Raw genomic sequence first — 247251 nt, 5'->3', positions numbered from 1 at the left:
GGCAGTCGAGAAAACCTCGGAAAGCAAAGGGGAAGATGTGGTAGATCATTGAAACAGATTAAGAATTTGGAAAGAAAGAAAGAAAGTGAAGAAAAAATGCCCGCCAGGTGGGATCCGAACCCACGACCTCCAGAATACCGGTCTGGTGCGATAACCACTACGCTACCGGCGGGGCGATTTTCCCATTCACTTTCTGGGGTATTTATGTTAGGTAGATTTGTTTCCTGTGCTTGGGGGTGGTAGCCAGCGCCATTCGGACTAATCGGGGTGAAGGGGACCTTCTTTTTAACCCCCGGGTCGTGACTCGAGTGTCTACGACATGTCCAGAGTGGTCGACCAGCTTTGAACCCTCTTAAGCTCCCTTTGGCAACAAGACTGCCAGAACAGAGGCCCTCGCTATGCATGTAGCGAATCAGAATAGGAAAATGAGGGGCTCGTTGAAAATAACACAGAAATAAGGGTTGGCAGTCGAGAAAACCTCGGAAAGCAAAGGGGAAGATGTGGTAGATCATTGAAACAGATTAAGAATTTGGAAAGAAAGAAAGAAAGTGAAGAAAAAATGCCCGCCAGGTGGGATCCGAACCCACGACCTCCAGAATACCGGTCTGGTGCGATAACCACTACGCTACCGGCGGGGCGATTTTCCCATTCACTTTCTGGGGTATTTATGTTAGGTAGATTTGTTTCCTGTGCTTGGGGGTGGTAGCCAGCGCCATTCGGACTAATCGGGGTGAAGGGGACCTTCTTTTTAACCCCCGGGTCGTGACTCGAGTGTCTACGACATGTCCAGAGTGGTCGACCAGCTTTGAACCCTCTTAAGCTCCCTTTGGCAACAAGACTGCCAGAACAGAGGCCCTCGCTATGCATGTAGCGAATCAGAATAGGAAAATGAGGGGCTCGTTGAAAATAACACAGAAATAAGGGTTGGCAGTCGAGAAAACCTCGGAAAGCAAAGGGGAAGATGTGGTAGATCATTGAAACAGATTAAGAATTTGGAAAGAAAGAAAGAAAGTGAAGAAAAAATGCCCGCCAGGTGGGATCCGAACCCACGACCTCCAGAATACCGGTCTGGTGCGATAACCACTACGCTACCGGCGGGGCGATTTTCCCATTCACTTTCTGGGGTATTTATGTTAGGTAGATTTGTTTCCTGTGCTTGGGGGTGGTAGCCAGCGCCATTCGGACTAATCGGGGTGAAGGGGACCTTCTTTTTAACCCCCGGGTCGTGACTCGAGTGTCTACGACATGTCCAGAGTGGTCGACCAGCTTTGAACCCTCTTAAGCTCCCTTTGGCAACAAGACTGCCAGAACAGAGGCCCTCGCTATGCATGTAGCGAATCAGAATAGGAAAATGAGGGGCTCGTTGAAAATAACACAGAAATAAGGGTTGGCAGTCGAGAAAACCTCGGAAAGCAAAGGGGGAGATGTGGTAGATCATTGAAACAGATTAAGAATTTGGAAAGAAAGAAAGAAAGTGAAGAAAAAATGCCCGCCAGGTCCGAATGCCCGATTAGTCCGAATGGCGCTGGCTACCACCCCCAAGCACAGGAAACAAATCTACCTAACATAAATACCCCAGAAAGTGAATGGGAAAATCGCCCCGCCGGTAGCGTAGTGGTTATCGCACCAGACCGGTATTCTGGAGGTCGTGGGTTCGGATCCCACCTGGCGGGCATTTTTTCTTCGCTTTCTTTCTTTCTTTCCAAATTCTTAATCTGTTTCAATGATCTACCACATCTTCCCCTTTGCTTTCCAAGGTTTTCTCGACTGCCAACCCTTATTTCTGTGTTATTTTCAACGAGCCCCTCATTTTCCTATTCTGATTCGCTACATGCATAGCGAGGGCCTCTGTTCTGGCAGTCTTGTTGCCAAAGGGAGCTTAAGAGGGTTCAAAGCTGGTCGACCACTCTGGACATGTCGTAGACACTCGAGTCACGACCCGGGGGTTAAAAAGAAGGTCCCCTTCACCCCGATTAGTCCGAATGGCGCTGGCTACCACCCCCAAGCACAGGAAACAAATCTACCTAACATAAATACCCCAGAAAGTGAATGGGAAAATCGCCCCGCCGGTAGCGTAGTGGTTATCGCACCAGACCTTTATTCTGGAGGTCGTGGGTTCGGATCCCACCTGGCGGGCATTTTTTCTTCACTTTCTTTCTTTCTTTCCAAATTCTTAATCTGTTTCAATGATCTACCACATCTTCCCCTTTGCTTTCCGAGGTTTTCTCGACTGCCAACCCTTATTTCTGTGTTATTTTCAACGAGCCCCTCATTTTCCTATTCTGATTCGCTACATGCATAGCGAGGGCCTCTGTTCTGGCAGTCTTGTTGCCAAAGGGAGCTTAAGAGGGTTCAAAGCTGGTCGACCACTCTGGACATGTCGTAGACACTCGAGTCACGACCCGGGGGTTAAAAAGAAGGTCCCCTTCACCCCGATTAGTCCGAATGGCGCTGGCTACCACCCCCAAGCACAGGAAACAAATCTACCTAACATAAATACCCCAGAAAGTGAATGGGAAAATCGCCCCGCCGGTAGCGTAGTGGTTATCGCACCAGACCGGTATTCTGGAGGTCGTGGGTTCGGATCCCACCTGGCGGGCATTTTTTCTTCACTTTCTTTCTTTCTTTCCAAATTCTTAATCTGTTTCAATGATCTACCACATCTTCCCCTTTGCTTTCCGAGGTTTTCTCGACTGCCAACCCTTATTTCTGTGTTATTTTCAACGAGCCCCTCATTTTCCTATTCTGATTGGCTACATGCATAGCGAGGGCCTCTGTTCTGGCAGTCTTGTTGCCAAAGGGAGCTTAAGAGGGTTCAAAGCTGGTCGACCACTCTGGACATGTCGTAGACACTCGAGTCACGACCCGGGGGTTAAAAAGAAGGTCCCCTTCACCCCGATTAGTCCGAATGGCGCTGGCTACCACCCCCAAGCACAGGAAACAAATCTACCTAACATAAATACCCCAGAAAGTGAATGGGAAAATCGCCCCGCCGGTAGCGTAGTGGTTATCGCACCAGACCGGTATTCTGGAGGTCGTGGGTTCGGATCCCACCTGGCGGGCATTTTTTCTTCACTTTCTTTCTTTCTTTCCAAATTCTTAATCTGTTTCAATGATCTACCACATCTTCCCCTTTGCTTTCCGAGGTTTTCTCGACTGCCAACCCTTATTTCTGTGTTATTTTCAACGAGCCCCTCATTTTCCTATTCTGATTCGCTACATGCATAGCGAGGGCCTCTGTTCTGGCAGTCTTGTTGCCAAAGGGAGCTTAAGAGGGTTCAAAGCTGGTCGACCACTCTGGACATGTCGTAGACACTCGAGTCACGACCCGGGGGTTAAAAAGAAGGTCCCCTTCACCCCGATTAGTCCGAACGGCGCTGGCTACCACCCCCAAGCACAGGAAACAAATCTACCTAACATAAATACCCCAGAAAGTGAATGGGAAAATCGCCCCGCCGGTAGCGTAGTGGTTATCGCACCAGACCGGTATTCTGGAGGTCGTGGGTTCGGATCCCACCTGGCGGGCATTTTTTCTTCACTTTCTTTCTTTCTTTCCAAATTCTTAATCTGTTTCAATGATCTACCACATCTTCCCCTTTGCTTTCCGAGGTTTTCTCGACTGCCAACCCTTATTTCTGTGTTATTTTCAACGAGCCCCTCATTTTCCTATTCTGATTCGCTACATGCATAGCGAGGGCCTCTGTTCTGGCAGTCTTGTTGCCAAAGGGAGCTTAAGAGGGTTCAAAGCTGGTCGACCACTCTGGACATGTCGTAGACACTCGAGTCACGACCCGGGGGTTAAAAAGAAGGTCCCCTTCACCCCGATTAGTCCGAATGGCGCTGGCTACCACCCCCAAGCACAGGAAACAAATCTACCTAACATAAATACCCCAGAAAGTGAATGGGAAAATCGCCCCGCCGGTAGCGTAGTGGTTATCGCACCAGACCGGTATTCTGGAGGTCGTGGGTTCGGATCCCACCTGGCGGGCATTTTTTCTTCACTTTCTTTCTTTCTTTCCAAATTCTTAATCTGTTTCAATGATCTACCACATCTTCCCCTTTGCTTTCCGAGGTTTTCTCGACTGCCAACCCTTATTTCTGTGTTATTTTCAACGAGCCCCTCATTTTCCTATTCTGATTCGCTACATGCATAGCGAGGGCCTCTGTTCTGGCAGTCTTGTTGCCAAAGGGAGCTTAAGAGGGTTCAAAGCTGGTCGACCACTCTGGACATGTCGTAGACACTCGAGTCACGACCCGGGGGTTAAAAAGAAGGTCCCCTTCACCCCGATTAGTCCGAATGGCGCTGGCTACCACCCCCAAGCACAGGAAACAAATCTACCTAACATAAATACCCCAGAAAGTGAATGGGAAAATCGCCCCGCCGGTAGCGTAGTGGTTATCGCACCAGACCGGTATTCTGGAGGTCGTGGGTTCGGATCCCACCTGGCGGGCATTTTTTCTTCACTTTCTTTCTTTCTTTCCAAATTCTTAATCTGTTTCAATGATCTACCACATCTTCCCCTTTGCTTTCCGAGGTTTTCTCGACTGCCAACCCTTATTTCTGTGTTATTTTCAACGAGCCCCTCATTTTCCTATTCTGATTCGCTACATGCATAGCGAGGGCCTCTGTTCTGGCAGTCTTGTTGCCAAAGGGAGCTTAAGAGGGTTCAAAGCTGGTCGACCACTCTGGACATGTCGTAGACACTCGAGTCACGACCCGGGGGTTAAAAAGAAGGTCCCCTTCACCCCGATTAGTCCGAATGGCGCTGGCTACCACCCCCAAGCACAGGAAACAAATCTACCTAACATAAATACCCCAGAAAGTGAATGGGAAAATCGCCCCGCCGGTAGCGTAGTGGTTATCGCACCAGACCGGTATTCTGGAGGTCGTGGGTTCGGATCCCACCTGGCGGGCATTTTTTCTTCACTTTCTTTCTTTCTTTCCAAATTCTTAATCTGTTTCAATGATCTACCACATCTTCCCCTTTGCTTTCCGAGGTTTTCTCGACTGCCAACCCTTATTTCTGTGTTATTTTCAACGAGCCCCTCATTTTCCTATTCTGATTGGCTACATGCATAGCGAGGGCCTCTGTTCTGGCAGTCTTGTTGCCAAAGGGAGCTTAAGAGGGTTCAAAGCTGGTCGACCACTCTGGACATGTCGTAGACACTCGAGTCACGACCCGGGGGTTAAAAAGAAGGTCCCCTTCACCCCGATTAGTCCGAATGGCGCTGGCTACCACCCCCAAGCACAGGAAACAAATCTACCTAACATAAATACCCCAGAAAGTGAATGGGAAAATCGCCCCGCCGGTAGCGTAGTGGTTATCGCACCAGACCGGTATTCTGGAGGTCGTGGGTTCGGATCCCACCTGGCGGGCATTTTTTCTTCACTTTCTTTCTTTCTTTCCAAATTCTTAATCTGTTTCAATGATCTACCACATCTTCCCCTTTGCTTTCCGAGGTTTTCTCGACTGCCAACCCTTATTTCTGTGTTATTTTCAACGAGCCCCTCATTTTCCTATTCTGATTCGCTACATGCATAGCGAGGGCCTCTGTTCTGGCAGTCTTGTTGCCAAAGGGAGCTTAAGAGGGTTCAAAGCTGGTCGACCACTCTGGACATGTCGTAGACACTCGAGTCACGACCCGGGGGTTAAAAAGAAGGTCCCCTTCACCCCGATTAGTCCGAACGGCGCTGGCTACCACCCCCAAGCACAGGAAACAAATCTACCTAACATAAATACCCCAGAAAGTGAATGGGAAAATCGCCCCGCCGGTAGCGTAGTGGTTATCGCACCAGACCGGTATTCTGGAGGTCGTGGGTTCGGATCCCACCTGGCGGGCATTTTTTCTTCACTTTCTTTCTTTCTTTCCAAATTCTTAATCTGTTTCAATGATCTACCACATCTTCCCCTTTGCTTTCCGAGGTTTTCTCGACTGCCAACCCTTATTTCTGTGTTATTTTCAACGAGCCCCTCATTTTCCTATTCTGATTCGCTACATGCATAGCGAGGGCCTCTGTTCTGGCAGTCTTGTTGCCAAAGGGAGCTTAAGAGGGTTCAAAGCTGGTCGACCACTCTGGACATGTCGTAGACACTCGAGTCACGACCCGGGGGTTAAAAAGAAGGTCCCCTTCACCCCGATTAGTCCGAATGGCGCTGGCTACCACCCCCAAGCACAGGAAACAAATCTACCTAACATAAATACCCCAGAAAGTGAATGGGAAAATCGCCCCGCCGGTAGCGTAGTGGTTATCGCACCAGACCGGTATTCTGGAGGTCGTGGGTTCGGATCCCACCTGGCGGGCATTTTTTCTTCACTTTCTTTCTTTCTTTCCAAATTCTTAATCTGTTTCAATGATCTACCACATCTTCCCCTTTGCTTTCCGAGGTTTTCTCGACTGCCAACCCTTATTTCTGTGTTATTTTCAACGAGCCCCTCATTTTCCTATTCTGATTCGCTACATGCATAGCGAGGGCCTCTGTTCTGGCAGTCTTGTTGCCAAAGGGAGCTTAAGAGGGTTCAAAGCTGGTCGACCACTCTGGACATGTCGTAGACACTCGAGTCACGACCCGGGGGTTAAAAAGAAGGTCCCCTTCACCCCGATTAGTCCGAATGGCGCTGGCTACCACCCCCAAGCACAGGAAACAAATCTACCTAACATAAATACCCCAGAAAGTGAATGGGAAAATCGCCCCGCCGGTAGCGTAGTGGTTATCGCACCAGACCGGTATTCTGGAGGTCGTGGGTTCGGATCCCACCTGGCGGGCATTTTTTCTTCACTTTCTTTCTTTCTTTCCAAATTCTTAATCTGTTTCAATGATCTACCACATCTTCCCCTTTGCTTTCCGAGGTTTTCTCGACTGCCAACCCTTATTTCTGTGTTATTTTCAACGAGCCCCTCATTTTCCTATTCTGATTCGCTACATGCATAGCGAGGGCCTCTGTTCTGGCAGTCTTGTTGCCAAAGGGAGCTTAAGAGGGTTCAAAGCTGGTCGACCACTCTGGACATGTCGTAGACACTCGAGTCACGACCCAGGGGTTAAAAAGAAGGTCCCCTTCACCCCGATTAGTCCGAATGGCGCTGGCTACCACCCCCAAGCACAGGAAACAAATCTACCTAACATAAATACCCCAGAAAGTGAATGGGAAAATCGCCCCGCCGGTAGCGTAGTGGTTATCGCACCAGACCGGTATTCTGGAGGTCGTGGGTTCGGATCCCACCTGGCGGGCATTTTTTCTTCACTTTCTTTCTTTCTTTCCAAATTCTTAATCTGTTTCAATGATCTACCACATCTTCCCCTTTGCTTTCCGAGGTTTTCTCGACTGCCAACCCTTATTTCTGTGTTATATATATATATATATATATATATATATATATATATATATATATATATATATATATATATATATATATATATATATATATATATATGGCTCCACAGCATACCTATTCACATTTGCCTCAGCAAAGCAGCTGGTAAGTTCAAATCTGATCTTTGTGCACTCTTTCACATAGCCCCAGTAACAGATCGATAAGGGTACTGCAGGGCCTCGACCTTGAAAGAGTACTCGTAAAACTGTACAGTCGCAAAGTCACTTTGGGTCGATGATTACAAGCGACTGGTAGTTTTATGACATGCACTAACTGATAGTCTCGCGTAATCTTTGTGGGATACCATGACGATGGCGCCCACTGTAATGGCGGTAGGAAGAGTAGTGTTGGCAAGGGCGTTGGAGGTTGCCTTGCAGGGCAGGGGCATGAGCTCAAGTTTGCATTTTGTCCCAGGTTCTGATGGGGTTCTCACAACAAATTTATATTGTCTGTAGGCACAGTTCTGGTTTTAGTGCCGTGGTAGCTTGGTATTGTTAGAGATCTACCAGAGTAGCTGTATTGACACTGGTAAGATCAATCCCTCTGTGCGGCTGAAAGATAACCTTAATGTCATTGCGTGGCAAAGGCCTTTCAGGCGGCGTCTGCTTGCGTTTGTGTCGTTGCTGACGAAGCTTCCGTGGAGGTGGAAGTTCTCTATCAAAGAACTGTAGTACGCTTCTCAACCTGTTAAAACGAAGCCCCTATACGCTGCTGCCACTTCAAACAAGAAGCCTGCTTTGGCTGGAGACGACCCGTCCACCGCCTTTATGTCTGCCCTCATCCATCCTTCGCAAACCGTACAACCTTCAATATACCAGCCACCAGGAAAACCGCCCCAGCGCCTTGTTTATTCCATGTGGCGCGGCCCACCGCACTTGGGTTCCCGGATGACCCCAAGGCTTTAAACCACGGCCCAAACCATTTCTCCAGCCATGACGCGGCAGCAACTCGCAACCGTACCAATAGTAGACTGTCTACAGCGAAGTATTACAAGGGGTTCCCTTTTCACCCGAACGCGGGCCACTTATGAACGTTTCCTCAAAAAGAAACAGATCGGGTGCGAGCTGCCATGAATGCGTGGTTGAAGTATGGTTCCAACTGCGCAGTGGGGACCGTTTACCATCAGGCTCCAGGGACCGTTGTGCTGCACGTAGACTAGGAGAGTGGAATAACGGAAGCTCTGCTAAGTAGTGGAGGCGCCATTAGTGGTGTTCCAGAACTGGATTTTACTAAAGAAGCGGCTTACCTCAACTCATTTTATGCGAAGCCAAATACCGTACAGAGAGGACACTGGAAACGATGATAGAAAGAAATATAAATGTATTACATATGTTCGTGCGAACACCTCAAACCAACGAGAGTTTCCTTGGAAACAATAATGTTCCCGTTTTAAGGGTATTTATTTTCCCGCTGTGCGACTGATATACTGACATTTCTTGTGCCAACTGCAGTAGTAATTACAACAAATTCCACGTGCTTGTGTATGTCGGTGCTGAAAAGAACATAGAACCTCAGTAAATATTTCTTGTTGGAGTTTACTCTGCGTAATTGAAAGTTTAATTATTGCTCACGCAATATTTTGTTGAGAGCAATTTACCCCTGAAACTGAGTGGTTTTGGGAAGAAAAAACATTATGAACAGACATCAACTAATTTCCGGTTTCAATTGAAAGCACAAGTCATTTTCTTTTTGTGATTAAAATGTTTTGGTTATTCTGATCGATAATTTTTTAAAGCGTTTTGGCATTTTATTGTGAAATTTTGGGGGCCAAGCACCCAGAAAATAAAGTAGAATATTAAAAATACTGTAGAAGATTATATTTATTTGCTTCCTTCCTTATAGACCATTTGAAGAAGAACGCTTTTTTGGAACTTTATGTGCTTTTTATTTGTAGAAAGCTTTATAACAAAAAAAAAAACTCGTTTCTAGCGGCCACAATTTTGGGGTAGAAACCTGAACTCTCCCGTTCTATGACCGTACTAAAGTGTATGTATTTACCAATTGTTCAACGGGTCTCTTACATTTCTTGTCTACAAATCGGCGATTAGGAAAGACATTACAGAAAAGTGTTTTTATTTAAAGATTCAGCAGTATATGGTTTTTGAGCGGTAATAGTTATCCTTTTGCCAGTTTAACCCTAAATTATGGCGGGGCAGGGAAATTTGAAACGGTAAGTGAGAATTCCAACATTCAGTGTATGTGTTTGGCACTTAAGTACGGGTTTTAAATACGCATTGAAATACGCATTGAAATAAGGATATTTCTTTAGTACACTTCACAAGAGAGCTCATTTGTTATTTTTTGCAGTTTCAGCCTTCTCGCGATGCATTTTTCTTACCTTTGTGTAACTTATAGAAAATCCCTTGAGTTAAAATTAATAACACATACCGATAAAAATAGTTTTCTGGTGACCAGGAACTGCAAAAAATCTGATCTAGGAAAACACTTGAGCGCCGAAATCAATTTATTGCGACAGCACTATGTGTTGTTGTTACGCAATAAAGCGGTTCGTAATAAGCACAGACAAATGCCTTCATTATTTTTTCATTGATCAAAACCTTAAATTCTGAAATATGCACTCTGAAAACGTCAAACGAAGTAGTGTTTTAAAAAATACGGTAGAGGATAGGCGTACATGATTGGGGTATAGAAAAAAGGACGTATGTGTCCAAATACCTCTCCTGTAACTTCGCTGCTTCTTGAGCAATCAGCTTAAACATTTACTAATGTGACAAATTTGACATACAGATATAATGAACATTTGTTAAAATGAAACTCTGGAGCATTTCTAGGTGTTTTCCGCCTTAAGGCGCATTTTCTCAAATGGGTTTAAACGGCGAGGTTGTGAAACATTCTGTATTTGGGTAAATGCATAAGGCTTCCCTCTGAACCGGAATACTAATGCTCCTAATAAACCAAGTTTTTTTCAGTACCAGCTCGCAATTTTAAATGGCGTCCACACCCTGTAAATTATCCAGCAAATCATCCATCCTAACTATTTGGAGTGCGTAAAAAGGAGGAAGCTCTCGAAAAAGCGTCCGTCAAGCATAAGTTTTGTTCTTAAAACTGCCTTACAACTAAAAATTGTCAAAAGGCAAAGGTTGCCATTACGATACTATAGTATATACAGGGGAAGTAGCCTCGCTTATCCGAAGCGCCGTGTAGAGCTTGAAGACTGGCAGACTCAGCACTCGCAAGTCAGACAATTTGTGACTTTAAAATAAATCTTTAAATATCGAGTTCACTTTCAATGATGTCTAGCATTCTGGATTCGTTTCTGCGATATTCACGCGCGCATATTTGAAACGTGAATGTAAAGAAAACCTGCATGCAATGAAAAGTTTTGTATGTTTTTAAATTTGTTATATCCGTATTTACTGTATTCGGACGTTTACACTTGCTCTCGCCTATTGGCTTCCTACGTAATTCGCTCTAAAGCCTTCCATTAAAATTGTAAACTTTATTGTTTCCTTGTTCATTGCTGATTACATGTCCTCGACGAAACTGTCCATGGCATTATCGTAGTAGCTAGCTTTTGGCATGAAGGCTTGGGTTCTCTTTACCCTACATCGCTTACATCTCACGCATTGCCCGAGGGGTCGTCTCGGGATACGCGTCTGGCGTTGCGCTGGCTGAAGAGGGACTGAAATGAAAGAATGGCCGGGCCTCCTTTTATGATCATTGCACGAAACCAAACAGCTTTTGCTGTGGTCAGTAATGCAGTTATATAAATGGTTAACCCAGCAAACCCTAGACTCAACCAGACAAAACCAAGCTTTTGCTTTGCATATCCAAGGTTAGCAGACCTAACACGCGGCCATTTTTAAAGCAAACCTTTCACCTCTACCAGTCAACTGTGGCGCGCGGGACAACAACCAGCCAACGCAGCTGGGGAAGGCGGAGGAAGCTTTTCACGCACTTTGCACAGTTCAGATGGCACTGCGAATGGTTAGACGCGAAATAACGGCAAGTGAAGCCGAGATGCTACTTAAGATTCAAACGAATACCTTCATTCATAAATCTCGCTCGGCGAAGATTGTTTAACAACGGCAACCCGACTACAAAGTAGACTGTGAGCTATGTGGGGAGACTGTTACCCTTTTCCATGCCACGTGTGCATGACCACACCTCTGGGCTGGGGCCGAACACCAAAAGAACCCGCCACTGACTTCCCGTGAACAATGGGAGGCCGCCCTCATCAGCCCCGAATTACAGATAGAAACCGACCTAATCAACCTGCCGAATACGGGAGAAGAAGCCACTCCAACCCTGAAAAAAGGGTTCCACAAATGAGTTTGCCATCCTTTTCTCCCATTCCCTTTTTCCTTCATTATTACTCAATAAAGTTTGTTCAGTCAGAGAGCGTTCCCTGCTCGCTGGTCACACCGGCGGTATGCCACAGAGACGGCTTTGCGTCTGCTTTAGCGACGGTTGTGTTGGGCCTGTTTTGGCGGAGAGTGGCATCCAATGCGCGCTTCCTTCGCACTTCTTGCTTAACTTGTTCGACAGCATCTCCTGCATAACCCGGACATGAAGGAATAAGGTGGTCGTACGGCAGAGATACGTTAACGATTGGTTAGCTTGGCTGGAAAACCAAATCAAGAGACGACATACACACATCTGGGCGCTAGAAAACCGCTACCTTTCGCGCACCGCTTCCCACGAACAGGACCCCTTTTATTAAATCTGTAAATACTAACTCTGTTGTCTTTTAGGATGTATTATAAAAGGCGAAAGGAGGAACTGGTTCTGATAAATAGCGATTATAAAAATAGCCCCTGCTTTCTCGCAATTCTCAAACTTATATTTTAACTAATTTAGATGGGTTTAAATGGAAATCACTAAGCTCACATGCCAAATTGTTTTCATGTCTGCACATGCGTCGCACGGTGGTGCCTAGCTCCGAGCTCGCACATCACTATGACTAATTTCCGCTGTCTCGCCCTTCGAAAGACGCCCGTCTCCGTCTTCTTTCTGCCGACTTACGGCAAGGCTACACCGTCGGTGTCCGCCGCTTGAGTCTGGCCGTGTCCTAGACAGGTGCTTTCTAGACGCCACCCCCGCGAATGCCAGGTAACGGCAGGCAGAATCTCGGGTTTCACTCTTTGTAGAGCCACGCCTGCGATTTCAAGTGACGTCGTAAGGGCAGTTGTTGTAGGTGTCGTTTGAAGATTTTATTTCCAACATCCTTCACCGCGTGGTATGAAGGCAACTTTTTTGTTTGTGTGAATGTGATTGTATTGGGTTCTGGGCGTCTGTGCGAACGCCAATGCGCTTGTGCCTTCTGAGTTGGCTTTTAAATACACGCAAGTGGTTTAACGCGCGCTAGAAGTTTCGGGATTAGAATTCTTTCGCAGAGGGCCAGTGGCCTACTAAGAAAAATAAAAATAAAAAGTTGCCCGGCGGCCAGCTCAGTCTCCACCGCTTGAAGAAAATACCTGCGTGGTTAGAGAACAACGTTATTGTATGTGCCCGGGCAACTTTTTATTTTTCTCTTCCTTAGTAGGCCACTGGCCCCTCCGCAAAGGAATTATAATCCCGAAGTTTCTAGAGCGCGTTAATCCCCTGACATGTATTCAAAAGCCAACTCAGAACGCACAAGCGCATTTGCGTTCGCACAGACTCCCGGGACCCAGCTCAGTCTCCGCCGCGGGAAGAAAATAAGCTGCGTGTTTTGTTACAATATATGCCCCGGGCAACTTTTGATTTTCTGTGGCGTAGAGGCTGTGGTGTAGAGGTAGAGAGTATAGGTATAGTATCCGCCTCGAAGTAAGTCCAAGTCATCCCAAATTGGGATAAAATACTTATAGAAGCAGAGTAATTCTATAAATATCTGTACAGTAGCCCGGAGATCAAGGATAATGCCGTAGGAGAAAGTAGTTCAGAGGAAATACACATCCCGCCAGTAACGACCGAAGAAGTAAGGAAGGCTGCGAAAGAAATGAAAGGGGGCAAAGCACCCAGTGAGAATCAGGTAACAGCTGACCTCTTGAAGGATGGCGGAGAAATTGTACTTGAGAAACTAGCAAACCTGTATACGCAATGCCTAATGACCGCAATGGTACCGGAATCTTGGAAGAACGCGAACATCATCCTAATCCATAAGGAAGGTAACATGAAGGACTTGAAAAATTACACGCCGATCAGCTTACTGTCAGTCGTCTACAAGGTATTCACCAAGGTAATCGCTAACCGAATCTCTGCAACCTTAGATTTCAGTGAACCTAAAGAACAAGCAGGGTTCCGTAAAGGTTATTCAACAATGGACCATATTCACACGATCAATCAAGTGATAGAAAAGTGCGCTGAGTATACTGAACCTCTATATATAGCCTTCATAGATTATGAGAAAGCATTTGACTCGGTCGAAACCCTAGCAGTCATTCAGGCATTACGGAACCAGGGGGTAGATGAGCATTATGTACGAATACTAGAGAATATCTACAATGGGTCCACAGCTATCATCAGCCTCCATAAGGAGAGCAGTAAAATACCTATAAGGAAGGGCGTCAGACAAGGAGACACAATCTCTCCAATGTTTATTCACAATATGTTTACAAGAAGTATTCAGAACGTTGGATTGGGAACAGGTGGGAGTAAGGGTTAATGAAAAATGCCTCAGTAACCTCAGACTTGCTGATGACGTTCCCTTGCTAAGACTCTCGGGGGACGAATTGCAAAGCATGCTTTCTGCACTAGACGAACGGACTAGAAACATGGGCCTGAAAATTATTATGCAGAAAAATAAAGTTTTGATCAATATCCTTGGGACAGCACAACAGTTTGGGATAGGGGGCGAGGTAGTGGAAGTTGGAAAATAATATATCTAGTAAGGCCAAGTGGTGACCCACGATCCCAACCATGAGGCAGAGATAATTAGGAAGATCAGAATGGGGCGGAGTGCATACGGCAAACATTCTCAGATAATGAATAGCAGCCTACCATTGTCCCTGAAGAAGAAAGTGTATGACAGCTGCATCTTACCGGTACTCACCTACGGGGCAGAAATTTGGAGGCTAACTAAGAGGGTTGAACTAAAACTGAGAACGACTCAGAGGGCAATGGAGCAGAAAATGATAGGTGTAACATTAAGGGACAAGAAGAGAGCGAAGTGGGTCAGGGAACAAGAGCGGGTTAAGGACATACTAGTAAAAATTAATATGAAATGGACTTGGGCAGGGCATGTAATGCACAGGCAATATAACCGTTGGCCATTAAGGGTAACAGAGTGGATCCCCAGAGAAGGCAAGCGTAGCAGGTGGTGGAAGAAAGTTGGATGGGCGAATGTGATCAAGAAATTTGCAGGGATAAATTGGTCACAGTGTGCACAGGACCTGGGTAATTGGAGAATAATGGGAGAGGCCTTGCTTCGCAGTTCGCGTAGATAGGCTGGTGATGATGATGATGATGTTTGGATTGGAAAACTTTTAACCAGCATTAAAGTGGGTTGCTTACTTAGTCGGCAGCCGCGAGATAGCGCAGCGGCGTGGGTGCGAGCGATGAGCTGTTCGTGGTGCTGGCACCGTGAGCTGGCCAGCGTGTGCTCCCACTGCTCTGGGGATGGTGGAGGGAGGGGGTTTGGTTCGTTGAGGCATTCCCAGACCAGGTGGTAGGTAGTCTATGAGTCGGTGAGGAGGATGGTATTGAAGCCGTAGTTGGTGATAATGGTATCAGATTTCAGTGTATCAGGGAGGGACCGGGGGATAGATGGAGTGTTCGGAAGGGTCCTCTTTCGTCGACGAAGACGCCTGGAAAGATGGTACATTTATTTTTGACCTCATGTCTAGAGCATGGTGAGGTTTTGTTTATATTATCTTTTGTCTTATCTATTTTCTTTTCTACATAATTTCATATTCTCAATTTTTTGTATGTTGTTGCATTAAGTGTAAAATAACGGTGAACCTTCCATCTTAGGTGCAAGACAGGCCATTTCTCCTAGTTCAGGTCTTCTCTTGGTTGTTGCTCATGACTGTAAAATTGGTTTTTTTTAAAGATTAGACTGCTGTTTTACGCCTGTCGTGCATGGTGCTAGTAGCAGTGCATCGCTTTACTAATTATCCGAGCACGAAGCGGCAATCTGACAAAACGCTCAAAAAAACATCGAAGGGGAATTTCGCGAGACACCTTTTCTGCTCAGAAAAAGAACATTTTTTCTTGAAATATATAAGCTTTCAGATGATTGCTTGTGAGTTGTTTATTAGTGCACGTTACACCTGATTAACCAGAATAGACATTTGTTCACCAAAATTTCGTGTTTATCCAAAATTCGTTCTACAAAAAATGAGTAAAATTCCTGTTTGTTCTGTGCAAATATATGTAACCGGCAAGCAGAGCGCAGGCGTGTGACTACAATTTGAAGTTCTGGAGACGCCCGTCAATTCTACCATGAAAATGATTAGTTCAATTTGCCTTTTTGTGGCTCAATCGTGAAGCATACTGATGCATTCCGCACAGCTCCAGCCAACATTGGCTCGAGTGCTGAAATTTTTCCCGCAGTACGATAAATGCTGAAAGATATTTCGCCGCTCCTGTCCTGTATTGGAACACGCGTGCTCAACTCCTGTTCTATGTGGTGTCACAAAGCACAAATGTTCTTGGCATGAACACTGTCCACACGCTGAAACTTCGGATAAATAGTACGTCATTGAGCTGCTTCAACACTTCTTGCACACCTGGAGAGATTTTGTCTGACCTGCTAAAATTCCTTTTTCATTCTTTTGACGAAAATTAGGGTCTAGCAAAAATGTTTTATGCATAACTTCAGGATTCACGAGGATGTTGCTCCGGTGAGCGCTAAACTACAACGATTGCCTTTTGCGGTAAAGTAATCTGTGGAAGCTGACCAGGATCAGCGGGAAAGGCAGATATGACAGATATAATTGGTAATTCTGTGTGGTTCTCCGTAATAGTTGTAACGAAGAAAGAAGAATGAAAACTTAGGTTATGCGTAGACCTGTTGGAACCTAACAATGCAATCATTCTAAACAAATTTGTTCTGCATCACACAGAAGACTTGCACACAAACCGCAAGGCATAGAGTTATTTTCAAGACTGATTCTGCTCTGTGCGTTTTATGAAGCGGTACTTAGGCCTGACCGCAGGGAAGCGACTGCTTTTATAACAGAGCAGGGGCTATTTAGTTTCAAGTGTGTTTATTTTGTCTCCCACTGGGCACCAGTGGCTTTCCAAGGATTAGTTACTACAATCTTGAAATACTACAGGAATACGTTATGCTCTATTGCTGACACTGTTGTGTTCGGATGCTTAAAACCAGAGAATGATGACTGTCTGCGACAGGTTAGAAACGCCTTGTCTATGCTGTGCTTAAAGGGAATGACATGTGCGTTTTGGGAGTAAAGAAGCTAGACATTTTGGGTAACCGAGTGAGCGAAGAAGGGGTTCGTCCACTTCTAAGCAACGTAGAGGCCATCCAGAAAGTTCCAGCCTCCACAAATGCGACAATATTGCGCTCTTTATATTGCATGGTTGGATATTACGCAAAAGTTCTACCGCACAATGCTGAAGTTATTGAGGCCCTACAAGATTAGTTCAAAAGGGAGCAGGTATCGCTTGGACGCCACAAGAATAAGCGTGTTTTGACCAAGTGAACTTACTCTTTGCAAGTAACTGCTTACAGCTTTTTAACACTTCTTTGACAACAGTAGTAGTCACAAGAGATGCTTCTGGCATTGGCATGAGCAATACAACGGTGATGGGTTTTACACAATTTCTTATGCATCAATGCACTGAACGCTGGCTGGTCCAACTACTGTATAGCCGAATTGAAAGCAACAGCCTGTATAGGGACATGTAAGCTCTGGAAGTTGCACATGTGAGGCAGGATCTTCACGTTCCGACTTGTTAGGTGCCAATAGAGTGGCTAGTCAGATTTTGAGGAGAGCAAGGTAGCATGGTTGACTGCTGGCATACAAAACGAAACCAAAAAATCCGGTGCAGAACTTTAATGGTTGGGGTACTTTCAGCAAACTTTCGCAAATATCGAAATGTAAGCTATTTCTGTTAGGGAAAGAGAACTTAGTAGTTATGGATACTTACTGTAATGACATATGAAGCGGATGCTTGGACCCTTACTAAAAACGTTAAAGCAAGATTAGGTCGTATCAGCGTGAATATAATGAAAAATGACAGGGGTAAGGTTAGAAGAGATTGAAGGGGGAGTTTGAAGAGGTCCAGCCTTCATTTATTGAGGAGGACCGAGAGGTTTGCAGAAGGCGAACAGCGGCGGAGACCCGTGAGCCATGGCACCGGTGGTGGTCCTGCGTGGCAGAGTCCGAGTTTGGTGCTGTCGGCTCGGTGTCTCGATCCCAACTGTCGGCCGCGTGACTCGTGCCTCGTGGCTCTGAGGTCACGCGATGCACTGCTCCGGCGGTGCGAGTTCGGCTGCCACGGCTGAGCTGCTATAACTTCTCCCACTCCAGTTGGCTCGCGGTATCGAGACGCGAGAGAACAAACAAAAAATGAGCAAAAGACTGAGAACAAAAAATATCCTATGTACAATGTACACTATACACGAGTTCATTCAAGTCATAGGCGTCTAGGTAGTGGAATGGCATGCTGTAAACTATTTACAAGTTGTGTCCAGTCCTGGTTAGGCCGTTGTAGCTGTCCGGTGGTTTGCTGGTAGTTCAGGTGGTCTTCCTAGGGTGCTGAGCAGCGGGCGAGTTACGGGGTGCAAGACAAGTGGAGAAGGTAGAGGGAGCAGGGACTTCAGGCACGTCGTGATGTTGCACAGAGCATGTGATATTACCATGAAGATGGAACTTGGCTTTTTAGGGGCCGAGCGCTGGCTACACCAATGGCAGAAGGCTCCTGTTTTAAACCTACGACGGGGTGTACATCGGCAAACCTTCACGCGAGCTCTCAATTCAGGGCATTCGAGGTAAAGGGGCTTCGTATGGCCGCTGCGTCTTACGTAATGCCACTTGGTCATGCGTTTGCGTTGAACATGATGATAGAAGCCTCGTACCTGGGGACGTTTGCGGCGGTGACAGATTTCCCGCTTGTGGGAAGTCCAGGCCATCGTTCTTGGAGACGGGATAGTCATGTGGAAAGGCTTCCATGGGTATGTGTGTTGAATGACAGCTAAAAACATCTTGCTTCAACTGAAGTTATTGATTCTTGAGGTGGTGGAGTCTTATTTCTGGGCGTGGGTCTTGCCCTCAGGAACGTCTGCATCTTACTGCTGCCCACCAGCTACCTCTGTCTGCTGAGATAGAATTGGCGACGGGCTGCTTGCTGGTTGCGGTGATCTGCAAGCACTCGGATTCGATATGGCGGAACTTAAAAGGCCTGTCTCGTGGGTGAATACCATCATACGTTCTGGTGCATCAGCGCCGACACTGTGGTCAGCGTTATGGGCGTGGGTCCCAGTGGCCGTTGTGATGAAGGAATTAGCAGGTGATGCGGAGCACAGAACTGATGGCAATGACTCCGTCTTCGACGATGACGCAATTTTATGAGTGCGGGGCTCGCTGGGCATGTTAGGTCCCAGTAACGGGGAGGGTGCTGTCCCTGGCTCGGTTGGGTCAACGCGAGGTGAGGGTTCAGACGGCCTAAACTTTCTCGCGGTTTCATTCGAGGATGGGGCCGAGACGCATTTGGGCGTGCATGTTTGACTCACTCGGGTGACGAGATCAAGAAATAATGGAGAATCCGCAGGTACGTCGTTATGGGTAGTAAGGACTGCTGGGGTGCTAGACGAGGATGAGATCGCCGGGCAAGGTGCTGAGGTATGTTGATGAAGGCGTGTTGGCAATAGGATCGCTTGCTTCAGCAGGGAGTACTCGACTGACGGAGCAGCCAGCAGCTTGCAGCGAATGAAGGACAGGCGATCGGTTGGCAGGGCTCGACTAACCAGTTTGCACTTAAGAACGTAACTGCTAATGCCGTTGGCGGAGAATAATGCTCCGGCCTGAGCCAGCCATACCTCGACATCTTTGGCGTAAAACGGCTGTAGTTGCAGGTAAGGATTGTGCTTAAAAACACCAGTCTTATCATCCGCAGCACGAAAAAAAATTACACCATCTTTCCGTGGGGAACCCTGGTGAGGATGCGAAGCATCGTGGCGGTTCCGTGTGGTTTCATTGTGTTGCCGTTATGTTGAGTGATCTGGTTTTTACTAGCGCCAGAGGGAGTTCCGCGTCCGGGTCCACACGGGTGGCAAAGGCACGCAATTGCTGTTGAGTTACGGTGAGTACGCGGTGGCTCTCGAGGCGCCAAAACTCGTCCATCATGTTCTTGTCGATGTTGTCTCTGTGGTAGAATCGGTAGTCTCCGTCAGCTTGGGTGAGGTAAAGGTTGATGACATTGGTGCACCGGCTAAGAGCAATGTGCACGCCCTCCTCTTCGCAGCTTTGTCTTCTCGTTCTTCTTCTTCTTCGGCGGTTCTCCTACGGGAAGATGACGACGGTGGTTGAACGCGAACCTATCTCGTGATGGATTCTTTGGTTGGCCAATCCCGAGGGGCACCCTACCACAATCAGCTTCAGAGGGGCTGCGGACGGGGCTGGTTGAGCTTCAAGGTGCGTAGCGCTTCCCGCCACAGCTTTCCCACGGGAAATTCAGCATCCCCCTCTAAAGTTTTCAGTTCGTCGTTTTCGTTGACGTTCAGCTTCGCGTGCCTTCGTTGTATCAGTAGCTTCTTGACGTAGTTTGAATGAGTCAAGGACATAGGGCACGTTCGTAGCACTTTCTCCTGTCCCGGATTTGTAGCGTAGTGGGAAGAGCACCGCGTACCTCCCGTTGCGGCCAGAGAGTCGTGGGATCAAAACCGGGCGCCGCGAACTATTTCTTTTTTAAATGCGGAGCATTTCTTAGGCTCGCCTGGTCCTCCGTGGTTGATGGCGGCGCCGTCCACACGCTCACTGCGCACGTGCAACTCTCCTCGTCACTCCCACAGCTCCGCGATACTACACAACAAAACTGCGCTACAAATCCGGGACAGGAGCAAGTGCTACGAACGCGCCTGATGTCCTTGACTCATTCAAACTGCGTCAAGAAGCTAGTGATACAACGAAGGCACTCGAAGCTCAACGTCAACGGAAACGACGAACTGAAAACTTTAGAATGGGATGCTGAATTTTCCGTGGGAAAGCTGCGGCGGGAAGCGCCACGCGCCTTGCAGCTCAACCAGCCCCGTCTGCCGCGACTCTGATGCTGATTGTGGCAGGATGCCCCTAGGGATTGGCCAACCAAGGAATCCGTCACAAGATAGGTTCACGTTCAACCACCATCGTCATCTTAACGTAGGGGAACCGCCGAAGAAGAACAAGAAGACAAAGCTGCGAAGAGGAGGGCGTGTACATTGCTCTCAGCCGGAGCACCAAAGTCAACAACCTTTACCTCACCAAAGCTGACGGAGACTACCGATTCTACCACAGAGACAACATCGACAAGAATGATGGACGAGTTTCGGCGCCTCGAGAACCACCGCGTACTTACCCTAACACAACAGCACTTGCGTGCCTTTGCCACCGGTGTGGACCCGGACGCGGAATTCCCTCTGGCGCTAGTAAAAACCAGATCACTCAACATAACGGCAACACAATGGAACCACATGGAACCGCCACGATGCATCGCATCCTCATCAGGATTTCTCACGGGAAGATGGTGTAATTTTTTTATAGTGTAGTATCGCGGAGCTGTGGGTGTAAGGAGGAGAGTTGCACATGCAGAGTGAGCGTGTGGACGGCGCCGCCATCAACGACGGAGGACCAGGCGATCCTAAGAAATGCTCCGCATTTAAAAGCTCACCGAAACTGTTGAGCTTCGTTTCGGTATCGAGGGGCTCCGTGAGCGTGGATGGTAGTCAGGTGCGTACCGGCGTCAAGTGAGGCCGCAGGGTGTTCTTGCGATGCGCAGGACGGAACTGAACATGGCGTCTGCGCAGTGGCAGTTGATGGTCCTGGGGCTGTTGCGGCAGGAGAAGTGTGCTGACGATGAAAAGGACTAGATCAGCCGAAATGAACCAGGACTGCCTTTTTGAAGACGTCATACACATTGGGGCTCTACAGCGGAAGCCGAAGTTGTGCCACGATGCGCTCTGGGACAGCCTTGATGGCGATGTTGTAGCGCTGTGGCTGGTCGTTAATGTCTCGGATGAAAAAATGGCGCTGAAGCAGCGCGAACTTCGCATGAGGGTCTTTCTCGTAAAACTCCTGTAGTCTCGGTAGCGTGAGGTTGGGTGGCTTGACGGATGAGCTTGAGAATCCAAACCGGCGCGATTAACCATGGCTGACGTGTCCTAAAGCGCGATCCCAACGCTGACGTAGCGTGGGTGATGCCGCTGAGACAGTTGTCGTGAACGCCTTCAACTGCGGTGCGGGGTCGTTTTCCGGGTCACCAATTATGAAGGGAGAGTGAGAAGAGGTCCCGCCTTCATTTATTTAGGAGGACCGAGAGGTTGGCAGAAGGCGAACAGCGGCGGAGACCCGTGAGCCATGGCACCGGTGGTGGTCCTGCGTGGCAGAATCCGAGTTCGGTGCTGTCGGCTCGGTGTCTCGATCCCAACTGTCGGCCGCGTGAGTCGTGCCTCGTGGCTCTAAGGTCACGCGATGCACAGCTGCGGCGGCGCGAGCTCGGCTGCCGCGGCTGACCTGCTACAAGATGAAACGAGCTTTTTCAATCAACAACAGACTAGAGCAGAAGATATCGTAGTTTGAATAAAGAAAAAAAGGACAGTGTACTTCGGCTGCCTAAGTAGTTATATGAAATGAAAAGAGGTGCCTACCGGGCTGAAATTGTGTAATGCAGAGAGGCTGGTCTAGAAGAAGGGGAAAGCAAATTGCTAGATGCGAGAATACAATAAGAATTTTCTTAACCAAAGAAATAACTCTAGTGGCACGCACGGGGGCGGAAATAAGCTCTATGAGAGATGCCTTTGTCTTGCAGTGGATGTAGTGGAATTTGATGACGACGATGATGACCGACTATTTACAATTGTCGAACAGGGAGTAACAGTGGTAGCAGCAAGGCTTTAAATTGGCGGCACAGCACAATGTGTCTTCCTAAAATTCGCCTGCATCAGCCTGAATCCTGGTTCATTGTGCTGTTTTCAGAGCTCCCTGTAGCTAACTGCCATCGCCCTGGGTTATAATTCCGTGTCCTTCCCGGCGCAAACCGTTATGTATGGCTCCTGTTTACTTTCGGAACCTTTTCAATCGCAGGAGAATATAACGGCTGGTAAGAAAACCACCGTGTGGATGACGAGAAGGTGAGTGGAGCGGGTGAGTCGCTATTCGCAGCCCTCGTCCAAACCGGCAACAGTTGTAATGAAATGCCATTTTGCGATTGCCGCTGAACAAGCATGCAGTCTGCTTGGAACGGGACGGACCCCACTGTGTCATTTGCACAATCTTTGTTGATTGGCCGAGTCCGTGGTAAGGTATGTGCCATACCTAACCATGCAAGAACAACAACAACAATGGTTGCGGGAAGGCGAAGGCTGCCTTAGTGACCGCTGCGCTGGCCTATTGCGTGTTTTGACGGAGGCCTAGTAATTGACGGCACCATGATGTGAGGGCTGGCCGTGAAGGCAGCAGCGTTTGCTGGGGATGGAAGTCAAAACACTATTTAGTAAAAAGGAAGCTTTTATTCATACACAGACCCGCGCGACGATACACGCCGGAGGCAGGAACAAAAAAACGACAGACAAGCGCGCGCGTTCTACATTTTCTTTGGTCCTCGAGCTCTGTTGGCTTAATGGCACTGAATGTGGGGCTAGTGATTTTTTCATTATTACGCCACACGCGGCCGCTCACAGTAAATGTCATAAAGGCGCTGCGCTAGTTGAAATAGCATTGGCCAGGCATTGCAAAATCGTTGTAGAAAGTTTCTTCAAGGACGTATAATCAGCCATGAACAAGAGAAAAACACAGTCTGCGATTGTAATGGGAGACTTTAGAGCGAAGTAGATAAGACGCAAATCCGAGAAAGCCAATGTAAACATAAAAATACAAATAAATCTCGATATAACAAAATTGACAAGCGTTCGCAAACGTCCATGCAGGTTTTCTTTGCATCCAGGTTTCGAGTATGCTCGCCTGAATAAAGCAGACACGAAACCGCAATGCTTGACATCAGTGAAATTCGACTCGCCCTTTAAAGATTTTTTTCACAGGCACAAATGTTTCTGACATGCGACTGCTGATTCTACGTGTATTTGGACACTACACGGCCCTTCAGAGAAGCAAGGCCTTTTTGGTTCGAAATGCGTTCGCAGAATCGAACGTATGCTGAAAGAGCCCTTTTTCGAGAACTTGCTTCTTTTTCCTGCACTCAAATAGTTGAGAGAAGGCTAGCTGGGATAGTTTACGGGCTTGAGACGACATCTAAAGCTCCGACCTTGTCTTGAAAAGAAGAGCTTTTCAATTTCTCACAGGAGAAGTCCCCACCGACGGACCGAACACTGACATGGCAGTGTAGACACGCGACTACACGGGGACAGGGAGGCCCAGAAACTCCAAAGGTAAATATTGAACCAACATCGCAGTCACGCGTAAAAACAGTAGGGTAGTTTCTGGTCCGTGGGAAAGAAAGAGGAAGTGTAGTTGTTATTGCCATGTGCTGTCACTAAAGCTGGTCATACCTTAGCCATGGAATAGTGGTAGTTGCTCTGTTCATTATCACCATAAGGACGGTAGGTGTTTTTCGCAGTTTTAGACGTTTTTGTTGCTGTTACCTTCTAGAAGTGTTGATAATATTTTTGAAAAAGTACATTTCAGCCTATTTTTTATAAAGGTGCAACTAACATTGGTTGATGAGTTTGGCGGGTTTGTTACATAAAGGTCACCACTGCAATGACTTTATTATAAAAAGGTCACGCTCAAATTAACTTTATTGTTGTTGACAATGTGGACTTAAAGAACTTCGTTAAATCTTGCAATTCGTCACATAGAGGTTTGCTGCATCCGGCTTTAACTGTAGGCAGTCGCCTCTGCCGGAAAGTTACAGTGGTGGGATTTGCTGAGTGAAAAAAATTGGGAATATTCAACACATTCTTCGGCAAACGATGGAATTGTAATGGGCATGGAAAGGCCCTAACAGTAAAAAAAAAACAGAAGTGACTTCACCCGTATTTGTAATACAGAAATTGCGCAGGACGTGGAGGTGCAAAGTACAGTAGGAATGGCGTTCATTGCAGAGTAAGGATAAAGTAAGCATACATCTCAAGAGGTAAAGATCAAGACTTGCGAAAAGAGAGAAACCCGACCTGGGGTAAGGCATAACCATAAAACCGTATTTTATTTAGCGCTTCCCAACTAATTTGCACTTTTACCAGGGATGACTAGGCCAGCCTAGACTTGCTAAACGAAAACGTAAAAATGGCAATCTTAGAATTGGCACTAACACTGGAACAAGTAACCAGTAGGAAATAAATTTTAATTTTAAGTGGGAAACGAAGCAACCAATTGCTTCGACTGCGTATTTTGGGATCTTTTAGCAAAAGGAAGAGATATTTTAAAGAATGGCTTGGTGCACTAATTTTTTAATTTCTAGAGAACGTAAAATTGCCCAAAGCCGCGTATATTGCGGTGTGCGGGGAGTATATTATCTAGAGCAGTCGCGACAGAGATCATGGCAAGAATAAATATTGGTGTTAAAAGAACAGGTTCTTGAGAACCTATTTCGGCATGTCCAGAGGGTTGTATTTGACGGGGCCCGATTGGGTAATGCTTTGGAGATCACTGACAGTTTCATGTTTAGATGTATATTCGAGCTCCTAACCTAAAACTTTTACCGCCTTAAAAGCTAAGAATTTCACTCACTAAGTGAAACACTTTACCGCCAACCCAAGTAAACGGTGAGGCTCTGTGTGCAAGATCTACTGGTCTGAAATAATGTTGATCGTGCAGCTCTGCTAGCAGGTGAGGTGTTCGCACGCCAAGTGCGCAGGGGCCGAAAGGCGGCCAAAAAGAGTTCAGTCAGTGGCCTGACAAGGTAGGGCCGGAAGGCCAAATTTTCCAGAAACACGACGGTGCTAGTAAAGCCTATTTCTGTGATAGTGAAGCGGGATGGAAAAACAAGAAGTTCAGATACACTGAAGAGCGTCACCAAAGGAAAGCTTTTGAAGTGCGCAAACAAGCTGCGCGTTACAACTGCGGCGAGACAGGGCATTTTGCTGCGAGTTGCAAAAAGGGCTAACTCGTGTTTCACGCAATCGACCACAGTGAGCTCAGCAGGCAGTGTCTGCAGCCACACGTACGTGAGCTCGTGCTCAATGGTTAAACGTCTTTTGTGACTCAACGGCGAAAAGAGGACTTGTTTCACCCTTCGTGCGTAAAACATGATCATCTGGCGGGACAGAGTTTCGCATGAACCAAGACGCTTAAGCATAGAATATGCGCGTGACGATTGCTAAAGTCAGCATCTGAGGTCTGCTTTGTGACCATGTAACGCTGATGGCGGCATCCACCAAATTTCATCAGTAGGGTTATCTATTGTCAAACAAGTACGATTAGCTGCTACGCGACCATGGCTGCAATTTCAAACCCATCCTAATCAAACGATTTCAGGTGATCTGACGCGAGAATTAGTGCATTCCTTTAGTCGAAATGCGGCTGAATAACATCCTAATAGTTTTTAAGAAGGTGCCCTTTGTGGGAAGTCATAGGTGGAAGCCTATGAGGTTGCGCAAAATAGTGTGTGTCAAGGTTTGCGGAGAGCAGATTAGAGATCAAGTTTTTCAGAAGTTTGCGGAGGCATTAGGTGCACATGATTGGTCCGAGGTGTACCTGTGCGAGAGGTTCAGCAGGCTTGGAAATTAAAGTGACACCAAAGGGTTTCCCACTCCGAGGCAGCGTACAAGTGTTCCTGTGTCTATTGAAGAGCTGGGTGATGTAGCAAAGATGCGTCATTGTGATGGCGAAAAATTGTGTTCGAGAATATTTCCACGATGGCAGCCGTTTGCCAGAGCAGGGCGCGTTGGGCTGTTTCTACACGCTCTTGCAAGTTTCAGCATCTAGCTCCGCATGAACATTTGCCGGTGTAGAAGACGGGTAGTCAGAGGAACATTGCTCCGAAATATATGTCGTTAGGCATTGAAGAAGGGCGACCTTTTAAGAAAGGTTTATTCTATGAAGAAGCTGGGTTATGCACGTTTGTTGGTGGGTTAGAGATTTAGTGGCCTGGACAAAACGTGCGACGCAAGGAGAGCTAGTCCTTGATATCGTCGCACAGATGGATGCTGATAGTTGTGGACAGATACGTTGCATGTTTGCTGATTACCAGCAAAATACATTTGTCTTGCAGAGGAGGCAAAAGCGGTTTTTCCGACAAATGTGCCGTTGATAAAGACTACCACAAGCGTCTCAAAAGTGAAGGTATCAGGTTTCTGCATATTTATGAGAGATGTAGGGGTTGATTGAGTGCTGTTGTTTTGCGCATAAAATATTTGAGACCCACTTTTCTAGGTCGTCTTTTCTGCCGCCTTACGGAGGTGCTACTTTTTGTATGTGTAATTGGAACGCGTCAGTCTGTGGTTATAGTGGGCGCGTGATATAGTTGTTGTGAGGTTTTTATTTTGTTAATGTAATGGTCACTTAGCAGTGTGTGTGAAGTAGGATTTCAAGCGTGCCGACTGAGGACGTCTAACAGTGATATGTACAGTGCCCTGTCGTGTTCACCGCTGGGGCTATTTGGGGTGACCCGGTTGGTATCTTTCTGTGGCGTTATACGGAGGGCTTGATAGTATGCCAGAAAAGGGGCGTTTCTTGGTGGTGTGGTGATAGTGCCACGCAAAGTAAGGGGAGTTAGGGTTACCTAAATTTAGGAGTGAATGGCCGCTGGCGACTGTGAGAACAGAGTAGCGGTTATGCTTTGGTGGTACTTGGGAGTTATTGAAAGCTTCATTAACTGAATGTCAGAACAGAGTGGATGGATGGATGTATGGATGGATGGATATATAGATGGATGTATGAATGAATGGATGGATGGATGGATGGATGGATGGATGGATGGATGGATGGATGGATGGATGGATGGATGGATGGATGGATGGATGGATGGATGGATGGATGGATGGATGGATGGATGGATGGATGGATGGATGGATGGATGGATGGATGGATGGATGGATGGATGGATGGATGGATGGATGGATGGATGGATGGATGGATGGATGGGTTGATGGATGGATGGATGGATGGATGGATGGATGGATGGATGGATGGATGGATGGATGGATGGATGGATGGATGGATGGATATACCGCGTTACGAGTTAGTGACTTAGTCGGACTGTACAATGTAATAAAAGACACTTGCCTTTTTTGATCAATTTGGTCAATTACACTCAGCTAAACCCCGCTTAGATGAGTTTAATTACCAGAAAAGCTGCTTACGCTTATGCCAGGTGAGACATCCCACATGATAGCCCCCATCCAGAGGAGGAGTCCGAGGACCACGAGAAAGTCAAGTCGAGCATCCTGCATAAGTACAGGTTGTCGGCAGAGACGCTCCACCACACGCTTCATGAATCCAAAAGCTAAGCAGGGTCACACTAGGTGTTCGCTTAGAACTGTAAGATAACATGGAAGGGGGGCTCGAAAAGGTGAAGGCTTTCGGTGAGCCCGGCAGGCTATTTGAGTGCTTTGGTCACAGTGCTTTGGGAGGGCTATTTGAGTGCTTTGGAGTCGGGTTATACAGGAAAAGAAGGTCAAAATTTTTGCAGTGAGCAAGCGTTTTGATAGCGGCCGTGAATGATGTGTTCTCTGTGGACGACTAAGCGCCAAGATGTCTGGAGGACAGTGCCAGAATATTATAAAATCGCGAAGCTTGGTCACAACATCTGCAGATTTGCAGGAATGCCTACTCAGGAAGAAAGTATAATCCGATCTTGCCTGAAAGGCTAAACTAGACATGTGCAACCCCACTAGGAAGGATTTAAGGACGAAAACCATACCTTCTGACCAGAGAGAGATCTCGGCAATGTAGCGCAATAGTTGGCCTTCACCTCCGAAGACTACCCAATGCAAAGCTCCGCCCTCAGTCCCCAGCAGCTGTATAATACCTGACCATGGCGGCAATCAGTTTAGCAATACAGCAGAGAGTTGTAAAAGTTGCTGGGTAGGGACAGGCCGACTTTAGAACTTGAACCTTGCAACTTTTAAGGTATGCCCCTAGTCTGGCAAGGGAAGATTAGGTGCACTATTAGGGGGTCTTTGTAGAGGCACATACTTTGTAGAGGAACATACAACGTAGTAGATCCACATAATGGCCTTCCAAATATATCAACAAAAACACCACTGGGTAGGTTTATTATTCCGCTGGGAAATAGAGAGTCCATGAACGAAATCTTTACCAGCATCGAAGAAGTCCCATAGGAGAAATACTTTTGAATAAGCGATTTAGGTCAAAGACGCTACAAGGGTTCCCGCCAGTCTTCTGTGCGGCAGCTGCGTATTATCACAACTGATCTTTTGTCGACTGTAGCTTGTTGTCTGTGCCTTTACTCCCGTGACTAACCATGTTTTACAATGTGTTTTAAGGTGTGTGGCTTAAGGTCAATATAAGGGGCATTTGTTATGTGGATTCTTTCTGAGGGCAGCTGCAATGGTCATTTTAATAACAACCTTATTACCAGCTATTCCACAGAGGCGAGAAACAAAGGTTTTAGGTAAATCAAGATTTGAGACATGTGGGGTCACCATAACCTAAAACAGGGATTGATCATAAAGGTTTTACCTAGCGTACAGTGGGTGTTGAATGCTAAACTTTCCTGTGCACAATCCACTTAGATAATATGATTTGAAAAAAATAAGATGCACTACGCTGCTTTCCCGAAAAAAAAGTTAAAGTTTGTCCTTATAAAGAAAGTAAAGTTGGGTACTTGTGTAGCACAAGAGGCAGTGAAAGTAGTTTAGGAGGCATCTCTGTGGAGTTCTTCGCAATGGCACCGTTTCTTTTTCAAAAGGAACTGCTGCGAAGTCGCAATTCTTTGTGGGAATTTTTTTTATTTGCTTGAAATACGTGTGGACAACCCAGGGGTTAGATGCCACAATGAAATGAAACGAGTTGTCCGTTGCTCGTGCGTCTGTGAAAAGGGAAGATTGAGTTCAGAGGCTTCTGCCTCTGTCAGGTAGAAAGGTAGAAAATTAGAAGGCATTTTTAAAAATAGTAGTTAGTTTGGTGTGTCGTCGATGTTAAACCTAACTAGGTTGTTAGTGAAAGACACTTTAGGTGTATACAACCATACAACATGCATTCGCAGACGTTCTGGGCACTGTTTTTTAACGCTCGTCTACAGACGCTGGACAAGGCTTGTCGAAAGGCGAAATACGATAGGCAAAGCCCGACATGCAGGTGCTGGTCAAAAATTTTCAGGCCCATTTTTACTGCTTATCCGTAAATGTAATTATCATAGTCCAAACAAGATCCTACAAATTCAGTATAAAGATGGAGAAGAAGTTGCTTGTTTGTTGCATAAGATGAATGTTTGAGGATTAAAAAAAACAATTATTTTAGCCATTTGTTACGAGGTTTTATGTGTCACATGAATGTCAGCCTGGTTTTAGCGATAAGCCTGCAAACGTGTGTTCCATTTTAACAGGAATCCACACGGCATTTCAAGTATTATTATGGTCCCTGTGGATGCGGCCCTTCAGAGAAAACAAAACGAATGTACGCGTTTTGTGGATTGATTTTAAAAGCGTTCTTGACTGCACAGACAGCACGTTGTTTACATGAAGCTGGACTTGGCGTTCCCTGATTAATTAGTTACACGACTTAACAATATTGGTACATCATCTACGTAAAAAAAATAGCAAATCAGAGGTGACAATTACGCCCCAAAAATTATCCTAAAACTAAACATAGTTTCCCATGCACACAGTAAGCTATCATCAATACGCAGATGCCCAGGTCATCGTTTGTCCCACTCTGCAAAGAGACTTTGGAAGGATCCCGGCGCACTTTGCACCACACGCAACCAAAAACACCAGGCGCCGCACTGGGCGGAGCATTTAGTGCTGTTTTTGTACCTGCCGTTGGCCTAGCGATATCCTAAAAATTCAGTTAAATATGCAGGAGTTGCTCGTTGGCCCCATACGCCTCGAGCTTCGCGATCGCTGCGCCGCCTGCCGCCGCTTCTCCGCGGCGTTTACGGGATTTGCGCTGCATGGCTGATAGGGTCTCGTGTGGCGTTTTGGTTCTGTTTCGCTTCTTTTCGCATTTCCACGCCCTAAAACTTGTTATGGTGACGTCTATAAGCAAAGAGTGCGCCTAAATCTCTAAAAAGCCGCTGCGTCTTCGTGGAGTGCTCGAACGCAGACAAGAGCAACGTGGGGACGCCGTTCTGCGCGATTCGTCGCCGCTCTTCCGGACGTCGGCGGGCAACAGCATATCACCACTGTCACCTCCGCATACGTCACGCTCAAGTGAATTCTACTGCCGCCTCGTGTAGACCTGATAATGGCAAAGTGAGAGGTTGCTTTTGTTTTTCGGCGCGGACAACAAAGGCGGCTTCGTTTTAAATATATACATCGCAGAAAAATATGTTTCAGGGATGTCATTACCCAATCCCGGAAAATAACTTATGCCTTTTATAGAATATAAACCATGCAAAAATGCTAAGTATAGTACAATGCTGTACGTGCTTTCTTAAACATGTGCGCACCCACGCCCTATTGTGAGAACCAAGAAAAGGTAATGAATCCACCGAAAAAATGCTGTGCAAGTCCGGAAGAAACCGAATTGCTCTAAAGGGGATGAAAAAACCCAGTGCAGCTTCTGATATCAAATCAACTAGATGCGAAATGCGCTGCTATTTCGCGAGACATGGGCGGGGGGAAGAGAGGGGGACGCTGTGTAGAAATGCGGACCGAAATCAAGCAATTAACGTTTTAGTAATCACACCCACACAAATCTCGCATTCACTTTCCTTTTGTTTTTTGACTTCAACGAACGGCTGATGGCGCATTGTTGAAAGTATACAGGGTAGGCAGTTCACAAGCGGTGAAAGGTGGCGTTTGAAGAGTGTGGTATCTGATAAGGCCCCCGGATTTCAGTTTGTGCTTTATTCTACAGGCTCCCTTTTGCATATGACGACGTTTTGAAGAATTGTTGAGTCGTGGACGCGGATTACATTGTAAGCCCGTCTCCGCGCTTCTCGGGGAGGATATATGTAGCAGATAAATGTTTACGGCCGCTCACCTCACGACAAGACGACCCTTTGTAGTGTACTGATCCCCGAGTATAATTGTGCATTATCAATTGTACTTTTGTTGAATGTTCCGAAATTAAGACAAACTGGCTTGTAAATGGTGGTGATCAATATATGAGATATGATATGGGCAAACGTAACTGAAGTGCTGTCAGGTATTAGTGCTCCGCTAGATTATGTACCGCACAAAGCCGATTTACATCATAGTGTATAGCCGTAGCATGAACAGCTGAGGAAACGCTGGTTACGGAGACACTGTTAGTAAATTTCAGGACAGTGCTGCAATCAGCTCCGTGCATACACAGGTTCCGTGACGCTGGCCTGTGACACACCGGTGGCTTATACAGGCCGAATGTACGGCCATGGCCTCCGCGATCATCTACCGGCAGCACGCCGAGCAACGGCGCGCCGACGGCAGCCAATCGCGGAGGCCGTTGTACGACACTAAGATCACATGAAAAACATTTACACACTCGTAAACACACCACATTTGCCAACAGAGTGAATGCTCCACAAAAACATGGATTTCCAACACCCACAAACGGTAAATCTGGGTCGTGAAGGTGCCGCAAAAGCAACAGGGACAGTGAAGAGTGGGACAGAGAGTCCCGCGGCTGCTTTCGAAACGGACCGATAGGGAGATTTCAGTGGCACCCCTGCAGGCAGCGCTCGAGGCGTATAGTATCGGTGACAGAGTGGTTAAATATGTTCGCTCTTGTTAGGCATCTTTGTCAGGCTGGTAATGTGTGTGATAACTGCAGTTTGTAATCGAGTGATATGCACAAGAATCTGTTTCTTGCTCACAGCGACCGACACGACACTGAAAGTATTATCAGCTTGGGATATATCTAAGACTGTTGATAAATCAAGACATGTACTCTTTTTTTGATTGAGCGTCAAACTGTTGTTCACTGCGGAGCCACCAAGTTTGTTAACACCAAGCTGGACGTGATTTCCACAGATTTACATTGGCATAGCGTAAGAAAATTCGTAAACATACAAAAAATAAGAAACTAGGGTGGCAATTTTATTCTGTTTTTTCTCTAATTTAGGTCACTGTTGTACAGTCTGAGTAGAATCGTTCTGCTCCATTTGCAATCGTCTTCTTGTGTTGAGTATTGTTATCAAGTGCGAACATTTTGTGTTGCTGGTGGCAGGCTTCCTCTTAGTTGTTTTTAAACTTCCTTCTATTTTCAGCGTTTCGTCGATGACTGCCGTTTAAATGCATGATTGTCGTTCATTTCACTCTTTCAAATCACATTAGACCACAATGCTTATTCAGTTTCATCCTCCGCACTTAATACCTTCATCTTCTTACGTTTCGCAATTAGTTCCTACGTTTACTTAGACAGTTTTGTTGTTTCATTCTTATAGCCTGCTTCTCCCACAGCTGCTTCAGATTCTTCGATTGCTATTGTTGTATTCCTATTTAGCGTGTCTGCACTACCTTCGTTCTCCTCGTTTAGATGCGACTATTTCTTTTGGAGGGTTATAATGAACTGCTCCGTCCTGGCTCAGACTGACTTCAGGCAGGGTTTCTTCCTTTTCACGGGCGTTGTTTTTTTTTTCACCTTTGAGATTCAGTCTTCCCTGCATGCAACCATTCTCTGATCACTGCTTAGAACCTTACTTTCAATATCTAAGACCTGTGCATCAGCTGGGCGGTCACCTAAAGAAAGTGACATGTATTTTTTGTTGTGCCATCCGGACTTTTTTTGTTCATAACCATTCTTTTGATTGCAGAAGGATGTGTGCATTCACTGCAGAATATTTCTCTCTGAAAGTTTCACGAGTGACATCCCCGACTGTTGCGATTGTCTAGTTTAAGGTTTCGGTCTTAGTTTTCGCATCTTTGATACTAATCGATTGCTGCATTAAAGTCGATTGATTGTGGGGGTGTAACGTGCCGACGCAACGCAGGCGATGAGGCGCGCCGTAGTGGAGTGCTCCGGATTAATTTTGACCACCTGGGGATCTTTAACGTGCGCCGAAATCTCGCACACACGGGCGTTTTTGCTTTTCGCCTCCATCAGAAAAGCGGCCGCCGCGGCCGGGAATTGCATTAAAGTCACCCGTCAGAATCGTGAGGTGTGCTCTCCCCTTTTTCTAAGGTGATTTTATCATCGTAGCTGGTTTTTGGTGCACAGGCCTGTACTATCTTTAACCTGTAAAGCTTATTTTCATTGATCACAACGGCTGCGACTCTTTTGGTAATGCTGAAGATTTCTGCCACGTTGCCTGCTTAGTTTGAATAAATTTGGATTCCCACTCAGTGTTCTTTCTTTCACAAAATAGGCCCGCTAGTAAGACCCACGAAGGCTTCTCTGGCCCTTCTAACTTCTCTTACACTTATAATATCACCCTAAATGTCCTAGAGTTTCTCTGGTAGTACAGCTAAGCTTCCGTCCCTAGACAGTGTTCGTATTTCGGAGCCAGACCCAACCACCACCCTCTCCTTTAGCGCTGGGCTGGCAAACGCTGTGGTCGGGTGCTCTACAGCTTCTGGGACCTCGGGGACAAAATTTTCTTTGCCAAGTCATTGGAAGTTGTGGCCAACTTCTACAAAATGGTAGCCACCCCCCGCTGTGGCTCATTAGTTAAGGCGTTGCGCTGCTAGCACGAGGTCGCTGATTCGATTACCACTCGCGCCGGACGCTTTTATGATGGAGGCTGGAGGTGAAAAGCAAAAATGACGTGTGAACGAAAAATGCCGTGTGTACGAATGCCCCATGGCATTCGCTTGTTGTCCATTCAAAGCAGTGGGGGCGTGCCGTATGATATGTTTGGGCTGCTGAGTCTCCATAGTAATTGGAAGACACAAACGGCTGACAGACATGCTCATGTGGACGCTCAGCCTGTGAGAGTGTATTTCAAAAACAGTATGGTGTACATCAGAGACATTTACAGGCTTCAAAAAGAGCAGCCTGAGTGGCTACCTCTGCTGTACAGCTTGGTTGCACTGAAAGAATTTAAATCGCTGCACTGCCCAAGTAGGGCCAGTGCTTATGTGTGCGTAATATTTTGTGTACGAGTGCTAAATGTCCTATGTGTGTGCCAAGCAAGCAATAAAGAAAAAAAAGTACGAGATTTCAGTGCACCTCAAAGATCCCAGGTGGTCAAAATTATTCCAGAGCCCTCCACTACAGCACGCCTCATCGCCTGCGTTGCGCCGGCGCGTAACACCCTACAATCAATCAATTTATTCAATCAATCAATCAATTATATATCAATCAATCAATCAATAAACAAATCAACCAATCAATCAATCATGCAATCAATCAATCAGACAGTCGATCAATCAATCGACAATGTGGCCATATCGTTTTCTAGTGAGGAGTGCTCGTTTTGTAACAATCAGCCTACCCGTCATGGTTAAACCAATCTTGTTTAGTGTCTCAGGTATCCGGGATGATGATTACTTCTAAAGAAAGGAGCAGTCGGTACCTGTGTTCGATGGGCTCCTATAGCGAGACAAAGGCAAAGCTATATTTGGAGGAACTAGACTCTGTACTGCTGGGGTGGGCTTCTGGGGAAGAACGCCTGTCCTCCGTCTGCCTTGCCTGGAAGCACTCGTTCCATTGTACGTTCTGGCCGCTGGATTTGGCAGTCGAAGCCAACGGCTTTTGCGCGTCATGACTACTATTACGTTCGCGACGCTGTAAGCAATGTGCACACTTGATTCCCCAAAATAAATCACAGCCATAGGTACAATTTTACCTGAGAGAACATCAGTCTACGAATTGTGGTGGCGTCTATCGGGCGATGAACGCGTGGTGCTTTTGGTCTCTCTTCCAAACTCGCCCACTTTACAAAAGATCAGAAAGCCTGCACACAAAATTTTCCGACACTGCCAGTCATAGAGAACTTTAGCGGCAAGTTCTGAAATTTATTTGAGGTGCAACCAACGGGTCTCCTACAAAGAGCGTGCGGCCGCCAGCTGTGCTGCTTATGCAGCCTTGCAGTACTGGTGCAAAACAAGCGATTTTTTTATTTTGAGGAATAATTTAGTGTCTCTTTTATTATGAAATAGATATGGTTTAGAACAGAAAACAATGTATATTTTAGCTGTCCAGCGAGTTATGCGTTCTTTACCTACCCTTACTGCTTTCCACGGAGGGCATGCAAAATTGTGATTACTCAAGCTTCAATATGCCGTATGCAGCATACTAGCCTGCACTTTCAATGATGTGGTTTGTTTTTATGTCGGCCGAGTGCTCGAGTTATGCTGTTTTTTCGCAATATTTGTGATTATTCTAAAATTTCCTGCTAATTAAACTTGTGCGGTGTGGGAAAATGGCCCACTACTCCGTTTTTCGTATAGAATTTCAGGAATGTGCATTTTGCACAAAGCTTCAACGATTCTGAGCAGGTTGACTATGTGCTTGGAGAACTGCGTGGTTGGTATTTTGGAACAAACCGGTAATACGCTGGCCCCTCATTGCCCCATAGACACATATGCCAGTGGTTGGGGCAAGCCCGTATTGTTATTTCTAGAAAGGTCTGTGCGCAGCCCAAGTAGCCCTCTAGATGCCATCAGCCACCTTATCAATGTCTCCGGGTAGAACGTACCTTCCGAGTGGTTAAGCGTCCGTTAAAGTTTTGAAGGCCTTGCCAACAGAGCATTTACTTTGTGGATCTATTGGGGAACCTAGAGCGGTTAGCCGTTTGGTGCACACTTTGATATAAGGATTACGGGGCAAAGTTACGAAAGGTTAAAATGTTTCATGTTATGAGGGGGTTAGCATATGAAGTTTCTGAATGCACAAAACACAATGCACGAAAATGCAACAATCCCCAAGAAACCTCGCACTCTACCTGAGGCACCAAGGAGCTAGGGTCAATGGAAGACCCAACACTGTTTCCAATACACGGGACACTACAACTTCTACCCATCTGGTTTCTAGAATGTTCGAAATGCTCCCTCTAAACAATTGTTTCTGCAAAGGAAAATCAGTACGCACTCTGTTTAGATGGCGCAGGATAAACTGAATGTGGTGAAAAGCTCTTAAATAATTAAAGACGGTAGTCTTTCCTGGACTACCTAAACCCAGAAATTTTAGTCTGTGTGTATGTCTGTCTGTCTGTTTGTCTGTGTTTGACTTGATTCAGCCACCCGGTCAAAGCGAAACGAGAGTTCAGCAGTAGTCTTCTATACTCACAGCCAAATCTAAACGTGTAAGTCCGGTGTCCGTGTTCATACATGTCAACACTGTCGAACAAGTACAAAGCATTACGCTAATATAATGCAGAAAATGCGTACATATGTGACATTTGCAGTGTTCCTTTATTTGCAAAAATTATGAATGCTTGGTTTTTATTGTAGCGAACGAAATACTACTTTAATAACTTAAAGTCGTCGATTGTTGTTACCAGCGCTACCTCCTGGCGGCATTCAGGACATGAAACTGCAATAGCAACGAACAGTTCTACTTGATGGGATCGACGTTCCGCATGGAGAGCTCGTGGAGTTGGGCAAGGTGGTTTTATAAATGTTGTAGTCGGGTGCCTCAATTCACGCGCTCTTACGCCATACGGCAGCGCTGGCATCGAGACGCCCGATTTGGAGCAGTGGAACGCTGCAAATTTAAGTGGACTTAGGCAAACCACTGGCATGTCATCTTGGGGGAGATGAAACGGGAGAGGAACAGCTTGAGAGGTGAGCGGGAAAGAGAAGGGACTCTTTCGATCATCATGGGCGCCAGTGGACTATTCTCTTTCGGCGACATGTGCAACGAAAGCAGCCGATATGCGACCAATTAAATATAACGAAACAGTCATGAATGTTTGAGTTCTTATGCCTTCATGTGCGGCCAATCGAGATCTGAACCAGGAAAATGAGGACTTATGCATTCAGAAAATTCGGACATCTATATTTATGTTTCTTCTAACACACAGAATAAAATTGTCCTGCATATTTCCTCCCAGTAAAATCTTGAATTTCTGCCCTGCAACTCCGTTAAACTTGGCACAAGAGTAAGCAAGCTGCCCACTTTAACATGCTTCCACAGAACTTTGCCTGTGTAAGGAAATATTACTTAACAGTGGAAACGTTTCTTTTCAGCTCCTGTTGGCGCCGTCCTATAGGGCAACATATTGTCTTCATTTTGGTGTCTCATATTCTATAAATCTTTTTGTTTTTTTCTGCCCTCTAGGGTCAGTAATCTGTAAAAGCTAGTTTGCTTGTATCGATGTATTAGAATGTCGAGAGTGACCGGGCTAGTGCGTGTGTGTGAGTGCGCATGCGTGTGCATCTGTGTGTGGGTGCGCGTGCGTCTGCGTGTCTGCGTGTGGGTTTTTGTGCGTCTCTGCGTATGCGTGCGTGTGCGTGCTTGAGTGTGTGCGAGAGTGAGTGGGTACACTTCATGTCAACAACAAGGACGGCTGAAGAGCAGGCACTGTGTCAAGAAATTTCGCCTGCCTGCGAAAGAGGCCGCACAATGCTACGTAATTAGTAGAAGATGTACTGCCAGTAAGTGGTCGGAGATTGGATAGCAGCACTAGGCGGCACCAAGGCCGCTACGCAGACCAATATTTCTTTATTCCTCGAGATAGAAACTGCGGTCTAATATACCGCAGGTTTAAATTTCACGAATAAAAAACGTGACTGTGCCAATAAATTTCATTAAGAAATAACTAGGTACAAACTTGCAGGCAAACGATTACTGCTTTCACACTCACACACGCAAGTAACTTTATCTGTCACTGCGAACCACTTATTTTGCATCAGATATTGCTTACTGCTTGGTCTCCCGCGGAAAACAACTTGCATCAGAATATTCTTTCTTGTTTGTCAAATAAACATTTACAAAAGGCGGACATCATGATTTTTTATACCTACCTCACCGTGAAACGAAGATCAAAAGGCTGCACTAAAACGTAAAACAAAACAACACTCCTTCATTTTTCGTCCGAAACTGTTCGAACCAGTTTGAACCGGTTCTAACCGGAACAGAATGGTGCTCGTGAACAAAACCCGCGGCCATACCTAAACCCCTTTAACCTGAACCTGAACCGAACCTGAAAACATTCTCCTTGAATATCCGGGGTAGTATAAGTTTGGTTTTGCTTGGTACGCGTTAGAACTATAGAACTTTTCTCGGCTTGGAGGAAGCTGTGTCTATGTTTTCTCATGGCTACCCTACCGGCTTAACTGACTGCATCTTTATAAGCTGTACGTGATTTATCTTAGTATATATTCAACATGTTCCGCACTCTTGTATCTCTAAGATCGTCGTAACGCTTACAATCCATCCTTTGAGGTACTATGAACTCAATGCTTCTTTTGTTAAAACGCGGGATAGGTTTCCATTAGGTTCTAGTGGGTGTATCAGTGTGTCCCACAGAACAAGAACGAATGATGTTTCGTTGTGCTTATTGTTAGTCTTTGGCCAAATACGTGCGCTTCTTTTAACAGCTCTGTTACTTTTTGGATTCCAAGTCCCAGTAGCCGTTCAGTAGAGTTGCTTGTTTGCAGACACATGGCTCGTTCATTCGCCTCTTTATAATGTTATATTCTTTCTGGAGCCGTGTGTCTCAAACTAGAGGGTAATATAAAGCGTCAGTAGTTGTATTCATGGCCAAAATCCGCACGTGAGAAAGCGTGTCAACTTAATGAATCCCCGTGATTTTTACACTTATTGTAACATAGGGGTCACCTTTTCTTCGTGACATTGATCCTGCCCATTCGGAGGGTATAAAGTGGGTAAGTTGGAATACAAGCGAAGGGCCAAGTGCTCATCGTAAAACAACTCCCAGCCCCTCTAAGAAAGCAGCCCGAGGTCTTCTTATACAGACCAAATTGCACCAATTCACCTCCTTGGATATGGTGAGCGTAACCTTCACCGAACATTTAGGCATATTAAGACTTACAATTTCTCCACCGGACAAAAGCCTCACTAAAACACAAGAGTACATCCTCCGGAGAATTAAGACCCACACCACCCACACTAGCTATAATATACTTCGGGTATCCGAGATTATATCTACCTTTTGACCGCACTGGCAGGAGGGGGCAGACGCATACCACATAGTACAGGCATGCCAGTACATAATCAGTTACACCCAGTCACAAACCCAGTCACACATACGTCAACGGAGCAGTTCGAACAACATGTCACTTAAACAATAGCTTAAATTGTAAAAGTTTCCAAAAAGTCTTTGCACGGAAAAGCCCGACCGGAGCCGAGCCTGCCAGAGTTTGCTCGAGTTTGCTCTCATGTTTGCTCGTGATGCTGATAATTATCGGCGAACAGCCAGCGCTAAATGTATCGTCCTCTCTCTGTCAAAATGATTGCGACTGCGGTACTAAGGTGCAATATCTGCACCACATGCCAAACTTGTAGCTGTTCGATATCTGGTCTATGTTGCTAAGCGCATCGGCACTGAAGATTGTTGCGCCAGTAAAAGAATTCGTACGCCTCTGGACAATGCCCACGCAGTTCGTCCAGCCACTAGTGCAATAAATTTAGTGGCAACTTGTAATCCTGGTGTTGTTACCAGTTGTTGGCATGAATGCGCTGAGTTGCTTCTCAGCCTTGAACGTTCGGTTACGAGTCGTTCCTAACCACGCCAGTCACTTTTATTCCTAGCGCCTCACGACGGCGGTGCTTTATTTATGGCCTGATGTTGCTCATAAAGTGGGTGGCTAGAACTGCGAGGTAATCGCAAGAGGCAGGCAGCTCCACGAGAGAGGCAGACACGGTCACTGCAATCGTTTTCACCGTCGTTCTCCTGGTACAGCAGCAGCGACCTCTGTGCGATGGTGGGTGTGTCACAGTGGGCGAACACCGCGTACCGCCATCTGCCAGTTTGCGTTCAACAAACGTGTCTTCGTTTAGCTTTGCGCTGCTTCATTTTACAGTGCGTTTCACAGAGAATCCTGCTGGTAGGTGTCGGACAGAAATTGAGACCTTTTTCTTAGTAATGTCTCGGTTAGGTAGGGCAATAACGGCAAGATTTGGGCTTGTAAGACACCGCAGCTGAGGGTTTGATGACGGTGTTCAAATGTCGCTTAAATTCTTCGCAGGTCCAAAATGGATGACGACCTCAGCCCCGTGCATGAGAAAATTGCTGCGTGAATTAGCAACGAGTCAAGAATCCTGAAAGGATGGTTTTCTGTTCGTAAGCTTAACCCTGGTAAGGTGTCAGTAAATGCTGCCCGCTTTTGTCACCGGCAATGCACGCACCGTCGAGCTGCCTTTTGTAGACGTATGTAGCCGATCCGAAGCGTGTGAAAGCCGACCTGTGTTTTCAGGTTTCTGAAGCATGTCTACGCGCTTAGGCTTGAAGCAGCTGACTGAATGTGGTGTCCGGTGGTTATTAATTTTGTAATGATGCGAATTCTCTGTGAAGCAAGTTGAGCAGCGTCCGTGAATCAGTCTTTGGCCTGCCTCCGGTTTTCTCTTCGGTCGTTTATGATTCAGACGAGTTTGTTTTCGTGATGCGTGTCAGCACAATGAGCAGTTCCACCACTTCTCTACCAGTACTCGATGGTTCCTCGCAATGATTCCCAGTGATGATTAAGAATGGTCTCTCTTTATATACTTCAGAGATATCGGACAGCTGAGATTCGGCCATTGGGGCACCTTGCCGCATTACTTCGTCGGCTAGAGCTGGTAGATTTTCCAGAGCTTCCTGTAAGGCCTCGCTTTTTATGACTTGGGAGGCGATTTGATACCCAAACTCAAATAGTGGCAGCTCAATGTTATTTTTGTCGTCGTTTACATTGCTACATGTTTCCTCGTCTTCTTTGTGCGCAGAATCAAACAGTGGTAGCTTTAGGTTATCTTTGCCGTCGTAGCCTTTGCTGCATGTTTCCTCGTCTTTGTCAGACGATTTGCCCTTCTCTTCGGCAGTTGTATCCGCTTATTTATCCAGCTTGTCCTTTCACATTTGAACTCTTCATTCTTCGTTCTTGCTGGCTTCAGCTGCCACGCCCTTGCTACGGCCTCACCTTGTATTGTTCGGGAATCATTTACCTGGCCATTGCTTACAAACCAACATTTACGTAGATTCGAGATATGTGTACAGACTACAATAGCAGAAGTATTTTTCGGAGCACGAGGGGAACGAAAATTAGTCCCAATAATATAGCAGTCCGTAATAAATTGGCTTTGATTCACACTTGAAGGGGGTTGGAAAGCAAAGCTGTAAACGATAGCACAAAAATTGGCCATGCGACTTCGCTTGAATTCACAAACGTGGCCCTACAGAGAGTGAAACGAGAAATTCTGCCTGCAGTTACCTGTGATTCGCCAAAAAAGCGCCCTCCACCTCCTCAGCCGCTGAATCAAAAACAAAATCGAATTCGTATTCACCAATTGAGAAAACTGAGTCCCATAAGTGGCAAGCAGTGCGCCAACGTTAACGTTTGTCTAGCACCCAGAGGTCTGTATGTATTCTGTACATTTTGTTTTCCCGCCCTGCAAACCAATCCTTAACGTATCTTTGCCGTACAACCACTTAATTCCGGTGGGTACGGGTTTCCCAGGAGGCGCTGTCGAACAAGAATCACGCCGTGCGAAGCAAGCTCGAATAGCCGCGAAGCTGCGGCAAAACAGGCCTAACAGAACCGTTGCTAAAGCAGATGACAAAGCCCTACCGCCGACGCACCGGAAAGCGAGCAGGCTCTTGCGTGCGGGGAACGCAGGGTTAGTTCCCCGCGCCATATAGAGGGTGCTCCGTGAGTAAAACCCTCCGCCGCTTGTCCCTCTCACCCCGCAGCTACCTCCGCCGCGTTGGAAGTAATTGTCGCGCACGCTGCGACAATACCGTAGGTTGTTAAAGGCAAAAAGCTTTGCTTTAAAATCTAAGTGTCATTACTCCTGTGGGGCAGCTGGCGGTCCCTCCGGAAAGTGCGGAATATCTCAGCAAAAAATGTCCGGATTTTGAGATTCCGAAAAAACGATGTGCTACTGCAGTTGCGCGAAATAATTTTGTCGACTATCTTTTAGTCTCTCCGTAGGGACGAGAAGCGGTTCCTTATGACACACGTTGCGTTAAACTGAATGCAGTCATACAGAGTCTCATTGGCGAATTTCTACCTCAATCGATTATATTACTTCACACAATCACGTGTCGCGATTCTCGACGTCGGGAAGTACAGAAAGCGGTACAATGCATCCCCGCTATCTTTTCTAAGTGTGAGCTGTGAGGTTGAAGTAACTGGTAGATGCACGGGCTTTTCCCCTGCGTGGAGCAGGAAGAACTCCAAACAGTTTTTTTTCCTCTCGTTGAAGCTCTCGGGAAGAATCAGGTGGCTGTCAATAGTCGTATGGTAAAAGGTGGAAAACTTTTTGCTGCGACATACCTCACCGTTTAACGTTGAAACAGGCCACTTCGGCAGAACTTCTGCCGAGGTCGACGTGCCTGAGCTGCGGTGATACAGGTTGTCTGGATTGGATGAAGTGCCATTGCTATTACCCACCATGCCCAACGCAATCAAAGACTTCAAGGTGGAGTGCAGCCGGTTGGTGGCAGGACAGATATTTCTGTCGTAGGCGAAAGCGTCGAATAGCCCGCGTTGAAAAACATCACGTTTTTGTAGGTCTGAGATTATCCAGTCTATCTTATTCTCTTTGGCCTCCGACGTCTTTTATTGTGAGCAAATCCATGGCGTCTTGCAAGTCAAGCTTAGGTAGAAAAGGTTTTTGAAGGCATTCGATCGCTACACTCAGCTGTCTAGGAATGGCGCCGTGAAGAATGCGTTGCTGTAGAAAGTTTATTCATCGTAAACTTCCGCTAGTTAGCCGCTAGTCGGGGAGGGCAAAACTATACAAACAACCGGCCTAGGGCACGCCGGAGCAGCAGAAACTACATAAAAATAGGGGAGTTTCGGAAACCTCAAGCCAGAAAGCCATGACGGTCTTTCTGATCACGTGCGGCTAGCTTCGCAAGTTCTAAAGCACAAAATTCAAGTGGAAGAACAACGCGGGGCCATGAGACGCATAGGCGTCGTGAAACAGGGTGGTTATTTTTAAGCACAAGGCAATCTTACATTAATAATAATTATGGCTTACGCCTACCCAGAATACATTTAGAAGGTATCAAGAATACTGAACGCATCCGGAACATGCAACCTCTCGTATCAACTTTCCTATTCACTGGCATAACTAACTGCTTTAAAAACAGGCTGATGCCAGTCACTCCCAGGAACACGAAACCCTGTAAATATACTCCACAACAATCCTTCCTCACTTTCACTGCAATGGTCGAAGAATTTCGTGTGAAAAGCAAATATGATCAATACAGCTAATTTCGGCAATGAAATCGCAATCTTCTCTAAGCTCACTTTTTAATTGCTATGAGGGGTGCCCTGTGCACCTCCTAGAACAACAAACCAGACTTCTTCGTAACGTGTACACTAGCCTAATTATCAAATTATAATGAAAAAAACTACGGCGATATTTTCACGCCAAAATACATTTGCAACACGCACAAATATATACTGCATTACAGAAAGGAAAAATATGTCAGCTAGGTCAACGCCCGGTATATCACCGCCTGAGTGCCTCAGAATAGTCTCCCGTTGCACTTTTATTTATATGTAATACCAATTCTTGCCCATCCGCGCCATTAACCCAGTCACGGCCAAAGAGAAGACCATGACCTTAAACCTGAGACAAAAGCTCATCCTTTCCACATTCAGCCCCGTTTCCAACGCGCCACTGAAAAACTCCGCGTTGGGCATAAATTCGCCTCACGGGTTCAAAAGTCTTCAACACGGCTTCCCTCTTGCCTCCCCAAATGGGGCGCAGAGAATTTCAAGGACGTCGCAAGCAGAGAAAAAATATTTTCGAGGAATACTTTTACTTGGCGAGTTCGGGAAATTTTTTGTTTTTAAAATAAGCCAAGTGTCCTGACAACTGATTATTTGCGTGTGTGTTCAAGTTACACAGAATGAGAGAGGTGGTAATGTTTGTAAATCCCCTGTACGTTTTTATTCACTCTCAAGCCAATCTGGCACTGTGGTATGAGGAGAAGCTGCTTCACCAGTTCCTGTGGTGGTGAGTTCTAGAGCCAAGTTGTCGTAAGTACATTCCCCTGCCGGCCAGCTGACGTGGGAGCCATCATTATTTCTCCTGGATTATTATTGAAAATATCCCTGCCTCTTCAGTGCAAAAAGAAGTGGTGCGCTCACGAGTCGCTTCCTATTGACATGCCGCACCAGAAGACTCCGGCAGTTCCAAGAGGCCGCGCTCGCTGTAAATTGCCCGTTCTCCCCAAAAATGACCATTTTCCCTAGTTTAATACTGCACAAACGTATGGAAAACTTCTCTTCTGCCTTATGATAGATATTTTCCTAGAGGTAAGCAGTGTAAAGGAAGTACACCAGAAATGCCTCGTTTTGAGCATAACTAGATGTTATGGATCGATACATACAGCAGTAGGGGCGCAATACAAAACCACCATCACGAGAAAAAAAACATGTCCTGTTACCTTCATTTTACCATTTATAACGAGCGCCGTCCTGGGTGAATTGGTAAGATTCGCCTCAATGGCATACCACACAAAATTATTGAGCTTCAACTTTGACGCGCCTACTCTATTTACGGCGTTAGCAAGTTCTAGTTTCAGTGTATAACATTGTTTAAATAACTTTAAGATTTCAGAAACATATTTGAACCAATCATAACGTGCCCAACGTTGTTGGTTATTTGTATAACATTTTTTTGTGCACATAGAACAATATTTGAAACGCTCTATTTAACGTGAATGGCTTGTTAATAAATGTGAATCACAAAAATCTTGATTCGGTTACGAATCAATAACATTGTTACATATAACATGAACGTTTTAATTTAGCTCCCGCAAAATAGTGCGCCATGTCTTGGAAGGTACGTAAAATGATTGTTTGATCGAGCAACAGCCGTAAATCTGCTTTCATAAAACTACGGCATCACCGTATGGTATTGACCAAGTAATAAAAGTAGCGATACATTTGTGCGTCGTAAAATGTAACAAAAGTGCGTGTTTGCAAAAACAGAAACAAGTGTAGAGTAATCAGTGCGTACCCGACACGGCGTGCCCTGGGGATATACTTGCTCCGTACACACCCCGCTGTAATTCGCACAGGATTCTACCAGTCCCTTAAAAGAGAACGCAGAAAACAAACAATTATTGCCAAAAACCGATAATGAAATAATACTTTATATCAAACTATCTTTTCTGCTTTGCGAAGCTGTCTATATCACAAGTTTTTTTTCTGCTTGCCTTTGTTACCAGAGCGTCCCTAGAGCTTTCCTCAACTAATATACCAAACTACTGATACGAAGGTATGTTATTTTTTTGGATCTGTAAGTACGCCAAACTAGGCACGTGGATACTATTTGCGTATAAAATGCGGTATATTACGCCTATGTTGATGCACTGTTATAGGGTAAATGTTTGTACTCTGTAGCATGTCCAACAATCTCCTGCGCTTAAAACGCATTTACTGCCACACCCAAGCATTTATTTTGTCGCCTTTGCTCTCAGCGGTAATAATATCGAATGATCATCCGGAAAAAACTATTTCAATCACTCACCATAGTTTTTTGCGCAACCACATCTAACAAAATTATTTTTCATCCATTTGTAGATATGCATATGTGCACATGCGCTGTCCCGCCGCTTTTGCCAGTTTTCAGGCAATGTGCACTCGTTTGTGCGTATGCATGTTTTTTTGTGCCATTCTACGCGGTTTTACTGGACGTCATTGTAACTACATTACGCTTGTTCCAAGTATTTCCGTTATACTGTATTACCACAATTTATAGTTTATACTATGTTGCTTCTAATCAATTTGTGTTCTCGCTTTCCCGCCCCTCCTTACTCAATGTACACAGACAACATTACTGTAATTAGAGTGTTCTTTTATATTACGTTTCTGTTATGTTATATTGCCACATTGTATTGTTTTAAACTATGCTGATTCTGTTCAAGTTATGTTTTTGCTTTTATCGCCCCCTTATAAATCATCCTACGGAAGCCTGCAGGTTGACGGTAATATATAAATAAATAAAAATAAATAAATAAATAAATAACAAAAACTAAATAAATAAATAAATAAATAACTAAATAAATAAACTATACACATTCCTTTTTTGTGGAAAGGAGAAAAGTTCAGGGGACCCATGAGCGATGTAAAAAAATACACCAGACGCACACACGCGTCTGAATTCGCATGGACATTTCCTAATGAATGAAGCACGGACACCACCGCGGTGGTTAGGAATTTGTGTTGGAAACTGTCCTTGTTTCTATAAAAATCATTATCATTATGATGCAAACAAAATTATGCCGCCAATGGGCATTATAACAGGTACAGTGGTGATTTCTGGAAATGAAAACCGACGTGTTTGAACAGTTGTAAGCTAGAGTGGTCGGGAGTAATTAAGTTGGGAAGAATTGGTTTGATCCGTTTCACGCACCCGCAATTTATTAGGCGTAATATATTTTGTCGACTTATTTGCGCTCCCGATACGGTCGGGCTGCGAAAGTACCAATTATCATGATCGTTTCTCGTGCGAAATGGAATAATATATATGTACATTCATACAATGCTACACCATTTCCTATACCAACACCCACGTTAAGCAGTGAATCGATCAAATACATATATCTTGTACTCAGTAACGATAGTGAAAACTGTCAAATATTATTCGTAATCCGCATCAAGAGAAACACAACAAAAGCAGTAGTGGCACCTGTCCGCACATGTCACCTCTGTGGAACATATTTTGATATGCAATAACTTCACGCCGCCGTAGTGTTTAAACAAAAACAGTGCCTAAGGGTTTTGTTGGTAACTCCGCATTAAATCTTCAGGCTATATCCGGGTTTGTGCAGAGTATTTGTGTGCTGTTGCTTCAGCAGTCCATAGGAACTGATTATTGAAACTCTGCGGACAAAGTAACTGCAACACTTCGTTGGCCTAGCGTAGTATTTGAAAGAAGAGTAGGCTTGTTTATATCTTGGGGTCATGGTTTTCCGAGTGCATCTTTTGTAATATTCGGATGGTGTTTTTTGAGTGTTTTGGTTACAAAATGGTTGGTGATTTTTGGTGTTTACATCTTGTAAATGCCCCATTCTTTTAAACTCAGCTTTCGGCTACTTTTTTTAATACCCCAAAAATAGGGGATATAATATCTGACCACCGTCATCAAAGAACGGTCGAAACAATTTTTTGTCTCAATGGTTCGTTGGCAGACCCAGATATATGCGCACAAGAACGATTACATAAAATAGAAACATGTTCGTTTCTCTCATTACAAACACAGTGCTTGTAATACAGAACAGGATACTTCGCGAGATTTTTGTTGCTAGTGGAAGCGAGCTGCTTCCGACTCACGATTCGAAGCATAAAAAAATTCTCTTTCTCCTCACGGGGCACCTTGGGTAATCTTCGTGACGGTATTGGGGACACCGCGGACCCCGAGCTCCCAAAGATAAGCCGGAACCAACCATGGCGATGCGTTGTAAGGTGAAGGGTAGAAATCACAAACAGCGGCCGTCGGAGCCCTGGTCAAACTCCGGCGAATGAGCTCCTTGCCTGTCTACCAGGGAGGAAATTCCGGGACCTCTCTCGGTATCAGGATAAGCCGACCAAAAAAAAATAACCCCGTCCACTGCCTTATGTTAGAGCGTATCGTATTTTAAAAACCACCGCCAAACGTGGCCCGTCGCTGGAAAGGGGCAGCAACGAAGTATCCTTTCCAGCTTTGCCATCGATTTCGAAAGACCGATAAATTATCGCGTTTTTTGATAATAAATGTCTGGATAAGACAAAGCCCACCACTTCCCACTTTGCGTTTCTAATTTCCATGCATCTTGAAAGAATTGTCTGCAAGTAGTACAAGGCTAAAAAACTGAAAGTGGGAGAAGTCCTGATTGACGTACACAACAAAAAGCAGTCCGCTAACATACTCGCACAAACGCACGTGGTTGGTGCTATCATCAAGATTACTCCACATCGCAGTCCTAATAGCTAACAGGTTGTAATGTCTTAACTGGATCTAATAAATGAGACCGAAACAGATCTGCTCGAAGGCCTTCATGACCAGCGTGTGACGACCGTGACGTGGATCACCATTCGTCGAAAGGACCTAGTAATACAGACCAAACACATAATCCTGACATTTGACCATTTAACACATCCCGAGTCGGTGAATGCAGGCTTCATTATATGTCCAGTCCTGACCTACATATCAAATCCGTGCAGCTGCTTCAAGTGCCAGCGTTCGGGCAGGGCACAAACTCGAAACTCCTGCCACGGCAGACCGACATGGGTAAATATGCAGCACAAAACCTCCAAACAGAGAACTGCCGCTCCATAACCTCCACTTGTGTAAACAGCGAGGGACCTCATGCAGCCTCTTCCAGGGCTTGCGAGAGTTCAATCAGGAAAAAGAAATAATCAATTTGAAGGTTACAGAGAACATCACCTTCCCAGCGGCGCGAAAGGGGTTCTCCTTGTTTAATCCGGAGAAGTACGCCGACGCACATCGCCGGGTGTGGAATTATGTGCGGTTTCGGCAGGCACTCAGTACCGGGAGTCAGACTTTGTTCCGCCGCTGCCCCACGCCTGTCATACCTAAAGTAGCGCAACGCGTCAGCACACTACTTTCTGATGCAGCAGCGGTTGTGGTGCCAACCATCTCAGTCCAAAGCGGTGCCATTTTCTTTTCCGCCATCTCGTCCTCTAGGACATTACAGGGTGCCGAGGGGGTGGACACTGGAGGCCCCCCGCCAACTCGGGCGCCCCCAAAGCCCTCAGCGGTTGCGGCTAAAACGAGTGGTCACCGAAGGGGAGCCTAGCCTAGGGGCCCTGGTCCATCGCTCACCCATTTGACTTGTCACGATGAGCTGGATTTCGGGCAATTTCTGCTTGCAACGCACCGCAAGCAGTGGTCTCCGACATCTAAGCCAACAGATGAACCCAGATAGCCCTATCCCAGAATAACAGCCACGAAAGACAACTCACGAACACACACACACTGGAGTCATTTCTATATGCAAGTATTGAAACAGAAAACATCAGTCAATGGAACTACTGAGGCCTTATTAAACACCTTGACGATGTGTCAGAGATGCTGCATGCCAATCCGACAAGTGTTCTTTGTGTCCAAGAAACACACCTCCATTCAACAGAAATTTGTTCAATAGGTGCGTGGTATTCGCAAAGGGCAGGAATGACTCCACATACTCTTGGGGCTGTGTGGCAATAATCGCCCGGAAATCCTTTGCATGCCACCCTATTACAATGAACCCTTTCCTTGAGGCTGGAGTAATCCACCCAGTAATATTTACTAGTTGATAATGGTATGCTCCATTTAAATTCCTGACGATTTTGCATTTTCGAGCTCCCACTTCAAGGAGTTGGTTTACCATCTGCCCGAACCATACATCCTCACAAACGACCTTAATGAGAACAATTCTTTTTGGGGCTCTGCTTGCAGAAATTGCTGAGGGCCCCTTATTGAAAAATTCTTAACATCGTCGGGAGCATGCCTGTTCATCAAGAAACAACCTACAGACTATAACATGGGACACAACACATACCCCTATCTTCATATGACAACTGGTTTCACAGTTCTCTTTAATTGTCTTGAGTGGGGTGTGACAAACAGCCCTATGGTAGGGACCATTTCCCCGCTTCACTAACATATATAGGTACAGGCCTAAGCAGTCCATCTTCTTATAAGGGTTCAATGAAAAAGAGCAAACTTTAAGACATTTACAGAAAATTTTAAAGTACACCACACAGCCATACCACACTTACATGTAGCGAAGTCACCCTACTCCTCGTGGCCCACATTGTCGATGCTGCCAGAAAGTCCACTCATTCCCCAGGTGTCCAGTGCGTCGCGAAACCCAAGGAGGCCGTGGTGCAATGAGGACTGCAGGCAAGCGCGAGAGGCCCAGGAAAAAGTGTGGTATTTCCTGCGCCAGTATCCCAGGTCGGAGAAGATCTTTTTTTTACGAGCAAAGGCTTTTGGGAAGTCTGTGCATCACGAGGTGAAAAGGGAGAGTTGGCGAGCATTCCTCACTTCTACTCACTCATACACAGACACAGACAAAGTCTGGACACAAATACAAAAACTAAAAAGACAACAGACACACAGCCTGCCCCTTGTAATTACAACCAAGGACACACTCGTATACTAGGCTAAGACAGTCGCACACTTCCAACACGTTCCCAGCTCAGCACACTACACTAACACTTTCATGCAGCGCAAAACAACTGGAGAGAAAAAGTCCCTAAATGACAAGGACAAATAAAAACTTACAACTTTGAATTCACAATCTACGGGTTGAGGGCTGCCCTGAGCAGGTGTAAACTGTCAGCTCCAGGGGAAGATAAGACGGCATCCACCATGATACAACACCTACACCCGGACTCTATTGACACACTTTACACTTATAACACAAAGTATGGCTTTCGGGGCAGCTTGCAAGGTCTTGGAGGGAGGCCATTGCAGTGGCTTTCCTGAAGAAAAGGAAGGACCTTTCCCCTCCTGCCAGCTATTGACCGGTCGTCCTTAGAAGCTGCCTGCACAAGCTTGTCGAGATGATGATAAACAGGAGACTCGTGTACTTCTTAGAATACTGTGGTCTTCTAGACATCTTCCAGTCAGGCAGGCTTCAGGGCAGGACGATCCACCAGTGATCACTTGGTTGCATTGCCTACGTACATGGCCGACATTCCATTACAGTATTTCTTGATATTGAAAAGCATACCATACCGCATGGTGATGCTGCATTCTTAAAAATCTCAAATCACTTGGTATATCAGGTAACTTGCTGAACACTCTTTCCAGTTTCCTGTCTGAACGATCATTTTCTGTTAGAGTCGATTTGACACTTTCAAATGTTCCCGTGCAGGAAAATGGCGTGCCTCATGGTGGCGTTTTGATCTAACCCTAGCTTATAGTAAAGATGAACTCTCTCTGAAAGGCACTGCCGCCTACTATCTCTGCTTGATGTATGTAAAAGAAGTTCCAATATCATTTTATCACGTCACATGTCTATATGTGAACGTCAGGTACACCTTGGGGTTAAAAAACGTGCTCGCCAGGCAGACGAAAATGGGTTTAAGCTTAAGTATCTGCATTGTACTTTCAAAAAGACCCGGGATGCACGCAAATCCTCCCGTTAGGCTTCATGTTGACTCGATTCCCGTAAAAAAAGAACACAAGTTTTCAGGTGTATTCTTAGATGAAAAACGCACATTCATTGCATACATAAAACAAATCAAGCCTAAATGCCTCAAAACTGTAAGCATTAAAAACGGCCTCTTACACCAATGCTATGGGGCCAGTAAGAAACTCCTCCTGCGTGTTTTTGCCTTTCAGTGGGACATCGCTGGGGCTATGGGAATGTTGTGTATGGGTCAGCCACAAAAACAGCACTTAAAATGCCCGACCAAGTGCTTCACTTGGGCTTCGACTGTCTGGTGGCGCATTGCGCGCTAGCCCTGTCCAGAGTCTTTTTCAGTGTTACAAATTGTGCTTATCAAACCATCCCACCTAAGTTGTCTTGTTAACCGCCTTTAAATTTCACCAATTGACAACCAATATTATAAACCTGTTTTTTAAGATACATCCACATCCCAGATAATTTTAAACCACCCAATCATTTCTGCACTTTTCTCGCTCAGAGCCAAAGTGAAGGTGTCTGAACTGACTGTCGCCTTTTTAATTCCTACAAAATGTCCACTAGCACGCTTTTACCCCCCTGGCAAATTCGCTCCCTACTTTGCGACTAGGCATTTGTAAAAAGTAAAAACAAGTGAATGCCACGAAGCGGAAATTTGTTGCCCTTCTTACATTTACAGAATAGATATCGTTTTGCAGAATTTTATAGTGATGCTTCCAAAACATCCTCCACCGTGTCTTGTGATGCGCATGGTCCCTATTTTACTGCAAGTAGAACTATGAATATAAACGCCAGTACCTTTATGGTGAGGGCATATGCCATTTTTCTGGTTTTTCAGTGTGTTGCATGATTGCAACTTTTTCCCTATTTGTCCTGGCCATAATCTTGCTTGTGAAATAAATAAACATTTATTCATTAATTTTTAACATATAGTCCTTAAGTCTGTAATTTATACCGACTCTTTGAGTGTTGTGCAAGCATTGTCTTCTACAAAGTTATCCAAACAATATGTCGTGAATCTCGTCTTAAGGACCATTATCTCTGAATATAGCTGAAACCTTTAAATGCCTGTGTGTTGGGAACCAGGCAACTCTTACATAGCCCGTAATGAGGCGGTGGATCAGATGGCCGCGGCTCCAGTACTTCCAAATACACTGCACATACCTACTGCACCCTACGGTAATCTCAAGCCACACATTAGAAAACACCTTCTCAATGCATGGCAAGCAGTATAAAATGCCGAGAAAGGCAACACGTTGCACCTAATAAAACCACACTTCCGACTATACACTACGGACACACAAAACAGACACTCGCAAGTCGCCCTGGCCAGGTTACGATAGGCCACACACTTGCGATGTACTCACAGCTGCTCACCGGGTCTCCTAGACCCGTGTGTAGCAGGTGTCGGAAGGGGGCTTATGTGTAGTCCACATCGTATTCCAAGCAAGGCACTCGACACAAGACACGGACACTTTAGAGAACTATGCAGGCAACACTTTGTGCTAAACGCATCCTTGTTTTTCGGTGGCAAGGATAATGTGTGTGTGAAAAACATTCTTAAACATTTGCCTGATGTGAAGTTCATAAACCTCGTTTTCTATATTTCATAATAAAAACGGACCCTAAAAACCAGCCATCACCAACATTAATTGATTTTTTTTTATTATTCTAGCTCACACACTTTATTGCCAACTTTATTGTATTACTAGCAAATAGTTTATTATTATTCTCTACTCTTGTTTGGTGCTCTTTGCCCCAGCTGGCCTTGCGCCAAAAAATCCAAACATAATACTAATATTAATCAAACAATCCATCAATCAATCAATCATGTATATTTATTGTGCCCAGGAACAGCCGTGAGGCCTTGGTGCTGGTAGACAGATGTATACAGGTAAAAAAAAAGAAAAAAAATTGAAAGGAAAGAACACTTTGACAGCGTATGAAAGAAAAGAGTGGAAAACAAATACCTTTTAGAATTTATATTACAAAGTATACCGTACAAACCACTACAAAACGTAGATAGCGTATACACTACATGCAATGAACACAACCAAAACTGACAGGATACAAAAGAATTGGTAATTACATCGTACCGATGAAACAGAACTACTGCACACTACAGGTAATCGTGTAACCTTATAACAGTAATCCATAAAATGGAAACCAACAAAAGACTCATATAAACATCATACTCTCTGTACAGTAAGGAAAGCAGGTACAAAGAAGTTACTATAACTAGAACAAGATCCATTGAGTGTGACTGAGCAAAGAAACATTGCATATAGTTCCATGTAAGAGAATAAGAGGGAGCATATTAGCGAATAAAAATTCTGGAAGTGTCTGAACTGAACTGATTGAAGGAGCTGTTAAAAATTTCTACGTCTGCAGAGTAGAAGTTACACGTGCTCTGCAGCCTCAACAGCGGGCAATGTCGTCTACAGGAGCTGAGAGTACGAAAAGGATGACATTTTCTTGTGGTTTTAATAGGCACTCTTAGCTGGAGCTCCGAAAGCAGTTGCGCACTGCTAATTTGTCCATAGGAAATAAAAAGAAGGAAGACAAATAAAAAGAAATAAGAGGTCAGCTGTATCGTGCCTAGCCTTTAGCTCAGGCAGCACTTGCAAGTACCGTTGTCCAGAGTCAAGACGGTGATAATCGTGAGGGAAGCGATGTCTAAGTATGGACAGCACCTTATTCTACACTTTATCAATGACCCTGCTGTTAGATTTGCATGTACTATTCCAGACAACCGAGGCATATTCCAGCACGGGATGACAGACAGTGGAGTACAATTTCAGGAAGGACTTTGCACTACGAAATTCTTTAGACATCCGGCAGACCATGCCCAAGCGGCGGAGAGCTCGCTGTTTGATGAATCGAACGTGCGGTGTAAAAGTCAGCTGGTTATCAAAGAGCACGCCAAGATCAGTTGTCGAGATTCCAGGCAAACTAACATGGTGAACTGAGTAGTGATAAAGCAGGCAGTCTCATTTACGCGTGTATGACAACACTTTGGTTTTCGCGGCGTTCACTATCAGTTCGTTCTCTTTACACCAGAGTGTAAGTGCATCCACGTCTCTTTGCAAATGCCAGCGGTCGCTAAGAGACGAAACTTCCCTAAAAATCTTGATGTCATCAGCGTAAAGTAAAAAATAAGAATGCCCTATGGCAGCTGAAACATCATTGACAAATAAAGAAAACAAAAGATGGCCTAGAACAGACCCCTGGAGCACACCACTTGAAACGCAGTAACGATAGGATTGCTGGCCGTTAACATTGACGTAGCAGGTCCGCCCACGCAAGTAACTAATTAGGAGGTCAACAATCGAATTATCTATGTTCAGGATTGACAGTTTAGAAATTAAGAATGGGTGACTGACCACATCAAAAGCCTTTCTCAGGCCAAAGTACACAGTATCAAGCTGCCTCCTATGACGAACCGCTTCGGATGCTCGCTGCACGAAAGAAACGAGGTTAGTGGTTGTGGAACGTCCGGGCATAAACCCGTGCTGTTCGAAAATTAGTATGCCCTTAACACTGGAAGTTAAAACATCGTGCAACACAGTCTCAAAAAGCTTAGACGCCTCACACAGTAGCGAAATAGGCCGATAGGTTCTAGCACTATCTTAAGCAGCAGTGTCGAAGACAGGGACCAAGCGTGCTAACTTCCAGGCTGCTGGAAAAGTAGAAGATTGAATTGAATTATAACTATAGCGGTTAATATGGCAATGAAAAGCTCCCCCATAGGTTTTTAATATTGCGGGAGGAATGCCTTTAGGGCAACAGAAAAATGACAGTTTGAGGCGCTTCAGTGCTTTCCGAACGTCGCCCTCACTTATTCTGGGAACGCAGAAATTAGACAACGCAGAGGTAGAGTTGTACAAGATGTTAACTTCACCCTTTGGAAATACTGAGCTGAAATGATCCGCAAAAGCATTAGCAACGTCTCCAATCGGGTTTCCATTGTCGTCTAGAAGGTTAACAATTTCGGCAACCTTGCCAGCAGATCGAAAGCGAACATACTGCCAGAAACGTTTCTTATCGCGTGTAGCGTTGATTTCTACATTGGCTATGTAGTCTCACCGATCGCTATCATACAGCTCTTTACACAGGGCTCCGAAATAATAAACTGCTTTTTCCAAGCTTCGGATTGTAGCCCGCAAATTTTCTTGTGAGAACGAGCTTTACATTTTAAAGCCTTTCGCAGTTCCGCAGAAAACCACTTCCGAAATTTAGATTTCTTTCCGGACGTTCTTGGTCTAAACATTTGCATTTCTTGCTGAAAATTTGTAGAAAGTTTCTCGACTTGGTCATCAACAGAGGGAAGTTTGACGAGGAGAGACCAGTCAGTGTTACATATGTAGTTATAAAAAGCAACGTAATCTCCAGCAGCATAATTGTATGTCGGATGAGCAGAATGGAAGGAGCATCTCGATTACGGCAGTGAGATATGAAGGACAGGATGAAATTTGTTGGGACGGACTAGCACGGTGTCCGACAGAAAAATGGAAAGGTCCGCCTGGTTAGAAAATCAAATGTTTAAAACATTACCACAAATGTTTTACACGTATTGCTTTCTTCCAGACCAGTGAAAGAAATAAACTCTAACAGACAGTAGCCCTTCTGGAAAATTTAATGATGATCGTGTCTGACAGTGCGATCATCCCAGTCTACACCAAGAACGTTGAAATCCCCGCATATACGAAATTTAGTGTCTGAGTAGGCATTACAACCTCCTCTACTGATATGACACAGCGCTGAAATTCGGTGTAGTTTATGAATGGAGGTATATAAAAGGTGGAAATTACGATACTATTTTTTATACCGCTGAGAACCTCCACCCACACTGATTCTGCAGCAGTTTCGAGGTCTGAGCGATGGCGGCAGTTCAACGACTTGTCCACCGTAATGAGCGCTCCACCGCCGCAATTTTTAGAAGTGGGGCCAGTACGGTCACTTCGGAAAACCACATAATTATCGGTAAAATATTCGCTAGACGCAATTTCTGAGGATAGCCAAGTTTCGGTAAGGACGATTACATTATGTGAGGACGAAGCTATAGACAAAAAGAACTCAGCAGATTTGGTCCGTAAACCACGGACATTTTGGTAACAAACACTGATCATGCGGGAGAAGAAAGTTCAGACGGGTGCAGCATGGAGTCACGTAGTACACCCCGGAAAGGCTTAAAAAGACACTCATTTGGCCACAGAGCTGGATCCTGAGGTAAGTCATAGCGTACGTTGCTTACGGCAACATAGAAGGAGGCATAGGTGTTGTACCTAGTTTTTATCCGCTTGCAAGCAAGAGGAGCAGCATCTCTGGTAGTCAGATACGAGCACACCTGGGCTTCCGTGGTTTTGGGTGAACGTTTCCTGACGAACAGAGCCTTTGGCAGCCGCCGCTGCTGTACCACCATTAGTTCAGATGAGTCCAAAGTTTCAGAGGATGCGGGTTGACGAGCCTTGATTTTGACATCACCAATGCTGGTGTGGCGCACGGTGGATCCTCCTCCTCCAGCTGACGGTTGCGATGCGAAACACGCATCGACACCAGTGACGACCGCATTTGGTCTGGAGCCGGGCGACGCAAGCTGCCGTTGTACACGGTTCTGTCCGTGTTCAGCCACTGGCTGGTGACGGCGGACAACGTTTTTAGGCGCACCACCAACAGTAACAGCAGGAGCGGCTGCGACGGCAGCGGGGAACGACGCTGTCACGGGGACTACAGGTGACCCACACCCAGCCATACCCGACGCCGTGGTTGAAAGCATCACGCCGGGAGAAGAGGGGGCATTAGGGGAGGCCGGCAGGGAAACCGGTTGCCGCACGGCGAGCTCTTCTCGTAGAGTGCGTACCTGTTGCCGAAGGGAAACGACAATGGCAGTGTGGTGGGCCCGCTCCCGCTCAATCTCCCGACGAAGGCTGTCAAAACCCTGCATATTTTCCCGGCGCAGCTGATCATTGTCGTCACGCAGTCCGGCCATTTGGTAACTCAAAAAAGAAATGCCCTCCAATGCATCGGTGAGGAGCGCACGGATGACAGCAGCATCAGCCCCAACGCCAACCGGTTGGGACGGCGAAACAGGGGCCTCTTCTACCGGCGACCTCCGTCGGAGGGAAGAGGGGGAAGATCGTCTGGTGGCGGATAGGCCGGTGTTTTTGCTCGCCAGTGAAGCTCTCCTGCTAGGCCTAGCCGCCGTCTCGGCCGTCTCAGACAGATTGCCCTTGAACGGCCGGGCACCGGACTACAGAAGGTGAAGCTCCGCGTCCGGCCACGCAACGCACTTCGCGTGCATGCGTTTTTTACATGCGGAACACCGGAAAAACTTTTGCTTACTTAAGAAAGCGTGGGAGTGCTACATACAGAAATCCGCATTAGGCGCCATCTTGCGCCGCAAGATGGCGCTTATTAATATATTATTAGTTATACTAATATTATTAACAATAACAATAATATTATTATATTATAATAAAAATAACAATAATGAAGATAATATAATAATAATTATTGAATCAATCAATCATGGTTATTTACGTGCCCAGGAAAAGCCAGAGGCCTGAGTGCTGGCGGACGGGCAGTTACAGAGAAACAAAATACAAGAAACATATTGCAAGAAACAAACAAGCGAAAAGACACACACACATTGAAGTAGAGAAAATGACAGAAATAAAGCACAGGCGGAGCCTGGGTACAGGTAAAAAAAAGAAGATGCCTTTGTAGCTCAGCCTATTGTAAAGACCACACAACAAGCAGAGAACAAAGTTTGACAGTAAAACAACAAAAACGGTGACAAGAGTACAGAGACAAATGATAAGACAAGCATAGGTGAACAGTTTGAAAATTAGGTAACTATCAATTGGTTAAATAGAACCGCCGCGAAACCAAACTCCAGCAAGGAAAAGAAAAGAAAAACGAAAAACCGAGATATCATAGATGTTTAACATACTGTATTCAACAGCGCAGTACGGGAAATTGTAAAGGAACTTTGAAATATGTCAAGGCTTTCAGAGAAACGGTTGTAACAATTCTGTATTTGCGCACAGGAGAATGATTGGAGTTTCGTATAGCGGTCAAGAAAGGGCGATGCGACCTGGTGGGCCTCTGTGGAACACTAAACTCTAAACTGTTAGGCAGGTCTGCGCAAGAAAGGTCACCTTGAACAATTTTGTGAAGAAATGTAAGCTCTCCACGCATGCTTCTGCAGTACAAGGAAGGAATCGAAGGAACTATGCGTAAATCAGAATCAGGATAAAAACTGTGATTGTGATGACGGTACCTAAATATGGATAAAAACTTCTTCTGCACACGTACTATTATTTCACTACTAGATTTGGAGATGCCGTTCAAGGCAACAGAAGCATATTCTAACTGAGGGATACATATTGCATTATATAGCATTAGAAAGGCGTCTAGAGAAGAGGTTTCCTTTGTAATACGACACACATTTCCAAGACTTCGGAGCGCTCGCGTGGTGATGAGCCTAACATGAGGAGAAAAAGAGAGGATACTGTCAAAAAGACGTCAAGGTTCCTAATCTCTTGAACACTTTACAAAAAAGCTCCCTCTATACTGTAGGAAAACTATAAATGATGGTGTTTCCGGCTGCACGGGACAACCTTTGTTTTACCGGGGTTACACATTAGACAGTATTTGCTGCACCAGACCAAAAATTCCGAAACATCCCTCTGCAACGCACAACAGTCCTGAACACCGCTAAGTGCCTAAATAGTTTAACATCATCATCATACAGAAGAAATGAAGATATGTTAACACTGTTGACACATCATTGATAAAGATAGAAAAGAATAGTAGACCCAGCACGGAACCCTGAGGTAGACCACTTGTTTCATTTCACTGTAAACACTAGGCCTTTTGAAGTTTTCATCTACGTAAAAGGACCGGTCAAGGAGATAGTTTGACAACAAGGCAACAAAGCTTGCGTCTACACCTGACATAGTAAGCTTGTTATTATTAATTGATGGTTCACCACATCAAACGTCTTACTGAGGTAAAAAAATAGTGTTCAACTGGCTGTTTTCACAAACTGCAGCCGAAGCCTGTGTCATAAAGCTTGCAAGATTTGTAACCGTCAATCGACCCGAGAAAAAGCCGTGCTGATCTGGTATCAGAACGTTCTCGACGCAGGCAGCATGGATGTTGTGCAGAGCTCACTCAAAGAGATTTGAGGTGACACAAAGGAGTGATGTTGGGCGATAGTTAGTAACGGCTGACTTATCACCAGACATAAATATTGGAAAAATTCGAGCGATCTTGCATGCACAAAGAAATTTTCCGAAAAGTAAACGGTTATTATAAATGGAAGTTAAGACAGTGCCAAAAATGTTGCCGTAAGCCTTCATGACGGCTGCTGGAATTTCATCTGCGCCACAGGAAAATGACAGATTCATCCCTTTACGGCTATCATTGGCAAGGTTTTCATCGAACATAAGTGTATTAAAATTAGACGTATTATTAAACGATAGGCGTTCGTCATGACCATCTGGCAGTTGAAAGAAAGTACTGAACAAAGCTTGTGGCAACAATCTGAACCTGTTCCCCATCTGAATTAAGCAGGCTAATGCGTTCTTTACACGCCTTAGAACGGCCGCGTACATACCTCCAGAAGTCAGCCGGTTTCTGAGACGCAGAAGCCTCTAACGGCTCTATATGAAGCTGGTGGTCACGCCGGTAGAGGCTTTTACAAAGTGAGCGATACCGACTAAACTCCGCTTTTCACTTCTCAACCCCAGAACGCTTGGCCTTTTTGTGGGCGCTGTCCTTGGGTTTAGGTGGACTGCGAAGTTCCTTAGAGAACCAGTGGGGAAATTTGGAATGAGCAGGATGATAACAAGGGATGTACTTTTCCATGCCACTCCTGACAATTTTGGTAAAACCTCGAACCTATTCGTCAACATCATTGACACCAAAAACACTAGATCATTCAACAGATAAATAAAAGTGATACAGCCCAGCATAATCTCCACACTTGAAGCCATATCGCGTGACTGCACAATCATCAACACCACCATAGCGATGCTGGGCACTGAGAGAGACGGCGAACATAAGAGGGGGGTGAAACTCTTCGGGGTGTACAAGAGGTATTTCGGAAGCACGCACTTACACGTTTTTCAAGTTCAAGAAGCGCACATCTAGGACATCACCACAGAACTTTTTATGTGGCAGAAGTGCTGCAACGATGTGAATGATTGAAAATCTACTAACATGCTGCATTTCTGCGCTGCATAATTGTTTTTATGCTGAAATAAAAGACTGTTCAAGTGAATGCCTGGCGTCTTGAAGTCCCCAAGTGTATTTACCTAATGGTTAGAGTGCGAATCGAAAATATTTTTTATAGATTTGAGCTTTCGAATATATTCAGGAGGTAAAATATCCGGTGATATATAGAATGCACCGATGAGTAGCTTTTCGCCTTTCTGGAGGCCTACCTCAAGCCAGACTGATTCCTCTAGGGTCTCGAGGTCTGCTCGCCGCACGCACTGCACTCAGCGATCGATGGCAATGAGAACACCGCCACCCTTTTGCTTAGGCCCAGTTAACTTTCTGTCGCTTCTAACAATTTTATAGGTAAGAGGAAAATAGTCGGAAGATGAGATATCATTGCAAAACCAAGTTTTAGTAATAACAATAGTAGAAAAATTGGAGCACACAACATTTCTGAGAAATTTAAAGGACCTAGTGCGTAGACCTCGAGCATTTTGATAATAGATGTCGAGAGTGTCGTTCTTATTGGGTATCCTCAGTAGTTTCATAGCTGTGCACAATGACAGGGTGGGACTTGCCTAGGAACGGCTTGAAGAGGCACCCTTTGGCCACATAGATGGGTTGCACAGGCGACTGAAACACTCTGCGTCAACAGTTACACAAAAAAGAATACAAGTCATACTTGGTTTTAAGGCCTTTGCACGACAATGTCGTAACCTGCACATTCGACAAGTGGGCCAACAGTGGTCCAGATGTTGTGTTAACAGACAACTTCGAAACAAAGATGGCCATAGAGCTCGGTGGTCGGCGCACCACAACCAACTCAGAAGCTTCGATGCACCAACGCGAGGTGGCTTCTCTTCTTCAGTAAGTTCACCGGCGGCCCATTACTCACAGTTTCGGACCGTAGAGGCGGAGGCCAAGGGTAGTACGAAGGTGAACCCAAATCGCTCAACGCCGTAGCTGGTTGACCGCTGGAGCGTTCTAGAAATGCCAAGCGTTCGTCGAGGACAGGAGGGGGCCGCCTTCACCCGCTGCACCGGTGGTGGCTGCGGCGAACGCCGACCTCATGGGGAGACCGGAGTGCGGTGACGTCACCGGTAGCGTGGAAAGGTTAGCGCGCTCCGGGAAAGCAGGCGGTTAAGGCGGCGGACGGGCGAGCTCCCCTCGCAGGCAGCGAACCTCCTCACGCAGGGAAGCGACAATTGCAGCCTGATGAGCAAGCCCAGCCACATTGTCTCGTCGCAGAAGCCGGTTAACAACAATACTAATAATAACAATATCAAAATATTTTAATACAATAATAATAATATAGTAATAATAATAATAATATTATTATTATTAGTAGTAGTAATAATAATATATAATAATAATATTAACAATAACAATGTTATTTTATTATAAAAAACTCCCTTTCCACATTTGTGTTTGAAATAGGCAGAGTCAGATGCCTCAGCGCGCCGCGAGAGAGCACGGGCCTCTGCCCTCTAACCGAGGAGTTCAACAATCCCTCTAATTCATAGCCATTTAGGTTCACAAAAGCTTTTTTGTGCTAGAAGATATTCCTTTCTTAGCCACGTCTACTCGCCTTGAAAGAGGGTAAATGGGCCTCCTTGTTGTACCGTTGGTCATTCATAGTTATCACCGAAAGTGGTAACGCCAGTAGTGCGATTACCTTACCCGATATCCTGAAATCTGAAATTGGATCTTCATTTTTTGAAGCTCTGCGCTCTAGAGTAGGCGTTAATGGGATGAATCTGAATTATGCGAAATTTCACCTGCGACTGTTTCGCACATTTTGGCGGATTAACCGTAAAACACGCAGCGCTACCTATAGTACCCTGCAGTGCAGTGTTCAGTGCAGTGCCGTGTCAATATAAATTATAGCGCACTATATCTAGGTGTCACGCATATTATTTTATATTTTTTTATCACCGGCCGAAAGCTTTAGTGGACCGAAGTGAAAAGTTTACAATCGAATGTGTTACACAAGCATGATATACCTATCTAGATAAGCAAAGTTGTCCGAATTGCCATAAAATACGGAGTTCTTTGAAAAAAAAGCCCGTACTTTTAACGCGTTTCAAATGCAGCTTCCAAGCTTGCGTATCATATAGGTGTGAAAGAGAAAGAAATAAATAAAACCCTATTCAATAAATAAATCCTCATTTATTACTCCGGACTGGCTCTTTTATTTTAGGCCATAAAAGTTTCTAAAACCCTTCCTTTTACTGTTGACTTTGTTTTAGGAATTCATACGTGGCGCTGGCTCGGACAGGAGTTCTCCGGTAAACGCCTGTGGTTCATTCAATTTTCGTCCACATTCGATTAAAATATCAGCTTTGTGGTAGGGGTGGCTAAACACGGCAACAATCGAGGGAGTTGGACGCAGCAGCATCGCGGGAATCTTCTGAAACGGTCTTCCGGGTCGTAAGTTTTGTTCCACTCTCACTCAGGATTTCGAGATACCCGCAGTTTCGACAAAAATACTTCGAACTAAAGCGCAACATATACATGGGCAGTATAGAAAATGGATCGGTGCAACAAAAAATATCGACTTAGCCGATTTTTCGAGATACGCGAGTTCGATATAACGAGCTATTACTGTATTCTGTGACTAGAGCTCATTCTGTGTTTTATATTTTAATATTTAAAAAAGAAAAGGCAATTGTAGGCTGAAGTTAATCTGTGAAGAACTTAGTCTATGCGACGAACGCCTCCTGTAAATTAGATCTGTTATAAGTGATATAAATAAGGGATACGCGATGTGCAAAACATCTTTGAAAGAGCACCCACCCCGTGAATTTAGATTGCAAAAAGTGCGGTTTTCGAATGCGCGGCAGGGGGAGCGGGTTGACATGTCTTTTACGTTCCATTATGCTGCTTTCCGCATAACCACAATCAAGTGAAGTGTTTCCTCGACCTGCACTCAACTGCTTCCCTAATGTCATTACCAACCCCATTGAACAATATTGTGCAAACAAAAATGGGGTATCTACAAGCGAACGTATTTGTTCCGTCACCTAAAACGTCAAACCTCATTTCTTTTGTGAGAGGAAGTCTAAATAACAGCCCCCCCCCCCCATAGACGGTGCCCTGCCGTCAAATCCGCCGGAATAGGCCCACATAAAAATTATTTTCTTCTCTGGCTAGAAGTTTAAACACCGCTCCCTTCACCAACAGTTCAATAAGACAAGTCTGGCACAATAGGAATAAATCTTTTATTTACATCAAACTTGATACATATCATTGCGTTGTGCTTTTTTCTTCGTAGGAAAACGACACCTTACTGAACAGAGTTTCCAGTGTATAGGGAGGAGTTCTTTATACTCTAGGCTATGAATGGTCTATTGCCTGCTTACATAAACTAGAGACGTACCTGAAACATATAAATGTAAAAGGCCTCATACTAAAAACTACCCATAATGTGTAGGTTTGAGTGCCACAAATAGGGATACATACAATATGGTGGATGGAGGTTTGTGACTATCCGCTTTTGATAACATCTCTGGCGCCAATTTTAATAAGGTTAGGTATACATTTCACTTAAACGGCGCAGCTTGAGTCAACCGAAGAGCAGATGTTTAGACGAGGCTATTGATAACTGCCGTTTATTTGTTTGGAGTTTGATACTGTAGCGCTGTATTTGTGAGTTCCATTTACGAATTATGCTGCGACAACATCCAAGGTTAATTTGCCAAAATGAGATAAATATTACCTTGACTTGTTATAACCTTTGTTCTTTTCCTCCTTCCGCACCTAAAGGGCATGAATGCTATCATAGCGACCCAGAGAGCAAGGCGATTCTACTAAACCTTTGCAACTTGTTGTTTCTTAGAAACAAGCTCAGGAACGGGCTGTCATCTTCACACGCCAATCTTATTTACAGTAAATATTAGCGATGTACCCAAGAAGAGCACGCGCAAAGTCGTCTCCTGCATTATGAATAGCCTTGCCTACGTACCTTGCCCACTTTTATCACCACTACTGTCTCTGTTAATGTTTTGGGCAATACTACATGGTACAATAAGTGCCAAGAAAAACTTCTCGTTGATAACTACTGTTACTATTGCTTGGACTATGGAGTTTAAGGAAAAACAAAAGACAAAAACAAAACAGCGGGCATAGGCGGCACTACCTAAATTGTACAGTTGTTCGAGCAACGCTAATGAAAACACTAAAATTAAAGACCCACTGTGAGTGTACCGCTGCATATTGCCGCGAACCATACTTTGGGTTTGTTTATTTGTGTTTTGCTTTTACCGTCCGGCTGCGCCGGTCTGTGTTATCTCTGCGCCACGGGAAACGCGTGTTCCATTCTTTCTTTCTGCACGAGGTCGCGGGTTCGATTCCCGGCCGCGGCGGCCGCTTTTCTGATGGAGGCGAAAAGCAAAAACGCCCGTGTGTACGAGATTTCGGCGCACGATAAAGATCCCCAGGTGGTCAAAATTAATCCGGAGCCCTCCACTACGGCGCGCCTCATCGCCTGCGTTGCGTCGGCGCGTTAAACCCCACAATCAATCAATCAATCATTCTTTCTTTCTGTGCCGCATGTGTTATCTGTTGTGATATGGAGAGCATTCCGATCTAACGTGAACAGCCCAGAATAATCTTCTTTGATCTACTATGTTCTCGATGTGAATCGACGTTTCAATAACCACGCGCCGCGGAAGATAAAAAGCCTGCAGTGCGGACGCCGGAGCATTCGATTCGACGACACTCGCCTGTGGAAGTCACTTTGTTGACCGCTGCTTCGCCGCCTCTGTATTCTTTTGAGTTGTTAGGGGAGCACAAGTTCGCTCCAATACACGTGTTTCTCATTCAAGACAACTGCATCGTCCTTGTCTTCGTGACATCTGGTGGAGGTGCTGGGTACGCACCCTTCATGCTCACTACAACCTCTGGAAGCCGCCAAGCCAGTCCAACAAGAGCCAGCCTCCGCGTACAAGATTTACCACCCGAGTTCGGTGTACTACCGGAGAAGACGACGAAGAAAGACGTCGCAACCAGCACCATGCACAACCAAGCCAATCCTCCAGTCGTTCTGCAGCAGCCACGGGAACCGCCATCATTCCGAGGAGCTCCCGCAGAAGACCCAGAAGAATGGTTGGAGAAACTGGAGCGCGTCCGGAAATTCAAAAGCTGGGACGACGCAGAAACGATCCGTCACGTTTTCTTTTACTTGGAAGATTCGGCTCGCACTTGGTTCGAGAACCACGAGAGCTCTATGCGAAACTGGGCTCAGTTCAAAAGCGAGGTAACTAAGACCTTCACTACCGTGGTCAGAAAAGAACGCGCAGCGCTTTTACTTGAAACTCGAACGCAGCACCCCAACGAAGGGGTAGTGATCTTTGTTGAGAAGATGAAGAGGTTGTTTCGACGTGCGGATCCGGAGATGACAGAAGAAAAGAAACTAAGATTTCTCATGCGAGGGGTAAAGCAGGAGCTTTTTGCTTGCCTTGTCCGCAATCCTCCCAAGACGGTGGCCGAATTTGCGTCTGAGGCGGCCGCGATGGAGAAGACGCTGGAAGTTCGAACGAGGCAGTACGATCGCCTGGTCAACGTGCTGGTTTCCGAGACGATCGGTGCCGGGGCTACAAGCTCCGACAAATTGCGTGAGACCATCCGAGCAGTGGTCAGGGAGGAGCTTCGGAAGCTTTTTCCGCCGACGCCGCAACCTCAAGTGGCTTCCCTGACTGACGTCATCCGCGAAGAGGTTCAACACGCTTTGGGCACTTCTATGCCATCCGAGGCACCCCGCGAGCCACAGGCGATGACACACTCCGCGGCGATTCGTCGACCCCGCCCTGCTCCAACCCGTCTACAAAAAGCTCCACCGTACCGCCGTCCACTCTCGCCGCCGTCGACCGTACCGCCGTACACAGCCCAAACCCAGACGCCGAGGAAGACTGACGTTTGGCGAACGCCACATCATCGTCCGCTGTGCTACCATTGCGGAGAGGCCGATCACATCTATCGTCGCTGCCCGTACAGGAGACTCGGACTGCGTGGTTTCTCCGTCGACGCCCCACGACCCCGACTCGGCCAGCGCTCTACCTAGATCGACAAATACCTGTCCAACACCAACCGAGGACGCGCCCGCTCACACCGATCACCGTCGCCCTACTCATACCAGTCGCCTAACCGCCGTAGCAGTGCTGATTTCGCACGTGGAAGGTCCCCCAGCCCACGCGGGAGAAACTAAAAGCAGCAACTTCTGGAGATGAAGTTGCTCTACGGCAAAAAACTGGAAACCCTCTAATGACGCAAGGACACGCCGAAGTCAGTGATTCACGACATTCCTACAACCCGACGACCCGACCTAGACCTGACGAGACTCCTGAACAGGACGACAGCTATACGACGCGACGCGTACCCGACCTGACCGAGACGTCCGTTGAGAAGACGACGACAACGACGATGCACAGTGCCCGACCGTCAACACGCACAAGCAGAGATACTAGGCCCCGACTAACCCGGAACTCGAGGAAGACTGCATCTGACGTCAAGATGTCCATCGACGGCTTTGACGTAGTCGCCCTCGTAGACACGGGAGCTGACTATTCGGTAATGAGCGGACCATTTTCCTCTAAACTGAAGAAAGTTATGACCAGATGGGACGGTCCGCACATACGCACAGCAGGAGGCCACCTCGTGACGCCAAGTGGAACGTGCACATGGCGCGTCACCATAGACGGCACAACGTACCCTGCGGCGTTCGTCATTCTGCCTAACTGCTCCCGCGACGTAATTCTTGGAATGGACTTTTTGATGAACAACGGTGGAATAATCGATCTGCAGACCAAGTCAATAACTTTTTCCCCCAATCACTCCATGACGCCGGAACCGAACCCCGAACGACGTGCTGCTGTAAGGATTGCCGATGATCATGTCACCCTGCCACCCCGAGCAAGCTTGATGGTCGCAGTCTACTGTAAAGATGCTGCTCCTGACGTCGACGCTATCGTAGACACTGATCAAAGGGTGCTTCTCGACCGTGGTGTGTCTGTCGCAAGAGGCATTGCGCGCTTCAAGGAACACCAATCCTACATTTTGGTTACTAATTTCACCGAGGAGTACCAGCATTTCAACAAAGGCAGAGCAATTGGATTCCTCGAAGAAACGCAAGAAGCAAGTTACGTGATCGCGGTCGCCGACTTTGAACGCACACCCGTAGAAACCTTCAAGCTCCCGCAGCCCTTGGACGTGAATCCGGCGCTACCGCAAGAACGACGGAACAAATTATTGGCTTGGCTGCGTCGCTCTAGCGAACATTTTTCATCGAGCGCAAAACTACGTCAGACCCCTCTAGCGAAGCACCGAATAATAACCGAAGAAGGAGCCCGACCTACCCGACAGTCACCGTACCGCGTCTCTTCACACGAACGGGAAGCCATCCGGACTCAAGTCGACGACATGCTCAGCGACGACATTATACAGCCATCTTAAAGCCCCTAGGCTGCGCCCGTCGTACTCGTAAAAAAAAAGACGGCCCATTAAGGTTTTGCGTTGACTACCGGCGACTGAACAAAATCACGAAAAAGGACGTGTACACCCTCCCCCGAATCGACGACGCCCTCCACCACCTCTGCCACGCGAAGTACTTCTCATCGATGGACCTGAAGACAGGCTACTGGCAAATTGAAGGGCACGAGAGAGACCGAGAGAAGACTGCATTTATAACCCCAGACGGTCTATACGAGTTCAAGGTGATGCCGTTTGGGCTGTGCACAGCACCAGCGACGTTTCAAAGAGCCATAGACACTGTGCTAGCTGGCCTTAAGTGTCACACCTGCCTCGTATACCTCGACGACGTTGTGGTATTCGCCCGGACTTTCGACGAACACCTTGCAAGGTTGGAGTCTGTACTCGAGGGCATTCGTACGTCGAGGTTGACGCTGAAGCCTGAAAAGTGCCGTTTCGCATACGGGGAATTCAAGTTCTTGGGCCACGTCGTCAACGCCGCGGGAGTCCTACCTGACCCAGCAAAATCTTCAGCCATTGCGAACTTCCCAAGGCCGAAAGACAAGAAGGGCGTGCAAAGATTTCTCGGGCTGTGGGCATACTACCGGTGCTTCGTCGCAAACTTCGCACGCATTGCAGAGCCACTCACGTGCTTGACGAAAGATAGTACCCCTTTCAGCTGGGAAAACGACCAAGAAAAAGCATTCTTCGAGCTGCAAAAACGCCTGCAAAGCCCGCCCGTGCTCGCTCATTTCGACGAAAATGCCGAAACGGAAATGCACACGGACGCCAGTGATATAGGCTTAGGTGCCGTCCTTGTCCAAAAGAAAAGCGGCTGCGAGAGGGTAATCGCCTATGCCAGCCGTGGTCTCTCGAAGGAGGAGAAAACTATTCTGCCTCTGAGAAAGAGTGCCTGGCTATTATATGGGCGATTTCAAAATTTCGCTCATACGTGTATGGAAGGCCATTCAAGGTTGTGACAGACCACGACGCGTTGTGTTGGCTCGCCAATTTGAAGCACCCCTCTGACCATCTTGGGCGGTGTAGCTTGCGCCTGCAGGAGTTCGACGTTACAGTCGTCTATAAATCCGGCAGGAAACACTCCGACGCTGACTGCCTGTCCCGCGCCCCCGTCGACCCACCACCACCAGACTCTGATGAAGACAGCGCGCTCTTCGGGATTGTGACGGAGAGCGACCTTACCGCCCAGCAGCGTGCCGACCCCGACTTACGCGTCATAATCGAGTACCTCGAGGGATGCAACGTTGTCGTTCCTAGGACCTTCAAACGCAGCTTACCAGCATTCAGCCTGAGAAACTCAGTGCTCGTGAAGAAGAATTTCAGCCCCAGAACAAGACCGAATTACCTTCTCGTCATCCCCGGGGACCTTCGTGACGAAATTTTGGAAGCGTGCCACGACGACCCGTCTTCCGGGCATCTCCGCACAGCCCGCACTATTGGAAAAATCAAGGCGAGGTACTACTGGCCCGGCCTTACCTCTGACGTTGCCCAATACGTCTGGAGCTGCCGTGACTGCCAGCGACAAAAATCGCCGCCGACAAGACCCGCCGGACTTCTGCAACCGATCGGCGTCCCATCGAGACCATTTCAACAGGTTGGAATGGACCTTTTAGGCCCGTTCCCTACATCACGATCACAGAACAAGTGGATTGTCGTAGCGACAGACTACATGACGCGCTACGCAGAGACCGCCACTCTTCCGAGGGGGACTGCACAAGAAGTGGCGAAGTTCTTTATAAGCCAAGTTGTGCTGCGACATGGAGCCCCGGAAGTCCAAATCACAGACCGCGGAACGGCATTTACTGCGGAGCTGATGCAAGGAGTATTACGCTACAGCAACACGGATCACCGAAGAACGACGGCGTACCACCCCAAAACGAACGGACTAACAGAACGTCTGAACAACACAATTGCAGATATGCTGTCAATGTACGTTGACGTTGAACATAAGACTTGGGACGAAGTGCTCCCGTATGGCACGTTTGCGTACAACACGGCTATCCAGGAGACGACGCAGCTGACGCCGTTCGAGCTTGTCTACGGTAGAAGGCCGACTACGATGCTCGACGCCATGCTTCCGCACGTAGAGGACGACGACCTCAACTCCGACGTCCACGGATATCTTCAACGTGCGGAGGAGGCCCGCCAGCTCGCTCGAATTCGTATAACAGACCAGCAGCTGGTGGATGCGGGCCGCTACAACCTCCGACGCCGAGACGCCGAGTACCAACCAGGGGATCGTGTGTGGGTTTGGACTCCCATCTGACGATGCGGACTCAGTTAGAAGCTCCTGCGACGGTATTTCGGACCCTACCAGATTCTACGACGTGTTGGCCAACTTACTTACGAAGTGATCCCCGATGGTGACTCCGGCACATCACGACAACACACGCGGCCTGAAGTCGTCCACGTAGTTCGCTTAAAACCTTTCTACGGACGATGACGAACTTTTATTCTCATTTGTTCGAACTGTCGCTTTTGTTAGCATCGGGTCGATGCACTCTTAGAGGGGGGGGGCGGAATGCCGCGAACCATACTTTGGGTTTGTGTATTTGTGTTTTGCTTTTACCGCCCGGCTGTGCCGGTCTGTGTTATCTCTGCGCCACGGGAAGCGCGTGTTCCATTCTTTCTTTCTGTGCCGCATGTGTTATCTGTTGTGATAGGGAGAGCATTCCGATCTAACGTGAACAGCCCAGAATAATCTTCTTGGATCTACTATGTTCTCGATGTGAATCGACGTTTCGAGAACCACGCGGGCCGAAAGATAAAAAGCCTGCAGTGCGGGCGCTGGAGCATTCGATTCGACGACACTCGCCTGTGCAAGTCACTTTGTTGACCGCTGCTTCGCCGCCTGTGAATTCTTTTGAGTTGTTAGGGGAGCACAAGTTCGCTCCAATAAACGTGTTTCTCATTCAAGACAACTGCATCGTCCTTGTCTTCATGACAATATTACTTACAGGGGGAGGATTCTTGTTTTCTTTTACTGTTGGGCAGCTGCTTGATGCTTGTCGCAGGTACACTAAAAAGATAAGAACACAAATGTTTTTACAGTTAGACCAGCTCAATTCACAACTATTTTTACAAACATTATCGATGTTTGAAAACGATATGGTGGAAGCATTATTGATGCAGGCAAATAAAACAAGACTGCGAGAAAAAATAATAAATAAATTGCATTGGTGGATAAAATATTATGTCATCATAAATTTTAGAAGGTGTTATTGCTGGTAGCCCGTGCAAATAAAAACCTACTTGAGGATAAATCAACGATAACTCAGACACACCAAAATATGCAAACATTGCAAATACTAGAGGATTTTATTACTTGTATACGTTGCCATGCTATGACTTTTAATTGTTGCGTTTTTTTTTATTTTGACCGTGCAACAAAGTCAGCGAAAAAGCCCACAATTAAAAATTGCAAAAATTTGTCTTGTTAAGTTTTGTGAATATCAGTCGTATAAATAATTTTTTTCTGAAAACTTGTCTTTAACATCATTACGCAGTTTAAAGATCGGCTCAAAATGTCCTTTCCTTCTAAATGAAACAGAAATTCATGCAAAATTTGCGCAGGGAGGAAAACATTTTAGGCATTCATATAGGTAACCTGAAATACGCACGGCTGTTTAGACGCCGGATTTTCAAAGCACATATCTGTTTGTTTGGGGTCCATTGATTTAGAGAGGTGGAGAATAAGAAATTCTTGCAAAGAGGTATTGCAGACGTGGCCACACATACAGAGTCTTATTTCCAACCAAAGAGAAGAAATATTCAAACCATCTTGCCACGGTTTTTAAGGCTCGTATTGTGCTGCCTTACATCACAATTAACAAAATACGATGTGCTGATTGAGACTGGCGCAATTGCATGCCAAGTACATCTTTCGCCGTCAGGAAGCGAAATAAGTTCGCCCAACGGTTATACGCCGCAAAGAGGGTACATTTTTCGTGTAATAAATTAGCAATTGCATGCCCAGTACACTAAACCCTATTGTTTATCCGACCACGCGTCGTTACAGGATCAAAATAACACTTTTAAATTGTACCTCAACCACATCCCGTGTACCCGGGTAAGAAATGTTATAAATGCCCATTACGATACAAAATACTGCAAAAACTGATCAAAAAGCTTCACCCAATCTAGCCAATCTTACAGGAAGTTATATATGGCTAACCCCAAGTTTTAATTTAGATAAAACCACTTTGCTCGGAACTACTTCTTCACTTTTTGCCGCCGCCTACTCCTCTTTCAAAAGTTTTAAGCCCCTTCCCGATATGTTTTTTACAAGTCGCGAATTTGGCAGATAATAAGGCTACTATAGTTATCACAAGTGTCCGCACCCACAGAAGCATGAGTGGGCACTAAAACAACAAAAAGGGCTTGTCACAATATTTCAGGAAGCCCAGTTGCTGCCTGAACTACTAAACTTTCGAGTATCTGCTAATCGCTTCCGCACGAGAGAGAATCTTCGCCCCATCACATGCTGTCGTCAACTGATATTTTTTGTTCACCATCGGAGGATTTTCCAAAAGCATGTACTGCTGCGTAATTCGCGTCTGAGCACAAGCGCGTCATCGGATTCCTGGTTATGCGTCAACGGTTTAAGGTTTGTCAGAGGGGCGTGCACGGGAAGCTACTCGCCAAGCTGTCACTGATGCGTGGACGTCTTACGAACTAGTGCGGCATTTGTGTTGTCCTGCTTGGTAGAAAGGTTTGGGCTGGTGCGTGAAAGAGTCACTGGGATGCCTGCGATGCGGGAGTGAAAAAGACAGCCTAATATCTGGCTGCTAATTTAACGTTGGTGCCCTTCAAAATTTTATTAGGATAACTGACTTAAACTTATCCTTAATCATAAGTTACAAACTTTACGTATTTTGTTTAGTGCCGTATATGGACTGCACATGAAATCCAGGGAAGTTGTGATGCCAGCACCAAGCTGGAAACTTCTACAAAAGGACGCGCTCAGCTGCTGTGCAGTGTGGGGGTATCCATCCCATTTGGTTAGAACTTGTAGTTTAATGCTGAAACGTACGCCACTTTTTGTTTATTTAGGTCCATGAAAATTTGGTAAAATGAAGACGTATATTGAGCCGACCTGATTTTTTCTTCAAAAAACAGTTTTCCATTAAGGCTTAGTATATTGTCTTCCAGCTCACATACATTGAATACGGTTTGCAAAACGATTCGAGATTTGTGTGTTCCTGATATTTATTTGCAGTCGGTGCCGCAGTGAATCGGTTCAAAATGCAACAGCTGAAGAATTTATGTAATTTTTTATTGGTTGTCTTGACTACAGGCCCCAGATCTGGCAATGGTGCAGTATTGACTGAACCTATAGGTATTACTTTTAAGGAGTATTAGGGTTTCGTGACGTTTCAGTACTCCGAAAAAAAAACCTACTGCACTTTTGTTTGTTATATTCATTTTGTGTGCAGTAAGAGTGGTGCAACCAACAAGGACTGAACTGTATCCGCTCGGGATATGCTCAAAGATATAATATGCACGCCAAATGATGAAACTAGGTTTGGCGAATCAAATATTGTATTTAGAAAGTAAGGGCGTTTGGTGCATCAGAGTCCAAAATGAGAGACTGTAATAAATACAGTGCATGTGAATTGTATCTCCATACCTTTACATAAAATGAGTTATCATCATCAGATTGTTTATGTCTACGGCAGAACTAATGCCTGTAGTATTAAGTTCAACCCCCTTCCGTTCGGCCGTGAGTCAGCTCAATCTTCGATTGATTGATTGTGGGCTTTAACGCGCCGACGCAACGCAGGCGATGAGGCGCGCCGTAGTGGAGGGCTCCGGATTAATTTTGACCACCTGGGGATCTTTATCGTGCGCCGAAATCTCGTACACACGGGCGTTTTTGCTTTTCGCCTCCATCAGAAAAGCGGCCGCCGCGGCCGGGATTCGCACCCGCGACCTCATGCTCAGCAGCGCAACGCCTTAGCCACTGAGCCACCGCGGCGGGTAGCTCAATCATCGAACCCAAACATTCTCGTTGGGTGTCTTCATTGGTGTATGAACTTACCCTTCTTCTAGTCTCGTCTATCGGTACGCATTATTTGCCCTCATAGTCTACCATCTATCAGTTCGTCGTAGACCACGTCCATTTCTCTTTTGTATTTGAAAGATATTATCTTGTACACTTTTTGACCACTATTCCTGGTTGCTTGTTTCCTGTCCCGAAGCGTTATTCCTAAATTTGGAAGATCTAACTTTGCTTTCTATTTGTTTAGCAAGGTGCCTAGTTTCCGCTTCCTGTACAATCACTAGAACCATGCATTGATTGAATAAAATTCATTGTAGGCTTTAGAGATAGAAGTAGCCTAAAGTTGATTAGTTGCTAGTTCGTGCAGAGTGTATCACAGCCCGTTCCTACTCCGCGCGAAATTTCTTTCTTCTCACACTTGAGATCAGCCCCGACCACTGGTTCAAAGTTCAAGAAGATAAACCTAACTTAGCTTTCTACTTGTTTAGCAAGGTGCCATGTTTCCGCTCTGTATGTCATCACAGGAACAATGCATTGATTGGATACAATTCATTTTAGGTTTTAGGCATAGACGTAGCATACTTTTGATTAGTTGAGAGTTCGTGCCGAGTGTATCAGGGCCCGTTCCTACTCTGCGCGAGATTTCTTTCTTCTCAAAGATGAGATCAGCCGCGACAACTGGTTCAAGGTGCAAGAAGACCACCGGTAGTCTTTTACTTGTTCAACTGTTTTGTTACAAATATGAAAAAAGGAAGCGTTCACCATAAATATTTATCGGTGATTAAGATTTATTCATTTTTATCTCTAGCCCCCCGGCGAACCTCTCTGGGTGTAGTTTATAGCTTAATTTGTGGTGTTGTACGGCATATTCACTGAACTAGACGATATGGCCTCCGACAATAAAAAAAGTTTAGTATTACCTGCTTTTGCGATAACCTGCGTTCTCCTCGTGAATCTTCCTGAATATCGTCGCCAGACACGCTGTGAACGATTTTGGCGAGATGGAATATCCTTGTCGCACTCATTTTTGGTTAGAAAATTTTCCAAATTTTTAGACGGGTTATCCCCGCCGTGCATTCCCGATATATGTCGTTTTGAAATCCTACATTCACCTCCTCCCTTCTTTTTTCTTCAAACCCTACATCACTGGGCGGTGTTAATTGAATAAACGCTTTTTCATGGTATATAAATGTCATGTAAAGCGTCAATTACAATCTCTGGCATTTTCTCTTGCTTGGGTATGGCATGAATTTTATTCATTATGCAGTATCCTTTTTTAAACCGAGCCTGCTCTTCGGTTGTCGAATATTATGGCTGCTTTGATGCTGTTACCTATTAACTTGGTAAAATGCTTGTATAGAACCGGCAGTAGGCCAGTGGGTTGACAATTCTGAAACATTTTGCTTTCTGCTTCGTATCAATAAAAATATCGCGGCATTTTTTCAGGCGGTGGTTATCTGTTTCTCAGGCATTTCAAGTTCTCAAGCATTCTGAAAATACTTTAGCCACCTTTCCAGTATATATTTCTATCGTCGCTTAAAACGACCACGATCATGACGTCATCACCTACATATTTTCCTAGTTCCATGCAATAAGGCACCTTTTCTCCTTCATCTTTCTTTTTGCAGGAAGATCACAAGCTATGCTTTTAGGCTCAGCAGTTTCCCCTCGACCAAAGTTGCGACCGTATAGCCTGCTGTAAAAGTGCTCCCTTATCTTTATTCTCCTCCACATTCAGCGTAATGTTTCTTAGTTTGTCGCTGAGTACATACATTAGGTCTCGTTCAATACCTTACTTCTTCTTTGTTTCCTTCAAGTGTCCTCTTTCTTCCACCGTTTCCTCAAAGACTACGATGTTTACGGACGAATATAGTTTGTCTTGCATCTGGTAAACAATTTTGACGGCTCCGCTTGCTCCTGCTCCTTCGCCATACTGTACAATTCAATGTTCTTACGTTCGGTAATGAGTTTTTTTTTTTGCTGGGAAACGTTTTTATTTTTTCTCGTACATAGGTTCTTTATTGGCTGGGTTGGTATTCCTTTTTGCTTTCTACCTTCTGCGTCTCCAATAGCCCCGCATAATGCTCTGATTGCTGTTATGTTGTCAGTTAGGCTGCCGAAAATATCCCCAATTTTACTACCTAACTGGGTGAAATCACTCGGATGAATTCCTCCGTCCCGGTTCATCAGCCTCATGGAGAGTTTCTGATGTTCCGATTGCTTGTCTATTTTTGCTTGGTGATTCCGACTTACTTTGCACCTAAGCATTCTATGATCGCTAATCCAATCTTACCTATTACTTACAACTCGCAAAATAGCTGTGTTGTCCATTATTATGAATTGAATAAGGTTTTTGATCCCGTCGAGACTTCTGCATGTTGAATTCCTTCCTCATTGTTTTGTAGAATATTGCCTAAAATATTTTTTACGAAAAAATCAACCATTCTTTGTTCTCGACTTTTTCTAGTGCCTATTATAAAATTACTAACCGGATGTCCTCCTACTCTCTACCTATTTTTGCCTTTAGGTCTCCGATTACAACTTTGAACGTTGTTCTCCCATTTATTGAAAACATCATATATAGGTGTTTAAAGTGCCGATGCAACTCAGGCCATGAGGCGCGCCGTAGTGGAGGTCACCGGTATATCCTTAACAACCGGGCCATCATTAACGCGCACCGAAATCTCATACAGACGGGAATTTTAGTTTCCGCGTCCATCAGAAAAGGGACCACCACGGCCTGTACTCGAACCGACTTCTCTGTGCTCAGCAGCGACACACCTTAGCCACTGAGCCACTGCGGGGTTTTTTTTTCATGACTAAACGCCTGCGTAGAAACTACCTATGGCCTCATCATCGTAGCTAAATTTAACATAGACTTGCACCTTAGACGTTTACCATCTTTATCTGGTATCGCTTGTTCAGCTTGGTCGCAAGGACTCTTACATTTCGTGAACGCAGAGGAATTCTTCCGCTCTTCCTGCTATTTCCCTGTGGATCAAAAATCACACCCTTTAATCTTTGTTTCCTGAGGTGGTCGGTAGCAACATTTTGCCCGCAACTCAATTATACGCAGCCTTCTCCTGCACTTTAGCCGTTGCATAGGCCCATAATATCCCAATTATCATTATAAAGCTCCTCCAATTGCGTAACTAAGCTGCGCTAGATAGACAAAGTGCGTGGTTGAGCGTTGCCATGTTCAACTTCTGACCCCCTCTGAACCCCCCTGACCCCCTCTGCACGCAGCCTCTGACCGCCGGAACGCCGCCGTTTTAAGACCCATTTACAGCTTCCGGGAGCAGAGCGCCAAGAATTGGGTGGGCCAGTATTGGGAAGTAAGAAACCTACTACATCTTGGAGGCCAGATTATGGTCTCGTGAATGAATGCAGTTAGTGTTCTGAATAAACATCCTAGCATGGCTGCGCCAATGTAATTTAGCTCCTGATTCATACGAAATTGTGCTTGCTTCCGGTCTAGGCAGAACTCTATATTTAAATATTTGGCTGCGAATAAAAACTGGGACGTTGTGCCAAAGTTTTTTAAAACAAATATGTTCATATTCAGTTAATGAATATATCAAACGGTGATTTTCTTTTCTTGTACCTGGGAATTTGAGATGGATAAAAAAATTGCGCTTTTTGTCTGTATCGCCTCTAGTCTGTATCGCCTCTGTATCGCCTCTGAGCGAAGATAGGTTGTGCTTGTGAGCAAATAAAGAGCACCAAGGGCTCTTTGTCGGTGAACAAAACAGGCCGGCGTGTATCGCTCTGTCAAGGTAATCAATAGGTGGCGCTCGTAGCTCCGATATCCAAAAATAGCGGGTGTATGGCAGTAACGTTTTATATTCCACTAGGTTTTTATTGAAACATGCCAAAGCACCTGCCCTAATATACAGCTTAAAACGCGACCTGCAAGCCGATTTAGATGCGAGCCATGATCACCTCCACTTTCACAATATGCGGTCAGCTTGCTTAACCTCTAGGGTGAAAATGTTATATTTTACAACTCACGCGCGAAAACATCCCATCAGTTTTCTCTTCCCGCTACCTTATGCAGCACAGACAATGTTCATAAACTCTGGTAGCATACAATGGACAGGTAAAATTGGCATGCCTAATTATTGATAACACTTACTTAAAGCTATTGCAGCAACTAACAAGGCGTTCGGCGTTGGCATATTTTTGTTGTGATGTATGGTTCCTTAAAATACTTGCAAAAATAGAACGTCCAAAATGCTTTTTGTTCTCAACGAGCAAGAAGTACCACAAATCGCACGCTAGGATATATGTCAGGCGTTTTATGCGCTTCCGCTACAAATTTTCAGCTGCAGTCACCGCAACAGAGATTTTATTATTCCTGTGCGACCGTGACAGGCATGAAAAAAATAAGACATTACTTTTGCCTTTAAAATACCATCACAAAATATATAACCCTCACTTTTTTATGACAATTCTTACTTACAGGTCAACCACATTCTTTTATTTAAATAGGTAAACAACCTTAGCGATGCGCTCCTCATCAAACACCAAAGCCCTACTTCGCCCGGAAGATTTTTAATATCCTCTTCATGTTAGAACACTTCATTAATATTTCGCAAATACTGTGGTTCTTTTATTACTGTTAAAACATTTCTAAATTTTGTTAGCCTAACGAAGATTGTGGAACGAGTTAAAGCTTGAAAAAATACAAAAAAGCTATTACTCTAAAACCGAGTGCCACACCTTTTATAATAAAATAACACACGATACCTCTTTTTTTCGCGTAAATGGAGTGGAAACCACCAGCCTATTGGCCACACTAAATCCTACAAAACTGCTGGGTGTGTTGTGAGACCCATTTGCCGGGATTGAAAGCAAGGCTTTCCGGGATCAACTTTGGAAATAGTGCAGTGTAGTGACCCCGCAACAAAAACAGAACATGCGCATGATGCGGTTGAGGTAATTCAAGACGCCAAGCCACGCCACCGCGCTGGATGCAAGAATTTTTCATTCGCGGCTCAGGATCAGATGAAACGATAATATTGAACAATAGAGCTGAATGAGTTCTTTTTTTCTTTATTCACACTCTTTTTCGCCATCCTAGTCTGCTGGCATTAGTTTTTGAAATTGAATGACCTGCGAAGCCAACAGTAAAAATTCCACCGGGTACAATGGCTCTGCAGGAGTGAAAACTTTTGAATCTTTTGCAGATGCTTGATCGACAAGTTGACAGTCATCCTAATTTGTGCATCCAGTCCTTTTGTTTATTACAATTTATGTCTATAATAAAATTTGTTTCGCGTACTTTATATTACTGTATGTCCGCGATGGCAATGAAACACTTTAGGAATTCGGTGAGATTATGCCCGACTTGTAAATTCGGCATGGGGCTGCTGCTGATACTCAGACTGAAGAGCCGGTGGCGTTGGAGTTCAATGTTCTACTTGCTCCATAATGTCGTTCATCTCTGTACTCCTGTGCATGCATTGCACGAGCCGTAATCCACTGCTCTTCGGAATTACCCACTTTTTTCAGTCATCAAGGGAACATGCCGAGGCCGCGTGTTCAAACCTCCGTATCAGTTTTCTGTTGGAGCGTGGCTTCCACGGTGATACCACAATTTTGCCGTCTACCTACTGAGTCCTGATTCTCGAAGCTTCTGAGTATGCGAACTCGAAGTCACGCCGCCCACGCGCTGCCGCTACGCGTGCGAATATAGCGGCCATCAAAATGCAGTTTTAAATTCAATATTATACAAACCCGAGGAATAACGGGAATTTGGGAGCATAAATTCAAGACGCCAAGCCACGCCACCGCGCTGGATGCAAGAATTTTTCATTCGCTGCTCAGGATCAGATGAAACGATAAAACAGAACAATAGAGCTGAATGAGTTCTTTTTTTCTTTATTCACACTCTTTTTCGCGATCCTAATCTGCTGGCATTAGTTTTGGAAATTGAATGACCTGAGAAGCCCATAGTAAAAATTCCACCGGGTACAATGGCTCTGCAGGAGTGAAAACTTTTGAATCTTTTGCAGATGCTTGATCAACCAGTTAACAGTCATCCTAATTTGTGCATCCAGTCGTTTTGTTTATTACAATTTATGTCTCATAATAAAATTTGTTTCGCGTAATTTTTATTACTGTATGTCCGCGATGGCAATGAAGCACTTTCGGAATTCGGTGAGAATATGCCCGACTTATAAATTCGGCATGGGGCTGCTGCTGATACTCAGACTGAAGAACCGGTGGCGTTGGTGTTCGATGTTCTACTTGCTCCATAATGTCGTTCATCTCTGGACTCCTGTGCATGCATTGCACGAGCCGTAATGGACTGCTCTTTGGAATTACCCACTTTTTTCAGTCATCAAGGGAACATGCCGAGGCCGCGTTTCCAAATCTCCGTATCAGTTTTCTGTTTGAGCGTGGCTTCCGCGGTGATACCACAATTTTGCCGTCTACCTACTGAGTCTTGATTCTCGAATCTTCTGCGTATGCGAACTCGAAGTCACGCCGCCCACGCGCTGCCGCTAGGCGTGCGAATATTGTGGCCATCAAAATGCAGTTTCTAAATTCAATATTATACAAACACGAGAAATAACGGGAATTTGGGAGCATAAATAGTGGCGCTATTAGAGAGGGTCGTGGTAGGACGATGTTTCCCGAATTTCGACTCATCTTCAAGCAGGTAGCTGTACAGAGCACACTTATGGCAATTGTTGTTTGTAAATAATAAATACCATGTTCGGCTCCCGTCCCTGTGGAGAACAATTTTATTGGAAGTTTGCCTTTCGGCATAGTCAACTAGATGCACGTACACCGAGGTAAAGTAATATTGCGACATGTTCCTCATTTTGAGTTACCGTCTTCATTAGAACCATTTTTTTAGCAGATGCCGTATTTGTCCACCTACAACTTGCCTCTTAAAAACCAATCTCCCATAGTGCGTCCTTAATAAATTTTGTTTGTAATTTACTTACTCATCCAAGGCATCCGATCCTTGCCAGGATAGTTGTAGCATTGAACTTACCTACATGTGGCACTCGTTCTCTATGGTACCCAGCAGAGATGGTGACGTTTATACGAAAACGCGTTGCAGTCACTATCGGGGCCGTAAGCTGCGACGCTAAGAATGCAAACAACGCCCTATGATGGCGAATAAATTCACGAGTGCGTCTAGGGATGCCTGGGATGTGCTTTTTGTAGGGATTTCAGGCGCTTCCTGCCTTCAGTAATCAAATCGACGCCACAATGGGCAGCAGGATTTTGTATAGCTGTGCGCGTAACGTATTGAAGCTATGGTGGAAGAACGAATAAAAGACCAGGAACGGCCCGTTGCACTGCCGCGGATGAGCGAGCAGATAACGTAAATATAAAACCAATGTCACCAACAAATCTCCGCGGCTTTGAATGCGAAGAAGAGTGTAGTATCACGTGATTGACGAAATGAGAGTGGCCACTATTCACCCCGGCGCTGCGCAGTAAACTAGCAATGGTGTCTGCCCCACAGTTTCTTGAAATAAATCGACTTGAAATGAACAAATGTTTCAACTAAACTGACGCGTCCAAATACCATGTATGGTTCCGGCCATAAGTATGGGGATTGCGGTGAGGTCATATTGCAACATGTTTGAATGTTGCGCGTTGGCTGGACACTGACATCAGGTATCCGCGAACAACTGAAAGGCAAGGATGCAGAAGATGAGTTGCACTAGAGGTAAAATAAGAGGTAGACGACGTTCCAACTCTGAGTCTAGGAGCAGCGCATCAGTTCTGGGAGCAATTTCGCCCTGAAACTAAACCTTTACCAGCCCTCATTCGTAACCATCGTTACAGAAGTGCTGAAGGTGCCAAGTCAATGATACCTGGTCTTACCGACGCGCCTAGCAACCGTTAAAACACCCTGATCAGTTCTGTTCACGGGCGCGCAAGTCACCGCCTGGAAGCACTACCTGTGGATTGCGAGCCGTTGGACAGTCGGACACCCAAGATGACTGGACAGGATGCCAGCCCAACACTCAGACCTCCCAATGAAGCGATTCTTCTGTACATCTTCGAGGAACCTCGCTCACCTAAGCCTTTATACGCGGAGTCCTTTGAAGATGCGGAGAACTCGCTGGAACGGTTTCAGCGTATCGCCAACTTCAACGGCTTGAATAAACACCGCAAGCTACACAACAACTGTTTCTCCCTGGAGGAAGGGGCCCGAACGTGGTTCAACAACAACGTAGCCGACATGTCCACCAGGCAGAAGTTCTGTCAGCGGCTACTTTAGACTAATGTTATCATCGACATAAAGAGCGAGCTGAGGCAGCACTACATCCGACGATCCAACGTACGAACGAGTCCGTCGCCATGTACGGAAGAGACATGGCGCGCTTGTTTCGACGCGCAGATGCATCCCTGGCAGACGGCAAGAAGGAGCGGCACCTATTGCTTGTGGTGAAGCAGATCTTCGACGGGCTCGTGAGAAACCCTCCGCGCACGACCTCCAAGTTTTTTGCGGAGGCCACCGCAGTAGAACGGGCACTTCAGCTAAGGTCACGGCAGGACTACCGAGCTGATGTCACCATGTCCAGCGCAAACTGCATGAAAAGGCTCGGGAACAACTTCGACGATCTTCACAAACTGGTGAGAAAAATCATGCGAGAAGAGCTCCAGGCGCTCCATGCAAATCAAGCTTCACCCCCTACAGTGTCTATCGCGGAGATCTTAAGGGACGAAGTGAAGCAAGCGGTGCGGTTTCCACAGCGGACCGAAGAGCCGCGGCATGAAGAACCGCGGTGTTCGTACGAGGCCGCTGTACGGCAACCCTATTACGGTGCACCCCGACCATCGCAGCATTGCGAAGAAGCCGCTATTCAACCCCAGGCCTCGTCGCAACCTTCCAAACTTGCGGGAAAAGCCCCCACGTAAATGGACCTCTGGCGCACTCCATACCACAGGCCACTTTGTTTCCACTGCGGAGAAGAAGGACATGTCTTCCGCGCAAGTCCCTATTATCGTGCAGTGTGGCAAGGATCCAATACGAATGCGCCGCGTCCGAGAAATGATGCGCTAACTCAGAGTTGACTCAGAGCGGGAACTTCGTGTACCTTTTCTTTTACCTCAAGTGCAACTCGTCTTCTTCTTCCTTGCCTTTGATGTAAAAACATCAATATCCGAGAACTTCTCATGTGCAGCTTTCCCGCTTATTGCAGTCTTTTCAACAGTGATTACTCTGTGGCTATTTAGCGAAATGTCAAGTTATTTCGCGCAGCTAATATTGTGGGTGAAAACTTTCTTTGTGCACAGTTTCAAGTGTCGCACGTTGCGCGACTAGGTTCCTGAGCCATGGAAAGTATCCCATAGAAATGCATGGAGAGTAAGATATGACACACAGTAATTACACACACAATATATTCACTCCTGCAAAGTTCATTTAGTGTTTGCATCTTCACGTTGAGTTCTTGCTTTATGCCGAATATCACTTTCCATAAGTAGTTTCGCTCGGTTCCTGAGCGATGGGAATTTTCAGCGAAAAAGCTGGGTATGATATATGTATGTATATATTCGCGCATTTAAATATTGTCGTAGAGACGCTCAGGCGGATGAGCAGAAAATGCATGGTTGATTTGCCGGCCTTGGCGATTATTGAGGCCATCTTTAAGTGGGAGCGCCATGTTTGTCCTATGTGCATCCATACATTCTCCACCCTGGCTGCTCAAGCAACGTCTGTTGTCACTAAATTTTGATTGCCGGCTGATTTGCGGGTTGATTTGCTGGTTGATTTGCCAGTTGATCTGCCGGTTGATTTGCCGGTTGATTTGCCTGTTGATTTGCCGGCCTTGGCGGTGATTGAGGCCATCTTTAAGTGGGAGCGCCATGTTTGTCCTATGTGCATTCATGCATTCTCCACCCTGGCTGCTCAAGCAACGTCGGTTGTCACTAATTTTTTCTTATCCAAAGACACTGCCTACCCACAGACCAGAGCCACCAGGGTAGTCTCTCAGCAGCACGCGGGTGATACGTCTAATACCCGTTCTACTTGCACAAGTTGATTCTTCCTTGCCTTACGGCTACTCGGCGTGAGGCACGGAATGCGTGTGACACTGCGCTACGCTATAGAGCATAATAAATGGGCTGGAGTATCATCCAAACCTTAGAGCAAAAACCGAAATTCAATATGGGCGTCCATCGTGACACCGAATCACCTTTACAGTATGAAGAACTGCAGTGGTGAACATAGGATCTATGTTCAAAACGAGGCTTTTGATGCCCGGGTAGTCCGACAGGCCCAGTGGCGATACACTTGCTTCGAGCACAAGAATTTGGCAACCGACGCCTAGTTGTGCAATGTGAACCTAATGGTGGCACTTGAGGAGTCCGTCTTGTGCGTCCGTAGAAGGGGTAGTAGAAACTTTATATAGTTGTGTCATGTTTCTCGCTGTGCTAGGCAATGTTTCCAAAGGCAGTATTTTTTTCTAGTTTTTAAGGTTGGCGAAGACATGAATAAAAAGTTTGAGGAGCGTGCACTTTTTGCGTTGAACGAGTCGATCTAGGTATAGTATGGTGTACTATCCCAGAACAGTCCTGCACAAACAAGAAGTTCCTCTTCTTCTACAACCAGTGCAATAAGTATGCGGCCATGATTACTAATTAGCACGCGAGGGGTGCCCCCTGTGAGAATAAGAGATTTCAAAAGGAACAAGGAAAATAGAGGCTGAAGAATTAGTTACGTAAGCTTCGTTTTTTTTACAACGCGTTCGATGGTCGACGCAGACGTAAGCACAGCCGCAACCTACTGAAGTTCACAAAAGTGCGCAACCGACATAAATCACCACCTGTCCAAAATAAAAAGTAGGCGGTAGCATGTCGGAGCCGGGTAATGTATGATCAGCATGCTTGTGGCGTTGCGCTCTGCACATGTCAATCGAACGTTTCAGTCGTGCCAGGCTTGTTCTGCCAGTAACACTGCCCTTGGGCGTGGTTCAACGTTCTCGCGAAATAAAGGTGCCCAGATGTAGAGTAGTAATGCATAGTAGATCACCCGAGGTAGTACCGCTGCTCCCCCTGAACTAGCCCGAACCCTGAACCAGCTTTTCTGATGTTACCTTTCTAGACCGAACAGAGACATGGTAAGGCAGTGTCGGTTCACTGCCAGCAGAGACGCCATCTAGAAATTCCCATACTGCTCTTGCAGAAAATTTGCCATGACTTCCAGTGGCAGGTACTTGCAGACGACTTAAACGGACTGGGAGGCCATTTCCCGTCAGTGTTGAGTCAGAGTGCAAAGTCCGTCGTACGCGCACCCATCTCTTCCCTATATATGCTGCTCACGCAGAATCAGCCTTTTACGCAGGCCATACAATTTCTCGGACCTATCGCGTAACGTTATATACATGCAAATATCAGGCAGATCGTACAGTAGGTGTGGAACCGAACTAATGACTTGCTACAAACAAGCTAAGTCTTCAAATGAGCACAACACGATGAAAGATTGTTGGAGTTGCATTGTAATTGCCTTACTCTACGGAAATTCAGCGTAACAGGTACAGGGAACGGTTTATATTTACCGCAAGGACTAGGACCGCAAGGACTATCAGCCCCGCGATAATTTTTCGCTGAGCGAGATACAACAAAAAATTTTCTGATTCGGTAACGAGCAGGGTTCTTAAACGATAAATACCTGTACATTGCCTATTGGGTGTCACACCACAAAAAATGTCGCCTCAATTGAATGTTTGCCAATACAGGAGAGCGTGAAAGCCTACAACCGCCATACAGGTTTTCGAACTTTTTGCGCAAACAAAAGCTCTTGGAAGGTGTATGATATTTCTTAACATCCCTACAGCAACACTACCGAGTATAGAAACACAAGAAGTTTTATCTCCTGGCAGGATAGTAACTTGCGTATCCATGAGCAGCCATTGTAGACGTCTCTCTATCTTATATTTTAATCAATATTCAGCCACATTTATCCAAATGAATCCATCCATTTGTAATAAAATCTTGTAACATAGTAAACATACCTTTAATAGGGTTCAATATCGAGGAGATGCGAATATATTGTATAAGCTGTTTTGATTAAATAAAGCTGTGGGTCAGTAAAGTTGAGATCCCATCACCGTAAACACCGCACCTTTAAAGTTTTAAGAAGCTTTTTCGCTTACAGAGCAGCACTTCACTTTGCAAGCACTAGCACCGGAGCCTACAAGTGTGGTTGTGAACATGTGCGCTGTCATTGTTCCAATGTTTGTTCTAAAGATTTTAGCAAATTGTTTATCTTGACGCACTATAGAGCCAGAAAAGCCGTTCTCATATAATCGTTTTTTGATGGTGATATGTCGTCATCATCATCATCACCAACAATCAAGGGATCATCATCATCAGGATTTGTGCTGCGTGGAATAAAACCGGCTTCCATCTTGCCATGTTGTTCGTGGCTGGTGCTCTAAGTATTATTCGCTCGGAAGCGATATAGCAGTGGCGACGAGGATCGCGCTTGCGCTAGGCGAGTAGTCCCACGCAAGAATGAGTGCCGGGCGGCCACCGGAATTCACCGATGAAGAAGGTACGTGGCCTACGTACCGGGTTCGCCTGGAAGCTTACTTCAAAGCCCATAGCATCGAGGAGCCGACGAAGAAGCGGGCACTGCTTATAGCTTCGCTAACGAACAGTGCGGTGCGAGTGGTGCAAGCCCGATGTCACCCGAAACAGGTCAATGAGCTCAGCTACGAGGAAGTGATCGGACATTTGGAAGATCACTACGCTCCGCAAGTCAACGAGATTGCTGCCAGTTATGCTTTCTTCAGGCGTTCGCAACAAGAAGGTGAAAGTGCCCAGGATTTCATTGCGGAAATTCGACGGCTAGCAGAGAAGTGTAACTTCGGAACTTCACTGGAGCGCATGTTAAGAGACCGAATTGTTTGCGGTGTGCGGGACGAAGACGTGCGGAGAAATTTACTGACGCAACGAAAGCTCACACTGGAGCAGGCAGAAGACTTTGTTGTATCAGCACAGGAAGCGGCTCAGAACGCTAAAAGCATGCAATCTGCAGAACCAGATGCGGTACATCTTGCCCGACAGATGGCCCGTCCATGGAAGTCACGCCCAAAACAGGAGAAGCGCCACACTTGTGGAAGATGTGGTGGCGAATCGCATTCAGAGGACGAATGCAAACACCGTCGCACGGAGTGCCACCGGTGCGGCAAACGAGGGCATCTACGCCGGATGTGCGGACAATGGCGCCAGGGCTCATATGCAATGACAGCGGAAGCGCACACAGACTCGGACGAAAATGAAGCCCTGCACACGATAGCAGCGGTTCTTCACCAAGAAGCCAGCATTCGCAAGGTTAAGCCAACTGACAAGGAGATTACCCGGAATAACGTCCCCATTAGAATGCTGGTGGACACGGAATCACCCGTAAGTGTCATTCCCGAAACGGTCTTCCGGAAGTACAAGGCGATGTGGCCACCATTACGGAACACGCAGCTACGGCTCTCTTGTCTCTTGGGGGAACTTCGAGTCGTCGGACAACTTAGTATGACCGCTGCGTGTGATGGGAAAGATGTCGCTGGCACAGTCATAGTCGTCGGCAGCTCGGGACCATCCTTGTGCGGCAGAGATACAATCAAGGCGTTCAACGAAGTATGCGTGGCAATGTTGTCTAATGTGGTCGCGAGTGTGCAACCAGTCGAGGTAAAAGCGGCCGGAACGAAACTACAACAGCTGCACAACGAGTACGCCGACGTCTTCGCTCCGGAGCTAGGCCTCTGCAAGGGACCACCGGTGACGTTTCACCTGAAAGAAAACGCGTGTCCACGGTTTTTCAAGGCCCGCACGGTACCCTACGCCTTGAGGGATAAGATGTCGGACGCGCTAGACCAGCTGGTTGCCCAGGATGTCCTGGCACCGGTGAAAACCGCTGAATGGGCGACACCAGTAGTACCGTCGTAAAGGGCGATGGTTCCATTCGAGTGTGCGGAGACTTTCGCATGACAGTAAACGCAGCACCGCTGATGGAACGTTACCCGTTGCCTCGAGTGGATGACATCTTTGCCAAGCTAAACGGAGGGGAGGTCTTCACGACTCTGGACTTACGTCAAGCTTACAACCAGTTACCGTTGGATGAAGAGGCCAAGAAGATGACCGTCCTCAACACGCACAAGGGCCTGTTTTGTTTTAACCGGCTGCCTTTTGGCGTAAGTTCTGCTCCGGCCATATTCCAAAGGCGGATGGATGGGTTTCTGGGCGATATTCCTGGCGTGCAAGTTTACCTGAACGACATTATCATCGCGCAGAAAAGGAATGACTTGTCCAGGCTAAAACAGGTCCTACAGCGACTGCGGGAGTACGGTCTCCGACTTCACAAAGGAAAGTGCAAGTTCCGGCAAGATGAAGTCACTTTCCTAGGTCATCGCATTGATGCTAAAGGCCTGCGGCCAAAGGATGACAACATGAAAGCTGTCATCGAAGCCCCTACACCCACTTCGGTGAGTGAGCTGAAAGCCTTCCTGGGCCTCGTAAACTATTACGGCAAATTTCTGCCAAATCTCGCCACCGTGCTGGCCCCGCTATATGCCCTTTTAGCTAAAGGGACCAGGTGGCAGTGGGAGCCGAAACAAGAGCGAGCATTCCAAATAGTTAAAGAGGCAATTGCGGCTTCCAAGTTCCTTGCTCACTTCGACCCTGATAAGCCACTACGACTCGAGTGTGACGCGTCACCTGTAGGCATTGGGGCTGTTTTGTCTCACCGTGTCAACGGTGCTGACTACCCCATCGGATTCCGGTCACGGACACTTACAAAGGCCGAGCGCAATTACTCCCAGTTGGAAAAGGAAGCACTGGCTCTTGTCTTCGGCGTCGCGCCGTTTAAGGACTACTTGTATGGACACCGATTTGTGTTAGTGACCGACCACAAACCGCTCACTGGCTTATTCAATCCAAGTAAGGCGATTCCACCGATGGCTGCAGCGAGAATCCAGCGTTGGGCCTTATATTTGGGAAATTATGACTACACATTACAGTATCGCAAGGGCAGTGAACATTCTAATGCCGATGCCCTCAGTCGTCTGCCATTGCCAGTCACGGAGCCGCGGGACGACTGCCCCGACGCCTGTGTTTTGTATACCCAAGGCCTGGAAGAAACGGCGATATGCGGTCGCGACGTGGCACAACTGACTGATCAGGACGCCATCCTCCGGAAGGTGAAAGAGTGGATTGCAGAGGGATGGCCGTCTTCCCTCCCACAGGGTCACGAACACCTCCGTCCGTACTTTAACCGGAGAACGGAGCTAACCACTAGCCACAATTTGGTGTATTGGGGACATCGCATTGTTCTTCCCATGGCTGTGGCAAAACGCATGTTGTGTCTGCTGCATGAGACACACCCAGGAATGATATCCATGAAAAGCATGGCCCGAACCCTGTTTTGGTACCCGGGTTTGGATAGTGACATAGAACGGCTCGTCAAATCATGCGGTACATGCACGCAGGCCTCGGCAATGCCGCCCGCTCAGATACCTTTGGCGTGGCCAGACACCGGCGAAAGATAGAGCCGACTACATGCAGACTTTGCCGGTCCGATAGACGGCCAGATGGTATTGCTTGTGGTGGACGCCAAAACAAAATGGATGGAAGCAGTTCCTATGAAAGTTGCCACAGCGCAATCAACGGTTGATGCCCTAAGGTCAATGTTTGCACGCTTTGGCCTTCAAAAAACTATCGTTTCAGATAACGAACCGCAATTTGTGAGCGCTGTCTTTCGCGAGTTTATGGCCCGAAACATCGTGCAACATCTCACAACTGCCCCGTATCATCCACAGTCCACCGGATTAGCTGAAAGAGCGGTGCGCACCCTCAAAGAAGGGCTAAAGAAAAACACTGGAATAGACCTGAAGACACGCATATCTCGGTTTCTGTTCCGATATCGCCGAACGCCTATCAAGGATGGCAAGTCCCCGGCGGAGCTATTACTAGGATATCAGATCAGAACCAAAATGGACTGCATCACACCGGACAAGGATAGGGCAGACATCCAACCGAGAGCGATAAAGACTAAGTTTAATGCCGGTGACCCCGTCTGGATACGAAGTTTTGGGTCAGGTCAACGGTGGATTCCCGGAGTTGTGCGCAGTCACCAGGGCTCCCGGATGCTTACGGTTGAATCGGGACAGGGACTCCAGCGACGGCATCTGGACCAGCTGAGGAGTCGGGCTGAAGAACAAGACTGTCGCTCGGAAGACGTTAACCAGCAGGAACCCGCCGCCGAGAGTACCCCGACCTCATCGCAGGTGGACTCGACTTCATCTCCCGGTACTACGACCTCAGTGCAGGACAGCCCGGAAGCAGCCGAGGCGGGAGCTGGCCACCAGCCAACTTTGCGAAAATCGACAAGGCTCCGACGGGCCCCTGACCGCTACGGCTTTTCTCCTGAACGCTTTACCTATTAAGGGGGGAAGAGATGATATGTCGTCATCATCATCATCACCAACCATCAAGGGATCATCATCATCAGGATTTGTGCTGCGTGGAATAAAACCGGCTTCCATCTTGCCATGTTGTTCGTGGCTGGTGCTCTAAGTATTATTCGCTCGGAAGCGATATAGCAGATGGCAAGCTTTTTCTGATGATACAAAAAGGTCTATCCAGCGGTACAGTGTAGGCAGAACACTCTTCCGGAGCAACCACAACTCCGTCTCAGGCCAAACCAGATTGGCGAGGATCTCCAAAGGGAGAAAATGTGGCTGCGTGCTTACCTAAATAAACTATACTCCCGAAAAGGAGCGGAAAAGAAAATACAGAAGCGCCATTGTCTGTGCCCATAGTAATGTTGTTGCTTTCGCGTACACGACCGCTTGCGCATACTGGTACAGTACAGCCAGAAGCACAGATTAAGAGATAATAGCTGGGAGGTACGGCAGAGATGCAGGGCAGACAACCTTCAACGTTGCAAAGAAGAAGACTGGAGACAAGTAACTACGAAATGTGTAGACAACACTTGTGAAACAGCCTCCCCACGTTAAACCGTGTACATATTGTCGCCGCATTGTTGGGATAGGAACAGTTTGACACAAAAATTATGCTTACTCGGAAGTAAAAAACTTCGTTAGAAGTTGGAATCAATTGAAAGAAGACACATCAATGTCGATCAAACCGACACATGACAGGAAACATTTGGCAGTACGAACTTCATTTCACAACACAAACCAATAAATTGCTAGAGGAACTATCTCTCTAGGAAAAGCGAGTTGTTAGATATCAAATTCCACAGAAACTGCACCACTAGGTTCGGCAACTTTGTAGTGCATAAGCAAAACACAGCATTCTAAGTTGGATTTTTAGTTGGGCATTGTGTTCGCTAATAAATTTTGATGTTGCAATAATAGGGCAATGGGAATATTAAAATTTCTTCTTGTGCGCAACCACACAAATCCTCTTTGAGCAGGACTTCTCCACTAATAAACCAAAATATGAGTGTAAAGCTAACACAGCAAGACTAAAACACAACGCCACTGAGCGCGCGGCCAAAAAATGCGCGTAAAAACTTGCACGACTTCAGTACGAAGCAAAGACAACATTTTTTTTACCGTAATGTTGGAGATAAACTGCCTTCAGTGTAGCGCCAGCATCATTATTGAACCAAAATGTTCTACGGCTGAAAGAAATACAGCGTAAACCCAACAATATATTTTAGGGAAAATACAGATTCTTTTTTAACACTCAAAAGACGGGTTCGAAGAGTATTTCAGTTGTCCCTCGTGTATATAAGTTTCAATTCTCTTTGTTTACCCACATTTATTCATATACAACCACCAGTCCAGATTCAGTTTTCTATTTTTTATATATAAACAAGGGTGACAAAAGTGATGACAAAAATACTATTTTTAGAATACCGAGGACATAAACAATTTCTTTCCTTTAAGCCCTCATTTATACAAGCACTTGGAAAATACATTTTTTAATGTACAAGTTATTACTCTTTGCTGGAAGAAGATGGCTCACTTGCTGTGAGAAGGAAAACAGGTGTTTCAGTCCAAGCAATATAGTACTTTCAGTGAAGTCTCTTTTCATCAAGCTTGTTGGAATCTACGACGTTCCATCTTCCTCAAGCAAATTTTTAATGATGGCGAGTTTTTTTTACTCGCCTTACCCTAAATAACTGCCTCAATAACAGGTGATTTGAAGAAATCATCTTCTAGCAGTGACTTGCGTTGCTGCGTAGACCGTTATATAACTTCACCATTCCCGTAAGAGCACCGCAAAAAAGCGCTTGATTGTAGTTAACATAAACAAAAAAGATTTGAAATACTGATGAGGTATAATTCCCTCCAGGTACTCCCCTTTCTTAACATCGATGCCATTTTAACTGTAGATTCTTTGGTATACGCACACGGACATTGCATTTCTTCAATCTGTAATCAGACTCCTGCATCAGAGTTCTGTAAGACACGTTTGTTTGATTCAGGGATAAACCCAAAGTCTTTAAAACATCTTGCTACCAAAAGTGTATGAGTCCAAGTGTTTAAAAAATCTAGCGAAAGCCCTGACAATACATAACTTGCTAAAAGAGTTAGGCGTTTCTAGAAGTACTTTATATGACTTTTCTTATGATACCAAACCTGCCCCATCTGCCTCATCTCTTATGGAAGTGCCGGATGGTAAGAAATATTCGCGAAGGCATAAGGATTGTTGAACGAACAAACCGCCCAACGTGCAGCCACGGGCGTTATTTTACTTAAATGTTTTTTTTTCTCTACTCCTTAGTGCAATGATCTTTTTATGTGTAGGAGAATGCTACTGTCACGATTCTGGAGAGAAAGCATGCAAAACGTTTACAAGACAGCAAATTGTACTGGGGGGAGCGTGCTCTTTAAATAACACAAAGATTGGGGCAGGCCACCGGAGTCGAAACAACATTCGCCTGGGGTCTGAGCAAGATGCCCTTCCAGTCTCTCATGTGTTCCCTGCGCTGTGCGGTGGCCCCTACTCGGGACACTTGTACCCGCTCCCGACTGGTGTAAGTTTACTCCTTTGGGGGTTGCTAGGCCTGGTCTAGATGCTTTCTGAAGCCGATCGAATAATCGGGTGTTCCATTGTGTGTTCATAATCACCGGATGCAGCGGAATAGGAGGCGATACTCTCTCAGGGCGTGCGTGGCAATAATTACGGGTTTTGCGATGAATAAGTTCACCCTAGGCTTTTGCTGTAACAATATTTTTTTTTGTAGTAGTAATAAAGCAGTAAATGAGATGCACCTAGGCGTGAAATTAAATCACGCAAAAACAAAGGCATATTGCTGTGATGCCTTTTGCAAAAATTTTTTTACGTCCACAAAGGTTGCTGGTTAAGCAGAGATATCTTTTTGTTTCGGTTGTTCTGGTCACTGGTTTGTACAGCCCACAGCTAAGAGATACATGCGATGTTTTTTAACGCGATAGCGTTATTAGGCTCATTTTTTGGTTCTGCCATGCCGTATAGCCGTCCGCGATCAACCGTCCACGGAAGTTCATCGTATATGTTAACAGGCAACTACATCTGAGGCAGTGAAATATGAGGGCTCGGCGGGATTGGGAGTACAGAGCAGCGGCTATTCGATGGTGAAACGGAGGAAAATATTACTATGGCCTAGGCAACAAAATACGGGATTGGAGATGGCAGCACGCGTGCGCAGTGATGTTCGTTGTATGTGCCTTGCGTAGTCGCATGCTAGGCAGACCCGGTGTCGAGCCGTGCACCAACTCACGCTTCCACCCGCCCCCCTCAGCAGTCCTGAAAGTGCCTCTCCGACGACCGAAAATGATGCCGGAACCAACATTATGTGACATAGTTGAAAAGGGGCAAAGCTTTACGCAAGGCTTTTTAAAACAAAAAAAAACCATGATCAGAACCAGACAAAAATAAAATGCTCTCCGTAGGAAATAAAAGCTACCTTTGGCGTCTAACTTTACAGATTTTAAAATAAATTTGTAGAACAAAATTTTAAAGTTGATTCAAATTTTTTCAACCCTGTTACCGCCACGAACTAGGTTCGGCATACGATGAAAGGCCCAACACGGTAAATAATTAAAACCCATAGAAATAGGTCAGCATGCTTGTGTTCCAAGAGTGTTCTGCTTTTATTAGTTATTCTTTACTTTTTGCTAGCAATGTTAATGTGTATCAAAATATTGTATCTGTACCCCACTCCTGCTTGGGCCTCAAAAATGCCTGCAGTATTTTGTAAATAAATAATAAATAAAAGAGAAACGCAACGTCTGAATCATCGGCATGGCCCTGCAGAGAACGGGAGGAGCCAATCGCACAATCACGACAATACAGAAAATCTTTGAACATTCAGCCCACACTGTACAACGTCTTGACCGGGAAAGAGGGGTAATGGAAGAGATCATAAAACACACAGAGGCACTGATTATGCTCCCGATTTTGTACAGCCTGCGTTACAAGAACCATTCGTTCACTGAAGAAGAACAAATAAAATTATCAGGGCATGTATACAGGAGGTTCCCTTTCCCAATGTTTACTATTACTGCAAGGGTATTTATTTGTTTGTTATAAACCTTTTTAAGAAATCAGAGAGACAAGTCTCCAACCGCCTAATGAGCGTCTGAAAAAAACAAAATTGCGACACCAACCCTTTCACCTCCCGATACAGAACGGCTGGAAACCATGCCGCATGCGTTACCGATCCAGCGACTTTGCAGAAAAGTCACCCTACCCAAAAAGATTGATCCAAATCTAACCAAGGAAAGGTGACAACCAGGGGTCACATAACTTCGATGAATGTTTAAATATAAGGAAAACACAGTTTACGCGGACGCCGGCACCTCCGCACTTACGAAAGCAACAATTGTCGCAGTTGACTAACGTGGTAATCACTTACTTCATTACCCTCTCACACAGATAAACGGAAATAGCGCAAATTGGAGCCATTCTTTTGGCGATACGGGTAGCAGAAATAGGGAAACCGTGCTTAAAAATCATTAAACACGCTCAAAAGTCCGCTAGTCTCTTCGATGCAGGCACTGTACTTAAACACTTCAGAGAGATTCTCCAACGCACATTGACGAAAGTTAACATCACATTACCCCCCGGACAAACGATGCCAAAGGAAAAAAGGCCTCCTACCAAGATACATGCTAATGTGCATACCATGCTTTTTGTTCACCACGAAAACCACACTCCCTTTCCCGACCAATGTGAAAAACGTCTCTTCAACCTATGCCTATAAAGAAAATTCCTCCTGTGCCACACAGCGATTCTCAACAGCGAGGATTCGCAATTTCTGCACATGATACGCACCATCATACTGTAGTGGGGGCAGCTTCCTCCGTTAACAGCGCCACTATCATCATCACCCCTGCATCCCACAATCATCATCAGCGGCGGTGCTTGCAGGGCTGCGTCAGCAGTGCCACGCGCCGCGAGAGGAGATCAAATTACGACCGAGCGCCTGGGCGGTCGCTTGCCATCGCCGCTCCCACTCCAGTTCCGGCCGGGCCTTGCGCGCCCCAATCAATGTCGGAGAGCCACATCGCCTCACCGAGTCCACGGCTCCGCTTTCCTACAAGTGGTGCCCCGCAGGTTCCGCGCCTGATACCCGGCCAGCGGCACACCGACATGGCGACGTGGGGGGACCCGCCGATACCGGTGTTCGACGCACGCCACCTGAGGGGATGGGTTTGCAAGCTTGATGCCACCTTCGCGCTGAACTACGTCACGATTCAGCCGCTCAAGCACTCCATCCTCTGGGAGACGCTTCCCCTCGAGCTCCGCTGCGTCCTCGTCCTCCCACCGCCCAGCGCCACCCCCTACGACGACCTTCGCGCTGCCGTGCTCGCGCACTACGGCTTTGCGGACGACTGCTTTCGGCCCGCAGCAGATGAGGTGCCGGCACGGTCCGCGCACGCTTCGCCACCGCCTGCAGCACACGAGGTACCCGCACGGCTTGCACACACTACGCTGCCCCACACGGTACCCTCCGTGCCACCCAGCACGGCGACGTCCTCCACCACCGAGGCCGACGACCTGCTCTCCATCTGCAGCACGGCAGCCCCATATTCACCGACTGGACTTGAACCCGACAACATCGCATGCGCGTGAAGCAGCGTCTTGTACTAACGTCTCCTGTTGTGAAGATGAACAGAGCGTGGTGGGTGCATAAATTGCGCTTAAATCCACGGGTACCGCTTGTGTCAAGGGTGGTAACAGCGGTGTGTTCAGGCGCCATCCCGGTGCTTGCGCACAGGAGGGACGTGGCGTAGATACAGTGGGCATAGACTGGTGGGGTGTGAGGCGCAGTCTTTCGTCGTTGCCGCAGAGCCGCCGTCGGCTGGGCATAGCATGGTTGTGGTACCAGATTCGTCCCTGGGCGGTACAGCCGACGCCAGCATGCTGGTTCTAGGAGCGAGGCCCTCGACTGGGGTGGTGCAAGGCTGGATGGCTGGGGCGGGTTGTTTGAGGTACCGACCGTAGCGCGCGACCAGGACTGCTCTGAGCTCGTCGTAGGGCTGGGAGCCGGGCTTAGGCAGGGTGCAGGCAAAGCTTGACGGTAAAAGCTCGTACATCAGCGCGTAACGGTCATTCTTGTCTGTGACGTGGTCGAGATCAAAAAAGCACTCCATTTGCATAAGACAAACCTCGGTGTTCTTAGGGTAGAACGGTGGGCGGGGTGGCAAGGTCGCTGCACTGAGTGCCGTGGTGGGCACTTTGAATGGAGTGACTGGGCGCAGCCGGTTTGGAGTGGCCCGTAGAATGACGTTCAGCGAAGCCTGGATGTGGTAGAAGGTCCTCAGGGCGCGAGGAAGGCTGAAAGCCGGGGAGCGAGGTTCCCATTCCATCATGAGTCACGGCGTGCGAGGAAGAAGTGGCAGGAGGCGATACAGTGTCATTGTGGCGGGAAGGACTCGTGTCGAGGCGCGCCATCACGTAGGCCTTCAGTGTATGGTAGGGCCGCTCGAAGCCTTTTAGGTGCTCACCACGTAGGTCGGCCGGAAGCAGGGCGGTGGTGATGTGGTAGCGCTCGGCCTGTGAGTCGATACGGCGAATGAGGAAGTGCGCTTCCATTTTGAAGAACCAGGCTCGGGGCTAGGGTCGGTCGAAGGCCGGGTAGGGCGGCAGTGGGCAAGTGAAGTGGGGTCCATGCTGCTGACTTCCGGGTCACCAATTATGTAGGCGGCCTATAAGACGGTGTGGCAGGGCCTACATTTATTTAGAGTTGCGTGAGGATGACAACATGGGCCGAGAATCCAGGGAGCGCCCGTGGGGTGCGGCCGAGCAGCGTGGAGGCTATGATGTTCTGTCGTGAGCTGGCTGATCGTGCTGATGATGATCGTGTGAGCTTGATGTCGATGACGAAGTGGCCGCTATATTACATTACCACAAATGTTGGTGGGATAAAACTTCCAGTAGAAAGCGAAATTAACTTAAAGAGCTGCTATGTGCCGGGAAACCCCCACTCTATTCTGAAAATCTGGTTGAATCTAAGGATATGCTCAGGGGTGAACAACTCAAACTTTACATATTCCTCTTATATCGACACTTGGCAGGATGACCTGCTCAGCTTGTAGCCTCAAAGTAATCGTGAGGGGATCATAGAGCCCAATATTTTGTCTTCAACCCTTCGGGTCTACAATCTTTTTATTCCCTCTCCCAAACTTTCACTACTGTTACTAAGCACAGGTATCTCTCTCCACCTCTCCTTCTTCGACTCTCTCTCAATGTGTGTTTGTGTGTGAGTGTGTTGTGTGTGTGTGTGTTATAAAAAACAAAATGTCCACCCACGCCACGACGCTAGGGAATAAATTGTTCTAAACACTGACGCTTTCCCCGTTTTGCTCAAACTGACCAACACACGCAACCGCAACATTTTACGGCAACATATTAAGCCACATATTTGTATATGGCACTGTGTTGTTTCTGCCACGGTGAATAAAAACCTTTGAGGCTGGTCTAGTTGCAGTAACAGAAATTCGGTCCCTGGAATAAATAAATGTAAATGCTCAAACTCCGTTCCAAAAGGCTCCCACGACACCGAAGTAGCACGGTGGCGTCAAATATCTTAACATCCTAACGTGCCTATCATGCGCAATTTTTTTGTTCACCCCTAGCTTAAAAATACGGGGGAATGCGTGTGTCGCTCCGTCGGCTGCTTCCCTGCGCAGCCATCTTCGCTACGAGCGGGCCTGTTCTGGCATCGGCTTGCTGCTTAGGCGCAGCTTCTATACAATATGTGCAAAACCGTACAGTCGATTGCGCCTCATTTTATGTATAGCAACAGAAATAATAAGGTCTCCTTCGCAACTGCACTCAATTCCCATCAGACTGCTTCTTGATTTTACGAAACACATCTGTTCTTTTGAAAAGTTTCACAAAAAGCCAATGTAATTTTTGACCTAAATAAGTTGTAAATGGTTCTGCATTGACAAGCGGGCACAATCTGATGCTACAGAGAGATGGGTAGATGTTTACACAGAAACATCTTCCTGCTCCAGCAAACGTGTTTGTGCGGCCTTCTGCAGCGATGCTCGTTCAGGAACAGCTCTGTAATAAAATGGCTACCTATCTATTTTTATTGTGGTCAGCCACAACGTTGCTCGGTTTTTTCTTTTGGCGGTTTAATCGGAGGCCCTCATTCTTTATAATAAATTACTAGCCGTGTACCTGTGCCATGGGGAGCTATGCAACAGAAATCAAGTACCATTTTACGGACTAGGCAGGTTTTATAAAAAAAGCTCATCATATAGAGTACAGTATAATTACTCTTCCATTTCACCAACACAGGGGCGTTTAGGTTTTATCCCCAACCAATATTTGCCTTAGCGCCAACAATACGCCACTTCCCGAAAAAAGTATTAAATAATCTCGGTGGTAAAATTAATGCGAACATGCCCCAAAATCACATTGCTATGGAATGTTTTTGTATTCACAGTATCTGAAGCAAAATTGCCTAACCACAGATTGTACTGCCTGGCAGCTTCAACACAAAAAAATTACCTCACCTTCCCGTGAGGGGAACCCTGTGGAGATGCGACGCATCTTGGGGGTTCACTTGGTGTTTCTGTTTGGTTGATTCTCTAATTGCGTGAAACGTGTGAGGAACGTGTCTTATGTATTCCTTATTTAACACGCGGCGTAAAGTTAACGATGACGGCCTTCTGGTCGCTAAAGTGTACTGGTAGTGGATGGTGAAGTAACGGGACCACCGTGCAATTTGCAGCGAAGATCAACTCTATGCACGTGCCCGAAATCGGAACGCCGGTGCTGGAACGACCGCGGCTATGACGCAACGTGGCGCGGCTATGATGCAACACAATCCAACACAATCCACTTTAATCCAATCCAATCCAAATTCAATTCAATCCAATCCAATCCAGTCCAAGCCAAGCCAAGCCAAGCCAAGCCAAGCCAATCGAATCCAATCTAATGCCCCTCGCAAGAGAGTGTTCGCTATCGGAGAGGAGAGGGGGTGAGCGACGGAGAGCGCAGCTCGCGCAGCGAGGAGAAAGGGGGAGGGGTGTGGACGGACAACAACAACACCGTATGGAAGGACAAGGCGAGTGAATGAGATGCATAGAAATTATGGTTTTCCACTCCCTCATTGCATTGTGTATTACATGTCGTAACGTACGTATACATAATATTTTTAGAAGTTGGTTTCTATAACTGAACGGTTGTTCCAGCAGTTATCAGGTACAGTGCTTGCAAAAAATTTAATTATTCGAACTAAGTTTAAATAACATGATGTGTTACCATGAACTGGATTATGTGCTTTATAAAAAGATTACTTTGAATTGAATTTATTCCGAAGAATGGAACCCCGAGGTTGTCTTTTTACGGTATATAAATAGCAACTTGGAGCAAATAGTATATTTCAAATTAAAACTTCGAGGTTACAAGAGAGTATTGTTCAGTGTCAAACTTGACCGATAAATATACTCTTTACTGAATTTTATTTATTCCTGGGTATACAAAACGGTTTGGCTTTTTGGGTATTTGAATTTGTTTTTGCACAAAATGATAATAAATTTAAATTAAAAACTCATAGTTCACAGGTGAATACACGCCTGTTTAAATAAAATACCGTGTTGGCTCTTGAGAGCGCATTGATCCTTGTTCTCGCGGAAAGAAAAATAACATTGTACTTAAAACTTGTAGTTCAAAAGTCCATGCATTGTGGGTTGAAAGAGAGAACGGGACGTAGTTCTGCGGTTATGGAATAGTATAAATTACCTCTAGAAAGAGATTTCGTAATGTCTTTATATACAGAATGTTTATTATTCAACCAAAAAACCAGGATCATATTTCCCAAATCGTTACTAAACAACAATAATTTTAACTTTGTCGCGAATGGCGATGCACACGTCCTATTTGGGAAACCTTATGTGTAATGTGGTCTTAGCAAGTCTGGGGGTCCTTGAAGCATTGTAAAAACCCCACATTTAGTAACTAGTGAAGTATCATTTCAAATGCCATGAGTATGTATGTCCTTTAAAGTTCTTTTACTGGAGGAAAATCTCGGCTGAATAACGGCGCTAAGACTTGATTCAAGCCCGTTTATACGGAACTTTGGAGTTACGAGATTTTTCTGTTTTCTCCACACAAAGGCTTTGTAGGCAACTTTTCTGCCCCTAAGCACTGTGGTCTCCTAAGGCTATATAGTTGTTGTGTAGGTTTCACACACAAGTCTTTCTTTAGGAGAGGAGATTAGGGTTTGTCATCATGTATTTGTGCCCTGGCTCACAACTGGAAGGTAATTTATATAAAACGTAATGATCTAAGCCTCCCAGCATGACAATGGAGTTACCAATACAATGAATTTTGTAATACAGAAACTGGCTCTTTAACGTTCACTTACCCCTGCATTAGAAGCGTTGCTCAGCTTGTAGTGATACTATCTATGACTCATTTAAATCTGCGACCCACATGACCTTTTTAGGCACAGTGTGACTGTTGTTCTAAAACGTCTCTGTTTTGAATTCCAACATGATCAGCACGTCCAAATATTGTCGGACCGTAAAACATCCTGACTTATAGACACTGCTATATATATATAAAAAACATTCCAGCCCGAAAACAAATATTCTTGCTTTCCAGTAAGTATATATTTGTCGCTGATCCGTTGCTGTCTTAAAAAACGCGTGAATGCACTGCGTACAGCTGCTTAACCCTCGAACCTGTTATGTGCTTGAGCGTTTCGCATGTCCGCGTGTACACTGCATTATCGCACTGCCGCCATAGTTGCTCCCCGGCTGTTCTTTACGTAGTCTCTTCCTGAGATCGCGATTTGATTCGGCAAGTCCAACTTACCTGTCTCGGTGGAAAGGATGGTGTACGGACATCCTCTCTAAACCCAGTCAATCAAACTGCCCTTACTAAATAACAATAATATAATAACAAACATCAATCAATAAATCAATCAATGAATCAAAATTTATTAAGTTGCCCTTGAACAGCAGAAGCCTTCGTGCTGGCGCAATGAGAGAGAAAAATGCCGTATTCAAATACATAAGCGGCTGCCACAAAAACAGCCGATAAAACAAGTGGGTGAGTGAAAAACAATAAAAAACTGGAATACTACAGAGAATGAATTTAACAGTAGTGTCCAAACTATATTACACGACTAGCCAGAGCTTTAAATTATGGTATATTGCAAAACCACAGCTTACAATGAGTATAGCAAAAGGATAAAATATCAATTACACAAAAATGTGTGAAACAAAGTACAGGAAATATTTGTAACTATTCAGAGAAAGTGATAAGTTATATGAACATTTCGAACTGTAGCCTGCCCGGGCCACTTGAAAAAATTATGTATGAAGAGTTGACTTCAAAATTGTGCCATAATACATACAACGATTACTCCCGCCACAACAACATCTTATACGAAAAAAAAGCAACAACCTCCGTGAAAACAACGCAAACATGAGGAAAATAACTGAAGAACACGAGTAGTGTCGAAATAAAGTTAACTCGCCACGGCAACAGCACAGCCAAAAACTCCTGAGTGGGATGGCAAAAAATATCAAGTTCCCCGGAGTGAATGTTGTATAGGCATTGCAGCCTATCAACAGGAAAACATCTGTTAAGTTATGCAGCGGTGGGGAGATGGTTTATTAAGCCTTGTGGCTTTTTTTTTTCGGAACACAAAACCCAATTGCAGCAGGAAGTTCCGGGCATGAAATTGTACCATGAAGCAGTTATATAACAAAAGAAGGTCTCAGCGGGTTCGCTGGTAACTTAAAGAGACAGTTAACGAGAGAGCTCAGAGGGAAAACAATGCATAAATATTGAAAAAAATTTGGTTTGTACATGCTGTACACGTTGACAATTACATATGCAGTTTTCATTTTAAATAACAGGGGCATATTCAAGTTGAGGAAGACAAAGTGCCATAAGAAGTAATAGGAACGAATCAGAAGACTGGAAGTCTCGTGAAAACCGTACACCACCAAGGGAGCGAAGTGTCGCCGACTCATTTGAGTGACATGAGCAGAGAAAGTTAAGGCGCTGTCGTAGAGCACTCCAATGTCTTTCATCTCGTCGACGCTAGACAGAAAACCGTCATCAGATCTTTAGCGAAAGAAAATGGGGTAAGCTTTTTCGGATATAAGATAAGACCCTTGTTTTCGCCGAATAAAGATTTAGTCTATTATCGGAGCACCAGTTAGCAAAGGGGAATTTCTCTGGCTGCAGGGCATCACAGCCATTGATGGACTTTGTACGTCTGAATATTTTGATGTCGTCACTATAGAGACGAAAACACTTTTTACATCATTTAAAAATGGTGAACAAGAGAGAGCCCGACACGAAGCCTTGGGCACACCGCTTGTTGATCTATACATAGAAGACGTCTACCCATTAACGCTAACGAAACTGACCCCATTGCTTAGATAGATACTCAGCAATGCCACGAGTGGTGTATCAATGCAAGACCGCAAAAGCGTATCAAGTAACAACGCGTGGCAGACATCAAATGCTTTGCTCAGGTCACAGTAGAGAACGTCCAACTGACGTCTCTCTCAAAGTGAGCCGAGGCCTGCTCCATGAAACAGGTGAGATTAGTTGTTGTCGACCTTTCTGACATAAATCCATGCGGTTTACTCGTAAGAAACTGCTGTACAGAACTTGACAACAGCTTGTGCAGCGCTACCTCAAAAATCTTGGAGACAGCACGAAGGAGCGAAACTGCTCTATAGTTTTTTTGCATCACATTTGGTGCCTGACTTGAAAATGGATCGCACTCAAGAAGTTTTTTTTACATACAAGGAATTGTGTTTGTTTTTAGACAGGTATTTAATATCGCAGTTAAATAGGAACAAAAATACAGGTGAATGTTTTTTTAAAATACCCAAAGGTACTCTATCAGGGCCACAGAACAGCGACTGTTTCATGCGCGTTACACTTTGAAGCACCAACTGCTTGTTAAATTGTACTAAGCTAGAACACTGTACATTATTCGCCGTTACGTTTATTTCACGGTCATCGCGCTGCCCATATGTAGTACGAAATTTTTGCGCAAAATGGTTGGCAACATGACGAAATGCTTTCGCAGAGGAATCAACAAAACGGATTTGCTAATGTGAGTTATTTTTACGGGATCGAATAAATTTCCAGAATTTTGCAGGCTGGGAAATAACGCTTCTCTCTACAAAATTGGATTTGAGCGCTGGTCCCATACATAAAACGTTTATACATTTTACGGTAAGGGTGGGATTCCACTTTCCATTCATTGATCACGGTTTTCTATTATTTTCTAAGGCAGCGGTCTTTAAACTTAAGTGTGGTACAAAGTTGATTAGAGAACCAATAGGGGTGTTTTGAACGGCATGATTTGCAACTGATTTATGCCGCTTTTTACTATTTCAGTTAACCACTCCATGTGCGCATCGCAATCACCGAGTTCTTGATTGTCTAACCAATCATACGAAGAAAAAAAGTTATACAAGCCAATGTAATCACCAGGGGCATAGCAGTAGGGAGGGAATTGATTATTCTGCATCCCGTATACGAGACCTTTTTTTCCCAGCGGGGTGCCCACTCAGTGATGGATGTTTTTAGTGATTAATGTTCTTACCCTCCACACATTGCAGAAGTCATCCGTTAAGACCAAACTATACGGTATAATCCACGCATTCTACATCCTAGTGCTTCACTTTGCGCTTCCCATCCACCACAAATTTCTATCTTTGCTGGCTCCGCTGCGGCTCAAGACTATTGATAACACGAGCTCTACGAAACCACGTGCGCACAGAATAGGTAATACGGTATTAGTTAAGCTGCAAGAACGCCGAACTTCCCGTCGAGTAATTGTAAGGGCATGAAGAGGCCTCAGGCGGGATCGATATTCCGTTGCCGATAACACATATTGTACTCTCACCCTCTACACTAGTGTACGTATTGAGAAATAAAAGAAAGGCCTCCGAAGCATCACTTCACATTCCTTCCTCGAAACCATTAGCGAAGTGACCAAATTCGCCGAACGCCTAGCGAATTCGTATATTGCAAGCACCGGCGTTTCTGCGGAAGTGTGGAGAACAGTCCGTCCGTCGTTTAAAACATGAAAAGCCTGAGTACGTTCATGTCACCAGAGCGCACCACCACCACATGATTCGCTCATACGGGAAAATCATGAAACAGCGAACCTCTAAACCTACCTATAAAATGCTTGCCAATCCTGTACACAGCAGCATTTATAATTTCTAAATTTTACACCGTCACAAGGACGCAGCACTCACGCATGATTACCATGGCAGGAGCAGTGTAGACATTCAAACCTGCTTTTAACGACCAACTAGCCCAACTGCCTGTTTCCAAAAATCCTTAAACAAGCACATTTAGCCCTTTTGCTGTGAAGCTACTGTAACCACCCCATTATAATCAGATTCAAGGCTCGAACTGTCACCATTATCAATGGCTTGTGCGCAGAACTTCTTGAGTTCTCTGGCACCAACAGTACGCAAGCCTTCCCTGCATATCCCTCCACCATGTGTCCGCTGTCGCGGCGTGAATATACATGACCACCAGGGCCCTATTTTGTGGGTCACATAAAGTTGGCTACACAAAAGTGAGTGCTTTCATTTTAGCAACTCCCCACTGCTAGCCCAGCCACAACGGGGGGGAGATTGCGCGAACACGGCGTCTCGCCCTCGCTGATATGTCCGGTTGATGTCAGTTGGAGCCACCAAGTTCCCTGCAGTATGGTTCGAGATAGCCGGAAGCGAGGTATACGTCAACAGCATTCAGTCCACAGAAATAAGTTTAATGATTCTGGGGAAAGGCTCCCAAAAGACTTTGGCGGTCTTACCCACCATCTGGCCCGTGGCCCTAGTGCAAACGATGTTTTGTGCTCTGCCATCCTCAATTACAATGCTATAAAAATCTATGAGATGACTATAGAAACGGAACCCACTCCAGTCACCACCACAGGTACTCCCGATTTTGCTACTTGTGCTTCTTAACCATAGTGTTTTCACCACAGTACCTTAATGCCGCAATGCGCAGGGTGCGCCAAAAGCTCTCAAAGCTGCTCGCAGTCCAGAGTTCTATACACGTCTTGGTGAAATGTGGTTCCGTTACCTCAAAAAACACTGATCGTGTAACGACATGTGAAGCCAATTCTTGCGCTATCAAATCCTAGCGAGGCGGTACGGACAATCTCGACGTGCAGTCCGGCTACCACCATCACATGCACGAATATCCTTGGAATTGAAAAAGGATTTTCGCGAGCATGTGCATCTGTGGTTGCACTTTTAATCATGTAGCATTCGTTCTTTTGAATGTCGCCGGTTTCATCGTATGCATGCGCCCGGTGTCCTTGCCTCTCTACTGATGATTCTAGTTGGCCGAACTATTCAGCTTTACTTCGGATGAAAACGTGAGCAACTGCCACTACTTGTAGCTTGAAAAGAGACTCATTTTTGCTTCGACGTTTCAGGGAAAAGCTATGACACGCTGACAGAGCGCCACTCCTGCCACTGCAAGCATCAAAGGAAGGGCTGATTGCTATGCAATTAGCAGCTGTGAAACTGCGCCGCCGTCACTACACAGTCTGGGTCAGTAAAAGTTTCAAGAGAGATCTAAATGGTACATTCCCCTTCGTTAAAAATGGTGCAGGTAACGGCGAAGGCTTCGAAGACTTCGAATTCTTCGGTTTTAAAACTTCCTATTCTTGTAACAGTTCATCCTCGCAAATTCGAGCATAGCCCGGCTGCTGTTTTTTTTTCACTTGCAAATGAATCGAACAAATTTAAAATATTTCAGTCGGAACTCGGACTGAAACTTGTCTAAGGCGACCAGGCTTAAATTCGAAATCCTAATTAGTATTAAAACTGTTTCACCAGCAATTTCTATGGCTTTGTGAAAGTAGGAAAAACTTTGAAAATGGTTTCACTCCTGACAGCAATACTAGCTTCACTGCGATCATAAGAGCCCTCAGACTATTCTGTCCCACTAATTTTATTGTAAATTTTCAAATTTAAAAATTTCAATAATTTGAACGATTGTAAAAACTCATTCGGGTGTGTAATCGGATTTTTTTAATTACCGACATATGCAATTAAAACTGGCCTCAAACGTAAAGAAGCATAGTTTCTAACGTTGCGAGAACCTCGGCGTATCTATCGTATCGGAGATATTCAAAAATAACACGGAATATTCGTCTTAAGTGAGATAAGTCACATCAAATAAAATGATCTAACTAGCACTTTTAAAACCAAACCAAAAATTGTATTTCCTTACTTTAAACTGGTTGGTACAACATTACCTATGTGTGAATACTGCTTAAACCGTGTCTGTTGTGCGCCATAAGCTTCACCAATGCAGTCAACAATCAATAGCTTATTTCAATATAAGTACTATTATATAATATTAACGACCCGCTACCTGATAAAAAAATAAAAAATGTATATTTACGACCCTCTACCTCATTTCGTCGTCGAGTTAAATCATAGTCCTTGCAGCTAGCTTCCATGATTGGAATTGAGGGCATTATACGTACGTCAAGACGTCACTCGTATTTTTTATTCATCATCATTTCGTTACAAATGTGCGAAGCTAATTAAAGAAGAAAGTATATCTCGGCGCTACATTACACGATAATGCCACTCGCTTGGCATTTCAACAAAACCTGCCTGCCCACTTCACCCAGAAACAAGGAGCTACTGGAGCACAGGTCTAATCGTAGGAGGTGCCACAATAGCTGTAGGCTGGATTCGGTTCGCCCGTGTAAAAATCGAAACATTACTTAAACGTCTTTGCATAAGTGTATTTTTTGCTCATGTGGTATCGTACCAATAACGTGTTGCAGCAGGATGGAAAGTTCGGCGAGTTGGTAAAGCAACATTGTTGGTTGGAAACAGCGAGTTAAAACTGGATAACCAAAAAAAGAACCTTACAAGACGGCCGTTACCTAGCTCCTGAGTGGAAAATATTGTTTTTTGTTAGCTTTGCACGTTTTTGCTTGATATTTGGGGCTTGCTTAAGACCACAAGTTTTCTTTGCGGTCTTCCACTTCCCTTAAATATGATGAGAAATCCTGTGCGCAACTTTTGGTCAATCAAAAGTTGGCCTGTATATTGTACAAACTTTCACCTCAATTCCAGCGGTCAGCCTGCCGACAGGACGCGTTTCAACTACGGACGTATTTGTTATTTTGAATTTTGATGTCATTCAATTATCATTGCGCATAAGTAATGTCGGTGACAACAACACACTACTGGCTCAACACATGCATTCTGACTCTTTGCAGAATACCTGCCTGAATTGCCTGAATGTGTACAGCTCTGGCCCCAATCACGCTCATATTGTCTCTTCTATGTCGGAAGTAATAATACCTGATTCTAAAATTTATTCTCTCGTAACTACTGTCAAGATTTCATCTTCAGCGCACAATAGTGGCCTAAATAAAACAATTCTAAAACGTTTGGCACCAAATATTTCCACGCTATTGTCAGCCCTGTGTTGGCAGTCATTATCAAGCAGCATATTACCCCGAGATTGGAAGTGGCCAAGGTGGTACCATTCTTCAAGCCAGGTGATAGTTCATCCCACCTAAACTACCGACCCAATCCTTTAACAAGTACTATTTGTAAATTGTTCGAACATGTTATACAGTCACAAGCAAAAAAAGACCTCAAAAAACATAAACTCTTACTCAACAATCAGCACGGTTTCGCACAAACTATTCTTGTGACACACAAATCGCAGCTTCCTTCCCGTCGTCATTCATCTGTAGTTGCCGCAGTCAAAGTAGATGGCATCTTCCTAGATTTTTCAAAAGCATTTGATCGTGTCCCTCATCGTCGGCTAATTCACAAGCTTCATAAAATGAACATTATCCCTACTGTTTTCTCATGTTTAAAAGAGTTTTTTCTAATAGGAGGCAATTTACACCAGGTAATATTCACAATTCATCTCTAGTCTCGGTAACATCTGGTGTACGACAGGGAATCGATGTTTGGCCTCTACGTTTTGTAATTTATATGAATGATCGACCAGACGGCGTTAAAATAATTGTCAGACTATTTCCAGGCGACTGCGCAATTTAACGTAATACTCATTCTCACTTTGATCATAAAATTCTTTATTCTGACCTAAAGAGCCCTAAACGGACGATGTTTCTCCTGAGTAATGCCTCTAACTCATGCTAAAAGAAATATAATGTATTGTGCTAATCAAGCACCCCGCCCATCGACATCTTGCATGTTAAACAACAATCGTGTGGAACTGGTTTCTTCCTACAGATATCTCGGATTTAACGTAACCACTAGCTTGATGTAGAATGATGACATTATTCATATTCTCGCATCTGCAAACCGTTTTTTTGATTTTCAAAAACCTAAGCTCAAACATGCTTCCGCACATTTACGCAAATTGGCATACACTACCCTAACACGTCCTAAAATAGAATATGCTTTGGTAATATGGGATCCTCATCAAGCATAGCTACTAGCTGATTTGGAAGCCTGAGAAAACCGTGCTGCATGCTTCAGCTTTCCGGAATACTCAGTTCACACCATTGTAACAGAATTATATCGCGCCCTGCTTGAAGCCTCATCTCACGGTAATTGTGTAGCTGCTTTACACTTTTTCACAAACCTGGCTATCACGCATCTGTTTATAATGATTTCATGTGTAAACCTTCAACCATCTTCCCGCGTCATGATCATCCACCAAAGTCAAACGCATCAGGTGTCGTTCACTTGCATTTAGCATTTGCTCAATCATTCATACTTTCAACCGCGAAAGAATGAAATAATGGGCCACCCAACGTTGTCATCGAAAGAAATGGCTCGAAATACACAGATGCTCTTACGAGATATATGCAAACCTAGCACCATTTCACTGCTTCATTTGTAAATTTGTTGGCCTCTTCTTTCTATTGTTTCTTATTTGTTGCGCCGGCTAGTGAGCGTCCGCGTTGCCTCGTAATAATTTTGATATGGTGCTTCCAGAAATTTTTTTTTTCTGTTTGTCTTGCCTTCGAGTGTTTTTACGTGACGCACTGTCATTTATTCATACTTTCTGCTTTTTTGTTTAGTTCCAATTACATTTTGATTGCTCGTTTCACATTGTGATGTGCTGTACACCCTATTACAACCCTCCCCTTTAGGCGTTTAGGGTTATTTTGAAATACATAAACAAATAAATAAACAAAATTCGCAATTGAACGAAGCAAACTCTAATGTTGTACTCAGCTCGATATCATTACCAGATAATGAAGGTTTCTGCAATTTACACAAAAATTGAACTCAATTGGCTGAAAACAGAAAATTTCAAAAATAAATAAAATATATGTTGCCGTTGTGTTCGCAACCATAAAAATCAATCAGGGTCTTCTAAATGCCTTAAATAGGTTTGCAAAAAAATGCCTCTTTTGCGGGGCTAGAAAAGCACTGCTATGGTGAAGTTAAACAAATATTCGTTCCGTATTCGTCACATACACTAGTCTTGTGCGAAGCTCAAGGCGTTAGGTTCACCACTATAATATACTTTAGGCGTTAATTCCCGAATGGCAAAAAACAACCTGTGGGATACAACTTCTTTACATACTTTTGGCGGTTCGAAGGCGCAAAAAGAGAGAGACAGAGAATTCTTTATAAAGACCTTAGAGGTCAACCCCGCATATTGCTGGCGTTGTTATTTCATACGTCTGATAAAAATGTAACGAATATTAACTGCTATAAGAAATATTATAACGAAAACTATTTGACAGACACACGCAAAAAAATTTACAAAAAAATTATCGGGAGAGGTATCCGCAAGCTGGCGTCTTTTCTACAGTCTTTAAGGAATCGCACAAGAGGTTAAAACCACGCATCACGCAGTTTCCTGTTGATCATGACTAAAAGTTTTAATCCTAAGATATCTGCCCCGTAGTGAACTTTCCGCCATCATTGGGACTGAAGAGCAGGGTGGACAAACAGAAAACACGTGTTCACTACCCTGTAATACGCCGCAAAGGGGTCACAGAGGCCCCATTGCCAGGTAATTATTGTAAATAAACATTTTGGTATAGGAGACGTTGAGGTGGAGAATATTTGGACAAACTCTGTTGAGCGGAATGTACATTATGGTAAACGAATCCTACACTGCGGGTTGATAGCGTAAAGGGGCGGGTACAGCACGCCCGGTTTCTTCCATTGCTGCAACCGCAAGCGTTAACGGAGAGTGATACCTACGGCAGCAATGTCCCGGCAAAGTGCACCATCGGCGACGCTGTCATATGCACCATTATTGTCTAGAGAGTTTCTTCACCTTCTACGGGGTATAATATTAGTGTCTGTGCTTCCTTGTCTGAAACAAGGCACTTGTGGTGGGTACACTACGAGTTTACAGTGTTCCCACGTTATCAATAAGATATCACTGTGATTCGAGTTGTGAAAATTTTTTAGATGCCCTCTTTTACACACTGAACATTTTTTCGCAAAAATGCTTCCAATCTGTATCGGGGACACGGGTATTTCTAAAGTTTTTGATATACAATAGAAAATATATTGCTATGCGGAACCACGTAAAATCGCAGTCAGGGTGCGTAAAGGTGCTGTCCTGTTTTCCGGCAAATCTTTGAGTTAATATTTACACGATGGATATCAATACAATTCTGCATAAATGCAAGCTAAGCAGATAACGCCGACCACACACAGTGCACCTTGAATACTCATGGTGACGATATTGTCGACACAGTGATATTGTCGGATACCGAGCCCCCAAACATAAGCTTAGCACAGTGTACTGTTGGGCGAGTTGGTAGTTCATTGTAAAAGATGCTACAGAGCTAAATAAAACATGGACACACAATGTCGACCGGACGAGCGCTGACTTCCAACAAAATTTAATACGATGAACCTTGCACCTTTTATACACATTCTTCATGTTAACATGACCACAAAAAATTTTAATTCGTAGTATTAGGCCACCATGTCAGCACGGATTCAATGCACTGGTCACAATGTCTACAAACAACAAATCACGTCATGCCCAAAGTGCAGCACGTGTTTGAAAGGAAATGTATCTCTTTTTTTTGAAAACGCATTACACTCCCGGATTTCCCATTAACTACAATGTTTTAAAGTTTCGTGCGCTTCAATAATTTCTCGAGTAATTTGATTACCGCTTCTTCCAATCACCTCGCACATGTCAAGCTGAGGTTTGCATCCGCAAGATTTGCAATGCATGGCCAACACCCCATCATGTTCTTTTTTGACAATGTTGTAGTGCTGCCTCAATCGGTCATTAAGGCATCTGCCTGTTTGACCCACATACGCGGAACCACATATCCTCAGGGGAATGCTATAAACCACACGATTCACGCGTGGGACGTACTGTGTACAATGCTTGACATGGCACCCGCGGTTGTTCGCCCCTGTTTTTGGAGTTTCTTTGGCAACTTTTATCAGCTTCCGGGGAGAGCTCGGCGCTACTTTCACGTCTACACGGTTGGCGATCATTAAACCATGAGACAATCCGTGAATGTACGGGACAACGGCAACCTTTTCCATCTCACTATCGTGAGCAGGCCCATCATGCGTATCCTTACGATCCCAAAATTCAAACTGTAGTCAACCACGGTGTTCCGTGTGGATGGATCGAAACCACGAATGTTAGCACCGGAAGCAGCTGCCTAACTCTATCCCATGGACGCTCAGTCAGCTTATCAGGCAGGGAGTTCCGGGACATCACTTGGCATCAGGGTAACCGAGCGAAAAAAGTACCCTCATCCCCTTTTTTAATCTGTATGAAAAATATAAACCCCTCCTCAAAAATGATCCGTCTATAAAATGAACCAGCACCGGAGTTTGGTATGCTTAACTCCCAACCCTAGGTTTAGAACGCATGATAATTAGTGTCATTTTGTTTTCGCCGAATCGGTCGACGCAGCAGCCCGTCTGATTGCTTCAGAAACAAAAGAATCTTGAAGAAATCAAAATCCAGGAACAGGTGAAGTACTTGTTGAGGTGAAGAACCAGCAACATGCAACAATGCTTCTTGCGCAGACAAAAATGCTCAATCTGGACATCTGGGCCATATTCTACTGCAGCAATAACTGCTCGTAGGGTAGGATCGCTGAGACAGATCTGCTAACCAAAAAAGATTCTGCCCTTCTAGAAGAATAAAACATCAAGGTGCCAGAGCCTTGCACCGCATCACGATGCTCAGAGGTAATACGACAATAGCCAGCAAATATATTATCCTGTCATTCAACCAATCATCATTTCCTGGAAACGTAAGGACAGGATAAGCCAGGTGTTTCGTTCGTCCCTACATCGCGAACTCTAGGCGGTGCTTAAAGTGCCAGCGGCTCGGACAAGTTACGGACACTTGCACCGGAAAAACAGCATGTGCGAAATGCAGAGGCTACCCCACTGACAACTCTTGCTCAAGCACCATTACCTGTCCTAACTGCCAGTGACTACGCAAGGGATGGTTACGCAGCGGTGATACATTTCAAAAGGAATAGAAAAGATTATCTTTGACAATTGCACAGAACATTTCATTTCGAGATCCGCGAAGACAGTTCGCCTCTCTCCCCCGGGAAGGTACGCCGACACAGTAGCGGGTGGGTGCAGCAGCGTCTAGTATCGGCAGGGATTCGGACTTGGTCCATCCCTCGCTCCCCTCCGGAATGCTTCAGGTATCCCAAGCCGTCGCCACACCGCTTACTGAGCCTGCAGTTCTGATGGTGGCAATACATCCAAAAAGGACCGATACCGCTCCGGCCGCTGTTTCCGCATCGTCTCAAGTTCCACTCGAGAGTGTCGAGAAGGTGATTACGGGGTCCCTGCATCGGCTCCCATCCCCGCCATACCGCACGCGCCAACTATGGCGGTACTGACACATTTCGCCATAGCGGCGGAAAGGGCACCCATCAACGTGCTAAATCATGGGGCCCTGTCCGCGGGTCACCCCCAGGATATCAAAGAACGAGATGAAGGTAGGGTCGCCGCTGCCTCAATCGCAGGGCAAGGAACGGGCTTCGGCCTTCGAGACTACACAGAAGCCTAAACAGGCACCTACAACAATACAACCAGCGAAATACAAAAACATGAACATGAACATGAACATGAACACACACACACACATGCACACGCACGCACACGCACTCGCACACGCACGCACACCCACGCACACAGGCACGCAGGCACGCACACACACACGCACACGACCGACACACACGCGCGCACACTCGCACACACGCAATCATGCACGAACGTACGCACACACACACACACACGCACACACAAACACACAAACACACGCGCGCACACACACACACGCACGCACCAGTAGCTGTATATGTTCATAATGGGGAAACAAAAAATTCTGCAATGGAACTCTAGAGGCCTCCTTAAATCGTGATGATGCTTACAAGATACTGTATAGTAATTACTCTAGTGTCATGTGCCTCCAAAACATACTTTTAAACTTTTAAACATACTTATAAGGAAAGGGATGGTGGTGGTTAGTCTTCAGGTGGTGTTGCCATCATTGGCCAGAAATCTTTTGCGTGTCGCAGTATGCCCATGAGGCTTTTGCCGTTAGAACCATAATGTTCGGTTGTAAACAAGATTATGCTCCACTTGCTTCCCTCCTATTTTCCAGCTATCAGTACACCTTTTAAGGGCCTCATAGAACAGCTACCCCAGACTTTCATTCTTATAGGCGACCTTAATGCAGACAATTCTCTTTGACCCTCTTCCCGCACGAATTGCCGAGGTGGATTTAATAAAAATCTCTTAACATCATCGGAAGCATACATTTTGTGTTAAGAAACGACATAGCTACCATGTTACAGGACACCACCATTATACACACTTTGACTTGGCCATTGGTCCTGCAGTTCCCCCATTTGTTGAGGGGGGCTTCGGCACAGACCCATATGGTAATAACAACTGTCCTACCTCATTACCATGTGTAAGTAAAAGTCTAAATCGCTCATCTTCCCACAAAAGGTTCAAAAAAACAAGAGAAAATTGGAATAGATTTACAGACATCTAAACCAGGGTGTCGAACCGGAACCGGAACCGAAACAAAAACCGGAACCGAACTCAAATTTTTGCTCAGAACCGGAACTAAACAAGAACGGTATTTTTACGCCATTTTGGAACGGAACCCGAACCGGAACGAATCGAAGGAACCGTTCCGAACCGGTTTCGGGGCCTCAAAAATTTGATTTCTAGTTTTCCATTTCCGTATCCTACCTTGCGTCCGAAGATATTTTTCCACTCGCAAGAGCGCAACATGAAATATTTTGCATAATCTGCAGTTTCCAAGGCCCATCATGTTGTCTTTTTACCTATTGCCCTAGTTTAATGTAAAGTTGACCGTATATACTATCAGTTTGCGTTAGGTACTGCCCATCTCTTCCAAATATCTTTTATATTTAGCATAACCTAAGTTAGAACCAAAATGTTTATGCAACATATCATAGAATATTCTTCATTGTTTGTATCTGCATGGTGTCTAAAATTGTGTAAAGTTTTTTAATGTGCTGTTAATTCGCATGCATCCCTGTCCGCTTGTGAAGGCCTTCAGGGACACCATCAACAATAAATCCATATCTTCCGCTTATTTTAGTTTGATTGGGAAGTTAAATACAAACAGCACTAAGACACAAACACTCGTAGTTGTTAAAGTTAACGTCACTTTTTTCTTGTATACAGTGCCGTTCTGTCCTTTGGTTACTGCTCTAAGAGAACACGAGATATTAAAAATGGTGGATCATAGTTTTCACTTTTAAAGTATATTTTGTAGCATTTTCATGTTATCTTCAATCTGCTCAACCCTAAACTTAAGAAGCGGATGAATTAAAGTCGATTAATGCGAATTAGCGGGTAGACTGAGGTGGATTAGCTGGTGAGGGAATGGGCTATTGTGAATTAGTTGGACTGGTGTGTTGATTAGTTGGATTACAGGAATTTGCGGGTCAGTTAAGGCGGATTAGACGGTCGGACCACACGTGATATGTTTGGGGTCCTTGGCATTTGGAAATTTTGCAGCATTCTCCTTCTGGACCCATCAGAAAATTTTGTCAAGAACAAAGTAGCCGCAAAGTCATGTGACGACCACCTGAATGCTATAAAAGGGCTTTCTTTATGACCGTATGGCGCTGTTATGTTGTTTCTATATAAAACTGACACATCGCACTAAAGTTGATAACTCATTGCCTAATGCATAGTTTATAAACATCACAGGGTTTCAATATATATATATATACATATATATATATATACATATATATATATATAGTATAAGTAAAGAGTCGGATACACAGCAAGAACAATAACAAACAATGTTTACTTACGTAGCGGCAACGGGACTTGCCTTCATCAGAGTAAAGTTACATGATTTTGCTGTCGCAAACATTTTGAACACATTTCTTAAATAGGTTTGCATAAAACTGTGCATAAAACTCACAGTTTTATGCAAACCTATATAAGAATTGTTCAAAATGTTTGCGACAGCAAAATCATGCAACTTTACTCTGATGAAGGCAAGGCCCGTTGCCGCTACGTAAGTAAACATTGTTTGTTTCTGTTCTTGCTGTGTATCCGACTCTTTACTTATACTATTTCTGCGCGCTTTGTGAGTTTATCTGTCTCTAGATTTATATATATATATATGTATATATATATATATATATATATATATATATATATATATATATATATATATATATATATATATATATATATATACAGAAACATAGGTCGGCAGTCTACAAAGCCAAAGGAGGCATAGGGGTGTGGTTAAGCTCTATTTTTTTTACTATGGTTAATGAAGTTCAGATTTTTTTTTTGTATAAGGAAGAAAGAAAGAAAAACACGCGCCCAGAGTGGGGACCGAACCCACGCCTTTCGATTAGATCTCGAATGACTTACCAATTCGGCTCTCTGGGCGACTGTGTTCTCCTTAACTTTCTGGGTTATTTATATTTACTAGAAGTGTATCTGACGCTTCAGGGTGGTAGCAAGCGCCACTCTGACTACACGGGGGAAGGGGACCTTCTTTTTAACCCCCGGGGCGTGACTCAAACGTCTACAGCCTGTCATGAGCGGTTAACTGGCGGGAAACCCTCTTATGCTACCTAGGCATCAAGGCTGCCAGAACCGAGACCCTCGCTAGGCTTTCGCAGAGTAATATAGTAAGTAAATGAGGGGCTCGTTTAGGAACTACAGAAACATAGGTCGGCAGTCTCAAGCGTCAGATACACTTCTAGTAAATATAAATAGCCCAGAAAGTGAAGGAGAACACAGTCGTCCAGATATCCGAATTGGTAAGGCATTCTGGATCTAATCGAAAGGCGTGCGTTCGGTCCCCACTCTGGGCGCGTGTTTTTTTTCTTTCTTTCTTCCTCATATTTAAAAAAATCTTAACTTCATTAACCATAGTAAAAAAAAGTAGAGCCTAACCACACCCCTTTGCCTCCTTTGGCGTTGTAGACCGACCTGTTTCTGTATTTCCTCAACGAACCACTCATTTACTTACTATATATATATATATATATATATATATATATATATATATATATATATATATATATATATATATATATATGATCAACAGGTTTGATGCACGAGATGCCCTGCAGCATTCTTCAATACCTTTTCTCTTTCTTTGGGCTACCGTTCTGCAGCCTCCCACAGGTGTATCATCTCAACCCCGAACACAGCCCCTTAAAGCTGAGGAAGCGGCGCCAAAACTCTCAAAACAGACTCTTAGCAGGCGTGGGCCAACTTCGCTAACGATCGATTGCAAGTTACAACACTTCCAATGATCAATCGGAGACCACCAACAAGACAGTAACGATTGTATGGGCACCAGCTTATGTTGCCATCCCCGGTAAATAAGATCACTTACCTCGTGGCTCGAGATTTAACCCGTTTAGCCAGCGCTGGTGAAGCCGGGCTTAGTGTATGCACCCTGAAGTCCCAGACCAGGAAGTTACACAGCCCTTTAGCCTGTTCCGTAGAATGAATTTATCCCCGCAAAAACTGCTACCGATTAACCACGAACCATCCTGAGGGCTTACACCTTCCCACACACCACCACTCTCCACCTCGTTTACGGGATACCACTCCATTTTGTCGCTTCTGTGGAGAGCCTGGGAAGCTCATACAAATAGTAGGCGGCTGCGACAAGTGTACTGTATATCCACCCAACCTCCACGTTTCCTTACAGAGACAGCCATGGCCAGCTCCGGCCTGGATGAGCAGTTGCTCTTGATGGAAACGGCTGTCGATTCGACCCCTCAGATGAGGACGCCTCTCTGCAGCTTTGCCTCGATTTTTTAACCTTTATTTTCTCTCTCTCTGTAATTGTGATCGTTGCTGCTGCTTGTGACTTCACTTGGCTATCATCTTTCCTAGAGACCAATCGCTGTCACCGATCGCTGAAGGGCCATTAGCAAGTTCCTATCTCCGGTGGATCCCTATCCAATGCCGTCCTTTACACGCCATCCAATGAGCCTTTAGAACCGTTCTATCTCTCAAACAGCTGTGTTAGCAGATAAAAGATGAGAAGGAAATTGCTATAAATGCCACCTGGCACGCTTAACAGTCGGAAATTAACGCCGACGCCGGACTGTTTTCTACTTCTAGAACTGCTAATGATTTCGTTATAAAGCTAAAACGCCATTTAAACTTGGGGTAGGTGAAAAACGTAACAGACCAACCGATTTGTTTACAATGCAAATTTTTTTGCCTCTTTGTGTGAAAACAGTGGTGCGTGCGTGCGAGCGTGCGTACGTGCGTCCGTAATATTTGATGCATCCATAAAAAGATGGCGGGGTGTAGTCTCTCCTGCCCGCCAAAGAGACCGCCCGCTTGCCAGTAAACTACCTGACCACCTGCCTGCCTGCCTGCCTGCCAGGCAGAACGTTCTGGTGAGGGTGCATGATTTGGGGACGAGGGGCGGCCCGTCACGAGCAGCCACGGGGGAGGCGGGAGAGGGGAGACGCAAAATGCCCCACCATGGCGACACTCTAAGGTACCAAAAAACAATTTGTGGACGGACGGGTCGTCTGCTGAGTAGGTCAAGGCAAAAGGCAGCCTGCCGGGAGGCTGCCCATTGCCAGAAGATTCTAGTTAGGATGCACCGATGGGGGAGCCGCTGGAGGCACCGGGGCGCTGCCAGCTGGCCAGGAGGGTACATGTTCGCCGTCGAAAAGACTGTGGCGAGGACGCATTATTTGGAGACAATGTGCGGCCTGTCACTGGTCGGCGGAGGGAATGGATCACAGGGCGGCACAGCAGTGGCTCCGAAGAGCCATGCATTAGAGCGCAGCCGTTAAGCGACCCCTGCTGTGGTTTCGCGTAGTTTCTAAGCGACGGCCTCGTTGTAACCGAGAGAACGAAGACGCCACCGAAGATAGAGCAAGCAGGAAAGCGGTGGACGAAAGAATGGCGAAAGTGGGAGAGGAGGGCGTAATTTGTTGACCGCGTGAGACATGCTCCCCAGCAGCAACGCCTTACGAGATAACGACTGAGTATACCGCATGTCGTCGTGCATTTGTTGAGTACACGATCACTTCCTCAGACACATTATCAATGCGCCGTCGCCGACAAGACTACAGTTCTCGCGGTGCTCAAATTTCGCATTAGCTACTACTGTAATCGACTGCTATAATTTTTGTTTCCTCAAGAAAACAACTGTGGTGTATAAAATTGCAGTGGTATGAGGCAAGAATAAAATTAAATAAATCCTAAAAATGAACGAACATAAATTAATAAAGCTAAAATTGCGAACATACAGAGTAATGCTTTCACAATAATACAAATAGGCAGCCTTATTTGTCCCAACGAACCTTTTGTTTCGCTTCAGTTATGTTGTAATAGCTGACCTACCTATCACGATTTGGCCCGCATTCGTGAACGTGTGAGGGTCGTAGTAACCTCCACCCGAGTGACGACCCGTAGCGTGTTGGTGGTGACGGTGACGGACCGCGAGCGGCTGTGCTCGTCAGTGTTTATTCGCCTGCCGTGCACAATGTTTACCACCGAGCCTGGCAGGGCTACCATTCTTAGCGGCCAACGAAAATTGGGGAGATGAAGGGGGCGCCACATACTCGTCACACTACCATAGAAAACGTTTTGCAGTAGCTTGTACAGTAAGGAGCTTTTGAACACTTCAGATAAACTTGCTGCGATGGCTCAGTTGCTAAGGCGCTGCGCTGCTGAGCCTAAGGACTCATGTTCTATTCCCGGCCGTGGTGGACACTTTCCTGATGGACGAGAAAAGCGAAAAAATCCGTGTGTACAAGATTTCGTCGGACGTTAAATATCGCCAGGTGGTCAAAATTATTCTGGAGTCTTCCATTATGGCGCAGCTAACTGCCTGCGTTGCGTCGGCGCGTTAAACCCAAAAATAAATAGATAAATAAATAAATAAATAAATAAATAAATAAATAAATAAATAAATAAATAAATAAATAAATAAATAAATAAATAAATAAATAAATAAATAAATAAATAAATAACAAAAATAATTATTCAATCGACACTTTCTATAAGCACTTTTACTCTAATGAGCACCTGGAAGCAATGCGACAATTATGCTATTTTCAGCACGGATCAACAGTGCGTGATTTGCTCGTCGCTGGGAAAGCAGCGTCCATTTCTGACTCGCTTTTGTTGGTTTCTTTTTGAACTGGCTATCAAATGCGTTCTATTCTGCAACCTAAAGAAGCCATGAAGACAAAATACAAGTTGGGTTTATTAGAAAGACTGCATAGTTCCGATAACAATGATACTAATATCATTGCAATCTTCGAACAAATAACGGAGATAATAAAGAAAACGTGTGAAGCAGTCGCGACCCCCTAGCCATTTTCCCGCAACTTTTCTATGACGTCAGGAAACCTTGTTTGTGTGATTGGCGGCCGCCTAACTAACCTGTCGTGACAACACATGAGTGGACGTCTGTAATGGGGCCTCTAGCTCGATTTGGCCGCATCGCTTGAATGCTAACGTGCAGCTAACGCACTGAAAATTATGTTTTATTCTTGGCCTGTATGACGTCATTCTTGCTCATAACACGTAACTGTGGCGCAAAATTTGAAATTTTTAAATACTTCTTGCTTTTTTCGTTAAAAACATGTTTTGTGGCTGTAATGGAGCTCAGTGAGATACTGAATCCTTGTTCTTTCAAATTAAACAAAGTTGTATTTTCTCTTCATGGCTCCTTTAGGGAAGCCGGCAAATAGCCGCTACGCCGCTGTAATAGCCGCTACGCCGCTGTAAAGAAGGCCAAGACCGGGAAGGAGATAAATATTTAAAGCAAATTGCTAAGTTATCTGATGAGGAGAGAGCCGTAATTTTTGGCTGAGGCAGTTCGCGACCCTCTAATCTAAGTTCAGGATGGGTTGGTTGACTACTTTGTGCAAGCACTCAAGATTTAGAAAAAAATTGAAAAAGTGTTCCAGGCTCCCTTGCACAATACTTGCACAAAGAAACATACATTATGACCTTGTTTTTATGCCGCCTTGATAAGGAAACGAAAAACGAGCACAGAAAAATGGAGAGAAGAAAAACACGCCTGCTTTTTTTCTTCGAAACCGTTTGAACCCGTTCGAACGGAATGGTGCTTTGGAACCGAACCCGAACCGAATCCGAAAGGCTTGAACCCGAACCCGAACCGAACCTGAAAAAAATTCCGGTTCTATACCCTGATCTAAACTACAGTACACGCGCATAAGACAGATACGAGAGGAAGAGGCAACCCCCTCCTCAAAGCGGACATGCTGAGGGTGGCGAAAAATTTACTCCCCATGCCTCTCGTGCCCCGCGCAACCTGATGAGCCCGTGGGGGAAAGAGGACTTAAGCCAGCCACAGAAGGTTCAGAACAAGCGCGTAGGGTGTCTTTTGTGGGTACGCCCGTCTAATAAACTCCTTTCGTTCATAAGGGCAAAGGAGTGTCTAAAACCTGTACCCCGTGAGGCAAAACGAAAGCGTTGGCGCTTGTTCTAGATATTCGAAAACTCATACAACGGCACGCACAAACAATGAACGCGTATACAAAAACTGAAAGGACAACAAATGCACAGCCTGCCCCTGGTTAGTACAACATGGGACACATGGGGGACCGGACTAGCACACTCGCCCAGCACTTGCAACACGTGGACAGTTAAGCTCACTACACGAACACTTTCGTGGATCACAAAACATGTCCAGAGAAGGAGCCCTTACCTAATAATAACATGACAAAACTGCTTAAAACTCTAAAGTTCTAAACGAAGCGGTCCCGAATGATCTTATCACTTGTAGTCCTCAGCTCCAGGTGCACACGGTTTTACAAACACCACGATACACCCACATACACCACGATAAACCCACAAGACGACGCGAACACCTACCGCAACTATACAGAGAGAGCATTCCACTACACCCGTCATACGTTTTAGGAGACGACCTCATTATTACCCACGAGCATATTCTAAAACTTCTCAGCAGTGCGAATTTTTTACACCGCAATACTTGCAGCGCATGTTGACAAGCCAGCGCTGTACACCAGTCATCTTTATTGTATTTTAACTCATTCATGTTTATGTTTATTCCTTTATAAATTGTTTATATTTACTCTCACTTCGTCGGCATAAACAGCTTTTAGTTGGCGCTCTTTTCCGTAGTTGGCCTTGCGCCAAAAACATCGAATCATCATCAGCAGCACAATAACAACAGTATTTCTATGGGTAATCGACCCAATTCTAGGCATAGTACCCCAGTTTCTCTAATTTGCTTTAGATTATTTGTAATATCTTTCACCACATGGCTCATTCTAATGTAGGATTATTTTGGGGAAATTTTCTCTTTTAAAATCTCCCATGACTGCAATCCAGTTAACTCTCGTGCAACGAATCTTTTGACATAAATATTTTTAAACATTAACACTTCTTGCCAAAGACACTCTATTTTTATTTTACTAAAGCATTTTATATTCAAGAATGTTTGTTTCAATGTTTTTTTCTTAATATGCACCCGCCTATACTCGCCTAAAAAGATGCTTTATAAAAATTGATTCCTTTATGAACAGACGGACAACAAGTTACACGTAATAAAAGCAAACTAGGGACCATACGCCACCAACAAACGCCAGATACGCATTTAGTAGCGTGTTCCACTTTTATAAGTGAATTCGGAATTCTTTTTTTGCCGAATCCCTTTTAAATTTCGAAAGTCGATTGAAGCGTTTTTTTTTGGTATACTTGAGTTTTTTTGGGAATCTTTATTTCTGGTGTTCATGTAAAAATACATTACTTTCCCAAAAGCCTTTGTCATACGAAAGGGCCCAAGCGCGGAGCTCGACGCTCAGCAAGAAGCACCATGCCGGCATAAAAACAGATTGATGAGTCAGCGTACCGTAGGAAGAAAAAAGGCTCTGTAGGTTTACAGCGGGTGGGCTTAAAGATTTTAAAATCGTCGAATTTGTGCCTAGGGAAGTCAAATCGGCGTAACGTAACTAAACTAAAGACGCACGCCGGTCTAGACTGCCACAATTCACAGCTCCTTGTATAAAATTGCGTCAATAATGTATGCGCTAGCGACGTCTTTTAGGGCGCAGCACTTTCGCGCCAGTACCTGTGCTGAGTGGTGTCACGACCATCGTTAGCGAGAGAGCGATGGCCAGTGCGGCGCGCGACGCTCCACCAATATTGGGAGGGGGGTGTTACGTTCGGGCTCATCATTTAAATAACGAAAGCCGCCGGTAGCTCATGTTTTGGCGTTGCCTGCACTTGTAGCGGCCATGCTGCATTTCTTTTATGTACCCGCAGGGATGCGAAGTTGGGAGTCGCCGAGAGCTTGCTTTGTGTTCTTTCCTTTTGTGTGGCTAAAGATTGTGGTGCCTAACCCGAGTACGTCTGTTGGGCTGCTATGCGGTCAGCTAGACCAGGAGGTCCTGCGGAAATGTGGATGGGTGTATAGCAGTGAAAATAGTTTCGGCGCGTGATTCCCTCTCGGACAACGCAAATGCCGGTAATATGGCTCGCCGACGTTGGGGGGATTCGGTCGTTCGTCAAAGTCCGAAAGGTGCGGGGAATGGTCTTTAAGAATTTTAGGATGCTGACGTAAGTGCTGTTCTTTCATGGGCTATGGGCCTCGGAAATTCTCGCTTGGGTTCGGAGGAGCCTATCCCGCCAGCCAGGTGGCGGGCAGCGGCAACCTTTATTGTAGGGACAGATGAGCTGACGACTTCCTCATTGTGCTAGTCCATGCAAAGACTAGGCGAGGATACTGTAGCATGTGAGCCGCGCTCAGACTGATCTGGGCGTTCGGATTTACATTTGTTCAGGTGTCGCCTGCTCAACGTTAGGGTTTCACCAATCCGCGCGGTCAGTGGCTTTAGGGGCAGATATCTTGTATTTGTTTGCCGGTTCATCATCATCATCACCAGCCTATCTACGCCCACTGCAGGACAAAGGCCTCTCCCATTATTCTCCAATTACCTCGGTCCTATGCCAACTGTGACCAATTTATCCCCGCAAACTTCTTCATCTCATCTGCCCATCTAACTTTCTGCCGCCCCCTGCAACGCTTGCCTTCTCTAGGGATCCACTCTGTTACCCTTAATGACCAGCGGTTATATTGCCTTCGCATTACATGCCCTGCCCACGTCCATTTCTTCTTCCTAATTTCTACTAACATGTCTTTACACCAGTTTGCTCTCTGACCCACTCCGCTCTCTTCTTGTCCATTAATGTTACACCTATCATTTTCCGCTCCATTGCCCGCTGAGTTGTTCTCAATTTAAGTTGAACCTTAACCACATTCAAGAATGGTGCGATAAATGGCTTCTATCTCTTAACCCGAACAAATGTAAACTTGTTTTCTTTTCCCGCCGTAAAAATCCCTTTCTTTTTTCATATCACATCGCGAACGTCACTGTACAGTCACAATCATCCTACAAATATCTAGGTGTCACATTGTCTTGTGATCTTACTTGGAATGCGCATATTACTAACGTCATTTCATCCGCAAACAAAACACTTGGCTTCCTAAAACGTCACCTACGCCATGCACCTCCTCACGTAAAGTTGCTCGCTTACCAGTCCCTCATCAGATCAAAACTTGAATATGCCTCCGCCATATGGAACCCGCCCCAAACATATCTCATAAATGATCTTGAATCTGTCCAAAATCGTGCCGCCCGATTTATTCATTCCCTGTACTCGTACAACATTAGCGTTTCATCCTTGAAAGCACAATCTGGCTTATCACCACTTTCTGTCCGCCGCCGTACGCCACCCTTTCCCTCTTTCACAAAATTTTTACTTCTTCAATAAATGTAGCCCCCTACATCCTTCCCCCGACATACATTTCACACCGCACCGGCCATCCACTTCAAGTGTCCCGTTATCGTACCAGAACTGTCACCTTTTCCGCTTCTTTTTTTCACCGTGCAGCCAAAGATTGGAACGGCCTTCCCTGCTCCATTGTTTCAACCACCTGCCCATTAATTTTCATACCAAATGTCAGTAGTCACCTGTGTTCATAGAACTAATGCGTTCAAATGTGTATTTTTCTGTATATCCACCCCTTATGTAATACCCCCCAGTGGGGTCCTTAAGGAAATAAAAATGAATGAATGAATGAATGAATGAATGAACCCTCTTAGTGAGCCTCCAAGTGTCTGCCCCGGAGGTGAGTACCGGTAAGATGCAGCTGTCATACACTTTCTTTTTCAGCGACAATGGTAGGCTGCTATTCGTTATCTGAGAATGTCTGCCATATGCACCCCACCCCATTCTGATCCTTGTAATTATCTCTGCCTCATGGTTGGGATCTGGGGTCACAACTAGGCCCAAGTAGATATATTCGCTTACCACTTCCACTGCCTCGTTACCTATCTCAAACTGCTGTGCTGTCCCGAGGTTATTGATCATTACTTTAGTTTTTTGCATATTAATTTTCAGGCCTACGGTTCTACTCTGCTCGCCCAGTGCGGAAAGCATGCTTTGCAATTCGTCTCCCGAGTTACTTAGCAAGGCAACGTCATCAGCAAATCTGAGGTTACTGAGGTATTCTCTATTAACCCTTACTCCCACCTGTTCCCAATCCAACGTTCTGAATACTTCTTGTAAGCATGCTGTGAATAAGATTGGAGAGATTGTGTCTCCTTGTCTGACACCCATCCTTATAGGTATTTTACTGCTCTCCCTATGGAGTATGGCGGTAGCTGTAGACCCACTGTAGATATCTTCTAGTATTCTTACCTAATGCTCATCTACCCCCTGGTTCCGTAATGCCTGAATGACTGCTAGGGTTTCGATCGAGTCAAATGCTTTCTCATAATCTATGAAGGCTATGTATAGGGGTTCAGTATACTAAGCGCACTTCTCCATCACTTGATTAATCCTGTGAATATGGTCCATTGTTGAATAACCTTTACGGAACCCTGCTTGTTCTTTAAGTTGACTGAAATCTAAGGTTGCAGAGGTTCAGTTAGCGATTACCTTGGTAAATACCTTGTAGACGACTGACAGTAAGCTGATTTGCCTGTAATTTTTCAAGTCCTTCATGTCGCCTTTCTTATGGATTAGGATGATGTTCGCGTTCTTCCAAGATTCCTGTACCATTGCGGTCATTAGGCATTGCGGATACAGGTTTGCCAGTTTTTCAAGTACAATTTCTCCGCCATTCTTGAAGAGGTCTGCTGTTATCTGATCCTCACCAGGTGCTTTGCCCCCTTTCATTTCTTTCAAAGCCTTCCTAACTTCTTCGGTCGTTACTGGTGGAATGTCTATCTCCTCCGAACTACTGTCTCGTTCGGCATTATACTGTATGTCCCGGCTACTGTACAGATCCCTATAGAACGCCTCGGCCACTGTGACTATTTTATCCCTATTTGTGATGACATTGCCTTTCTTATCCTTAAGTGCATACATCTGATTTTTCCCCACGCCAAGACGTATCTTCACGGCTTTTAGGCTACCTCCGTTCTTAGAGCGTATTCGATCCTCTCCATATTATACTTCCGTATGTCAGCTGTCTTACGCTTATTATTTAACTTCGAGAGCTCGGCTAGTTCTATTCTGTCAGCGTTTGCCGGTTGCAATAAAGCAAATTGGAAACGTAATATGAATTCAATGAGAGAGAGTGTTGGGTCATTTTACCACAATTGGTAACGTGTTTAGTATTGGTGACTTCTTGTCGGCAATCTCTGGCCCATACGAATCATGCTGTTAAGGTTTTTTTAGCTTTTGGAATCAAAACCACAGTGTCAGGTTTTGTCCTGGGTCAGTCGAGGGGATTTAATATAGATCTTGGCTTAATGGGACGCTGCAGGCGGAGTGACAAAATTGCAGTTATGCTGTCCTAATGTAAATACTTGGGCTAATAAAAATAGTGTAAAACAACCTAATATCCCGCACGAAAAGCCGTGCTCATCCGCAACCTTCCTGAAGCGTCGGACGTCGGTCATTGGGGCAAGCTGACACCATCCTCTCGGCTCGAGCATAAAAAGAACCTCGCTATTTCGTCTTCACCACTCACCAAGAATATGAAGAGGCGAAATACAACTGGCGCATTCAACAGGATGAGCACGATGGCGTGGTGAAGTTAGTGGGGAATACCTGAGCAACTCCTTCAATGCTTTATTGCAAGTTTCGGCTCGGACCAACGACGTGAAAGACTCCTAGATTACACGAGGTGACACCTCAGCGGGAGGTCTCGGTGGCTCCGGCTCGGTCCGACGATGGGGCACCTAAGCGGAAGGGTTTGTGAGCTTCGGTTCAAATGATGGCAGGTTCTATTCGACGGGGCGACACCTCCGCAGGAGGCGTTGTGAGCTCTTGCTGAAGTTGGCGGCGGCCGCGATCCCACAAGGCGACACCTCAGCGGGACGCCTCGTGAGCTTCAGCTGAAAGAGGCGGCGGCCACGATTCGACAAGTCGACACCTCACTGGAGGCATCGTGAGCTCAGGATCATTGCATCAACAGCTGCCATTCAATGAGCGACCCCTCAGAGGGAGGCCTCGTGAGCTCCGACTCAAGCCGGCAGCGGCCGCTTTTCGACAGGCGACACCTCAGCGGGGCGCCTCACGGACGCCTGCCAACCAAGCCTGCCGCAACGAAGTCTTGGCATATATTTAAATAGGCCCCTATGGTGTTTCCTCCGGGGGCCCTATGGTAGCAACCACCCGAGCAGGAGCAGAGAATTCAGGAGTGAATAGGGGAATAGATAACCGAAGCGCTCGTAGGGCGTCAACACTGAGAAACCCTGAAATGTTGTAGTTGCGTATGAGCCTAATGCCATAATGCTACTACATACGGGTCATTTTGCCTGAGTGGCCACTGATACAGGTACATCAGGACCGGCGGATGTACAGCAGCTAACAAGCAAGGTATTAGAGCTGCAACTCGAGCTCGAAAGGTTGAAACAACGGGGCAGTGGCGAGCGCCAGCATGATACCTGGTTTTAATTGGGGTGGTATGACGAAGAACTAAGAGCGCTTCTTGCACCAATAATAAAACGGAATAACTGGTGCCTGCCTGTTTCAGGAGCTAGGAACACAAGTTGAATAACCATGCCATACAGGCACGAAGACTGTAGTGCCCCGGAACGTCGCATAAGTCGTCGTAGAGACGAAGAAGCGAGTATACAGTGCTACCAGCGGTGTTGCTAGAAACATTAGAAAAATAATATACAGTGATGAGAACTTTTCCTTCAAACTTCGGATGTCTGGTGTTCATGTAAAAATCCGTTTAATGTGGCGCCGAGAAATTTGTGCTGTGTGACGTAAGATATTGGTGTTCCCATCATTCTGAGCTCGCACCGTGTAACGTCTCGCTTCGTGAAAGCGATTGCAGTTGATTTTAAGGAAGATTTTTCAGTCTGCTGCCACGAGGAACGTTGAGATGGCCTCAATTTTCCGCTTAACCTTCACACGGAGCACATGCCAATTGCGGCCCGGGTACCATATGCAAACATCTTCTGCGTGTAGGAAAATTTTGACAGGTCCTGGAAAACACCTTTCAATGCCAACAAGGGAAATACCAAAAAGTGCTGGACTGAATACTCCACCTTGAGGAACTCCAGGAGTAACGCGATGCTTCATTGTGCCGCCGTCAGGAGTGGTGATAAAGGCGGTTCTGTCGCAGCGATAGTTCGAGAGCCAATCATACATACGACCACCAGTATATAACAAATTCATTAAAAAGCGGATAGCGTCATGCTTACAAAGCCATGCGCAGCTTTGAAGTCCAAAAACAACCCTGGGACGGTGTCATCAATTGCTTTTTTACGCGTAACACATTTTGCAAGGGCAATAACTATGTAGATAATGCTCCTGCCCTTTTGGAAACCCAGCATTTGTGGCGGGTAAAGACTTCTGGTTGAGAGATCCCAATTTAATTGAAGCAGAACAATGGTTTTCATAGGCTTTCCCAGAGAGGTCAAAAGTCCAATAGGTAGGTACAAATAAATGTCTTTGGGATGGTTTTCTGGTATTCATACGGGCACAATTCCAGTGGTCTTCCAGGTGAGCTGAAGACGACTGGTCTTTTATGATTGGTTTGAAATGTCCAGACGAAGTATCTTCCCCACATCCCCTAGATTACAGAGCGCAGTGTAGGTTACACCGTATGAGCCTGGGGAAGAACTTGTCAACCGATGATAGAGCCATGACAAGTTCCGATATAATAACAGGGTAATCAATGAGGGGATTTTTATCGGATGGCTGTCCAATACGACGCAAGTTAAGTAACGCAGGCGATGTTGATGCAACCACAGTTCTTGGAAAGAAAATGTCTGCGACGTCTAATGTGAGCTTGTTACGCAATAAAATAAATTTCAATCGATGGAGACACGTTGGTAGTGTTCATAGACTTCGGACCAGGCGACATATTGTAGTAACTGGCTTCCTAGGGTCCAACTCACTCTGGCTAGCAATTTACACATGTGCTGATCAAGGCTCTCTGCACGCATCTGGATGCTGGAATGTCTTCAGGTGGCAGTTCTGCGCGCTCTTCTGTCCAATCACGGGCGTATGGCACGAAGCGTTTTAAACCCGGCGTGAGCGACATTGTATGACTTTGGCAATATGACTGTCTTCGTGTTTATTTAGCGTGCCGTGGCCATCGTGCTTACAAAGTCATCGTAGCACAAAACATAACCTAGGACCTCTTTGATTGCTGTGGTGAAAACATCCCAGTTTGAGAAATGGACCTGATCTTCTGACAAACCCTTGAAGAAAGTGCCGAGTTATGTAAATATGGAGGCGGTCGCTGCCATTGGGATACAGTGTCCACAGAACAGCTTATTCTAGAAAGCAGTAGGGAGGAAACCACAGTGACGTCGAGAGCACTGAAACACCTTTGCGAAAAAAATTGGTTCTCGTTTGTAGAGTACAGCCATAAGCAAAATTATTAAATGCTCTGGTTTGATTGGTGTTTCATGGTTTCCTATTGATAGGTGATGGGCACTGAAATACCCAGTGTGTGCACAGCGCAGGCGGCACAAGAAGAAGAATAGTCTAGAAAGAATCACTATCCACCTGTATGCCTTTCCGGGTGGCATACAGGTGGCAAAGACTGTGAAAGAACAACCATCGCTTTCAACAGTGGCTGCTACGTATTCGTTCACTGAACTTGGCATTACATCATTGTGTATAAATGGACTGTCACTTCTCAGATATTAGAGTGCTCTTGTCGCTGGTAAACCAGCTTCGGAATTAAATAACGTGTGTCCTCAAAAGTGTACGTCTTGAGATAGACGTGATTCCGAGATTGGGGTAACTAGGAAACGATGCTTCTTCACAAATCTTGTGAAATCTTGTAGACGTGACTGCAGCCCACATGCATTTCACTAGATAACTGTGGCATTGTAGATTCGTTACATTTTAAGAATACTGGCTGGCGTTGTAACACCTACAGGCTTTGAGTGAGGCAGCGATTTGCGGAGTCGTCGAGTGTCATAACTGCTTCAGCTTATGGCCAAGAGAACAGAGACTTAAATGTACGCATGGCCTCCGCAATAAATAAATTTATGGAGCTTCGTTTCGGGTGACCTTGCTAATTGAAGGTTTCGGAATGATTTTAACAAACGTAGAGTGTGCGGATTTGGAAAGTCTTGCATCACTAGCGTCTATGGGTGTACTAACATTAGTTAACCTTGCTCTAGGCGAGGGTAGAACTGAAGCCGCGGTTGGAACCTAGGACACAACTGGCGATATACGCGCAGTTTTATCTCGCTGTGAAGCTGTATAGGAGGCTTCAAGAGTAGGCTCGGTTGCTGTTGCTCCCGTGTGGAGTTTCTCCGACTTCCCGAAATCACAAACACCTAAAGGTGGGAAATCCTTGTCCACATCGACCGAAGTGTAACCATCATGCCTTTTTATATTCCCATTTGGAGTTTTATTTGCCTTTGTGCTCCGGTGGTGTTGCACAAGTACTTTGGTGACTTATGATCAATTTGGTTGTCCGTCTTGACCCTTGCGTTAGCATTCTATTTACGGGAAACTTGGCAGTGAAGGGGTGTGGACTCGTCGTGATTAGTACAGTTAGAACCGCGACGATCATTACTCGACCTGCGGAACGATCTTGATTTAATGAACACCTGGCGCAGCACAAGGTAAATGTGCATACCCCAGGCACAAGACCGAAACGTTAACATTTCGTGCAGTGTATAGGTGTTTCACTGCATTCGAAGACACGGTACCGTGTGTAGCCTGTACTACCGTGTTCAGGCGTAGTTTAAGTAGCAAAAGCAATAAGTAGGCTTTGTAATTTTGGTCAGTCTTCGGCAGGAGCTAATTCCAACCCCCTGACGCAAAGCTTCATGGGATGTGCGAAATTAATATATTTGCGACCACACCCCTAATTACAACCATACAGCAATTTCTGGGGCGGGGCTCATCAGCGTGGACTTGGATTTTTGCAGTGCTGGTATATTACCAGACGCTCTGTGAAAACGTTGTTGCATGTATCAACAGCTAGTAGGTTCAATGTGTTTTTCTCCGTATTTAGAGCACACCACCGGGAGCACCGGATTCCAAAGCGCTTTTTAAAGGAAGACCGTTAAATAGTGTGATAAACTTTAAAGGGTGCTGTGGTTTTATAATTACGAGACCACACATAAGACTACAGGCACTCGGCTGAACTGGAAGTGGTTAGCGCAGTGAAATGGCAGCTATTACGGCGGGGGGTCATGTCCAGAAGTCTATGATTAAATGTGAGACTGGGTAGGCAGCAAGCCAACGGGCTGCACTCCTGCCTTTGGCTGCATCTGCGATGCTCACAGTACCGTCGCAGTAGTCTTACGTCTTAAAGAATAGCATTAATTAAAAATCATAGCCGAAAAAAAAGCTTGCGCTTTTCTGCTTCTTTCTACTTTTCCTCCAGGTGGAAAATTAGCCGGAAAGTCACCATGAGAGTCATTAGCGACTGCCGTGACCTCTTTCAACAAGCTTTAAGGCCTCACAAAGCACACCCACACCTAGGAAGGATCGTGCGATCATGACAGCTATTGGGAAACAATCTCAAGCGTTTAACAAAGTACACTTTTTTTGTGAAATCAATATCCGAACCGGAATATCAACATAATTGGGAAGACAGGGCCACGGCAGGAAAAGCATTCTTCAGAAGCTGCAGCTCGCTCGTAAATTGAATTTTCAGCACAACAAACTAAAATTCTCCTTACCCTTAAGTTGGTGTTGGCTTGCGATGATCACATCTGAGCTCACGGCTGATCCATCTGTTAGAAGTGACTGCGTAGTATACTACATTTTCCTAACCGGGCTGTGTCACATTGAATAGAACATATCGCGCTTAGTTTTAACAATGCCAAACAAGTGCTTAAGTGTACCGGAACTGTTCTTTAGTTTTAAAACGCACGCTCCTGTTGGCTAGCATTAAAATGTCGGCGCCGAAATGAAACAGAGGAGCGGTGCAGGATGAGTTTTATCTATTTTTGTGTATTTGTGTTTTAAAACCTGTTAAATTGAGGTGAAGGTTAGCTCAACCAGCCCATCAAACACATCGTCTAGAGAACTTCAGTCCTTATGTTTTGTTGCAGTTTTGAGACACTTTTTCTTCTAGGAAAAGATTTGTGCGCTTTTGGCCTTGATAGTCCCCGTTTGTAGCAAGAGAATTCTTTGCGTGCATGCTTAACATCGCAGTTGCTCCGTCATGAACCTATCTCCACAGGATGAGTCCAACACTGGAAGTATAATACAACTTCTTCGGTGCCTGGTTGTTCTTTTATTTTTACAACTCGCAGCAAAAAAAGACGGAGAGTCACTGCAAATATCTAGGAAAAGCGGCAGAGAGGAGATGGCCCCTGCTTTGTAATTTGGCTTTGCTGCCAGTGTTTTTTCCTTGAGCACTAACCATGGAGCTCCGTTCCGAGGGTACGATTCGCCTGTTACTTTTCTAACAAGGGGTATATTTTTGGCCAAATAGTTAAATTCTCAAACCACTAAACGCTTCTTGAAGAATTAGGGTTAATTTGATAAAGTTTACTCAAAAAGTACTTATATTGGGAGGAAAAACTTACCCAGCGTTACTGCTGAAATTACTACGACAATTGGCCCATGCATATTTTGTGGAGTATCGTGCTGCTCCGACGAGTGTTAATCTTAGCAGTATGTCTAGTTTGAAGCACCTGCTTGGAACAGTACATACCAGGGCCTCAAAAAGCACTTCGGAATTTATACCTTACAGAACGTCAACTTATCAAAGTTCAGCGAACTTTGAGCAGCCTTTTATGTGTTTTGTGCGAAAACAAACATATACCAATTGAATAAATGCCGGCGGGTTAGCAAGCACAATAAATGAGGAGCGACAAAAAAACATTGCCTAAATCTGTTTTCTTCAGTACCAGATGCACAAGGTTTATTTTATTGCGCCTGTGATGTTCCCAGGGGTATAGATGTACTACGCAAACGCCACACTCACGTGAAAATTTATCTAAAACGCTAACTCAAGAAATCTTGCGCATAAAAACTTGTGATCTAGTCCGTAGTTGCAGGTTTTTTAAACAGCGTAAAATAGAACTATGGTATATTTTGACAACAATAAGAGCTGGCACCGACCAAGAATATTTAAAATAAAAAAAAAACGTTTCGGTTGCAGTGCGGGTGCCTTGTTCACAATGAACAGCGGGGGAAAAGTGATTCCGTTATGTTTCCTTCAAGATGCGACGTAGGCAGCCTGCGTACGCGCGTGGGAAGTTGCCGTCATTGCGATTATGTGTGCGCTCCGTGGACTGGATTGTTAGAGATTCAATAAAGCCTTTAGGGGCAATTCTTTTCTTTTCCGATTATTTTCGCGTTCGCCCAATGAATTTCATGGTGTCTTGCTTTTGCGTGTTCGGCTAGACCGTTAGAAGACACGTTCGCCGCTCTAACGTCGCGCAGGTGCTGCTTGAGCCTCTGCTGAAAATTGCCTGTCTTGCAGACGTAGCTTCTGTCGCAGTCTGCGCAGGGACTGGTGTTGATTACTCCTAAGAACTTTTCCTCTGTGAGATTTTTCTTCACGTTCACCAGGGAGCGCCGTAACTTTTGTGTTGGGTTGTACGCTACCTGTACATCATACGGGCACAGAAAACGGGCCAAGTGTTCGCTAATTCCTCGTTAGAACGTTATAAATGACGTTCCACTGAGTTCACAAATGAGTCAGGGCAGCCACTCGCAGAGATATCTTCATGCACGTGCTGTATGTCGGCGGCGACATCTTCTGGTTTCTTGCCCTCTTTTCAAGGCTTAGAAGCAAGGCGATTACAGACCGTTTGTGGAGGTAAATTTTGATATTTGCTATAACTTCATCCACAAAATCAAAATAATTTGTCAGCAATTTTTGAACAGCAATATATTTTATCTAATCTATCACGATATGTTTATGTGAAACGTACCGTGTCATGATCACATTCTTAGCTGATTGTATGGAAGGTTATACCAAACGTCTCTGAATGAGGCATTTTTTTAAACATGCCTCAGATTCATCGACAGAAACTAAACAATACAAAGCTGCAGTTACCAGAAAAACTTCGCAACCTTTACCTAAAAAGGTTGGGTATAAAAATAAGTAAGATAATTCTCTGCGAACCTGTGCGAGGTCGTAGTTCATATTGAAAATGAGCTGTATATGCATGTTCGGGGATCAAAACGAGTTAAATTCATTTCCCAATGGCAGTTTGCTTTTGGCGTGACTGCTCAAACTGTTTCATGGATGTTTAAGGAGATTTTTTTGCTTTTCGAAGCTGGCTTGTAATAACTTCAGACTGTAATTACAAGACGGGCTAAACAGTCTGTCCCAAGATGTCAGTGACCAAGTCAACAAAATACAACTGAGGGACGTGAAACATTCGTTTTATGTCTCCTCCCCCTTCTGTCCCCTCGGGATAACACTGCCTATTATAATGTTTACTGCAATACTTACCGTGTATTACCTAACTAAATTTCCGCCGCTTAAAATCCCTGGAAAATACCCACCTAAGGGTAAGAACCACTTCGTTAAGTTGAAAAAGAATGTATGAGCCGCCCTCTTTTGAAGCGTATTCGAAATTTATTGTACGGCAATAAGGAGCTCGCTTACTTCGAGAGTGCCTTCAGGCGTGGCCAAGAAAGTTATCCTAAGAAAGACTAGAATAGCTGTTATTAGTGCCAAGAGGACTCAACTTCTCTCTTTCAGTTATACAACTCCTAAAACCATGTTGGATATTTTCAAAGCCTATTCCTCCAACACAGAATCGCACCTTTCGTTGAAGTCAATATAAATAAAGGTTTCATCAGAATTTCGCAACAAATTGAGTCTTTTATTCAATATGAGCAAAATTCAAACTGATCATACCAACGTTAGTAGAATTCACCGCATACAATTTAATTAATGGTCGCAGAAAACTTCCCCTACTTCGCCTCTAAAACTTTTCATATATTACCTTTGACAGTGTCGCATTCATGTCCGGTAACATACTTCTGGTATCTTCTTCGCTCTAGGTGGATGAGGCTCATTTCACAACAATGGCTCAGAAAAGGTATCCCAGTACCGCTAATGAGAAACGCAAGTCAGCAACCGTGGCTATTTTAGATGCGAAGCACGTCTTGCTCGGGGGATGTCCCGTGTCCGTGCGCCGTCCGCAGCGCTTCTGGTGATGATTGTGGCTGGAGCCCCTAAGGATTGGCCAACGAAAGAATCCATCACAAGATAGCCTCGCGTTCAACCACCGTCGTCATGTTTCCGTTGGGGAACCGCTGACGCAGAAGAAGGAGAAGAAGAGCTGCGAAGAGGAGGGCGTGTACGTTGCTCTGGCCCCGTCCGCAGCGCCTCTGATGATGATTGCGGCAGGATGCCCGTAGGGATTGGCCAACCAAAGAATCCATCACGAGATAGCTTCGCGTTCAACCACCGTCATCATCTTACCGTAGGGGAACCGCTAAAGAAGAAGCAGAAGTTGGAGAAGTTTTGGAGGCCTCGGTTTAAACTTCTGTGCACTGGTCCTTCTCCTGCAGTGAAAGAAAGTGCTGCAGAATTGCACTTCTCGGTACCCTACTTTTATCAGTACCCTACTTTTATCAAGTTGGATGAAATACAAGTCACACGACACAGTGCGAAGGGTCCTTGGTGTTATAAAATCAATGCAAGATGATTAGAGGCGTTTTAAAAAATCCCCGCACCTCCCCGAGGAGGATTGTGAGGGTGCAGAAATGCATTGTGTGCACCAATGAGTGTGATGCGATTAATGGCGAAGAGAGAGGCGAGAGTGTGAGCGTAATTATTTATTTTTTTTCTTTTCCCACACCCGTAATTTCCGCTTCGTTATAGAGAAGCGTCTTCGAGACCGCGTTGAACGCAACCGCCAACTGCAGAGGATCGTTTACGTCAACGTCGTCGGGAATCGTTTCGAACTCACCATCAGCGTCATCGACGTCGTCTTCCTGCGGTTCCTCTCGTTCGCCGCCGTCATCGAAGTGATCGAGCCGACTCCAATCGACCCGAACGTTGATGGCGCAATACAGCGGGGTGTGTTCCAGGTGCTTGAGCCAACCCAGGATGTTGCCGCGCTTCACCAACCCGCGCTTGTATGTTGCCGGACTCATCAGCCTCCGCTTGATGTGAACGTCGAACGCAAAGTCCTCGGGTACCATGCGAGGAAGGCACTGCTCAACCTTGGATACGTCGATGGGCACGTTCACCTCCTGTCTCGTGATTCAAAACTGCCCGTTGCCTCGAGTCAGCCTCCTGATGCTCATGAAGGGGAGTCGAGGCGCGATGAGCCGCTCTTCGACGGGGTTCAGATCGGGAAGATGCGCCGGCCGAGGAGGATAACAGTAGCCAAAATTCACGCAGCCCTCCTCTTCGCAGCTTTGTCTTTTTCTCCTTCTTCTTCTTCAGCGGTTCCCCTACGGGAAGATGACGATGGTGGTTGAACGCGAAGCTATCTCGTGATGGATTTTTTGGTTGGCCAATCCCTACGAGCATCATGCCACAATCATCATGAGACGCGCTGCGCACGCCGGCCATTGGACGCACGACAACCCCCGACTGGAATGCATTTCTGCATAAAAGGAAACATTAAGGAAAGCCGCCTCCTTTCTCGCTCTGTGTGAGAAGGGAACGAAAATGAATGGGTGGTTTAAAAAGAGCTGTCATGTGGAGGTATTCATAAAAATATATTTAAAAGGATGGTTATTTATTCATGTGATTTAAGAAGAACATAAAAGCTCCACGTAAGTTCGCTGGTGCTCTAGGCACCATTTGTAGCATTCCACATACAGGCTTGCGGTTGGGTTTCCTAAAAGACCGGTTGGGTTGCCTGAGATAACCGACCCGGAAGGTCAGGCTCGCTGAACTGGGTCCATGTGGAAACCATACACCGCTCCGCCCCCCGGCGAGCATAATCAGCGTACCTACCCGGGGGGTGAGAGGTGAGCCTCTTTTTCGCCTCGTGGAAGGTGATGTTCTCACGGACCTTTATGTTGATGATGTTTTTGTCGATTAGAAATTTCGCACATTTGCTGGAGTATGCCGCATGTTGCCCCCTCAGTCCACGCAAGTGAGGGTGCAAGATGGACAATTGTCTCTCGGATGTTCTTGCGCCGCACACTTTGCACAAATTGTTAGGCCACGGCAAGAGTTCGTACCGTTCCCGAACCGCTGGCACTTAAAACAGCGCCGTAGGCTTTGGATGTAAATACGGATGGAGCATTGGAAAAAGCCTGAATGTATAGGTTGGGGAAGAACTGCGAGGTTAAAATTCACGATGATGTGCTTGGTGGGAATCTCCTTGTCAAGTCTGCGGATTGTGATACGTCTTATGGCAGTGACGCCCTGATCCTTCAAGCCCGCAAGGGGATCTACAGCCATTTCGTTCAGAAGTACTGTCTCAGATATCACTCCCTGCGAGCTGTTGAGGCTCCGATGGGGTGTGACACTGATGTCCAGATCAGCCAGTCTAGTTTGAGCTAGAAGCTTTGTGGACTTGAGCTTGTCGCTTACCTAATGAGGATTTCACCAGTCCTTTGTGTTTTGGCATTATAGGATTTTCCTAATATGGCTTCACGATATTTTGCGATCAAGAAGACTGACTGCGATGCAAGAAGGTGGGCTGGACTGAGGGCTTCCATGACCAGAAATCGAGAGAAGTGATCTTGTTCAGGAAAGGTTACCGATGGCAATCGGGAAAAGATACTTAGGTGCGGCCCCTTTTGAGGGACCGATCATGTTTAGGGGAGGAGGTAGGAGTTGAAAATACCATGTATCATTGTATAAAAGCATGAGACGGGGGTATTTTTTTCTCAACCCTTACCCTGATAGCTTGAGAGATCCTGGAGCTCCGTGCCTGGTAAACAGGCAGGGAGCCCATCGGCTGGGGCTTGACCTGGGCTCTGACGGCCACCGTTTGAGGTTTCTACCCTTCACCTTAAATACACATCACCAGGGTAGCTTACAGCTGATGTTTGGGGCTCGGGATCTGCGGTGTCTCCAATAGCGTCACAAAGATTTCGATTAAAACTTTTCCATGCAATTTATCATTGTCAAACAGGCATAGTACATGAAAACTATCTCTTGCTCCCCATTATACATCAAAACGTACCGATCACCCATTTAAGGTAAAGGAGTACTTTTGCAAAACTCAATCGTTTCGGTGGTCTTTTTTCCCCCAGACTATTCGCGACTGGAACAACTTGCCCTATCACATTGTATCGGTTATACCAAATGATTCGTTCTTTTCGAAGTTGGTGTAACGCGTTTGGTTGTTTTGAGTGTTTTTCTATTTGCGTTGTATAAACCTAACGATTTTATAGGTGGTTATTTGTGGTGTATATCTGCATTGTACAGATGTTTTGTGCGCTTGCAATACTGTAAGGCCGGTGTGCGGCGAACTGCAACCCTGTGTTATTTTGTTGTGTTCTTCACCACCACTGTAATGCCCCTGGTGGTGTGGGTATTAGAGAAATAAATAAATAAATGTACCCCGTGCGGGGCATTTTTATGCCTATAGAACCAACATATTTGTATTTGTACATAGTTGCATATGGGTTTCTACGTTGATATGTAGATCAATAAATTTCATGTGCTAAAAAAGTGCCCGTAGGGGAATCGCGAAGACAACAGGCTCTCTTTTTGTTTCTTTATTCGTTCCAGATTCGATCCCTGGCGGTGCAGTAAGTGAATGAATTTATTTGTTCATGGGAGTTTTCTTTTGTGATCAACGGTCAGGACCGACGCCAAGGCGGTAGAGGTAAAATCATTGCCTAAAAAGCAACTTTGTTAAACGTTTCCTTCCCAGGTACCCCCGCAAGCTCTGTAGGGCATTCCATGCATGGCACCGATTGCGCAGGTAGAAATTACCTGAAAATAGGTCGGCGTGGTAACCTAGTAAACAGTAAATTTCCTCCGTATGTCTCTGCGGAGACATATCTCAAAAATATTGAGAATCCTGATAACTCAGCCAAATTTGTAAACATTATCCTAGGAATAAAAGGAATAAAAGAAGCAGAAATAACAAAACGTGCGCCACCACACATTACCTAACTCAAATAGTGCAGCCTACGGTCGCAGAACCTTGCACGGAATAAAAGAACTCAAATAGGCAGCATCATCATCATACAGAGAAGCACCCAAACCTTCACTTTTTATGACCACCGAAAGGCGCTTCATTTATGTACCTAGAATATTTGTGAAAACAAATGCAGATTGGTGACCTGCAAGCGTAAAGACCCTTCTCCGAAAACAAAGCCACGACCGGTCGTTCTAATTATTATAGGCACCTCCTGCAAAAAAAACGAGTGGCCGTCATGGGTAACATGTTGCCGATTCAGTGACTCCAAAAAAAGTCCCCCCCCCCTACCTGGTGTAGAACTTGGATACTTACCGACAAAGGACCGGCCACAAACAACGACGAAATTCCTTCGAGAAAGTTTGAAAACTGTAAATACATAACAGATACGCCGGCAGCAACACTTTAAAATTACGAAGGCTACAATGTTTCCAGTGATACATAGTGGGAACGTTACGAGTATATGATTGGCCCACCGGAACTAGAGAAGAAGTGAAAATTGAACCCTCCTATTGGAGATCTACCTAGCTTAACAAATGGTCAGATGCTTTAGCATCACTACATGTGCTGAAACGGTAAATAAACTCTTAACTTACGGAGAAGTACCTAGACGCTTAAAACCGATTCTGCAAATAAAATAAAGAAAATGAACGACGTCGTCACTCCGACAAACCTCTGGAAGGGAATCAGGCTGCCGATTATGGTGCGGGCGAAATCTCCTATTATGCTCCCAGTGACCCCGACTACCACGCTGTCTTCCCCCAAAAGTTGTAAAGAACGAGTCTTATTCTACTCCTAGAGATCACTGTGGCGGAGTTACCATTCCGAAATTGGAATGTCTCCGGATGCATTCCACCTTTCCTGATGCCGAAATGGAATGGGAATAGAATAAGGACAATGCTTGGAGGAATGGAATGGGAATAAAATTAGGCTAGTTTGCCCAGAATAAAATTGTAATTGAATGGTAATTTTAAGATGACGGTGTTTCTATCGCTGAAGACATCGGGCTACCTAGTTTATTAGTTTGGCTTCCGGCTACCAACTAACTCTGGGACAAAAACTGCGTTGGTATATCTCAAAGGGAGCAGCCGGGCCAAAACGCAGAACACTCACCCGACATCTAGAGTAACTGAATCTGCGCAGCCTGGGTGAGCGCGTGTGAAAATGAACTTCCAGTGGAGCAAGCACGCATTGCCTGTGCCTCATTTAGGTCGCCTCTTCTCCTTTCGGCAGGTTTTTTGAGGCACAGCTTTCTCTGTGTAACACTACGTGGCACGAATGACAGACCGGCGTCTCAATGGCAGGCGCAGTGCGGCCAGGCCAGTAGCCGGGTAATAGGATCGAAAAGTAGACGAAGATACGAACGGCGCGCAACGAAGATACGAACGGCGTGCTTCTTAACTCCAGCTGCTGCTTGTAAATCCTGGAGCTAACAATACAAATCGTTCGCCTACGAAACATAAAACACCGAGTCAGCTTGACGTTCTCCTTCCACCCTTCGTACCCAGCGCGCAGGGAATATCATTGTAGCTTGCAAGCCGACCTGATAGGCATCTCACGGGAACACAGGCCAAACTGTTGACCGTCTGACCGTGTGTTGCAACCTGGACCCGGGGCTCCAGCAACTCAAAATGAAGGCTCAAAAAAAGAAAATTCTGGGTGATAAATTTGCGCGCGCGGCACCCGCCATAAGAGTAAGAAGCGAGCTTCCGGTATGTTACTGAGCTTTCTACCTCCACGCTCTGGTAGTGGGAAGCTGGGATATACAATTACACTAGATAATGTATAAAACAAGGCATTGATTGACTGGTTGTAATGTTTAACGCGCCAATGCACCGCAGCCGTTGAGGCGCGCCGTAGTGTAAGGCCCCGGAATAATTTTGACCACCTGGGGATCTTCAACATCTGCCTAAATCATGTACTCACGGGCGTTTTTGCTTTTCGCCTCCTCCAGAAAAGCGGCCGCCGTGGCCAGGAATTGAACACGCGTCATCGTGCAATATAAGAGAATGCAGAACACACAGATGCCGAAAGCTGTTTGTTTCTAACAGTTCTGGCTCGATCAGCGCCCTTGATTGCGAGTGTTTTGACAGCTCTCAGCTGTGCTACAACGTGCTTTGCTTCGATTCAAAAAAGCAACCGTCTCCTCCAGTTGTGCCAAAATTATTTGTGGTTTGTTGCTGTGCTTCTGTGCATGTGCTCGTTACGCCTGGCTACAAACATACCTGATTACTGAAGCCTTAGTCGTCAGCTTGAAAGTTGGAGCTTCGCCACTGTTCAGGTCGGAAAATCTTATTTCAAAATTTTGATCAGGTCCCCGTGTTTGTTGGTTGCGCTTTCATGAACAAAAATGCCGGACCATATTCTTTTATTTGGGTAGGGCTACCGTCACGCTAGGGTTTTATCACTTTAATAGAGGGGTAATATATATTGGCCTGTATTGAACGAATTGGTTTGAGGTATACGTTCCAGGACCATAAACAAGCGCAGTGGAGGTCAACGTGCAAACAGTGGCAAATTTCCTTCCGTGAATGCAAAAATTGCTAACGGTGTTCAAGACCGTTGCCCTCAGGTCTGTCGCGTTGCTACAGTAGCATTTGGGCTCAGTGCTGTATATTTACTTGAAATCCTTCAATTAGGCGTCTTGAAAGCGTGTACTTTTGAGCATGCTCCGCACGATATGCCTGTGAGTTATATACAGCCTACTATTACGCTGGTATGACGGCACGCAACAAAGATAGCATGATAGCACGCCAGAGAGTGCAATAAAACGAAAAAGCAGACATCAAGGTAAAAGCTGCTTCAACTCGCGCCGCGCAATAGGGAACCCTTAAAAGACACTAAAATGCAAATTCTATAATAAGTAGTGGGATCCCTGGAGTTAATATGCAAAACGTAGCAGTGTGACACAGTCCCTTTTTAAAGCTCAAGTTTTTTTAGTGGGCCGATCGCTCTCGGTCATAAAAATAATTCATATCTTTTTAGACCAAATGCGCGACTGCAAAGCTTTGACAGGGTCTCCGTACACACTGCAAGTGCGTGAAACCAGGGGCCGCCAATTATAGCGAATGCTACACTTTCTGATATTGAGCATTTTCCCCTGGACCTTCAAGGGGCAATTCAACTGTGTAACAAAGTTCCTGGTGGAAGCCCTATAAAATGAATGCCACTGGTAATATGACAGCCATAGCTGTCAGAGAGCTTTCCCCAGGAAAGTAGCGAATAAGGCGAGCTTGTGTGAGTGGGTGTTTTCTGAGGAGTGTATGCTCCTCTGTGATTCGGAAGTTTTCAATGTATTGATAATGAACCAGATTTTATTTGTTCATTCCGAATCGGCTGTTCAGTTTATTTGCTGGGCGCATCTTATGAAATGAGTCATCAGTCTCTAGGTGGAGATCGGTATGTACCATTCGGCGAAGCAGCGCCTGCAACGGTGACTGGGCCTAGAATACGCTTGCGATTCACGAAGTTGAATATTTGAAACCTGCTCTGAAATGCCATTACAAAGGAACGAACAGTCTGAAAAGAAGTATGATAAAAACATTCCGGGAAACTATCTAACACAACCATTGTCTCAGATCAATTTATTTTCTTTTTCAAGGCACTCAATCATTATTCAATGATAAGTATCAGATTGGATGCTTCCTAGACATCGCTGAAATCCAACCTGTTCAAATAATTTCCTTTATGTTTTATTTTCACATAAAGTAGTCGTTAGACAGTGCCTGTTTTATTACATGCCTGTCATTCTTTAGTGCAATAAAAGCCTCACATCAATAAGTGTGCACTTACTCTGGTTTTTTTAAGAAGTCGTGGGAATCAAACATAAAAATACCCGCCTATTCCAAAATCAATGGCCCTGCCATAAACTGCGTTATCAGTGTTAAGAACACAAATGTTCTAATCTAGTTTCTGGTCTGTGGGTAATTTTGAGGCCTAACAATTTGGCTGCTGCCTAATATTGTTTGCTGTCCTCAATCATTCACTAAATCTCCGGAAAATACATGAATAATGATATAACTGTACTTGCTTTATTTAAATCTCGATAAGAAATGTCCGTTTGGAATAAGCACATAACCATGGCATGTCAACGCTGTGTGACGTGCGTGCGAATCTCCAAATAAATATGTTTAAAAACTGTGGTATTTCTTGGAGCAAAACGCAAAGCGAACTACGCTTTTATGGCTGGGAATGATCAGATAGGACATTTGAAATTGTTGGAATGCGGTCGCCGTTCCAGCACCATAGAACAGCGGACCTTTAAAGTTCAAAAGGTGGCAAGCAGCGAACGAAGTTTTTCCAGGTTAATAACCGCAGAGCTGTTTGAGGTCTGGCCCTAACTGTAGCCCATGGTAATATCGTGTCCCGCTGTTATTAAAACATGTTTCTCCGCCGCGCAGAAACTGGCCCCTGCATAAAAATCATAAAAATTAAGACACTCTGGCATTTATATTTTCTTATAAGGCGCCTGACGGTATAGGTCATATAGGTCGCCTTCCCAGCATAACGCTGAGTATTGAAGAAAAAGCGAACTTTATGGAACCGCTCTTGGGTTTGTATTGCAAAGCTAGCTTTCCACATTGAGTGTTTCCCAGTGAACCACCGTCATCTACTCATCGCTTATGATTACAAAAAGCGGCTTCAACTGTTGTTCTATTGAAAGTATACCGAAAAAATATAGTACAATTAGTTGCCGAGACAATTCAACCAAAACGTCGAGTTGCCTTTACTTCTCATAATTAGTTCACTGTTGCTTCGTAACTGTTAAGAATTACTGTCTGCTCTCAATACATGACCATCTGCGCATCGAGTATCCTTGGTTAAAAGTGCCGCAACTGTGGTTATACTGAAACCTGAACAGAACTACAAGAAACGACATTCGTGGTCGAGTGATCGCAGCAAAAAGAAGGAAGTTTGAAAGCAGCTAAGAGGTAGCTAGCCATCGCTATTGAGAAAACGTACGCATTCAGAGATAACTAGGAAACAATATGCACAAAATGGATAAGGTGATAAAGGTAGCAAAACGATTCTACACCAGAGAGTATGACAGCTACGTTTAATCAAGGGAATCTACTTAGTGTACAAGCTTAACCTGAGATGTCCACCTATATGTAAAGGGGGAGTAGGAAAGGCTATCAAGAGGATTAACAGAGGGAAAACTGTGGGTGACGAGGTGTAGCCATGAATCTTTTGAAGTATGGTGGTAATATTTTGCTGGGAAAGCTTGCCGCACTATTTTAGGAAAGCTTAAAAACTAAAAAAATGCCCATATCATAGAAAAAGCCAACATTAATCTGGTTCAACATAAGAGACATACCACGGACATTAAAAATTATAGGCCGATCAGACAACACTCAGATTTAGAAAATAATTAGAAAAGTTATATTTACCCAGAAAGGTGCACGCCTGGATTCACAACACACGATGACCAGCCTGAGAATAAGAAAGTATACTAAACCATGGATCACATGGCTGTTGTTAGTGAAGTAAAAGAACAAATTAGCAGAATACAACAAATCTCTATACCTGCAAATTTAGTGATTATGAGACATCGTTTTAATCAGAACACACCACATCCGTCATAAACCCATTAGACACCAGAAAATAGAAGAAACCGTCCTATAACTTCTAGAGTACACATACAAAGCATGTACGGTCACGATAACACTTTACAGTCAAGGCTATAAATTTCCTAACTTAAAGGGACACTGAAGCGAATTTGTCAAGCTCCCGTTTTTGCTTGCACTGCGTAGACTGGCTCAAATTAGCACACTTTTCATCGTTTATCCGGTTGACAAATCGGTAATTATTTTACAAAGCGCGAAAGAAGAAAAACTACCATGCGCGGTTTGCGGCGGCCGCACCAACTAATGCTGTGACGTTGAGAGGAGGGGCGCCGTGATTGGACGATGCCCAAGGTTAGCAATCACACAAGTTTCGGTTTCGGTTTCGGTTCTGTAAAACATAACCAATGGCTTTGTTGGATGGGCATTCTTAATATCTCAGTAATCATCGTACCGCGCTTCTGCCATGTTGTCGGCTGTAAAATGCACAAGATAAGCCTCCCAGGACGGCTTGTAGTCGTAGCATTCACTAGCCGAGACCTACGCAGTGCATGAACGCCCTCCGCGTACCCGAAGACGCCCAAATGTCATGCGCTTTTCGCCCATATTTGGAGCTTGCCTCCCTCATGCCTGTATCGTAAAAAGCGTGTTCGCACCAGGCCAAGGGTCTGTTCATTCTGGCGTGTGCCCACTGCCTGCAAGCAGTCGGTGCTTATGGCAACAGCACGCCAACGAGAACTCGCTAGCGCGCCAGTGCCAGCCTGCGCGCGTTTTGTGAACTAGTTCGTGTAGCTATGAACGTTGCGGCCCCAAAAAAGGTGAACTCAACATAGAAAACATCGGCGGAAAACAAAAAAGTTAACTTACAAAAACAAAAAAGCACGTACCCGCGGGGATTCGAACTCGTGACTCGCAAAACATTTGCAGAGAATTCCTAGCGCCTCAGACCGCTAGGCCACGGAGCCGGACGCCAATGCAGTGCTAATATAGGGTATATATTGTACAACCGGTTTACACTTTTATTTAGTTTTGGCATTTCAAGCCGCTTAGGTGACTATTTGTTGTACTGCGATCGTGCAGTAAGCGTCGCCCGAGTTTCCACAGTAGCTCACGTCTAGCAATTGCATTTCGTAGACGGAAAAGCGTTCGCAGATGCGTAGTCGTGCTGCTGACCGCTGTGCTTGTTCGCCCAGCGCAAAACGTGCTTCCCGCGCCCTAGTTTTACGCTGTACGGTAAAAATATCAGTTGATTTTATTTGCTTAGTACCTATATTGACTTCGCCGACTCTTCTCCCGCCTTCAAGAGGCCTTATATTTTCCTACTGGCGTACCAGTCAGCGAAGCGTCGCATGTGCAGCGCTTGTGTGAAGCGACCTTGACTTGGAGCTAGATACAGTGTACAAACAAACCAAGTAAAGAAAGGCACATTCTTCCATTCACAAACGTGTCCTGGCTTCGTTTCAACTAAGCGAACGAATTGCGACCAAGCAATTTTTTTTAACCTCCTTGATTGCGACGACCCGCCGGCGGCCGGCGGACGAAACGCTGGGCCGACTGGCTCTGTCGGCCGGGGAGCCGTGCAGTAGCGCAGCCGTGGCGCAGCCAATTGCCAGCTCATCCCCTCCTGACGTCACACGAAAACGCCACAGAAAATGGGCGAGCGTAAAGAGAGGAGGACAGCGTTTTCGAATTAGTTTTTCTACTAAATAAAATCGCGTAAACGCGCCTAGAGTGGTCGAAACATGGCCTGGGGACTCCGGACTACAATTTGCGCTAGTAATCCCGCAATGTTTACATATCACTTCAGTGTCCCTTTAAAGCGTACTGCAGCTCCGTTTATTATAATCTATAACAAAGGCAGATTGTATGGTCATTCATAACAGATAAAGAGGTTACGAAGTGTGGCAATGCCTGGGACCCTTTGTAAATGAACAGAAACATACTATCTACAAGCAAGCACAACAGAAGAAACTTACAAAAGAAGTATAATGATGAATATTGCAACGCAACATTGCACAGAACTCTCGAAAAATATTTTTTTCACAAAAAGAACATACATGTCTTAGATAGGCAAAAAAACGTGCGAAGATGTCTGGCAAAAAAAAGAAAATAAAAGAAACGAAGCTCAGGAGAAACAAGAAATCTTGCGATTTACCCAGCTGAAAAGTAGGGGCCTTCGAGGATGCATTACGAATTGATTTTTTATAAGTTGAGTGGCCTAAGGTATATAGGCAAGTCGTTCCTTCACCTAATCACGGCGAATCCAACCGTCTATCCAGCATAGTTATTCGAACTTTTGGTAGAAAGAATTTTGTAATGCTAATCGCGTTATGTTATGGTTAGTCGTATCAGCTCTACCGATTATAAGGACATTGACTGATTGCTTGATTGACCTATTGATTGTTTGGTTGACATTTTTTTATTTTTATTTATTTATTTATTTATTTATTTATTTATTTATTTATTTATTTATTTATTTATTTATTTATTTATTTATTTATTGCAGGGTTTAACCTTCCGCCGCTACGCAAGCGAGGAGGCGCACGATAGTGGAGGGCTCCAAGTTAATTTTGACCACCTGGGATCTTTGTCGTGCTCCGAAATTTTGTGCACAAGGGCATTTTTGCTTTTTGCCTCTATCCCAAAAGCGACGGCTTTCACCGGGAATCCAACCAGCGACGTCATGCTCAGCCTCAAAACGATTTAGCCACTGAGCCACCACGGCGGGGACAAGAACAACATTCATATCAGTAACAAGTCAATGGGCGGTAATTACAAGGGTATATATAAAAGGTTTAGCTCAGGCCTGAAGATCCAGTTGTTGATACATGGAAGGGACATGGGCGTTGCAGGAGCGAAATGTTCTGATTCAGCTGGCACAGATTTAAGTGCGCTTCAAAGTTACTAAATGACTATAGTAACGCTGAGCCCAAAAATGGGATACAGTATTTCAAATGGCTGTAAATAAACGCTTGGTAAACAGTTAGAGGCGTAAGTAGGTGGAAATTATTACTTTCATATTTATCACACTGGTTCCGCCACCTAATCTCTTTTAAAGAAAGTTTATATCGTTAATATATATTACGAAGCTGGCAAGCTCAACTCATTTGAACAAACAGCGCACGGACGCGGACAAACGAACGGAAACAGACAGAACAAGCACTGGCAAGCAACTGAGGGTACTTAAATAAATACGAAAACAAAAGTGACGAGACGACTTTGTGATCAATCAAAGGGAAAAGGAGAAGGAAAGGAAAAGAAACGAGGTAAAAAATTAACTATGTACACAGCACTGAGGGTAACATTTTGATGCTGCTATCTTCGGCATGCTCCATCTTTGCACTCATGTTCCTGTTGTAGCAATTTCACAGAGGGCTGACTGACGCATGTGTCGCCCCTGTTCACTTCAGTGTATGGCTAAAAAATTTTGCAGGCGCCATCCCAAGTAGTGCTTCAGAACCTTTGTGCTCTCAAAAAGAGGTAGGGTGCACCCACAAGCCTTGCAATGGAAAACCATGTAGCTGCCGGTGCCGACACGTAAGGCATACGAGTGCTCTATGAAGTGTTCGTTACGACATATCCCCGTTTGTACAACCTACACTTCAGCGTACTTCAGGGAGATTTTGCAGAATGCGTTGTCGCGACAGAGAACGAAGCGAGTGGCTTGTTTTATACCGCTTGCCGCCTTTGGAGGTTTCACGTTGTTCCCGTCGTGACACTTTCTTAATCTTGTTGGATGTTCATACACGGTCGTGATTCCGGCCTTCTGGCCGATCTTCTTGAGGGCATGTGACACTTTGTGCATGTATAAAATGACGTTTATGCGCGCATGCCTCGTCTCCTCGATCTGCGGCATAGCCTTCGATGTCGAGTTCAACACATTCTCGGCGGCAGTCAAAAGTAAAGTACCAGGGTACCGTGCGAAAACAGGCATACCCGCTTGTGCATCCAGGCTCTTGGACCTAGTGTGACACGAGGGAAGCTCCGAATTCTTTAGTTCCGCTTGCGCGATGCCTTGCTCGACGAGTTTCGTGTGTGCGGACGAGAAAGACGGAAATCCCTCCCGGCTTCTAGCCGCATGGATTCAGCATGCATGAGCCTGAGCTTCTGTGATGACCATGTATGCTGGGCGAATGCGTTTTATTGTTCTTTCGACCGTGTCCTTAAGCTGCTTCATCAAATGATGCATAGCCAACTAGCCAAACCCCAAGCCTTAGTTAGTTTCAGCCACCCGAAATAAGCATTCATCCCTCGCTCGAATACAGTCAGATTTAATGTAAACAGAAAAAATCAATAATTGTTTTGGAATAATTGAATAATATTCGTTGCTTTGATACCATGTATAAATTTCACTAATATGGAGACTCAGGTTTGTGAATAGGCTCATGAATAACGAAGAGTAGGTGTGACATGTAGAGGGTGGTATCATAGGATAAAGTAGGTGTTTACACAATTTCAGGCAAGTATAAAGGTCTTTAGTGTAGAAAAAAAACAAAAGAGGAACGTCATGGAACCTTGCCGAACGCCTAAATTTGTCGTTTGAGTGGGTGAAAGTGCAACATATGTATTATAATGGGTTCACAATAAAGAAGAAACACCGATGAGTTGCAACGCGGGCCGATTATTACCGTATAAAAAGAGTTTAGAAAAAAGATTTCTTCAAAGATGGTGTGAAATTCTTCGATAATTTCCATAAAAATGCCCATCAACTTAGCCTGGTCAATGTTGGGTTTAATATGGACTGTCAGCGCTATCATGACAAGGTTGGTCGCGGAACCACGCCCGAAACCGAATTGCCCCGACGTAATGATGTTACATTTAGTTACCCCAGATAAGAGGTGATTTTCTATGTTTTTTTATTCACCTTGCTGAAAAATTATAGAATTGAGTTCAACCGGCAGTATTTCATTATTTCCTGGTGGCTTTTCCGAGAACAGAAATTATGTGTCATTTTTGAGATCACAGGGAAACATTCCACATTTGAAATCAGGTAAACTGCACTGGTGAATATATCATTTATGACGTCTACGTTCTCCTGATGCAAGAGGCTTTAATTCTGTCGTGTTTGAAGCAAGTGTTTTGGAGATTAGGAATTGTTTTTGGACTTCGATGGGTGTCGCCGCTTGCAAGAACGAAGAATGTGGAGCGCGTAGAAGGTTATTCGCTACGCTGACAAAATTCTGAAAGCATTTGCAATGTATGAAGCCTCAAAATATGTGCTAGAACTTTGGAGTATTTTGCACATATACTTCGTGCACTGGGTGGAAGTAATGCAGGAAGATACCATCTCGCCAAAACTGTCCACTGCATTTCTGGAGGTCGTGTTTAGAGAATTTGACAGGGAAAACACAGGATAAACGATAACCAGAGAATATTCCAGTAGTATGTGATTGCAGGCAACATAGCATAGCGGAGTGGGACTCCGGGAACTACAATCAAAAATTATAGCGGTGGGGCTAAAAATGACAATAATTTAAAGTAATGAGGAATAACCATGTTGAAAGCGCACTCTTCGGCTTACAAAACAATATGCTAGAAGTAAACGAAATTACGTACCTCGGAGAGATACCTAACGCTGCACAAAACCCCAAAACAGACATCAGGCGTAGAAAAGGTATGGGTTCGGAAGCACTCGGCAACCACTACAAAATATTTAAAAAATGAGCCACCTGCATTACTCAAACAAAACATGCAGAACAAGTGACTACTGTTGGTGATGACATAAGGAGACTAAATGTGGTGCCCTACTAAACAACTTCAAAAACAAACTTATATCGCCTCGACGGCCAATGTAATGATTTTTTGGAGTACAACTTACGGTCAGGAAACGAACTTCCTGGATCAGCAAAGAAAGTCCAGTAGATGATGTCGTAGTTCTGGTAAGTAAAAAGAAAAGCAATTTAGGTGGCCGTGTGTTGAGACCAGGAGAAATTTCTTTTCAACTTCAAAGTTCCTGAGAAAGCTGTTTAACATTCTATTGTGGCCGTACGGCTGTATTGACGTGGATTGCAAAGTTTGTAGCGACCTTTTAAATGTGGTGTGTTTGTGTGGTTTGCGTGCGAAAGTCTAGGGTTTCACTGCTTGATTAAGAACAGAATATGATGCTCAATAACCTCGGGACAGCACAGCAGTTTGAGATAGATGGCGAGGCAGTGGAAGTGGTAAGCGAATATATATACTTAGGCCAAGTTGTGACACCAGATCCCAACCATGAGGCAGAGATAATTAGAAGGATCAGAATGGGGTGGGGTGCATATGGCAGACATTATCAGATAATGAATAGCAGCCTACCTTTGTCGTTAAAGAAGAAAGTGTATGACAGCTGCATCCTACCGGTACTCACCTACGGGGCAGAAACTTGGAGGCTCACTAAGAGGGTTCAACTTAAATTGAGAACGACTCAGCGGGCAATGGAGCGGAAAATGATAGGTGTAACATTAAGGGACAAGAAGAGAGCGGAGTGGGTCAGGGAGCAAACTGGTGTTAAAGACATATTAGTAGAAATTAAGAAGAAAAAATGGACTTGGGCAGGGCATGTAATGCGAAGGCAAGATAACCGCTGGTCATTAAGGGTAACAGAGTGGATCCCTAGAGAAGGCAAGCGCTGCAGGGGGCGGCAGAAAGTTAGATGGGCAGATGAGATCAAGAAGTTTGCGGGGATAAATTGGTCACAGTTGGCACAGGACCGAGGTAATTGGAGAATAATGGGAGAGGCCTTTGCCCTGCAGTGGGCGTAGACAGGCTGGTGATGATGATGATGATGATGATGATAAGTGAGGTTGGTAACAAGGCTCCACAAGTGAATCGAGGTAATGGTAAACGTTCTTTGATATAGGTTCTAAATATTTTATTGTTTGAGACAGCATTTACGAGCATATGCACCAACGAACAACAGGAACCTATTGATTTTTCTATTAGCTACACACCAAATATTTTTATACACTCAAGGGTACAGACTAGGCGTGGTGAACTTTCCGCATAGTTTTTTCACGTTTTAGGAACTCAAACCTACCTCTGGGAAACTAAGATTATTGTGCTACAAAATAAGGGGTGCAAACAAGTGTTTCCAAAGAGGCAACAACAGCTGGAACGGTGATGCATAGTATTCATTGCCTTTTTGGGTTTTGGCCACAGCAACCTATTGTTTGTAAATTAAAACAAAGGGTGAAAATACGGTGGAACGTGCAAATTATACAAAAAAGTTCTGAGTGTTTATATCACGACGTTTTCTTTGTGATGTTTTAAAATGAGCTCGAGAGGAAACGCTCTAGAATTCTTTTTGTACCCCTAAAATATAGGTTTTAGGGAACCAACCACCGCCTCTAACCGGAAACAAACTGTGCATACTAACTTTGAATCGAATTATCATGTCGTGATACTGCTGAAGAAAAGCTACGCAGGCTTTGAATGCTGGTTTTGCATTTTGTAATAAAAAAAGCAAGCATGGAAATATTTGAAAGTGTCGTTAAATATTGTAGATGATGATACTGGTGTGGTTTTATGTCGCAAGCCCGAACAAGGGCAAAGAGCGCCATGGTAAAGTTGTTTTATAAGAGCGAGGTAGCAGGAAGTGCAAAACATTCAAGTGAAAATATCTGCGAAATGACACAAAAGGCAATAAAGATGACTGAAGCAAAGTGTCAGGGTTTCAGCATGCATGGTCAGTAATAAGGTGTAATAACTTGACATCGCTAAGAAACCCAAAAGTACGCTTGTGGGTTATTATGGGATCGTCCCTAAAAAGTACGACGGGTGTAGTGGAATGTGCTGTGTGTATAGTTGTGAAAGCTGTGTGTGTCGTGTTGTTTCAAGGGCCTTCCATTGCATGTGGATGTGTACAACGGATAAGGCCTCTCCACACCTGCTACCCATATGTCTTGAAGACCCCGTGAGAACATACGAGTGTGTGTCATGTGGGTGCCTTATCCGTAACCTAGCCAGAGCAAATTATGTGTAACTGTTGCGTGTGTCAGTGGTGTATTGTCCCAAGTGTGATTTCTGACCTGTAACTTGCTATATGTATGTTCACTACAGTGTGTTTACCATTTGTTGCAAAGTTGATGTCTGATGTGTGGCTTCATGTCTGGGTGCGGCACTGTTCCTATGTCCCCTGTAATCAAGAGCGTAGAATCAGTGGCCATATTATCTGCGGTTTCATTCCCGGCTATTCAACAGTGGGCAGGAAACCAACATATTGTTATAAGGAGACTTTAGCGTACGTCAAAATAGGGGCACTAAAGACAAGATTGATTACACAATTTTTGAACGTTTTCAGGACAAGAGAGCCCGTATAACGCTAACGGAATCTGTATACACTATCGACAATAAAATTTGATAATGGACAATGTGATGTAAAATAAGTAAGATACGCGCTACAAACTTATAGTCTCTTCTTATGGTTCTGCGCAGACAGCCGTCACATTTTGACTTTTCAGGCCTTTAAGCAGATTGTCCTCTGTCTTGTTTGCTAGATCTGGCTATGAGATAACGTCATGCTTGCTGTTGAGGCTACCTTGTCGCGGGACCTGGATGTCGAGAGCGCCGATTCGGATCAGCTTCAATAGTTTTTGTCCTTCTGTTAATCGTACACCTTGAGCTAGATATCCCCGGTTCTTTTCTTCTTAGTTTTATAGTATTCTCTATAATACTTTTTAATAACTTCGAAATCAAAAACATGGACTGTAAAGCAATAGGCCCGGGTTGTTTAAGAGATTCAATTACCAAGAAGTGCAGGTAGTTATCTGGTTTTGGGATTGTCATGGTCGAAAAGGGTGGAAAGGATACTTTGGTGCGGTCCCTTTTACGGGCCAATAATTGAGTTTAATTAAAGAACTTAGAAAAAAGATACACCATGTATAAAGCAGGGGACATGGGTACTTGCTTAGTGAGCCTTACCCTGATAGATGAACAGATGCAGGTGCTCCGTGCCTGGTAAACAGAGAGGGAGCCCATCCGCCGAAGCTTGACCTGGGCTCCGATGGCCACCGTTCGTGGTTTCTGCCCTTCTCCTTACAACTTTCAGTGTGAGTATGGGGGTTAGGAGACCGCGGTGTCGCCAATACTGTCACCAAGGTTACTCAGTTACTCGACCTGCCCCTTGCGGGGTGGTAAATATTTTGAAAGAAACGAAAAATGAGACAAAGAAGAGGGTAAAGTACACCATTCAGATGGACTTGTGTGGATGTTGGTATTGCATGTTGCAGTTTGGCATGCTAGTATAGTGTACAATCTGAAATAAAGGCGCTTAACATAAGACCACTCATTGCCGAACTTGGTGGTAATATGCGGGAGAACCGACATGAAAACAAAAAAATATAGAACGTTGCTTATTATAAGCATCGCGCCGCAATGCCATGTCATTTTCTTCTACTGCCTCGCAAGGACTACGAAAAACCTGCAACTGTGACATCTTTATCACAATTTCCGGCTTACCGGTTACTCTTTTGCCCTCTCGCTGAATCTTGTCCACCTCTGATAGTAGTCATTCCCTACATGCAGTAGAGCAATAAAGTAGGACCTTTATACGGTACCACCCATGAAGTCGCCTCGTTTTTCCTCAGCCGTTTGATTCTTCGTCATGGTGCTCCTAGAGAGTTTCTCAGCGACCGAAGGGGTGTGTATCTTTCGAAGCAGTTGAAGCCCTGCTCACAAATTGCAAGGTTGTCCTTAGCACCACCACTACTTATCATCAACACACCAACGGACTTATGGAGTGATTCAACCGGAGAATGCGCGATATGTTGTCAACGTATATTCTGGCGGACCACACCGACTGCGACCATGTTTTTCTATACGTAACTTACGCGTACAAAATCTCTGCGGAAGCCATTACCATGTTTTCACATTTCGTTCTTTTCTACAGCTTCGAGCTCTCATGTTCGCTCTAGAGAATCATGGCGTACTGACCAAATGCATGTCAATATACTCCCGTGTCCCAGGCATCTTGCAAGCCAAAGAGAGTCGACAGCTCACCGTGCACTGAATTCTGAGGAACAATCAAGGAAGCAGTGGCATCACGACGGTGGAAAATACCCGCTGATATCGCTGCCGGTTCTTTTGCGTGGCAGTGGATACCCTCAACTCCTCCTGTTCTGGATCAGAAGTTACTCCACTACTGCCATGGTCCTTACCGTGTAATCGACAGTACGTTTCCAGTGACATACGTAGTTGAACCGCACACGTTGACCACGGGCATTTGTTGTTGAGCCGCGAAACTGTGCGTGTTGACCGTTTCAAGGCTTGCCACGAGCCGATAATCTTATATCATTCTTAGGTCCTCTTGAGGGCCCGTTTTGCCAGCGGGGTTCATTGTAGTGCAAAAGATTTGCCCATATAGAGTATGCTATTGGACACAGCGAAAGACGCACAATGACCTGTGTTCATACGTGACGACATGTGGGCGTGTGTTGTTAATGGGTATAGAGCGAATGGGGACTGCGAAGACGACGAAGATACATCAACGTCCTCGCTCACAACAAGCCCGGATGTTCGGTAGCAGGCTGCACATTGATGAGAGATATTTCTCTCGGCGTCTACCCGACCACCAGCGCCTCAAACGCTACCGTTCCCTGTCAATAAACACCTTGGCAATATTACATATATAGTAATTCATAATGTGCAATGAGGGGCTCCTAAAATATGAATAGACATAGGAGTAGACAGTCAAGAAGTCCAAGAGAAGAAAAGGAAAAAATGTCTAAGTCATTTAGCATGCTTGAAACGTATGCAGTTTTTGTAATGACTGAAAGAAAGTGGATAAAGACGTGCCCCCTAGTGGGATCTATACCCCTATACCCACAACCTGCAGAATACGCATCTGCAGATGACCGCTCCCGACGCCTATTCTGTGAAACATTGCGAAGAAAAAGCTGAGAGCAAAATCAGCGGCCTCGAAAGCACTACCAAACCAAAGATGGCGGCCGCCGACTGGAAGCGGAAGAAGAGGCGCGGAGCTCGTTCTGGCAGAGAATAAACAGGCAAGCCTGAGTGACGGACGTAGTCTTATTGCAAGTGGAGCTGCCGACAATCCTTCAAGCCCCGAGGAGATCCTGGCTGCGCCAGCCTGCGCACCTGCTCTCCCTCTAGGCGATCCAGGCGCAGGGACGACCATCATCAGTGACCAAGGGCTGGCACGCCTTCCATCCCTGCTGCCCTGGTTCATCATTAGGGCCGTGGTCGCTGTACGACCGCATAATGCCAGGCCAGCCAGCCCCGAGGCGAGCCACCCTTGGGCGCGTCCTTCCCCAGCAGCCCGTGTCTTCTTGAGTCGCCACTGCGCCCGACTTTCGCGCCGTGATTTCTGCGGATTTTGGAGTCTTCTCAGTGAATGATCAACCTCTCGCAAATTTGACCACTGCTGCGAACGCCCGCCACCCGTTTTGGGCTCTCCAGCCCCTCAAAGAGATGCGTCAGCAACTTCGCGACGCCATTCAGAGCCAGTTTCTATGGCCCGCTCTAACGGGCGTCCTGGTCTTCCTAGGGTTCCAGGAATATGCTGTTCTTTGGGTAAATCTGATCAACGCCACTGCCACCCATCACTCCTGGCACGAGAACACCAAGTGGTTAGTAGCACAAGGACGCCTGCGTGACGCTTACTGAGCGTGGCAATTTTACAAAGGTCACTCACATGGGCAACCTGGAGCGGGGCATTTATAGCGGCGTTCGGTGGATTGTGAGCCAGTTATGACACTCGCTTTATGCAAATGCGGGCCCACATACAAGGCCATAGTGAGAACGTCGTGGTCTACATCAATTACAAGCCCCGCCTTCTCGCAGGCTGCAACTTCGAATGGGCGTCTCCTGTTGCGAGGCATGGCCGACACCATTCTAGTGGCAGTATTGACCGTGGAGCCACCAGATTTCAGCGCACAAGCCTTCGTCCGTCCAGCTGCACGACTGCTTCAGGGATCAAAGCTGCTGGCACGGGAGCTTTGCATGCAAGCACCCCCAGAGAGCCGTGAACCTCGTCACAAATGGAGGAATGTTCTACTAGGGAATGAGGAGGTTAGACCGAGAAACGAATTTTCGAACGTTTCGCTGCACAGAGCATCGAGGTGACATGTGTGTTCGCGCGATAAAAAACGGTAATTCAACGAGTTCATTGGCTCTCCCCGTACCTAAAGCGACGTAAAACATACCCAATCACCGTTATTAACACACACGAGCAGTGGATTTGAGTTTAGAAAAAAGAAAACGAGAAAAAAAATACGCAAGTAAAAAACTAAGGTATAGACCTGCTGGGGCTCAAACCCAAGCAGTCTCGAACCCAAGAAGGCTCGAACACAAGCGGGATCGAACTCAAGAAGGCTCTAGCCCAAGCGGGCTCAAAACCACCATTCTTCCCTCTCCCGGATGGAATGCACAGGTCTGCCGCAGTAGCAGACACATTTGCGGCCGCTCATACCTATCCCGCCGAGCATTCAAAGTCAGGACGGGTCTTACTACTTTTTGGACATCACAACGCTCGCACCCTTGAACCAGGATGACGTAAGCTTTACAAGTCTGATAGCGGCCTTCCACAACTCCTAAGTACCGGTGAAGGACCACATCCGGTCATCGCGAAAGCTTACGTGAACTACCCAATGGAGAACCTCTGGTGCCGACCAGAAGGAAAAGAGACGACCGAGAACACCTCAGGAAACTCATCCGCAAACGTTTATGAAAATCCATTGAGAATCACGACTTAGCTCCGGCTGAAAACGGTGAGGCTGAAGCTCGCGGTCAGGTAGCGTCAAACGCCCGAACTAAAGATTAAAAGCATAAAGAACATATTTAAGCACCTGCTACATACAAGTATTTTTCGCGGCAATTGTCGAAACCGGAGACACGTGAGACAGACCTAACCGCACACTTTATTACTACAAAGATATTCTTTGCTAGAGTAAATCAATGCATGATTCATGAACGATGTTTGGTTAAGTTTCATTGGTGAAGTACATCTGGGGAAACATCTTTTATAATATAAAATATTCTAAACCCTGTGTCAGACGATCCCACTTCTCCATCAATGCCGCCGCCGACGGAGGCGATGAGTATAAGTGTGTGAGAATGTGTGTTAGTGTTATTTATGAAAATAGAAAGTGGAAAAGAAGTCGACTTGGGATGTTTAGAACTCGTTTGGGAGTTCACATGATACAACCCCATTCTGGGTGGAAGCGGGGCACAAAATGGGGGTAGGTTAGAATAAACGATTCACAGGAGGAGGGATATAAATAAAGAGATAAGCAGTGGGTAGGCCTGCCCAGCAGGCAATGGCGACAGCCGTTTGATGTTGTCGGTCTCCTCGAGGAAGGTCTTGACAAGTCATAAGGCTGTCCTGGCTAATTGAGGTGGGGCCTGTCGGGAAAAGCAGGTCAATCAGGGTGTAGCAGGGCAGCCCGAAACGCTGGAGTACGGCCCTAAGCTCTTCTCTCTGGGCATCGTGCTGGTGGCAGGAGTAAAGTAGGTGCTCCAGGGTCTCGTGCTCTCAACAGTCAGTACATCTGAGTTATGACCGGCGGCCTTGCGGTGCTAGCCGGCTGCCACAGTGCAATAATTCAGCCGCATAAGGAGGAGAATGGAGCGAGCATCCCTTTTTATGCGGCCGGGCAGTACCTGTGAAGGTTCGCCGCTTAAGACTCTGGAGAACGGCTGCATCGTCTCCACCTCCGGCGCGACGATGGGTTGCGCGGCTTCGAAGGGCCTCGTGTCGTGGGCGCAGGGACCCCCTCCTTGCGAGCAGCACATCTCGAAAGGGCGTCAGCCACTTCAATGCCAGCGATGGCTCCACGAGTTGCCATCTCATGGCTCCATGAGCTGCCATAAGATTGCAACTTGTGAAACCACAGGTAACAACCGCGGGACTCCACCAGGTGAAGGTTCGGTGCTAGCGACCTCTCCGCGTAGCCGCTGGTGCTCGATGGCCGTTCCGCCGCTCTCAGTCGCAAAAGAGCGCACCGGCAGTCGGTGATGATGACGGCCCCCGAATCTGGTTGCCCTTCTGCATGAGCAGGTCTGAAGCAAAGTGCAGCCTAGCCAGCTATTCATGGGTGGAGAAGGAGAAGGGTATGTAGCACACCCGGCTGGTGCCAATCTCTATGGACGAGTAGGGGACTCAGGTATGCCCATAGACAGTTGCACGGAGTCTTTGGTGTACAGCTGGCGGAGGCCTGCCGTCTCGTCCTACCGCAAGGCAGCAACGTCCTGATTGATAGCCTAGGGTGATATTGACCGCTTGCTACAAAGCACCGGGAGCGTGGTTCTCATCCGCAAAGCTGGCCCGGGGCCAGTTGGTGCCTGGAGGACGGACGCTGCGCAGCTCAATGGGACTCTGGTAGATGGTCGCCAGCATTCCATCTCATAGTTGGGGCGGCTGCGGTAGCGCTGCAAAAGGGCTGCCCCATGTGGTGTGCTATAGAGCCGGTTTATGTGGTGCAGCCACGTTTGCCGGGCCTGCATCGAGATGGTCCAGGTGGCGGCCTTTTTGTAGGTAACCGCACCCAGACACGTGTGCGGGAGACCAGGCAGAGGCTTATGGCATGGCGTTGATCCATATCCAGCTCGTTCATTGCAGTGGCCGCCGGTGTACTAGTGGCAGATTACACAGGACGGCCGAGGACGAGATTCAAAGTAACACTCGCAGGCCCATGGAGTGCGAACAGCCCTTGCCTCGTCCCTGCAGCTTCCGCAAACCCACTGGACTGCCACTGTGCGCTGCTGGAATGCTCTCACCGCTTGGACCCAGGTCAGCCGGTAGTCAAAAAGGAGCCCCCGGTATTTGACCCTCAGGTAGCACGGCAGCGGCTGGCCATTCAGGGTGAGGGGGGTGCTGTCCTGCCTGCCTCGTAGCCACGTGGCTGGTACGATATCCGCGGAACATACGATGAAGAAGCGAGATGACATGCGCTGGTGTGAGCTTATATTAATTTTTCTATCTCCTGGCGAATACGCAAGGTGCGCGCACGGCCGCAACACGAGCCGTGAGTGGAGCGCACAGCGGCGCTGCAGGTCGCGTGACGCTATCACGCGAAATTCAACAAGAACACAGTGGGTAAACCTGTCGCTGTTTTTGGTGAGTGCACGGCCTGCCTTCCCTGTATCCGTCTGGGCTCCTAGCTCAATCGGTAAGACATGTGGCGCTCGCTCCATTATTGTATTCGTTCCAGGTTCGATTCCTGGCGGTGCCAGTAATACAGTTTAGCAACGTGTGGGAAGGAGCGATTTGGTAATTCATTGTAACTTTATTGAGCGCAGTAGAGAGAACACAGGACGATTGATGTGTTCGGCGTTGTGGTCTTCTGAAAGTAATGTTACCCGTAAATAAGGTTGCAACTTAAACGAGAACAACCTGTGCGTGGAACAATCGGACAAGCAGGGTGGTTTTGGGGTGTTCCTTTAAACCAGGTTCTTCTCAAAAGCAGAAGACGCAATTTCGTCTGTATTGCGCACCTGTGCGCGTGTATCTTTGGCAAAGGTTAAAAAAGAAGCCAAAAAACGTTGCAAAAATCTCAACCTGTATAGGCTGGCGATGCAGATCGATTGCAGCGCTCAAGCGGGCATAGAAGTGTTTTTCAGCGTCAACAGTCATAAGGTCTGGGCGCCCTTTTGGGTTATTGTATTTGAAAGACACACCTGGCAGAAATGTATAGCGGGATTCTTGAAGCAGATCCTCCGATTGCTGAAAATGAATGATCCTTTTGAATCTAGATGTTCTGAGAAACCGGTAGACTTTTTGACACAAAGCGCTCGTCCTTGTACCGCTCACCCTTTGTTCTCTTTGCTGCGTTCAAAAATGTTATAATGGCGCCAGTAACTTCATTTGTTTCTTCGCGGGAGTTTTGACAACAACTGTCGCGAAAGAACCCCTAGGGGGTTGAGAAAAATAGCTTCGCTTTAAAGCAAGCCACCAGAATTCCCATCGTCTTCAAACTAGCCCAAGATTACAGTTTGTGCACAGCGAATCCCAAATTATTGGGATCTGAGGTCATGCCAAACAAACAAGAAACACTTTGGCCCACCGCCTAAACAAATATGGCAGCCATACTTTAACCATGGCGTTGCTCAGCGCCATAAACCGGCTTCTTCGTATCTGCATTCTTGCTGGTATGGTTTGGCACGCGCGTGCCGTAGTATCACATGGCAACATAAGACAAATGTCAACGCGTACCTAAGGAGTGCACGCATGAAGAACTGGGGATCTACCTGCAGGATCACGTTGTGACATCTGCTCGACAGGAAGTGCCCTTTTCACGAGATAAATACGAAGACGTCCCGAAAGTCACCCACGCTCTGTCATCTTAGAGTTCAAGCCAGGCTCTACTTTGCCACCTCGTGTGTTCCTTTGATTTTATAGCTTCTGAGTCACGGAATACGTTGTGTCTGCTGTGCAGGGCTTAAAATATGTGAGACATGGGCATATTGGCAAGAATTGCAGAAAAAATTCCCCCGCATTTCCCCGAGGGGGAGAATGTGAAAGTGCGAATGCACGGTTGTCGGCCCGCTTGCGGCGCTTGCGCTCGGCCCCCGCAGCCCACCGCCTCGCCGCCTTCTCTTCCATCTCTTCCATCGGGTTTGTAGTATCACGTGTACACCACGCAGTTATCAAGCCGCTATAACGCCGCTGAGTCGCCAACGCACGCCGCTGACGACGTAGTTTGAATGCGTTAAAGATATAAGGCGCGTCTAACACTGATATCACCGTCGCGTCCGTAGCTTGGTCGGTAGAGCGTCGCGCTGCGGCCGCAAAGTTCTCGGGTCGAAACCTGGCGCCGGATGCTGTTTCTTCTTTGAAGAGCACTGCGGACGCCGCCGACGCCGCCGCCGCCGCCGCCGGCGGTGGATGGTTTGGGGTCGCTTATAAAGAGCATTCGCTCTTAAAAACCTCCTCTGTAAGATCTGCTACGGAGATTACACACACAAGGACTGCACTTCGCCCAACTAACCCGGCTGTGCGTATTGCAGTGGTTATCATTCGGCGTCGTACGGGGCTTGCCAAAACGAATAGGCAGTCACACATGCCAGCAGCGTCGATAAAATACAAGGAAAAGCTCCTGCATGACGTAAACCGCCGTCGAACCCAGAAGTCGTCCTATCGGCCTTGGCTGTGCCTACAAATGACCCTCCTCTTCGAAGTTAGGCTCGCGCCAGCAAGTCTGACACGCAAGCCCCACGGGACCAGCGGACTACCAAGACTACTCAAGTGACACGTGACGCGGTATCGCAGGGTGAGATTTCCCCAGGTATTCGGTGTTCTTGCACGCAGAGTGAGGAGATGGCAGGTGTGGACACACCAAGAACATTCCTGGCATCTTGATCCCCATGCTCATTGCGGCAATAAGGGCTCTGATGCGTACCAACCCCTCCTACGAACGCATTCAGCAAGTAGAAGCCGCCTTTTCGCTGGAACATCTTGTGGCTGCCTCTTCTTCTGCTTTGCGGCGCGGCTCTGGAGTCCAAAAGAAATGATTTCGTCACAAACCTGCGCCCAGAAACCGTTTATCATCGCAAATCTCAAGACATGTACAGTTTCCTAATGGAACGCACGTGGACTACGCTAAAAACTTGCCCATATTTGGTAACTCGTACGTACATATCGATTTCTCGTCATTGTAATATACGAATGTCGGGTTGAAGATGACTTAAGAATAAAAAGCTACCATCTGCTACACTCACAATGCTCTAACTTCATGAGTGGGCTTTTTGTTGCCTTCCGCAATGATGTGCCTGCAGCCATAGTTGCTGTGCCTACTCGTGAAACTGAAGAATACGTATACTGCAAAAACTGCGATCGGCAGCCAATATGTCACATTTATCACTGCCTACATAAAGCCACGCAACGGCTTTCCTGCCTCACAGCTACAAACCTAATAAGCAGCAGGGCCCCGCATTACCTTATTTGGGGTGACTTTAACGCGCACCATGAGATCTGGGAGAGGGCATGTACAAGTTTCCGCGGAATTCAACTATCCGAGCAAATAATTAAACACTCTCTGGAACCACTTTAAAAGGGAAGCCTTACATTTACAAAAAACATGGCAGTTAGCAGCTGCATGGATGTTTCATTTGGCTCAATCCGCAGCGCCCAAAGGTTTTTTCTGTTGCGCAGACTTAGAAACTAGGGGAAGGGAACACTGCCCGATTCTACTATCTTACCTCGGTGAAGGTGCGCCCGACTGGGAATTAAAATTATGTGCACCAATAGGGCCATCTACGAAGACAGTGTTGATCAGCTGATTACTGCTGCAAATACAGATAATGGCGTATTCCACCCATAGCTCGCTACCTTGAGGAATGATCGTGTGGGATGTGAAGGCGTTTGAACATCAAGACGGAAGAGGAATACAACAAATTACAAGCCATTATCGGCCACGCGGAGGGAAAGGCGCGACGCATCAAACCTTTCGGAGGCATGCCACAGCCCTCAAGGCACAAAGCCAATGGAGACGCCATTTTGAAATATTACGAAGTCAGCGATGGCAGCACTTTTCAGTAAATTTAGTTATTCGCAAACCTTCGTCGCGCATCTGGGGCGTTGTAAATGGCATGCGCAACACTATCTCGCAGCTACACCCATTCAGTAAGCTATTGCTGCACCAAAACATTTTCCAAATGAAAGCAGCTGAACAGTACCGCAAGTTCCTGCTGGCAACCCTCGTCGACGCAGATTTGCGCACAGTTCAAGGATTTGGTGCCTCCTGCAGCAACTGCACTCGCCTTGTACTTTCCATTTACAATAGAGAAATTCAAAGCAGGGATTTTAAATGTCACTAAATGCTCCTCGTTAAGTCGAAATTACCTACGACGCAATCTCTTATCTATCTCAGCAGTCCTGTCTACGTCTTCGAGAATATTATAATCGAGCATTGCTATTTGGCATCGTCCCTTCTGGTTGGAAACGAGCGAAAATCACCGCCGTCTTAAAACCTCGAAAACCCATCACAAGCTAGAAGTACTTTGAGGGATAGCCTTGCTCATTTGGGTTGGAAAATAATGGAGAGGTCAGAGAACGGATAGAACTTTTTTCTTGCCGCGGGTGGGATCGTGTTTAGGCCGATTTCATTGCTCTTCCGGTGACGGCGGCCTTGCTCCTTTTGCGTTGGGAAAAATTGAATAGATTTTTAAGAGGGTCACTTGCTACATCAAAACCAACAAACTATATCCACCTCAAACAATTTGATTTCTGCAAAACAGACCGGCTTTTGACAACATCATTGCCCTTGCATCGTCTGTAGAAGAAAAACTACATTCTCGACATATAGCATGTACAGTGTTTCTAGACGTTAAATGAGCATCTGACGCAGTTTGTAACGATGTCATACTAGCATACCTTAATTGACTTGGACTAGGCTTAAGATTATACGCATGCTTTTCAAATTGCCTTGAAGGACGAAAACTCTTCACGTGCACGGCAGAGGAGAAACATCATCTCATAAAATAAAAAAAGAGGAATACCTCAATGAGCTGTAGTAAACCATTTATTGTTTAATCTTACGGTCATCCACCTGAACCGCCTTCTGCCCCGTGGCGTCAAGATCATAAGTGCATACGTGGTGCCTAAAGGACTCCATCATTCCTCAGAAAAAAGCGTCCCCATGGCATTCACTCGCAAATGCATGGATACATTTCTTTTATTCCTGGGTGGCCGGCCTCTACTTCACAGACGTACCCAAAAATATTTTAGTATTCTCTTAGACTGAAACCTCTCTTCGGCAGCTGAAGTACAGAGGCTACGAAAGAGAATCTCAACAGCATCGCACAAAATGGGGTATCTTGCAGGCAGTCAGTGGGGTAACGATTGCCGCTCCATGTATTTGCTTTTCAAGGTTTATGGGGATGGCGTGTTGCGCTACAGCCTTCCTGTCCTGGAGTAATTGACACCTACAAGCGAATCACAGCTGGAGGCGGCAAGGAATAACTGCCTCAGCAAATGCCTCAAACTCCCGAATGGCTCGTCGTGTTCTGGGACAAGTTCTCAATCCGGGTGCCTTCCCTTGGACGTGCTACGGCTTTAAGAAACGCTCCGTGTCCATTTAGGGCATACGCTACATGCAAGAAAACATTTTTCTGGTGTATTGCTGTTCAAAATCCTAATTATAGCATTGGACAAACAATAAAAAGAATTATTGCCTCAATTGCAACTCAAGCACCGCCGAAAACGCCTTGAAACTTCCCACCCTGGAATCTGACGCCTCTCTCGATAAAATCATTCAGACCTGGATTTGATTAAAATCATGTATCTCAAATTGGCCTGCTGCGGTTTACGCTTGCACATATTACAGATATGTCAATGGAACAGCTCACGTATATGCCAATGCATCGGAGACACCCGAATGCACCTCCTAAGGAACTTTTATTACATCGTGGCAAAGCAATGTCATATCGGGTTGAGCGACACACTTTGCCTGCGTCGGCGGAGATATACAGGATTGCAGAACCGCTTAGATGCCTTCTACGCAGCCGCCGACATGTTGGACTGTTTTCTCTGATTCAAGGGCAGCACCTTAGGTGTACAATGCGCTAGCTGTGTCAGCTTTCACAAACATGAGCAGCGCGAGGTAGAGTATTTGGACCATCTCGCATGTGTCGCTGGACATCGCGTTACTCTCCAGTGGCTTCCAGGGTACAGCCGCATCATGGGAAACGACAAAGCGGACGAGGCTAGCCGCAGAGGCGTAGAAATGAAAACAAAAAAAATATTTTCTGCACGAGCATGATGCGGCCACAATGAAAAAGGCACTAGTTAGGTCGGAAACAAACTGGTTATGGTCCTTGATGTGGTATCATTGTGGTATTTTTAGATTTCATAGACCAATATTTCAGAATGCGGCTGCCAGAACGTCTACCCCACCACATGGAGACGTTGTTTCATAGGCTTCGTCCTAATGCAGTACTAACCAATTTCTGTCTGCATAGAATGTGCCAGACATAGGAGACCATATTGCAATAATTGTGTTCACTTGAAACTGTTGAACATGCATCAGTGTGGTGCTCTGAGTATGCCGACTGAAGCCGTAGATAACATTAAAATGAATTTCCTCTACGCTGAATCATTGACACTAAAATTGGTACTTGGACCATGGCCTTCTCCCTCCGCTCAGCGCGAAACTCTCTCCGCGCTATTCGAATTTTTCAAGGACATTGGAGTCGCCAACCGAAATTGTAGTCGCCGCTTGACTTCAAGAAACTTTGAACTCAATACGCTGAAGAAAGACGGCAATTTTTTTCTTTACTACGGCTCTCCTCTCTTTCATACACCTGTTGCCGTTTTCCCGCTCGTCCTGCATGCCGGAAACTGATGTGGGCAAACCTATCTGCACTTGCCTTTTATTAAGAAGTTTTTCTCTATCACTCTCGCTACGGGTGATAGCATCTGTTATCCCAGCGGCGACGGGAGAGCTATCAACGTGCCGACCCCTACACAGATATGCCTTGTGGTATTTCAACACGGACATTGCGTTTTACTAAAAGCGAGCCTCCCCGGTTAAAATGTTATTCAGTTTTTGTTCTACGCATCCGGTTTTTTGCCTGGTGTTTTTCGCTATCTGCTGAGCTCATCCAAAGATAACTACTGGAAATGTCAGAGTTCAATCGTCCCAGACATTTCACTCTGCAATTGTTTCTGTTCCTCAAAATTGGTAATGAAGCATGCACATGCTGTTGTTTCGGTAATTAAAACTTTACCCTTTGTGTTCCCGCATACCAATTTAGCAATTATATTAGTATAAACAACAGACGTGCCGTAAATGAGCAGTAATAAAGGTCAATTACGCTCCCAAAAAGAAGAGAACCCTTAATGTGTTCAACAAATATAATAAAGGTGACCCCGCAGAGCCACAAAAATACTAGCGATAACCTTTGGCCGCGCTTACTGCTTCTATCAGAGTAGAAGATTCAGTTAGACAATTCAGTTAGCCGAAGATGGCGATAGTACAAGAAAGGTCTTTGTGGTCGTCTCAATTAGATATCCCGCTTTCATGAAGCTTGAATAGTTAATGTTTTTTTTTCTCTCCCTCTCGCGGAATGCCACGAAGTATGGAAGTGAATGCTGATACTTCAAGCGTGATGTGATAACTGATTTAGTTTTGTTTGATATACCGGATTTTTCTTAGTACTGCGGGGGATGACATAAAAACGTAAGGTGCTTCTAATCGCCTATAATAATTGTCATCAAGACAACCGTGTGATTTTTACTACTTGTAATCAGTTTTAACGGCTCGTGTTCATGCTCAATAATGCCTCACTTGAAAGAGCTAAACCCTGAATCTCCTGGGACCAAATGGAGAATGGTGCCCTTGTTTTTTTGGAAATTCAAATATTTTATTCCGTTTTGCGGAAGATTGCCTTCACTAAAAATCAAACTGTTATTTTGGAAAAATGGTTTGTTTTAGAAATTTTCAAATAATTTGTTTTCCATTTCGGTTCCCGTCCTGCAAACACACCCCTGCAAGTAAACCTACAAAATATCCGCTTCAGTGTCTTTACCTTGTGTAACAGTACAAATAGTCTGCTTGCTGAAATCTATACTTTGTGTCTGATCTCTCTCGTTCATTCATAAAATCAGAAAAGAAATTTGTGAAAACTTCGGTGCAATGAGTAGACACAGTCTTCAACTGTCCACGCTTGGGCAATGCGTCACCCTATATAAAATATGCACTTTTTTAAACGCGCAAATGGGTCTTTCTGGTCAGTAGGTCCTGGTGTGGGGAGGAGTTTATTCAGCTATTTAAAATTGTGAGGTTTCAAGCATGTGTATGAAGGCACAGGACAAAAAAAAAGTGACAAAACTTTTGTAATGCGTCAGCGCAGCCCATGGGCCCTGTACTCTTAGATGATTGATGAAACATATTAATTTGCATAAAGTCTTCAAGAACAAGGGAAATGATGTTCTTAGAACCAAACAAATATCTACCCAAATACACTTATAACAAACTTCACAATTCAGGTAGCAGTTTTCTGTTGCGCACGCCATTCAGGCGAGTGGGGACATTTATTTATTTTTAGTGCCTTTTACCGAATGAATAAAAATATTAACTTGATCCTGGCTTTGCAATTCATGAAAATACTTAGGTAGCTAGCAAAAAATGCATTTAGAACTAGCTTGCAATAAGGGACAAAAGAATCTTTAGAACATTTTCACAGCCAAATTTAAATTTCTAGCGATGCAAGAAATGCAAGACCATTTTGCCGATGATTATGCACTTCAACTTAAGGTGTACTAAAAATTATTATGAGGGTGTACAAACAGGTGGCGGTAAAAAAATTGTTTTTGATTACGTTCAGTTGTCAGTCCGCCGTCCTACTTCCGTTATACGTGCAATTTCCGTAAACTTCTGTGTCGCGTCATTGCAGAACGCACGATTACCACATTGAGTAATTTTCAGTACTCCTGAGGGTGCCGAGGGAATAGCGGCCAACTTCATCAACGACACTGATGTAGACGATGATGGTGTTGATGACTCAACATTGAATGTCCTTACGATTTATTAGCAATTTCTTATTGGGTAGCTTATAATTGCGATACCCACTAAAAAGTGCAAGAAATCACACAATGCTGTGCCTAATGTCACTCTCAATATTTCTTGCCTTTATGTTGAAGCGACGCAAATGGGTGAACGAATATTTTTTATCTGAACGACCATCGGTTTTGTAGCCCCATCGGCTTTTGTTGCACTAGCAATGAAGGTTTCGTTTTTGCTACGAAAATATTTTAACAGCTGACTTTTCTCTCTGTCATTTCCGTTTCATTTTTTGTCACATAGCCATCGCATCACAATTGGAAGGGAGGCACCGGTGCCGCCTGAGGTCGTCAATGGTTGCCGCTGCTAAGCCCTCTCTATCTGGTAACGGCAGTTTGTACATCTCTGAACAATTGCTGTCCGTCGAGAAGATTCGTCAGGCTGGTGACGCTGGCCTAGACTTCGACAGACAGAACAAGTGGTGTTACATACGAACGAGCGCCAGTATGCAAGGCTCTACCGGACTCGGAGACGCAATGAAGCCGTCCTTGAGCGAAGAAACGACCAGTACTGTTTCAAATACCAGACACACGCAGCGGCCAGCAACAAATAAAACATGGGCTTGACGTCGTGCAAGCCATCGCCTTCAGTCCACTTTGTCTAGGAATGACGTGCATCTGTTATTATGTTCCCTCATGTCGACCTAGAAAGAAATATACACTCATTTTTCGTGATCCCAGTAGTTTTGTTAGGCCAGGCTCTGCCAGGTGCAAAAAAAACAAAGGTTAAGCTGCAAGACCCACAATTTAGGGTTTGTTTAACAGCAGCAGCTCAAGGCGAATCGAAGGGCACAAGCTCGGAATCGATCAAATACCTACCTGCAGTTTGTAACAGCCGTAGCTTGAGTTAGGTTGCTGAACTATCTGCAGTTAGAATGGTTCTTTTTTGCGGTTTCTAGCCGAAACTGTGCTTGCAGGAGCAGCTGCGTTCCCTGTGCTGGGGTGTTTATTTCGGTAATTGTGCACAAAAGCTTTTCTAGAACGAAACCGAAAGCTTTATGGCAAAACATGAAGCGGGAGAGAAGTTGCTTTTCTCGCAATGTGTGTACTGTAGTCTGTGTATAAGTGGGCATAAATTTCAGGATTTGTCTTGTCGTCGCAGACTTTTTCTGTCACGCTGTTCAATGCCAAGCCACTGCCCGTATGAACTGGCGCAGCGAGACAACGGACATACGTAGAGGTGCCTGACGCATTGCAAGTGCGTAACACACTTGCTTTGAACAACACGCGGTTTATATAGTCGTAATAAAGCAAAACTGGTGCCCTTCGTGCCCTTATCTTACATGTATTATTTTATAGCGGAAAAAAGGTCAAGTTGCATTTTAACAAATATATATATGTATATATATATATATATATATATATATATATATATATATATATAAACTGGACGCCCCTTGTTCATTCAGTTAGGAACGCCGAATCGGTTGGATTTTACAATAGTATGCGAGACGATTGTCAGCGAGCAATTGTACATACCAAACCCCACAGTAAGGCACAGCACGTGTGACTTGAAAGCATACAATAAAAGAACACTACTTTGGCTCGCGCTGCTCTAGGCAGGGGGTGAGGAAGAACCGCGAAGGCGGGAAATTTAAATTGAATTGGATAACCTTCGTTCAACTCCTCAAGAGACGACTGAGAGAGTTAGGCGAAGAGCATGATCAGTGGTAACAGTGAGAGAATAAGGTCAGCACAGCTCGTTACGGCGAAGCATTGTTCCGGAATTCCGAGAGCTTTCACGTTGAGTGGAAGGGCTGTAAAATTCTTAAATTCCACCTCCTCGCAGGAACTTTTGGTTTGCATTTATTTCAAGTGCTGAAAACACAGATACTGTTTGTTTAATCACACGTTTATATGTTCTTCTGACGAACCTGGGCTAAGGCTGCTTACAAAAATAAAGTATCCTTGCTTCATTCCTGCAATGAGCTCTCCTGGTTCAAATTTCTTGTGATGTCGCAAAGCGTACGTGGCCGAACGCGAACGACGCGTCGACACTCATGTTCATGGTTCTGCTAGATTCTGCGTCATGAAACAAGTGCTAGTTGCGAAGATGGTGAAGGTATTTTCTCGGCACCGTAAGCCATCTTTAGAGGCCAACTTGCTTCCAGCCTTTAATCTCCTTTAAGAAAAGTGGACTGAGCTAGAAGGTAATTTTGCAGAAAAACATGGTGGTGTACCATTGTGCCGTCTCTGTGTTTTTTGGCTGGAAACACATAGGCGCGCCGGTTTCACATTACAAATAATGGAGCAAACTTCCGCATGACAATGTGAACTTTGCGTGGCTCTCTTTGGCTGAATTGAAGCATTGACACGCTGGGCGCCGTTCTGGAACTAATAAAAATTGTTTGGGTGTATTACCTATATGTTGGCGGATTACCAGATTAATTTGTTTCTTACGAATTATTAAACATCGCGACACAGTAAACAAAACAAGGGAAAGACACACACTAGATTGGTATGCTTTTATCTTCCCCCATTTTAATTTGCCTTGTTCTTGTTCCGTGGGCTTTGTCCGGCTTGTACAAAGGTAAAGCCACAGGCAACAAAAAAGCAGAATTTTTTATCAAGTAAGTGTGATTGTTTCATTCTTTGTGTTTTCCATTCGTCGTGTTGCAGTTTTATTCTTACAGCTACCTTGTAACCGGGCCACGCCTAACCACTTCTAAAGCAGTTTCTTTGTTATTGCGTTAACAAATTCACAATCCAAACCACGACTGACTGGGCGCCCCGCAATGCTGTTCACAAAACTGCTGCCTCTTGCTGGTGGGGATGTCCACAAGAATAGTGGCGATAAGGGCTGTGCCGCGTACAACCTCAAACCCTGTCATTGCTGCCTGTGTCCTTCCACTTCTCCGCAGCGGGCTCTTTCCTTCTCAGTGGTTATATTGCAGTGCTGAAACCTTATTTCGCATATACCTACCCTCACTCATGGCGAGACTTTTGCTGCAAAGCATATTCCTTCATTATCCCCGGCTCCAATGAAGCTCAAAAACTCCAACACGCTGTCTTTGCCCTTTCTCAAATATCGGTTATGGCACCGTACTCTGGCGCTATTCGGGGCTCTAAGGCAGTGCTCAGCGCCAACGCCACACTATCTCTAACTTCTCCCACAACACGGGTGCTGATTACGACACCCCATTCTATTACCAATTATCGGGACACGCACATTTCCCTGTTAGTGTCAGCCCCCACCCCCCCTCTTGTAATATTTAAACGCTTAACATAGATATACACGCTAGAAGGCGTTAAAAAGTTCCGCAGTTCAAAATCTCTTAACATGCCTAAGCTCATACGGGTTGTGAATTCGTAATCAGAAGTGTCCAATTCAAAACTTAGAGGCCTTGCTTCCACAACGTCATTATTATTAACTGCGTTCTCTTGCATTTGAAGACGTTTTGCACTGCGATTCTTAACGCCTCAGTTGGCTTTGGTCTCCAGCACAAGAGTTCTACCACTGCAAGTTCCCGGCGCTGTGTAATAAAGAGCTAATAGAAAACTTAGCCACGTATCTGCTCCCTTCACCGCAAACGACCTTCAAGGATGATGGTCATCTGCCACCACTGGCACGCCAATCTCAATCTTCTTTTGCCCTCATTCCGACACTCTTCCCCTTTCGTGCCACAAAACGGTGACAGTTTTCACGTCATTTCAATTTTACGGCATTCCAATGCGTTCGAGCCCTATACAAGAGTTTCTGTTTAAGATTGGACTTCTTGGAAAGACGTCCAGGTGTAGGATAGGGCATGAGTGCTCTCTTAGTTTTTTGGTCAAAACAGTGTATCCCACACGTATTTATTTTTGGTGTCAGAAATCAAGCAGACAGATTGTTTAAATAAATGTAACACCACGATTAACCTTATAAAATACTGTTTTCCCCCAATAGGTTTTACTGTTATCTTTTGAGAACTGTGTCTACAAGTATGAAGCTTTTTTTTTTCAAGATTCAGCAGCTTCAAAATCTTTCGCATAAATTAACGCCTCGTAGTGAAATTCTTTTAAATTTTGTGGATCGCCTGAATTTTGCGATATACTGATCTGCAGACATATATAGAGACTGAGAAACTCTCGTATTTTTAACTTTACTTCGCTGTGTGTACTGGTTCTTTGGAAGTCTCCTTCAACTCCCTTATGCTGTGCTGTACTAGCTTTGGCAGCCACTGTTGCTAATAGAGATGTGGAGCTGATGTTATAGAACGGCTCGTGGTGTAAAACGCTTCCCAAATCGACGTTTCTGAGGTAACTTTGTTCGCGTCTTTCTTGTTAAAGTCACGGGTATTAATGTTTCTTCTTCGCTCTTGCACCAATGCTTTATTATTCATCCATAAAAAGGCGCTCGCGAGCGCGTTCTGCATCCGCGTCATCCCATGAACGGCCTCAAAATGAACAATTATAACACATGCCACCTTTTATTCCTGTGTAATGCGCCGTGCAGCTACAGCATGTACGTTTTATGCCGGCTGAAGGTGCTTTATAACCCCGGTTTAGACACCAAAACTGCAGCGAAGAGGAACTCCGGGTTCATTTTGAAATAGTCCATAAGCAGCTTATTGAGTCATCGCTGCAGGGAGTGCACCTTCACCTGTTACGTGCGGGGGAAAACACGAGGAACAAGGTGAGTTTTAGATATCTTCATTCGCTAAACATTCATATTTTTAAGCACTTCGGGGCCGCATTCGTACTACTTGCAGGAATATTCCTTAGCCTGATGCGTTACATAGATTTGCGAATTTTATGTGCTTGGCATCCGAGTGCTAAATTATAATAATCAGCACATCAAAGTGTTGTGCTAATCTTTCCTACCAGTACAGCCAGCGAAAACCTGTATTTCGGATTACCATCGGTATATACCATCTCCTAGAAACTTTTATTACCATAACCTAGAAATAATTTGATACTTCATGCACAACAGCGTCGTGTAAACAGGTTTTATTCTCAATTCTTACACACTCAATTATTCCTTATTGTTCGGGGCACACGTCCGTTTGTCACCAAATGCCTTTAAAGATAACATGTCCAATATGGCTGTCTAGCAGTGTGTTTATTATACCTTTCAGTATTGTATGGGTCGTTTTGAGATTGATTGAATTTTTGTGATGTTTATTGCGTCTGCGCTACACAGGTAATGCGTCAACGTTACACGACGCTACACAGTAGAGGTCTCTGTATTACCTTTGACTACCTGGAGATTTTTAACGTGCGCAGAAAAATTTAACACACGTGATTTTTCGCTTTTCGCCTCTATCAGAGAAGCAGCCGCCACGGCAGGAATTGAAGCCGCATTATTCTTCTCTACAGCAGAACGTTACAGCGACTGAGCTACCCCGTGGTTGGTGGCTCTTGATGAAAACGATATATTTCGCTCTGTATTGAATGAAAAACAATTTGTCGAATCTATGCTTTATTACAACCATAGATATAAAACAAGCACAATAATATATTTGGCGGGATATTTGTAGCCAGCCCCTACTGCTGTAAGGAAGTAACCATCCTTTATGGCAAATAACGGCACAATGTTGTTTGTATTCGTGTATCCCGCAATTCAAAAAATGTGATAAAACTATCGACCGCCTATTTCAAAGCACCAAATAACAGCCACTAGACCGACATATTAACCTCAACAAAAATGTTTTAAAAATATTTTAGTTCACTTGAGGTCATTTTGAACGACTTGATTTTTTTTTGGGAAACCTACGCCAATCTTCAAGTGTCATTGAAGACTAAACATTTTTTAAAATAATTGTCAAGTGAGAATAAAAGAGCATTGAAATCTCGTTATTCCAAAATCACTTCTGACCAATAAAGCTCCCGCCCTTAAATATTCGACTGTAAAAGTCACAATGGCAGCCAACCGCAGCAGTTACTTCAGTGGAACTGTGTTTTTGCCAATAACGTTTCGCTTTTTGCCAATAGCTGTACCTTTACCCAGCCGTAAAGCATAGCTTTGACACCAGCTCTTAGGAATGTCGAACCATGTCGAGTGAATAAGAACAACATATGCACAAAACGTGTTTACTCCTCTAAAAACGCGTCTACTTCTTCTTCCTTTTCGTTCAGGGCACAGCGTTTCCGTCACGTCTTTATTTGGTGAGGCCGTAGCACATGTGCACGAAGTTGTGCACTATCGGTGGCCTTTCAATTGTGACTACATTACTCTGTATTACAAAACCGAGTAGGAAAGCATCATTTTGAAAATGTTCACGGCCAAAATGCGCGCCCAATTTGAGACAGGGGACATTCCTTTTTAAACCAGGTACGCTATTTCTATGTGCTTTTGGGCCACTCTTGAAAGCACTTGTTTCTGTCCTTTTTGCTGCATGTAAAAAATATTTTCTTTCGCAGCAGTCACGAAATTGCGAAACCATGAAGCAAATTGATACTCTTTGGCACCGTATCCAAGAAAAACATTGTGGACGTTAGGAATAGGCTTAATAAAAAAATAATATAAAAACAATTATACAGACTGTACTGAACGAGAACCGATAAGTGTAGGATACAAATTTGGATTTCTTTCTCGAGATGGAGGGGGTAGAGCAGTCCCAGTACTTGAATAACTTGGAAATAAACGACGCTCTTCTCTACTGGTGTGTCGTCACCGTGTTGAGAAAATTGGCGCACTCACAAAAGTGAAAATCACTAAGGCAGATATTCATATATGCAATAGATACCCGCTTCATGGTACGAACTGTCGAACATCATCATCCCAGTTGTCAAGTGGACAAAACAGGAACGATAGGTTTACTCAAGCTCAAGTACGTATGACTGCAAAAGAAGCAATTTACAGCCATCTTTCCCTGTTTACGTTAACAATCACAGAATGAGGCCGCGAAAAGAACATTTGGTGCTCCGGTTCAGAACAAAAGCCGGTGCAATAAAAATTTCAGTTAAAAGCTCGAGGGAGGGTTTATGCATAAAAAGAGGTTGTCGGCGTTGCATTTTATATTGTAAAGTTGGAGACCTGGGTGAAATGACTTTCTTTTTAGGCGAAATTGAATTCAATCTTTTATTTTACTAATTGAATTATCATTTGACAGTGACGGTTTTTAAAATGGTGTGTGATGATGTGGGTACTCCAACTCACTTGTATCATGACGTCATAGTCAACTTTGTGGCAACATTTAAAAACTTGCACCGGTCGAGACTGTTATTTTGAAAATAAATGCTTAGTAAAGGAGCCCTGGTGGTGCTTTTATGAAACCCGGCCGATGGGCGGCGTGCCTAGTACTGAATCCCTGGAATAGGCTCAAAGTCCAAGCATTCTTCAGAATGATCACTGAAACAGAGAAAACTTGCGGCTCATGGCGGGAGGCTTAACGTCTTGTAGTTTTTATAAACATTCGTTGTATGTGCGAGTTGAAATGGTCGTCCCGTGTTTTCGTGACCACTCCATTGTCCCTCCAATCCTGGTATTCAGGCACAAATCACCTATTTTAGAACACCTATTTTAGATCAGGTCCATAACAGACCTGATAAACGGTGAAATCTTTTCCAACACATTTTTATCAGCTTTTGTGTTGCTTGTTACGGACACAAGATTGCGTGGTAAAATGCTCCGAATTTTTCAAATATCCGGTTTAATTGGCGTATTCGGGTGCACAGCCAGATTGTTGGCGTTGTGTTTCGCTAAACATGCGTTTTGTCATATAGTTAGTAAGTCTTTGTTCTATTGAACCTGACATCAAATTCCCGACAGTGAATAATGGCATTACTAGTGTTATATTATTCACCCTATGATTGTTTCAAATAAGGCCAGAGAATACTGTCAATGCCACTGACATGTCTTGTATTCATGACAGTGTCGCTGATACTGTCGTGGATACAAGCTCTTTTGTCCAAGCGATTCCAATACACAGTTATCGGAGGTCACCCCTCCTGGACTGACGTACTTTAAGCTTCTGTCCTTAGCACTGTAATGTGTTCAATTTTTATTATTGTTCTTCCCTGAACTGTTTCATATTCTATACACCTTTCTGCGGATAATTGTGTCGTTTACCACGTTTTCATGCTATGTCTGATCAACCTGCCTCACAAAAAGATATAAACGTCATCGAAAATTGGTGTTCTCCATAGATGATGCAACATAATATTTTTAAATGCAAATTTATGCATTTTACCTGTGCGCGTTCCAGCATAAATATTACGTAATCCCTGAAGCCTAGCAATCTCCCTCTAGCAGAATTGTACCGATACCTCCGTTTACTCCGCAACAGCAACTTAACATGAACTGATCATACCACACAGCTCCCAGCTGATGCCTCCAAACATTAGGTTTCTTCAAAATATTCTTTCCTGCTCCCCCGCCTTTGTTCATATACTCACCTAGAAAACTTACCTCGGTAGTAAAATCAAATATGCCTCTCCAATTTCAAATAGATGCCAATCTTCTATATTTGACGCCCTTGCCGACACTCAGAATCGCCTGTATCGCTTCATAATTTCTTTGTACGATTTCAGCTCACGTGTTACAACTACAAAATTAACACTGTCAATATACTTCCTGGATCTCAGACAAAAAAATTACGCGCCTCTACTTGTTTCGTAAACTCTATTTATATTTTCCTTACTGATAGAGCTCCCTTTATCTTCCCCCAACCAGAGATTCATGCCGTGTATTGAATTCCTTGAGTGATCAAAATTTAGAAGGTTCGACTAACACTTTCAAGAAACCCTTTCTCCCGTTGACGAATACACACTTGAATTTCCTAACAAATGGAATAGTCAATGGGCTACGTTTAACACATTGCTGACTCGTATTTGACAAACGTACCGCCGTACCATCTGTGTCTTGGTTGTGCAACCAGTTGTTGTTTATATTTTGCACTTTTATGCCTCCTTGAATACTAGTACTTGCATATAGAGCATTGTTATCGTTGAACTGAAAATAAAATTATTGAATTGTGTTCATTTGTACGTTTTTGGTCTGCAATTGCCTTTGTGTATGGTTGTTGGCCCCTCCCACACCCCTTCAAGAAAAACCCCTTCGAAGTTCATTCAGGGTACATAAAAGAAGGATGATGGTAAAACGAAAAATTTGTACATTTTGAAACAACTTCTTCTGTCACAATTGTAGTGACATCCCAAATTGCCGTAGTACGGGTGGTTGAAATACACAAACTTTTGGGATGCTTGCGCGCGCGCACAAGGCTTCAATTGCACAGCCATTCTGGATGGTCAATGACCCACACAAAGATCGTTTTAGTATTGTTATGGTCTCGTGGTTGACGTCGGCAGCTTAGAATGTATGATGGACAGAGTGTGCTCATTGATTTTTCGACGTTTCTAAACACCGCTCTGCAAGCGCGACCTGTCATCTCTAGCGAATTCTTTGTACACGAGGCCTCTTGAAGCGCAGCCCCTTCGTCAGCCATGCGAACTATATGTCGCCTGGGGATGGCGAGCCAATGATCACGTAGAGCAACTTCTACATTTATGTGTCGGCGCTTCTACCGTTTAGAGCTCATGCCCACAACAACACGAGGACGAGGGACCATGGGGCGTACGCTATGGCGCGTCGTTCTCGTCCTGAGCAACTGATGCCACGATACAGCGAACGTTCCAGTTGTTTTGTGTTCAATTGTTCAATATTCCTAATCTTCCTCCGTGGTTAAGGTTACTTTGAGGAACGTGTGCTCGAGGCACGCGGCGAACGCTGGAGGTTTTTATGCAATATTTGCGTATTGCTTGAAGCGGGTATCCTTGACTTGACAAGTGTAGCTCGTGCGACGTTGCGAATGCTGGAGATTCAAACGAATACTGTGCAATCTCCTAAGGTGGGCATGCTTACTGGACGAATGTGTGCTCGACGCTCGTGTGCATGAGCTGCAAAAGCACACGTGCACGAGCGCTCGAAATTTTGTATTGCAATTATTAAAAGTTCGTACACCTGACACAAACGGTTTGCTCAACAGCTTGGCTGTTAAAGAATTCACCCACGATGTTTCATCCTGACAGCTTGGTTGAAGTAATCGTAATGTGCTACAACACGACCAAACAGGAATCCTTAAAGTATATTTAGCATATTGAAGCAAAAAGCAAGAACGCCATGTGTCGTGATTTTCATGTTGTCAGTGATACCCATGCTGCCAATAACTCCTGAGCCCTCCACTACGGCATGAGCCATAGCTAATATGTAGCTGCACCCGGTAAACGCCACAAATATTTATTAATTACTCTTCGACATGTGTGTATCTAACGGTCATCTGCGGCATTTTGATAACGGCTGTTATTCCCGCGAATAAGTGATCACTTGCCGATTTTTGTCGGATCGCTTCACCACGCAAAATTCAAAATACGTAACATAAATTTACGCGTAGGAGTCACGAACACTGACTACGCAATTTCGTTCCCTTTTATGTAATACGGAAGATACTGCATTTTTTAAATAAAAAAGCAAAAATTGTGTAGAACACATTCTTTGACAAGTATAAAAATATATTGTAGAATTATAAATTCACATATAAGCGCAGATTTGTTAAGCCAAAAACAAGAATCATTCTTTCCCAAAAAAACGTTTTCCGTAATTTTCCGACGTTTTGCGGAAAGCAAACAAATTTGAACAACTTCAATTATCGTTGGGCGAGACGGTGCAGCCGCTGCGATGCCACTTCCGCTTACGCAAACGACGTTTTATTCCTAGATTGGACTGCCGTGACCTTGTTTGGGAACAATAAAAACACGTTCCAAAATTGCAACTGTTTTGTCGGAAATATGAAGCCGGCGAGGTTGCGGTCATTCCGCGGCACCTCGTTGAAATATATGAGCGGATTTTTTTTAATTAGCCAGATGCACCTAACGCTAATTTGACAAACAAGGTAGAATTTGTTTTCGGGCATAAACGCAATGCCGTCAAAGCTTTTATGTGACACATTTTACATATCTAGAAGCTTACGGCCATGAGGATTCAAAAATTATGACGTAAAACTGATAAATACTGGTGTTATAAGTTTAGATTTGGCTCATATTCAATTGAAACACCCAAGCTGATCTGGCATTCATTTAAAAAATTTATTTAAAGTAACTTTCTTGCATTGTACGATTGAGGTTTCGTTGAAATGTATTACAATATACAACAGGACTTCCTGAGCCGTAGAACTATACATGGATAGCAGATTAGTCCTCTTGGAACCATTAGCAGCTCTTTTCGAATTCTGCCCTAGGATAATTTCCTTGGGCACGCCTGATAGAGGTCATGAAGTAGGCACTCTTCAGTGCTTTGCCATAAATTTTTAAACGCTCCACAACAGGGCTGCTCATATCTCCTTCACCTCATTGAAGGGGGTCGCAGTCTAAGATTAGTGGGTGGTGATAGCGAGGGCCTGCAAGCGGTGGCTTTTTCGTTAGTTTCTGAAATTGTAATTGTGAGAGTGAAAAAATAAATATAACCAGAGTCATTTTGTACGGACGGGTGAGAAGAAATGAAATCATTGTTTGACATCTCTCTGTTTCGCTTCCCTCCCTTCTTCTTCCGTTTACTTCATTGTCGACATCTGTGGAGAGACCTTTCGCAGATGTCCTAATCACCATCTGAATTCATATTAGCTAATTCCGAAAAGGAATAAAAAAAATAAACTTCCGAAAACACCAACAAAACAGTGTGAACTTCACGTCAAAAGCGAATCCCCAGTGGGCAAACGAATTTCGCTCATTTTGATCCGTGAATTACCGGGATCTTGCTCAGTTTTGTTCCAAACTACGGCTTGCGCACACATTTTCAGGGCTTTATCCCATCTATTTTTATGTCACCTCTTTTTAGGGGAAAGTGCCGAATTTTTTCTTGTCACTGCAGTTTTATCTGATTTAGTTTCGGTTTTTCGATCAGTCTCAATTCGAAAAAAAAAGACGCCTCGCATCAACCTTGAAATAAATCCGCGTCGTAACAGTACGTTTGAAGAAATACTTTTTTTACATGCTGCGGTGTTTATGTTTGTCCCCTTTATCTGAAACCAAAAGCATCTTTTGATGCTCGGACGCTGGAAGTATTACGAATAACGAATGCTCTCTTCACATAATCGTCAGTAACTTCTGTTTTCAGCACAATATTAGAGGCAGAGAAAATACATATTCTGTCGGAGCAAAGCCTCCATAGCTGATGAATAAATGTCATCTCAAACTTCTCTATGATCATAGTATTACGCACCAGTCACAGAACTTCCAACAAACCCGAAAATGTTTTATTTACCTAAAGCCGCCTAATCCACATTGTTTGGTAATCTGAAACCAAACCAACACAGATGACTTTGCTATTCTTTTCTAGACATGGCATTACTTCAGCGTGAAAACAGGTACACAATGTCTGAAATTTAAGAAACAACGCGAAGAAAAGTATCACCTCGCCAACTGAAGACGAGAAATTCCAATATTCTTTCGTGGTGTAAAACTGCCATTGAGCGTGCTCATTAGCACCTCAACATAAGGACCGATCAAGAGAATTTGAAAGGGCACGGCTTTAGTAGACGCGCAAACTCAATTCCCGGCGTAATAAAAGTTCGGAGGAGCTGCTGCAGGCCCAACAAGCCAATACTCGTGAAGGGATACTTTTGAATGTAAACCCTATAACGGTTCCGCAATTTCGCACTTTATTAGAACACCATTACTGACTACTTCTACAGTTGATGAAGGTGTTAAACCAAAAACAACTGCTCAACCCATGCACAGCGCTGTCGTTATAGAAAGACACCACAAAAACCGGCTGAAGAGATTCGGGGCGGTGATTTTTTGTCCTCAATTTGTTTTTACGTAACGCGGGCATTGGCTGTACCACCGCTACAAATAAATTTGCTTGTGATTAGAGAATCTGTGAGCAGCGGTGTTTGAGTTGTGAAATACTTTACCCACCTTATTATATAGTATATTATCAGGAATTTTCCACCTTAATCATTACTCCCCACTACGCTTTCTGCAACTATACAGTTTAACGTGAGTGAGTGGTACTATAGTTTAGGAATGGGGCACACCGAATCCTATTGCAAAACGCACATGACTCCCAATTAGATTTACTATATATAACTAAATATCACAAGATACAAACACCCGCATACCAAGCGAAACTGCATTTATGAAGAGCCGTGGACTGTGGACAAATGGCCCTCCCTAAAACTTAGGTGGTGTGCCAGCCTGTGCCCACAAAAACTGCAAGCGGCACAAATTCAACCGCGTTCGGGCGATTCATACTTGAACCATGTGCTTGGCATACCTCACTGATGTTCGTAACGCAACGCTCCTGATAACTGCGCCGAAGAGGAAATGTAGTGCAGTAATTTCACTCTGCAGAGACGTGGTGTGCTTGGTCACACGCTCAACTCCTGGTCCCATTTTGGTCACGTCACGGTCAACGTTAGTACGCATAGGCCATGTAGTACTGAAATCATTGACCTATAACATTTTTTACGCGTGCCCCAGTCCGGTCAGAATGTAGAACGGCGAGGACATGCTACTACCCTGTTAGGAAGCGGTGTGGGTCAAAGTACTCGAGTGTCTCTAGGAACCACACACCGTTGATGTAGATTGCGACCGGATGGAGTTGATGATAGTGGGGCTGCCGAGAAGATGCGGCTGATACAATTGCATGCAAACAACAAAGAATGCCTCCCCAGAACAAAAAACAATATTCCCCTGTACTAGTGCCTTCACCGAGTTCACGTGAATTTTGCTACCATTCGTGCACACACCTCGACGATGGAAACATTTCATCAATTGTGAGACATATCCGGCTTACTCCTAATTTATCTTGATACCTTGCTGCCTTGGGTTTCAGTCTTTCCTCGACATTTAGAGTGGAGGCATTTACAGGCAAGCGGAACACTCAATAACAAGCAATTCTCGGCGTTCGTTGCCTGCATTATGTTCCTAACCATATATTTATAGGCACTATTGAAACGTTAACCCCTCCTGCGTCCTTGCAGAAAAAAACACAAATGCTTAAAACCTAAGGGAATGTGCGGAGAAATGTGCAGTTGAATCTTCTCTTAATAAAACGAAAAAAGGCTTAAAAAACGTAGGCGCCACATTGGTGAAAAAGTGACCTGCAGCGCAGTAGACACCGACCCTATGAAGGTCTTTCTCGACCAGAGAGAGAGAGAGAGAGAGAAAAAAAAGAGAGAGACAAACGCTTTATTTCTATATATTTCAATGTAAAATGAAAAGTGAGACACGACCTAGTTTGGTACATTTTTTTCCATCGCCCATTTCTCTTTGCGTTTACTATGTTGGGTAGGTTTCGTCCGGCTTGTAAAAGTCTGGAGACCGCTGTCAATAATAACGTAGGATTTTAGTTAGCGGAACTGTTTCTGTTTATTTTTTCGCGTGCTCCCTTCGTGGTGCAGCAATTTTTTCCTACGATGTTGCGCCAACCCGGCCACATTTTACTACACCCTAAGCTTTTTCCGCATCATTAGGTTGCCAAATTCTTAATCCAAAGCTCGAAGCATTGGGGGCCATGCAATGACGTACACGAAACTGCTGGCTCTTTCTTGTGCTGACGTCCACAATAATAGCGGTAATAGGGGCTGTTCGGCGTACGGTCTCACGCTCTGTCATCGCTCTATATGACAAATTACTGTTTTTTAAGGGATGCGGCTTCTTTCCATCTCGCTGGTTATATTGCTAGGTAGAAACGTTATGTCACTTCTTCTTCCATCCCACCGCGCCGCGGCTGCTGCTGAAAAGCATACTTATTTACTAAGCATGGCTCCAACGCAGTTGAAATAGCCTTTACCTTTCTCAAGCATTGCCTACAGCCACCTGCTCTGCCGCTGTTTGAGGCTCTAAGGCACTGCTCAGCGCAAACGCCGCCCACCTCATGAACACCTCCTAAAGGCAGGCTTAGTGGTTGGGCGCATGGGCCAAGTCTCATCTGCAGGACACACGTGTAGCTTCCGTGCTCACTGTTCATCACAGGCGCAAGGACGGGGTACATGACACGCCATGTCTGACATCTTTATCAGTGTTCGACGCACGCTTAGTGCACTGGGATCACCATACGTGTGGAAAACGGAACGAGGTGTTGCATTTATACGAAGTTATATTGGAAATATATACCTTCCATTTTCTGTAAACAGATGCCGCCTGAATCTTTGCCGGTGATGATCGGAATCCAAGGCTACGATTCTGCCGTGTTAGTATATATGCCTGTTCGGCTCCAGTTAAGATACAGTGGTCATACTTGCGTAGAATCACCCGTCTTTTTTTTATTTTTACATGAGTATATTTCACTACGACCGCGGCGAGGAACAGCGTCATGCTCGTAAGGAAAAATTCTAAGCATTTAAAATGAACACCTATACATGCCGAGTGGAAGCGGTTTTGCTGAACATACCATACGAATAGCTAAAACCACCATGTGGTGAAGGAAGACGGAGATTGGTAGAGCCGGCTACTTGCTTTTGCCGCCCTGCAGTTGCTTGGTTTTTGCAGCCGCGGTTATTCAATTTTCCTATAATCCTTCGCTTTGCCTCCTTACAACCACCTAGCGGCTTTAAAAAGCCTGACTCACCGCATCAAACGGCTTCAGCGGGGATGCCAGCGGGCCCTGAAGTTGAGCAGGGTGCCGTCATCGCATTCGCGGTATGGTGCCGTAATAGACGCCACTAACCAGGGTCTGCCTACCGGAAGTTCTCTGCAGCAAGATATTCCCCCGTTTCCACTTGACTTCTATCCTGAGGGTGACCTGGAAAACGTGCCAGCCTCTAAAAAGCGTGCTGTTGACTGAGAAACCGAAAGTCAAAATGCGTCTTCTGATAAGACTCACACGGAAATGAACGAAGGAGAAATTTCAATGGTCACTTTCAAGAAACGACGAGCCACCGGAATTCCTGTCGTCTTCAATCGAGCCGAAGGTTACAGTGTGTGGAGACCCAACCCCAACTACCTGGCGGCAGAGGTTATGGCGACGGTGCAAGAAAAAGTTTGAACTACCGGCTGAATAAAGAAGGCGGCCTTATTTTGACCGTGTCGTAGCTCAGCGCCGTAAACGAAATCCCTAGGGACTCCACCCTTGCTGGTTTGCAGTCGATACGCCCACGCAGGAGTAATACATGGCGACATATGAAAAAAACACCTGGAATTTCGGCGATTCGTACGTACATATCGATTCCTATTTATTTTAATATGCTAATCTCGGGTTGAATATGACTTTAAAGTAAAACAAAGTGCCATCTACTCATACCTCAGCAAAGTTGGCGCGGCTCACTCAAACTCAATCACATTTTTTTTTCGAATCACCACTCACTCAAACTCAGACTCAATGCTGAGCAGCACATCTGTGCTCACTCGAACTCTAACGTTATTTATTTATTTATTTATTTATTTATTTATTTATTTATTTATTTATTTATTTATTTATTTATTTATTTACAAATACTGCTGTCCCATGCCTGGGACATTGCACGAGTTGGTCCAGAAAAATCCAACAATAACACAGAAAAAAACAATAGTGCGCACACAGTTTCTGGCTAACACATAAAGTTCTTCCCGAACTCTATAGTGTCACGTCTACGCAAAGCACCATCAAGATTGTTCCACAGTTCCACCACGCGCGGAAAAAAAGAGAATTTGAAACAATCTAAACGAGATTTGAAGGGTAGAAGGTTCAAATTTACTATGTGTTGCGCGCACTGGTGCATCAGCGAAAGATAAGGGCGCGTGAACGCGGGTTGTATTGTGGTCAATCTTGGACAACAAGATGACACTTTCTTGTGCAACTAGATAACACAAGATAACAAGACAACAATCTTTGCAAAAAGATAGCACACATTGACCGGAAAACTCAGAACTCACTCGAACTTAAAACTCAAATTGTATACAGAATTCAAAAAGTACTTAAACTCAATATGCACTCAAACTCAAAATGTACTCAAACTCAAAATGTACTCAAAACTAAAAATGTACTCAAACTCAAAAGGGACTCCAAACTCAAAATGTACTCAATACTCAAAATGTACTCAAACTAAAAATGTACTCAAACTCAAAATGGACTAAAAATTCAAAATATACTCAACACTGAAAATGAACTCAAAACTCAAAATAAGCTGAGAACTCAGAATGATTTCAGATCTCAAAATGCCTCACAACTGCCTCGTACTAGGAAGGTACTCAGGCTGAGATGGACTCTGATTTTTTTAGCATTCAGTGTTTCCAAACTCACGCGTGGTAATTCACGCCACCGTACGAAGCTTCTAAATTCCAGCGTGCACGCGTGAGCGTGTGCCAGTGCGAGTGCGCGTGCGTTTGCTTGTGTGTGTGTGTGTGTTGCGTCAGTCATCGGTTCTTTCATTGTGTTTGACATGTAGTCGTTGGAGAACTGCAGGGCCGAGCTAAGTTTTTTTCTTTCCAGTGTTAGCACATGCTATTTTTGATCTCTTGCGCTGATTTCTTATTGTAATAAAATCAGTTGGAGCGCACACACAAACTGCGCTTGCTTATTTTTCTGAAGTGTTTTCCTTCTGTTTATGTCTGTTTATGTCTCGGGGGCTCTGTTTCCTCCCTATCTCCTATACTCGAGCAAGGAGGTAATTTTTCACATGCAATTAGCGAATTCTTGATTGGAGTGCGCGTTCGTACACTGTGGAAAGAAATTTACGGACACAAAACGCGGCCGCGAGGCTTATTCCTAAACAAATGTAAAATTCACCTTTATTTTATGCTCAGATGCCCCCTGCTACCAATGGTCGTCCACAATTTCCACGACGCCATGTGTGTCGAAGGATCTGCTTGTTTGTTGGGCATGGCGAAATGGAGGAAGTAACGTTTGAATGGCAGTTATTAGCGGACAGTTTTTGAGTATGGTGATTTGAGAGCTTGGCATGGTTTATGTTTCAACCCCATGCCATCCTGCCTCCATGATTTAGCAATTAGACGCCGAAATTTTTATGGTATATACCGATTTGATGGAGATCTCTGGACAAACCTTCTCATTTTATAGGACGACTGCCTTAAGGGCTGGCAAGTTATCTTGGTTAAACCCGACAAAGCAAATTAAGAAAGGTACATTTTGATATATTCTCATGACTAAAACCAGAAATCAATTTTATAATTGTCTCACGTGATCCCCTGCGACGAGACCTTTTATTTGATAGGCCACACACCCTAGCTGGATCATAAGGAATTCAAAACAGTCAAAAGAACTATTCATATCGTGAGAGTAACCAGGACTCAATATTTAAATATCCGTCGTGACTCTCCTAACTGAAACCTTCAATTTGACATCCCCATACTTTAGCGGCCTCACCTTGAATTTAACCCAATCTATGACCTAGAATGAGTATCTCATCCTCAGAACCACGAATCCTTTTTTTAGTTGTACCACGTGATTCCCCTCGTCTAGACCGTAAATTTGATACCCTACACGGCCTAGAATGGTCACTTGCAATTTTAACCCAATATAAACTCACCATGACTATGTCATGGTTATAACCAGGAAGAATGTTTGTATTTCTCCCTCGTGATTCCGCGCATCAAGGTCATTAATTTGATACCCATCACATCCTAGCGGAATCAATTTGAATGTACAACCAATCAATGACTAATCATGACTATCTCATGATAGAGCCATAGCGCATTTTTATCCCATGTAATTTCCCTGATAGGAACCTTCAATTTAGTGCCCCGCACACCCAGTGGTGTCGTTGTGAATTTTAACCTAATTTATGACCCACCTTGACTATGTCATGATTAGAGGCCGGATTTTTAGGCACTAAAAAAGCACGTTTTAGGCGCCAAAAATAGTCGGCAAAAACAACGTTTTAGGTACTAAAAAGAATAAAATAGGCGCAAGAAGTTTTTAGATAAATGCTAATAATTTCAAGTGAAGACGTGAGCGAACTGTAAGCACGACAGGAAATCCAAAAATGTCATTCCTATGAGGCTACAATGGCAGTAACAGTTCAATTCAGTTCAATTAAATTCTTTTGTTTTTCTCTAATAACAAGTTCTATACATTGCCCTTAGACGTGGAATTGCCCCGTAATACCTCTGGGCGAATGGCGATCAATTGGCTTAATTTCGCAAGCGCATTGCTTACATACATGTTCAGATGCGAAAGTCACTCAAGCCACGCATATTGTGAAACAGGCAGGAGAAATAATACATGAAATATGGTAATACTGATTTATAAAAGCGCAAAGTTATGTCTGCTTGACGCAATTAAATTACAATAAAGCAAGAAAATATTAAATGCAAGATAGACAAGGTTTGTTACATGAGAACTTACGTACAAACTTTAGCAATTTTCTACAGGTACCTTAATTATACAGGCAAGACGTTTCAACAATGACAAATACACATACACTGATTCGAAATATAAATATTAAGAATTGTGTTGGGACAGAACGCGGAACATAGTTTAGAATCACTATGAAAATTATAGAAACAATAGGTAACTACCAGCATCTCCAGATTTCCGGTTTCAAAATTGTGCCTCTTGTCGCTGAGAATGAATTTGTACGCGGAGAACGAACGCTCGACGTCGACAGATGTGATTGGTGCGTACTTATACTTGGGAAGATTCGATGGGTTAATTGACACTGGGATCCTACAGTGCTCACTAGCAAGGACTTCTGAAGCTTTTTTAAGGACAGAAAACCCCTTGTTTTTGTCCAAGACCGATTGCAGCTTCGCACGTGCCTTTTCGGAGACGGGTCCTTTGGGAACGGTGGCGATTCTTTCCTGGGCGTGGAGAATTAGCGCAACGTTCGTAACAAGAGTTTCTTCCGCACGTCCAAGTTTTTTGATAGAATCCGCTAAGAACGTGAAGTTGGCGAAGAGGTACGCGAGGTCTCCTGGAAGACTATTCACGGAGATGACAGCTTGAGCCCTTATGACTGCAACACTTTCGTCAATTGGAAGGCCGTTGATCACGGCCTTGATGTCCGAAAAGTAGCAGTTGTAGTACTCAACAGCATCTAGCCACGTTCCACATCGTGTTACGACGGGTTCTGGCGGAAGGGGCACATCAAACAGCATCTCCTGGAAGAAGCGCACGCGAGAGGGTGCCTTCAGGAACACGGCCTTGGCTGAACCAATAAGCTCCTTTACGTCAGTGAAGTGCTTCCTCAGTTCCTCACAAACATGATGAAGCGCATGCGCTAGGCAGGTGACATGGAGCATCTGCGGGTAGAAGGCCTTCAGGAGATGAGCGGCCTTGTGCATGTAGGCTGCAGCGTCTGTGTAGAGCAACAGAACCTTGGTGGCCTCGACTCCTGTAGGGTAAAGAACTTTTAGGGATTCGTTTACAAATAATGCTACAGACTCTCCACTTGTTTTCTCCAAAGGTTTCGAACACACGAGGAAAGCCCTTGTGTTCTCGTGCGCCGCAAGCTTCCCAGCAAGAAAGTGAGCGACAAAGCGCCCTTTGACGTCTGTTGTTTCGTCTACGGAAATCCAAATGCAGGAGTCGCCAAGCTCCTCTCTGATTTTTGCTAATATCTGTTCATACCTCAGTTCTGTTCAGGATTCGCCAAGCTCTTGTCTGATTTTTGCTAATATCTGTTCATAGCGGCGTCCGTCTCTCCTCCACTATCATCCTCTCCTCTATCCGATAGCGAACGCTCTCGCCTAACAGCGGCGGCGGTGGCGGGGGCGTCGGCACAGGTGCGTCGCTCCTCCACTCTCCTCCCCTCCTCTCTCCGATAGCGAACGCGGTCTCAGTCGACGGTCGTCCGTGCTCCGTTCAGACTCTGTCGCAGTACTCGACGATTGCTTGATGCGATGGTTCCTTTAGAGAATCAACCCAACGGAAACACCAATGGAACCACCCAGATGCGTTGCATCACACCACGGTTCCCGCGAAGGGAGGTGGGCGTAATTTTTCCCCATCACTTTTTTTGCCCCTGACGGTATCATAGTTCCCATAGGGAGTAGAGTTGTGCGTCCACCACCAAGTCCTGCGGGAAGGCCACCCGTAAAGCATGCAGAAGCCGGCGCTCCGGTTGCACCGGCGCAAAGGGAGAGGGGGGGGGGAATGTTAAAAAGAAGACCAGGTTCAAACCCATAATATTCAGAACAGTAAATATTTCGAGGTAGAATGAATAAAGGTATTAAATCGCACTCGAAAGCGAAACTTGACGCTACATAGTGCTGATTTAGGCGCCAATTTGAGAAAAAAGGCATTTATACGCATTTATCGGAGTTTCGGCACCAACACCCAAAATAGGCATTTATAGGCACTATAAAACACCATAAAAGCCATCCTTGACCTCCAATTCGTGCTCATATATCGAAATGGGGCGATAGGAATGCAAGGAAAAAAATAGACATTTGCCTAAAATCTGGTCTCTAGTCATTATATAAACAGTAAGCACGTGATTACCCTCATGGAGACCTTTAATTTTATATGCCACACAGCCTAGCGTTATAAACTTGAATTTTAACCGAATCTATGACCAACCATGACTACGTCATGGTATAACCATAACGCATTTTTGTCCCGAATGATTCCATACATCGAGACCTTGAATTTGATTCCCCACATGCCCTCGCCGCGTCATTTTGAATTGTAACCCAATTTATGATTTATTATGACTGCCTGATGACTACAATCAGGAAGCATTTTTTTAATTACCCTGCGTGATTCAGTTAATCGGGACCTTTCATTTGGTACCTTACATTCCTTAGCGTCATCACTTTCACTTTTCACCCCTAATGAGTTAAATATTTTGTCTAAAGGGGCGTTCCCCAGTCAATTCGGCTGATTCATTTGAAACAACAGAAGGGACAGCCCCCGCCTCCCTTTCCCCATAGCTCTCACCTCTTCCTTTGTGACCCCTAGTATATCAAGCCGTTAACACTAGCACGCGAACAACCAGCAAGCAAGTGCTGCCGTGTGCTTTCTCACCACCCTCTTAGTGGATCCATCAAGAGGAAAACTTAACACAACCTTTTTTTATGACCTCACCAGTCAATTATCACTCACGTGCCCAGCCGCGAAAACTTGGTGTACAGCGAGTTCTTAGGGTCAAGAAAATTCAACAAAAAAAACCAGTCTTCCCATCCCCACCAATCGATCATGCGGATCGCGAATGGTGCCGTACCCGCAGGTAACTTGAATTTCGAGCCCACAGCGACGCATGAAACTTAACAGCCAACCATTGCTGCCTGCTAGGCTACTCATATGTACTCAAACTCAAAATGAACTAAAAACTCTTATGTACTCAGAACTCAAAATGTACTCAAAACTCAATATTTACTCAAAATAAAAATGTACTAAAACTCAAAATGTACTCAGAACTAAAAATGGACTGAAACTCAAAATATACTCAGAACTCAAAATGGTCTGAAACTCAAAAGTTACTCAGAACTCGAAATGGACTGAGAGTTCACTAGGTCTCAGGCCTACTCAAATTCAATCAGTCGCAAACTCAGTTGGGCTCAGCCGGCTCAAACACACTCATGCTCAAACTCACTATTCCACTATAGCCTCACGCTCACTCAAACTCAAACATTTGCGTGAGTTGGAGTTCAAATGAGTCTGAGGGAGTGGACTCATGAGTGAATGCGCCGACCTCTGCATCTTATATTTGCGTAATGTCTTGTTCTTGTACAACAATGTTGACAAGTATAACCATTACGCCAGACTTAAATGGGCAGATTTAGCTGTGACTATACAAGACTATTGCGCTGGCCTTGATTTACTTTGGCCGAGTGGCGCAATCGGGTCTTACATAGACAGACACTCAAACAGACAGACAGACAGAAAAACCTACATACAGAGAGACCAAAATGTCTGGGTTTAAGTAGCTTAAGAAAGGCTATCGTCATTAAAAACCTTCATTCTAATTCAATACGTATACCATAAATTACACTGCTCTAAGAAAAGCCGGGGAATATAAAACACTAGGAGCCTATTTAGGAGAGGTTAGAGGTTAAATAGTCATGTTAACAACACAAAAGTTACGGCTGAACGTGATTTCGGCTTTCAGAGATAACATTGCAGCGAACCTCCATGGACCTTAAAAGGTCAACCGTATTTTACTCATGTGCGCTCAATGTTAAAGTAAGTATGTGTTTTCTAGGATCCCTACACCAAAGAGCTGGTTGATACACTCGAAAACATACAGAATAGGGCAGTGCGATTCGTATTATCTAATTGGCGCTGTCAACTTAGCATAAGGGAAAGCAAAAGTAAAATTGAATGGTAAGACGGGAAAGATCAGAAACGAAACATCAGGTTGAAATTTTTTTGTGATATCTATCATTCGAAAAGTGGAACACAAGACAAGAAGTATGTCCAAGCGCCATTCTACATATCCCAGAGCGGGACCGCTAGCTTGAAGAAAATTGTTAACTTTACTTTAAAGGTGACGCCTGGCGCGATTCATGTTTTCTTAGATCAATACGAAAGTGTAAGTTTTTTCCACGTATGATTGTACCAACTGTTTATAATGATGATTTTCTCCGCGCTTTGTGGAAATAATTTTTTATTTAGTCTCATATGTTATGTATGCTTAGTGTTATGTATCTCCCTGATGTCATGCATGCCAAGGCAAGCAGGAATCAATAAAAATAAGAAATAAATAAATAAATAAATAAATAAATGAACTTGCGGAGCCGACGCGTTGTGAACGTTACGCATTCAAACTTGGCCAATGAAATATTTATTGTTTTATTTGTTGAGGTATGCAAGATTTGCTCTATGCTACCATTGCTACATTCTTGGTTTTAAACAAATTCTGAAACTCTAGTCTTACGCCTTTCTTTGCGTGAACACAGAGGGATAGAACTGCAGCCACATGAATCAAGGCGTCATTCGTAACGCGTCTAGAATTTTAAATTAGTTCGACATTAGAGAAAAAATACGTTCTTTTGGACTACCAAGTGGTGCTCACGTTACTCATAAAAACAACATGAAAAATAAATTAAAAAAGAAAGTACCTGTTCTATCTCTCCTAAGATCGGCCCTGTGAAAGATCGTCTTAGAAGTGTGTCGAGTAGAAAATTTGTCTGCACAAAAAATCGCCAAAATGTTGACATAATTTTTGTTTGAAGGAAATTATATTGAATGCTCCTGAGTTTTTGTAGAGTACCAAAGCGCTTCCTAAAGGCATTCCCGCCGGTTTTATATACAACAAAACTGGTCAAGGAACTGTTGTAAAAATAGTTGATTTAGTCGTAGCATGAAAGTGCTCAGGAAGATTGTCCTAAAAGAAATTCACTAAAAGTGGCACATTCAACATCCTCTCCTACGCCCTCATTCTCCGTTTATTGCAGGTAAGCCGCACCACAGAAGATATCAGGACATGAACGATATATATATATTGCAGCTCTACAAAGAACTGAGAATTTTCTGGATTCGTAAGTAAGAGAGGTACAGCAAATAAAGGAATGACGATTTGTGAGCACTGCTTTTTAAATGAATATTGGCGCCAACTAACGCTGATAATTAGGCAAGGATGCGTTGAAGACTGGACGGTTGGTGGTTGCACCGCGGCCTCACTTTGATGGGGCTGCATTGGACCCAAAATGCTGGGTTTGTGCTGCACAGCGCGACTGAGTGATCTGCTTGCGTGACATGCAGTTACTGGCCTCAGTACAGTTAACGTACTGTGTGTGAACTCCAATGGCCGTAGCACTGGCGTATTTCCGGTACCTTTTGTCCAGCTGGAGTCCGACGACCGCATTTCGGCTGTCCTCCGGTGGCCGTACTACGGCCATACATGGGTGGCTTTGGAATGTCCGGAGCCCTACGGCTGGAATCTGACAGTATCAACGTAAGGTGGTCGACTGGCTGACAGACACTAGCAGTTGGATCGCCATAGGAGTATGGCCGTATACGGACAAAAGGTCCACATTTGGACACGGGCCTAAAATGGGTGCCGGAAAAAGGCCAGACAGAAAATCAGCGGCGAAAGTACACCAGCTTGATTTAGGCCGAATGGTCCTGTGCTGCCTGGGTTCCCAACGCCCAACGCAGTTTGCATAAAATGAAGGAAAACCCATTAAGACGAATTCAAACAAACACGTTCTCAAATCCAGTACGAATAAATCATCTATTCCCCACACAATACTCCCCGGTGTATGCTTTTGCGGCAATTCAGGCACCCTTCCTTCGGGCACCCTTCCTTCAGGCACCGACCTTCCGCCATTTCGAACCCTTCCCGTGAGCATGTGGAGAGCATGTTGTCCAGCTCGAGCCTCGACGACCAGATGATCTTGGTTCACCGAGCGGACAGAGCCAGGACAGCCCATGGACTTGTGGACTACGAAGCCACCCCACAATTTATTTTAGCTCATTAAAGTTTCTTCTCTTTCTCTCTCTATATTGCATAGACCTGTACATGAGAATGAGGCTTCCGGAACGACTACCTCGCTGACTGAAAACGTTGTACCATGGACTGTGCCCTAATGCAGCGTTTGCAAATTCTCTCCTGTATCGTATAGGCCAGAATTCCAACCCATACTGTGAAAACTGTGGCTCACCCGAAACCGTCGAACGTTTATTACAAGAGTGCTCTGCTTATGCTGAATCAAGGGGCAGGTTGGACACTTGAATGATTACAACATGGACCCTTAACAATAAGCTTGATGCTTGGACCATTCCACTCACCATCCTTCCAGCGCAAAGCCCGGTTTGCATTATTGCAGTTCCTCGAGGGCATTGGCATTACCTCGAGGACATTATTTCAGTAGCTCGAGCACAGTCAATGTTTTATTCAGAGCCCTTAAACAGGACTCTATTCATTTTTTTATTTTTATTCTTTTCTTTTTACTTTTTATTCTTTTCTTCTTGTCTCCTACTTTTCTTCTTTCATATACTTCCTTTGTTTCCTTCTCCCCCTTCCCCGCAGAGCAGCATGTCGGCAAATTCATGCTGGCAATCTTTCTGCTTACTCTGCAATTAAGTGTATCTCTCTCTCTTTCTCTCACACACATACACACACATTGTTTACACAAAAAAAACAACTACGTCTCTTCTAGGCTGGGAACTAAAAAGCATGCACAATTACAGGTAATAGTGTTGCATTGTTCAACATACTTCATTATACCCCAGATACAATTTTGGTTAAAAAAGCGGCCGCCTGTTTACCCTGCACATATCAGCGTTGGCAGAATAAAAGGGTACAACATTTTCTGAAGCCACTCTAGTCCTCAATGGTTTCAGTGTCACGAACCTATCTCGAGCAGTTTTGCGCCCGTTGTAATGCAAGTAAACCGATCTTTGCGGACTTGGCTGACAAAAAGTTTGACTGAGAAAAATGTCGGCAAGAATGAACACTACCCCTGCAGAACATCCCCTTCCTGCAATAAAGGAGTGCTGTAGTTTTTCCGGATCGTTTTCGCGTATTCAGGTTCGATTCCTGGCCGTGGTGGCCGTTTTTGTGATGCAGGATAACAGCAAAAACGCCCCTGTGTTCGAGATTTTGGCACGCGTAGAGATCTCCGGGTGGTCAAAATTAATCCGAAGCCCTCCACTAGGGATCCCCTGATACCCTGCGTTGCGTCGCCTAGTTACACCCTGCATTCAATAAATGAATAAATATATACAGGTATTTGCAAGAAAGGTAAAATATGCAAACTTGTCAAAACACCGTCTTAGATGTATGTAACATTTTTTAAGGTGAACGGAAGCTCATTGTATGACCGATGTCCTTCTGCACTCTGCGATACTTGAAACCACAAAGATGCGGCACCATGAAAAAACTCTAAAACACTTTTTCTAAGTGAGCACTCTCGCCACTATTTCAGGACTCAATTTGATTGGTGATTTTAGGGCTCATTGCCGCCAGATTTTTTGTGCATCAGATTTCAAGATACGTTTTTCCTTCCTTACGTCGCATTGTGCGTGATGATTACTTACTGGATGAAGAACAAACCCGATATCAAGAGGACGTTCGCGACAAGTTTGTGTTTTCAGAAGTGAATTCGGGTGCTTTTTAAACTTTGAGTATTCATTTTCTGTAACATCGTTCACAAACCACCAAAAGCAACCTCCCTGGAACGGCAAGATTTTTATGTCCCCGTGTATCTGAAAACGTTGTACCCTCAAGGGACTACAGATTATGCGGGACGATCCACCCTTAAAGCCAATAAAATTAGACATAAATTTCGTTAAGCGCCTTCCATCGGCTAGTCCTGTTCCTCTGTTGTTGGAAAACACCATGCATTGTGGTTGTTTTCTCCGCCAACTGTGACGGCTTGATCGGTGACCTGTGTGTCGCACGGCACACGCCGCCTTACTCGTGTGGTGGCTGTTTTATGCCCCCCGCGTTTGCACCTGCGCAGAAAGAATTTCGGCGATGTCTCGCAGTGTTCAAAATGCTCCCTTTCGGGCTTACTGATAAACGTCTCTGGCACTCTGGTTATCCGGAATGGAAATCTCCTTCACGAAGTTTCTTCCTTTCCGTGAAAACTATCGGCAGCTGCAGACGAGGTCAGATCACAGGAGAATGTCGGAATATACCTAAGGCTACATTTATCCGAAAAAATTTCTGCCATCTCAACTAAGTGAAAGACGATGAGAGGGGCGAAGCAAAAATGCTAATCGGTAAAACCGTGAAACATTCGCCCGCACATTATATAACGGCTCGACACGTCAAGCTTTCCACCGGTCCGTGGACCAGCCAATCTACGACGTTGATGTTTGTGGTGGTTATCTAGGGGTTGTTTTGACAATGAGAATCTCCATGGGTAAGTGTGCGAATGCGGTGTGTGACATTTTAGCCAACTCGGCCGTCACCTTCGGCAGAGGATCTTGTTACGTGTAACCCCTGTACGTGTCTTGAGCTCGCAGGCGACGAACGACAACCTCTTCTTCCTTTTCTCCTTGTTGGATAGCAATGAACGCATTAAAAGTTTTGTCCACTTCGGCCAATCTTTAGTTGGCCAATCTATGGGGGGGATCCTGCCACAATCATCATTAATGTGCCCTGCCGTATACAGCAGCAACAAGGGACGGGACAGGGCCAGAGAAAGAGGAGCTTCGCTCATAAAAAAACGTTTTGTATTTGAGGTAGCTTGCAGCCGAGCCTTAATAGACACTTGTTGTAGTATTTGGGTCATAGGTTTATTATGGAAGCGTTTTCCGAACAGTTGTGTTGGTTCGACGAAAATTATAGATTTGCCAGAATATATTGTAACTACGTGCCCCTGGTAAATACCCGGGCAGGGAAACAACCATCGCGCATGGGAAGGCTCTGCCCGAAATAAGGAAGGGAACACTCCTAAGCGGAAGTCGGGACGCAGCAAGTCGCGCGTCCTGAGTTTTAGTTTGGGTGGCCGCAATGTCTGATTTTGCCGTGCCGAGGACATGCGATTTCTTCGAGGCAACCGGTAACCCCAATGAGATACACGTGATTCTACGCGGGAAAAGAGGAAACTGACGACAGGGACATTTACAAGGCAAATTCAGCACCGTCGCAGTCAACGAAAAGGACGGATGTCAACAATGGCTGCGCTGGAGCCCAGGATATGTCCCACCTAACATCAAAAAAGGGGATAAGCTGACAAACATTTTAACCCAGCTGTTTTTTAGGTAGGTGAGTTGAACTCGATATTTGAAATTGGTTTCAAACTTATAAAATTGTATATAGAATGATGTATCGCCACAGTTGAGCGTGCGTACATTGTGTGGGTGCTTTTGCTATTCTAGTTTCTGTAGCACTTGGCTCTAGTTATGCAGACTCATAAGGCTGTGTATGTGTGAGCGCTATCCTGCATAAAAATTTTTCTTGTTGTTAAAAAGTCCCGTGTTCAAATTGCGGCACACGTTAAAGTTGCCTAGCTGGTCAAAATAATATGGAGCCCTCCACAACTGCGTGCTTCATAACCTATCCCGTTTTGGGGCATTCAACAAATAATTCATGAATATTCTTTTTGCCGCACTACTTCGTGGTTATAGTAGACGTCGTAATGAGAACCAAAGAGGATGGCTAAATTCTGCCGTACTATTCACGACGCTCATCATTTGACTCCAGTTGTTTTTCTACTTGTTGTTTGGGAGCTTATGTTATTGACCCCAAAGATTTCTATGTATTATGCTACAACCAAAGGCCGCTATGTCACAGCAGATCGTTTATTTAGTTTATTGTTGTGCCGTTCAGCTCACGCCGAGAGGCTGCCAAGGTCAAACTGCCTTTTTGTACGCCTTTGGGGACAGCATTGTGATGTCTTCAAGTGCAACTGCCAATAAATCATTTTGGGCTATATAATATAATGAATCTTGGCTGGCCTTGACTCCGCCTAAAAGGCAGGTCTGGTACTCAATTCAAGGAAGTGTCTTTTCGGAAGTGGAAAGCCATTGTCCAAACGTTGTAATTTGAGGACGGCTGGATCCGTGTAGGCCCATTTATTTGAAGACCTTTTGTCCGCTTTATTTTGGAGATATTGAAGCTACTCCAAAACTTTAAAGCTTCTGTCCCTACAAAAAGTCGCCGACGCATGCGAGGTGGGTAGTAGGAATATGCTTGTTCACTGTCGAGATGAACATAAGCCTGATATCGCTTACTCAAGTTGCAGTTGAGCACGTTTGAGCGTAACACCGTGACGGGACTTAATCACCTTTGGTTCTTTATTGAAGAACAACTTTTGCAAATTACCTGTACTACTGGTGTTTCTCAGCAGTTAGTAATCGTCGCCAGCTGGATAGCTGGTAAACCTGCGTGATTAGTCCAGCCGGCTTCATGGTGGGCTTTGTTGCTCAGAACAGTTTAACTTTACTATACCACGCAAAATAGCCGCAAGCATAACCACCTAGATTCTTTTTTTTGCTTAAAAATAAAAACAAACGCTGGTTTTACTGTATGATTGCGGATTACCTTCATGTTGTATGAGCAGAGCTACTTTACATCTATCGCCTCAAGAGTGAAGAAGGTTAAGAGGACAACCATAACTGCTTTTTTGAGTTCAAGCATGACTGCGCGATGCGCACAACTTCTTTATCCGCGGTAAGTTTTTTTCCGAAGACGCCTCGTTTTCTTGCTCGCAATTTGTTTTGAATTTTTAGGAAAATCTCAGCTCCTGAGTTTTCGGCATGAAGAGAACATACCACCTACAGTCGATGCATCACATTTCCCACCGCTACTATTAGGCGAAATACTTCCCATGATAAACTATGCGTTTCAAGTAGTTTTGCAAAAAAAATTGTACAAGGTATCCGCGTTCAATTTGCGTTAGAACCTTGAAGTGGTTCCTTCCGCACTTACTTTTTCGTGGCAGCAGTTTCAACATAGTCTGGCTAAAACCTAGAAGAATTCGAACCGATGAACATATCTCTCTAGACTAAATATTTAGTTACTCGGATACATCAGCGATCGCACTCCCACATGCCTCGAGGTCTCTAACATTCTAATGACACCATTCTGCTTCGCCAACACCCACAACGTATCGCAAAGAGTGTTTGAGTGTGCCGAATTATCGCCGGTGTTGTTAAGGAGCTGCTTCTCTTTTCTGCCTCACAGTTTCACGTTCCCACTTCCTATACCACGGGAATAACTTTCGTCTGACTGAGTTTGCGAATAAGGCCTCCATCAACATGGTGGCATGCACGTGGATTGGGATTAAACCAACTGGGATACCGTCCTTCCTAAGGGCAGCGGTCTTTACAGATGAGTGTTTTTTTTTGGCGTGTGATAAGAGTTGGAAAGGAATATGCAAAGCAGAATGCAGACAGAAGATGAAGAAAACGAAGGACAGGGTGCTGATTGAATAGCAGCCATACCATACGTACATAACCTTTCACATTGAACAAAAATTTGTAGCGTCAAATTATGGAGTGCTTGTGTTGATGCCAGCACAAGACAAATAGGCAAACATTTGCCCAGCCGTACAAAGGGCGATAGAAAACAAACCTGCAAACATAGATTGTTGTGGCATTAAAGATGGCACAGTTTGTTAAGTGCGCGGAAAATGTTATGTACAGGTTTCCGTTTACATGTGCGAAGTCGCATGTTGGCCAGAAGTGTCTTTGCCAAAGCATTGGCCTTGGCGAACATCAAAGTTTTTTTAAAGGGGCACCGCACTCTCATGTTTCTAGTTACGGTAAACAGTCCGCAAAAAAGTGTAAACAAAACTAGATGACACGGCTATCATATCAGCATGCGAAGCAATTAACAAAGCAGATCATAGAACCTTTTCGCATTAGGAAGGAACGAACTTCTTGTGCATGCCAGCCCCCTGTAAAAATATCCGATATCAAGTTTGCGTTTCTGGAGGGGGTTTGATTGGTATTGCTCAGTTTTTAGTACGCGTTCCTTTGTGAATAATTTATTGCTTGCTGCTTTCTGATATAGACATTTCTTTCATTCATATGCATTTTTGAAATGTGTCGCTGCTGTCAACGTTTTGATTATGATGATGATGGTTGGTAAATAATGGCGCAAGGCCCACAAGGGCAAAAAGCGCGAGAGAAAAACTTACTAAAGATGATAATCTTTCTTGGGCTACTTAAACCCAGAAATGTTTGTCAGTCAGCCTGTCTGTGAGTCAATTCAGCCACCCGGCCAAAGTAAAATAGATATTGCGCAATTGTCTTATATACTAACAGCGAAATGTAAACGTCTGAGCCCGGTTTATATGTTCATACTTGTCAACTTTGTTGAACAAGAACAAGCATTACGCAAATACAAGAGAGGAAATTAGTGCACAAGGAATATTTACAGTGTTCTCTTATTAAAAATTTATGGATGCTTGGTTTATTGATAGCAAATGATATTCCTTATCTACTTCAGCAAAACCGCCGCCTGCTGCTGCCCGCGCCACCTCCTGGCGGCATATAAAAAAGTCAAGCGGCAACCGCAACCAAAGGTTCCACTAGCTAGGTTCCACGTTCTTTTTGGAACGCAGGTGGAGCACGGCCATGGGGTTTTATAAACCTTGCAGTTGGTCACCTCGAATTTAGGCGCGCATCCGCCGTATTGCAGCGCTGGCATTGAGGAACCCGACTTTTAGCAGTAGAACACGGTAAATTGAAATCACCTTGAGCAAACCATTATTGTGTTAGCCTTCGGATGAGCGTGACAGTACAGGGACAGCATGAGAGGTGAGCAGCTAATCAAAGGGGGCCGTTTGCATGGCAAATGTCTAAAAGACTATAGTCTATTGACGACATTTCAAGAAAAGGACCAGGTACGCGGCAAATTGTAATGGCTGATGAGACTGTAAATACTAAAACCTGTGAGTAGAAGTAAAAGTGACGCAAAACAAAAGACATTGGAGAAAAGTAGTGTATAGGTCCGGGATGATTACACCCGATACGACAAGAGCTGCAGAAACATTTCCTCAGCAAAAAACGTAAGAACACGTTGTCTAGAAAACATTGGTTCGTGGGCTAAAATTAGGATGGATTCAGTAGAATGTGTCGTCTATATAATGCAAGGAAATGTTTGTGTCATGTTTTGTCAACTGCCTTGCATGTGATTAGTAGTTGGGCCACCATAGGTACTTTCCACACCTGCTACACATTGGTCGCAAAGATCTCGTGAGCATGTGGGAGTGCGTTACATGTGTGTGGCCTATCCGCAGCCTGGACAGACCTACTTCAGTTGATCTGTCGTGTGAGTCAGTTCTGTCGCGTCCCAATTGTGCTTTCATCACGTTTATTTTGTTGTCAGTTTGTGCCTCCAGTATAGTTGCCATGTGTTAGGAAGCTGTTGTCTGATATGTGTCTTGTGGTCGGAGTATGGTACTGTTGTTATGTCAAACGTGGCCACGAGAGGAGCAGCACCAGCCATTTTTTTCAGCGGTCTCATTTCCAGGGATCCTACAGTGACGTGGTTCCCGGTATGTATATATTTTTAAATTTGGAGAACATGCCGTCATTACAACTTAAAAAGTATTGTCTACATGGTTTTTAGACGACCTTCCTGATGACAGTGCCTGCTCAACGTTTAGGGTCTGTGTACACGACGGACTTGGGATTTTCATGTTCGATGATGCGATTTGAAACAAGTAACAAGCCAAACGCTTCCGACATGTAAATACTGTTATGAAAACTCATTGTTTTAGTAACGCTAAAATTTGGTCCGTGCGCTGCACAAGAGACAGCAGAAGTTTTCGACGTGTTGCTGAAGAATTCCGCGTACATGTACTTGTCCTGCAGGAACCGGAAGTGCTGCAGAATGGCACTCCTCTGTAACCTATTTTTTCTATTTGCGTGATATAGGGCGAAGATGGCATGGGGGATTGAAATTACGGATGGGCATCTTGCGCGTGTCTGAAAGGGGGCATTGAGTGCAGAAGCCTCCTCCCACACTCTGAGAGAAAAAGGTAAGGAAAAAATAAATACCCGGTCTAAAAAAAGTGGCAGGTTTGATGTATTTTTCATGATGGAATTAAGAGGATGAGTGGTGAGCGACAGTATCTTGGATGCATACAGCCGGTCAACATACTCCCGCTGATGATTTGTCGCACTTGACGATACTCGCTGCACGCACACATGCAGAATTCCCTACACACGCACCAACTGCGGTTGACAAATGCCTAAATATACCCTACCGAGCACAACAAATTCTTTTCGGGCTTGAAAAACCTCCGATTTATTGAATAGTCCTGTCTATTGCGATGATGATTTCTGTTATTGCTAGAGGCATAAAGAAATTTTGTTCGACTTTGCGTTACCTTGTCACTGGCTCTTTTATTGGAATGTACCTATGCCTGTTTAGTTTGGTGTAATAGATTTTATAGGTCTAAGCATTAAAGGAAATTGCTTTTAAATTGCTTTTATTTGTTTTTATCTCGAACTCCTTATGTTTTTAGTTTAATGTATGTAATATAAATAAGTGTGCCAGAAAATTGTTTTTCTCCGAACGTACTTGTGCCTGTTTCCGTTAAGTACAATTATGGCTAATTGCACCATAAAACTGCGGTTATAAAAAAGTTCCCTTCTATCTTCTTTGCATTAATCTGCGAAATAGTATGTGTACGGTACATGCATGTTCATTGCAACCGCTGTTTGAACTGTATAATGGACACAGCCCCATCATGCCCAAGTTGGCTTTTTGCCTGTTCCCTTAGTATATCAGCATATCCAATGTTGCAATCAACACTGACTCTGACTCTGACTCTGACCTTGTACCAGGCTACTGCGGAAAGCGTCGGATAAGATGCGAAGGAAAAGATGCAGCACCGGGTGGATCATTTTCAGTGCTTTTCTGGTAGTCCCGTAGTCGAGCCGAGACCCCACCAAGGCTGTGTAAAGGCTAAGCAGGAAATCTTTGTCGGCCCCATAAGATTGATATGGCACGACCTTGGGAGTATTCATTGTTTTTAGGCATTTGCATTTTAACCCTTAAAGACGCTATATACACAACCGTGTACATTTTAATTTAGCATTTTTTTACAGAAAGAAATACCAAAACTGAAAGTTTTTACTTGTTTAGCATAATGTTGTATCTCTCATCTAACAATGAAGATTTCAGGGCCATCAGGCGCCTAGTAAGATTGCTAAGACCATAAACAATGGCACGCACGCGACGGCTTCAGCGAGTGAGCTTTTTCAACGTTCTCGTCGTTTCCTCAAAATACTTGCAGCCCTAAAAATATACAGAAACATTGCATATCACCCAAATATTTACACATGTAGACATATGCAGCGCTATTTGACGCTCCTGACCTCTTTGACGCTATGTACACAATTCAGTAAATGACTGAGAAAAAAAAAGATTGCGTTGGGGTCAGTAACCTGCCAATTCATCTTATTTGGTAAAATACAGATCCCAGAAACAGCAACAAAATTTTTTAGCGGGAAATAGTGCGCAGCGTCTGAAAGGGTTAAGCTGTCTGATAGGCGGGATGCATGTTAACTTTTCGTCAAATAAAATACCTAAGAACTTGTGCTCCTTGTTCACAGGAATCAACATGCCTCTAGGAGTGATGTTTTGGTCCGGGTGGACCCCACGCCTCCTGCATAACATAACGCAAAAGCTCTTTGCAGGATTAAGATGAAAACCGTTATTGTCTGCCCAGCTTGCAGGTTTCTTCACGCAGAGCTAGACTTGACGTTCGCAAATTGACATATTACATGATTTAAGGCAAATCTGGACGTAATCAACATAAGATATTGTAGATGGCAATCCCTCCAAAAGAGAGTTCATCTTAGCTATGAAAAGCGTGCAGGTCAACACTCCACCTCGTAGCACGCCATTTTATTGCACGTGAACCTTTGACACTGTACAAACAAAACACACACGCGAAAGGTTCTTCTGACCAATAACTAGCAAGGGTGTTTAACATATTACCCAAAACACGGGATGACTTGAGGTCACTGAGGATCCCATAATGCCAAGAGGGGGCATAGGCCTTTTCAGAAAATACCGTAAGGCAAAATTTTTTATGATGGAAGGCATCCTTGATATATGATTGAACAGTGAGAAGGTCGTTCCTAGATCTCCCCACCAGGAAGCCTGCGTGGAAGCCCTCGAGAAAACCGTTGTACTCCAAGAAGTACACGAGTCTTCTGTTGATCCTCTTCTCGAGAACCTTGAACAGACAGCTGGCCAGGAGAATCGGTCGATAGCTAGGAGGAGCGGAAGGGTCCTTCGCTTCTTTCAGAAAAGCTGCAAATACGGCCTCCCTCCAAGACATTAGAATGTGCCCCGAAAGCCATACCTTGTTGTAAAGGTGAAGGAGTGTAACAAGAGTGTTTGCGTGTTATCAGCTGAATAATTGTATATGTGATGTTGTCTGGGCCTGGAGCTTAGGGTTCACACGTACTCGGAGCACGCCTTAGCTGATGATTTGAAAACTCGGAGTTATAGGATGTGGGGGAGCTGCCGCTGTCATGTAAACGCTTCTTTTCGGCCGATTGTTTGTGTTTCATGAAAGTTTTTATGTAGTGTGCTGAACTAGACACGTCTTGGAAGTGTAAGGCGAGTGTGTCAGCCTGATCTTCGACTGTGTCCCCTGTTGTGCTGACGAGAGGCAGACTCTGTATTGGTTTTCTCTGGTGGGTCTGTATTCATGTGCATACTTTCTGTGTGTCGGTGTATGAGTTTACGGATGTTATAAATGAGCACCGTCTGTCTCGTTTTGCCTCACGGCGGACACGTTTTCCCATCGCCTTTAAGCTTTTGAACAATAAAGGTTTTCCAACGTGGGATACCGACGGAGGATACCCCACCTCTTGTTCCGGGCCTCTCGCACCCGCCTAAAGCCCTCATTCCACCAAGGCATCCTGTGATTGCACAGAGCACCAGAGACGTTGGGAATGGACTTTTCAGCGCCGTCAAGGATGTGCGCCGTGAGAAGTTGAGCGGCTTCATCTCCGTGTAGGTGCCTTATAGTTGGGTAGTGTAGTTTGAATGACCCAATAAATGTGTTCCAGTTAGCTCGTGCTTCATTGAACCTGCTTTGGGAAGATGGACTGCGTGGGCCTTTACCTCTATATGTTAGTGAGGTAGGAAAGTGGTCACTACCTGATGGGTCCGCGCGCACACCCCACTCAAGACATGGAAAGAGAATTACAGAACCAATACCCAAGTCAAGATTTGAGTATGTATTGTGTCCTATATTATGGTATGCGGGCTGTTTTGTATTCAAAGGGCTTGCTCCAGAGGACGTTAAAAACTACTTTTACAGGCAACTTCGGGCATCCGTGCGAGAAATGCCCCAACGATAATTGTGTGCAATAAAATCGCCTATCAGCATGTATGATTCGGGAAGCTGTTCAACAAAAGCCCCGAAGACAGAGCTCGAAAGGTAAAATCTGGGGGACTGTATATTTAGCATACCGTTAATAAATTATTTTTATAATGTCCGAATTGCTACAGCATCAACAACACTGTTTAGAGTGACAGCGTGGCATGCTGAGAATTTCAGGCGAATATAGGTACACAACAAAAAGAGTGTGTGCAGCCATCCCTGTCCTTTCTGAACACCAAGTAACTAATTAAGAAATTTGCATGATTGGAATTCAGATGTGTTTCCTGAACACACATTACACTTGGCTGATTAGCATGCAGTATTTCTTACACATAGTCAAGATTTTTAAGAAGGCCTCTGCAGTTCCATTGGATTATGTTTTTTCTTCCCATTCTGAAGTGTACGGAGTTACTGGAGTGTGCTGTTTATTTATGGTCTTTCGGCGCTTGGGCTCTCGGAGAGGGCTTTTTTGGCCAATCTACAGGTTTGAATGCAGGGACCAGTTCCTTCCGCTGCCATTCAAACAGGAACAGTCAAAAGTCCATTTGATCTTCGGATGTCCTAGGGGCGTGCGATGAATCAGCCCACTAGGACTTGTCACCCATTTGGGTGCCTTTCGTTTTCTGTGCCGCTACCGCCGAAGGTGTCGGGAGCACGACGGGTGGCACGGGCGGTGCGGCATGGGTGGGAGCAGATGTGGGAACCCCGCTGTCCTTCACCTACACAGCCTGCAGTGGAAGCGGGGAGGGCGAGGAAGCCGGGGCCGGAGGCGAATTGGTCCCGGTGGTGACTGTTGCCACCACTGCCGCTGCTGGCTCAGCGGGCGCTGTGGTGACGGGTTGGGCTGCCCGAGGCAGTCCGGGAGGGGGAGAGCGAGGACGAGACTAGGTCCGACTCGCAGTACTGGATCCCCGCCGAAACAAGACGCTGATCCGCCCCCCGGTGGCCGGCGTCGGCGTACCTTCTCAGGAAGACAGATGCGAATCTCTTTTGCGCCTCTGCTGAGGTGATGTTCTTGTTAACGTTCAAGGCAGTGATGTCTTTCTCTTCCTTAAACGTTTGACACCTCCTAGAATAGGCAGGGTGCGGTTTTTGGCAGTCGCACAGGTGAAGTTCTCAGATTCACTATTGTCGGTTGGGTGATCTTGAGTTGAACATTTCGCGCACGTCAATTTACCACGACAAAAAGTTGTGGTGTGCCAAAATCGCTGACACTCTAAGCAGCGGCGTGGGTTCGGCGCGTAGTGTCGGGCCGGACATATCATGAAGCCGGCGTTGACCGACTCAAGAGGTGTTGAGCTGTCAACGGTCCAGAATATGTGTTAGGTTGCTATTATCTGGTCGTTTCGGTGCATGGTTATTCGCCTCACTGCCGTCACGCCCTGATAACGAATGCCCTCCAGCAGATCGGCTTCGGTTTCACTATATAATCCTGATCAGAGATCACTCCCTCGAAGCTCTTAAGGCTGCGATGGGGCGTGATCTTGATGTCAACATCGACCATAAGCGTTTGTGGGATGAGGTTTTTGGATTGCTGATAGAAACGTGGACTGGGAAGTGATTGGCTTTGTCTTATCTCAGAAATTTCATTATCAGAACTCGCCAGAAATTATCGTTCTTTGGGAGCGAGGTTGATTGCAAAGGGGGAAATGAAACTTCGGTTCGGCCCCTTTTCTGTGACCGATAACCCTTTTTTTGGTGGGGGGGTTGTATTATCACATACAGCATAGATACTTTCTTCGCTCGGGTTATCCTGATACCGAGAGAGGTACCAGAGCTCCCTGCCTCGTATACAGACAGGGAGCCCATCCGTGGGAGCTTGACCTGTTCTCCGATGGCCCTTCACCATACAACACATTGCCATGGTTGGTTCCAGCTTATGTTTGTGGCTTTGGGGTCCACGGTATCGCCAACACCATCGATAATATTTCTCAAGGTGCCCCGAGCGGGGTCAACGTTTTGGTGATGATGTGGATTTGTGTTTTGTTCATTGTATATATGTTCGTTTTTTAAAAAGAATTCTGTAGCTAGTGATCTTCATCTAGCTTCATTCGTCTTCATGTTTAGGTAGCACATTTAACTCATGAGCATATGCCTACAAGCCCAACTGGCAGTTCTTCTATCTCTTTGATTGATTCTGTGGCCCAACCAATGGTACATGCACCTGGTTTATAAGGTGCGCTGTAGTGGAGGTTCCGGCTTAAGTTTGCATATTGTGGATGTCTAAAAAGCTCAGAACCCTAAAGAAACTGCCCATGTTTTTGGCTTCTAACGCAGCAGCTCTTCGAACCCGATGTTTGGTCGCATCACCAACACGCCACAGCAACTGATCCAGCATGTCAGATCATAACTGAGATACAGGCATTCCTCCTTTGCTAATGAAAATTCACCTCGCAGCTCTTTCAAAACTTTCTTTTCTCGGTTTAGAACGCCATCGGTTTCCCAAAGACACCTTCCCTGGAAGAAGCAATCCGCATACTCAGTCGGTTTCTAACCCTCGTCTCACAGAGCATTAGAGATTGCGCAAGCAGAGGATTTATTGGTGTCATCCTGCCGTTAGAAAGAAGCCACAGAAATAATTACCCGGTACTTTCTACTGGCTGTTCAAGAATTGCGGAATTGCATAAAGCGGCAATTGGCTGACGGTGCTCGCGTCAAGATTTTAGTAGTTGCCCAAACAACTAGGTCAGTTCCAGGACAGCTTGCAAGGTGCCTGGTACCTCCCAAAATACCACTTGGCTTCTACTCTCAATGAGCCTATCAAAAAGTTTAGTGCACCTAAACATGATCTCAGAAAAACATCGACGACGACGTCCCTCACATGGTTGCGGCTACGTTACATGTTTTACTTTTGTGGGGTGTCAATATAACCATATAAAATACTGCTGTCAGCTTTTCGGTCGTTTTAACCTGTGAGGAACAAGCATCCACTGTCGGCTTGGTGCTGAGTCATCATTTCTAAATGCTCATGAAACATACCAATCTCAAAAAAGTATTCGCTTGGTTTAACGCGCACATACCATTATATTTGAAATAACATTTCAGAGCCAAACAGGCAAGCACAGAAGCGCTGACAGGAAGACAGTTTTGCCATGCTAAAGAATCACAATACAAAAAGGACCACCACGAGAAGAAAGATGCAGGAAAAAACAGCGACAAAGAAACAGAAGCGCAAGGCACGCAGCGCCAAGATTTTTTACCTGGCTACGGTGCTGAGCGCTCGAGAGAAGATAAAAAGCTTGGCCCATCCGCCTTCCAATAGGATGCTGCCAACGACAAATGGCCGCTGGCCGAAGCGATCTTCTGAAGAACGAGGAGTTCGAGTGTAAAATGTGACAGCGATACGTGGCGGTCGGCCGACCACACCTGTCCTGTGCCCCAATATGTCCTCCACAACCGCAACCTCGAGATCTTCACCTCCGAAGTCGGGTTGCCCTACATTGGTGCAGAACCGGACACCCCAACACCCCAAGAGAGATGCTTCCGGCTATCTGCGATGGAAGCCCGGAGCACGATTCCCAAAGCGGGCACGGCACGCCACGTGGGCCTGGATCATCAACAGTGCAACACCATGACAATGCCTCGAAGGCTTGAGGTGGGAAAACCAAGCTCCAGGAGCCAACGCGTACTGTGTTTTTTAAATACGATAGTCTTTCTTGGGCTACTTAAACCCAGACATTTTGGTCTGCCTGTATGTCTGTCTGTCTCTCTGTCTCTGACTTGATTCTGCCGGCCGGCCAAACTAAAACAATGCCGATGCAATAGTCTTTTATAGTCACAGCTAAATCTACCCGTCAAAGTCCGGTGTAATGTTCATACCAGTCAACATTGTTGAAGAACAAGACATTGTGCAAATATAAGAGAACAAATTAATACAGAACGAATGTTTGCAGTGTTCTTTTATTAAAAAATTATACATGCTTGAATTTTACGAAAATAAATAATTCATCAACTGCAGAAAAAGAATCCACTCCGCCGTCGCCTGGTGTCACCCGCCCCACTATAGCTTCTGGTGCCATTTAAAGAAATCAACCGGCAACAGTTACGCAAGGTTCCACTAGATAGGTTCCACGTTCTGCTTGGAACACACGTGGAGTAGGGAAACGCGGTTCTATAAACTTTGAATTAGGGCGCCTCGATTAACGCGCGTCTTAGCCGTACGGCAGCGTTGGCATCGAGACACCCGGTTTGGAGCAGTGGAACGCGGGAAATTTAAAATGATATAAGCAAACCTTTGGCGTCTTTACCTTGAGACTAGCGCGACGCAAGAGGAACAACTTGAGAGGTGAGCGGGAAAGCGAAGGGGGGAATTTACTTAACAAAAGTCAATAAAGAGTATCGTCTTTTGACGATACAATGAAACAATGAAAGAACGAGAACAAGGAACGAGAACAATGAAATTGAAATGAACAATGAAATGAGAACGAGAATGAATTTTGAACGAGAACAATGAAAGAATCAGATACGCGGCCAATTTTTTCACTCATGCACTCTCGGTGGTTGTAACTTTATACTTTCCTCTACCGCTAACCGCTGCTACTCTTGGTTAGCATTTTGCTTCTGTCTTTTCGGTCACTGTCTCATTTTGGGTTTCGGGTATTATATAAACATAGCCTAGTTTTTAATTTTCTGTTGTAACGATTATGTTTCCCGAACATGAGAATTTTTGAGAGCTCCTGCGTATATACAAGATCTGAAATCTTGTGGTGAAGAAAAACCCAACTAGCCCTACACGATGCTCGTATTAAGACCTCGAGTTCTTTCTTAACGTTTGCTTGCACAGTTAGGGATGTTTGTTTATCAGCAAATATGGTAAAATTTCTCATTTTTGATTGGCACCCTTGATTTAAATGGAACTGTTTGATTCAGATTCAATAACTCACATTCTTTGCCACGTACCTAAAGTAATTCCTAGCATAAATCGAACACTGCAAATAGAGTAAAGATTTGTGCAGACATCGTTGAGTAGATTTTATGCTATCATGCTAAACCAAAAACATAGACAGCGCTGACACAAATACAGAACAGACGCTAGGCAATATAGGGCCATGGCTGAGTACCTTTGGTTTAGAGTAAATGTTTTTTTTTGCGTTAAATACCATGGCATATGACATTACAATGTGTCCAAGAAAAAAGTTGTATTTTGTCTTCAAAAGAAAGGAAAATATAAATTCACCTAAAATTCAGTTTATTTGAATTATTTTAGAGAAAGTGCGCACCGATTCCTATCAAAAACTTACTCATTGCTAGCGCAGAAACAAGCACTAGAGTTGCTGTATACATCTTCTCTTGGGGTGTGCTGCCTATACTACTTCCAGAACGATGAATATTACCTAACCTTAGTGCTTAGCTGCCACAGCAAGAACCGACGATTGAAAATCTATTTCAGCTGCTAGAGCGTAGAAAATTTCAACTTTCAAAAGTAAAGTGAACTTGAACCAGTCGGTTAAAATTCGAAGAAAAGTAACAAAAATGTAGCAAGCAGAAGAAATGCGAGTGGGCTAGCAAGTACAGTGATCACTTTTGCGGAAATATTATTACTCAAAACTGTCTTCTTTATTAGAACCTTCACACATTTCATACTATTTTTCAGTTAAGTAAGCGATCGTACTGACGTTTTCTACAAAAACTTACAACCGTGAACGGACACTAAAATAAATTCAAAATGTCCCCGACATCCAAATTTCGGGAAATGGTATTCAGCCGGACGATTTCTATCTATGATGTATTCAGAACAAAATTATTTGCACAGTTTGTCGTTTGCAGATGTTACGCGCTAAATATTTTGGCCCTAATTTGACATTGTTTGTGTCTGAAAAGTAAAGCAGTTTAATTTCCTTTTACGCCTAACTGGATAGAAGGTGCAAACATTTGACAGGTACACATAAGCAGAAGCATAGCATCAGTTTGGACATTGTATCTGTGTGAATGTAAAACAGTTTTATTTACATTACTAGATAATGTATAGAGCGTTCACACATTTGAAAGGTACACATAAGCCGAAGCGCAGCATTATTGCTTACACTAGATGCGCATTACAATTCTTGTTTTCTCTTCAGCGCATAGGGGCGTCCGCTCGTGGAGTGGGTCCTATGTTATATTGCGGCGCTTAATGTCATTCCTACTTTAGATACGTGAGCCGTTGGGCATGCGTTCTTATATTTGTTACAGGCACCTCCTTTGAAAGATTCCGATGCTGTTACCGCCACACTAACCTATACAATGAAACGCCGTGAGTATCGTGAAAATTATGGAACCGGACGTGACGTATAAAACGAAGGGTGCAGGGGCGAAGGTCTTCGCGTCAAGGGTTGTTTTGCACAGATAACTGGTGGCGCGCCTGTTTTAGGTGTCGCCTTAGGAATGATATATTACGGCTTCAGTCTGTGGATGTAGAATCAGACATCCTTCCCGTTGATTTGCAGGGTGAATGTTTTCTCGTCGAGAAAAACGGCTTGGTATGTCCCGGAGTAAGAGGATTAGTGGAGCGCATGTACTCAATAGAGTGTCGTCATGGAGAAAACAATGAGTCCAATTTGCCGAGCCCATCAAGGCGAACGGAGTCGGCTTTAGTGGGATGTGCGGCTAGAAATAGGTGCAGTGTGCTTATACGGTAGGACGCGGGCGCCAGGGTATGAAGGGTCCCAGCTGGTGTTGTCACATGCTTTGTCAAACACTTACGCTCCGAGAAATCGAAGCGGTTCGCTGTGAATGATCTCGGTGGACGTGGCCTGGATATCTGGTTTGAAGGTGGCGCGCAGATCGACAGCAACCACTAGTGTTTCCCGGGACAAGTGGAATGAATGTAGACCATAATGGCTTGTTTGAGCTACTGGTAACGGTGCTTGATCAACCCGCTGTAGCAAAGATGGTAACTACGAAAAGGCTTGAAATTGTGAATAGCACGAGGATCATGAAGAGATTAGATCATAACTCTCCTCCTGGTTCAGTTTTGACGTGACGGGACGTGTCGAGAAGTGATATTCCGCCACATCATTCGGTTTAAGCACCGTCGTGTAGTTATCCTTTCGAGGGGAATTACCTTGAGGCTATCGATTGTAATAAATAATGGTAGTGAGGCAATAGCAGTAAGGTTAGACTGGTGAAAGACACGCAATAATGTCAATGTAGAAACGCTTACGCAATAATGAGATCAGGGGAATGCGCCGAGCATGCGGAAGTGCCTGCGAATGGGCGTTATTCAGGCTGAATTTCGGGGCATTCTTAGCCGTTCGTACAAATGCACGAACGGCTGATGTGTATATAATTCAAAAGGCTGCGTAGATGGAGTGAAAACAACCAGTCTCCTGCAGTGAAAGCAACATTGTGTTAATGGCACGCCTGACGGAATATGGTTAGGCATCCAATGAGTTAAGACATAAATAGACGATTTAAACGAGTTATCTGAAGTAAAGGGGCATTGGGGGCGTCAGTCGTCAAGAGTTCCTGCTCGACCGCGGAAACACGACAAAGCGCATTGACGAACATATCGCCTTTCCCATTGAGGTGCTGAATGTTTGGTGTAACCCGATCGATAAAGGATGCTTGGTTTTCCTGGACTGGTGGGAGTGTACGGCAGTTTTGAGAGAAGCAGTTAAAGTTTAAGGTGTCTCTAGATGGCGCAGTGCTGTGCCTCGAGTATGAGGCGAAGTGCCGCACCACCACGCAGCTGCGAAGGAGCGCTCTGTAGTTCACTGGCCAGGTTGTCACAGCCGGGGTCGAAGTTGTTTAGGCAGAGCTCCTGCAGCGCGAGCACGTATTTGGGCTGCAGAGTTTCTGGAAAAGTCTAACAGGCTCTAGATGTTTCCACGAAGTACAGCGGGAAGGCACCGAAGTCACAGCAATAGGCAGGAGTGAATGGCATCAAGGTTGCATTTGCCTTGGAATGGAAGAGCAGGGTGGGGTTAGATTGGGCAGCCTTGCAGTATTTGAACGCCTGTTTCAAGCTTTCTTCAAGTGACGGATTGATTGCAGCATATATTTGATAACGAAAAGTTTAAGCTAACTTGATGTGTGGGCACGTTGAGCAGCAAGCACGTGTACAAAGTGAGGATGAAGCGACAACGCGGGAGGTCCTTTGTTGCGGTACGCCGCGGGGCACCGACTTCATGAGCAGTGAGTGGCTGCCATGGTGGACGGACATCGGCAACTCGGTCTACATCCTAGGCGAGTCGGTCCAGGTACAGACTCATCTGATTCAGGAGGATTGCCCGTGCTTGTGATGATAGTTTCCAAAGCCACAGCAATTGGAGCATGAAGAATTCGACCCGCCTGTTTCCTTTCACGACATGCAGATTGCAGAGAAACTTCGATGTCTTGCTGTCACCTTACTCTCTCTACTGAAGCATTGGATGCACTTTCTGGAATTGTGAAAGCGAATGTCGTCGGGTAATTCCGGTCTTTGTATGCAGGTATTGCTCGTTACCCGAAAGCCTTGTCTATATGTCACAAAGCACCGCCGCATGGCGGGGGCCCAGGTGGTTGACGCCAGTAGTAATGGGTTCTTTCCTGCGTGACACATGCAAGTAAAGCTGATCTTGGACTGTTGTAAAACAAACATCAGGTGATTCTGGATAGAACGGTGCAAGCATGATGCCGTCGAAACAGATTTCCGGGTTGCCGAGGTCCGGAGAAGTTGATATGCCGGAATTGACAGTGAAACCTTGAGCGGAGCCTGAGCGACGTAGTGCGATCGGGGCTCTGAGATATGGTCGGCGCCCTGCAGCTTGTTTTACTGGCGGTGCTGCTGTTCCTGAGGTTTCAGTTGGTTGTTTTAAATCGCGTGTTCCCCGGCCTAGAGTTGCTGTTGAAGTTATTGTACTGATGGCGGCCAGCGCTATCAGATCTGTCATAGCGGTGCCATATTTTCAATTTCTTGGTCACCAAGTGTAGAGAAATATAGCTTCATTCGTCCAAAAAAAAATACAACGCTTAACTTCACATATAGACTAAAGAAAAGAATGACCTTTGAAACAGAATATGTGCTATTGGCCTTCCGTTTCCTGTGTCCTCTTTTTCCTTTTTGCTCTGTTAGTCGGGCAAAGTTTGGCACTTTATGTTGTATCAGGTTTAATACCAACTATAACTAAACCAAGCTTTACTGAAGTTCATTCCTTCTATCCGAAGTACATCACAGCAAAGGTTGTCTTTGTGACGTGCTGTGGATTGGCAGGTAGTCGAATTCACGATTGGCGTACTTGTGCGTTATAGATTATATTTCGCACGCGCTGCTGATGGCTGCGTGGATGTGGTTACGTCAGTGAGTGAGTACGTGGCTAAAAAGTTCTCACGTCGGTCCTTCTAAGAATTAACGCCGCGGTCATGGCCACATCCACGTACATCACGTATGGATGTATTTTTCGCTAACCACGAATCTTTTCATGAACAAGCAATATCATGCGTACCTAGCGACAAAGAGGCTAGATGTCCAGATTCCTGAAAAAAAGGAAGTGAGAAGGGGCAGCCACCGGGAGTGTTATATAAATACTTAGAGACGTCGACCAGGGTTCCTTGTGAAGTGTTTATTGCAAGGCAACGGTGCAACCGGCTTTGGTGTGGGACCAGCCAAGATGGAGCCCGAAAAGAACGCGCCCGTCGGCGAGATGATGATGGTAATGGGAGTGTTCCTGGATGGTGCAGGTTGTGGTGAGATTGACCACTGCAGGACAGGATATCCGATAAGACTGAGAGATTGTGCTCACAATACTTTCAAAACATACCACAAAATGATGATAAAAGTATGCAAAAAAATTTTGTGTATTGACGCTTCCCCCTATATATAGTATGTCCCACTCGTCATGATCTCAGTGCATTCAGATCGAATCGATTAGGGATAGTGACGTCAGTACCCGGCATGTCATGCGTCCCGTGCGTGCGGGTGTGAAGAACACAGAGTGTGTAACGGACACGTTTGAAGTGTGGGAAAAACTTTGGAAATACACACAACCACTAAGACACAGCGAAGGCTACTCGCGAGGGTTTCTTCTTTGAGAACATGGCTTCCTTAATGCTTCAAAATTTCGTTTATCAGACATAATTTCTGACCTACGCGAGCATTTTAGGCGCACCTTCGGGATGCTAAGAGGAAAAGCTTGCCAGGTACATACGCGACGGAGGCTTGCTATCTGTTTCTAGGCAAAACTCTCGCTGTTGCGATAAGTACAATGACATGACTAAAACTTCCTGCGATCTGTCAAAGTACAGTTGAGGTTCCACACACAACTGGCTGGACTAGTTCTGTTTCGTATCTACAGGTTTTCATTCCAAATATTTATGGGCGAAGCCACCTTTTGTAACTGTGATTAGAGCACCACTTTATCAGAACAAATTTCGGACGTTTAGTACACTATAAAATACGTTCCTGATCTCAATCATATGATGAATGTTCCTGATGGGCTAAACGTGGGTGAGCGGACAGGGATCTGCCGCATTCTGGTTCGTGCGGTGCTTGCCCACACACAAAAGGCAGCTACTTGGGCAGAATGAGAACGAAATCGTGTGCAAAATGAGGGCACAGTTTAAAGTTGGTGTTGATGAAAATAAAGAGGTTGCTTGCACGGGCATGGGCGTGAGGGTATAGCTCGCTCCTCGCGCTCGTGCCTGTGGCTCGTGTTGTACGGCATGAATCGGGCCATCGGCTGCTTGGCTCTTTCCTCCGTAGCTCTCCGCGACATTCTGGGGCTGAACCCCGGGAGAGCGAACTACGAACAGAATCGAATTGATGCTGCGCAGGCGCCGACGTACGCTATCCTTGGAATTTTTTGGGATCCAGCTGATTTGAGACGCCTCGTGCTCCAACGCTGCTCGCTGCTCCTGCTCGTGCCGGAGCAACCCGGTCACCTGGGTTCGCTGCCGTCATGCATGGAGGAGCTACGCCGCCGCCGTGAATTCGTGAGGCAAGCCGTCACAAGGAACGTAGCTGCAATAAAAACGTTGTTAAATGTTCCAGACTCACCGACCGAGAAACTCCGCTCGCACCTATTTGAATTCAGCACCAAGTCCGTGAACTGAAGGTCCTTGACAAGCACGTCCAGGAAATTATTGATTTAGACGAGTTGGAAGCTGACAACTTCCTCAGCTTTGAATACGACGGAAAGGTGTGCTTCATACGCACGCACGACTCATTCGCCCGACCCTCTCCTGTTCTTTATCTATCAAGTCGCTGCTCAGAGTACCGGAGCACCGAGACCTAGATTATCCATTACCCGGCATGGCAAGTCTGCTGTGCTCCCCGGTGACAGCAAGACAACTGTAGAAGCCGACAGTGTGGCGAATGTGCACGTTGTCTATAAGCCGCGCGTCTGCGTTCTACACAGCCACACAGCCGGCGAGGAATGTCATCACTCAGGACAACTGGCGGAGCTCGCGCCGAACTCCCTTTATGGACTATCGGCTTCCCCCATCAGCCCTCCTAGGGACGACTCCGTACTCCCAGTGGACGGCCCGAATACTGGGCTCTCCAAGAAACTTGTGTCCACGATGTACAACGCTCCGGCTACGCGGACCGGCGAGGCATAAGGTTCTCTAGCAGTTTGCACGTCGCTGTCCCTAAGAGGGGTTCCCTGCTGAGAGAGCACGTGGTTGGACCTCGCAAGCGGGCGCCGTTCCCCCATTGACAATTGAGCCCGTGCCGCTTCCTGCGCTCGCCTATCTACTTGTGTCTACGCTTCCATAAATCTCTGCCACAGGTTGATGCACCCAGCTGAAAAATCGGATCACGTGAATCGGTAAACAACCCCAGTACAGGCGAACTCGTGAATGCTGACCGGTCAGCTTCAAAGACCCCCTTTGCGCCCCCCTCAAAATATCATGGAAGATATCGCATCCGCAACTACGATCATCATACTGGAAGCTTGGTGGCGCAGCTCACCATCCCTGCCCGGAACCTTACCTCAACGGGCAGTCACCTGGGGCCAGCAGAACACCATGGTGCGCTGCGCAAGCTACACGCGGGCCTGCCAGGGGCATACAGCAGAGCTTGCCAATCAATGACAGGTGCCCGTGAACAGCGAATTTCTTGACCCAGGTGGTAACAGTGAACCACGAGGTGACCAGGGCGGTGATCGAGGCACAGAGTGTCGCCCTCACGCCGACTACGACTAAGAGGCGCAGCTGGCGGACAGGCGTCAGCCACTCCATTATGTGCAATGAGGACACATCGGAGTCAGAAGTCGACAGGAAAGCTTGCCGCAGCAAGCACAAGCGAGGGAATAAAATGACTGACTGATATTGCCATGAAGCCAACAACGACGCAGTTGTTTCCCAGAAAAACAAGTTTATTGGAGCGAACTTGTGCTCCCCTAAGAACTTAAAGATTTCATATGCGCCGAAGCAGTAGTCAGCTAAGTGACGTGCGCAAGCGAGTGTAGCGAGCGTCGAGCATTTAAATGCCACGGCGTCTGCTCTGCAGGCTTTATCTTTCGCCGCGAGTGTTTCTATACTATCGATTTACATCCAGGACATTGTAGATCAAAGAAGATTGTTCTGAGCTAGTGAAGTTAGGGCGAAACAGTCTGCTTATCTGAATGAGATAGCCCGTGCGGCAAAAGAAATAAAGAATGGAAGACGCGCTTGGCTTTGAACACAGATAAAGGACCCGGGCGTGGGCCGGCAGCAAAATCACACAATAAATAAACAAACCCATACATGGTTCGCTGCAGTACAACCACCTCTAAGAGTGCATCTACCCAATGCCACAATAAAAGGCAGTCCGGACAGACAACAAAAAAGTCCGTCATCTTGCATAGTAAGGTTTCATGTGAACAACGTAGACGACTTCGGGCCGCGTGCGTCGTCGTGATGTTCCGGAATCACAAACAGGGACTACCTCGTAAGTAAGTTGGCCGACATGTCGTGGAATATGGTGCTGTCCAAAATGGCGTCGCCTAAGCTTCTTACTAAGTTCGTGTCATCGGGTGGGAGTCCAAACCTAAACGCGATCCCCTGGGTGGTACTCGGCGGCTCGGCGTCGGAGGTTTTAGCGCCCGGCATCCGCCCACTCATGGTCTGTTGTACGAACGTTGTGCGGGCCCCTTCCGCACGCTGAAGGTATCCTTGAACGTCGAGATGGAGGGCGTCGTCTTCTACATGCGCAAGCATGGCGTCAAGCATCGGCGTCGGCCGTCTTTCATAGGTAAGGTCGAGCGGCGTCATCTGCGTAGTTTTCTGAATAGACGTGTTGTACGCAAACGTGACATACGGGAACACTTCGTTTCAAGTCTTATCTTCGACTTTGACGTACATTGACAATATATCCGCCATTGTCTTGTTCAGATGTTCGGTTAGCCCTTTCGTCTTGGGGTGGTACGCCGTCATTCTTCCGTGATCCGCGTCGCTGTAGCGTAAGATTCCTTGAATCAGCTACGCAGTAAAGGCCGTTCCGCGGTGCGTGATTAGGAGTTCTGGGGCTCCATTCGACGCACAACTTGGCTTATGAAGAACTTTGCGACTTCTTGTGCAGTCCTCTTGTAAGAGTGGTGGTCTCTGCGTAGTGCGTCGTGTAGTCTGTGGCTACGACAATACACCTGTTCTCGGATCGGGAAGTAGCGAACGGGCCTGGGAGGGCCGTTAGAAGGGCCTCGTTAGAAGGGCATCGATGGTTAGAACGGCCGCGATGGTACGGCAATCGGTTGCAGAATTCCGGCGGTTCTCGTCAGGGGCGTTTTTTGTCGCTGACAGTGACCGTAGCTCCGGACGTAATGGGTGACGTCGGATGTAAGATGGGTCCACTAGTACGTCGCCTTGGCTGTGCCGAGATCTACGGAAGACGGGTCATCGCGGCTAGCTTCCAAAATGTCGTCACTAAGGTCTGCGGGGATCATAAGAAGATAATTCGCTCTGCTTTCGGGGCTGACATTCTTCACGAGAAAGGCGTTTTTCATGCTGAATGCTGGTCGGTAGCGTTTGAAGGTCCTAGGCATGGCAACGATGCATCCTTCAAGGCAGTAAATTATGACGCATAAATCGGGGTTGGCACGCTGCTGGATGTCTAGGTCGCTCTCCGACACGACTCCGAAGAATGCGCTTTCGTCATTACAATCTTGAGGTGGTGGGTCGGTGCGAGCGTTTGACAGGCAGTCGGCGTCGGAGTGTTTCCTGCCAGATTTATAGGCGACTGTAACGTCGAACTGTTGCAGGCACAAGCTCCACTACCCAAGACACCGAGAGGGGTACTTCAAATTTGCGAGCCAACACAGCGTATGGTTGTCTGTAACAAACTTGAATGATTTATTGTACAAATATGGACGAAATTTTGAATTCGCCCATATAATAGCGAGGCACTCTTTCTCAGAGGCTGAGTAGTTTTTCTCCTTCTCTGACAGACCACGGCTGGCAGGGGTTTTTGGGGCGCGCTGAATGGTTCCTCTTGCTCGTTTTCTAAGCACAAAGGGGTTTTATCTTTCGTCAAGCATATAAGTGGCTCTGCAATAAGTGCGAAGTTTGCGATGAAGCGCCTGTAGTATGCGCACAGTCCGAGAAATCTTCACACGCCCTTTTGTTTTAGCCTTGGGAAGTTCGCAATGGCTGGAGTTTCTGCCGGGTCAGGTAGGACTCCTTCGGTGTTGATGACGTCACCCAAAAACTCGAACTCCTTGTGCCCGAACCGGCGCTTTTCAGGCTTGAGCGTTAACTCCAACGTACGAATTGCCTCGAGTAGAGACTCCAACCTTGCAAGGTGATCTTCCAATGTCCGGGCGAACACCACAATGTCGTTGAGGTATACGAGGCAGTTGAGCCACTTCAAGCCAGCTAGCACAGTGTTCATGACTCTTTGAAACGTTGCTGGTGCCATGCGCAGCCGAAACGGCATCACCTTAAAATCGTATAGGCCGTCCGGGTTTATAAATGCGGTCTTCTCTTGGTCTCGCTCGTCCACTTCAATTTGCCAGCAACCGGTCTTCAGATCTTCCTCTTCTGATCTCATCGGTCTTCGATCGAAGATAAGTACTTCGCATGGCAGAGGTGGTCGAGGGCGTCACCGAGTCGTGGCAGGGGGTGCACGTCTTTTTTCCTGATTTTGTTCAGTCGCCGCTAGTCAATGAAAAACCTAATGTGTCATCTTTTTTCTTCAGCAGTACTATCTTCGCAGCCTAGGGGTTTCCGATAGCTGCATAATGTCGTCGCTGAGCATGTCGTCGACTTGAGTCCGGATGGGTTCCCGCTCGTGTGAAGGGACGCGTTATGGTGTCTGTCTGGTAGGTCGAACTCCATCTTCGGGTATTATTCGGTGCTTCGCTAGAGGTGTCTGATGTAGTCTGATTTGATGATGAACGCTCCCTGTATCCACGCAGAAAAGCCAATAATTTATTCCATTCTGCTTGCAGTTACTGGATTCACGTCAAAAGGTTTCAGAAGCTTGAAGGTACCTTTGCCTGCCCGTTCTAATTCGGCAACCGCGATCACGTTACTTGGTTCTTGCGTTTCTTTGAGGTACGCTGTTGGAGCGCCCTTGTTTAAATGCTGGTACTCTACGGTGAAATTATTGACCAAAACCTGGAATTGGCGTAGCTTAGAGACAGCAATGCCTCTTGCGACAGAGACACCGCGGCTGAGTAGCAGTCTTTGGTCACTCTCTACGACAGCGTCGACGTCAGGAACCCCATCTTCACAATAGACGCTGGTCATAAAGCTTGCGCGGAGTGGCAGGGTGACATGATCGTCGGCCATCTTTACAAAAGCAAGGTGTTCAGGGTTCGGATCTGGCGTCATGCAGTGATCGGAGGAAAATGCTTTAAGGTTTGCCCGTAGAATAATTATGAAACCCTTGTCCGTGACAAAGTTTATTCCGAGAATTACATAGAGGGAGCAGTTAGGAAAACGACGAACGCCGCAGAGCACGTTGGGTCGTCTATGGTGGTAAGCGATGTGCACAGTCCACTTGGCGTCACAAAATGAAATGACCTCCTGATGTGCGTATGACCAGACCGTCCCATCTGGTCATAACTTTCGTCAGCTTAGACGCAAATGGTCCGCTCATTACTGAGTAGTCGGCTCCTGTGTCTATCAGTGTGACTATATGAATTCCGTCTATGGACACCTTGACGTTGGACGCCGCCTTCCTCGAGTTCCGGGTGCGCTTGGGCGTCGCATAACGCCTTGTGCGTGTTGACGGTTGGGCACTGTGCGTCGTCGTTGTCGCCGTCTTTTCAGCGGAAGTCTCGGACATATCGTTTACGGGTCGTGCCGTCTAGCTGTCGTCGTGTTCAGGAGCCTCGTCAGTGTTAGGTTGGGTCATCGGGATGAGGGCATGTCGTGAATCACTGTCTTCGGCGCGTTCTTGCGTCGTTGGAGGGTTTCCGGTTTTTTCCGTAGAGCAACTTCACCTCCAGAAGTTGCTGCTTTTATATCCGCTTACGTGGGCTTGGGGAACTCCCACGTGTGAAGTCTGCATTGCTTCGACGGCTGGCGATCGGTATGGGTAGTGTGAAGGCGAACAGTTGAAGCGAGCTGGACCTTGGTTGGCGTTAGACAAGTAATATTTGATTCCAATAGGGCGCTTGCCGGGCCAGGGGCTTGGGGCTTCGATGGAGAACCCTCGTAAACCTAGCCTCTTGTAGGGGCAGCGACGATAGATGTAGTCGGCCTCTCCACAGCGGTAGCACAGTGGACGATTACCTGGCGTTTGCTACAGGTTGGTCTTCCGTGGCGCAGGGGTTTGCACAGCAGGTGATCGGGACGGTGACAGGGTACGACAATACGGAGCCTCGGGATGATACGGTGCAGGTGGGCGAAGTCGGCGGGCAGCAGCCGTGCAGCCCATGACTTGCGGCTCGCGGGGTGCTTCTGGCGTCGTTGTAGTTCCCAGTGCTAGAAGCACTTCTTCCCTAATCACAACGGTTAGGAAAGCAACTTGGGGTTGCTGCGGCGTTGGAGAAGTTTCCGCAGCTCCTCTCGCACTATTGCGCGCATAGTCTCGTGTAGCCGAAATCCACTTGCTGTCGAAATATTTCGAATAGGCTGCGCTTGCAAAGTCAAGATCATACCGTTTAGCGCGGATTTCGATTGCCTATTCATTTCTAGTTTCAGCCACAAATTCGGCGACGGTTGTGGGTGGAGTGCGGACAAGTCCAACAAACAGTTCCTCCTTCACACCGGCCTCAAGAAGCGTAACTTCTTTTCTTCCGCCATGCAATTGTCAGCATGCCTGAAAAGCCTCTTCATCCCCTCGAAGAAGACAACAATGTTTTCGTTAGGTTGTTGTGTCCGCGTATACAGCAATACTTCGGCCCGCTGTTTCTGCACAACCGTGGGGAACGTCTTTAAAAATTGAGTTTTAAAATCGTACAGAGATTCTAGGAAACTCGCATGGTTTTCGAACAGATCCGTGCTAAGCCCTCAAGGTAGAACACTTGCTTCAGTGTCTCCGCGTCGTCCCATCGGGTGAACAGCCTGACCCTTTCGACCCTCTCCAGCCAGTCTTCGGGGTCCTGCGCAGGTGACTCATGGAATGATTGGTGTTCCCTGGGTCTCTAAAGAACCAGGGCAGGATTGGAAGTCCTCGTCATGGTGCCTGCGTCGACCATGGGGGTTTTCACGACGTCTTCTTTGTTCACATTATCCGGAAACAGTCCAAACTCTGGCTGAAGACCCTGCTGTCGGCGGATTGCATGACTTGGGCTTGCTTGCCGGCTTGAAGAGGGTTTAGGGTTCATGTACCAGATGACACCGATGGCACGAAGCCAAAAACAACGCAGTTCTCTTTAACAAAAACAAGTTTATTGGAGCGAACTTGTGCTCCCCTAACCACTAAAAAACACACATACGACGAAGCTGTAGTCAGCGAAGTGACGTGTGCAAGCGAGCGTCGGTGATTCGAAAGCCACGGTGTCGGCAGTCCCCTGAAGCGCACTTGTATCTCCTGACGTGATCTCCAACACCCCAGTGCAGCAGGTGCGGAGAGGCCCTATCTGTAGTTCACATACTCATTCAATGCAAGGCATTTGACACAATATGACCCAAACACTTCAGAGAACTCTGCAGACAACATATTCGCCTACATCCATCTTTGTTTCTGTGTGACAATATCATGGTTTTCATGAAACGCGTCTCTAAATATTTGTCAGACGTTAAGTTTTTAAACCTCATTGCCTATCGCGCACATTCACATCTGGCTCTCTACAGCAGCCATCACCATTATCTTTTATTGATTTTACTATGTCCGATTTACATGTTTATACCTGCCTTTTTGTGGTAATCACTACTCTTCATTACTTCATTAAATAACTTCTTCTCTGGCGCTCTTTGCCCTCGTTGGCGGTATGCCATTAAACACGAACGATCATCATGAAGTTCTCTTACTTTGTTTTTACCACTTTATTCTTCTCGGCCTCCCACATAACCTATTCCGCTCTTGCTATTTCGACACCGTGTAGCATATTGGTGGAAAAACTCCAGCACAACTAGAGGCATTTACTTTGAGTAATCACCATTCTGACTCCCAGGTTTGTCTAAATGGCTACAACACCCGTCTTTTCACCAAACAAAATCAAAAAGTGGGTTTTCAAATAGCCCGCATTGTTGTGCATTTAGCTTACACCATATGTTTAGTATGTGGCAATGTCCAGTAGAGAAACTGTGCTGCAGATAAAAAATCGTCAGGCTGCCTAAAAAAAGCTCTATATTTTTGTGCCGCCTTTTATATATAACCCTTACTATTTTAAAACGATGACCATTTTAATCATCATAGTAAGATTGTGAGACAGTTTGACCAGCCTCCCCGTGCTCTTGAACAAGCCACGGGCAATTTCTCATAACCAGCCCACTATCATCAGTGCTGGCTTCTATTGCTTCGGCATCATTTTGGGGGTTTTTCTACAGAGTGTCCCAATTAAGGGGTCGGGCTTTCTAGCTTCTCTCTGTACGTCTTGATACCGCAGTGTACCTCTGCAGTGCCATTTTGGCAGCTCTTCGCGGGTCGTCGTCTGACTCATGACACCATGCCGATGACGCTTGATCCAGCCTGCGCCACGGCTATGCCTCTGCCGCAGTTCTCTCTGACTTGCCATCACCGAGATTCTCCCAACATAGCTGGCCTTCGTGGAGATAGTGTAGAAGAGCGGTTGTACAAGCACACGATAGTCAGTGCGTGTAACAGGAGAGACTACAACATAAAATGGCTGAATGTCAAAATTTTTCGTTGCCGAGGTCGCAGAGACATGTTACCTCAATCTAGCGGAACACATACCCGATAAGACGACCTTCGCAAGAATTTTGGGGCATTCGCAGACAGCTCTGAAGGTGCGAAAAAATCCATGATTTCATGTAGCGCCAACAAAACATCAAAGACAAAAGGGGTGTTCGGGCAGAAGCGCTTGCGTCCGTCGCCCTCCTTTGTCTTTGTCGTTTAGTTGGCGCTACACGAAGTCATGGATTACCGCTACCAACTAGCCCAATCCCAAACTCTAATAGGCGAAAAAAAACTTGACGCACGCGTACAATATCCGTGAGAAAGCTACACATCCTAAATAGAAAAGGTCCTCGCAATATGCGTGAGGGTAAAAAAGGATATGTCGCAGTCAGACCACGTTCGCCACGTGCTAAACAGTATTAATCAGTTTGCATTCACTGCGGTCACTCTTGAAAATGCAAAAACTCCTAGGATGTCACGACTACATGGGAACATCTAGATGATCTACAATCAATCCACATTCACCAGAATACGTCTGTCGAGGGCCTCGGCAACGTAGACGCCCGCGGGTACAAAATCATGCGATTCGGGAAGAGCTTGAGATCCGCGCCTGCAAGGGTGCTTCGGCTACTGCTCAGTCCTCAGCGGCACCGAATCTTTGAGAGATAATTAGAGAAGCTTGCATGTAGGCTTGCAAGTGCTGTATCTGATCTTGCCGCTATTTATTCCTGACCATCCTATTCTGAAGTCTCTAGAAGGCCACCTCTCCTCATGGCACCAGTTACAGCACAGCCTTTCCTCGCATATGTGGCAACGATCAAGCCAGTCATTTCTCTGCAGCCTTTCTATCGATGTCGGAAGTGGCGTACCCCGAGTGCAGGCCGAACCGAGCAGTGTGTTTGTTGTGCGGAATTCGAGCCCGCACTGCGGGTTTCAGTCGAAGGTGTCTATAGGATGAAACGCGCATATAAGACACCTACGAGCGCCACGTAAAGAGATGTCATTATTGCTACGGACAGCAGTGTTACAACGCAGTTACAGCGCAGTTCCCGGAGTTACAACACAGTTCCTGTGATTTGCGACGCCGCTCTCCCTTGTCGTTTGGCCGAGCTATGTGGCCGCTTCGCCCATCCTGCACGACAGCGCTCATCACTCGGAAAAGTAAGCCATGCTTTTTGAAGGAGAAACTGTATCCAAGAAAAAGATAGAACTCGCCCTTCGCATCCCTCAAACATGATATATGTATTGGTCGAAGGCATCCACAATGAAGCGTTTGTGGACACTGGTGGAAGAGCCTCATTTATTCATGGTGATCTGTTTATAAGGTGATGGAAGGTAAAAACGCCGTTAGAGTCTCTCTATACGTGGTGCTAGTGAAACATGAGTCGAACCTTGATGTTGTACATCACGTGTTGTATTGAAGGACATTGTCACCATATCCGGTGTGCCGTACTCTCCACGCGCCTATACGACTTCAGTTTTATTCTGGGGGACTTTCTCTAATCGGCGTCTGCTCTTATTTGTTGCTGAACGCCTGCCATCAGCACCACATATGCCAATATTTCAACTGTTCTCCCGGCAGGCCAGTTCCTTTGGTGCTGACGAGCGATCCTGTCGTAACGTCCGGTCAAGAGCACATTATTTCCGTCATGGCTAGCACTATACTTGACAATGATATTCTGGATATGCCCTGCAGCCACTTCGTTTCCCGTGGACTTGATCCTCCCTCGTGCACCGTAATATTTTCTAATAAGCAAGCTCTAATACCTGTGAAAACGCTACTATAGAAGTACTGTTTCCGCAAGGTTCCACAATTGCATCAGTGTCCGATGTTGAGGTGACCAGTGTGCCTTCACGTTCCCCTCCCCTCACATGCTTGACATCAGCGAATATTTCCGCGAAGTCTTCTCTTGCTGTCACGGTCTGCAAGGATCTTACAGAATCACAGACATTATCACACGTGGAGGTTTAAATAGGCACCGTGCATCGTTCAAATACTACCCAACCTTTTTTCCACCCAATTACGGCCATGCATTTATTGAAAACCGAAGGGTATTCTATTGTTCCAGTAGCTCGTATAGCGGCTGCTCATCCTCATCATCAACATCATAACGGTAAGCAATTGAGCAAAATGTGGCTGGCATGCAAAAGGGCAATGTTATTGGGCCCTTATTTATTCCGTTGTCGTTCCCGATCGTGCTCAAATAGAAGAATGACGGCACCATACGTTCTTGAATTGACTAATGTTCCCGCAACAAGATTACCATAAATCATGCATATCCCATGCCACGAATCGACCACGCCATGGAATGCCTGCAGGGATCCGAATTTCTTTAGAGCCTCGACCTCTGTTCTCGCTATCGGAACATCTTCATGCATGAGTCTGTCAAAGAAAAGGCAGCGTTTGGGATTCCCGGGGCCCTATAATAATTTTATAGTTATGGTGCTCGGGCCATTACCTTTAATGCCATCTGCACACCATTACGAAAACACGGCTGTCGACGCTCCGACGCGATACAGTAAGCAGCGCCCATTCCCTCTGGAGCAGCTGCTGAAGTTGCAGAATTCATACTGCACAACAATAATTTGCGCCATTGCACACCGCGCGTCTTTATGAGCATTCACAGCAGAGCCTTTCTGTCTCATGTAGTCGATAAGATTCGGGGTGCCTCCCACACGGTGCACAAAAAATTCAGCTCCCATCCCCAGATGAATTATTTAGCTGACGCATTCCATCCGACGCTAGTGGACATGCTATCGATGTACATTAAAACTCACTATACCACTTTGGATATCCTTGTACCCTTTCAGACTTTCGCATACAACACTGCAACACAAAAGACAACTAGACACTGCCCATCCTTTTCACGCTTTGGCAGCTGCCCCCCAACTTCCTTTGAGTCAAACTTCTTCTATACCGCTGTCGCCCCTGAAGCGCCATCTTTAGAATCGTAGGTTTCACGGTTTCCCACTACCGAAAACTTGTGCAACGTCCAACGGAGTCAGCAGCAAGAACGTAAGGCAGCTAGTCTCTGTTTCCTACTTCGTCCCTGTTGTGTGGGTACTTCCACCTTCCATATGAGGGTTGTTATGTACCCCTTTTCGTGTACCCGAGCTGTGCGAGAAATTTGATCGTTTTCTTGGCCAATACAAAAGCATGAAACAGACTTCTTAAGTACTTATTGTGTTACCCCAGTATAATTGTCAGAAGATGGCCTCCGCCGTGGTACTGAAATCGTACACGTATCTCGACTAAAGCCGTTCAACGCAGTACCGCAGATTTTCTCGCTGTGCTTCCGGCTACGTAGGGGTAAATATGTCGAACACTTTGACCACGCTCTCTGTTCTCTTGAATACTTTACAGGTACTTTCTTCTAATCACCGCACTATCAGTGCTGCATGCCATGATCTCGGCATCATCATCACCTGTACATTATTATCATGGCCACTAGGGGATTTCCTTCTTTGGAGTGTAAGAATAAATTGGTCCCGATTTCTATCGTACGTTAATTTATTACCCTAGGAATAACATTAGGTGATGTCAAAGCTTGACTGAGAGTTTTATTTTCTCCTTAACTCATCATTTCTGTCATCAAACACACTCACACTCATCACTCAATTACTCACATCGGCAGCCATTTCAATGGCCTCGTTGCACTTGGGTTGTGAGTTTTTGTATCAGAAGAAATCAAACAATATACAGAGGAAACCAAACAATATGTTTCATTTGGTGAAATGAGCAATAATATGTTTGTATTTATAACTAATAAAGCCGTAACTCTGAATGTGCTTCTCTAGGTACAGCATCAAGGAAAATACTGGTTTTGTTGAAAGAAAAATTTATTTTGGTCTTGTCATGATATCACTTTCCCCAGCGACGATACTGTGTACATCCATAATAAAAGCAACGATAATTACAACACTGTCCACGTGTGCCTTCATCCTTGTCATACTGAAAAAAGCAAAAACAGGTTTTGAAGATTTTAAAAACTTTTCCAACATGGGTGTACATCCCCAAAGCGATATGAATTACCACCAAAAAAGTTTTTCAAGTCAAGTTTTCTCTACACTTCTGTACTATGAAAATTGTTCTCAATAAAGTTAAATGTAAGATACTTTGTTATATTTCTTTAGGTATACTCAGTGACCAGAAAACCTGTTTTCTTGAATTTCTAATATCAGGGGCTCATAATATTTTGATGCGATGCCTATTGGCAATGGGTTGTTTTGTTATGAGTTACGTTGGCTTAATATTTGCTGCAGGAAACGGGTCCTCTAAAAAGAATTTACACGTAAACCACAATGTTCCGGCGGGTAAATGCGCAATCGTTTACACTGAGATAATACCCCGAAGTTCGCTGACAGGGCCAAAGAACTACGTTACAATACCAAGTCGTACATCAGACTAAAATCCATTTTGGTAAATAGGACTCTACCGAAAATTTTTAATGAGAATCAATTGGGAATGACGGCGACGATGTTACTACATTTGTAAATTATTCTCTCGTTTCTACGTTACGTCTTCAACATCGAAAAGTACACCGATATACCATCGGCATTACAAAACCCTTTTAGGGCGTGCATACGCATTTTGGTGAATGAAGTTTCTGCTTTGAATACCATAATAGCAATATAAGCTTTGGCAATGTTGGTCAAATCACGACAAAAGTGAAAGTGTCAGTTCTATTGCTCAAAAAATCCTTCAGCGCCATCAGGTATGGTTATGAGAAAACAGAGTGCTTTCTTAAATAAGGCAAGCGTGGCAGGGGGCGACAAAAGTTAGATGGGAAGATGAGATCAAGAAGCATGTGAGAAAAAATTGGTCGCAGTTAGTAAGGGACCGATATACTTGGACATCCATGGGAGACGCTTTTGCCCTGCAGTAAACGTAGATAGTCGGATGATGTTGATTTGTTGTACTGACATGGGAAGGCTTTTTGACAAGTGTACTTTAGGTTTGAAATTTTGTTTGGACTTCGTATGTTTCCTTGAGTGAGTTTCCATAGTCATGAAGGTGCGCCAACCGATCATTTTTTATCCCTTTGCACCAACTCTTCCGAATTCTTTGGATGTGGCAAAGATATATGATTTCTTGATGTCAAACAGCTATGAGAAATACCCCACTTCTTGTACAAGGTTTAATGCTCCCGCCTTCATTGCTCGTCTTCCAAGTCCATAAGTTGCTAAATATGGAAGCAGGGGCCAGCGAAAAAGAGTTTTTGTTATGGTCAAAGACATCCTCACTGCCGACTTTCTCTCACTCATCTTTGCCTACTTCTTGCAAGGATGCGGATTGTTCATCATGGTCGTCAAGTAAACAAAATTGTTAGTGTAGCAAATGAACTTTATCCTCGTAATATTATGTGTGCACAGAAGGATATAAATTGACCATATTTTTACTACCTTATTGGAATTTATTGTCTGTATTGCAACAAATGCTGCAGAGGCGTGTGAAAGACAACAGCCACACCACGAGGAGAGTATATGCAATCGTCCTATTTATTAAAAAAAACCAAGAAACGACTATAAAATCTTAAGGTGTGTACTGCTATCATCCGCAAAAAAGAAATTGGTAAGGTGCGGTAGTTCGTATATATTGTCCAGCGTTTAAGAAATGGCTGCTACAGATACACTGAATCTCTTGTTGTTTCCTGTTTAAAGCGACTGGAGTGTGCGTTGACGTATTATTTTTCAGTAATAGGATTATTTGCTCTGCAGATTTCGGCCACGCAGAACTTTCTATGCCAAGCGACGACGAATTCAGAAACTGTGCGTCATCAAAGTGGTTGCGGGATTCTCGCAATATCTCCATTGGATTATGCTCCGGGGGCCGGGCCTTCCTCTGTGTTCTGTTTGCTGCAAAGGCCAGCTACAAAGAGGACAGGGTTGGTGCGAACAGCACAGACCGTGCAGCAGTGGTGGAAAACACAGGGATAGAGCGAGCCCCTCCGTACCGATATCTCCGTGCCCCAAGCTCTACCGGTCCTGATGAAGGTGCAGTTAAACGGGGTATAACCCCCGAAGTTGCGTTTGTCCCCGCTACCACTCGCGGCTCGCAAAGCGGTGCCTCAACGTGTCCAGCTTGCGAAGGCTAGACAGCGTGGGTGGGGTTGAAAAAAGAAAAAAATCCGTCTGGCGGCATAGCTTACAGCTTATACAAAGTGTTGGTGCTCCCCTAGCGATATTTGTGGCGTACCTTGGAGAATCACAATGGGGAACTTTATCACATTCTTAATTAGCGGAGTTATTCTGTTCCTTTGACGTTAATCATGAATTCATTTTTTACGACACCAGTTCCAGATTCAGAGTTCCAGAGTTTGCTTGTTCCTGAGTTTGCCTGATTCAGTCTCGCACATTTCAGGCATTACAATTTTTTGTTTCTATTACCCGACTTGCACTCTAACCAATGCTCCCTTCGCCTTAAATGCGCAGCACGGCCACGTGAGATTTTGTTCTTGTGAAGAGCAACCCCGACAAACCATTAGAAAGCACCCCATGTGTTACAAATTTCGAACGAAAAAAACAGGAGCCCGCGCTACTGAGCACAGATGCTATGATCCTGGGCCGGACGGACCCTGGGCAGCGTTGCAATTGAAGTGCTCGACAGCACCGCCGATGTTCGAGAAGAAATTGCAATCGTGCAAGTGGGCGTTCCGAGCGTCTGTGGATGGTATTGTGAAAAATTATGGGTTCGGGGTATGCCTAGACAATGTTCGGGAACTAATTTTATTTCATTTCATTTATTTCCACCTTAAAGGCCCGAGGGCATTACATAAGGGCATTACATACAATTGAATGATATTTTCGCTCAAATATCGAAGGGGTTATACCGAGAGTACTTGTTTAGGCACGCGTGTTTGCGGGGTGTTGTAAATTTGGAAGAAGTAGCGAAGTCGGCTTCCTTTGCCTCTTTTAGGGGGATTCTTAAGGCGTTCGATCATGAGGGCTCTAGATTGTTTGCGAATGTTTACATTTCTGCAGAGAAGACGGGATGCATGACCAGTTTGCAAAGGCGCCAAGGCCTCCCAGAGTTGCTAGGACTGGTTTTGTTTGGAGGATGTCGGTTGTATAAGAATCTAGCTTTGGTATTTGGATAGATACGGGTTTCTTGTGGTGCTTGCAGGAGTGTTGTTTTCCTGAGGTTTTTTTAGACATGGTGACTGAAAGGGGGTGGTATAGGGTTATATCTTTTTCTGCGTCGTGAATGGATTTCAAGTCAATTTGTCAACACTTCAGTTGACATCGCCTTCCTTCAGGGAAGTTGGATGTCTTTACAGTTGCTTCCGTGATGTAGCGGGCGCGCTTGAGAGGCATGTAAATGCGTCGATAGGTGACATTGAGCATTCGGTGGCTAGTACTCAGGTTAGGCGTACTCTGCATTTCCATACTGCTGCTTTCCGTAAGGTAGGTGCGGGCATGGTACCTCAGAGCCACAGTCGCATTGATTGGACATCTTGCCGTAAGAATCTAATACTCTTATTGATACGAGATACGTTTCGTGCATGTTGGACACCGTTGGACTCTCGTGTTATCCCTATCGGTCGGGAATAAATATACTTCGAGTTTGGCAAGAAGACGGCATTGAAAGTTTTGTTTTGTTGGCACCGCATCAATTGAATAGAAAAAGTAGCGCAGGGTACATCGTGGTGCTCATTCGTGTAGAGTCGCGGTGGATAAGATCCCTGTAATCTGATGGGCTAAGGGATTATGGTTTTGTGGGTTAAGATAGCTGTGTCAGTGGGCGCGTTGATGATTTGGAATTTCCCACATACGATTACAGTCCGAGGGTCATGGAGGCAAACAACCTAGCGATATTGTGGTTATTGCAACTTTGCGAACTTATTGTAGTACACCTGCTTTATTTCATTGCCCTTCAATTAGGTTATTACTAGTTTACTGCCTATTTTACTGTTTAAAGAGCTCGGTGTGTGGCTGGTTGTGCAGAAAATGATGTTGAGGAGGTTGAGGCTTTCATGCAACACCGCCGTTGGTCGAGGTAATTTTTAATGGCTTTTGATTTCAAAACAAATTGTCTTTCCCTGAATTTCAACTCCTGCTTTCAACAGCCTGATTCTTTTTAGGCGACCCAAAAAGCAAGCGTTTGAAGCAGCAAAAACGTACCACCACTGGAAGCGACCTCACCCCCATGAGGCAAAGCTTAAAAGCCAAATTTTTATCTCTCCCGGGAGGAAGACCTCTCAAGAAAGAAAAAAAGATATAATTATGTTGCTTTAAAACTCGGCACTTAAGATCGCACACCTAAAAATTGTGTCGCAGTTGCATACGTAAGGAGTTTCTATTGTCTGCCTTAATGGCGCATCCTCACATAATGATTTGTCGTGAATTAAAATGAGGGTTCTTATGAAATGTATACAGAAGCAGAACTTAAATTTGTCACGGGAGTGTTCGCTTGACTTGAAGCGTATTGTTTTACGGAATTTATAAATTCTGTATTAAATCCACAACGGATGGGCTGTAGTAGGTGTCATAGTATGCTCGGGTTAGTTGTATGAGATTGTATTGTATAAAAATAAACTTTTTCTATGTCGGGCGCCCTATTCAAAACCTAAAAAATCTGGTCAATTTTTTATTAGGATGCTTCCAGGCAGATGCTGCTCTTGAGCACTAGTAAACGATGGGACTTTTGATTGTTGCAAGCCATAATATTTGTCACGTAAATAACATTCATATTATTCTGACAGTATGCATCTGGTTGATTGTATAATCAATACTACTCAAGAACACCTCTGTGAATCACACGCAAAAAGCTACAGTGATGCATAGGTATATTTTTGTCATTATCGTGGCTCAGTCTTCAACCCCACCCTTACAATCACTTCGGCTAAAAACGGCGCCTACCGAGAGGGAGCGCCGCCCAAAAAAGCCGCCTAAGCCCCGCACTGCACGTGCTGCGCGATAAATGCTGTCCACGTTGGGACAACTAAGAAGAGTAAGAGGAGAGAGGGAGGTGACGTTGAACGGCAGTGCCAGTCTTGCCGTACCGTGAGATTGTCGTGTTCTGTTAAGACATAGCGGTGGCGTAGTTCAGTGGTTTTCTGTGTCGGGCCTCCATTGAACTTCACGCTTGTCGCGTCGTATGTGTGCCTTTACATTACTCTACGCTGCGGCCAAGGACGGACGGGGCACTCGTCGCCTTCTCCGAACTCGCCGCGCCCCTGTGTAACTTCATCCCTGTCTTCCGTGCGGTCCGACCACTGTGCGGCTCGCCGCTGGCTGCCGCTAGTGCCTTTCTCTGTCGCCATGTCGCGGCCCTTCAAAGGGCAAACAAAGTAGACTTATCACCGGTTTCTTGGTAAAAGCTATGCCTCTCCGCCTAACGGTCTGTTCTGAGTGAACCCACAAAACAAATGCCGGCCCAAGACCACGTCCTTAGTTACTACACCACCGCCCCGCTCTTCTCATCTGTGCTCATGCGTTGTCTGTATTTTGTTTGTCAGTTCTCTTTCATCCCAGCCGCAGCGGGCCGATAGAAACATTTGGTCCCGCTCCCTTCCCCCACCCGTGCCGTTTTCTCACTAAAACCAACGCCTTTCCTTTTTTTTTAATCTTCTCCACTCAGCAAGTGCCGTCTTGTTACCGCATTTTTTACGTTCTCTGGCGTATTCCCCTCCTTGATGAGGGAGAGGAAGAGAGACTCCCTCGTATGCAGTGTGCATAAGGATTCGGTGTTCATTGTTGGATTGTCCCTGAGGAAGGAAGTTCCACTTCCGAAACTGTCGGACTAATTTATAATAAACAAGTTAACCGCAAAGTTGTTCTTATCTTTTACCTGACCGTTTCTTCTGGCCCGTTGCACAACTCATCGAAACCAGATAACTATATATATTTTGACACGTTGCCTACAGAGAAGCTCAAAGTCAATTGTAACTAAAAAATACGCTGCTGTGGTATCTTTTACGCCAGTTACAACGCCTTGAAGTTTTAATCCTGTAACAAGCACTATGAAGGACTCCGTAGCCGATGCGAACTGAGAGCCGATCGACTGTTTTTTTGGCAGGTGTCCATTACGACATCAGGTCCAATTATAGAGATCACGTTCAGTATACACAAGTTTCTGTGAAAATATTTTCTTAACTTAACGTGATTGTGCACGTTCGACAGCTTCGCCAACGAACGTTTTCCCGTTAATAAACCCATTCAGTAAAGACAACAGGAAAACAGCTTTTTGTCCAAAAACATACCCAACATTCTGTTCTGTCAGCATATCCACTGATCGTACAGAGCCCACCTGAAGAAAAATTGCCGCAAGATTCCACCGGAAGCTAAAATAGACAGGAAAAATAAAAAGGTTGTGGATATCAATCGTGGAATCAAAAAATTGTTGACAAATACAATTCGTTTTTTTTTGTCGTACTCCTTCAGTTAGGTTATTCGTGACCACAGACTTCTGCAAAATCCCGCCTATAACAAGCAGTGTTTAATTACAAGATAAGAGAAACTATCGGAAATTTATGTATGCAAGACATAAAGAAAAGTGTAACTACTTGTGCTTCGGTGCCTAAGCAGTGTTAGGTTACATGGTTTATCGCAGCAAAATAGTTCTAATCTGACGACTGCACCCTTATCAATGTGCATCGGCGCCGTTCAAAAGCCCAATACAAAGGCCCGCCGACAAACGGACCTCAGGTCTCTCGGTTATTTGTAATTTCTTTACTTATTTAATCATTTACGCTGTTAGCCCTTGGGACATTAAGGGGTGGATAGTTGAAATAGCACTTCGTGCATTCCACAGGATTGGTTTAGGAAGTTGGTTTTTTTAATACTGGTCGCTCAAAACACCATCCATAAAAAGAAATACACATACTATACCTTCAAAAAAAGGCTTATAATATTGTCAAGAACCTACATCATAGTGAAATCATATTTACTACCTTTCGGCTCCCATTAGTGATATCGTGCTGCGGTAACAAATCGCAACACTGCCCTCTCAATCTCAAAAGGGCAGTTCAGCTGCGTTACATCCAGTAAAATTTTGTTCCGCGTTTCCAAATATGAGGGAAATATTAGTATTTATCTAGGTGTGTGCTTGATGTACTAGGCGTTAGCTGATCGGCACTGCTGTGCTTTGCCGGGTGGGAGGACATTTTGTAAGTGTAATCAGTAGTTTTAGACTAAAGAAAATAAAAGACGTAATGCAAAACGGGTGGACGAATGTTAGTTTTGCAACCGCTCACTGATCGAAGAGCGTCGGCAAGTTCACTTTGTTAACAAAGCAGTCACATAATTTACTCCCTATATTTCGAAAAAAATTAACCGCGTACCTCTTTCCGGAAGGGATTCGAGTTTATCTTTTTGGCTCTGTTTTAAGGCAGATCAAATCGTAGAAACTTAGCGTATTCTAACGCAGGACGTACAAGAGATAGACAGACTATCATTGTCCAATAAGGGGAATACACAACTGACTGTCTAAGGACCAAACCTTTTTTTGGCCAAGTTACATATTAGGTTAGTCAAATGTTTTCGCTTTCTCTCGCCTTTTAGTCGCCGAAGTATTAATGTCAGTGTTTTTTGATAGACGCTTACTATTAGGCTTATAATTGAAAGTTTTGCCATTTTTTTGTTCTGTAGAAGGCGTTAGAGTAGCGTATTTCAACTTTCCACTTTTCACACCAATCACTAAAAATTTGAGGGATGAGTTTAGTGCTATCCACTCCTCCTGACAAAGTCTTCATTCACTTGTTAGGATGCATCAAAGGAAGAGATAAAAATAATATTGTGCTTGTCAGTAACTTGCTGAAGGTATGTGAAAACAACTAACATGAGGTGGAAACGAAAAAAGAAACATCTAGAACCGCTGGGCACAGGCAGGGAACGCACACGTCTCACTACATTTGTACCTGAAGAGCTCTCAGAAGGTTTGCAATACATAGGGGGTGGAAAGAAATTTCGCCAAGACTTCTCCGTAAACCATTCGTGGCTTAGAGGTCACAAGGCACTCCCATGAAAACTGATCCTCCAAGGTTACGAGTGCATAGGCATCCAGTTTGCATAAATGGGTAGGACTGAAATTGTGGTTAAGGCGCTCTAACGTGGTGAGGCACCTGCCTAAATGCGCGGAGCCAAGGCATCGTAAAGTCACGCGAAGAAAGGAATCCGGCTTGTGGCGGAAGTACAGCAAGTGCCGTACAATCTGCTTGAGCTCTATATTCCGCAGTCCTACTCCTCCTTTCACCACACTTTGAAAAATCTTGAAGCAATGCATGGGTTCGTATGTTGAGCACCTGAGGAAGGCGGGCCATTCTTCGTGAAAGTTTTTATTAAGGTGGCGTCGATTGTAGTGATGCCTGCTCTGAACTGTATGGGAGGGTACACAGGGGCATTGCAGACGTGAGTCGCTGAGAAAACAACGACTTGCCTCTTCTTCGATGGTCGGAGTTACGATTTTAAATCCACTGGTTTCTCTAGGCATCTTGGCATTCATGCCTTCTGCAGTTCGGGATCAGGCTGGGGCTGTTTTTAACGCTCTCCTTCCAATTGATGCCAAAGAGGTGTGAGGGTTTCCAGACTTGTACATGTTTACTACTGCCCCCAGAAGTGTTCACAAGCGACCAACCAGCGGTAAGACCTCATCTGCCAGTGCCACAGAAGAAAAAAGGCCACATCATCCACGTCTTCTGAATTCCGCTTTCGCGAGAACAAGGCCTGTGTCTCTGACGCAAGAATTATGTGGCAGAGCGACTCAAGCTGCTGGCCGACGAGCATTCGTGACATCAGGCTCCCCTGACCCACTGATTTGCGTACTGAAACGATGACGCCGGTCCAACCGTTTGAGACAAGGCTGACGGAAATTTCCTTGTAACGAGACTTCGGCCAGGTAGGCACAGAAGGATAAGTACATAAAAGCCTTTCATTTTGTTGAAAGCTTTCCTCAATGCCGGTTGGAGCTCGGCCAACAAAGTAACGCCCAGTGCTGGTGTGTCACACGCGCTTGTCATGTGATGTGCGTTGCTAATTATTCAGGAGCCCTTAAAGACATGGGTCTGGTGGTTCTCCACCATCCGTCCCAGTGCCATGTCAAGTCGCTTGGCCAGGATCTTTGCAAGTGTTTTGTAGACAGCTTATAGTATCATAAGAGGCCCAAGCCCCTCCGCTCTGTGTGGATTCTGCTAGCGGTTTTTTTAGAATAAGGGCCAGATGACTGCCCCGCATGGATGGGGACAGCACTTTCTCTTTTATTGGCCTTCAAAGGCAATCGCTAGGATGCGGCTAAGTTCTTTGCTGAAAGTTGAGTAAAACTTTGCGGTCATTCCCTCTGTACCCAGAATTGGTTTATATGCAGCCTTTTAATTATCTGCTCTACCTCGGAGGGTGTTAGGGGCGTATTTTTTGCTTCCCTAATAGGCTCTGAAACTTTCGGGATGTGTTGCAGTGTTTCGTTCTGTAGAAATGCGGGCTCCTTGTCTGTGCTGAATAGTCCGAAAAATTGGTCAGAGGAGGTGCAAGCCAAGTTCTTACTCCCGGAGGCAAGAACACCAGTGTGGTCAAGCTCGGTATATTTTTGAGCTCCGCGTTTCCCCTCGAAAGCTAGAAAGAGTTTTGATGGTTTTGCCTCGTGCTGAACCTGCACTCTCCGACTGCTGACCAAAGCTCTCCAGCAGCGTCGCTCCCACTCGTTCCTCAATCGTCTCATACGAACTGGATGTTATTTTCGAATTTCTTTGGCTGTTCCTCCCCGACGTCGATGAGCCCGCCGAAGGTTCGTAAAAGGCTGCGCTCCTCCGCTGCACCTGCAGCAGAGGCCGTTCTGCCTATTTTAATTGATTCGCTTTTGACCTTTTCCTAAACTTTTCTCTTGCAACAATGTCTACAGAACGTAATTTGAGAGTTTTTATTTATTTTGTGATTTTTTTGAAAAACAGAATTCTTAGAAGTCTGGCATTTATTATTGTATGCTTACATGGCTTTGCAGCTGCAAATGTGTGGCATAGTTGGACGTTCCAAGGGACGAGCTCATGGTCAGAAAAGGGGACTGGTGTAAACTCGTAGTGGACCACCTGACACAACCACTGCCGATTAATGTACATGCGCTTCAAGCCGGCCTGTAACTGGAAGCGCCAATACTTATAGGGCGGTGTATTTCATTTCTACTTTACGGGCTATGGATGGTGGACCTAGGTGTGTGATTACATCTCCTACTAAATTATCTTCTTTCTGTATAAACAAGTTGATATTTTGTAGGGTATATACACAAAAAACTTACCAACCATGTGCAAATTTAATACCGATATATTTATTATATTAAAAAAAAAAGAATCTAGAGATTCCTATGATTTTTCTCAGGTTAAGGCACATTACCAATTGTGTTTTCAGATACAGGTCTCAAACACTTTCTATGTGTGGTATATGCCCAAGGGTTCCTCCTGAACCCAAAAAATAGTGTCATTAACCGTTGATTTTCAACAAATATGTACGTACAGCAAACTGAAATTGTAAAACTTGTGACTGGAAAAAGTCTCAATAAAAACACAATTTTCGGTAAGAACGTACCCATTCTGGTTCACAATGAGCATATACCATCGATGAAGCATTGTACTTGTGGGCACCGATGTGGATGTGCGCCCGACCCTACATTTATTTTCAGAGCAGTTTTGTAGGCAGCAGGAGTCCGTGAGTCGCCGAGCGCCCATCGAATGCGGCCGAGCAGCGCAGAGGCCTTAGTGTTCTCTTTCGTCGCGCGTGGCTTTGCCTGCGTGCCGAGGCCACGCGTTAATAACGGTGGCACAGCGGCCCATGTTGATGATAGTGGGCGCACGCTTCGGCGATGAAGAGGGGGCTACAAGGCTTCCCCTAGCGCGGGGAGCGACAAAAAAGAAAAAGAACATGAGCAACCGGTGCTGGAAGCAATATACACAGGGTAGCACGGGCGTGCCGAAGGCTGGCTGCATTAGTAAATACACCTGGTGTGCCCATGGTCCAGGTCCTTGAACCCTAAGATATTAAAGTGGTCAATTTCGTAAGGTGCTCTGGTTGCAGTCCAAGTCTCCATCTTAAGGGCTTCGACGGTGCATTGTTTCTTCCGGTGGCCTGAGCTGGGTCTGGTGCAGCGGTCGAGATTGATTAGAAGTCGGCCGGTCCGATACCCAGCTGCCACTGGTGTGTACGCAGATGCAGATGAGATAGTTGAGGAAGAAGTGGCGCTGGGCGCAATGCTCCGCATCGTGAGTGTGACCGCATAGCAGCACGTCTGATCTGTCAAAGTTGAGGTAGACACGGTACAGACGGGCGAAGACGCGAGGCGTATGATTGGCTTTGAATTGGGAAACGACGTCGATGATGACCGCGGCACTTTCGGGGAGCAGAAGTAACCGCAAGCCGAAGATGGTGAACGAGACAAACACGACAGATCCAGCGCGTTTGCCTCGGCCATTCGCAGTGTCGGAACACGCAGCTAACGTGCAGATCATCCTGTCGTGTCAGCCCAGCATACCGCCTTCGTGGTCGGAGCTTGCGACGCCGACGGCGGCGTTTAACCTCGTCGGCAGAAATGACTAATTGCAGAGGCGGCTTCAAGTCAGGAGAGGGGTCATTCCTGAGACGTTTGGAACTTTTGGCTCGCAGACTCTTGGTCCATTCAGCCAATGTGGTCAGTTCGTTGGAGGACGGGCTTTCCTAAAAGTTGGGAACGAATACAACAGTGTGCATCTTGTGCGTGATTTGCGGCGACGACAGGGGAAACGTAATGGACGCGTCCTCCATAGCAAAGATGGTTGAAATGCGTGGCGAAACAGCGTCTTCGACTGAAGTATGCAGGGTTGTGGACGAAGACGGCGTCGTGATTGCCGAGGTTGCACCTGGGTTCTCAGGTGCCGCAAGCATGAATGGTGGTAAAAACGGTTTCTTGAGGAGCCAGCCCGGGGATTGACTGCGGCGGGGAGGCCGCACAAATACAATGGGTGACAGACTGCTATGACGAGAGGTGCAGTCCCTTATTGTCGTTGCCTCTGGGCTGCCGTCCACGTGGTGGAGCGTGGTCGCAGTGGCCGTGGTGTCGTCGTGGGGTGGTACCGCTGACGCCAGCTTGCTGGTGCTAGGAACAAGGTCCCCAACCGGGGTGGTGCAAGGCCGGGCGGTTCGCGTGCGTGGTTTGAGGTACCGACTATAGCGCGTCACGATGACTATCCTGCGCTCGTCGTAGGGCTGGGCTTTAGGCTCCCGCAAGCTGGAGGCTTAGCCTGATGGTAGGAGCTCGTGCATCATTGAGTAACGGTCCTACTGGTCTGTGACGTGGTACAGGTCGAAAAGCACTCCATCTGCATAAGCCACACATCGGGGCTCTGAGGGTTGAACGCTGGGCGGAGTTGCAAGGTCGCTGCACTCAGTGCCGTGGTGGAAGCACTTTGAGTGAAGTGGCTGGGCGCAGGCGGCTGGGAGTGGCCAGTGGATTGACGTTCAACCAAGCCGGGTGGTCGTAGAACGTCTCTTCGCTCGTGGGTCGGAGAGTCGTCTTCAGGGCGCGAGGGGAGCTGCAAGCGATCCAGCGAGGTTCCCATTCCATCGTGTGTCACGGCGTGAGACAAAGAAGTGGCAGGAGGCGATGCACAGTCAGTGTGGCGGGAAAGCCCGTGCCGAGGCACGCCATCACATAGGCCTGCAGTGTATCGTAGAGCCGCTCACAGCGTTTTAGGTGCTCACAGGGTAGATCAGGCGGAAGCAGGGTGGTAGTGATGCGGTAGTGCTCGGTCTGTGAGTCGATACGGGGAATAAGGAAGCGCGCTTCCATTTTAGGGAGCAAAACTTGTGGGTAGGGTCGTTCGAAGGCAGGGTAGGGCGGCAGAGAGCAAGAGAAGTGGTGCTCCATACAGACGACGTCCGGTTCACCAAATAATTTAGGCGGCGATGTGGTTGTGCGGCTGACCCTATATTTATTTTCAGATCAGCTTCGAAGGCAGCAGAAGTGGGGAGCCGGGGAGCGCCCTGTCGAATGCGGCCGAGCAGCGCCGAGGCCTGGGTGTTCCCTCTTGTGGCGCGTGGCTTTGCCTGCGTACCGATGCCACACGCTGATGACGCTGGCACAGCACCCATGGTGATGATACTTGGCGCAGTCTTTGACGATGAACAGGCTGCTACAGACTCACAAAAGATATCGTTTCAGAAAACAAAATAGTTGAGGAGAAAATGCTCCTTTTCTCAGCGAAAAGGGTGTTTTGAGAAATCTCGCTTCAAAGTAACCGTTCATTTTTTCAAGTTGCCGCTGGTTGCGTCGATTCTGATGAAAGCGAGGTAATCTACTAGCACAAAAAACTTCAAAAATGAAAACTCCCTCTCATCTGTCGCAACAGAAACCAAGTGTTCCCGGCAAACGGAACGATAGATGAGCTACCTGAAATAAAGAATTCACAATGCATGTTTAATGAAGTTTCAACAAACGCAGCGCCTTTGCGGCACGCAGTGAACTGCAGAAATTTTCAGGCTAACTTGGGATATACTTGTAATTTACTATTGAAATAAACGTTATTACTCAATTTTAGCCGCAAATGAAAAGGTAATATAAAATAAGGGGAGAGACCAAGGGCCGAGACGTCCTGGTGATGTGATGGTGGTTCTTTTAACAAGATGGCGGATGGAGGAAGACGAAGCAGCTCGAGCGATAGCTGCTCACGAGAGATTACAGGCACCAATGATGATATTCGCATCCGTGCCGCGATGATGATAAGAAATTTTCTACATCTTCCCCGGCCCCACTCTCCCCACCTACAAAGCAGCCGTGGTAATTCCAGTTCGTTCCAGTTCAATCCGCTGAGGCCAACAGAAGTCGACACTGCCACTGGGCTGTCGTTTTAGCACATGCAGAGTGTGTCTTTGCAGTCCATGTCTCCACTCTGAAATTCGCAGCCTGTCGTCAACGGTCCTGTACACAGATAAGTGTTGTTCAGCATTTTGCCCTTCGACGTGAAAACGGTGTGTTGAAGGCACCCGCCTCTTTCTCCAGCGCTGTAACTTTATTATTCGAGTGTCGTTGTGAGATGCCTTGTTGTCCTCCGAATGGCGTCTGCCTCGAATTGCTTCCTTCCGAATGCGTTGACGGGTACGTGCAACGGCTATCTGCAGATGTTTTGAGAAAGCGTCCGTATCCCTCTTTTTAGTTTCCTGGATCGCTTGTCTGTTCTTTGCAGATATTTGTGCCTCATCGTGTCATATTAGTATTTCAGATGGTACATCTGGGATGTCAGTTTCCCAACACTCCGGATTTCTAGCTTGCGGTGACACCAAGGGAGTCGAGAAGATGCCTGACTTGCTCATGGCAATGTCGGTGTTCATTAGGAAGGCACCGAATATCAAGGCGTCTACTGTCTGACGATCACGCGCAGCCAACGAAATTGTCGCATGGTCACGCTGTGCTTGCGGTAGGAACTGTGGCTCATGCAAAGGTACTATCGCAGACCCTTCTTTGAAATTCTTCACATTAAGTGGATCGTATAACTCTTCGGTCAGTGTATAAAACTCATTGAAGTTTTTCGAGGAACACAGTTTCTTGATGATCTGGCACTGTTCGAGGGGTCACCTTTTTGGTCTTTTAATCCATAGTATTTTTGGATCATAACATGCTGACTTTCGTCTTCATAGTCAATATTTATAGCAAATTCTTCGTCTAGGTGGTCAATGTCGATAAACGGCACCATATAAAATAAGGGGAGGGACCAAGGACCGAGACGTCCCGGTAATGCGTGGTTGTTCTATTTCTTCATTCAATATACTCAATCTAACTTCATATTTCCTTAGCTCATGCAGTAACCTCGTAACACATCGCTAACGCCACTGCTTGTCATACAAAGGCGTAATGTCGCTCTTGCTTCTTTGCACAGTGCTCGAGCTATTATCCGCTCCTTGTCTCGTGTTATCTTCATTTTCTCAACATGCACCCTAGACTGAGCTAGGCCCAAATCGTGTTGCAGATGAAACGCTTCTGTCTTTGCGCGATACGCTGCGGCATTCCCGTCACCGTTTATGGAATCGCCGCCCATCGAGGGAATCGTCGGACGTGAGGATACGTCGTCTTCTAGTCCGCCCGTCGCCTCGCTCACTTTCGTGTACCACCACCGGTTCAGTCCATCGCACCGGTCCGTCGTCGGTATCAAGGGGTCCTCCTCCTTCAAAAGGCCGAAGTTCGGAAGACTCCGAATCGCATGAGGGCCTTCTTCCCGGGTTTCGGCACCATATAAAATAAGGGGAGAGACCAAGGACCGAGACGTCCCGGTGATGCGTCGGTGGTTCTATTAACAAAATGGCGGATGGAGACAGACGAAGCAGCTCGAGCAAAAGCTGCTCACGAGAGATTACAGGCACCGATGATGATATTCGCATCGGTGCAGCGATTATGATTAGAATGTTTTTACAGGGTAAATACCATTTTTGTAACAAGAAGCTAGCAGTGACTCGGAAGGGCAACATGGGGGTGCCTTTGGATCCATTTATACGTGACTTGTGGTATACATCTGAGGATGTCACTTTTGGGGCGTTATCCAAATATGCTACCATACTCTGCCACTACAATAAAAATCGACTTTTTAGTCAGTTTTGCCCTCCATCTCCCCTTAAAGCAGCATCCTCTTAGACGAGGCTTTGCAGTACAGATTTCAAAATTAGCGCCATGCGTGCGCATTGACTGTCCTCCCTGACCGGTCCCGTGCTTTCACGATGCTGGTGAAGTCACCTCCAAAAAAGACGTTTCCGGGCGCTTGCAGGATAGGGTGGAGTACATCAAACAACTCTGTGGAAGAAACCAGTTGGAAGCAGCCACAAAAGAAGGAATGACTCTATTTACTATACACCCTTATGAATGTACATCGTTTCCGATCATCCTCGTCTTCCTTTATTTTCGTTCTGTCAATCCCTGCTCCGTCCTGGCTATTGTTTTTGTTATCGCCCCAACATTACCGTGCGAGAAACGCAGCATGCTATCGGCCCTTTCAAGAATAATGCAGGTAGCCAATCTCGCATACAACAAATCACGAACATTTGGCCATCAGGAAAAATAGGCTGTACATGTTTTGACCCCATAGTTCAACACCTTTGTTATTTAAAATACCAACAAATCTGTAGACAATACTGTAGACGTATCCAGGATGAAATTTGTATTCCATCTTCTATAGTTTTAAATTCTGGTAAGAAGTCTTCAGTGGCCTGAAAAGAGTTCTTTAGCGCCTTCCACTCCTTCCTCGAGCTTATAGATTTGGCACTCCGACTATTCATCTCTGATGTAACATAACTCCGACCAGAACGCCCACTGGTAAATGTTTCGTCCACACACGACGTCAGTTATGGGTATTGGCAGTCTCTGCATCTTAGGAGAATATTTTACCGTTCACTACAAACGTACCGTCACTTCGTTCCACTTCCGCAAAACAATCACTTGTGTTTACATCCTCGGGACGTTTGGTCTATAGGGCTTGGGAGGATGTTGCCGGGCTTAACAAGCCGAGTATGTTGCTTCCTGTCATCTCCTGGTGCTCTTCATGTGAAGTTGAAAGCAAGGCGTCTTTAGTTTGGATGTCAAGTGTGGCAATGAAATGTGACATGGTCTCCTATTTTGATTGTGAAAGAAAATAGAATGGCATAGAAGTTTCCGGTGACTGAACTGTTTCAGCAACGTCCTGAACACCCGTTTGTTCGTAGCACGTCATAGTTACTGCACAAAACTGTTTGAAGTTTGCCGATGTATTTTTGTCTTCATGACCTAGCTATATTGACTTGCGCAACCCCTGTCTTTTAATCGGTGGTACACTCGGCTCAATCTGTCAAATATATGTCTTCATAATGTTGGTTGTGACTTCCAGCTTGAAATAGGCCAAGTCGATACACAGTTGAATTTCTCATTTAACATGATTGCAAAACAAGTTTTTTTCATAATTGGCTGGTGAAGCACCTCTACATTACACACTGACCAATGAAATTTACGTTTATCCTTACGTCTCTTTTTACGTTTACGTTTATCCTTACGTCTCCTTACGTCCCAGCACCACAGCGGTTATAGATAGGTGGGGGCACTGTGCAAGTGGTAAGCAAATATATCTTTTTAGCAAAGTTGTGACCCCGGCTTCCAATCACGAGTCATAGAAAATTTTAAGGATAGGAATGTGGTGGAGTGCATTCGGCGTGCATTCTCAGATCATGACTGACGGCCTACCACTGTCCATGAAGAAGAAAGTGAATGAGAGCTGCACCTTACTGGCAATCACTTACGGGGCAAAAACTCCAAGGCTCACTAAGAGGGTTCAACCTAAATTGAGGACTACTCGCCGCGTAATAGAATGGGAGATGATAGGTGTAACATTAACAGAGAAGAAGGGAGCGGTGTGGGTCAGGGAAAAAACGCGTGATAATGACAATATAGCAGAAATTAAGAAGAAGAAATGCACGTGGGCAGGGCGTGTATTGCGAAGGCAACATAACCGTTGGTCATCATGGGCAACGGAGTGGATCCCTATAGCAAGCAAGCGTTGCGGGGTGCGCCAGAAATTTAGATGGGCAGATGAGTTTAAGAACTTTGCGGGCATACAGTGGTCGCGGTTAGCACAGGACCTGAGTAATTGTAGATCAATGGGAGAGGCCTTGTACCTGCAGTGGGCGTTGATAGGCTGGTGATAATGATGAAATAGTATGGTCCGTCGCTTTACATTTACCTTACATAAAACTGCTCACTGTGAAAGCACTCGATAACATGAGCATAATGCAGTGATTCCTCGTACTAGCAGAGCAGATTCCCTGCGTACATGACCCTGGACGCCAGCTGTGTTGTAAGCCAGACTAAGAGTAACAAAATTGCACCATCTTCCCTTAAGGGAACCCTGAGTAGTATGCGAAGAAGGCATGAGGTCAATTCAGTTACCGATTGGTTTTCAGTTCGTCATTCCCGTGATGTTTAGGTACGTAGCTACCTTTATATTTACCATTTGATTTCTATAGTAACTACCACACTTTTTATTTACCGGAACTACGAAATAAGAAATTGCGTTGACCCCATGCCTTTTTCGCATTCTTCTCAGGGTTCCCCTACGGGAAGATGGTGTAATTTTATTTACGGGGGGTGGGGGTGTTAGAGTGGAATGGCATTAAAGATAGAGAGAGACGTTTGCGTGGTATGAGTTTGTCTTTATTTAAGCATTATGATCATCTTGTTCAACGTAAGTGACTTCGAGCTGTGGTTTGCGTTCTTCTTTGATTATGACCTCCTTATAATCAGTAAAACGTAAAGTAAATGGCATTGTAGTGGATAAACTCTTAAGTTGCTGAAGATGAGGTTGATGCATGTTCCCTGGATGGCTGTGGGCAGCTAGTAATCATGGCCCCCAGACTCACTGACGCGCGCCACGGCCGCCGAAAATGAAACGTCGAAGGCGCGTGAAGCGTGGTCGTCTCGTGCCGGCCCGGGAAGACATGTGTAACAACTGTTGCTCCAGGAGCCATAGAAGGGACCCGGTGTTCAGCAAGCCCAGCATGCGCAGGGGGGTGTGTGAAGGGCGCAACAACTACAACGACAAGGGAGGGACATAGCCCCGACCATGAGATGCTTCGCATTTAAAACCAATCTATCGACAAAGCATACAGAACCGTGACAGTCGTCACCGTGATTTTGTAAATGCGGCACCACCATTTTAACATGGCCCCACCATCATCATCTGCTTCATGCCACCATCATC

The 247251-nt window shown here is 45.5% G+C and overlaps 1 long non-coding RNA gene and 1 other non-coding gene across 2 annotated transcripts; one reads left to right on the top strand and one right to left on the bottom strand.

The window, feature by feature from the left end:
• The first annotated feature begins 2063 nt into the window (after positions 1–2063).
• On the top strand, positions 2064–2136 carry Trnak-uuu (transfer RNA lysine (anticodon UUU)). The gene has a single exon. It is a non-coding gene; the product is annotated as a tRNA-Lys (tRNA).
• A 6618-nt stretch (positions 2137–8754) lies between these two features.
• LOC144139396 (uncharacterized) lies at positions 8755–133454 on the bottom strand. Its single transcript, XR_013316182.1, has 4 exons — positions 133348–133454; positions 71356–71417; positions 45562–45636; positions 8755–8864 (listed from the first exon to the last, which is right to left on the bottom strand). It is a non-coding gene; the product is annotated as an uncharacterized LOC144139396 (long non-coding RNA).
• Positions 133455–247251: the final 113797 nt, after the last annotated feature.

This window comes from Haemaphysalis longicornis, unplaced genomic scaffold (assembly GCF_048455015.1).
Source record: "Haemaphysalis longicornis isolate Haplotype H1 unplaced genomic scaffold, Haemaphysalis longicornis Haplotype H1 scaffold_5, whole genome shotgun sequence".
In the NCBI taxonomy this organism is placed as follows: domain Eukaryota; kingdom Metazoa; phylum Arthropoda; class Arachnida; order Ixodida; family Ixodidae; genus Haemaphysalis; species Haemaphysalis longicornis.
The sequence above is the reverse complement of the archived record's forward strand: the minus strand, read 5'-3'. Positions and strand labels throughout refer to the sequence as shown.